Source organism: Grus americana, chromosome 2, assembly GCF_028858705.1.
Source record: "Grus americana isolate bGruAme1 chromosome 2, bGruAme1.mat, whole genome shotgun sequence".
In the NCBI taxonomy this organism is placed as follows: Eukaryota; Metazoa; Chordata; class Aves; order Gruiformes; family Gruidae; genus Grus; species Grus americana.
The window spans coordinates 29,486,782-29,775,139 of record NC_072853.1 but is presented as its reverse complement, the minus strand read 5'-3'; the positions used below and the strand labels follow the sequence as shown (position 1 = coordinate 29,775,139).

General features: G+C 37.9%; 5 protein-coding genes across 24 annotated transcripts; 3 read left to right on the top strand and 2 right to left on the bottom strand.

Moving 5' to 3' along the window:
- The first annotated feature begins 36,517 nt into the window (after nt 1–36,517).
- Nucleotides 36,518–56,451, top strand: ATP6V0D2 (ATPase H+ transporting V0 subunit d2). Its single transcript, XM_054818207.1, has 8 exons — nt 36,518–36,772; nt 42,917–43,088; nt 44,899–45,077; nt 47,812–47,891; nt 49,767–49,844; nt 53,703–53,879; nt 55,235–55,312; nt 56,022–56,451. The coding sequence occupies exons 1-8, from the start codon at nt 36,643–36,645 to the stop codon at nt 56,181–56,183; spliced, it is 1,056 nt and encodes a 351-aa protein (XP_054674182.1). The 5' UTR covers nt 36,518–36,642; the 3' UTR covers nt 56,184–56,451.
- Nucleotides 56,452–78,607: 22,156 nt separating this feature from the next.
- Nucleotides 78,608–143,309, top strand: WWP1 (WW domain containing E3 ubiquitin protein ligase 1). Of its 14 annotated transcripts, XM_054814883.1 has the most exons (25): nt 78,634–79,150; nt 86,231–86,375; nt 103,146–103,236; nt 106,928–107,066; nt 109,427–109,551; nt 112,294–112,431; nt 112,527–112,593; nt 114,729–114,910; nt 117,843–118,191; nt 120,723–120,818; nt 122,080–122,254; nt 126,369–126,423; nt 126,518–126,602; nt 126,701–126,829; nt 127,769–127,841; nt 127,931–128,002; nt 129,040–129,128; nt 131,828–131,987; nt 134,803–134,936; nt 135,025–135,165; nt 136,813–136,933; nt 138,126–138,230; nt 139,497–139,593; nt 139,918–139,990; nt 141,085–143,299. In XM_054814883.1, the coding sequence occupies exons 3-25, from the start codon at nt 103,167–103,169 to the stop codon at nt 141,182–141,184; spliced, it is 2,775 nt and encodes a 924-aa protein (XP_054670858.1). In that variant the 5' UTR covers nt 78,634–79,150; nt 86,231–86,375; nt 103,146–103,166; the 3' UTR covers nt 141,185–143,299. The 14 variants fall into 14 exon arrangements, 8 of the variants coding, with proteins under 8 accessions (XP_054670862.1, XP_054670863.1, XP_054670858.1 ...); XM_054814884.1 differs by lacking the exon at nt 86,231–86,375 and having other exon boundaries at nt 78,636–79,150; nt 112,530–112,593; nt 141,085–143,298; XM_054814882.1 differs by lacking the exon at nt 86,231–86,375 and having other exon boundaries at nt 78,638–79,150; nt 141,085–143,298.
- A 1,833-nt stretch (nt 143,310–145,142) lies between these two features.
- RMDN1 (regulator of microtubule dynamics 1) lies at nt 145,143–159,759 on the bottom strand. The gene is made up of 10 exons (XM_054814899.1): nt 159,465–159,759; nt 158,872–158,983; nt 156,202–156,289; nt 154,342–154,501; nt 153,580–153,669; nt 152,874–152,929; nt 150,715–150,802; nt 149,076–149,106; nt 148,290–148,423; nt 145,143–145,287 (listed from the first exon to the last, which is right to left on the bottom strand). Exons 1-10 carry the CDS (start codon nt 159,606–159,608, stop codon nt 145,249–145,251), a joined length of 942 nt encoding a protein of 313 aa, XP_054670874.1. The 5' UTR covers nt 159,609–159,759; the 3' UTR covers nt 145,143–145,248.
- Nucleotides 159,760–159,824: 65 nt separating this feature from the next.
- CPNE3 (copine 3) lies at nt 159,825–195,253 on the top strand. Of its 7 annotated transcripts, none has more exons than XR_008575688.1 (18): nt 159,825–159,962; nt 160,435–160,717; nt 169,491–169,630; nt 170,220–170,399; nt 171,499–171,573; nt 172,011–172,082; nt 172,870–172,953; nt 174,392–174,481; nt 177,931–178,029; nt 180,696–180,782; nt 183,417–183,476; nt 184,388–184,521; nt 184,973–185,027; nt 185,129–185,180; nt 185,824–185,957; nt 190,551–190,787; nt 192,218–192,434; nt 193,560–195,253. XR_008575688.1 is itself a non-coding variant. In XM_054814896.1 (18 exons), the coding sequence occupies exons 4-18, from the start codon at nt 169,499–169,501 to the stop codon at nt 192,326–192,328; spliced, it is 1,602 nt and encodes a 533-aa protein (XP_054670871.1). In that variant the 5' UTR covers nt 159,829–159,962; nt 160,435–160,687; nt 163,036–163,076; nt 169,491–169,498; the 3' UTR covers nt 192,329–195,253. The 7 variants fall into 7 exon arrangements, 6 of the variants coding, with proteins under 6 accessions (XP_054670867.1, XP_054670871.1, XP_054670868.1 ...); XM_054814896.1 differs by adding an exon at nt 163,036–163,076 and having other exon boundaries at nt 159,829–159,962; nt 160,435–160,687; nt 192,218–195,253; XM_054814892.1 differs by having other exon boundaries at nt 192,218–195,253.
- Nucleotides 195,254–198,680: 3,427 nt separating this feature from the next.
- On the bottom strand, nt 198,681–266,230 carry CNGB3 (cyclic nucleotide gated channel subunit beta 3). Its single transcript, XM_054814891.1, has 18 exons — nt 266,123–266,230; nt 263,371–263,446; nt 250,961–251,072; nt 233,825–233,979; nt 232,192–232,377; nt 230,751–230,959; nt 228,817–228,867; nt 226,755–226,841; nt 225,434–225,498; nt 221,483–221,605; nt 214,634–214,775; nt 212,562–212,721; nt 212,068–212,165; nt 210,891–210,974; nt 208,636–208,754; nt 203,896–204,042; nt 200,085–200,265; nt 198,681–198,917 (listed from the first exon to the last, which is right to left on the bottom strand). The coding sequence occupies exons 1-18, from the start codon at nt 266,228–266,230 to the stop codon at nt 198,681–198,683; spliced, it is 2,340 nt and encodes a 779-aa protein (XP_054670866.1).
- Nucleotides 266,231–288,358: the final 22,128 nt, after the last annotated feature.

Sequence of the window (288,358 nt, the reverse complement as noted above, 5' to 3'; positions counted from 1 at the left end):
GCTTGACTTAGATAGCTTTATGTCCTATTGGATTTTCATCAAAACCAGTGCTAAGCAAGGCTCCAATTACTGTTCAAATAGCTGTGTTAATGAATTATAAGCAATACGAGATGACATGGCTGTGTCCCACCATTTTTTCCTTCTCTTCTTCAAAGCTCAATCTTCATTCCTTCTCCTGAAGCCCATCTGCAACTCCAAAGCTTTGGTTAGGGAAGGGGATTCCAAAAGGATACCCAAAAGTCACATTCCCTCAGGTTCACCCCCATCATTAGAGGATTCAGCCTCTGGCCAACAGTGATACCAGTTTTTACTTGCATTTGCAAAATTTACTATTGCAGTTTTTTTGCAAGCTGTGAATTTCTTAAATGCAACTGGACTTTCAATGCGCTAAATTTGCCAGAAGGCAGCAGAATGAAATGGATTCTGGACCCACCTTGGTGTCTGACTGGGCTTGGAATGGCTTTTCATTCATTTGTCTATAAAGGTTGGAATTGATACAACTGGTGCACGTGTGTGTGTGTGTGTGTAAATCTCCACAGAACCCATAGCAGGGTTAAGAACAAAAACATGGACTGTTAAAGACAGAAGGATGTGTCTGAATATGAAAACAGATTGTGGCAAATAAGAGGGTTTTTTTGGGTCTTATGTGTGTCATTTAAGGTATAAAAGGAAACTCGCAAAGATCACAACGCTCATCACAAGCATCTGTGGCTTTGTGAAACAGGCCATTTTTCACTGATGAAAATCTGCCGCTCTGATTCATCATCACGTAAAGGGCTCTGTCCTGTTTAAATACATTTATTATCAAAAGTACAGCCCTAAAATGGAGTACCTAGAAGCCGGTACTGCAGGGTTCAGGCATGAATTTCCACTCTTTCCAGCTGCCAAAGGGAGCAGGAAACTGGATGCTGAAACATGGATTCTCCAGTGTTCTGCAAAAGGGAAATTAGCACACCCAGACACAACTGATGCATTTTCTTTGTCATTCCAGAAGGTAGCTTTGCATCTTTAGCTCTGAGTTTGGTGAGCTTTGATATCAGAGAGGACTTCCAAGAGTTCCCCTCCAAGAAGCTTGTTCTCAAAAAGTTTCAGTGTGCAAAACAATAGTGAAAGAGTATTTTCAAAATACTGAGCACATAGAGACCTTTCTAGAATAATCTAATACAGTCTTTCCAACAGTCATATCCTTGTTGTGCAGTTCAGCTGCAAATTTCAATATACTATAGAGCTGCAGTAGATTGTTATCAATTAACCTACCCATTTCTTGCTCTATCACTCTCTTCACTAAACTGAGTTTACTTTGGATACATTTATTAAACAAAATCGTCTCAGGTGCAAACACTGCAGCCTTAGAGAGAGCTGCACACTCCAGTGTTAGCCAGGGAAAGGGAAGAGATATGAGAGTATGTGATAAAGAGTGAAAAGTTAGTCAGAACAAGGTTCTAAATTAAAACACAAGCCCAAAGACAAATGACAAATTCAGCAGAACAAAATTAACTAGTTTGAGTACATTACAGCAAGCACAGGTCACCTTCTAATCTTTCTATTACTTGGCTAAGCTCTGCGGCTTTCTCTCTAATGGAATATTAATCTGGTTTAGTTGTAATTAGCAAAACCAGCCATCACTTAAATAACAAACATGTAAGATAACTCTCAAAAAGGCTTGCATTTGGCCTTCTAATTATGGCAACGAACTTGCACAGCCCTCCTTAATGGTGGCTGTAACTATTATTCAACAGGGTTTTAAAGAAAACATTAACAGGCAACACATGCACACCATTAGCCGTGTGCACTTTCACGGGTACAGCCTTAAGGTGACTTGGAACATCGGGTTTGTTTTTTTTAAACCATATCTCAAAGGGCTTGTAACTCGCTGGCTGCCCTAGCAGCAGAGCTAGCTGGAGCTGTGCTTTGTTCCCACGTTCCCCAGTGTGCCTCGTGGTGAAGGCAGGCTGCATTGCCCAGCCAAACCTGATGCATGCTGGACACCAAATATACACTCAGATGATTTTCTAAATTGCAAGAGTCCAGCACAGGCTCTCAGACTTCCCCCCGCCCTGCACCAGTGAAATCTACCAAACACTCTCTTAGCAATGATGAGATTTTTATGGCTTAAAATAATTATGCACTAGTCTCTGGAGCTTAATATATAATATTTAATAGTACCTTCCTCCTTGCCTTCTGGCCATAATATGTCTACAGTGACCCCTCATCAAATGGCAGTGTGCTGTAGACATTAATTTTAACAGCAAAACTCTTACACATTACGTAACCTACATTATTCTCAGCAGTGTCCCCTGAAATTAACTGCCTGGATAATTGCAATATTGCATGGAGTCATTAAAGTTCAATTTACATTGGTTCAATCAATACACACACAGTTTCACTGGGAGAAGTGGAATATCAGTCCAAGACCTGAAGTCTCTGAAGAAATTGTCAACCAGACCCATGCTTTGTGTCCAGTAAAAATTAATTTTGTCACTTTGAATCCTAATGCTCACCAATAGCCTTGGAAGATTAAAATGCGGATTACCTGCCATGCTTCAGATATATTCTGCAGACATACTCTTCAATACTGCAGTCCAGAAGGTACTGAACAGCATCTTACCATAATTTGTGGATCTTTATGTATCTAGATACCAGCTAGATATAAGCAATGGTGAAAACCTACTGTATGTCTGGAGCTCCAATGCCACTAATATTTTTTGTTATATATATAAAAATTCATGAGGAGCTACAGCTCATTGTCAGATTTCTGCTGCTTAAAAATAAAAATCAATGGCAAGAATCACAGGGAGGAAAAGAGGGAGGAAGGAAGGAAGGTCTGTACGGTGGATCAGAGCAAAATAATTTCTGTGTTTAGACTTCCTATTGGCGAGTCATTACAGATGACTAGAAATATTTCCACAAAAGAAAATTTAATTTAAAAGGTCTCCACATCAAGCACAAGAGACTTTGCTCAAACATACTCACTAGTGATGGATTTTAGCAATGGAAAAAAAGGAGATAAACTCTTTTGGCACATGCAACTTTTAATCATATCTGTTTGAAAATGTTTGAATCCACCACCTCGAAGCACGGCTCATAGCACACAACAAGTGTGTGTAGTGAGGGAGGCTCAGTGCTTGCTCCAAAGTCCATGGCTTTGGCCCATGTACGCTGAAGACGTAGGAGTGCGGTAAGAGCTGAACAAACAAAATTCCCATAAAAGTTTATTACACACTCTGTTTTGGCTACAGTGAACTTTGGCAAACTGGGGACAGTAATAACCTTTTCCATGGGCCACATTGTACTTACACATTTATTCATCTCACTTTTCCCTCCTCTCTCTCTGGAAATGCTCTGATAAGTGTAATGAAAGATGTTCAGCAATTTTAAGAGTGATAAGTTACTTTTCTCTGATGTGAAGACACGAAGAATTAACTCAAGATACTTTCTCAGCTATGAAGAAAGAAAAGCAGAAACACAGGAGAAGATGATGGTAAATACAAAGCATGTATACAATGTTATAAATTTGCATAATGCTTTTTTGCAGTGGGATCAGGAGGGGCTGGGGTGGGCAGCAGTACGGTGCAGTTGGGTGCTAGCACAGAGAGAGAAGCTCGGGCTGACAAACATTAGGACTTCTGATATCAAAGTGCAAAAGGCTTCAGAAGTACAGCGATCTCCAGTCTGCTGCCCCGTAGTCCTTTTCAACACCTCTCCTCACAGCAGGAAGAACTAGATCTGCAGAAAAAAATACAGATGAATCCTATTTTATACTCAATGTTCCTAAGAATAGGCCAAAATCCCACAAAACCTAAGATCCATTCAGCTTTGAGAAACTGAACTTAACCTAGATTTTGTCTAGATTTAAGAGGGGATGCTGGTGATACCTGATTCTAGATAAGGAAAACTTACACAGAGGAATTAACTCAGGCCTAGTTTATAGGGGCAGATAATGACTGTTTCTGTGATATATTAGATTTGGCCATGTCTACAGAACTAGAAGAAGATCTGCCATTTAATCAAGGTGAATTTACATAATTTTACAGTTTTAGTTGAAATTATGCATGGAAGCATCTTTTCTCAAAGAAAGTTTGTTCTTGGTGCTTATAGTAAAGAGCTCTTGAGTAAACCCTCAAGAATAAAAGGTGTAGTGATAATACAGATTGGCATAACAGAATAATGCCATCATTTTCTGTTACTCTATTAGAAGACAACATATTGTTGTGACTACATTAGCAAAGCAGGATTTTGAAGGGAGGTATCTTTCTTTTAGGCAATTGATGTAATTAGCAGAAAAATCCCACCAAACAAACAGGTACACTTCATGCAAAACTGCAACCTTCAGTATAGCACAGATTGAAAAAAAATCTGCATTGAGTTTAACTAGGTTCTGTTAATGAGCTAGACATCTGAAAGAGAAGATGCTGACATTTGTAGAGGACAAGGGAGTTTAAGAACAGATCGGAGAGAGAAGGAGAAAGAGACAAAAATACTAATCTTCAGTGGAACTTTGAAGTGTTTGCAGGCAGACAGGATGGGGAAGAGTAAGATGTACCGTAAAAGCAATAACCCTCCTCTGTGATTTTGAATCCCCTCAGAATAATTTCTTATTCCTGGATTCATCTCCAGAAGGTGCTTCATGCCTCCCTTCAGGACCAGAAGCAGTTCAGAAATGCTGTGTTTTGTCTGTGAAAAATGCAAGATTTTATGTCACAGTATTTATAAAACATTAGTTATCTCAACTTTTCCTACTGGAGAAAAGCCTGCTGAAATCAAACAAAATTCACTGATAAATGCTCTGTTTGTTAAAAAAATACTGAACTGAGTCAAGTATCAAAGGCAACCTGAAATTAGGTCATCCTGGGGATTCATGTATCAATGAAAATCATTTACTGTGTTACAGCTGGAAGGTTATTTCATAATATCTCAGTGATATGATATCTCAGTCTACATGATATTCACTATCGAGTAAATACTGGTCCAGAATGCATAGTGAGTACCCAACACAGCTGGTTAAAACCTAGCCTAGGCATGGCAGCGCCAGGCTGAAGACATCACAGTTAGCTTACCCTTCTTCACATTCCAGTAAAATCTGTGAAGCACTGCCTAGCCTAATGCACATTTGGGTGGAGGGTTTTCTTCCCGTCTTGCAGCAATCTTAATATAGAACAAAATTTCCAAAAGTAGCTTGTGAGAGAGAGTCCTAGGTGACCCTAGGACAAAAGGATAGGAGCCATATTTAGCTGCTGGTTCTTGAGTCAAAGGGAAGTCACAGCAGAAGCGTGACAGTGATAACGCTTTGACTGTGCAGGGAAAGATGGAGTGGTACCTCTCTCAATAGTTTTGCAAGTTCCACTCAGGAAATCCTTATTCTCTGAGATGAAACATCATCACTCACTGAACTACAAAGTTAGTTTTCCAACCTAGTGCCGGATATCCCACATGAAGATATCCTGTGGAAGCAGGATGAGCCTGGAAGAAAGGGAGCGAACTTCAAGTCTGTTTGACTTCACCTTGGAGTCACCCTTTACAAAACATTACAGTTCAGAGAATGTTTCTAATGGGCTACATGGGAACAATCAGTACTTCACAGCATAGTATTTAGGGAATGAACTAATTAACCTGCGTATAACAGAGAATATTTCTTCCAGTATCACAGTAAGGATTTAGAAACCAATGCTACTTGCAATTACCTTCACAAGGAGCATATTTTTACCAAGCATTTAAACCCGCACAAACACATATAAAATAGAACATATTTACATACAAGCTACTTACTTTCAACAATTGAATTAACCTGAAAACATGGTATTCCTGGCTTCCTAAAAATAAAACCTGACATTTAAACCCCTCTCCTTTTTTTTTTCCCAGGAGGTTGTTATAGACTCAACATCTCCACACACTAGTAATTAGAACTAGGAACAAAATGTACCTTTCTTTTCCTTTTTCCTGAGAAAATACATTACACTAAACTGTTTTCAAATAGGTAAAAACACGTCACTATTATTCTTTACATTGCATAAATACTTGCTCTGCTATCCCATATTTTAAAGTCATTTTCCAGGTGACAGCATTGGTAACAAACAAACATCAGCAGGTTTCCTGTCTAGAGCTGCTGTCATATTTCAAATAAAATAAAATTGGCAATATTTAAATAATGATACAACTTGTTTAATTGGATATTTTATTCGTGTTTTGGGGGACTTTTTTTGGCTTTCGTTTGTGTAGAAATTTTTCTTGTGAGGGAAAAAAAATCCTGAAATAAAGCTTTTGTCTTCTCTCCAGACCTCAGTCTCCCAGGATGGTGCCAGTTTGAAAGTAAAGTACAGAAAAATTTTCTTCTCAAACCCCTGTTTGTCAAATAATTTCATAGGTATTTTAGCACTTGTTTTTTATGAGCAACATGGTTTTTTCTTACATTGTTTCTGCACTGAGAAGTAGCCAAGTAAAGTGGCTGAAAAGTGCCATCTACTGCCTCTGGGATAAATAGCTGACGCTGAGCAGTCGCACCATAACTGGAAGAGCAAAAGAATTTCTGGCTTGGTCCTTCTCAGGATACTACAGGAAAGATCAGGGACTTGGGAGGGGACAACAGCACTTTCTCTCTTAATTTTTGTGCTATATCAGACCCACAGATTTTTATTTGTAGCAGCAATAGGATGTTTTCCACTTGGAGAAATGCACTTCAGCAGCATTGACCTTTTTCATAGAGCGCATCATCTGGTACATCATGATTATGGTTTTAAAAAGCACTAATGCACATAGTTAGCTTTATTTTGTATGTACGTGTATATATATGTATCAGTATACGTACATAGATCATCCATGACGTTGCTTTTTTGGCCTTGGCATACTGCTTCCTTGGCAGCATGGTTGAATTCAAGTCAGTTGTCAGACATTACAATTATGGACATAAAGCTGGTTTCTGCATCTGTTTACTCATTGCTTTTGCTGTAAACCTCCTTACCTCTAATGACTTTCAGATCTCATTTCTGTACAGCAGAGAAGAAACCTTAGCTTGTGTCCCCATGACCTTCAGAGGACTTATCCTGGTTTGGCCGTCCCTGTTCACTCAGAGGGTACCTCTACCTGTGGTTGGTTTTGTTGCTCTATTCCTGCTAGTGTGTTGACATCCCAGATCTGCAAATAAACACTTTCCTTATTATTCCAGGAAGAACTGGTACCTCCTAAAATAGAAGATGTGTTGCATGCAGATTTTGTGAAGGCTGGGTGGCAGCGCACTAAACCACTGCAGTTATAATAGTCTTTCCCAGCTCCCCGAAAGCTGGAGGACTTTCCAATTCTTAAAGATGATAATGAGAAGATGGGGAAGCACAAGAAGAAAAGCTGGGAGCCGCATCACTGCAGGACCTAACGAAGGAATCTGAAGACTCCAAATTAGATATGAAAGTGTTGAAACAGACTTAATCCACCAAATTTGTGTACTTGTGTTTTGTCAATGGTTTATTTTTAGCCACTTTAGACATACACTAAGTCTAAAGAGAGATATGGTTGACAACAATTGCTAACAGGAACATATTTATCATGGGACATAAAGGGTCTGATGAGAACTGACTGTATGGAACAACTTAATGAGAAATTTTGGCAGAGAATTATCAACTACTGCTTAGATCTTGCTCCAAAATTTGGGGACATTCAGAAGTTGTGGTTTGCTTTTCTTACAGGAGCATATGTATATTCAGTTGGAAGGAGCATGGGATGGCCCACATAAAAAAACTCAAAAGTCTTGAATATGTTGGGCAGGCAGTTCCAAAAAAATACATCATTTTTTTGCTTCACCCCACCATATGCTATTTTATATACTTCATATACTGCATATTTTCTTGAAAATGTGCCAAATACAGAAAGTAAAATAATGTTTTCTAAACTGTCTGTTGTATTTGAGCATCCTAGCTGAATTCAATTGCGAGTTCACGTCCTGTAAAAGATAAAGCTACTTATACTGCATATGATGGGAGAAATAATTCTTGTCATGGTAGAGGGACTTGAGATATCACTGTCAGTTCAGCTTATTTTTCCTGCAATGGTTGAAGTGAACCCGATCTACCTCATTTTGGAAGAAGGTGCTCAGTCATTTACTGCCTTGCAGTTGAGTTTCAGTATTCGCTCACTGAAGGGGCAGTAGCTTCCATCTGAGGTTACAATAATACCTTAACTCAATTTGTCTAATTTAACTTATAATCACACTTTCAACTAAATGGAACAGCACATACAACATCGTCTGTCTGATACTCATTTCTGAAGGAAATCTTATGGCACATAAAATTCAATCTGTGATCTCAATAGAAGCTGAACTGTGTTTATTTGCCCACCACTGTCACTTTTTTTCTTATATGTTTTTATGTACTCAGCATTTCTCTTAATAGTCATGCCTGAAAAAATTTTTAATGTGATTAAGATTTACAAGGGAGAAAAGTAAAAGCAAAAACACCCTTAACATTTCTACATATACAGTTTTATCTAGAAACAAGTTGGAGACATTTTTTCTTGGCTCAAGCAATTAAACCAAGAATGAGCTCAACCGACAGCTGATTTTTGTTTGTTTTGTGGCAAAAGAAAAAATATTTTAATTGATAAAAAATGTAGATGTCACTGGAGTTGCAACATAAACTACAAATATCAATTACGTGTAAAGTAATTTTTTTCTCTTATTTATCTTCAGGATGTTTGTTACAGCCATAAACTACTTTCCAGCTCTTGACACATGAAGAACTTTCCCCTGGTACCTGATAAGCCAAATCACTTATCTCCACGATTCTTTGAATAGAAGTTCCTGATATGCTGATGGGTATAGGAAATGGTTCATTACTCTATTGGTGAACATTAAAAAAGCAATTGTTTTGTCAAAATTAATAAATGGACTACAAATAAAATTACAAATAAGAGACAGTTATATTGGTATACTCCTCATATGAACAAAAAATAAAGATATTTGTAAATACACTCCAGTATTACTGTGAATCCATTCCATGGTTTGGATTTGGGAATGAGATTACTGAAGATGCTGACTGGGAGAGACTTGCAAGGAAGTCCCTTGAAATACGAAGGAAAATGAGACTTTGTAAAAAACTCCTTTTTTTTTTTTTTTTTTCCCCTATAAATGCCATCCCACACTGGTGAGGGAAGGAATATTCAGTGTGCTCTCACAACGGGTTGTTCTGGAGTCACACAAGTCCAGGGCTGGGAACAACTGTGTCACAGCAGACAGAAAGAATAAATGCATTGTTCTACCTCGGAGAACAGTATACTTAATGTCTGTCTTTCTGCCGATTTCTAGGCCTAGCTTGTATAAGATCAAAATTGATTTATGTGAGGGTACGTATTACCTTTATTCAAAGGTGAAAAAAACAGAAAAAAAGTTCACTTACAAAAATATCTGGTCCAAATCTCCAATATGCACCTTCAAATGTTGCCTACCAACAAAGATGTGGATTACGTATCCCATGACAGTGACAGTTGTGAAAACTTGGGAAAACTATAAATAAACATTTCTAAAAAACGTCCTTTGCAGATGAACTGAAGCAACTAGTGCCACTGTCATTCCATTCCCACGGTCAAAAGCATACAGCCTTTTGTCAGGTCTTTTCTCCCAGTATCTCAAAGCCTTTACAGGCTGCTTGAATCCTACAGCCTTTCAGAAGGATTATGGAGGTAATTAGGAGCTCTATGTTTATTTGGTTTCAGATATAGATACATACTTCTCATGCATGTGTCTAACACCTTTAGTAACATGAAGAAATTAAGCTAAAAAAAAAAAAAAGGAAACTGCCAAAAAACCTACACATCCAGGATACTGGATCTTACTGCTTTTCAACAGCTAACAAAACATGAGCAATAAAAATCAGAGAGAAGTGCTTAGTATCATCCCTTGACATCTACCAAAAGTCAGGTAGAAATTACTACAGTTGAAAACTAGATACCAAAGTCAGAAATTCATCTAACCAAAGAGTGGTTATTTCTACTGCCTAGACCTGCCAGTAATTACTTAGAAAGTTTGGGTGACAGTCTCCAGTCATGATCAAAGACAGAGACATATTATATATTCTTGCTTTCTGCCTTATACACTATTGGGGCACACAACTACATTGGTCTTTTTGCACTATTCTTCCCTCTACATCCCCCAAGAATCAGGTAAAAAACATGTAAGTGAAAGAGAATATCAGTATCTGGGAAAAATGAGTATGAAATTACTGTAGAAGTGGTCTCATAGAAAACAAGATGTTCTTCCAACAACTCTGATGAAAAAGGAGAGGCAAAACTATCTTCAACATGTTTCTAAAAAGCTGCTGAACAGTTTTGCACCACATGTTCCTCTTTGGTAGAAAAAAGTGCCTTCCAAGTTCTTCTAACACATAACGCTCTACCCTCAGAGAAATCTGCTTCTGCTTTCAAAAAAATAAGTACTGAACTGAAATGTCATATTGAAAAGTTACTGAGAACTATTTTAAACATCCCAGCCTGAAAAGCAGCGCAGCATTTGCTGAGTCCATGTTCAACATAAAATGAAATCTGTGGAAAGCATATCCCAGTGGTACCACAAAAACTCCAGCCCTTCCTCCTGAGAAGGCAGAAATAAAAATGGGAAGTTTTCAAGCATTTGTGGTAGGTTGAGGGTTTTTTTAACAAAAATGCCACTATTGACTCTCACGGTCTCAAGACCATGAGTAATAAGACCACTTAGGGGTCCATTCTAGAACTCTGGCAACCAAAAGAGTTGCACGACATGTTGTTATCAAGAAGAAGCTGTTAATCTGAACATTGACTCTTGTTTCAGTTGCTCAAAAAGGCATTAGAGATGCAATGTCTCGAGAGGTTCAGCTATGTCACACTGAAAGCAGCAAAGCCTCAGGTAGCCTTGAGAGTCTGCAAGGAAGAAGGGACAAAAAAATGGAAGATTAAGAGAATAGCAGGGAACAAATATGAGTAGAAAAAAATTCTAAAAGAAAAAAACAAATCAAAACTAGCAATGTGATTAGCCCTACCCTTTCCTATCCATGTCTGAATCCAACACATCACGTTTTCATCCCTATTTTCTCTTATAGACAGACACACAAGAAAGTAAGTGGTCCATCATGTTGTTGATTATATCCCATGGTAGGTGATGAACCACAAATCTATCCAGTTTCTAACAAACTTCAGCTCTGAGATTCTGTTTCTCCCCTGGCTTTGGTGATGCGTCATGGTAACCTTGGCTACAGGGCAGCTATTGATTTGAAATACAAATACAGTGTGAGAGAATTTCACTGCACAACAGGGTTATTGTGACTGATTTGAGCAGCCCCTGTTCCAGCAGCAAATGCAGAACCCATGTATCTGATCACCTTGTTAGATGTTTTGCACTGATTTCATTTGTCTATGAACTTACAACTGAAATATAAAAACCAGAGTGTACATGCAATATACTATTTTATTAGTGTGGCACAAACATAGTACTACAAAAGCGTACCACCAGAATGATGTCTTTTTCTGTTGCCAAAGGAAAAAGAATGGTATAAAAATCACAAGATCAACAAACTAAAAAAATATTGCCACCAATGCCACCACTGCAGTTATTGTCCAACATGGACAGGACTTCTTAGCATCATCCATGTTCTACAACTTAGCTCATCCCACCTACTACCATCATAACTGATGCGCAGGTATTTTTCTCCAAGATTTTTATTACTTCATTTTAACTTCATTGTAATAATAGCTCTCACTGCTAATCTAATGAGACTGTGTGCTGCTGACAGAGCTGACAGAGCTCTGAGTTAAAAATTTGGTTCAGATGAATTACTGCTTTTGAACAAAAAATTGCCTGGACAAAAAGCTATTTTTCAGCATGCCTACAGTTTAAAAAATATTATTCAATACCACTATTTAATTATCTTTCAAAACTTTTTCACTAACATGGCTTGTGGAATAGTCTGTTCATTGCAAACGTCATGAAGAAATAACCTTTTTTTACAGCTGAGTGATGTTATATAGTCATTAGTACTTCAGTGGAGTGGAGGGAGGATGCAGGGATGCCGAGCAGCAGTGAGTCATGCCCATGGCAGCCTGCGTGTCCCCCGGCCCCCAGTCCCTTCCAGGCGTGAGCAGTTTTCCCCTGCGTGCTCCTCACAGTCCTCTCTGTCCCCTTACAAAGGCAGACGCAGGCCGGCTGCCTTGCCAGCTGGGGTGGCAGTAATGCCAATGGCTGTGGAGCAGCATCCAGGAGGATCTATGTGCCCCTACGCGGTGACTGCCTCCTTAAGCAATGCTCCGGTTGCGCTTCTTGGACCAACCAGACTTGGTACTACAGGGAACCGAATTTTCATTGATTTTTTGTTCGTGATGTAATGCTCATAGTTTGGGCACGGTTTTTCAATAAATTGTACAGATGAAAGGATAGCCACTGACATAGCATATCAAAGCAATCACGATATTAGACCAAAAAATATCATACTCTTCCTCACACTTCATTCCCCATATTCTTTTCTCCAAAAGAAGTTTAAAAGCTGATACGAACCCTTTCAAATGTCTGCGAATTCTTCCAAAATTAATTTTGTAATTTCCTACTTGGAGACCAGGTCTAATTCGAACCATGTTCACACAGCTGACTTCAAAAACATAAGCTCAAAGTCTTTTCTACAGAAGTGAGAAAGGTAAAAGTATCTATTTATCAAAGAACAAACCCAAACGTTGGTTACTTCTCAGCCAGGTGGCTGCTTTATCTATCAGGATACAGAGTCAGCTTTTGTCACCAATGCCAAAAAATACTTTTTGTTGGAGCCCAGGGAATAAAACCCTCATGTGACGAATGCTGTTAGGCCAGTTACCTGAAGGGGGAGATCCCAGGGGAGCTCCACTCTGCCAGAAGTGTATCCTCCATAGCACAGCACAGGCCTGGGACGTAAAGTCTTAATTCTACCCCAATACAAATGGCCAGAGCTACGTAATAACCAAGTCCTCCAAAACAGGAGCAATTCACAGTTAAGGATTAGTGAATCTCAGTCAGGAATTTAATGAAAAAGGCTGCATATATTTCTGAGTGAGTCCTGGTCTTAACGAGTGAATATTTTGAAATATTATCACAATAATTTCCTCTTTTATTAAAATTTAATTTCTTATGGTGAGTGATTGTATTAGTACCTATGAATGAGAAATTTATGTTATTGTGAAATGTTAATAATTTAATATGACATATTGTACATCCCTGTGATTGATAAAGAAGGTGCTGCTTTTCTGCTTTTAAAAAATTTGGGACATAGACTCCACGTTCTTACTTGCATGATAAGGATTTTATATTATGTATGTAAAATAACTTTCACAGGAATACATCCTTAATTTGCTATGTTATTAAGTACATTATAATTAATGTAAATTACACATGAAAATATTAGTGCAACATGCTAAAACTTCAATGACTTGCTCGTAAATCACCTTTTTTTTTAATGTAATGAAACATAAGACCACAGGATAAAGTTCCATTCCCACCTCTTCCCATTTTACTGGATCCCTTCAATGTGCTTTTTTGCCTAAGAATGTGAAGTCAAAACTGGAAGATGTATTTTTATAGAATAAAATTTGTTTGCAGCAGATATGTTAGCAAGTCTTGGAATGCGTTACATTTAAATGCACGACACTTCCAACTGCAAAAAAAGAGATGTGGCACTACACACAGTGATTTCACACTAACCGCAAGCATCTGGCTGGACTTCTGTAGGAGGGGAGGTTCAGACTTGCAAATTCTCAGTCTTTCTCTTCCCTCTTCACATATTTTATGGTTTAGATTCACTAAACGAATTTGGTTTGAATGTACTCCCCAGGATCATCTTGCTCTCCTTCCCACAGCAGCAGATCTTTGTGCTAACTTCATACCAAGAGGTATGGTCACAGTTTCTAAGTCAGGTAAGAATCATAGAATCATTGAATCTTTAAGGTTGGAAAAGACCTCTAAGATCATCAAGTCCAACCGTCGACCCAACACCACCATGTCTACTAAACCATGTCCCGAAGTGCCATGTCTACACGGTTTTTGAACACCTCCAGGGATGGTGACTCCACCACCTCTCTGGGCAGCCCGTTCCAATGCCTGACCACTCTTTCGGTGAAGAAATTTTTCCTAATATCTAATCTAAACCTCCCCTGATGCAACTTGAGACCATTTCCTCTTGTCCTTTCGCTAGTTACTTGGGAGAAGAGACCAACACCCACCTGGCTACAACCTCCTTTCAGGTAGTTGTAGGGACCGATAAGGTCTCCCCTCAGCCTCCTTTTCTCCAGGCTGAACAACCTCAGTTCACCAACACCCACCTCAAAGAGGACAGAAGCAGAGGAGAGGAATCCAGAGTTACTAATATCCAAAACCCCACTGATACTTTGGAAATCCTTAGTCAGTTTGGATCTGAACAGGAGAAATGTAAATGAGTTTAGGCTTTAAAAATACTCTTTGACTGCTCACTCATATTGTGTCAGTTAACCCAGTTACTCAAATCTGGAAGATAAAACTGTTCAGACACTATAGCTGAGGTTTTAAAATATTTTCAGCAGTGGCCTTATTTGATTTCACTTTGAATTCACATTTCATTGACTTATTTCACGGTGAAAAGGACACTAAATGAAATGTTAAGCATGTATGAACGTATAATAATTTAATAGGAAATACAATTTTAATATAATAATAATATTGAAAACAAATTTAAATGAAAATATTAGGAACAAACAGAATAACCATTACTGTAAGAAACTATTTTTCTTGCTACAGCAAAATAACGTTTCCTGTCAATGAAAGGCCTTATACTTTTACACAAACTTACAAAGTGTTTTCTGAGGAAAATCTGAAAGTTGCAGTAATGCTTCCGTAATGGAAAAATATAGTCTACTATGTTCAGAGCGGTGTGCGAAATACCAGCAGCAAGAAACAGGAGCTGAGATTATGCCAAATTATTTGCCTGTGGTACCACAAGTATGCCCTAAAGCCTGCTCTGTGAATGAAGGGCGTCTATCACACTTATGTAAATAGGAAGTAGGAGGTAAAAGAATTTTGATAAAATTATTTTTATCAAAACAATTTGGACCTGGATCTTGATTTTCATGTACATTTGGGAACTAACAATGTCCAGGTGCAAACTTCAGTGGTTCTGCACATCTGTGCCCTCTGCTTTGAGCCATAAATTATAACGTTGAGCCCTCAGGTACAATGACTAAACTTGCTGCCTACATTGGGGGCCGTATTCTAATGAAAGTGCTCTGTTTATACTTTGAACTACATGATCAGGCAAGCAATGACATAGAACTATCTTAACAGAAAACCATTTTAGGAGATATTAATTCACACGGAGGATTAAAAGATAAATAAAAAAGACTGACAAATAACAGAATGTATTCAAAAGAATTCATATATTCAAAATTCAGTAAAGAATTTTATCATCGGTCATCACAGTTTCAAAGGTGTTTGCTCTAGGCTACATTAACAATGAAACCAACAAATATTAAATATATAGTCTATCTAGAGGCATAGCTTTGCAAAGCTAGACACTCACAGAGAAGCATGAGCTGCAACATGATGTTATAGACAGGAAAATCCTGCAAAGATCTGGGTGAGGAGCTCGTATTCTGCAATGTGCCTGGGCCTCCGTTTTAAAACCTGTGTAGAAGCTCCAGTCCTGATTCAAGTAACCGTGTTGTTTCCAAAATAGGATATATACAGTGGAGTGTAAGAACCCCCTCCAACAACTTAGCCATTCACAAACTTAAAAACCTTTTGAATGCCCACTGCAAATACATTTGTGTTTTGAACTTTTCTCCATCTCAAAGTGATATTCTGCCTTGCCTGTCCCATGCTTGTCTCAGGTGCAGTTTTTGAACACTTGCAAACAGGATTTTTTTTTTCAGATAGTCAAAATATCTGAAGTACTTTGTTTTGTACAGAGCTGGGACCACTGGTATGCCTCAGAGCAGCATGTTCAGCAGCTGTTTTCTCAGTTTTGATAGAAAAACAAATAACACTTTTATGCAATTTAGTTTGTACACCTGTATTTTGAAGTACCAGCCAGTAACTGGAATCAGTGTATCATGAATCCTAAGTAGCTTATCAATTCACTAGTTGGACTAGAGGTAACACAATCATTTTACTACCATGTCTGCTTTCTCTTTACATATTTGTAATGAGTTATTAATATTAGCTATTAATATTCTTAAATTAGGACAATGTATTAAAAATGTGCGTATGCTCACGTCCCTAAAACCATTTTTATATATTGTGCTTATAAAAAGATTCCCACTGAATTGTGATAACAAACCTTTTAAATTCACATGCAGGGAAATTATTTTGAAAATTGCTACCATCACTGCACCCTTCATATTAAAGTCATCACAACGAAAAGCATATATTCTATAAACACATGCATTTGTAGCAGTTAGATTATGTAAAATGGCTTATAATAAAGAAAATGAATAATTAATATCTAGCAAAGGTGATTGCGAATGTTAATTAAATTTCGCAAACTGCTATGTCCACTAATGAGCCCACAAACTGATTTAGTAGAATTAGTCCTTTGTATTCAGTAGAGTAATATATCCCTCTTTGTACTGCAGGAACAAAAGAGAAGTGTCACCAGGGAGCTGCCTGCCTGCACACACAAACACGCTATAGAAATCGCCATGTTATTGGAAGCATGGAGGAATGTCACTAGGAAAACACAGGAAACCCAAGCCAAGATTTGACATAGTTAAATTCAATTATCAGGCATTTTCATTCAGATTTGAGAGTGGTATTTCAAAAGCCACTGTTTTGTTACCGCCTGTTAACGCCCTATGGCATTCTTTATGATTATTAGTGAAACAGAAATTAAATGGCAACTGACCCGTACAGTGTTCACTGGAGTCACATGTTTTGGAGACCTAGATACTGCATCTGCATCACTGTGTGATGAACGGCACGTACATTCCCAATTAGGATCTGCTTTGGAGTGCCAGTATAGATGAATGAAGGAAATTTGATGAAACTTCTTAAACTGATTTCACACTAAGAATGAATGTTCTTGTTTTCTGTTTTAAACTACATGCGATTGGTTTGTAAGCTTCTGTATAATAAAAAACAAATTATGATGTCTCAGTAATGTTTAATGGAAATAAATTAATTAATACAGAAGCCTGAAAGATTCGAAATGCCTCTTACAAGACATAGGAAATACAGCGTTGTCATTAAGTGTATACTGACCACCACAAATATTGAAAAAACACAGCCACGCACTTTTTAACATGCAACATCCTAATGCCAGACAACATAAATCTGCTTACAGCATTATGCAGGAAAAGCATTGATTCTCCGGCAGAATATTATGAATTACTGTTTTTCAAAAAAATGCTTCAGTGTCACCCATAGCTTCTAATACAAAATCAAACTGATGGCAAATTGTCAGTGATAACAACCGCTTCCACTGTTTTCAGCAGCAACCTATCACTGCCAGCACTACTTTCCTACTGTTGTGGTTCAGGCAGCAATCTGCCCTTTTGCAGCAATCTAGAAGACCAGAAAAAGAAGTCTGCTGTTTGAAGATGCCCAGAAATTGAATTGGTAGTTATAATCCTTCCTAATATGTTTTAACTGGTTGAGTGTGTTAAAGACAGACAAAGGTTATTGCTATTCTACATGTATTACTTCTGCCTAAATATATGCTGCCACATAATGTATGTCATAAGTATTAATTTCATCCAAGCTTTCCAAATTATCTTTTTTTGTATAAGACATGAAAAGTAGGTCATAATTTCCTCATTTCTTAACGCTCTCTAATAAATCACATTTGAAAGCATTCTGTCACAAGCATTTGAGGAGGACTTGGTATCTTTTCCTCTTCTGCTTTATCAGAAAAATAGTATCCCATCACACTTAGACCAAGCACACACACAGTGGATCTGGGAAGAATTAGTCAATTAGTCTCCAGGTATTAGTTTCTAGCTGTAACAGTAGCTCAAAACTCTACATGGTTGTTTTATATACCAAAACGTATACAAGTCATGTTTCCTAGTAAGCTCCTGTGCGGCTTGCAGAACTGGTAACCGCACAGCTCCAGCCTCAACTATATTTTCCCAATACCATCCCTTTGCAGGGCCATGTTTTTCACCAGTAGAGAAATGTTCGCTACTGCTTCCCTGCACACAACCTAGCGAATTCTTTTTGAAAGCACCCTCTCTGCTTCCAGAGATGTCCTTTTCTGGAAAGCTGAGTTCTGCACTCGCCTCTGCAGAACCAACCTCACACAGGCTGAGCCTTGCCGCAATAGAAAAGGAACATGTAGGAACCATAATCAGATATATGTTAGCGAAGGGCCTACCAGCAGCTTGAAAAGCAGTTGAACACCGGTCAGGCATAAAGCACTTCCACTAAAACTTTGTCAAGACCCCTTTTAAAGTCTCTCTGCAAGGAAGCCCAATATTGCCATTGTTCAGCAGGATTTAACATTTTTCTGTGTTAGGATAGATGAGGGAGGTGGAAGCTGGACCTCCCCACACCAGACAAGCTTCAGCAAAGACTGTCTTCCTTTGTTACCATCAAACTTCCCAAAATGAAGTGAACCTAAAATATAACAGCATCTTTAGGCAGACAAATGAGAGTCTGGCCATTGAATTGTCATTCATAGAGGCTTGTCCAAATAATAACCCTCTGTCTGCAGTCACTTTCTTATGAACAACGTAATTTAAGATGGTTTCAGGAGCAGAAAATTAAATCATTCACAGTGGCTAGATCTTCTAATAACAAGACAGTTTTATCTCACAGGCAGCAGTGTTGTCAGTACTTGGGCATAATTAGGACTAGAAATTGGTAATTTTGCTGTAAAGCAGCTTATTGAACAATAGAGACTATTTAAAATAGGCTTCAGTTAAAAACTTTAATATTGACTCAGATTGTTTACTTGAAAACTTCCACACAGCTACGTGACATTTTGCTTTGCTAAATATTAACATGCACAGAGTCCAAGGTAAGTCCTGTTTTCTAACCAGTCACTTCCCCTTTGGGTTTTGGATCCAAAGTTATTCATATCCCCTTAGCTGACTGGTGGTGGAAGCAAATTTATCTTCTGGGATTTTGGAAAATGTAATCACCTAATAGAATCTGTAATGCAAGCCACAATACTATCTTAACCTAAATTGTAGGGGAGGGTAGAGTGGGAAGCTAGCATTTTTAGTAAAATAACTGAATACCATAAAAAGCCCACAGGAATGTGATTGAAACATAATAAGCAAAATGTATTAAGTGATAGGAAGGTTAAGATTAACATTTGAAAGTAAGAAACTTCAAAGCAACACTAAGTCAGCATTTCCCTCTAAAATGCATGTCTCCTCTTTCTTTTAAAGATGAAGGACACAAAATATACATAATCTACCATACAACTATATACTGTGTTTGGTATGAAATTTTTACATTTCTGTAACCAGTCGGGATCTTTTATCATTCCACAAGCCTTTTATTTCATTTCATAAAATCTTCATTCTCATCAAGACTCATTTGGTATAAATCACTTTGAAATTTCCTTTAAATCCCTTCTCTCATCATGGTTCCTTTAAAAGTATTGCATAGTGTCCCACACGCTTATCTTCTAAGTGGTTCATTGGCTATTTAGAAATATTCTTACATCAGATACCGGTACATGACTTTATTTTTTGCACCATAATATCACTGCAAGAGATGCAATGTGGCAAATAGTTACTAAAAAAGTGTCCCAGGTCATTCATAGCCTCTTGGGACCAAGGAAACTACGATACTAAAAGGACACAGGGTCATTGTTGACTTAAACCCTGATCTGCACAGATGGTCTTTCACATCCTTTTTATTATCATTCATGCAAGTTTCTGGACAGTGCCTCCTGAGGAGTTTCCTGATGTCCTCGCACACAGAGAGAGATTGGCCTAACAATAAAATTGTATCATCCATATTACTCCTACTTCCTAGTTTTTATGTCTTGCTTTATCTTCTGATCAGCTATAACCAAACCAGAACAGTAATCATCTATTTTTCCTTTCCTAGTTCTTTTTCCTTGCGAGATATTTACTGTCTTTTAATTCACTATTGTATATACATAAAACAAAGAGGGCTACTTGTTATGTTCTGAAGAAAAGTGTGGAGCATGGTAGCAAGTGTAGGTGAAATAAAAACAAACAACAAAGAATAACTGCACGACTGTTGCATTTCATCATTGCTTTAGAGCTCCCTCCACAGAAGTTACTCTAGATGATACAACAACCAAGTCAAAATTTGTCTAAAAACAATCAGAAGAATTCATTGATAAAGAACGTCAAAGACTGTGTTAGGTATGCACAGGACTTCAGCCAAGCTCTGGGTCAAAATTCAGCAAAACTCATGAACTACTGGAAGCTCTGGAACAGATCATACACTAGTGCCTGGACCAGTCCTCAGCTGATGTGTGTATGTCCAAGAGCCATGCTGTTTTCAAGTTATCAGGCGGAATACACGCACTGACCCGTTACTCACTCCCAGAATATGAAATAAGCAGGAGATGAGAGATGTGCAACTAGTTTTCTTCAGATGGTCCCTTTTTTGTTCCACCTGGGAATTTTGTCTGAGCGGAAAAAAGAAGAGTAGTTTCTGTTGCTGCAATAATAAATAAAACCAAATATTTTAAGAATTCATGAACCACCAACTTCTCGAAGTTTTAGCTGTAAGTTGTAGCCATGACATCACAGAAACCTTTAGGATGGAATAGACTTCTAGAGACTCTCTATTCTGAAACTCAGCTTAAAGAACAGTTTATCCTGATATTAGATCAAGTTGCTCCAGCTGAGTACACCAAGGATGGTGTTGCAGGGGAATTGGGTGGGGTAACCACAAAAACAGAGCCATACATCTCATGTAATCCAAAAGTTATAACTTTCCTATTAACAGCATGGATGTAGCAGATGAGAAATGGTTTCTGTTCCAAGATTTCTATTACGCCACGTGCACTCACATCATGCACTCGCAAATCGGATCCCAGCTCCTCTGGGCCAGTCAGCACGGACCAGCACCACGAACCGAACCGGGGGGGGGGGGGGGGGGGGGGCTGGACACAGACACACGGACACCACTGAGTGCCTGGGGTCCTGGCTGGCAGCTTAGTCTTAACACAGAACTGCTCTGCCTCAGGCTCTGCCTTTTACATGTCCGGACATCCTTTCATGGTGTTTCCCTCTCTTCCCAGCCACTAGGGACTATTGTCTTAATTATTTATTGCTTTCTAAATTAGATTGCAAACATAAACTGTCGATGGCCTTGCTAATCACACAGCCCCAAGGCTAATCTCTTTGACTTTCTCCTTATCTAAGATCAATTACTGATTGTCCCTAGGGATCCTGTTACCCTCTGGTCTCCTGCCCCCAAACTGTTAGAGAAAGTGTGAAGCCAGCAGCAGTTTCGTAACAAGGTTCATCTGCACTGCTTTGTTTTCCAGCTCATAACAGATTAACTTAGAGCTGGGCAGATGCGGTCAAGGTCTCATTTGCTTTTGCAGTGCTTTTGGTTATACTTGTAAATTGTTGTTTTGGTTTTTTTTCTCTTTATATCCAGGCAGAATTTCTCTTGCTGTAATTTTTATTGTGCACCTCTGGGAAGAGGCTGGTTTTGTTTTCTCTAGAAATTCCCATTAGACTGTTGAGGACAGCAAATAGAGTCCCCCTTACTATGTTGGCCTTCTCTGCTGACTGATGTACAGTTTGCTTGAAAAGAAAAGAAACTAAAAGTAAATAATCTAAGATGCTACAAAAAAAACCAAACCAAAAACATTCTGGATTCTCCAGAGATAAAATGGTAAAATTTGATCCTAGAAAAATATATGAAAAAGAAAACTTTAACTTAGGGTTTAGGTTTCTTTTGACTTCTTTATTTTCATCTTATATGTAATTGCTTTGTACATTCATGAGAATGTCAAATTCTCAGAAGTTCATGAGAGGCCTTTAAGAAATCTTTCAAGAATGGGAGAGAGTATGGATATTCTCAAACTTATCTATTCGGTTGAACCCATCTAAAAATCATACAATACATGAGAAGAGGATATATACAGCTTTTATACAAACATTTCCAGTAAATACCGACTAAGAGGTAATTTCATTTTAGCAGCTGCTATAGTACAAAGAGCTGAAGTTTCAATAGAAAGCATTATTAACCCAGAGACATCTGCCTGAAACAGTCCATTAGAGCCAGAAACATAGAATACTGCAACCCTCATGTTTTTCAGATGTTGTCAAAGTTTACTGTTTAATGGAACTTAGGTTGCTAATGCATATCTTCAATGATGGTGGTAAAATATGCATTTGGTTACAGGTGGAAAGTGTTATATATACACCAAATATGATAATCGTTCCCATGTGACCTCATCAAGGTCTTTAGCTTTCTACAAAGCATCTTCTCTCATTGTAAAAAAAGGTTGCTAATAGTTACTCACTTTACTGTAGCACTGTGAGAAAATGTAAAAGTTGCCATTTAAGTGCTAAGTATATCATCATCATTTTCGGCCCCTTAGCGCTGAGGTAAAGTCCACCTCTGTATAAATTTATAGGCAAAATACCCTAATATTCCCCTCTCTCTGTCATTAAACCATAAGGTTGACAGCAAGAAATAATAACATTTTCTTCTGCTTGAGTTAATGAAGTCAAGTTTATGTGCCAAGTTAACCTGGGAAGACAGTTCTGAAGGCAAGTCACAACAAGCCACGGGATTTCTGTAATATTATGGAAAAAGATGCTTCACTAGAGAAGTTTTACATTGGATAAAAAGCAGTTATGTCTTGAATCACCATGTTTGGTAGCTACAATAAATTAAAGCAATAAAATTATATATTTTTAATGAACTTATGGTGTAATATATGATGAGTGTGCAGACAATGATTAAGACCATAATTACCTGAAGATAATTAAGGAAACAAAGTAATCTGAAATACATTTAAATTAATCTGAAATACCATCTATTTCACTTTTGGAAGTAGAAAGATGACATTTCAGAGAATTATTTTTATCTTTCCAGGAATATGGCAACCAAATGAGATCTGTAGCCTCTCTAGTTCTCCAGCAGTGCCAGAATCTGACTATGCAAAACATTTGTAATGCCCCATCCACAGGGAATAATGTCAGACTGTTTGTCTGTAACTTGTAATCTGAAGCAAGGCATACAGGTTTTGATTTCATTTAGATTTTATAGATTAAATCTTTATCAATTCTGATAACAGTTATTGCCTTCTTTTAGTTCAGGCTGCAAGTAGCCTAAAATGGGATTCGTTTCACTCATACAGAAAACTGAAACTTCAGTTTGTGTCCTGCTTGTCTAAATGACAGAGAATAGATACCCCAAAGAACAATCTACATTTAGAAGGCAGAAAAAAAGATTTAAGATTCTCACCGCAATTCACTTTAAATAGACATAATTTAGTGTAAACAGTGAAGTAATCTTGTTTGCTGAAAAAAATTATTATACCACACATGCAAGATCACAAAAATTCTTGTACAGATTTCCAGATGCTTCTCATCTCTGATTACAATGGAATATATTTAAGAAAAAAAAATAATCCCTATTCTTAAAATCATGTAAAAATTTTGCAGAATCAGTTGGGGAGTCCTGTTCTGCTGAGTTGGATATCTTCTTAGTTCACTATGCCTTGGAACCTGACATTAGAGCATATCCACAACACAAGGAGGACTAACAGCTACGTAGATGAAGCACTAAAAGCAAAGTAGCTTTGATGACATGGAGTTTTGTTGCAGCTGAAGCCCATGCTGCTTATGCTCTGCTGAAGGCATTTGGTAGCTAAGCTCAGTTTATGTCTACAAGAACTGTAGCACAGCTCTGGCATGGAGAAGGAGACAGAATGTTAATTTACCTTGTGAATATTGTAATTGGCCAAAGGTCAAGTTTTTGGAGCCTGAACGTTCTCCAAAGACTTGAGACAATAGATGTCTTGAGGCAACAAAAGTGTATAAGAGCGTCATAAACCCGTCTTATCAGAAGGTTACCATTTATAAAATCCAGAACTTCACTTTGGAGTACACTTAATCATACCTTAATCCATCTTAGCTCAGACACGCAAAGCATTTACTTAAGTTCTACTGCACTTCAAGAGATATATGAAGTATCCAAAGAAGAGCAAAAAGAATAGTCAGAGATCTAATAAACATTTAATGTAATAATATATGAATAATTAACAAAAATAGTACCTTCAATAAGCCATACTCTGCCCAAAGAAAATGTTGACTTGATAAGCAAAATGCTAATAGGCAGACAAGTAGATACACTGATTTGCGGATGACAGTCAAGGTTAGGTATATCTGAGCTTACATGTTTTTTTATTCTACATAACTAAGCTGTGCTTATCCCCTTTGAAAAGTTAACTTTCCTATAAAAAGCTAAAATCTTAAAAAAAAAAAAAGAACTTTTTATAATAATAATTAAAGATTTTACATAAGAAACTTGCTGGTGCTTTTGTTAACTGAAGGCAACATTTTTCTCTCTCTTAACAGAAAACGGGTGAATGTGACGTCATCTCCAGAGCCAGAAGAATAAGAACAGAAGAACTCTAGAAATGAACCAGTCTTTCCTCCGAGCTAGTCCTGCGAGACTCGTATATATTGCCTCTACAGAAATACTTTATGTATGTAGTTGTGTGTGTGTTTGTACACAGATGTTAGTTCAGGGAAGGCATTCTTGACCTCTGTACAATGACTGTGCTGCTATTGTAACAGGAATTCTCTTTTCAGGAGATGATTCAGCATTCATGACAATTAACATTTCTTCTTGTCTCATTTTTTGATTTTTATCTGTGTTTTTTCTGGTGATACTACTAGCAGTAACTTAAGTGATATGAAATGCAGCCATCACAGTCTTCCTATGTTTTACTCAGTAGATTTTACTGATGAGGCAGATGTAGCCATAAAATCATACAAAAAAAATGCAGAAAAGGCCACTAATTCGAGCTCACTCCATCCCAGACACCCTGAGGCACATTTTCCAGAGACAAGTGGAAATTAGGACACCGGTCTCACCAATGTCATTTGGGAGTCAGTTGCATTAGTCTCCTTTAGCCTAGGAACCATCCTCCATGGATCAGATTTTCAAAGACATTTAGCATTTATAGCTCTCAGTACCTACAGATAAACTAGGTTTGTGAAATGGAAAAATGAGTAACCAGTTTGGAAAATTTGAGTTATATATACATTAGAATTGTAAAGTATTTAATGGATTATCCAGTTCATCTTCCCCAGAGTTTTGATTCTCTGCCCTCCATTAGGGCATCCGAAACAGGTATCTGAAATAATTCTGAAATAGTTGTATAGTCTATGGTTTGTTTTTCTGAAGAACGAGTTAGAAGGGAATGTGTTTCTCCCTCAAAATTGCTACAAGCCTCTTTCAGTTTGCAATTTTAAATCCTCACCTTTACATTCAATAGCTCAATTTCTAATTGTTTAATAAATAAAAAAAAAATATTCAACTCATCAAGTTCAAATTCATTCTTTTAATGTGTAAATACTCAGGCTCAAATAATTGACTGCTAACATACAATGAACAGACTCACTTCAGAGGGATTACTTAAAATGTTTATTTGTATCTTTATGATAAATTCTTTGTTTTAATTGCAAAGCACAATTATGAAATTATGAAGTAACTAATTCAAAATAGATAGTTATTCTAAAACTCTCTTTATGAAAAGGTGTGGTTTTATTCTAATTAATACCACACTTGCCTGAAGAATTTTACTTGCACAGCCTTTGACAGTTGTCATACATAAAAACTTGTAAGAGAAAAATGTAGCTTTTAAAGAGCCTGCCAGCAGATGAATCTGATCTAACATCTCAGCTCTGCAGCAAAATCAACTCAGAATTTTAGTCCAAGCACAAAGAGATATTTTTATAGTTAAGGATATTCTGTCAATTCGTCTTTTAAGTTACAGCTAACATTGGGAATTTCAAACTGAATCTGAGTTAAGAAGTCAATGAACTGGCAGGGAGGTCAATCTGCATTGTTATGTCCATGGAGACTCCCTTAAAAAGGAACAGGACTAATGTCTTTGGCAGCTACGAGCAGACACTACGCAAGCCAGACAAAGTGGGACAAAATCCCTTCTGTTTAAGAACCTTGAAAAACTAAACCAATTATAGACTTGCTCAGATGTGGTATAACCATTGCAGGAATAGAAAGACAGCTCTGCAGAATCCTTGCAATCATTAATGCATAGCATCATGAATTAGAAGAAAATCAGTGAACAGAAGCCTGCCAGAGAATATGAACTGAGCAGAAAAGTACGGAAGCAACACGTACTTAAGAAGATTTATTTGCTTTGCAGGAGAAGGGAAGGAAAATATGAAAAATTTTTTTTAAAAAAGCAAAAATTACAAAAATTTGAAAAAATTGAAATTTGAAAAATTTGGCCTGGTGTCTTGTTTTATAGTCATGCATATTTTAAAGTAATTGAGAAGCATCATGTTGTGAATATCACTTGGAAATTCTCTGGGTCATAGTCAAATCAAATTCCTTAATTCAAAAATCTAGTAGCAAAATTAATGTACCTAACTAATATATCACTTAGCAAACTATGCAGAAAAATTCTGTATTTTCTATGAATTTAATTTTAAATTCAAGACAACCAGTTGCTGTTTGGCAGCACCTTTTGGTTATACTTGTTTCATATTTACACATTCTATGTGATTCCTTGGGAATAAGTAGATTCATCTGAAATTGCAGTAGCAGAAGATGAAGAGAAGTGTAAGTTACAGCAATTTTTGTGAGAAGGCCAACCTAACTTTTTTTCTGGTAAATTATCTTCTTTATAATGGAAGTTCTTTTGATATCTAATCATTTGTTCACACATGCACCAATTGGAGTGAAAAGACTGTATGTACAGTACCAGCTTAAACCTTCGCTGTATTTTGCTTTTGTTCATAATATCAAAGGCAAGAAACTGTAAATGTAATTTGCTCAAGATAATATAACGAGCACATGGAGATTTGGGAATTAACCAGGCATTTCAAAGTATTATTTTTAAACAAGTCCTTTACCTGTCTTCTGTGACTGTTGGCATAAAATGATCACATTTCGTAATGAAGTTTAACGTCTGAGTTTGGGGAATCTGATTCTATATATGCAGGCAGAAATGTGCTGGTTATGCATATTGTGGACCAGATCCTTTACTCTCAAAGTATTTTAAAAATTATCATGCATAGTTATTACAAATTACTGTTGTGACAACATCAGTTCCTTTACTCATTTAAGTAAGAAAATGATGATATTTAGAAAGAGCATCTATTTTTCAGTAAAGGAGGCGGCGCCAGAATATTTACTGCACTTGCATTACTATCACTATTAAATATTTTTGCATTTTTTGACCACAGTACATGACTCTCTACTGGAAAAAATAAAAATGAAATCACTGTCCTGAAATAACCTCTTCCATGATTCATGTGCTCATTTGCATTTGCAGCAAAATGCGGTATTAAGAACTTTTATCCTGAATAGTACTTGCATTTCTTCCAGCCTTTAAGTCCTTACCGGGGTGTGCTCTGGCAGCTCAGTCACCCATTGTGCTGCTGAGTGTTGACACACAGTTTTGTTTAACCAGGACTGAATAAAGGGGCTCAAAGAAGTCTCCATACAGATTGCAAAAATACACAGTAATTGTTTAAAACCAACTCTGCCATTTTACTGAAGACTGAGATTAATTTATGAATGTGATTCCGGTGTGTCAGAGAGAAAAAAATCTATCAACAAAAGAGCTTACACAGCTAGTAAGGCATTTATTGAAACGCAACAGAATATAATTTCTAAGTGCTTTCTTTCTAAATTTAGAATTTATTTTATCCAGCAGCAGTCCTAAGCTGTCTTTATACTATCTGATGGTTATTATCTGGTCATTATTTATTTTCTAATCCTTTTATATAATTAAACAAACACCATTTTAATTCTGCTACATGTGGAGGAAAGGAAGTAAACAAATGCCTTATCAGACTAAGTTCCTTCCTTGGTGCAACATAATACCTGATACATTGATTTAATTTTATAAATTCATTCTGGCCATTACTGTAACCAATTGCTCTTTCAAAAAGCATCAGACACTGAACAACTGGAAGACTGAAAAACAACAGTCATTTCATAAATCATCAGAACAACACATGTTGTCATCTTTCTTTTGAAAATACAGTCCTGTAGAAAAGGTAAATTAATCTTTCGATAAAGAATCATTATTCATGCAGGTATCAAGAGAAGGATCTCTTTGCCATAAATGCTATACCTTGAAAAAATTCTAAACCTTACCACCAATATTTCGTGAATGAAAAATCTTGAGAAGATAGACTATGATTGAAAAGCTTCTTAATTTATTTCCTGATTTAAGTATCACTATCTTTTAAAGTAATCTTCCTTGAAAAGAGATTTTAACATAAAATGTAAAGAAACAATCACAAAAATTTGCATTTACGTAAAATGACATTTTGGAGAATTGTAACTAGACAATTATCTATGTAAATAATGAGCTAGAATTTGTTTTTCTTTCTTACTATATGTATTAAAAAAAAAAGGTATAAGTACTAAATTGTTATCTGGACTGTTTCCTGTTACTTTTTCCATCCGTTATATACCAGTCATGAATGCGAGTATAAAAAAGCACTAAAATTAATAATTCTATGTTTTAATAATTCTTTAAGAGGTATTAGAGCTAGTAAAATGTTTATCAGAAATTGAAAACAAATATACAAATTGAATAAAAATATATTCCTGTGTTCAAATGCTCCATTTACAATATATACTGATTTAGCTCAGAATGTCCTTGCATATTTAAAGTTCCTGGCACAGCAGTTGAGGGAATAGCTGGCATTTTAAGAAGGATACTATTGCTCCATCTAGTGAAAAATTTGTAACACATCAGGATTAAGTCTGAAGCCGAACAACGTACTTTTTGAATCTACCCGATTCATGTAGCCAAAAAAATTCTATTCACCCTCGCATTAAGTTCTATTCATCCTTCTACTGAAATAGAGGGTTCTGATTCCGCAGTACATCACAGGTTTCAGACTTTATTCACAACCTTTTCAGATCGAAGTCACAAATGAACTGTAATGAAGATTACAAGAAATGAGATGTAGGAGATGTTCTCCATTCCATGTAACAATTGAAGTCATCACAGTGTCCATCCCATCCCTGGTTGCTTCCTCTTGCAATAAAATCCTCTCTGATCCCTATTGTTCATCTAGTTTTGTATCTTATTCTTGCAGTTGTTCTTGACACTTTTTAATGATTATCCGTTGGTACCCTAGCTCCCTTGTTGAAGTTATCCTCACAATTTTCAATAACAGCCACCCCTTTCAATGGCCTCTTCCCCGTATTTATTTTCTTAAACTGTGCTCTTCATTGTCAGCAGTACATATCCATATCATCTTCACTTATGAATCAGTGGGGAAGTCAACAGAGCTAAAAATACTAGAAAACCATGCCCTCCAGAAAGACGGTTTTTCTCTTCCCCATATGTTCCATTTCCAGTCAAGTCAGGAAGTAGAAAACAACCAGAGCTGGTTGATTTTCAAATTAATATTTGCGTTGTTAGTTCTACATTGAATAACATACTGAAAATTAAAAAAAAAAAAAAACAAACAACCAAAACCCCCAAACAACCAACCATTCATTTTTGACCCTATGTAGTATCTCCTATTAATGGAAGCTATTTTGGGATTTCAAAGGCTAAATCACAGCCCTTGTTAACCCATATGAAGAGATTCATCTTGCATTTGTGCACATTATTGTTTCTACACGATGCATTCTACATTGTCCATTTGTACATAACGTTTGTGGAATGTAAAGTAACACAAAGTGCTGTGAGAACTGATGCAAACCCCTAGGTTTCAGGAGGGAAGAAATAATAGGAGGTCTCTCTTCAATGTCTGGAATATATAACTGCTCTTTACCATTTAGTAATTATTTAACAAGGACCCAATGTAATTAGGAACATGTTACTATCCAGTAGATTGGAAATCAAGTTTAAAGTGACAGCATAATATGAAGACAGCTGGAAGAGAGAATTTAATGCTTCTAATTTTATTCTCTTTCATTCTGGATCTGAATATTTAATAGGTTTCACACTTGCAGCTTTTCTCTCAAGTCATAATCAGATCCAATCCATATTATAATTCAAGTTTTTATCCTGTTTTCTGGAATCTATTTTCAAGAATAAGAATTTAGATAGGTGGTGGTGGCAGCTAGCAAAAGGAAAAAAACAAATTATAAGGACAATAAAATTTTCTGCATTTAGTAAATTCCCTATATCAATGTTTAAAACTGAAGGAGCTCAGAAACACCAAAGGCCATTATGTCACTAAAAGTGATTATCCATACGTTCAATGTTTAAACTTGAATTTTGACGATACCTCTTACTACTTTATCTGAAACAAGATTCATTGTATATAATGTATTAAATGACATCCAAAAATTAATATTTCACAACTCTACCCTTCAAGGAACTACCATGTCAAAGTACAGTAAAATCTATTTTCCCAATTCCATTTCGTCTTCCTATGAGGTTTGCAGTTACCTGCCATAAAAAAACAACTAGCAGGCGTCTGGTACGATACACAGGGTAACACCGGTACGCTCGCAGTCACGTTTGTTGCTTCAGAGTGCTTAACCACTATGTTTATAGAGCAAGAAATAAAGGATCCTTCTGCAATCTCTAATCACCTAACTGTTAGCAGAATGCCACATTTTGCATTCACGTGCATCTGGCTGCTTTTGGAAGTGGAGAAAGTTGAGGGTCAAAAAGAGATATTAATGGCCAATTGGTCTATCAGCAAAAACAAAAAGCTATCAGAATTTGCATCAGTGCTAGAAAATGATATGGTGATGAGGAAATCATTCAAGTTACAGTGGTCAGAGCGGGGGAGTTGGTACAGCACAGAACTGTAACTGGGGAATTAATGGACCACTTGCATTTCACATTGAGTTGTCGGTACTTTTTATATCAAAGTTTTATCGTCCTCATTTTACTTTCAGGATGTATCAAGGATAAAACCTTCATGATACCTGAAGGAATCTAAAGATACTGTGTGCTGATTGTGAATAATGAATAACTGGTCCATGACGAAGATAAAAAGGGTGTTCACCAGCATAAAAACTTCTCTGGAAGAGGACTGAAAATTAAGACAACAGAAACTCCCGCCTGACACTGCGCAGAGAAAGGCTTAAGGGCCTTAAATATAAACACAGGATCTGGATTCTTGCGATCCTCATTAGAATTAGCCAGAATTTGAGTGCTGAGCAGAAGGCTGCCGAGTTCACGTGAATTTCAGTGCCCAAAAGTACAAATTATTCACACCAAAGTAGCCCAATTTTGTGAGTGTATAAATTTTGTAAAATTGCAGCTTCACTTCTGAAAGCATTCCAGAGCTTTGTCAATTCTCTCAAATCTGCTTTTCTCTAGGTTTACATCTACTGATAATGATTTTCTCCTGGCTTCTCTCCACAGACTTACCCCTTTAAGTCTCTGATAAAATCCTTCTTATTACACTGGCATGTAATTCCTTGAACAAAGACCAGTAAAACAAAAGACTTGCTGACCTACAAAGCTGCTAGATTATCTTTTGAAGGCAACGGAGGGGAAAAAGGAAGCTCTTTGATATTTTATGATGTTTGTGAACCCAGTATCGAAATAACACTTCTAACAAGGAACAGGAGTAAAAGATGTATTTTATGTAAATTTAATTCAAAGCTAATCAGAAGGTAGGCAAGCTGGGGACGCATAATTGCTGTGAAAGCTCTGAGCAAAGACAGTGTAAATTGGGGGGGGCGGTTAGCACTGGGTGTGTCAGCCAGGTACAACGTTTTTGTTGGCACTTGGCTATCAATAAGATCTGCATGGGAATGCATCTTTATCACGCTTGAAAAATAGCTAGGAAGCATGGTAGCTGGATTGTGTCTATACAGATATAGCCTATCATCAGTCTTAATTTTCGTATATTTTATGGAAATATAATATATATCATTTTATTTATTTCCTATATTGTATTTTTTAAGCAGTCACAGATATTACTGCATTTGGGCTGTTTCTTCGTGGCTGAGAGCGGTTCAGCAAAGCTCAGGAACTGGGGTAAACATAATTGCGTTAGCTGTAGTAGAGCTATACTTCTGCTACCCGTGCTAGCATACTTCTAGCTACTTAGAGTGCTAGGGTCCATCGGGTACCTAACTGTGTTTGATATTCATCTTACAAGAGTTGCAGGTACTCAACAGCTCAGAAAGGCTGAATCTCAGTGTATATATTGCAATCAGAATTGTCCTACCATTATTTCAGAAAATGAGGGATTTCAACAGATCGTATTTTGGAAGGATTTTTAGGAATGGGTCACACCCATCAGAAATTTACAGCGGAACATTCCAGAATTTACAAAGTTTGAGGAATTTTAATGTAGTTGGCTTTCAATGCCAGTGCAAAGATACGCAAACCCCCAAGCCCCCCAAAAAACAGCACTGGAGACATTGCATTCCAAAAGTCTCTAGATCAGTTTGGATACTATTTAAGTTGCATTAGAAAATGAAAATAGTTTTAATTTGAATAGTGCACAGCTCATAACAATTTTTACCTAGATAATCAAAAAAAAAAAAAAAAAAATTCCCTTTTTTTTGGGGGGGTGGGGGGGGAACAGCTGAAAGAACAGCTCATGTTTTTAAAAACACTACTGATTTACAAGGGAGGCACATTTTCCACTAACAGGATAGGAAGTACAGAGTCAGTGTTAGGCCAAAAATCTCCCACATCCAAACAAAAAAAGTCAATATATACACAGATGAAGAAATCTGTTTCACCCACACATTGAAGCAGCACTATCTACTGATAACAGTGACTCTGGCACACATAATGCGAATTATATGTGTAAGCAAATGCACGGTCACGACTTGAGTGAATTTTATTTCTGGATAAGCAAAACCACAAATTAAGCAGAGATCTGCCTGGCTAAAGCTGTTATAAATAGACTTCTAAATGAGATTCCAAGATGAAAAAAATAGCGTCTTTAAGTATTTCTAATGAAAAAAAAAGAGTAACTTTGAATTCATGTGATTTAGTCAACATTCCACTGGTATAACACCACTTACTCACTCTTCTGATGATTCTTTGTCATTTGTTCTTCAGTATTAACCTCGTGGCTAGGAGCTGTCAACACTGTTTAAAAAAAAAAAAAAAGGAAGCGCAGAGAAAATCTGTGCATATAGCAAAAATACAGGTAAATGGAAATATTTTGTTTGTCACTTCTGAGGAAATAATCAGTATATGTGGTTTACATTGTTAACTTTAGATTAGCTAAAAACACATTTAAAAAGCCAGAACTTTTTTTCATATTTCTTTCCAAGTTTCTTTCTTTCAGTGGAGATGCAAAAAACCTGAAGAAAAGGGGTTTACAGCAGTGCTATGATGACATCTTGTGGTTAAATAATATACGCATTTTGTTTCACAGTTTCTCAAAAATTGTCAGTATCAAAGGTTAAATTCTGCTCTTTGATCTGAACATTTTTGTGTTGCTAATTCTGCTTAACCTGAATTAACTTCTCCTCCCAAACACGCTACCAGTATTTGTTAGCTCACTGCTAAAAAAATTCTTATAAAAATATCTCAACCTTTGCACTCCATAAACTTAACAGGTGAGAGTATTGTATTTTCTCACATGGCAATTTGTTAAAGGCAATTCACAGCTCTATATAAATAAGTTGATTAATATAAGGAACTATATTTTTTTATAAAACCTTACCCACTATAAAATGTTAAATAAATCATATCATACTAGCCACTCGTCATAAGAAATTACAGATACCGAACTTGCTCTCATGTATTTTTTATCTAAAAATGTAGTGCATTAGCTAAATATCTGCATCGTGTCTAAATAGCTGCTAAAGCTGTCTTCTTTCATCAACTGTCTTGTAACAAAAAAACAGAGAACGGAGCATTTCTTGATGTTGTTGAACACAGTCTATTAACCCGGATCATCTGATCTGAGATCTTGTGCCTAACAGATAAAATCACTCAAGACTTCAGCCCGATTTTTCTATTTCCTGAAATCGTTCAAAAATACACAGATTTCATGAAACTTTGCTGAGTGATAATACTTCCAGTGATGGTCCTGACAGTATTTATGGATCTCATGGTAGTACTTTCTCACTGGAGGATCACCAGCGGTGGTATTTGCACCTGCCAGGCAGTATTCACATGACCCCAAACCTTACTAAATTTAGGACCTATTGCAAAGCCATTTCTGCACTGGCTCTGCTGTCTGAAGCTTTGGAAGCTCGTCGGCAGCATAACCTTGGACTGCCACCAGCTGGGTATGTGCCACGTTGTGATACGCTGTGATTGCAGCTTGGGGGAGGCCTGAATTCAGCTGCTGCGAGACATTACTTGTTTATGTAACACACACTTTAGAGATGTGTCGGTTAAAAACAAACACTGCTCTCAGCGTACACAATAATGGGTCCCTCACATTCTTTCCCTTCTCCTCTTTTCCTTCCCTTAAAAAAAGTTAACATTAGAGGCTGTTGAGTGAAACGTGCTAGAACGATGATGATGACAGCAACAAAAAAAGTAGGTTTAAGTTAAAATGTGGTTATCTTCATGTGTCAATAAGGAAGCACGGACAGTGGTTATGTATCCTGAAAAATCTCCCTGGCTTTTGAAACATCATTAACAAACTTCTCACAGCTTCTTGCGCGAGGAGGTTCTGAGCACTGCTGGCATGCAGACTTGGGAGATAAAAGCAAATTGTTGGTGTGGGGGAGGGAGCTGGTTTATTTCTATTGTCTAATAGGCCTAATCTGTCTCATTCTTCTTTAGCTGGGTTAACTCTGCAACGCTAAGAACTGACCGACTTAAAACTGTAAGCCTAATTTACAAGGAGCAAACTTCAATACTCTAGGCACCATTTGAACTCTCAACTAATTACAGTTTGCATATCTAAACATGTGATTTTTTTTTTTTTAATGTCTAAATGCTGTCATTATTTCCCCTGCAGCTGGCTACAGGTGTGGTAATAACCAGCCTGAGACAATTTTTATTTGACCCTCAAGGTGCAGTAGAATTACTCCCTTGGCTGAGCCTGGCCAGCCAGGTTGCTGGTGGCCATGCAGCCAAGAAGCCAGCTAGCCAGTGACCTCCTTCCTAGAGGAGGCAGCGGGTGGCTGCTCGGGCAGCAAACACCCAGGCACCTCGTGCCTCCTCACGCAGCCTGCAGAGCCTTGCTGCGGCCAGGAGCGAGGCGGTATGGACAGGAATCACCTGGTGAGTACTGAGCTGTCATCGGCCTCTCAGCTCCCAGGACAGGGGTGAAAGTCTCACTGTCACAGCCTTGTCCCCGCGGCTGCCAACTCACAACTCTCGCTGCAGCCACGTTTCAGTGCAAGGGATCAATAGAAAAACCCAGCTGCACGTCTTCAGCCCACACGATACACCAAACGTGTGCAAAGCACTGAAAACTGAGTCAAAGTGTTGAGATGCGGATGGCAGACAGCTGCTGTAGTTTCTGTTGCTGGTGCTAACCCTCCAACCACGCAGCAATCTTCAGACACCTCATTGCAAAGTTCCCGAGCTCCAGTTAACTACAGATCTAAATATCACCTAGCGTGTGATAAGACTTTCCCTTCCAGCAAAGCTTGCAGACGTGTGTTGCATACACTAGTGAATTTAGGGAGAAAAAGGACTTTTTGTGCTGATTACAGAAGCATGGCCACTTTGAACTGTCAGCTTTGGGGCACCTAAATCTGAAAGGCAGCAGACTTCGTGCGGTATGAAAGTCACTGATAGATTTAGCAGTTTTGAGTTTAAAATGAATCAAAATCAGGAAGTCTAAAAAGGCTCTAAATTTGCATTATTGAAATTAAGATTCTTATTTTTATAACCTTCATTTTGTAAGAGGAAAAATATGAGTTATTTCCACATCTTAGTGAATATAACCAGAGTACTTCGATTGGAACTTGGACAAAGTATAGTTCTGAGGTGAGTTCTGGATAACGACTTTAAAAGATAATGAAGGTCAACCCCTCAAAGACCTTTCACCTATGAGCATGACCTGATGTTCACTGTAACTATTGGAAAGATATTAAAATTTGTATACATATTTACTGATAGAGATGAGCAGCAGAAAATTTCCAGCAATCAAAAATCTTAGAAACAAAAGGTATACAGTGACACTAAAAAAACCATCTAAGTTCCTTGAATAGGCTATGTTCTACTGCAGCCCACCATTTTAGTGCAGAAATATTTTTTCAATAGGTATTCACAGATAACTTCCTGTTTATAACACATCTAAGAAATGTGAAAATGCTATCAAGCTTTGTAATACACTTTCTCATTCTCCAGACAGTACAGAGCACTCTTGTAAGCAATGGTTATATCTTATACTTCCTTTTTGGCTTCTCTTTCAACAATAACAGGTTCATTTACTGGCTCTGACAGGAGGGAGTTGGATTTGCTGGCTGGCTGTTGTGTAAGTATCAACTCTACTGGAATTACACTACGAGCAAGAAACAGGAAGAAACCAGTTGGTAAAACACAATCACAGGCTGGCAGGAAATCAGTGACTATTTGTCACTCCTTCAAAGAGGAGGAAAACAGTTGGTGGTAGATATTCAGTACCATCAAGTATCCAACAGAGAGATTAAATCTCCTTTTCTCCATGCCAGGTTACTCAGAGTTCTACTTCAATGTGGACCATGGATACCTGGAGGGTCTGGTCCGAGGGTTCAAAGCCGGGATCTTGACAAGCGCAGACTACGTCAATTTAGCACAGTGTGAGACACTAGAAGGTAAGTCTGCTGGTTTATTTTATTTAGGAAGAAATGCTGTTGCTTAGACCTTTGAAGAAGGGAAGGTAGAAGACTGAGGTATTGAGAGCTTATCTTAAAATGCAGAGATAACCCTGATGTCCTTTGAAGAACTGTTGTCATATTTAAGTTAATAGCTTTCTATAGAAATTACTCTAGGACTGTACAGACTGTGATTTGCAAAGCAATCCAGATGATGGGATTTTCTAGTTCAGTGATAAGGTTTGGAAATCTCATCCAAAGAGTTCCTATGGAGATTGGTAACCTCACAGATTTTAACCACACTATAGAACTGGTCAGGTATAGAAGTTTCATATAATTTCAGCTGGATAAAATAGTTCCCAAAATCTTATTAAAAGCTTACCATTTGGCTCTGAGTTTCTCTATAAAGGATATAATTTTATTACTTTATTACTTCATGAGTTTTAGGGCAGTGGGGGACATTGTGCTTACCAGGAAGAGAAAAAGAGGCTTCACAAATATAAACCTGAACCATTCTCAAGCTTAAAAAAAAAAAAAAAAAAAAGACTTTTTTTTGAAGGTGACTTTGCCACAGTAATAATGAGAACACATACTAGTTTCCAAAACAGCTTTCTGTGGCCAAGACTGGTCACAGCCTGATGAAGACAGACTGGTACAAAGAATCATATGACACACCTCTAGACACTTGGCAGGAAAAAAATATAACAGAAAAAAATCACCTTTCGAAAGGAACATAAAGTTTATTTCCCTGACTCCAAAATAAAAGCTATGATTGTACACTGAAATAATTTCTATTACATGCAGTATATTTGAATGTGAAAAAGAAACAAGGAGAACTAAAAAGCTCACCCTGTTTTAATCATTTGTTGCTTTGTGTATGCAGTAATGGATTTGGGGAAATGAGAAGTGCAGAATCTGATGATTCCCATGCACAATGGAGTTTTGAGGCTGTCTAAACTATTAGTATAATGCCAATAGCAACACAATTCTGGGAAGGTTGCTTGCCATTCATCTTGCAGAATAAAACTACGTTTATACAGATACATGCAGGTATTTACCTGTCAGCAGCATAAAGGTCGTCTTAAAGAAGAGATTGTCAGTACAGTCAATGGGATCTCGAGACTATTCACCTGACCGAGTGCACGTACCTACTTCAGCCGATAAGCTGGAGAGCCGTATCAGCTCTCCATTTCGTACAATGGCAGTTTAGACACCCAGAACACATATATACGCTTACTCTGAGAACTGAAATCTATTCCTTATGTCAGCTGGACAAAATCAACAGTTTCTGTAGCCTATTTGTACCAGCAGTTGTGATCTATGCAACTTAAAGACTCTACAGATACTTTTGATATTGCATTTAACTGTTTCAGTCAAAAAGTCCTGCTCCATGAATATACAGACTTCAGAAAAAGCTAATAGATCTTCAAACATCTATAAAAGATAAAAAGGGCAGAATGAGGGAATTATTAAACCTTGCTCTTACTCCACCTGTCTCTGCAGAGGAGCTCAATAAATGATGCCATCAAAGGCTCCATGAAGAAAAAAACCAACCACAAAATCTTAGTTGCTTCTGAATAAGATGAAAATATACAGGTTTGAATATTTTTAAAAACATACAAGAAAAAGCAATTTCCCTCATCCTTCCCAGAAGAATACTTGCTTAAGAATAGTTTAGGAAAACTATCTAAATTTTAAGTCATGCTACGAGAAAGTTATTTACAACCAGAAAGTAGTTTTCAAACTTTTCCAAGGTGTATATAACCCTTCAATGTTATCAAGAGCATGCAACAGATGGACAGATCACAACAGAGAGATAAAATCCGTTTCTAAGTAAGATTTATAGTAGAAAGAACAATGACTTTTATTTTTGAACCTTCTTCTTTCTAATGTTCATTCAATTTTAGAATGCAAATTATTTCAGCAACAGAAGCAGCAGCCTTCATCAACCTGCCTACAAGCACATCTCTGCTACCCACTATCACTTTCCTTTTTTCTCTATTCAGCTACATCTCTTCCTCCATTGTAACATTTTCCACTTCTTTTAGACAGCTAACAGATTCCCACCAGTTATCTACCAAATGGATTATTTATAATGAAAATATGACAAGTATTGGATTTGTACATGAGGCTAAATATACTTCTGGCTATATTACGCATATAGGATGCTGTAAGATTGAACTTGCACCACAAGCATACAGTGCACCAAAAACACAGACCCTTACCTCTGAAGTAAAAAATGGAGCTTTATGCATACATAATATTTTGTTTCCACTTAAAAGATCCAGCATGTGGATTTGTACTGTAGCACTATTGTCCAATAGTGTCTTCAGTTCATGTCTTCACATTAAAAGGTAATAAATTTACCCCATTCTGCACTCTGTGGCATAGCACCACACCACAAAAACTGGCCTAAGTTAAAAATATTATAAATATGCTAAAACAAACAAGCAGAAAAAAATTAAAACAACACCAAGTAACCCATAAATAGAATCAAAAAGATCTTTTAATTTCAAAGTGGTTTTGGTATCTCTAGAGGGGAAACCATAATGTAAGTACAGAAGAACCACAAGAAAAATTGTAGGTTAGTGCTTTACATCTGCTTGATAATCACAGAGTAAGTGTAACAGTGAGAGGGAAAGAAAAAAAGGAGGATGCTAATTGACTAGTGGTACCACTGTGCCCTCTCAATTCAGGGCCACACAGAGAGGGAGAAGAGCCCTTCAGCTTAACTTAAATATCCTTTGGGGCTTGTTTGAATTATTGTAATTTCCATGGAGCTACCTTGTGGGCTGCAACACTGGCTGAAAACTCCGCAACGCAGCATGCTACTAGTTTGGCTGTATGTCATCATCTGTTTCAGGGGAACGGGATCCTCAGAGGAACCCTGCTGACAGTCTCTGAAGTAAAATATGGAGGGTCAGGGTGGTGGTGTTAAATTCAGCACTTTATCCTTTCCTTGCTTCCTTGTGTGATGGAAAGACTACTGCTCTCTAGAAAGGAGCCTAGGTCGCAGAAGGACAGGCAGCCCAGCTCTGCTCCTACCAACATCACTGAAATGAGTTCATTTAACTTGCCAGAGCCAGGACGCGCCAGCACGCGGTGGCTGAAATAACAGTGTAACTGAAAACTGGGGGCAGGAGTCAGACAAGACTCAGTGTGCTTGATGCTGAGAGACCAGGTTAATGCTTTGTTCAAGTTCTCGCAATACTCCTTCTTTCTGATCAGCATTGTTCCTGTCTTAACCGCATTCATCTTAAACTAGTCTCGCTCCGCACATTAATTCCCTTTAGACATACTGTTAATTGTGTTTGCTTGCTGTTCAATTGTGAGTAAAATCATGTGATTTAAAATCACATTACTTAAAGTCATACATTTCCTGCATATGATTTTCCTGCATATAATTGTATGAGGAATTACACAATGCAGATAGGTGGCAATAATGCTGACAGCTGAAGTACAGGAATTTTCTTTCCCAGGGATCTCGTGGACATGCTGAAAAGCCCAGGGTCTTGTGTAGGTCTCCAAGAGCCCCTGAGAAAAGGAGCAGCTACCATCACTAAACAGTTTTGGTGAACAGGAATGTCTGAACCCCCTGTTATGCTCAGCCATCTACTCCTGCCACCTCATAGAATCGTAGAATCACAGAATGGTTTGGGTTGGAAGTGACCTCAAAGACCATCTAGTTCCACCCCCTGCCATGGGCAGGGACACCCTCCACTAGACCAGACTGCCCAAAGCCCCATCCAGCCTGGCCTTGAAAATCAGGTCACGTTACTAGTGCAAGTGTCTGACTGTGTTAGTCCCTGGGTCTTATTCATGCCAACAGCCAAGAGAACATCATTTAAGACCAGCAGAGGAGTCTCTGAGCTGCACTGAACTCTGTCATGGTGTGAACTCTGATTATGACATTGTTGATTCATATTATCCGGTATTAGAGCTTGTGGATGACTATTTCTCAATCATTTGAGCCAAGGCCATGAGATAGGGGTGACTATTGTTTCTTACATACAGTATGCATGCTGGCATTTATTAAATCGTTCAGAAGAAATACTTCTCCAAAGAAGGCTGTGGAAGTGACAGCATCATAAATCCAATATTCCTGGGCATTGTATTTCCTCTATAGCTTTTGAGAGCCAGGTGGGGCTATTTCATGTGTTATAGCTAATATTTTTCATGCCTTACGTTAGGGCGTGGATTTTGAAGCCTCCCAGTCAACAAGAGAACTGAGGAAGGTAACACAGTCTTGCCAAGCTGCTCTCAAGCAGTTGGGTTTGGTTTCTGTTCATCTCATGCTGATGTTAAACACACTTCAGAATGGTCAATACTGGGGGCTGATATTTGGGTTTTGCAGTCTGCTGTAGGTACTAAACCTCTGAAAACCACCGTGTTCAGAACGTGTTACAGGGCATGATTCAAGGTAGGTGTCAGTGGTTCGTCTGAAAAGGAATTGAGGAAAGCTGGAATTCAGCTCTCTGCATGTAATGAGGTAGTATTATCTAATCCCACCACATGTCAAGTATTTTTACCTTCGTTGCAATAAAAAAAGAAAGTAAAAATCAGTTTTCACAGGAAATGTAGATGTGATATGAAAATATTAGTGATTTTTTTTAAAAGTTGATCATACATGTTTAGACTCATTTCTGGGCATAGTTGTATTTTTCTTCGTCTTTCTTACCTTTCTCTCTTTCTGGCTTTGACCATCGAAAGACCAATTACCTCTGCCAGCATAAGTTCAGTCTATTGCAGGAAGATCTAGAGAAATGCTAACAGTTCCAGAGAGCGAGCTGAGTGAGGCTGTCCTATCCAAGAGCCTGTTGATGTAATTGCTAAAATGAGCTCGAGTGGCAGCTAAACTGCAGAGAAAACTGAGGATTATCTATCTCAGTAAGCTAGAGTGCGAGGCGTAGGAGTTTGAATTTGCAATGTACTCGTTCTTTTGCTTTAAGTCTCAATGTAGGCAACCTGATTGCATACTAAGAAAGTATAGACATGGGAAATTTAGGAAAGAGTAGCTACTATACTGATAAACACATAGCTTGCTAACTGCGTACTAACTTCCCTTATAGGTACACCTTTTTTTTCAGTCAGTGCTGTCCTTTTCCCTTAATATCAGTTCAGATTTTATATCATTATGAATGCCCAAAGCATGTAACATTATCCCAATCCATAATTTACAGTAGTTTTAATAGAGCCTTTGAACATAATTGTGCAATATAGCAGGGGCTTTTCTAAAAGGAAATGTAAAACTGCTTTGAACACTAAGAACTGATTTAAATCGTTACTTTTGCCTCATGGTGGAAAATGATTAGCAGAGGAAATTTGTCAAATGAATTCTTTGATATTACAAAAGCTTCTTTCAACTTTGTTGTCTAATCAACCCATTTTCCTCAGTTATCAGAGTCGGGAGCTCAGACAGAATATGTCGTGATAACCCAAGTTTCTGGAACAGCTTCTTAAGATCTGGTAGTAGCAGCCATAAATCAGACCAAGCCAAACCAGAAATGTTAGGAGAGTGTAACTGTGCCCTTTCAAGTGCTCCACTGCAGAAGCCATTTGGAGCCCAGAATCTGAGCCAGGCAAGATATGTTCTCTCCTCTTCTTCAGGCAGCCTGATAACATAAGATTATAGTCTTACCTGAGATTTAAACGTTTCATATGAGAATTTAAGATCTTAACAATGTTAAAGGATGATTCCTATTGATATAAAACAGTCCATAGGAATGCAGGAGACAAAACAACTGACGTATTGTAATAGTGCAAGAGTGGTGCCCTGAATAAATCGGAGAAATCAAAACATTGAACAAAGTTGACTGGGAAGGGGCTCAGGACAGCAGCAATTAACATCGTGTCTGGCGTGGCTGGAAACTAAAGTTGCCAGTGAAACTTCTGACAAAGGTATAAATTATTTGCGCTTTCCTGTGGCATGCAGTAAGTCTTATTGGTAGAAGGCAGTACAAATTTGCAGGAATTATGCATTTACTCTATGTGAAATGTATGGCAAAACCTTTTCAATAGCGTATGATCAGACCCTTAATATGAAAATATAATGTTAGAAATAAACATTTTAAAAGTTTTTTCATTTGGTTTGTAGATAATATAATGACAGTTTATTCTCCTCATATTCCTTGAATCTAATTTCAGATCTGAAGTTACATCTACAGACTACAGACTATGGCAACTTCTTGGCTAATGAAACTGGCCCTCTCACTATTTCCACAATCGATGATAAGCTGAAAGCAAAACTTCTTACGGAGTTTCATTACTTTAGAAACCATGCTTTTGAACCACTTGCTACTTTTCTGAATTTTATCACGTAAGTAATGTTACCACATAGCTTACCACATAGCCTCAAAGCAAAAGCTACAAGTTAAAACAGTGTAAATGCATCGTACTTGAATTTCTATTGTTTCAAAAATAGGAAAATTACTTTTATACTGCAACATTTACCTACTTTATTTGCTCATATAAGCTCTGAAAATATACTTATGAAGATCTGTTGTCTTTGCAGCTACTTATTTTAAAGAATAGAAGCAGATTTTTTCTGTGTACAGTGGCAGGAGGAGTGGTAGAGATTGAGAAAAACAGTTATAATTTTCAAATACCATTTAAGTCAGAAAACTTGCAAAACTGAAGTTTGTGGGGCTGACTCATGCAAGATTAGCAATTTCATGATGTACATGGCAATGATCTAATTTTAGGCATGTGGCAAGTTCTAGACTTTTTTAAAGGGAGAAAGACAACACATCATACACCTGCCATACCTTTTATACCATGTGAACATTAAAACCAGAAAAACTTTATGTTGTGTATAGCAAGATACTTAGATTCAAGTAGCTTTTTTAAAAAGTACAAGTGCTGTTTGATGCCAGATGAAGAGAAAGTTCTGATCTCAATACAGGTATAAACAGATAAAACTTGTCAATGAATGGCTTAAACAACGTTAACAACAAGGATCTGCTTTATAACGTTATAACAACATGGACTAGTGAAATCTGTTTGCTCCCCTTGATCTTATCTTTTTAATATATTATTACAAGAACACTAGACTGTTCGGCTTAGTTTTAAGGAGTATTTTCATCATAACAGCAAATAAAGTAATTTTTTGGGGGGAGGGGGTGTCAAGCGTAGCTGACCAGTTTTAGGTGTATGTATCAACAGGATCTTAAAGACTGCCCTAGGACAGCTGCGACTTGAGGCATACAATGTTTACCTTGTGCTTCAGAGAAACGAAAGTGAAAATATTAAAATTATGGCAGCTATTTTCTCACACTGAATGGCATGCATGTGTAATGGTGACACTAGTTTAAGATATTTAACACAATTGTTAAATCACTGAACTACATTTCACCAGGTCCCTGAGGTGCCTCCCAGATTTTGTGTGAGATCATATTAATCCCTAGATGTCTCTAGCTGTGTTCTGAATCAACAACACAAGCTGAAGACTGGCATCCTTGCTATAAGCATCCCAAGGGAATAGCTCTTACATTTCCAAGCGACTGACAAAACTCTTATCAGCCTCTGCGACAGTAAAACTAGTAAGAAGCTGATATAAAACTTTTACTGAAACGAAAACTTTTAGCAATAAAGAAGAAATCTGTGAGAACCTGTTTCCTCATGGGAGGATGTTTAAAGCTGAATGAGAAGAAAGCCCCAAGATTGGTCCATCTGCATGAACTCTGCAGTTTTAGTGCCGAGATTCCCACGCACTTCTCTGTCCAGATGTTCTGTATGAGATAACAAAATCCCAAACCAGAGAATCTGCTAGCTCAGGTGATTTACTTTTTGATACCATTCATTGTCACTTGTTATACTGAATCTACATTTCACAGCTGTTATGCTTATAATATTCACGTTCCGTTTTCCCCTTCTTTGTGTCTCCTTCCCAAACTCAGTCGTGTTTAAAATTAATACTGTGTGTTACCTACTTGCTATTTGAAAACATCTGTTTGTTTTTGAGAAATGAGACATTGATACAGAGTGAATGCACAAGCCTGCAAATACTGGGGTTGTTTCTGACTTTAGTATTATTACTCATTTTCAAAAATCTTGGGTTTGTATTTTTTCAAAGGAAAATTCATTATAAAGATAAGGTTCATTTCTTTTACTTTTTCTTTCAAACACAGATACAGCTACATGATTGACAACGTAATTCTTTTAATAACTGGCACACTACATCAGCGGCCCATAGCTGAACTTGTTCCCAAGTGCCATCCACTGGGGAGTTTTGAGCAAATGGAAGCAGTCAGCATTGCCTCAAACCCCACTGAGCTGTTCAATGCAATTTTGGTTGACACACCATTAGGTAGGAACACTAAATTATTTCTTATTTGCTTCTTGAGACCACTCATCCTGTATATTCTTAAGAATATCTCAGATGGAGTAGCATGTTTTCCACTGGATATGCTGTGTTTTAGTAACACAAAACATGAAGTGTGGATCAAGCACTTCTGAAGTGGTGTTCACGACATTTTCTAGTAAGATTTATTCACAGCTTCTATATCAACCTTGGGTAGCAGATACAAAGAAAACATTCTACTCAAGAAGTGTAATGGATATGTTTTATACCCAAAGTAGCCACTGATTTAGAACATCTAGACTTTTATTTCAACATCTGCATTTATAATTAAAATATGTAAGATGATATCTTGCCTATCCCCCACTAAAGATCCAGAAGCAGACAGTTACTAATAAATATTAGATGTTGTGGTAGAACCTAGATCCCCTCTTGAGATTTTGGCATGATCCAAACCAGAGAAAATCCCTATTTTGAAGAACTAAATCTAAAAGCAAAACAGAGCGAGGCTTGGGAACGTCGCATTCTGAAATTGGGATGAAACTCTGCTCAATGTGCTGCAGCAGCCAACACGAGCAAACAAAAACTAACCAGCTGTGGGGCACTGCTGGGAAGGGTACTGAGAATAAGATGGAACTAGATGGATTTGAACATGTATGAAACCACCACGCGCCCTCATCTTGAGTACTGTGCGTGGATCTGAGTTCTGCTTCTCAAGATGGTGTGGTGGGTTGGCCCCAGACAGAAGCCAAACTCCCACCCAGCCCACTGCGCAACCCCCAGCACAACGGCGGGGAGAAAACGGGGGGAAAAAAGGAGATTGTGGGTTGAGATCACCTGCCAAGTAGTGTTGTAGGCAAAACAGATCCAACTTGGGAAAAATTAACATGATTTATTGTTGACTAATAGTTTCATGTTGATTAATAATTAGTGATTCAGGCATTAGGAAACAAACAAACAGAATGAAACAAACATTTACGCACTTGGGAAAAACATCTTTCCTCCCCCCCTTTCCCACTCCTTTGTTCCAGGCTCCTCTCCTTTGCCCCCTTGTCATCACTGCGGGTTACGCTCAGTCCCTTTGGAGGGGCGAGGAGCGGCACAAGGCACGGAGGGAGGTTACAGTCACTACGTGGCGGTTTCTCTCTGCCACTCCTTCCTCCTCACACTTATCCTCCGCTCCGGTGTGGGCTCTCCAGGGGCTGCAGCTCCTCTGAGGAGTACCTGCTCCAGCGCAGGCCCTCCACAGGCAGCAGGGAGTACCTGCTCCAGCACCACGGAGCGACTCCTCCTCCTTCTCTGACCTTGGTGTTTCTCAAAATTTATTTCCCTCCTCCTCTCTACATCCTGCGGGTTTCGCCCTTTATTAAATATATTTTCCCAGTGGCACCACCACCTTGGCTGAGGGGTTCGGCTGTGCCCTGCGGTGGGTCCCGGCTGGAACCAGCTGTGTCCAGCGTGGAGCAGCCCCGCAGAGGCCGCCCCGCAGCCCCCGCTGCCAGCGCCTGGGCACCCACACCCCGTGCAGTGAAATCAGAGAAGGTACAGAACAGGACAGCTAAAATGAACAAGGGCATAGCGCCGCCGTGTGCGGACAGACTAACGAGGCTGGACTGCAGCTTGGAGAGGGCAAGGCTAACGGGACATATGGACAATGGTTACAAAGTCCCGAGGGCAGTGGTTTGTCCACAGTGAGCTGCGAGCTGTTGCTTACCAAATCTTTTGGAAGACCAAATCCCAGCAGAAAACTAGTTTTAAAACAGGTAAAATAAAACTTTTTTTTTTTTTTTTACACAGCTGGTAGTACATTTCTGGATTTTATTTTTTTTTTTTGCTAAACAAGTTTATAAAAGTAGAAAGTAGTAGCAGATTTTTAAAAAGATGGGACAAATTCTCAGTCAGTGGATCTACAAAATGATACTAAAGGGAACTGTCAGGGCTACATCCTCTAATATTGTTCATCCAAAAACTGGATGCTGGGAGACTATGAAGGGAGAAGACCACAAAACACAGCCAGGCTCACATGTTCTTTTGAAATACCATCTCCCATTGCCACCGTCTGAGACAACACTCTGTCAGGCGGCACTGGGCTCTCCCACTGACATAGCTTTGGAACAGTGAGGGATTGGCACGCTTTTGTTTGTTATGAATACAGTATTTTTAAGCGGTCTAGCTGCACAAATGAACTTCATCCTCTGCCTCCCTGTTCAAAAGCTTGCTCTTTAGCCATTTCTGCAGAGGAGCTGGAAGCACAGATGGTCAAGGTCAGAGCCTGAGCCCCTTACTAGTTGCAACCTGTTGCCTTTCCCCCACTACAGCCATACCCAAAGAGGAAGAGGGAAAATAGGAAAGATGATTCGCCTTAACCATTGCAGAATACCTGCATGATTTAAGACAAAAATTATCTTTCATTTTCCTTCCGAGACAATCTCCCTAATGCCCAAACCATATACTTCAGGGAAGATTAGGGCTTGCATTAGCATTTCTCATCTGATTCTCTCTGGAGATGTGGACTCTGGCTGTGGCACTGATTGATTCCCTTCACAGCAGATTCTCATTAAAAAGGAAGGAGTAGGAGGATAAGGGGAAAATCAAAAGGATTTTTCTTCCTCTCTATTATATCACTCTTTCTTGTACAACAGGAACCTCAGATCCTTGCTCACACACTGGGAATGGCAATAGACAAGAGATGCATATTATCAGCATGCAGATTCATACTGCAATATAATAAACTCTCTTTCAGCTGCTTTCTTTCAAGACTGCTTGTCTGAAAATGACCTGGATGAAATGAACATTGAAATAATGCGCAACAAACTGTATAAGGCAAGTTCCTGCAACATAATGATAATATTTGGGGTTTTTCAAAGTGTCTCAGAAAAGGAGGTCAGTATCATTAACCCTGTTTTATGGATGGGGAAACAGAAGCATGGTGAGATAAAGCAAGCTGTCTAAGGTCGCCTGGTTGATGACAAGTCCAGGAATCAAATCCAGCTCCTTTCATTTCTACTCCACTGTTTGGAGAGTTTTCAAATTTTAGGTCTGCATCCAAACTCTAATTTAATATCTCATTAGTGAAAATGCTTTAGATGTCAGGCTAATATCCAGATCCACTTGTTTACAAATAACTCAGTTATCCACCAAATGCCACAGAACTGTTATCTCCTAAGTGAGCCTAGACAAGCTTTTGGCTAACATCTATTTTTATTTATAAAAGATAGATGTGATTTGAAAAGGTCTGGTTGCTTTGAGTCCAGCTAACTTTTTTTTTTTTTACTTAAGGGTTTTGTATAATTTTCTTCCTTTTTAAATTATCTTTAGCATTGCTACAGCACACCATTGTAAGGATATGTATTTAACATGTGCCTTGCATTTTCAAAGTACTTCACAAATATTAGCACACAGGTCAATACTCTTAGGATGGTCTCTTTAAAGGCTATACATATTTCATTCCATTAATGGTTCCTCCTGGTACATTCTCTCCAGATTCTTTGTTATCTTTCTTTCGCAGTGGTTGCCCCCAACTGCAGGAAGTATTCTTACAGTGATCTGATTGCACTAGGGGGAAAGAAAAAAAATTCTTCTGTTTGTCTTACAAATGATATTTATAAATTCCCCAGCCAATAGTTGATTCTTAAATATTCTGCTACTTCCTCTCATTCAAAACAACATCAGTTATGCCCAAGTATTTTAATTCTTTCACTAAATTAGTACTACTAATCTAGACAGTCTTTTTTCCATTTGGTAACATACTGATTTGATTCTTATATCCTGTGTGGATAACCATACATTTATACTAAATCTATTTTTTTGCTGTTGTTTTTTCTTCTCACTTTTCTAAGTATCAGGGGGATCATTCTGCAAACACTTCTAAATTATTAATATATCCTGTCTCCTCTGCTTCAGCTGTCAATATGATCAATTATGTTTCAGCTCTACTATCAGATAGCACTATACAGAACCCGACGCACAATCCCATGCAGCAGATCCCCCTTGAGATGTCTCTACTTAAAATTCACTGAATTGCATAGTTAGCGACAGCTTCTCCTAACAAGATTGTGTGAAGTTGTAGCAAATGCATTTTGATAACATAAATGTTCCCTAAGACAGTATTTTGGGGGATGGAAAGGCAGGGCGCACATCACCTCTGAGATATTTAGGGTCCTTCCTGCACAGGTATTTTGTTATGGGTGCGAAGGCCAGAAACGTTAATAGACCAGAGGGCTCTGCAGACCAGTATTACAGAGGCTTTGTCTGCTGTTCTGTCCTAATCCAGGGTTTAGGGTAGAGCAGGAGGGATTAGTTTGTGTATCCTCACAGTGCTGGCCCAACAGCTGTGGCATATTCCCAAATCCCCTCCTCCACACATAAATACAGAGTTTCCTTCAGCCATCTGCTTATTTCGCAGTGGAAGCTCAATGGAGCTCAAGAAGTTCCCACTTTACAGAACAAAGAAAACATAATATTTGTCCTATAAAAATTTTTGAAAACATTTGAGCCCATATTGTAATAACAGATAATTGCATTTTAATATTTCAATTTTCAGTGCAGCAAAATAATTAAGCACATACTTGAATTTAAATTCATAGGTAGAATTATCAAAGTTAATGGAAATATTTAAAAATTAGGTTTGTGACTATGTGCTGTGCTGGTCCAGGTCTTAAGTAGCATTTAAAATATTTCTCTTTTTCTTTCATGTAGTCTTATCTTGAGGCATTCTATAAGTTTTGTGAAAAACAAGGTGGTACTACAGCAGAAATCATGAGACCTATTCTTGAGGTAAGAAAAATTCAGTCTTTGTACATGAAAGTACTCCACAATGTTTTCATAATTAGGTTACTTTGTTTTCCCTGTTCCTTCTCTCTCTGTTTGCAAAGTTATTTGTCAAATGTTTGCTTCTCCTCTGAATAATAACTGTTTTTCTAAGATGTGATGAAGACTTTATGGTAGGATGACTTTTACCTCTTGACTAGAGAAGCAGCTAGTCCACTACCAGGGAGGAGTTAGCCTCAGTTAATATTTTTCTATAACAGAGCGCAGAACAGAATAAATGGCTCACTAATCTCAAAATGTTGCCCCTTAACATTTTTCTGTATTGTGTAGAAAAACTAAAAAAGTGGATTATTCTTACACCTCCTAGCTCAAAATTAAATTTGGGATAGTGAAGGTCTGGCATTCCTGTATATTTACTCATCAATAATCTTTAAGCTTCATGGCATTATGATGTTTGTATACTCTCCTATTAACATTATTAGTTGAAGTTAGAGTTGAGTGACCTTTGCCACTGGTGTTATACAGAAAAGTCCAATGTTACATGCTTTATTTTTGTCTCAACTCAGAAAAGTTTATTTTATCCATGACACAAAATTCCTAACATCCTTCTCCCCAAAGCACACCTGCAGCATAGTGAATGATATTTTTATATCTGTTATTGTAATAAAAGATGCAGAAATTCCTAAAATTGAGTTCTCAGCATTCAGCTCCACTTTTTTTTTCACATGGTTTATCACAATCCTTTGCAGAGTTTGAGAGCCAGATCACCCATTTGCTTCCAGGAGTCTTTTTTTCTGGATAAGCAAAACTTACATCCTGGAAACTGACTGAATAAAATTCACTGAGCTGTGATGACATCACACTAAAAGTTTGCATTATAGGAGAGAAATAATAACCCTGGGAGCTCACCCCTGAAGGAAGAATGAGGCTAAATTACATCTTACAAAACAATGTCCTAAAAGAGAATTCAATTTCATATTTTATTTAACCAGGTCATAATGTTTCAGTTTATGTTCTATAGAAAATATTAACAATTAAGTTAAATTGACCAGAAGTTAAGTATTTTGACTATTCTTTTCTGAAAAAATCAAGAGATTGGCTGGTGGAGGTAAAGACATTTTGCACAGTTGATTCAGATTTTTCAGAAAGTTCATTTTTAGCTAGAAATTCATGCTGAGAGCAGATTACTTATCAGCATTAGTTTAAGTGTATTGTAAAACTCTCTTTATACTAGTTGTAACAGTTTGGTGTGTGATAAGCTTCTTTAAAATCCCTATCTAATGTCAATGAGCAAGGAGGATAAACTTTTCTGTGGAACATTTCCTTTTCTATAACCTTTTAATAATCTGAAGACGCACAGAGAGCAGACTGCTAATGGTTGAATTCACAAAAAGCCAAAGTTTAATTATGCAAAAGAATACCTGCTATTTATTCTGTAATCTTCTATGCCAGACTACCAACCTGACCCTATCAGAACAAAGCGGAGGTATTTAGCTCCCCAACTCCTTGACCACCAGTCACGGTACCAACCTTCCGCATGACAAGTACTGATGATCTCTCTTCCACCATGGACAACAAACGTTGCGTGTTTAACTCCGAATCGGGCACGAAACTGCAGGACCGCACTGCAGCTAGTGCTGTGCACGTTATTAGGGCCCCATGCTAATTCTCAAGTAGCAGACATGCTACTTCAGTTTCCCATATAGAAACTAAGGCACTTGGGAAATGGTGACTCTACCTGCAGCAACCAAATGGCCCAAGTCACCAAGTAGGTGCCTCATGGCCTTACTCACTATGGAGAGCCTCATGTGCCAATAATGGGATCAACTGAGAGGTGCGTACAGATGAGACCGATCCTGCAAATTTTCTCAAACTGGTAGCCACAGAATTAGGCTCCAAACCTGCTAGCATTAGTTACAGTTGCATCTGAGCATGCTTTTTTTCCTGATAAAATATTACAAATTTAACAGCTAGATTATACACGGCTTTAACAAGTTAAAAAACCAAAGCCTTTGTCCTTCCAAAACCACTTTCACTAGGGCTGATATGCCTGTTCATAGTAATAAGGCCAGTGAAATTTGACCCTGTTATTCATTAGCTAGAAATCTTTTCAAGCACACTTATTTTCCTCTCATTATTTCTCTATTGTTTATTCATTTTTCTTACTCTGAAGTCAGTGCCAGCAGGCAGCTGGGTCCCTGTTACAGTGTGTTGCAGTACGCAGGAGCAGGATCTATGAATACGTACTCAGCTGCTAAAGTTGTAGAACTGTGTCGCAACTGCAGTCTTATTATTTGACAGACAAGAGTACCTTTCTGCTTAAAACAGTTCAAAAATTCACAGAAAATTTGCAAGCAGCCTAAAACATGCGTAAACTGTACATGCTTCACTTGGAAGATTTTCCTGCATAATACCTACAATTAGCAAGGGCTCTGCTGTTCTTACAACATGAAAGTAAGTAATAAAGGAAAGAAAGAAAACCATAGTCAATTTAGATCTCAAGACAGAAGAACAGATTTAAATCAGACAGAATTGAGTAAGATTATTTTTATTTACCATTACATTTTTAATTCATACTGTAAGAATGGCAAGTGAAATTTTGTCTCATACAAAAGAACAACCTGAGATCTAGACATTAGAATGAATTTCAGTCTACTGCTGCAGGGAAAATACAGATACTACAAGCATCTAAACCTGGCAGAAGAAATATGGCCCTTGATTCTATGAGTTAAAAATTAACTGTTATTTGAAACACTTGAAAACTTTAACTTGGCAAGTAAACAGCCCCCTTTCACCTTATTAAATTATTGTCCTGGTTTTGGCTGGGATAGAGTTAATTTTCCTCCTAGTAGCAGGTATAGTGCTGTGTTGTGGATTTAGTATGAGAATAATGTTGATAACACACTCATGTTTTGGTGGTTGTTAGGCAATGCTTACACTAAGTCAAGAACTTTTCAGCTTCTCACGCTGCCCCGCCAGCAAGTAGGCTGGGGGTGCACAAGGTGCTGGGAGGGGACACAGCTGGGACAGCTGACCCCAACTGGCCAAAGGGATATTCCATACCATATGACATCATGTTTAGTATATAACTTGGGGGAAGCCAGCTGGGGGTTTAGACTATGGCTCAGGAACTAGCTGGGCATCGGCGGTCTGCGGGTGTTAAGCAATTCTGCTGTGCATCACTTGTTTTGTATATTCTTTTATAATTAGTGTTGTTGTTGTTACTTTCCTTTTCTGTCATATTAAACTGTCTTTATCTCAACCCACGAGTTTTACCTCCCCCCCCCAATTCTCTCCCCCATCCCACTGTGACGGAGTGAGTGAACGGCTGCGTGGTTGTTTAGTTGCCTGCTGGGTTAAACCACAACAATTACAATTTTAAATATATGCATTCAGAAACTATGTTTTTTTCAGGATTTCCGTTTAATCTTTAATCTCAACAGCACTCTGAGTTATTCCAGAACAGTACTACTGATTCTTGGTCCTTTACTGTATTATTACTATTTATGAGAGTATTTCATAACTTCGGAAGGGTGTGTGTGTGAGGAGATTTTTTGTTGTCAACATCTGGGTTACTAAGTAGGGAAATGAGGAAGTAGCAGAGATGATATTTTCAGTGCAAAAATCACAGAATAAAAACTGTGGTTGCAAAACACTGTTTGATTTTCTAGTTAAAATTTAACAAGTATTTGCAAATAAGGATTTACAATTTTTCAAATAAGGTGTGTTTCCAATGCTCTGAAGTCCACTTTTTTTAAAAAAAATTTCCATACTTCAGCTTACTGGGGGAAAAAATATATCCCCACTTTAATTTAGAATGAAATCTCTAATAACATCTCTTTATTCTTTGTTTTGCATATTAAGTTTGAGGCAGACAGACGTGCCTTTATCATCACCATTAATTCATTTGGCACGGAGCTGAGTAAAGATGACCGAGAGAAGCTGTACCCAACCTGTGGAAAACTCTATCCAGAAGGCTTACACCTGTTGGCCAATGCAGATGACTACGAGCAAGTGAAGTGTGTTGCAGATTACTATGCAGTATGTAATCTAATTTCTTAAAACAAAAAGCCAAAATACAAATACTTAACAACTCTTGATGTCAGCAAACTTTTAAAGAGTATTCACATAAGTTAAAACCATTTTTGGGAGAAAAAAATCAGTGAAGATACAAAAAAATCCCATAAAGTTGTACAGGGAATCAAAGGCATTTGATATGAAGACATATTATTACCTTAGTGCAATACAAGTTCCTCTTACAGTGATGTTTAAATAAGACCGAATCACATTCTAGTAAACAAAACTCTTCGTACTTCATTAACTCTCCCCAGATTGAGTTTCACTTCACAGCTGCTGCCTCCCAGATTTTGAAGCAAAAGCATAAGTTATTTTAAAATGAGCTGACCAAACAATTCATGTCACAGATGAGTGCAAACCTGATTTATTGCTAGTGTACTGTAAAAATGCCCTTCTGAAAAGTTTTCTCTAAATCACTGATTGAATCAAAGAAGTAGATGAAGGTGTTAATACTGATGTGACTAGTGCTGTTATTAAAGACGAACCAATATGCAACACTTACTCTATGAATTAACTGTGGTACTCTACCTATAATATTTAAAGCTACCTGCAAGTAGGTACACAAAACAAAATGATGTCTGGTCTACTGCTTTTTCCACAGAAGAAGCAAAGCTGGAGATGCACATCTGTTCCTGTGCATAAGCAGAATGTTAGAAGCATGTGTCACCATGTCAGTGTAGTACAGAACAAGTCTATTCATGCGATGGTGGGATATTTAGATGAATTTGGGAAACTATACTGCAGTGCTACTTTATAGGAAAAACAAAACAAATACACAGAGAAGCAAATTACATAGAAATGTAGCACGTAAGAAATGAAGTCAAATATATCTGCACAGAATATTCCAGGATGACATAACAGACTAATGGATTTAGATGCAATATTAACACTGATAAAGCAAATCCAGCTGACTACTGGAAATAAAATGAGCAGCCATGTGAGGATCAGAGTTCAGGGTTTTGGCTCCATTTACAGCTCTGGCTCTGATGGATACTATTTGTACAAGAAGCTCAGTGCTCTCTGTCCAAAGGAGTGAAAGGTCATGTGTCATTCTACAATGTCTCTTAGTGCCTTCAGTAAATTACTTTTAAGTTGTGGGAAATGACGGTAAGAAATACAAGAATAAATGTGATTTTTCTCTCTTTTGCTGACTATATGCTGTTAACTTCTGATTTATGTAGAACTGTCATCTATACATGAGTTCTTCTATAAAGAAAGATTACTTAACGTAGATTAATTAAGAAAGTGATGTAAGGTATCTGTGCTGCAGAGAATGCAAAAGTACCTTGTTTCCATTGGGTGCTTGTCTGTGCTTTTAGGAATACAAGGCTGTATTCGAAGGTGTAGGGAGTGGCACTGGAGAAAAGACACTGGAAGATGCATTTTTTGAACATGAGGTAAGAGCTTCTAACCTTAAAACATCAAAATGAAAGTTACTCACCTGGAATAACATTTAAAACAAGAATGAGGTACTAGGCTTTTCATTCTACTATACTGCATTATTCAGCTTTGTATTCAAGAACACAGTATTTCTACGGCTGTCAACGCTTGTTTGAATTAAAATGGAAGGATTTACCTTTTTAAATAAAATAAATCCCAGGACATTCTTCTGAAGACTAGTTATTAGGAACAGGTTGCCCAGAGAGGTTGTGGATGCCCCCTCCCTGGAAGTGTTCAAGGCCAGGTTGGATGGGGCTTTGGGCAACGTGGTCTAGTGGAGGGTGTCCCTGCCCATGGCAGGGGGGTTGGAACTAGATGATCTTTGAGGTCCCTTCCAACCCAAACCATTCTATGACTCTATGATTCTATAGAACTGATAGTCTATCCAAAAGCCATCTAATATAAATGGCTTAATGAAATTTATTTTGAATAGTCTACTGAAGAAAGTATTTCACAACTGTCCTTTACTTACCTGTAATTTTGCTATAGTCTATTACCAAAATTATCCAGAGATGACATTTCAATTAGATTTATACTCAAAAGACTCCTAAATATAGTCATAGTTGCAAAGTTGCATAGAAATCTTGACCATAAAAGCTACCATATAGAAATCACATTTGCCTTCTTTAATATTTCATCATAACACATGTTTTATCTTTTCCACAGGTAAAGCTGAATGTGCTTGCATTCAACAACCAGTTTCATTTTGGTGTATTTTATGCCTATGTAAAGTTAAAGGAACAAGAATGCAGGAATATTGTATGGATTGCTGAATGCATTTCTCAGAGACACAGAACCAAAATTAACAACTACATTCCAATTTTCTAAATCTGAGAATTTATAATCCTACAATGTCTGAATAGATGCACTATTTCATAGAAAAGAAGAAAAATTTTATTTCAAAAGTTAACTCTTATCAGATGTTTTAAATTGTATTAATGATCCTCCTTATATACAGCAGTGTAAGAAAAAGTAATGTAATTAGAGACATGAGTACTTTATAATGGGCTTATTCATAGTTTTTGTTGGTAGATTTGTCCTCCACTGTGCCCATTTTAATTGATCAATAAAAACTCCCTGCAAGGTCTTATATACATATTCTTTCTCTTTTCTGGAAGCAAGCTTTCTATCAATGACGTTTTAAAAGCTCTTTAATGGCTTAATTTTGAATTAATGGTTTTCTCAAAGGGCCAACTAAACCACTACTTCTGTCTTACACTTATGGTCTTCTTCATGGCATACAAGATTGTATGAAGGACTTAATGCACAAATAAGAGAGAAACTTTAGGGTTACTCTGAGATTCCCCTTAAGGGGAAGAGAGCTTCCTGAACCTTTCTGAGACCTCTCTGCAGCTAAATGTAAGTAATTTCATTTTCATGAAAATGTTTTCACTTATTCCTTTATGTTCACATGAAGAACACCGTAAGTGTCAAATGATGGGTGTCTGATCTACTCCACAGCAATACAAATATCTCCTCCCAGCACACCAAAGATGCTGTCTTCATGTATACACTAGGGAAGATTATGAAACATGAATGAAAATACCAGCCAAGTCTGTATCAGTTTTACATCAGACACAAACAACACCAGCTCTGAGCTATTTGAGGACCTGGCTAAGATCAGTAACTAAAAATAGAGTGAACAGTTGAAGCCAGACTGTAGCAGGACAAGATTAATTCTGCTGAAGAAAAAGGAAGGATTTTGAAAGCCATATCAACCTTCTGTCTTCCTACTCCATTCAAAGTATTTGCCCTCTTATCTTTGAAACAGGCCATACCTTAATTTTCTGCGTGACTCCTTAGTTTCAGGCTGCACAGCAGCAAATCTCAATCTTCAGCTGACTATGCCTCCAGTAATACGATACAGAAATAAAATCCATTTCCTGCTGCGTAGACAGAAGAATAAAATATATCTGATGTCAACACCTCAGAGTTATGGAAAACATTCAGGCATCATAGTTTTAAGAAGCGAGATATAATATATCTCTATAATATATACAATTGCACATGCATACATACAAAAAAAATTAGAAAATGTTACCATTTTTATAGCTAAACCCACAGTTCTTAAATTGTACACCTAACCAAAGAGTTATATCCCAGAACATCTCACACTAATTTAATAGAAAATTGAGAAGATTTTTAATATTTTGATTTACTGTGAATCTCAGAAAACCTTACATTAGTGTTTTTAAGAATACTTTCAGAGAGTTTTCTTGACCAAAAATTGACCAAAAAGAAATAAGTGTATAAGAAAATAATACTAATCTTATCTCTATATTGAGGTTTCTTTGTTTAGGAGATGTAGTAATTCAGAAGGGGGAAAAAAAAAGAAAAAAGAAACTGAACTGTAAGATTTGCTGATTGCAATTTCAATTTGGCATGTGTAGTTGCTTCCCCGCACTGCTTTTACTAGCTTGCATTTCTTAATTTGTATTTCCCAGTCTAATCCGTGACCAACACTTTCCAATTCACACCTGAATTGCAAACTATATCACAAACTGCAATGAAGAAAGTAATAGGGCTACATTCTCTCAAATTCACATTTTTCTGTATTTTTTAGTAATTGCATTTAAAAAAATTGTGGTGAGCAGAATAACAAAGTCAACTGGTCTGGGACACAGAAACTGAATTCATACAATTCAGCAGAGTGTATGAATAATTTTTCTGTACTGATAAATCAAACCTCCCTACTTGAACAAAACAAATCAGCTGGCATTCTGCCAAGAATTTTCTGAAGTGATTTGAAGGGGAAAGAATCTGCTCTCCACCCTAAATCATTCTGTGCCAGGGAAGATAAGCAGCTGCTATTGCTGCAGTCTGTGGATACTGTTGGCTCAGAAAGAAATGAGCAGGAATTGCAGCTTACATGATTGCATTGTCAGCAGAACTGGTCTTTAGACTATGGAAAGGACAGCATCAGTGTTGATTGAGGCTTTTTTCAAAACAACTTTCTAGATATTTGCTAAGTAAGGACAGGAAGTACTGGGCGTTGCTTATATTCAGTTTAAGAATAAGCAAGAGAAACAATAGACTAAGAAAGGAATTGGGACTTTAAAGTTATAAGCCCTCAGACAACCAACTTTTTCTATAAATAATAAAATTTATTTCACTCTCTTGTTAGTAAGTCTTCATGTTGCTGTGTATATATATACAAATATTAAAAAAAAAATGTGGTCATATATCATCTCTAACAAGCTCTTACAATGGAAGTCTGCATCCCAAAATCACTACTGCAAGCATCATTAACTTCTTAATGATAATGTCAATTTGTAGGATAGGGGAATATGAGGCAATGAGCTACTTTTCTTGTTCCTCCTTGTACCTCACAAACAACAGAAACTTGTGTTCACGCTCTTAAATGGCGAAGCCTATCCAGACAAATTTGTTCAATATGATTATGCTGACTATGCCCCTTTGCCCGTGTCTTCTATGAGAGATGAAGAGCTGGGCCAGCAATGAGCTTCTGCTGAGCTCTGAGCACTGTCAATCTTTCCTTCCCATCCTTTGCTGTAGCTCGGGCTTGACGTGCTTGCCATCTGCTCACCAACAGCTGAGCAGCACTGAACTGTGGATGGACTGGGCTGCAGTGTGTGACGTTTCCCATGCCCGATCCCTCCTTCCCGCACAAATGACAGCTTGTGTCCATGTTAGGAACTGAAGATTTATAGGATGAATCATATCAGAGTGTGGTCCTAAGACTACCTCTGCACTCAGAGTCAGTTGACAATAGTAGACTTATTCTGGTTTTATCAATTCCAGCACAACTTTCAGGTAACACGAAAAACAATCCAATACCATACTTGGCTTATTGTGCACATTTATGGGTATGAAAGCTAATATTGTGTAACTTAATATTATTTCATACATGACAATATGATGCTGTCTATTTTTACTAGGCATGCCTAAATTATACTTCAACAATTCTATTTAAGACCAAAACAGCAGATCCAAAGTATGTCAATAGAGTGATAGCTGTCCATCATTTGGATTTGCATCAGAATTATAAAGCTGTTAGCATGAAGATTACTATAATGGTTTAAACAAGAGATAAGACAAAGTCCAATGTGTGCTGGACAACTGGATTGCTTTGCCAAAGGCTGCAGAGAATTGGTGTAATATAAATCACAAAAAAAAGACATGATAAATGGCACGAATATCTACCAGGCAGTTAAAATGGTTTACATGACACAAAAACTCATCTCAAACATACAGAAAATCATTCAATATATTGGGATATCTCCCAAATGACAGAGAACATAAGAAATAGGATTCAAGAAATAGCACGACAAACCTCTCAAAGAACCCAGGTAAAAGTTTCCATATCGATTACACACAGTCAGAAACTTTTGCCTATTTGGAATTCATATTTATTGGGACTTTCAATTAAAAAAACCAAAACACCAACAGTCCAACCCACATAACTCAGCTGGCAGTGTTAATGCAAACATTCCAGATGTGGAAAACAGTCACTGACAATCCCATCTTAGTGTGCAAGCCAGAAAAATGAACACTCTATTTTCTATTAGTTTGGAGCTTCTCTAGGAGTTAAGAGAAAAAAACCTAATTGCTCTGAAAATATGCAACAGATAACTGCAATAAATATAACTCTTGAGCCTACTGACAGGTGCCATTTTTATAGCATAACTCATCTGTTAAAATGAAACTTTAAAGTTCTGAGTCTCTTGGAAGATACAAACCTGAAACTCTAACCTTAAAAATGATTAAAAAGCAGAGTCTCATAAGGAGGTGATTATCGCAGAATTTCTGTTTTTGTTTTTTAACTCTGTCTTTGGAATTATTGTCTGCCATAAAATCACATACCCAGGGGTGGCTCTCATCCTCGGGCATGGTGGAATCTGTTGTCACCAGCATTTTAAAAAGCTTGCTGAAATCTTTTTTTGTTGTCTTAATACTGACATGTAGCAGTGGCATAATGCAGTGAAGTTTAACAGGAAAATATCATACAAAACTGTACTGGTTATTTATTATCAAGAAAATACTAACACGGTGAAACTAATTGTTATATTTTTGAAATGGAAGAAAATGGTCATTTCCATACAAAGGATCTTATAACTTTGTTGTACGTGCCCCTTTTCACCCACAGCCCAAGTTGCTGCATGTTCATCTCTGTCAGGTTCGGGACAGTTCTCTTGTGCAGATACAGGGAACGGGGAACTCTCCGATGCTTTTAAGCATTACTTAACAAAAATATAATCTATGGAAGTTCATTATGTGTTCTAACTTGCTACTTATAACGTGTAACAGCAACTCAGACTGAGCTTGAAAAGGAGCAGGGAGAAGTCGCAAAGTCCTTGACAAAATAATGGCCATATTTTCTTGTTTTCCAATCTAGAAAAACTAAGTATTTTTATCTCGTTAGTATTATATTGAAAATGTATATACTGTTTTTCTTTTGCACCGTATTGTTCTCTTAAACTTCTGTTTTGTTATATGCACATGCATGTACACACGCACACACGGGCATTGACTACAAAATTTTCTATTGAGTCACACACCAGCTAGAAATTGAGAGAGCCAACACAGGGTAAAGCAATCTAGAACAAATTAAAAAATGTTGCTTCACAACACTTTTTTCCAGTGGAAATGTAAAGAACAATTAAAACATTTGAAAGATCTGTAATAAAATCCACTAATGTCAAATATAGCAAAGGAAATGCTATTTACATTTTTAACTAAATTGATTGATCACCAGTTCTTCGGGAAAAGTACCACATTCTCTTCACATCGTACAGCACAAGAGGCAAATGAAAGCACTCAGATAATTACAGGCCTGATCTAAGCTCATAAAAATTCTTTATACCTATAACAATACTATACCACTGCTGTTTACAATCTGTGACTGCATTAACCAAAAAACCCAAACAAGCTTGAGTACGGCAGAATTTGGGGACAAAAGCTGTCCCTTATCTGGACAAACCAAGAAAAAAAGACAAGAAGGCCACATATTTTCTGCCCTCAGTAAGGAAATTTTAAAAATTCAAAAAGCTGAAATTATTCTTTTAAAAAGTCTCCCCCCTCAACCAGAGCTTCAACAGAAGTGGTTTAATGAAATATATATATATTAGCAAAAGATAGGATTGAACCATCATAACTGTTACAAAACTGGTGTTTTATCTATCATCTGTTACATGAAGAGGGAGTACTAACACTATTACAAATGTGCAGAAGCCAAAGGAGCCAAAAGAAAACAGATGAAGTTTATTTATAGCAAATATTATGATTTTTGTAGATGTATTAAAACCACAAACAAATTCCAAATGACTCCAAACAATATGTTATAAAATCGTTTTATGGCACAAAAAAGAAACAAATGTTTTAACAAAAGCATATAAATACATACAGTAAAAGCTACTGTAGGTAATAGTCCACTACTCTGCTCTACCGGAAAAAAATGACAATGCTCCTACTGAATTCAGTGGGATCAGGGTTAGAACCTCCGGGGTGAGGAAGTGGCTGTGTTTGTGTGAGCTGTATACAGGAGCAAAACCCGAACCTGTCCTTCGAGCTGCCCAGCATGGCAGACTGCTGTAGTGTCCCGCAGCAGCCACGACGAGGACGCCGGGAAGAACTGCTGTGCTAGGTAGGGAACCAGCACGGTCACTGTGCCCAGCGCAGGTCACAAAGCACTGAGCAGCTGACTGAAAAAGAGAACATCTTCTTAGAACCCTTAGATGCATTAGTGCCGATGGCTGATGCTATCAATTTCTTTGAGCAAATTTCTCTACCGCTCCTCGTCAGCAGGAGACGATAACTGAGAAGTTCTGCCAACGCTATTATCACTACTTCCCTCTCTGGTCTCCATAACCTACAATTAGCGCACTTCTGAGTAGGTGTATTTCAGTTCAGGTTCAGAGGTTTGACCATCTGACTAATTAAACAGATGTATTCAATTTAGTATATTGGGACCCAGCTGCATGAACCCTCCTCATCTGGCTCAATATATGCATTCTGAAACCAAACAGTGAAAGCCACTGGAACCAGTGAAAGCCACTGCTCTTAAAGCATTCTAGTAAAAGTGACTGCATAAAATTGTGTCCTGACTTACATATCAAAGCCTTATTTCTATCATTCTAATGCAAAGAGTCTATCATTTAAAGGTGTGAGCTTTTTTAATGTCTTTCTCTTAAAAAGAGCAGTAGCAGTTCACAACCTCCACCGTGAAGCAGAGGCTATCAGTCTAAATGTAATCATATCAGTGCAGCTTTCTCCTCCTACGCTTTTTAGATCAGTCCTTGCTATTGAATCATGACAAATAAGTTATAGTTTGTAGTTTATCTTAATCTCTCGGGACTTTATCCTTACCAAAGCACAAGCCAAGTTTTGCATTAAACCAAACCCTTGCCCAAAGTATTAACCCATGGATCAAAATGCTTGTCTTTCCAATCAGACCTACTCGTTCTAATCACATGTGCACTAAATGCTATTTTATCTAAGTGTCTCTCAGCAAATCAAATGTTTCACTGCACAAGAGGTGTGGGCCGGACCTTGAACAAACATTCCATCTAGCTGTCCAGTCTTGTCCTTGAAGTGGGCAGCTCCACATTTCTTGGAACAAACTCCAAAAGAAATAAAAGTTACTAAAACAGATTGCAACCATTCATGCAAGAACTCGGAGTACTGTGTACTCTACAGCCCTGAACTGGATTTGAGACCTAGCAGGAAAATAGGATAGTGAACAGGAAATCGAGAAACTAAAAAGTTCTTTATTGTGTTACTTAGGATGCAAGCTGCTGTATTCCGTATCTACTGGAACAACTTTATGGATGCCATATGCATTTTTAGGAGTGGGATATTTAAACTCTAGGGTTATAAAACCAGTGCAAATACTAGAATCAAACACAAAGCTGACACATGGTGGGAAGAGTGGTTTACTAATGGGCATTGCTGACTGGAATTGCACTAAGTCTGTATGCTGCTCTAATTATCTCAAGAATGAAAAAAAAAGTCTGCTGTCTTCTTAAGGAACTGTATACAGGATTAATCTCAGAAGCCCCTTTCTTGACAGCCAGGACTTCCAACTCCAAAAGAAAATCACTGCTATGGGAAGATCCATATTGTTCTTAAATATCACCCAATGAATGGTATCAGACAAGATTTGCCCGTAGAGGAGAGTTAAGCAGTAAGGATCACTAGGCAAGCTAAGCTCATCTGATGTTTCCATTGTTTCTCAGGAGCAGGACAGGCAGTGAATTGCCATTTTGTGAGAAATAACAGACAACTAAATTTTGTAAATGGCAGCTCAGAACAATACACAGACCCTCATTTTTGGGTGTGAAATACATATATAGGGTTTAATATCCCAGAGTATTTTTAAGCAAAACCCCTAATGCTGAAGAGTTTACTGCAGTTGGTTAGTAACTATGGCTATACACACCGGGAAGGGTACGAACCAGAGTTTAAAGTAGCGACAACAACCAAGGAGGTACAGGATCCATGCATGTACAACCATAATCAGCATTACCTTAATCACAGTTAGGTTCAGTTTTAGCCAGCTGTTTCTTTTGTTTAAATGTTGAGATTGATAATATGGGGAATGTACCATCTGAGGAGAACGATAGAGGACAAAGTTGACCCAGCTCTCTGGCTTCTAACAGCTTTAAACTACTGCAACATTTTTTCTTCTACTTAGGCTTTGTGCTCATAGGGAATAAAAGTGATAATACAGTTCCATATGAGTAATGAGCCTCTGAAATGCTGCAGACAAAACATATTTACCAAACGATACTCACTTGTATTCTAATGAAGTGATAGCAATTAAAATGTAGAAGCTTTCAAATATGTTCTACTCTTTGATTTTACTTACAAAATAGGTGAGGTAGGTAGGTATGTAGGTATGTTTTAATTTGTATTACAATGCCTATAGGTCTTAATCAAGATAATGAGTCCCTTCACCCACCATCAGAGTACACAATCTAAGAGCTACAAACTGAAAGACTGCCAGGTACACGGCCACTTCACAGGGTGCCCTAACATGAAGATTTATTTCTTCCCATGTACTGTCTGGACAGCTTAAGCAACTCAAAGTCGATCCTGCATACTGAGCAAAGAGACATATACTGCTGATCAACAGCAAATCCTAAGCGCAGAGCACAGCTATACTTCTCAGGAGCATAAGTGGGCTATCCAATGCTGGAACAGGAGGCTGCTCCTAGGCACAGATGCCAACAACTACATTAACTTATCAATTAAATCCCTCAGCAGGGAGATCTTGGGGTTGGTCTCTGCTGCCAGAACCTCTTCTTTATCTATAGCCAACAGTGGAAGAACTGAAATAGTTTTGGCTGGCTGCTGAACAACCCAGGCTCAATGAAATGTCCTAACCAGCATAATTTTAAGGCATGAACTTGCAAGTCTGAGACACTGGAAACCAGATGAAAGTGGGCCCTGAAACCAACAGATTTTAGGTCTCTAGACTTCTTGCAGATGTACAGAGTGACTCTGCATGACAGGAAATAACTTGGAGTTGCACCAGTTCCTGCTCCTAAGAGAGGTTAAGCAAGACTTAGTCTCTAACTTCTTCAGACTGAGACAATGCTAGGCAAAAGACAGGCAGAAATCCAGCAAACCACCTGGAGGATTTTGAAACCAAATGACAGGTGAATTTAGACATTTTAAAGAGTCAGAGGCTGAACAAGATTTGCTTGGAGCAATTTTAGAATCAAAAACTCCAAGCACGCCAGAGTGCCAAGTGTTTTCAGTGCCAAAGTCCTAATTGGTTTAAGCCCTATAAACAACACAGAGTGGAAAAATATTAACACGTTAGTGCTGGCAGATCAAAGAACAGAGTGATTTCCCAAGGCCACATTGGCAAAAGAGTCAAGAACTGAGCGCACATTTCTCAAGTCCTAGCCCAGCATTTCCATCAGAAGATTCTTTTTAAAAGACTTATTTCCCAAATAATCTTACCAATAATGCATAGTTCACCGCCCCTAAGAGTAGGTCAAATTATCATCAAAGAATAACTACCCTGAAAAGACTCTCTGTTTTCTCTTTCGTTATGCTAAACAACCTAAACAAACTCAGTCTTTCCTTGCAGATCACATTTTCTAGATGTCTGATAAAATCTGTTGGTTTGCTCTGGACTCTTTCCAATTAGTACACATCTTCTGAAGTGCACCAATTAAGATTAGTTTTGGGCACAGCATCAGGCACATTAATGAGAATGATGATTATTAAAAACTCAAAACATTTCAGTTTATGCACTTATGAAGTACACAGTATAAGCAGAAAGAAAAATAAATAAAACCTTTTGGAAATTTAAGTCTCCCAAAAGAGTTCTATCACCTACTCAAGGATGCTGGTAAACAAAGTCAGATTATTACTCAGACAATATTTGAAGTCACAGAAAGAGCAAAAACCTGATACATTCTGGCAAAGTCACACAGCATTCAGAATGGGGACAATGATCTAATTCCACTGAAAGAAAACCAGTTAGACAGTCTGTCTCTACGAAATCAGAAATTCAGAAATATACAGACCAATACCAAAATGTGTCATAAACCTGAAAAAGTAAAATGACATAATCTAATGGTACTCTGATATCAGTAACTGTCCAACATTATAGAAATTTTGCTTGAAGACAGTATTCTATTTATCTCAAGTAATTTGTCTGAATCTAAGGGGAAAAAAACCCAAAACAACCCAACTGTTTTTCAGGAGGTATCTGCTAGCATATACAAAGTTAATACTAGCTGCAATAGGATGATTTTTACAAGATAAGCAGTAGTGCAGATCAAGTCATAATTTGTCCAAATTTGTTTAGGTGCAGTTTCTCCTTGGCTAATAAAAATGATGCTCGCACTCAGCTCAATGGCTTCTCTACCTGTAACACAGTAATTTATGAATTGTAACATAACTAATACCAAAATTTCAGAAAAGAATCTGTCAGTTCCCTGTTACACATGACATTCACCAACTTAATGGGAGTTTTGAGAGTTTGAAATGGTCATGTATATGTGTACACATTCATGGTGCATGACAACAGCTGCACTCCTGTCCTCCACAGTCAGGCACGGTCCTATATTCTTAATATGAAAAAATACTCAGTAGTGATGGGATCCTATCTCAGAAAAAAAGACCAGACAACACTAAAATTATTGCTAAGCTGAAAAACACTTGTTCTGTCAACATGAAACTTCAGTTGTGAAGCAAAAACTGAAACACTTTTTTTGTCTTCTTAAAACAATAGAGCAGAATTTTTACCTCCTCCCCTATATATTCAGGTATTTATGGCCTATACAAAGCCATGAGTTATCATTATCAATAATAACAAATACAATTGGGGTTGCTCTTTGCCACATTAATACAGTATCTTGTTCTTCCCACTTTCTTCTGGGCTGCAAGCCACATGAAATTAATTAATGACCTGCTTCCAAGCTGTACTCCCATCCAAAAGCAATGAAAAATTAAATCTGTAATATTTCATGCCCTTAGTCTCTCAAAGAGAGCATTGGGTAAAAGTGAACTTAGAAATGTATGTAAAACAATGAGGTATAAGACTTGATGTATTTAAACTAAACTAATATCTCCAGCTTTTGAAAGCTTCACTAGCTTTTGAAATCTAGATGCTCAGGAATTTCACTACCGTGTCAGACAGAACTACAGTAGTTAGAAAATGAGTCCTCAGGCAAAAAAACAGAGGGAAAAAAATCAGAATAAACTAATTTTGTGTTAAAAGCAAAATTAAAAAAAAACAAAACAAAACACTATTGCTGCACATCTTGATCACTCCTTAAAAAGATCTTCACAAAATTGTCAACATCTCATGCCATTGAGTGGATTATATACATCAGAGAAATTACAACCAGTCAGTTTACTGGCCAGCTCTAAGTCAGTTTGTTTCCTCAGTATGTGAATGACTGAACTCAATGAAAAAAATCCCCACACAGTGACTTCCCCTGATCCACTTTACAGTTGCTCTACAATCTCCTAACAGTGATTTTCAGAAGTTTGGTGTTTTTTGTTTTCGTTTTGGTTTTGGGGGTTTTTTTTAAGAGAAAAACAACAACAACAAAAAAATTTGGAAATTTAGATGGCAGATTTTGCATTAAACTATACAGAAAAAAACAACGCATTAAACTCACACAGACCTTCCAGGCCAGCAGTACAAGAAAGCTGCCCTTTCATAACTGAAATACTGACAACGCTAAAGACCAGAAGAGATTTTAATAACTGACCATCATGGAACAAAGAGTCAACTCCACTAACTAATGATTACAAAATTAAATTCCTTCACAAAGATCATTTGACTTGAGTCTTCTGACTGGAGGCTATCCAGCTTTATCAGTTACGTTGGTTGCAATAAAAAAACCCAAAAACATTGCTTGCAGCTCAGTCTTGTTATCAATTATTTATTTGCAGGTATTTCAGTATATTAAAAATGCCACTGAAACTTTAGAATTATTTTAAATCTTTTAAATACTAAAAAAATTGTAATTTTTACACTAAACCTGTACGTTCAAGTATTGCTTTTTAAAAGAAAATGCCTTCTCATCTCCATTACAATGTAATCCAGATTGACTGAAAATGCATTACATTTTAGCTGCTATCCAAGTCTCATGTTTGCTGTTTGCTCACTGGTAGTGCAGCAGGCACTGCTGCTGAAAAACTAAAAGTAATACCTTGGAAACAGCAAAGGCTAAGTATGTGGATCACTCTTATGCATAACATTTTAGGAAAGAAATCTGATTCAATTACTACCAAGAGGTTCATATAATTCGACAAGAACAGACTGCCATAGCTTTGCAGAAAGCCCAGTTGTTTGCTATGAATGAACTATTTCAGAATAACTCTGGATTATCTCTGCCTTCAAAGGGATATTACTTACACAAAAATATCTACACTTCCTCCTGCTTTTCTTACCATTTCCCTTTCAAATAGTGATGAACCTTGAACCTTCACAAGTGCATAAAATCACTCAGATGCGAGGCAAGTTACCATCAAAAAAAATTACGTATCCAAAATCACGAGCTCTCACTTTGTTGCTATATGAATCTTTTACTCTTCTTGTTTCACAGAGTTCCACTTTTGTTAACTTCTCTTTTTTTTGCATTTTACTTTCATAAAATAAATATGAAAATAAACTTGTATCCCAAAACAAATCAACAAAATTGGTCTGTGACTTCCCTGAATATGGCAAGACTAGCATGCTCCTTAACAAAGTTAATGTGATGTATCTTGGGAAAGAGGGAAGAAAATAAAAGACTTATATTTCAGAAATGCAAGTTAACCCTCTCCTCCTAAATGTGGTTTTTCATTTAATTCATAATAAAATCAATATCATTAGGGAACTTGGTCTTGCTAAATTGACATTAGTATATTATTATAGGTATTCAACACAAGTTAGAATGTTTCGGTGTTTTCAAATTGTTATTTTACTGGAAGTAAGTTTCAAGAAACAACACTGGATATTGCTGGAAAACCATTTTTGAACATTGTGCAGACTTAAATATAGTAATCAACTATCTGAAAAGAGTTACATCAGTCAATACACCTTTTTTCCTAGTAATTTTTTGGAAAAGGGCTGAAAATTAGTCATGTCTTTGGGGTTACAAAAGTATTACTTTTTGTAGGTAACACTGTTGTTAAATTTAACAAATTCCATGTAAATACTACTCCCTCTAGTTAATCATTCCTTCATGAATACCAAAGCAGTATTTGTCTTTTAATTCTAGAGAGTAAAAATAACACACCTTAAAAAGAACTATGCTGGTGCATGCTTCATTGCCATATGCTATATATTGTCTCTCCCTCAGGAACAGTTCGAATTATTAGCAGGAGTAATAGCAATAGTAATAGTAATAATCATCATCATTACCATCATCACCATGTGTATGGATATTAATCTTGCTGATTTCTGTTATTCCAAACAATCCATCTTCCATCACCTTTCTCCTTTCAACCCTGCTTTCATTTTTTTCCTACCACCCAGTGAATGTAGGAAAGCTGATGGGTAGTACTATTTTCTGAAAATAGGACCCATCCCTGAGGCCGTAGTCATCAAGCAGACTTTTTGTGCACAGTGTCTCACGTCAGTTCTGTAATTCACTCAGTACTTGGTAGAGGGCCAAAGGAGATGCCTACAGTTCATACACAGAGATGTGTAAGATAGGACTCACCCTTTGAAAACACAAGAAAACAAATCTATTTGAGCTTATCTCCCACACACATCTTCCACATACCTTTGCATATAGAAATCTATGCACTTGAAAATTCTGAACTAAGCCTCTTCAAAGTCTACATCAGACAGAGAAAGAGCTATGGAAAAACCTGCATTTTCTGAACTAAAAGACATGGGCTCTCACTCATGGCAGCAGCTCACTTCCCTCCACTACACTGCAAACACCTGAGACTACAGCAGGAAATACTGACTTAGACTTCATTGAATTACTTGTGACATTGCCAATATTTTAGTGACCATGTCACAAACTGGCCCACCAAAGTAACAGATGTCATGGAGATGAATGCAGAAGACAAAAGAGCGGAAGAGCAGCTCTATTTCAAACGCGTCTTTTGTCATCCCATCAGATTTGTGCTAAAAATTTTACATGTTAAATTGAATGTGCAGAATGTGTAAGAAAAACTGCAATGCATTATTAAATGCTTTTACAGAGCAACAGTACACTGATTTCTACATGCAAGTGTTGTTCTCTATTAATATTTAACTGGTTAAAACACTCCTGTATGTCATAAGAAAAAAGATGTTTTAAAAATATCTAAAAATATTGCTCCTTTTTGTGCCTAAAAGATTTTAAATAGCAAATTAAGTATACATAATTGTAAATTTTATATTGCATTTTAAAATATACAATATGCACAAATTGCTAGTGAAACTTTTATAACAATCTGGGGACAATGTAGCTGCATTAAAACAGAGAATAATAAGAAAGTCAAAACTGGCAAAGTTAAACATTCTCTAGTCTATTTGTATTCACAGTTGAAATAGTCATGGAAGGAACCATTCACCAAGATTACCAAGAATGTGCATTGCCTTAATATTGAAATGCAGTTAACTTATATTAAGCATTGGAATTATACATAAAGAAACAAAACAGTACTACACGGTTAATAATTTACAAAAAAAGACTTTCACAGGTTGTTAAAACATATGCATGGATTTGTAAGTCTATTTTATTTACTGACATATATACAGTTCCATTGTCTAATTCTTATCTCCAGTTCAGGGAAAGAAGAGAGGATTTTCAGAGACAAGAAATGTACTAGGGCTTGAGAAAAAAAGGCCTGCTGGTAGGAATCCAAGAAAGGTCAGAGAGGCAGGTCAGGAGAAAGCTGAGGTTCAAGGTCTTTGAATTTCCTTAGAATAAAAGAAAGTCATGGCAAGAGTTCTGCACAGAAATGCAATATGTACATGTTCTATATTAAAGGAAGAGAGAGCTCTCAGCTCTTAAATAACCATGAACATTATAACAACCACTGTAATGTTAAGAGAAAAAATAGATGGTTAAGTCTCAGAAAAGATGAAGATTTGGATTTTGTAGTTTTTCTGAGAAGGATTGAGAAAAGACAAGAGTAACTTGCAGCTCAAACTGCTGACTGGCTGACTCTGGTTCACTTAGGCCACACGCTCACAAAGGACGAACACAAATTACATCTGACTGAGCATTTTCAGTTACGCTACCTAAATAGGGCAATAAAGGAAAAAAGACATATGGTCTCTTACAACAACCAGAGCCTTGATTCTCTGACTGTGCTCTCTAGACCACTACATTTCTCAACCTTTTTAACTGAAGGAACACTTAACCTCTGGAAGAAGAACTCAGAGGGCACCTTGTGCTTAATGTGCCAAAGTAGTCACAATGGCCTTCTTTTAGAGACAAAGATTAAAAATGTATCCTAATTTTTATTCTCTTCTTCCATTTTGCTTTTATGTATGGGAGAATACGGCTATGCAGGAATTTCTGGTTTTGACTTGCTTTTTGAGCTCCCTTTTGATATTTTATTGACCATCGATTATCTGCTGACTATGGGCTGCCTAAGCATTGCTTTAGGTGGTGCTGCAATTAAATCACATCACTCAGTGAGTACTGGAACTAATGAAGCTTGGTCTCTTAAAGATTTGTTTTTCATGGTTGATTGACTTTGGTGCCCAAGAATGCAAACTCCAACTGAAGCCTTCTCTTATGGCAGGCAGTTTTAAGGGCTTGCTGGCTTATTGTTTACTCTTTCTCTCCCTGCTCCCCATTCTCCAGTGGTTAATAGTGTGTAATTTAATGATGTAGCTTTTTCTTTGTCTGTAGCCCTTCCAGGGGACATTTACAGAAGCTTTCTACTACACTCTGCCATCTATTTTCTCAAAATTTGTGAGAATTTATCAGTCCTTCTAAGACATGCTTGAAGTTGGCCACTGAACTCAAAAAAGTTATTATGGAGATGCAGTGGTAATTGGTCCCTGAACACACACTCAGTAAACATGTATCTTGCCTCTACAGGAAGTGAGGTTAAAATAATTTACCATACTCTGATTTTCTTCTCCAAAACTCATTGTCCATTTATTGGGGAGAAAAAATACAAAAGCTTGCTACTGAAATACAAACAGAACAAACCCAACCATTCCCCTCCCCTTACTTAAATGCTCTCCCCATACCTCACGCCTTCTAGATAATCCTGTTCTCTTCCTTCCTGCAGCCTGCTCCCACACTCTTCTGTTGCATACCACTGACTCTCATACGCGAGGACCAGTCCCTCATTCTCACCCTCTCAGCTCTGCTTCCGAGCCAGAAGTGCACGCATGCTTCAAAACAGTAACCCTTGTATGACGCAAGAGACTTCAAACAGTGACTCAACATTTACCTGCTACAATTCCAAGAGAGAGGTCAATTTACATTAATAAATTTCATGCTATTGTCAGTGTGAAAACAGTACTTGATAAAAAGGTAACTGTACACTTTGTCTGCCTTTCAAATACATTCCAGTATGTTCACATAAAATCTGAGTTCTGAGTTTAGAGAAGATCTTGCAATACTAAACTTAAAGCAAATGTTTGTGTTCATTACAACAGATGAGACAGACTGATTTGTGATTTATTTCCCACAAAATAAGTCATACATCCTGTGCTGCTAAGATAGCCCACCAAAACCACCATCACTTTGACAAGATTTTTAGTATTCGGCACACAAACCTCTAGGCTTACATGAAAAACTAATAAATTCATTGCTGATTCAGCAGTGCCTCCATGATGAATAACACATCTGAAAAGACAACAACGTCTAGGTATTGAAATAATTGTATTCTCAAAACACAGAGTAATTTTGGAAGATGTTTGTATACAGGAAAATACATTTTATGGAACCATAGATAAAAACCAATGGTTTTTACCCCTCTCAATCATTCACTCATCCCTTAAAATTAGAGCTTTTGAATTAACACTTTTTGGTCTAGGAAAAAGGCGTAGGGAAAAAGATTCTCTTTATAATTCCAAATTTCTAGATAAAGAAACTAATATCATCTAAAACCAGAGGCAAGCAATTTTATTGATTTCTACTAACTAGAGTCAAATATTTGCAATTTGTCATTTTTTAATTTCTCCACAACGCTGCTTAAAAAACCTAAAAATTTTAATGCAATCAGACATCAAATTCTTGCTAGGCATCAAGTTAAATTAAGTGTGCCCAAGGTGATTACTGTTATGCATTATTTACACTGCTACATATGAAAAACCCCTTGTATTACAGACTAGAACCTTATTGTGTCAGATATTGCATATATAATAGAAGAATCCGTATCTCATTCCTTAAATGAAAAGCAACATATGCATACCTCAAGAGAGTTGGGAGTAAATATCAGACAGTACATAATTGGACAGAGCAGCACCCAAGTTCCCTAACCATTGTAAAACTATAGACTTTAAATTATATGCAGTAAAAAAAAAGACTAAAGTAGGATTCTACTTTAATGCCAAAAACCTATACACCACCACAAGGACAAACCCTTGCCCCTTACTTACCATATAAATAAGATATTTTGTAATGACAATATATATTTAAGGTATAGTTTTCCAGACACAAACATATATATGTATATAAATAAAACATATACACAACTATACTCAGTCTGCTTTCAGAACATAATAATCATGGAATCAGAGCGAGAAATACGAGGAGACTGACCGAATGCCAACAGTGCAGACATTCAGTTGTTATAGGGAGTGTTTATTGTCCTGGAACAAGAGCCAATATTGTGCATTGAAAAGCCATTGGTTAAAATGTCTGAACGCTGTTGGGAAGGACCAAAAACTAAAACTTTCCAGCTGTTCTAGCTACGTTCTGTAATTGCTGAGCTGTCCGGCAATACTCTCTCACACTACTTCAGCATGCCTTTGTAAAGCTGCTCAGAGCTGACACAGGAGAGACAATCCTGATCCCAAATCAGACAGCACTCTGGTCATAGTCTGCCTTGAGAGGAAGGACTGCTTTGAGCTTAGGAGGACACAGAACACAGGTTTTCCAAGTCCCAAGTTCTCCAATAATTATGATACTGTAAGCCTGGTGATCACTGCTACCGTGTTTCCCTCTGCTTCTGTTCTTACTGCAACTTCTGTACTTTGTGTTGATTTCAGATCTTTTGTGTACTGGACATACCCTTAACCATGCCTCTCTGATCCACCCATCCATGGATTTCAGATTATATACTACCCACTGTCTGAACCCCAAACAAAACAGGCATAAATCAAGCTGCCTCTTTTGCTGCCATGAAGACATCAGGTGCCCACTGCACACGCTTACAGACACTGAGTGCATCCACTGGCAGACTTGGGTGACTACATGTACCTGGTTTTGTGGCTTGTGCTCTGGAAGGTAAAATTTAAGTTCTACCTAAATCATGTTTCAGGTACCTAAATGCTTTTTTGAATATAGAATTATAGAATCATATAATGGTTTGGGTTGGAAGGGACCTCAAAGATCATCCAGTTCCCATACCACCTTGCCATGGGCAGGGACACCCTCCACTAGACCAGGTTGCCCAAAGCCCCATCCACCCTGGCCTTGAACACTTCCAGGGAAGGGGCATCCACAGCTTCTCTAGTGCCAGTGTCTCACCACCCTCACAATGAAGAATTTCTTCCTAACTTCTAATTTAAATCGACCCTCTTTTAGTTTAAACCCATTCCCCCTTGTCCTATCATTACACTCCCTGATAAACAGTCCCTCACCAGCTTTCCTGTAGGCCCCTTCAGATACTGGAAGGCTGCAGTTAGATCTCCCCGGAGCCTTCTTTTCTCCAGGCTGAACAATCCCAACTCTCTCAGCCTGTCCTCACAGGAGAGGTGCTCCAGCCCTCTGATCAGCTTCGTGGCCCTCCTCTGGACTCTCTCCAACAGCTCCATGTCTCTCCTGTACTGGGGCCCCCAGAGCTGGACGCAGTACTCCAGGTGGGGTCTCACAGAAGCGGAGTCGAGGGGCAGGATCACCTCCCTCGACCTGCTGGTCACACCTCTTTTGATGCAGCCCAGGACACGGTTGGCTTTCTGGGCTGCAAGCGCACACTGCTGGCTCATGTTGAGCTTCCCATGAATCAATACCCCCAAGTCCTTCTCCTCAGGGCTGCTTTCAATCCATTCCTTGCCCAGCCTGTAGTTGTGCTTGGGATTGCGCCGACCCACGTGCAGGACCTTGCACTTGGCCTTGTTGAACTTTAGGCGGTTCACACAGGCCCACCTTTCAAGCCTGTCAAGGTCCCTCTGGATGGCATCCCTTCCCTCCAGCGTGTCGACCATACCACACAGCTTGGTGTTGTTGGCAAACTTGCTGAGGGTGCACTTGATCCCGCTGTCCATGTTGCTGACAAAGATGTTAAACAGTGCCAGTCCCAGTGCCAACCCCTGAGGAATGCCACTCGTCACTGATCTCCACTTGGACATTGAGCTGTTGACCACAACTCTTTGAGTGCGACCATGCAGCCAATTCTTAACCACTGAGTGGCCCATCCGTCAAATCCATGTCTCTCCAGTTTAGAGACAAGGATGTCATGTGGGACAGTGTCAAATGCTTTGCAATATGGTCCAAAGAAAATTATCCCAACATTTCTTACTCTGTATGAGTTTTGTAATAATACATCTCCATGTAAAAAATAACAACAATTACCAGAGAAATCCTACCTCTACTATTGGATACTGCTTTTTGGATTTTTCACAGTTGGAAGATTAGGGCTGCATAAGCAACCAACCTAACCACTTGCATGTAAGACTTGTATTATAAAACTTTGCTCATTTCAAACAACAGAAACCACAGACTATTTCTGGATGCCTTTTTTCAGGTGAAATCAGGTTGTATTTGAGAAAGATTTGGTTTCAGCCTCATCTTTTACTACTGCATTCACTTTTACTTTTCTATAGAATTTTTAAACTATTCTGTAGCATGAGGGGATTACAGTTTAACATAAGGCTTTCACAAGATCTTTGAGAAATTAAAAAAGAGCAGAAAGAAATGCAAATAGATGGTATTGTATAGTAGTTTTATGCGCTACTAGAGATATTAATTTATAGTTTTACTGGTTCACTTCCTATTAAGTTCCAGAAGACTTCTCCAGAAGTATAGTTTGAGCAAAACTACTGCCACTGACCTAGACCTTCCAATTAAAGGGTAGCAGCACTCATTGCCAATCCTCTGTGTGCAGTAACAACAGCAAAAACATTCACTGAAAGGGAAAGATACAACTCCAGCCAGCGGACGCTCTAGTCTTCTATAACCTAGATTTTGCAAAACCTGTACTAAAATCCATGCTTAGCAAATGCACATTGTTCAACCATGTCAGAAAAGATCTATTAATATCTAAGGATAAACCCAGTGTATTCTGCAGTCTATTTTATAGATATCTATTCTGAATCTGAGTTCTCCAAAACTCTCCTTAATTTGCAAGGAAAAAAGGAAAAGAATGTCAGAAATATGCCCAATGAGATGCCATTAAAAACTTTCAAAAGGCTCATAAATTACTATCTCAGGAATATTGTGTACAGAACCTACTTTTATATTTATTTAAAATAAATCTTCATGCAGATGCTTTTGCAAAGTTCCAACTTTGGTTGATTTATGTTTTGATAAGTTCAATGGCTTGTGAGACCTTACCTGAGGTTAACAGTGTATTTCAACCCTCTCAAGAGCAAAGCTCTGAAGTAATGAGGCAACCAAAAACTGCATTAATTCCTCCTAGCCTTCGGCACTGTATGATAGAATCTGTAATCTTTACTGGCCATAGCACAGTAGGAAAAAGTAAAGGTGGTTATCTGCAAAATGAAGAAAACTGTGTTTGTACTTTTTCAGATACTTAACAAGTATAACTCTTAAATGTAACTTAAATGTTTTCAGCAAGTTTTCAGTATATGGCTTCTAACCATTATATTACCTACTGCCCTATAAGTAGTTCCTATAAGTAGGAAAAAATGCAAGAATCTTGAGGTTTTATAAGACATTTAAAACCAAACTTGTGACACTAACAAACTTGTGACATTTTGCATTCATAAGTGTATCAAATGTCTTTTAAGAGGGAATAATACTTGGAATGTCACTGTTCCCCAGGGTGAGACAAATGTATGACAAAACTTGTTTTGAAACAGGGAGGAAGCAAGCCAGAGAAGCCCATGACTTGTGTATAGAGTATTGTTTCAAGTCACTACACGCTTTTCATACTTCATGGAAGATGCACTTAGCAATTTTACACATATAATCTATTAAGAAATATTCATGAAGCATAAGTATCAGATTACTGATATTAGTAACAAACAAAGTCTAGGAGTAGAGAAATTAATAGCTTATGCGAAGAGCAGAGAGAGAAATATTGCCATTTACAACTTCACACACCCTTTGCTGCTGGGAATATAATTCTGCATCCAGTGGAAAGTTTCAAAATATGATTTTTTTTCCCCATTAAAAAGTGTTCCTATCTAAATACCTAGTTTTGGGTTTTTTTTTTTTATCTAGATTTCAATTAGATTGCTGTACATCAGAAAAACAAACCTAATTTTGGACAATCTCAGAACAAAAGTGGGACTGTAGTTTTCTTTAAATGTAAACTTTAGTTGATGTGCAGAAAACAGCATTTCTTGATTCTGCAAATCAGATGGATTAATTAGGTTGCTAAGTGTAAACAGCTAGTCTTACTGTGCACGATGGATTTTTTGAGTGTACGTTCACATGTTCTGTTACAATTGGTGCATGCAAATACTCAAACTACCAGTTTTCAGTCCCTTGTACTAGTATTACCAGTTAAGAGAAGTCTAGTATTGTTTTTAGAAAAGTCTAGTCTAAGATACTTTTAAAAGTTGATCTGTACATAATGTTTCTTTCCAAACATATGGTTTTCCTATAGATTTTCTATGAAGAATGAATAGGTTGCAAAGTAGTACTTTTAAGAGCTTCCCTTTTGTTTCCTGAAGGAATTTAGATGCCCAAATCAGGTTGTCGGCCCTCATGTTGTTTTTTAAAAACAACAAAATACCAGACTTTGCTGGAAGTTGCTTCAGGGTCTCACACTGTAAGCTTTTGTTCCTTTCAATTAATGGCAGCACTGGACTTTCTGGGACAACCACTCAAAGGCCCTGTTTATTCCCAAGAGCTCATGCTACCGCTGCCTCCATAGCATTATGCTGCACGGTACAAAGCTAATGCTTCGCCAGTTTTCAACGTAAGACACAACTTAAACCTCACGTTTGTGCATAAAAGCGCTTTTAGGTTTGTAAATCTGTACGGAACGCCTGTGCCACTTTTTAAGGGTGGCTAAGGACACCTGGCCCCTTGCCCAGGCCGGGGATGGTGGTCAAGGTGTTGCTGGGGTCGAAGGTAAAAGGCACTGCAGCGGGGCAGCCACCGCGGGCCCCGGGCGTCCCTATCAGCTGCTCCACCGGCGTCGTGGGCCGCGAGGAGCTGCCTCTCCCCCACCTCCATCCGTTCTCCAAAGTACGTGAAAGCATATGTTATTCAGAGAGGGAGAAGAGGTCAGACGGTAGAGAAAGGGGACCTGCCGCACGGATCCCGCTGGGTCCGAAACGAGGTGACCGTCAGGGCCGCGGCGGAGCCTCCTGGCGGCGCGTAAGAACCCGCCCTGCCTGCGTAGCCCAAGAAGGAGGCGGGTGGAGAAGACACCCCCGGTCTTTATCGCTTGCACACCGCCGGGGTGTGCTGGCTCACGGCGCCGCCGCCGTAGAGGAGCTTTCTCGGGGGGACAGTGACTCACAAAAGCTTTCCTTATCCTGCCCAAGCACGCTCTCCCCCGCGGACAGCACCCCGGCGCTGGAGCCTGGCCCCTCCTCCCCTGCCTTCGGAGAGGCTGATTCAGCCCGCTGGGCTCTCCTCCCCGCCGCCGCGCCCAAGTTGGTTCAGCCCGGGGCAGGCGCTAGGAATAAGCCCTGTCCCCTTTGAAGAGCCTCGGTTCAGGCTCTCCTTTTCCCTCTCACTGCCGCTGCGCGCTACTTGGTTCCGACCGGGCCCTCCCGCCCGGGCGGCGGTGACGGCGGCTACTCCTCCACAAGTTCCTGCTCCCCGTGCCCGGGGCGCGCACACGAGGCTGGCTCGGCAGTTGGGGGCGCGCGGCCGCGGCGGCGGGAGCAGGAGCAGCAGCAGGGGCGGCCGCGGAGGGAGGGGGGTTGTTGTGCAGGAGCCGCCGATGCCTCTGTGAGATGGCATCATTCTGCGCGGCGGCGGCGGCGGCGGAACGCGGCGCGGAGGGGTGAGGAGCTGCCGCGGCGGCGAGGAGGAGAAAAAGAAGAAGAAAAAGGTGGGAGGAAGGAGGAGGCGACAGCAGCTGTGAGGCTGCGAGCCACGGTAAGGAAACAAAACAAGCTGTGCCGCAGCCGTTTCGCTTTGCGGTCTGGCCCGGCAGAGCCCGACCGGCCTGAAGAGAAAAACGGCTGCTGTTTTTCTCGCTTATTCGCCGCCGTTCGGCCGTGGGGGAACGGGGGGTGGCGAGGGCAGGGGGGGTGGGCTCTGGACGGGTGCGAGCTGCCCCTGTCAGTGAGGGGCGGGGAGGAGAGGAATGGGCGTGGGGGCTAAAATGGCGAAGGGAGCTGTAGTAAGGTCTCGGTCTCTCCGGCACTTCAACTCGTCGCACCCCCCCGGGCCCCACTGGAGGGGGGTGGCGGCTGTTGCTTCTCCCCTTTCGATGCCCCCATTTGGCGGCGGGAGGATCGCTGTGTTTCCGTGCCGTCTGCCTCCCCGGCTCATGTCTGGACAGGGTTGAGGGCCTCCTGGCCCACACCTGGCAAGGGGAGGGAGGGTCGGCACTTTGGTGAGCTTGTGTGGAGGTACCGGGCTGGGGGGGAAGGAGAGCGGGAGCGTCGCTGGTGTCCGGTGTCAGGCGAATAACCTTGTTTATTCCTGTCCACGGCCTTTCGAGTGAGGGTGACTGAGGGCTGAGTCCTGACCTGTGTCAACGCTGAGTGGATTGCGAGAGGCATTAGTGACTGGGAGTCAGTGAGGCAGTTCCACAGCCGACCCTTGCTTCCTTATCTACGGGATGAAAGCAGAGGAGAAGGATATTGTTACGTTTCAGTTCACCTTCCTTTGGTGAAAATGGGCAGGGAGGAGGTGAAGAGCCGTTTCCCCTCTACAATGAGCTGCTGTAACCCCTCACTATATGTGTAGTGTGCCTCCGCTCAAGAGGAGGGGGCACAGCAGGGTGGGAAGTCATTACGGTTACCACTCAAATTATACACGTTTGCTTGTCTCTCTGGGTCCTCTCGATGTATGCTTTGTTGATCAGACTGTGTGAATTCAAGACCTCAAAAGACCTATTTATGTCATTTATCTTTGTTTATGTTGTGGCAAAATGTTACAACTCGGTGTAAGTGTTTATTTACTTGGTTTTATTTGTGTCTTATTTTTGGAACAATACCAATTCTCATCCCAGTTTAACTAGGATGATCTAGCTCTGCTTCCATATCTATAAATGTTTAAACTGTATATCAAAGAGAGAAAAGGATTTAACGCTATCTAATCATTTTAATGGGAGCTCTCCGATGTTTGGGTGAAACTGTAAAAAGAGGTTTTCATATTACGGTTGTATTTTCACATGGCACCTGTGCCATATAGAAAGTCATCGGGATATTTAGCATTAAAAAGCTCCAGGTTATGCAAGTTTAATAACACTGGCTTACTAGGTGATACTGTCACTGACTGCAAGTGGCTGGGTTACATATGGTCATATATGTAAAAGACAATATGGACTTCAAAGTGGTAAGAGTCTCCCCTCAATTCATATTCTGGTTTAATCCCTTTGTGATATAGAAACAAATTGATTATTGGTGGGCTGTGATAATGCTTCACTAACTTGGACTTTTTTTTTTTTAAATTTTGTATGCTGCCTTATCTGAGTCTGTGTCATTCAAGATATAAACTGAATTATTATTTCTCATTAATTTTAATACACATTGGTGTGTATTTTGAGCTGTATTTTAAAGTTTCTATAAATGATCCTATAAATGCTTCTAGCTTGAGTAACTTAGCACTATCAGTCATCTTTTTCTAATGATACTGTGGAATAATTCCCTTAAATTGCATAATTATACTTGAAAACATGAAAGTAATTTTACATACGTGGGACTGATTTAATCTCTCGGCATGGGACACCTTGTTCCCAAAAGAATATGGATTATTTTTGTTTGGAAAAATAATCTACATTTGTTGCTAAACATCAGTGAACAAAACACTGTAAGTCAGCCTGTATGTTTTTGTTAAAAGGTTGGCAATAAAGTTTAGATAATCACCTGTCTACAAGTGCATTTTAAATCATGGGAATACTGACAGAATGCAGAGCCAACCTTTTTTCCTGAGTCTGTGGAACCCTTGGAAGAAGGAGGAATGTTTGCTAGCTCTATTGCTTTTCATTTTCCTTCTTATCTTTCCATATGAAGTTGGAAATTTTGATAAGTTGGAATTTCTACCCACTTTCATGCTTTTTCTCTTAAAAGAATGTGTGTGGGGAAAGCGATTTCTCCTGGTTTTTGGACACAAGAGGTGGGGGTAAGGATCTATGACAGGAAGTTGGTGTTGCATTCAGTTTCTTCATGTTTCAGTATTCCTATGCCATTAAAACACTGAATTTGAAAACTCAGATACCATAATCAAAAAATCATGACCTAAGACATGTTTATTAATTAGAAATGACTACTATTCATGCACTTAGAGCAAACACTCATTGTTAGCTTAAAAAAACCACTATGCAAATCCCCCCCAAAAAAACAAGTTCATCCTAGAATTTAGTTGGGTGAAATGTGCATGATGAAGTGAGAAGGCTTGGAGAGGGAATGGATGGGAGTGATAGACAAAACCAAAATAAGTGCTTGATGAAATCTATGCTTAAGTGATTCTTGGAAATTATTTTTAACTTGGTTAAAAAGATTCTTTTTTTCCATAAAGACTGAGGAGAAGGAGTGAAGCTACTGATAAAAATGCCATATCTTTTAATCTAGGTTAGTACTGCTCTTACCTGCTCTTGCACAGAGTAATATTCACCTCGATTTAAAAAAAAAAAAAAAAGTTTTTCTAGCTCTTCATCAATTGCGTATGACTCGGAGTCAGTAGAAAAGCTGCTCCAGTGTGCCTTCCTGTGTGAAAGTGCATAAATTGGGGCAGGGTTCCCCAGGTTCTATGGTAGTGTCAGATTAACCAAAATCCTGTTGTTTCTGCTGTCCTTATGAAACTTGTAAACCAAAACTGCCAAACTCTCCCTTTGAATTCTGAGTTAAGCAATGCATAGTGGCATTCTTCTGTATTGCTTTGGTCTGTGTACAGATGCAGACAGTAGGAGTTGGTTACATCCAGGTCCTTCTTTAAAAGTTTGTTTTCATTGCGTCAGTAGTCTTTCTCTGTAGGTGTTAGTTGAGATTTATCATAATCTACTGATGCTCTCCTGTAGTCACATAAAATAGTTGTAGATAAGGACGATCTGAAGTATCAGAGATCTCACCTCTGTTTTCTTGAAGGAAAACAATATGGCTGGAGAGAGAAATCTCTTCCTCATCAGCAGGAGTTGGAGAGTCCAGAAGAGGCATTCCAAAGTCTTGTAGAAAATAACAGATCTTACAAGTGGTGCACCCTCTTTTTTTTCCTGTAGAACAGTGACATGGCATGGTTTTTGCTAAAATCTGCTACAGTACCTTTTAAGAGGAAGTTTTTGTTTTTAATTGCTTTGTGTAAGTGAAAAGTTCTAATTACTGATTTCTGGGATATGTTTTTGCTGTGTTTGAGGACCTAATAGTTTAACCAGAAGCATAGTTAGGTAAGTTTAGCTGTTTTGCAAGTGTAGTGTTCCTTTACAGAAGAAGACTAGAGATTCTAGGGAAACTATCAACTGTCACAGTAGTTACAGCATGTCAGAATTATTTACCTGGGAGAGCGCTATGGTTTGTGTGTTGTGGTTTGTGGTGGTGGTTTGTTTGTTGGGTTTTTTTGATTTCTTATCATTTCAGGGAAAGTATGTCAGGGAAACTCATGTTAGTGTAGGTCTTAGTAACTACTAAACATATGGTATGTAGTATGAAGCAATTAATCATTGCAGATTTGCATGACTGTATAGTGCTGTGATTCTGTAACAGCAGATATATAGCAAACATGATTTTTTTTATTCCTTCTCCTCTTAGTCAATGTTGAGAGTTGTGAAATTTTGTGATCTAATGTACAGTTTGATAATTCAGTATTGTCAAAAAAAGCACTTTCAAAATCTTATTTAAAGAGAATATGGATTTGGATTTAACTTATAAATTCTTCTGACTTCGAAGCATAAACTGAAATTTACTTAGCTGGTTGTGTTACTTTATAATGATTTTTGACTAAAATAAAGTCTTTCATAAAAATTGGAGTGAAGCATGTGTTTAACAAAGCAGATTACATTCTTGGGCTTTTGAAACTTTTTGCTAATCACCATTTTTCTTATTGCTGGCATATTAGAGATGCTTATGTTCTGCTTAAACAACTAGGGTCTGAGCGTACTTAAATGTAACCAGTTCAAAACCTGAAGAGTTCTTAATATCCTCACTGTTAAGGATGTTAACTTGGAGTGATGTAACTAGTATGGCCAATAGTCTTTTCTTTTGTAGTGAAATTCAGCCTCTGATGTCTAATGCAAGGAATCTTTCACTGGCTCAAATCACTACAGAATAATCTTTCAAATATAAATATCTATTACTGAAAACACAGTAGGACATTCTCTTGTTTTGTCTTAAGTGTAAATGGCATTGAGAATACAGTTACGTGTTAGTAACTGACCTTCTCGAGTAGTTCTAATGGCGCAGAATTACTCTCATCTACTTTTTTGTATCAGGATTTCAGAGTTACCTTGCTGAAAACCATTGTGGAGGTGGAATAAAGCAATTTAAAAATGATGAGAAAAGAATGTCACGTTTTAAAAATAAACAGCAAAATAATTTTACACATCCAAGTATCTTTACCTTGCAGCCTGAAGTGGGCAGAAGAGAGCTCGTCTGCGCTTCTGTGGGTACAGACAAAAGTATACAGTGCATAGTCTGTGCACATTTCTAGTTTCTAGGGTGTCTAACCAAGATTTTTTTGCTATAAGCATTTAAATGAAGCAGGATATTAGCAGGAGTCCTTTAAAAAAGAAAGAAATGAAACCTTTTATCTGTTTGTCATACAGGTCAGTGAAAACTATGAGAGAACTTTGGATTGTATGTACTTTTCAAGGTAGTCAGTGATTTCTCACTATAAATCAAAGGAGTTGTAGTTTTAGAATAGGGAAAAGTAAACAGGAAAGATAAAGTTCATAATCTGTAGAATTGCACAATATACTTGGGCATCAGAACTGAAAAAAGAACACATGTCCAGTTTTGAAACACAGTGCTCTGCTACTTCTTGAGAAATTCAGTAATATGTGGTGGGTTTTTTTTTTTTTAGTTGTTTGTAAGCATGAACTAAAACTGCGGAACAGATCAAGATATGTTTGTCTTAAAAACTGACCTTGATTTTGCTAACTGGTATATTGGAATTAGCTCTCCAGCATTTTCTAGTATACACAGTGACATTAAAGTATCTGTGTGTAAACATAACAGTCGGAACAAAATATAAGAAGAAAGCTAAATAGAAGATGAAGAGCAACAGCGTTGCCAAACTTCCATTTTTATATTCCCTGTAGGTTAGAAGTGTGGAAGCTACTTTTTCTTAAATTTCAGTTCCCTTTGTTCCTTCATTCTTGGCACTTTTTGTTTTTTGCACTTCTAGCTACCTTCTTACAGTGTTATCTTTTTAAAAAAATGATCACTGTCTTACTGTAGTAGCTAGAAAGATTTTGGGTTTAAAAGAAAAAAGTATATTTTGACTTCTGGGTGCAAGTTACAAGGACTGGAAAAAAATAAATTAGTATTGAAAATCTGGTGGAAGGCTGATGTTTGTGTGTCATTTCAAACTAAAATAAAATACATCCCTGGCTGAATGTCTTGTGAGAGGTTGCTGACAAAGCTATGTTGTCATGGGATGGGGAGTAAAACTGTATTGTTAAGGGAATAGTTATGGGGAAGAAAACTAGTTGGAGTCTTAGTTTATAACATGACAAAAAGACTAATGAAATGGCAAGATCTGTAGGTGTTGAAGTTATTTATTGAGTAATGGCAGTGGGAACTTCAGAGGGACATAACGGGCTAGTTTAATATTTGGTGATAGGCACGTTTTTGTGTTAACATAGGAGACCTAGTGCATATTGGAAGGAGCAGCTAGAACTATTCATCAAAATGGAGCGTAGTTTATTTGGTAATAAGAACCCAACATAATTATGAATTGCTTTATGAAAATGTCCCATCAGGAATGGAATAAAAAGTAAATATTGGCATGTGTGAAGAATATAACATATACTAGCTTGCATACTACTTTTATTTTGAAATTTGTATTGAAAACTGCTAGAAGTTACTATTGTATGGCAAATGATTCTGGTACTATGTGGACACCTCCTACCTTTAGCTGTTTTATGAATGGACTATTGTGTTCCTTTGTTGTTTGTATTCCATTTCTGATCTGGAAAAAATAACTGATTCAGGAGAAAAGCGTTAGAATAGTACTGCTCCTGTGCAAATAAAATGGAAAATATTGTTTATTTTTAACAAAAAAAGTAGTGAAGGAAGAGAGGCCAACCGAATCATGAATAGAATACAAGTAAATTTCAGCCTGTGCTTTTAACCCTCTGTCGTACAACTAAGCAAGAAGAAGTTAGAGCACAGTTTGAAAAGTTGAGTAGGGTAGTCTATGAAGAATTAATTCTTACAAGATTCAGTTGCGATTGGCTGATGTATGATTCAAAATAAGGAATAGACTGTTACACAGACAAGGAGAAAATCTGTTGCTAAGTAATAGGAGTTTTAATGAAAAGATTATACAGATCACACTTTAGTGCATAAACTAACCACGTTATAAATACTTCCTTTGAGCAAGTTAGTCTAGCCTGCCCACTACAGCCTTTCTTGGATATTTTTTTTCTCTTTAACTACCAGGGACAGCTTGCTTTCAGAGTCGGTTGATGTTCTTGTCTATTTTGAGTAACTATTATACTGGTTCCTTTAGTTTCAAAGCTTTAAAGGCCATAAGAAATTAAAATTAGATTAAATAAATCTGTATTAGCAGAGACATACACTTTGGGCTTATTTTCCTGCATGCTTGAAAATTCTGTGTTTTAATCCCTCGCTATTAACATAGGAAATAAGACCATTTTTCCAGATGTTTGTTGACACCTCCCCCAGCTTAAAAGCTGATGGTTTCAAAGGTTGATGTAGAAGATGTAGGGATAGAATAAAGAATAGAACAGACAATAACATCACGCCACTGTTTATCCACAGTGCATTCCTATCTTGAATGAATGCTTTGTGCATTTTTTCATCTTTTTCCACTTTCCACCCTGTCTCAAAGGTATATAGTACTGGAGAAGGTACAGAGAAGGACAGCAAGGATGACTGATTTATATGGAAGACAACTTGCAGAACGACTAAGGATTCTTAATACTCTTCAGACTGGAAGACCTGTGTGTTGACCGTGTCATGCAAGTGTACATTATGTGGGTAAAGAATGCTGAAGATGCTTTTCCCTTGCTTGTCTTTGCTCTGTCTCTAATATCTACCCTCAAAAGTTCCTCAAAAATCAACACGAACAGGGAATAATTTTGAAAATTGACTTCTTTCAGTGAGGAGTTGGATGACATTTTCTGTGCAGTTTTTGTAGTCACTTGATTTCAAGGGAATGTTGTTCTCAAGAATTAGCTGTTAATGATTTTAAGTTAAGTAATTTAGTCTTTAGGCTTTCACCAGAAAGGATACTGACCCTCATGAAAATATCTGCGTTTCTCATGAATTCCATCTGTCCACCTAAAATGAAAATAACTAATATTTCAAATGGTCTTTTACTACAAAATGTAAGTAGTTTTCCTATAGCACACTGATTCCTTTGTAGCATTGAGTTGACCTTAATAGGCAATGTATTGATGTGGTGCAATGCATTGATGTGGTCCAATATTGACCCTTGAGAAGTCAGGCTTTGGGCTTTTCTGGTAAGACTTACGTGTTATTCATTTTCATGTTCATGTTCTCAACTTGTTATTTTTGTGCAATCAGATTAGAATTGTATTGGAGAATAATTAGCAGAAGATGACAACTCTTTGATAAATAATTCTCAATTCTTAAAATACCTGGGAGCCTTACTGAGGATCAGGTTGAATTCTCTAGCACTGTGGAGACTGAAGGGCTATTTTTGAAAAAATAAGTGACACTGCTTGGGTAAGTGCTCTCAAGTAGTAATAGGTAAGATTAGCACAGTCTGTGATTGGAATTAGGACAGGCATGTTTTAGTGTTTTAACACTGCTGAGATTGACAGCTGAAAAGAGGCTTGCATAGCACATTTAAAAAAGCAGATATTCAGAGACAAGAGAGTGAGAACATGCAGTGAATTCTACTTATACGTCTTTGAGCTATTTTTTGAGATAGAGTTACTGAGGAGAGGTGGATCACATCAAATCTGTTACTGCCAAAAAAATGTGCACAGACCCTTTCTGCCATTTCAGCCCGTAACAATGGGTAGGTTTATCTTCCCTTCTTCTTTGAGTTGTTGTCTACTGCTGACTTACCAGAACAGTGGGGAGACTGGGAGACTTTTTTGGGAAATACGTTAATGCTTCCCCACGTTATAGGTGTTTCTTAATCATGGTTTCTTCATATCCCCACAAAAACAAAGAGCAGGGTGTAACAGAAACAGCAGCACTCTTGGTTAACATCTTTAATGTTGTTTTATGTCCCTTTGGAATTTGTTAATTTTGCTGTGACTGCAGTAGAGATGTGCTTATACTAGTCATGGCTATTGTGACTAATAAGGTGGTGGTGACAGGCACGAGTTCTTGTGAATGGATTTTATAAGCTATCTGGGCACTCTTGGTATGTGCTCAGGCTGCCTGCCTATTCTGAAGCCCGTACTTCTCCATTTTACATATTCTAATATGCTACCTATAGAGTTAAATTTAATATGGAAGTGCCTCCATGTAACTATGGTAGGGTTTTCTGTTTGCAGTGTAGGTAGATATTTTGGAGATACATCTTAGTATAGTACTTTACATTGTTCTTGATACAAGTTGATAAACCATAATTTATACCAACAGTTAGAATTATCCATAGCAGAAGGCAACCCAGAGAGGCTGAAGACTAGTGTGTAGCTAGCGTATTATGTATTCTGGCAGATAGGAAGGCTATTCAGTTGAATATTAAAATGAAGGAGAAAATACTCTTCCCTGATTTCTTGACATACGTGTTGGACTGTCGATCTTTAACTACCATTGTTCTAGTCAAGCAACCTGGAAGTTGTTTACTCCATTTATTTCACTGTGCACGTGGTCCTATCTATAATACACAGAGGAGGCGTTGTGGTATTTTTCATTATTTGATATTGTGGTAGGACCTAGAAGCATCATCATGATTAAGATTCAAAAGCAAGGTATACCCTAAATGTTTTGCCTATAAGTTGGTCTTTGAGCAGTGGAACTAGGCTTCATACAAATTTTTATTACATCATTACAATTCTCTTCTCCCTCTGCTGTTCTAGATCTTTCTATCTTGTAGTAAAAAGCCACTATGCACAGCTCCAGCTCACACTGACTCAGAGATGTGTCTGTGGTGATTGTGTAGCCTTTGAGCCAGGCAGTGTGGATAGCCTGAGTTCACGCTACAGACAAGCACAGGAAATTGTGTCTTTTTCCTCTACCTAATTGTTGATTTTCATGAAGGTCATGGTAACCTAGTGTGTCGGAGGACATTACTTCTTAGTTTAACTGAATCTGGTGGTGAACAGGTTCATTTAGAGGGATGGAGATGAAGAGTGGGATGAAGAGGGAAGAGGCAGGTGGACAGCATGAGTCATACATGTGATGTCTGTTTGGGAATTCAGGCTAAAAAGGTCTTTGCTAGTCTAAGGCAAAACAGAACAGGCAGACATGTGCAGTGGAATCGTAGTCTGTCATTTGTTTGGACCTCCTGCATAACACTCTGAAAAATAGGTTTCTGTAAACCTCTGTACTATATGTTTTTTTTTAGACCCTAATATCAGGGTGGCAATATGTTGTAGATAATGCATGGATTAATATTGCAGCACCTGAAGCAATGGTCATACAAGTTCATGTGTATGACAGAATACAGAAAATAAAATATTTTTGTATGTAGCTTGCTCTCCGTGCTGATATGAGTGGACAAAGAGTTGTTTTCTGAGGTGTGGGGGAATGGGAACTGCATATAGGTTGGCTTAAGAAAGATAAACATAGAAAAGTTTGTATCAGACTTGGTGTGTGAAAAATACTAAAATTTGTCCAAAGGAGGGCAGCAAAGATAGTGAAAGGACTACAGGGCATGACATACAAGGAGCAGCTGAGGATATTTGGTTTGTTCAGTTTAGAGAAGAGGACACTGAGGGGTGACCTCATTGCTATCTACAACTTCATCATGACGGGGTGCAGAAAAAGAGATGCTGATCTCCTTCCGGTATCCAGTGATAGGATGTGAGGGAATGGCTTAAAACATGTATCAGGGCAAGTCCAGATTGGGTATTAGGAAAAAGTTCTTCACTGAAAGGGTGGTCAAGCACTGAACAACCTCCCCAGGGAAGTGGTCGTGGCCCCAAGCCGTGCAGTCAGCATGCAAGAACATTTCAGTTTGGAAGGGACCCACAACAATCATCTAGTCCAACTGCCTGACCACTTCAGGGCTGACCAAAAATTAAAGCATGTTATTAAGGGCATTGTCCAAATGCCTCTCAAACACTGACAGGCTTGGGGCATCAGCCACCTTCAGGAAGCCTGTTCCAGTGTTTGACCACCCCCTCTGTAAAGAAATGCTGCCTAATGTCAAGTCTGAACCTCCTGTGATGCAACGTTGAACCACTTCCATATGTCCTATCACTGGATGCCAGGGAGAAGACACCAGCACCTCCCTCTCCACCTCCCAGTCAGCAAACTTGCTAATGGTGCATTCAACTCCATCATCCTGATCATTGATTAAAATACTGAACAGAACAGGCCCTACAATTGAGCTCTGAGGAACACTGCTGGTGACTGTTTGCCAACCATATGTAGCCCCATTCACTACAACCCTTTGAGGCCAGCCTTTCAGTCAGTTCTTCACCCAGTGCACTGTGAACCCACTCATTTTGCAGATGGACAACTTGTCCAGAAGGATGCTGTGAGGAACAGTATTGAAAGCCTTATTAAAATCTAGAAAAACTACATCCCCTGCATTCCCCTCATCCATGAGGTGGGTGACTTTATCATAGAAGGATATTAAATTAAACCGGGCTTTCCCTTTGTGAACCCTTGTTGACTGTGCCTGATGATTGCATTATTCTTTAACTGTACCAGTATGATCTTCTCCATAATTTTTCCAGGAACTGAGGTTAGACTAACAGGTCTGTAGTTTCCTGGGTCTTCCCTCACACCCTCCTTGTAAATTTGAATAATGTTGGTTAGCTTCCAGTCAGCAGGGATCTCCCCAGACTCCTAAGACCTGTGGTAGATGATCGAGAGGGATACTGCCATAACATCTACTAGCTCCTTCAGTACCCTGTGATGAATCCCATCAGACCCAATGGACTTGTGAACATTCAGCTGATACAGCTGATCCCTTACAATTTCAGTGTCCACAAAGGGAAAGTTGCTGTTCCTACACTCATGGTCCTCTGACTCAAGGGACCAGGCAGCCCAAGGTCTATCAGTATTTTTAAAGACTGAGGCAAAAAAACCATTGAATGTTTCTGCTTTTTCTTTATCCCTCTCAGTCAGGTGACCATCTTCAACAAGTATTGGTCCCATATTTTCTTTAGATTTCCTCTTCCTAGTAACATATTTAAAAAGCCCTTGTTATCTGATGCAACACTGGCCGGTTTCAACTCTAATTGAGCTTTGGCCTTTTGTGTCTTCTCCCTGCATAAAAGAACCACAACTCTGTAATCTTCCTGTGAAGCCTGACCTTGCTTCCAGAGATGATACAATTTCTTTTTTCTCTTGAGCTCCATGAGGAGTTCCCTGTTCAGTCAAGCTGGTCTTTTGCCCTGCTTGCTTGACTTATGACACACTGGAATTGCCCGCTCCTGTGCTTTTAAAAGATGGTTCTTAAAAACTGACCAGCACTCATGGACTCCTAAACCCTCAAAAGCAGATTCCCAGGGTACTCTGCTAAATAGCTCCCTGAATAGTGTAAAGTTTGCTCACCTGAAGTCCAGGGTAGCAACTCTGCTGTCCTTTTTTCCTCAGTACACTGAAAAATTTTAAACTCGACCATTTTGTGATCACTGTGGCCAAGACAGTCACCTACCATCATTTGTCCTGTGAATCCTCCTCTGTTCATAAATAACAAGTCTAGCAGCATTTTTCCTAGTTGGCTCATTGAGTACTTGTGACAAGAAGTTCTCTTCCACAAACTTCATGAATTTCCCAGACTTGCTTGTCACAGAAGTATGGTATTCCTAGTTGATGTTTGGGATGTTGCAATCTCTCATAAGGATAAGGACTACAGATCCAGGGATTTCTCCTAATTGCCTATAGAATAACTCACCAGTGCTTACATTCTGGCTAGGGTGTCAGTAGTAGACACCCACTACAACATCTTTGTTTTCCATTTCACTAATCCTCACCCAGAGGCTCTCAACCACATCATCACTAACTGTAAGGGCTGTACAGTCAAACCCTCCCTTACATACAGTGCAACTCCTTCACCTCGCCTGCCCTGCCTGTACAGCCTGAACAGCCTGTAGCCCTCCATCCCAACGTTCCAGTCATGAGACTCATTCCACCAAGTCTTGCTAATACCAATGATATCATAGCTCTGGGAACTGATCAATACTTCCAGTTCAAGAAGTGTTCAGACAGTGCTTTTGGATCATTTTACTTCTGGGTTGCCCTGTGTGGAGTCAGACTTAATCATCCTCGTGGATCTCTTCTATCTCAGGATGTTGTGTGATTTAAGAAGGACAGTTTGCTTTCCAGTTCAGTTCTATATAGGTCTGCTGTAGGGTTGGCAACTTGGAACTCAGGAACAAAATGTTTGCAATGTATAATGCATGTTGAAGTATCTCTGGAGAAGCTGTTAGTTGTCAGGAAGAACTAATGCCTTGCCTTGCTGACAAGGCCTTCTAGACCATGAGGAGGAGACTGCTGAAGCTGAAATTCTACTAATGTCAAAGCAGATCCTAAGGAAGCCACTGGTATATCTATACCTGTCAGTAAGTGCTATGGGCTTGATGAAAACATGAGACATGAAATGCTTCTGTGTCCCTTGCTGTTTTGGCTGTTCTGGAGATTCACTCCAAAAAGTGTGTTGATTATAACAGAAAGTATGAGGACTTTTTCATAGCTTTATTCTCCTTTGTTTTATCAAAGTTGGATTTACTGCTTAATTTTTTGGGGTCCTTTTTCAGTCCTCTCAGTTTCAAGTAATTGTTTTTTTTTTCAGAATGTTTGTGAGCCACTCCTAGGTAAAGGAGTGAAGGATATTGCCAGTTGAAGATGGTTTTGGTGGTACATTTGAGTTTTAACAGGAAGAAGCAAGACATTCAGCTGGCAGAAAAGGACCTGCAGGTCCTGGTGGACACCAAGTTGAACATGAGGCAGCAATGTGCCTTGGGGCCAAAGAAGGCGAGTGATGTCCTGGGCTGCATTAGACAAAGATTTGCCAGCAAGTTGAGGGAGGTGATCTGGCCCCTTTATTCAGCACTGGTGAGAGCACATCTGGAGTCCTGTGCTCAGTGCTGGGTTCCTCAGTACAAGAGAGAGATGAACATACTGGAGGGAGTTAAGTGAAGGGCCATGGAGATGATTAAGGCACTGGAGCACCTCTCCTTTGAGGAAAGGCTGAGAGAACTTGGAGAAAACTTGGGAGGATCTCATCAATATATATAAATATCTGAAGGAGGGTGCTCCCCAGTGACAAGACTAGACACAATGGACCCACACCGAAACACAGGAGGTTCCCTCTGAACATCCAGAAGCATGTTTTTACTGTGAGGGTGACCGAGCATTGGCACAGGTTTCCCAGGGAGATTGTGGAGTCTCCATCCTTGGAAATATGTAAAAGATATCTGGACACGGCATGGGCAGCTGTCTCTAGGTGGCCCTGCTTGAGCAGGGGCGTTGGTCCAGATGACCTCCAGAGGTCCCTTCAAAGCTCAACCATTCTGTGATTTTGTGATTTGGGATTATATATGGTGAACATGTCATTTATGGGATGGATGGTGCTAAGAGCACTTTCGTTAGACCATTGACTTAAAAAAAAATTCCAGTGTTCACTATTAGCATAGAATATGTCCTACAGTTACAAATGTGTTGAACAGGACTTACTACTGTCCTTTCAAGTTTTCAAGATCTATTTGTTTGTGTAGGTAATATTTATAAGTCTGATGGAATACAGGTTTTTTTACATACATATATTTTTAAATTCACCAATGTCCAAGGAATTGGGGAAACTACTGGTAAGTAGAAGTAAGTACTAAAGGGATCTGCAGAATTGAAAGCATTTTTACAAGGGCATGTAGTGATAGGACAAGGGGTAATGGCTTTAAGTTGAAGGAAGGGATATTTAAATTAGATATTAGGAAGAAATTTTCTACGGTGAAGGTGATGAGGCAATGGAACAGGTTGCCCAGAGAAGCTGTGGATGCCCCCTCCCTGGAAGTGTTCAAGGCCAGGTTGGATGGGGCTTTGGGCAACCTGGTCAAGTGGAGGGTGTCCCTGCCCAGGGCAGGGAGGTTAGAAGTAGATGATCTTTAAGGTCCATTCCAGCCCAAACGATTCATTCTGTTGTTCTATGAATCTTACTATCTTGATTGGTAGCTAAGTATTCTGTTAGGTAGTTTAAAGTTGCTAGTTTTTCATTCTAATAAATGGTATTCTAGAATTTATTTTTTTTTAATATGGAGACATACATTTCAGTCCATCAATATTTGTTTGACTGAAGTTTAAAATCAGTAGTAGGTGCCACAGAAAATATTTTGTTGCTCAGCAAATGATGATCCTACTACAATCCTGTCCTAAAAGTACTGCCATCATGCGTTTCCCTTACGTGATGACAAGTAGAATTAGTGCTCCTAGCGGTATTATTTTAAATGATCAGTGAAAAACTGATTTCCATTTCTAATATTTTCTAAGCTATTAAACAGTGACTTAAACTACTATTTATAATACTTTTACAAATGATACTTTATAAGTAAGGACACCATTCAATACTACTTACTGCATCTTGCAAATTTCCAAGTTAATTATTAAAGTTATTCTATGTTTTATGGTTTTGTCTTGTGCCATTTTTTGCCTTCAGTTTGAGGATAGGACTGTAGCCTAAATCGTTTTCACAGGGCTTCTTAAAGTTAATAACCTTTTCTTTCTTGAGCATACTGCCACAGAAGTTAGGACTGGTAATGTTGCAGGTTCTTCTTCTTCATGATGCATAATTTTAAGGCATAGTTAGAAAAACTGGTGGCATACATGCATGTTGCATGGTTCCAATCTTAAATATTTTTTATTTCATAACATACGGCTTTCATGTGTACTTCTGTGGTTCATAATTAAATTGTTTCCTAGAAAAAAATCTAAATTATTTAGGTGTAAAACTCAAAGACAAAAATATCCATAGGACTGATAGTTAAAGACAGTAAAGGTGAAAAAAACAAAAATTAAAGGGTTTAAAAAAACAGGAAGTGATGGAACTCATGCAATTAAAAAAAGAATTGTGGTTGGAATTGGCATCTTGTGTTGGGGCAAAAGCAGAATACCAAAAGACAAGGAACTTGACTTAGCCTGTGAAAAAAACGTAACATTTCATTGTCATATAGACAGATTTATTGAATAAATTGAAAGAATCTAAGACCTTCAGTGTAAAGCATTCAGATTAGAAAACAACGGTTAGAGCTGTTTGTGTAACTTGGACTTTGCCTTCCTTGTGTATGTCTAGTGGGAGTCACAGATCAGAGCACTGGTTACTGGTTTTTGCCACTGGACTGCGTTTCTTTCAGTGTATGTGTAAGAGAGACAAAACAAGACCTGCTGCTTAATGATGCTTTATTAGTCTGTAGTTCTTGTTCTAGTCCTTTACTTGATTTCAATAAGTTAAAAAACGTCAAGACTTTCTATTTGACATTAAAAATATGTCTTAACATTTTTGCAACTTTTAGTAATTTTAATGACTTACTGGCTGTGTAACTGTTACAATATGTTCCTTTACAACTAAATACAACCCTTTTTAAACTCCTTGCTAGCTAGAAGGATGTGTAATGTGAGATAATTAAAACAATAGTATGACTAAACAATATTTTCCTTTTTTTAAAGTTTGTCCTTGTGTTCAAAAAAGTTGATTCTTTAACAGTGAGTGTAACATAGTGCATACATGAAGGAAAGCTAAATGTCTGCAGCATGTCAGGGTACCATTTCACCACCTTTAAATTTAATTAGTTATACCAGAAAAGGAGGATTGTAAAACAATGTGTGAGTATTTTAAATTTTGGCATCCTATCGAAAGGAATTAAACCAGCAAGTATTTTGATTAAATATAGATGTCCATGAATATAGCTTTTTGCTGGAAGCTTCTTTTCACAGGAGAGTATTTTTTTTTCCCCCTCACATACACCAATAAATTACTGGTTAATAAAAACTAATACCTTTGCCTACATAATGTCTTTTGTCTACATCCCTAGTCCATCACACCTAAACCAAAGTACCTACTAGGCTTTGCAATGTTGTCCGGGTTACCGTATGTTTGGTCCAAAAGGAGAATGGAATTGCAGACATTTTGAATTAGCCTGTAATAGTAGATCTTAAAAAGGAAGAGGACATCTGAAATAGAAGAGGACAGATGAAATTTTTGTGGAGAACAATGAATTAATTTTGTCACCAACATCAAGCAGAAAGTTCAGTGGTTCTCAAATGGCCCTATTGGTGTTTGTGGAGGATATCCCTTGCTGATAAGCATAGCCTTTCCGTTACTTCTTAAAGTAGCAAGCAGGCTTGTGGCATTCAGGGAAATAAAACTTTGACTTTAAAGTTCTCTATTTGCCTAGGTGTAAATATTACTGTAATTTTAGTTGTTGATGACCAAAGCTGTCGGTTTAGGGAGTGTCAAGTCTTAGAATTTTTTAGTTAGTGTTCCTAAGTTAGTAGGCAAGACAATTTGTAGAAATGATCCTTTGCTATCCTGCTCAGTTTAATAAAGGCCAACACATTTTTGGGTCTGCACATTCTTCTCCAGATCTGAAACATGTCTGGCCTCTATTTGTGTGTAACCAGTTTCTGAGATGAAACTTTCCCAATGTCAAAGGGAGATACCCTTAATTTTTGTAATGATACAGAATTATTGGTTCTCTCTGTAAGGAATACGTTTAACATCGGTAGCTTTTTTTTTTTTAAATCAGGGAATTAGACATACATGCAATTTGTGCTAACAAAATTAGAAAAATATTGTGCCTTTGCTAGAGATGTGATCAGAATATATGTAAATTTAAGGGGTCTTGGTGTTGAGAATGTTCACTCAAATTTAATGGTCCTCCTGAGATTAGCAATCATCCCCATTTTTATTGCTGATAAATAGTGAAATAGACTTTCAAATCAGAATTGCATTGAATAAAGATTCTGGATTTTGGAAGTCTGAATGGAAGGGAATCTGTTAAGAAATTTACTTGCATCTGAGCTATGAAAAGTTCCTTTTTTCTTTTCTTATTTTTGTTCTTTGTTTTTATCTTCACATCAAGGAACTTTTTTCCAACCTTAGATTTTTTGATTTTGTTGTAAAAGAGTCATGAGAGAGTCCATAGAACTATTTGTTATGTTAAATAGCCATAGGTTTTAGAGTTTCACTTCACTTATTTCTTCCCCATTCTATCCTCCTTCCTTCAACCTTTCCTATCTTTTTGCTTGCGGCATCTTGAATAGATGAGCTTCCTTGTTTAAAAAACCCAAGTCTATTGAGAAAAGATTTTTCTGCATTTCCATTCTTGTTTGGAAGATATGCTGTGATATCGGAAAAATAATACTTATGGCATTATGGTGATTTTACCTAGCCAACTCCATTCTCATTTATACGTACAGTAAATTAAATTAAAGATGTTAGTGGGGAGGTTAATAATATTTAAGCATTTTGCTCATCTACTTACTTTGTCCTTAGTGCATTTATACAACTAGATCTCAAGTTTTCTTACTCTGGTTTTGAGCATTCAGGAAGACTTTTGATTCGACAGTGCTCATTCATGGTGTAATCTGTTCATGTTTATTTTTTCTCTTCCCTTATCTACCATGTTCTATATTCTGGAACAGAAGTGTCAGATTAGCAAGAGAATAAATCAGTGGTCATTAAAGTGCCATCAGTAAGCCCAAATACATTTTGATTGAATATAACTCATTTTAAATTACAGTTATATTTATTTTCTGTTCAGTCTTCTGTCTTGTATCTCATGAAACTGCAGGCAGTTTCAGCTGAGGGACGCAGTGACTTGTGAAATTTTCTACCACAGCTTTATGGATGGTTTCTGAGTTCCTGGCTATGTTATTTTGTTTGGTTAGAATTTTGTTTGGGTTTTTTTTTTTTAGTGGGTTGACCTTCTGTAGGCAATTGTGAGGGGGAAGGCTCTGCTTCTTAGATAAATACTCCATTAATACTTTCCTGATTTGCAGATCTTCTGATTTAAAGTTAAATTGAAAAGCCACGCTGTGTAACTTCTTGTTTCTGCAGATTTAACATTCTTCCTATATTACCTGATATCACAGGTAATTAGACCCTACTATCCTAAACTTGGTACAATTTTTTTTTGTTTCACTCCTAGCTTGACTCCTAATGGTATCATATGAATAAGGAAAGGACTTTCTGTGCTGGTGGTTGTACTCTTCTACACCTGAGTTTCTCGGTTCTTCATGAAAAATCTCCTCAAATATTGATTCAAAGCATCAGTCAATTTTTAAATATGATTGCGGCTCTAGTGATACTTTTTAGCTTTCAACTTCACAAGAAATACCATAATTTGTTTCAATATAGCATAATAATAAGTCTTAATTAACCAGGTGCATTCATTAGCAAGTGGCTAATGTAATGTAAAATGTATCTTCCATGAATAAGTAAATCATTTACTAAAGACTGAAAAATAAATTAATGAAATATCCAGTAACGTGGTTGTCTTTTATTTCTGATGTTTTAATAGCATTTTGAGATTTAGAGAAATTTCTTCACAGAAGTGTAAATTTATAAATGCTGTTATTGTTAACTAGACTTTCTTCCATGAAGCTGTTGATTCACGTGAATTAGGAAATGAGTCTTGAATTTTTTAATGGACTGCTATGTCAGCCATTCCATCGTTTTGCTAGGGTCTTATTTTGTCCTAATTGATCTGAAGTTACCCAAAATAATTTATACAACTGAAGTAATATTAATTTTTAAAATATCTGTTACAGACGTTAATAAATAGATTGTACTCTTCCAGTTGATGCAGCAGTTATGTATGATGACTGTGGTTTAGACAGAAGCATTGTGATAACTATGATCTTTATGTGGCCCTCCAGACTCTCTCTTAATTCATTTTTGGTGTCCAGGAATTTTGAGGAGGGAGTGTTGCATGTGTTAGTGAAACGTTTTGAAAGTAAAGCTTCACATCCTTTAGACCAATGAAGTTTAACCTAGAACTCGAATAAAGAGGTACAGCAAGTTCATATTCGGGAATCTATGGTGACTGTAGCCCTGTTAGAATTAATCCTCTGATTTTCAGGAAGATTATAACTACAAGGATGGTAGCTCTTACATTGCTGTATGTAATCCCCTTTTTAAGCTTATGTAGAGATAACCTCAAAGATTTTAACCCTTAATCAAATTGTTTATTTAAAAAAAAACCCAAGCCATCTTTCAGTGCTTCTTTACCACCTGTTTTTCTTCTCATATAGGCTTTCTTGCAAATTAGATCAAGAAAGTACTTTGCTTTTGACATTATCCCAGGTTGTGAAAACTTCTCAATCCTCCAAATTAATATAATCACTTCACTTCATACAATTGTTTCATCTCCCTCCTCTGTTGGGATCTCCCTAGTATTGTAATAATTTCTCCCAGGCATCATGGTCATTTTTTCCTTCAAGGGGAAAGATGCAAAGCTAAGAGCAGTGAATTCTCACTTCCTTGTTATCAGGAGATTGGCAAACGTGTTTGCCAAATGCAGTTAGCAGCTTAGTAGCAAGCAGAGCCAGAAACTCAGGTTAGGGCAGGTGGTATGCCTTGCAGATAAATCAGCACCTGAAACCTGAAGTCTTAGGAGATTAGGCAATGAACTGTCTACCTGATGACTCTGGCACAGTTTATTTCTTTATTTCTATGTTTATTGTACTTTGTGCATGCTAGGAGTAGAGTTAAATCCCCTCCCCTCAGAACCCAACCAACCCAATAAAACTGAAAAAAACACTTAGCATTTCAGATCTATGCAGGTTTGAACAGTAGGAGGAAAAAAAACCCAGTAAAAGTAATCATAATTTGTCAGTTACAAAAGTACGCCTAAACTAATTTTTTAATGTACGAGTAGAACTAGATTGCAGGTCTTGGTTTCTTGTGAAGAATTTGAGTTTACTTGCCACAGACTTGATTGCATGTGTTGCTCTTTTGATGTCTTCTGTATTAGTGGCCTCCAAAGTGGGGTGCGCAAGACCATCCATTGAGGTGCGGGAAGAAAATATTAGGACTTATATTTAATCTGAAAAATAAGAAAGAATTTAAGCTCTGTTTAAATCCGTATTGCCTCTGGTGCCCTCACTTGGTCCATATGTCAGGTGGTCCTGTGTCATGTATGGTTTTGAGGTGTCCTAAGGGTGGATTTAGTATTCCACAGCGTGGAGGGGTCACAGTAGCACCTTCACTTGTTCATTCACTTTCAGTATTGCAGTGTATGCAGTTTACGTGTGCTGGGTTAGGTGGATTTATGGATTATATTACCTAGTTTTAACTAAACTAGCCCTCACAGAATGGGCAAGTGGCTTAAAAAAAAATCTTGCAAAGAGGCCACGGATTGAAGATAATACTAATAATGTGAGCACAGCTGAACAATAAGAACATGGCAGAGCTGACACTTCTCCTACAGGAGTATGAGCTCCTATGTGGCCTCATTGTGAGGTAAAAAAGGTAGCAATTAGATCTGACAAGGTGTTGGCCAAAAAAATTTGAGTTTATCAAGAAGGCTATTTGAAATATGGATTTATATCCATTATCGTTAATGATGAACCTCACTCTAAGAGAATATTGTGCCTTGATGTATCAGCTAATGATAGTATGAATTATCAAGGCATTTAAAAACTGATCATCCAGAACATGAAGACAAGCCTCTGCATTTTTTTCAGCAGTGTTTAAAGTCATGCAATACTCAGTCCAGTACTTTACAAGATTTCACTAACCTTAATGAGAGATCTTTAGAAGCCTCTTTTGAGGTTTCTGAATAGCAAAAGACCCAGAAGCCACATACCGTTGAGGAAACATTTGATCTTCCTGCTGCAGTAAAAATGTCTGAAATATTACATGGAAAACAATATGGTGACAAACTGAAATGCATTCCTTTGTCAGCAAGTACTGTTGGATGATGTTTATGAAACATTGCCAAAGATCTGAAGAAACAAATATTAGACAAAATTACAGTGTGGGAGGCTTGCTGGACAGTTGGGTGAAAGTGCAGATGTTTGTAACGTGGCTCAGCTTACGGTACTCGCTAGATTGTGTCAATAATGAAATACGCAAAGAACTAAGTCACTAAGCAAGGCTATACCAGAGAAGATACTTCTTAACAGTAAATGACTTCTTTAATAACAACAGCTTTTTCGATGGAAGAACCGTGCAAATGTAACCACTGATGGAGAGGGTGCTTTAACTGAAGCAAAAAGGATTCTGGGGTAAGGTTACAAGGAGGGCATCACACGTGGAATTCATTCACTGCATCATGCATAGGAGAGCAGCAAGGAATTTGGAGCGAGAAGTGCAAAAAGTGCTGCAGGATGTCATCAATGTAGTTAGTTGTGTGAAAACAAGACCTTTAAATAGTAGAATCTTTGCAATAATTTGTAATGACATGGAGAGGGACTGGGAAAATCTTTTGTACCAGGCAGAGGTTTGCTGGTAATCATGGCAAATCACTTAGAAGAGTTGTAAAACTTAAAGATTAATTATGTGTTTTCTTTCACAAAAAGATGAGTGTTCTGAATTTGCTGACGTGTTCTATGAGGACAAGTATGTGTCAGCAGTATGCTGACTAACAGATATTTTCAAAAAAATAAAGACACTTAATGTGTCCCTTCAAGGTGAAGGTGGCATTTTAACAATGAGCAAGAAGCTGACGGCTTTTTGGAAGAAAGTCGTGCGGTGGAGACACCATTTTAAAAAGAGTTGTTTGGAAGTTTTTCCATCATTGTGTGATTTTGTTACCAGAAAAGATACGGATCATCTATAAAAACTTTTGTATCTCTACGCTTAAACTTGGAAACAGAATTTCCTCACCCATTTAAAAGCCTTCCAAATGCAGAGTTTCAGGGAGTTTTGAACCCATTTGTTAAAAATATAAAAATGCAACACCTTCCATTAGTTTGCAATAACCACTGATTGATATGCGGGAAGAAGGAAATTTACTAGCCAAATTTCAAGAAAAACCTTTGTATAATTAGTGGATGGGAATGAAAAATTAGTATCATGATTTAATAAGTGCAGCCAGTGATGCACTTTCATTTGGGTGTGCGTATCTTTGTAAATTGTCTTTTCCAGCTATGACAGCCATTAAAACCAAGTATTAAAATAAACTCAATTTAGAACCAGACCTTCAAATCACTGTATTACAAAGTGTTAAGCCAACATTTTTAATAATGATCAAGCATATTCACATGGCTCTCGCAAAAAAATTAATTTTTTTTTTTAGTGAGAGCAAAAAGGTTTTTTTACCATTAATAATAAAATTATTTAAAAATACTGTTTATTTCATCTTTATCTCATCCTTTTTAATTTCTATTTTTATATGTTTTATAGTGTACAGAATACATTAGTACGGTAGTACCTATATATAATTTGTAAATAAATACACATATTGAGGGTACATGCTCAAAAATTTTTTACTGATACGATCTTTTTTACTTTCACAATCAAAAAAAATTTGGTGACAACTGTTCCCGTATTATTACTGATACCAATTAATGTTCACAGAAATATATGGAAGTTCACTAGATCATAGACAGTGTATTTTAAATGTACATATTCTTTTCTCATGAAAAATACTTGTCTGATAGAAACTGCTTTCTGATAGATATTTTACTTCTAGCTTTGTTTCAGGTGTAGTAATGCAGGATGGGAGTGATGTTGTCTGTCCGTGTTTCAAGTGCTGGGATGCCCCAGCTAAGATCAAAGCCACAGTATTTTAGTGGCCGAATGATCAGATGGGGTGGTCCTTGTTAAGTGCTTACTGTCTCATCACATGCGGCTTGGCTTACCAGTTTCTGAAGGGGGCCTACAGGAAAGGTGGAGATGGACTGTTTGTCAGGGAGTGACAGGACAAGGTGTAATGGGTTCAAGCTGAAGGAGGGTCGATTTAGATTAGATGTTAGAAAGAAATTCTTTACTGTTAGAGTGGTGAGGCACTGGAACAGGTTGCCCAGAGAGGTTGTGGAGGCCCCATCCCTGGAAGTGTTTAAGACCAGGTTGGATGAGGCTTTGGGCAACATGGTCTAGCGGAGGGTGTCCCTGCCCGCAGCAGGGGGGTTGGAACTAGATGAACTTTGAGGTCCCTTCCAACCCAAACCATTCTATGATTCTGTGATTCAGTGAGGGAAGTGATTTGTGGGTGGGCAACAGTGGTATGGAAAGCTGATTGCAAATCCAGGGATAAATTTAAATGTTCTTTGTCTGAATCACTTTTGTTACTGCTTCAGTGTATCGTTCTGGGGACAGCTTGGTTTTCAAGCATGTAAATGTTTCAGATGTTTTGTTCATTTGAAGTTGTTGGTTCTTAGCTCATCTGAAATCAGACCATAAGTGTACCTTCTGGAGATAGCAATATTGATATGTCACAGCTGATTTTTTTTTTTCTTGTCTCAGTTGTTCTAAACTATGTAAATGTATGCATTAGTGAAGTGTCTTTGTGTCCTCAAAGGTAACGTGGGAGAAATTTCCAAAATAATTAGTTTTTTTAACAGGTATAATGAAATAATGTGTTCTACCATACCTAAGTAACATTTGGTAACTTGCTGATTAGTTGATCATTTTATTTAATAGTTGTAACTAACATGCAGAGATAAGTACTTTTTAATAAGCTACCTGTGTGCTTTATTTTTTTTAGGCTAAAGCCTAAACCTCTGACATGGCCACAGCCTCACCAAGATCTGATACAAGTAACAACCATAATGGCAGATTACAGATGCAAGTAACAGGCAAGTAGTGATTTGTATCATGGTGATTTTTATAGGAAAACATATGTATTCTGAAAAAGCAATCTTTTAAATGAGTGTAAAAATTGATCAGTATCATTAATATTTTAATTAATAACTTGAACATTACAGTCAAGAATATGACAATAATATGTGTAGGTAAAGCTAGGTAGAGGTTATACAGTGAGTTGGATGACAGGGTTTAATGATCTCAAATTAGAAAAAAATGAGATTCAATACAACAGTAAGGACAAATGTAAAGAATTTTGGTTGGGAACAAATAATTAATGGCACAAATTATATAATGGGAACACATATTATTGAAATTCTGCAAAAAAGATGAGCAGTTTTAGTGAATCCCAAGTTGAAAATGGGTGCAATGTCATAGTGAAGCTGGAGAAGAACTGGAGATCACAAAATCTGCTAGCCCTTCAAGAGAGTAAGGTCTTTGATTACATATCACGTAAACATCTGTTCAGAATAATATAGATATTCTGTATTATCCTTAGGGCAGCAGGTTGGATTACACAGCCATATGGAATAATTTAGGTTGGAAGGGACCTTTGGGGATTTCCTAGTCCACTTTTCTGCTAAAGGCAGGGCTGCCTTTGAACTCGGATCAGGTTGTTGCCTGATTGAATTTTCAGTATCTCAGAGGCTGTAGATTACCAGCTTTCCTGGGCAGCTTGTTCTGGTAATAAACCACATCAGTGTGAAAATGTTTTTCCTTCTATCCAATTGGAATTTGCTATGTTGCATCTTGTGACTGCTCTTTTTTCCTTTTGCTGTGTTGGTTCTTATAGTTTGAGGCAGAATTCAGCCATCCCAGTATCTGCTGGAAGGGGAACACAGAGGGCTACAAGCAATTCTGGAAATTTCTGATTGTGTTGGGGATACTTTTTTCAATAGGTGTTGAACAGGGCAAGTAGGTTATGCATTTTGGTACTCATGGATAAGAACTGGTCAGGGATGTGACAATCGGTGTCAGTCTTAGCTGCTCTTTCTGAGAGCAGCTCTGTTCTGCAGAGCAGAACAAAAACTTGCTGTAGTCCAAAGATAAGCAAAATGTATCTAGGTAAACAAGTTTGGTAGCTAATTATGACAGTGTTACAGTAGTTAAAAGTGAAAATGCTACCAGCAAGTAGTTAGATATTGTGCATAAATATATATACACGTGAATGTATGTGTGTGTATGTATATAAGTATTATTTTACCATTGATAAATAACTTGAATTTTCTAGAGATCCTGAAAAATCTGGGAACCCTGAAGTAAGAATGAATGCATTATCAAGAATACGTTAAGGCTATCTTGAATAAAATTTGGAAAAAACATGAGTAAGACACCATGTCTTAAAAAAAGCTACATCTCAAGAAAGATATGTCATGCTGGATTGTCCAAAGATGACCAGGTTATCTGAGAAAAAATACGTTGTTGGAGAGTCCCTAAAATGGATATTTTATAAAATTATGTAAGAGAGGAACCTTAAAACTGATTAACCTTGTGTAAGGTCACATAACTTGATAACATGATGAATCATCAAAACTGGCAATAACTAACAGCATAGATGGAGCCACCTGTAGATTCAATATCTATATAACTGTAACAAACTCAGTTACACAAATGACCCGTAACTTCAGATCTGCGTATGCAGAAATGATGATTCTGGTATCCTGTACCATACTGCTCCTTATGTAAATAGCCGTGTATTTTTCTGGCACTGGAGCTTCTCTTGACTTCAAGAGATCTGGTGCAAGGATCAAAGTGGGAAGAAATCTGTACAATTTTTAGGATTTGTTTTCTGAAGGCTTAGTTCTCTAACTTTAGTCTTTATTGCAAGATCAGAGGAACGCCAGTGGCAGTACAGGGAAAAAAGTGGGAGACAGAGGAGTGTGGGACTGTAGTATTGCTGACCTGTGCTCATCTAGACTTATATCTCAAGAACCAGACTTAAAAAGCACTTTTATAAAGGCAGCAAGTAGCATATACTCATTTTGTAGACAAGGAACTTCATATGGAGTGGTGACTTGTTTGAGTTTGGACAGTTACAACTTGTTGCCAAGAAGTTTTTCCATCAGTATTTTTTCAAATATATGTGGTGAGATATCTTGTCTTGTTAGTTCTTTTTGAAGTTTTTTGCTAGTATTTGTTACTTCTAATTTCTTTAAAAGAAGTCCTAACCAAAAAAAATTATAATGGTCTCCTTTCATGTTTGGCACTCAAAACTTAATGACTTAAAACATAATCAGATAAGGCGGAAACTAAAAGGAAGCTTGAATATTATGACTAAATACCTATTTTTTAACAAATTTGTTGCAGTTGCTTTTAGAAAGCAAAATATAGAGGAAAAAATGTGGAAGAAGCAGAGGTTGTTAAAGCTTAAAAATATGTAATGATTTCAGATGAAAAAATATGACCCATGTGTGGAATTCTGTTATTAGTCTTCTACATTAATCTTTCATCCTTATCAAGGCTGCACTTTCTGTTTATGACATGTGGCACATGACTTAGACTGGACTTTTCAGTCAAGAAGGGAGTTAAGTGTGCACCTTTTAATTGAAATTAAGTAAGAGTCCGTGGCTAATGCTTTTAGAATCTTGGATGGTTGCATCTGCCTAACTTTTAAGTAACTAATGCATATGTCTCAGGATATTGTAATCCAGAAATACTTGACAGACCTTTTTTGACTCCCTTTCAGACAGTTTAGTTAACTTGCACATACTTTTGAATTAGCAAGTATGATGCAGAAAAGTAACATGCAACGATTATTTCCAAGTGGCTGAAAATACTCAGCTTTGCTTTAGTTTGAAAGTGGAAGGAAAGAGAATCACACTGAAGTATGGGAACAATGAGAGAGAAGGCATAGCCAGCAGGTAGGTACTGGTGCAAGTCCATCAATGTGGTCTTCTGAGGACAACATCTGCCTGAAACAGAATTTAAAGTGTTGGCAGTTAGTCTGCTGTTGGTTTTTATAGTGACTCCCTCAGCTGGGTGAGGAAGTGGGAATACAGATTTATGTTTGGGGGCACTGAGGACCTCACCAGTGATTCAGGGGTAAAAAATAGCTTCTTTGGTCATTTGCTTAATTGTTGAATATTTAGCTGAAACTTTAAGTTCATCTGCAAAGCTGTTTAAATAGGGGAAATTTGAGAGTTGATTTCTTACTTTTAACAAACTGTTGTGTTAAACCACAGGTTAACTACACAGGTAATATAGGCAAGGAAACGAAGCTCTGTGTACAGGGACGTTTTGAAATAGGCCTGAACTACATATGCTTTCATAAATACATATAATTTTTTTTTGTTTTTAAAAAAAGTCTACCTGATAATCTCTCAGATTTATCATAGTTACGTATTTTTCAGTTAGGGGAAGAGTAGGAAGAACAATGAGAAAATAAACAAAAGAACCCACATGATTTTCAGTGTTTTTCCCTAAAATAATTGTTGTGCTGTCTCTCAAACCCATCATGCCCATACATGGTGAAGAGAATATGTCACACTTGGTTTCAGGTATCTGACAAAGTAGCTTTTGAGAATAAAAGCTACCGTTTTAGCATTGACCTCTTTTATGTTCAGCTGAAGTACAAAAGGTGAGGAATAACATTGCCATGCTGTGTTTCATATGTTGTGTAGACAGTACGTTTTCTTTTTTTCAGTAACAGTGTGCTGTTATAGATAAAGCAATGCATTTTATTAGTTTCTAGTGCCAAGCTGAAACGGAAGAAGAATTGGTTTGGAACAACTTTCTACACAGAATTAGCTGCAGATGGAGAAATTAAGAAAACAGCAAAATCAAGTAGTTCTTCAAATCCAAAATGGGATGAACAGCTGACAGTGTAAGTAGATCTTTTTGGTTGTTTAATACTATTTATTAGGCAGACATCGCAGGCAAATATTTACTAAGCTTGGTTGCCTACCTAGTTTTCTCTGGCTGTTGATAACTAAATGCAGACTTGAGATGATATTTATCTCAAATGATTTTTTTTTCTGAAGTCTTAAAATGTTTGGAGAATAGTTTTTGTACAGAAAGCGTTCCTTGCATACAGTTGCTATACATGACATACTCCTGATATTTGTTAGCACTGTAGACTATTCGAGTTTAAGATTCGCTTCTAGAAGATGCTACTAATTGTAACCATGTCATTCTCAACTTTAAAAGGAAAAAAAATCTCAGCAGGATAAGTAGTAGTTATGAGGAAGGGTCACTTTTTCATTTATATTTCCTAATGAAGGGATACACACACAAAAACAGTTTACTGCAAAGTGACCTTGCAACTTATCCTAATATTTGACCTTTTTAATCTTCTTGTCGTTTAATGTGGTTTAACTGTGCTACAGGTGTAGATACACCTGAATATGACTATGAAGAACTGGTGATCTGGCTCTGTGCAGTTGGCTAGAATGCATTATTATACAGGCAAGATTTGGGTCTGGAAACAGCATAGCTACTATCAAGTGGCACTGAGCATGGACCGGTACATTTTACAGCATCTGACCTGTCTTTGTGCAATAGCCAGCTTTGTTGTTAGTGGTAGGAACCACGCCAGGTTCCTATAACTAACAGTGCTGGAGAGTGGGGAGTGGTACAACATACCTAGATTTGGGGAACTGTTTGCTTGGGAACACTTGCTTGTTAAGTACAGACCTGGGCTGAAGTAAGAAAGATATTCCTGTGCCACATTTCTCAATGTTTCAGGTTTAGTAGACCTTATTAGCCCTTTGCAATATTGTGAAAGAGAATAATATAGTCTTGGACCTGCCAATGATTTCCAGGAGTTATTACTAGCACAAGTACAGAGCTATCACTATATTCACAGAGACCAGAGTTTCTGTTGAGGAGGCAGGTTTGATTTGGCAGGATTTGGTGAGCTGATAGAAATGAGGTAATTTGGCATGCACAGTACAGCCAAACAGACTCATTCCATCATCAGTATTACTTACTTAGGATCTTACCCTTATTTAAGGCATTCTGGCCTCCTCTTCCTCTGGCTGTTGGAATGGTATTATTAGTTCAGTTGCCCAGTCTATTTGAGGATGAGTGAACCCTGGCCTACCAAATTCTCCTCACTTCTATGGGTCTGCATAGAGCACCAGCAATATAATCTTTGTTTGTAGGTGGTGTTTGGTTTTTTTTTTCTTTTTTCTTTCTTTTCTTTGTTGAGCTGGTCTTTTAGTAAGACTTCCAATAGAAGGCAGCGTCTTCAAAATGCAAAAATATATTTGCTCATGGATTTCAGCAAAAATGATCCATGTTGTCCAACACGTTCAAGCGACTATAAAGCTAGCCCTGTTGTTGGGAGGATGGGGGTTGTTTTTAGTATTGTTTTCATCAATGCTGATATAACTTTCTGTATCCAATACTGATGGATATGTGGCCTTTGACTTTTTGCAGTACAGTGATTCTACTCCATTTTTTACAGCCAGGAGCACTCTTACAGTACTAGACCCTGTACTACAAAACTTACTCTCCAGGACCTAGCATAGCTTCCTGTTTTCCCTCTTGAGCAGGGGAGAGATCACTGCCAAAGGTTATCATATTATTACTGTAATTGGGTCCTTTACCTTTCTGCTTCCCTCCAATTTTTACTTTAGCTTCATCATTTGATTTTTTCCCTCTGATTTCTGTGAGTATCCATTATGCTTTTATATGTATTTGTGGATTCACAAATAATGTTTTATCAACACTTTCATGGCAAGCTGACACCTATTAAATGGGTTCTTCCTGCTTGCAAATAGTTGATTGGTTGCTTTTTCCTCTTTTTAAAATATTTAGTATTTTTCTTTCTAGTGACAGATGAATATACTTACCACTTTTTTCTCCACATTTAATAATGTGAGGTTTTAGTTAGAATTCTGGAATAGTGAGCAATAAGGAAAATATGTCTTTCATAAATAAAGACAGATATGTTTTATATAACTGAGATTTGAGCTTAGTGTAGGTTATTCTGATACTCCTCAAATTCCTTATGCTATCGTAATGATGCACTTTAGGATCGATCTTAAGTAGAAATATCATAGTGTTTGCAGTTCTTAGTTAAAAATTTCCCCTTGCAGTACAAAAATTTCTTTCAGTTAATTAGTATCAAGAAATACAATAAATATGAGAAAGTGAATTAAGTTCAAATACTCCTAATAACAAGAACGAATACCTTAAAATCTGTATATATTTTTTTAAAAAAATGTATTTTATATGCAGGAATGTGACTCCACAGACTACGCTGGAATTTAGAGTGTGGAGCCATCACACTTTAAAAGCAGATGCTTTATTAGGAAGAGCCACTGTAGACTTGAGACAAGCTTTGGAAATACACAATAGAAAATGTAAGTTATCATGAAGGATACGTTGAGTAAAGTAGAATTATTATTACTAATCTATATATCAAACTGGCAACCAGACTACTAACTATATATGTAATTACAACTGACTTTCAGTTGATGTCTTTACTTGTCTCTTTTAGAGATGTCTGTGCTATCAAGAGCAATTTAAATGTAACAATGGGATATAATTTTAAAACAAACATTAGAGTATGAGTAATTACAAATTAAGTAAAAGTAGAAGTGATTAAATATAATGTTTTGTGGCAAACTGATAACTAATTTGCTAGAAGATCTGTTTTAGACTTGGTAAAAAAAAGTCTAAACTTTCAGAAAAGCCATCTATGTAATTTTTTGTTTTCCTTCTCTGGAATCACTAATACAAAGGCTGGATATTTTTCCCTCATAATTTAGCTGCCCAGAGAGCAATAGGAACTACTGATTAATGAAACAATTGAGAACTTCCTTTTAGTACATTAGAGATTGTTGTGTTCTATGTAACTTGTAATTTTAATTGTCTTTAATAAAATTAAACAGGTCTTCTTTATCTAATTTGGTTTTAAAATTTTTTTTCATTAGTACAAGAAGATGGTGAATCCACACTTTAAATTCCACTCCAGAGTGGCAGTAGAATTCCAGCTAAACCAATCTCTAACCTTTCTCACAAGTTAGATACACAAACCTGAGAGCTGTGTTTAGGGAGGTGGGGGGAAAGAGAGCTGAAAAAAAGCTTCATTTTTCTGATTCTTACAGAAACCTGAAACAGAATCCAAAATCAAGTGGAGTTTCTTCAGCAATATTATAAAGATTCTGCCCAAGATTCCATGCTTCTTTTTTAAATTAAAAAAATTGTATCAGAAGAAACTGCCTTGTAGTAATGATAGCAAAAAAAAAAAGTTAATATTTTAACTATTTCTAACAAAATAGTTAATATTTTATTACTGTAGATCCAGGGGATGTAGGAGCCAACAACTTGGCAAATTCTTTCAGGGAATGGTTGACTGAGTTAGCTGTATATTGCATCAAAAGTAATTTATGTGCAGTGTTTCTCATTTGGGCAAGTCAGCAGTTTGACACACACCGGATTATCCAGTAATTCAGTGGTTGAATAATCTGGTTGATATTCTTGAGTTGTTCAGTTATTGATACCTAATCTAAAATGCAGCACGTAAAGGCTCTTTACTGAAGAAATAGAATGGGGAAGTCCTCTAAATGCAGAAACTTCAGAATTAGTGCTGTTACTTTCTCCTGCTAAACACCAGCAGTATTGAATTACTGGCCACACCCCTTCCAGCTTTCTTGCCAGCTGGGTTGGAGTACAGCCAGCTGTTGATCTGGTTTGGGGAGATAACCTGTTAAAATAGCAGAAGCTAAACCAACCACCCTTTGCAAAAACGATGATTTAGAAATATGTTAATTTAACAGCTCGGTGGCAGGCTAGTTTCTTCTCTTGCTTCCCAGAATGCAGATTGCTAAATCAATAATTCTGTAGATTTGGGATGTTTGTGCTTGCTCCAGTGATTTAAAGTACTTTGAAGTCCATTGTAATACAGCAGTGGGTGTCTGCTAGTAAGTGCTGCCCAACTACACTGCCAGACCTGCTCTTTAAAGTAATAGCTTGGGGGTACCTGATAATAGCTTATGGTAGCCTTCCCTGTTGTCATGTTTATTGTTCATTTATGATATGTGTTAAGAATGAAAAAAATAAGGAAATACTAGTTTAATGCATAGAAGTGCACAGTGAGCTTTAACTTTAGCTTGGACTGCTATGATAGAGAGGAAAATATGGTGGTATATCTTGAAAAAATAATCTTTTAATTTGAGACCACAAATACTAAAAGGCCTTAAACCATTTTAACCTGTTTAATGTGAACTCATAGCTGACTGTTTTTGTATTGATGACATGTAGCTTTAACTGCTGTACTAGTAATAGTTGATTTAGAGACAATTACACAGCATCCACAGCATGTTTTACCTCTGGATTATGTATGTGTCTTTACAAATGTGTACATTGCTTATCAGTCATATTGAATGCTTTTACTGTACCATGTACACATTTTTTGTGTATCTCAATTATCTCAAACTTTCTTTTGGTGAAAATAGTTTCTGATTTAATATTTGGTTGCTTGAGGTATCCTCTGTGCTACTGTTTAATCCTTGGAGTTGGGATCTATGAAAATGCTAGTAAGGATTTACTAAAAATAATTTTAAAAAATGAGGAAGGACTCTATGCAGTCTTTGCATTTACTTCTTCCTCAAAGTTCTTTTCAGTAGTCTCTTAGAATTAGTTTTGGAAAGTGATAAGAGAAATGAACATAAGCTGTGGTTGTTGAATGAGGTTCCCCATGAGTTGTAATATTTGGATGTGTACTTCAGAAGTTGTTTGACTTTAAGTCTTCTCATGTTATGTAAGTAATGTGTAATTTCAAAAGGGCTTAGTGGAAAGAGAAAATCTGGGAAAGCATTAACAGAATACTGAAACCACGTGGATTCTATAGCATACCTATAGAATATACTATGTAAATGGCCAATTTATTTGTACAATAGATTGTGCTTTTACCCACAGCTCCTTACTGATTTCTATGTTGATTTGAATCATCTGAATGTGTCTCATGTTCAGTTTTGTACAACTAAATATATGTATCATACTTTTGTGTAGAAAGTCTCTTTTAGTGTTGTTTAGAATTTAATCTTTCCTTTATCCCTTCTCTCCTTGTCTCCCCCTACCCACCCCAACTCCATTTTTAGTGGAGAAGGTGAAAGAACAGTTGAAACTGTCTTTGGAAAACAAGAGTGGCATGGTGCAAACAGGTGAACTGACAGTTGTGCTAGATGGTTTGGTTGTTGAAGAAGAATCTCTTACAAATCTCAGTTCATCAGCAACCAGTAAGTTAAAATTATTAAATCAGATGATAATATTTTGATTAACATTTCAAACAGATATAATAGAATATTTCTATTGAATTTTTCTTACTGTTCAGTAGAAGTTCAGCAAAATGGCGAGGCTGCGCATGAAAGCAGAGATGCTTCAGCAAGAAGTACATCCAGGTTGGAGTTTATTTTTGTGTTTTAAACTATATGAAGTATATTAGCAAATTTATCAGTTGAAATGTTTGGGTTGTTTGTGGGGTGTTTTTTTTTTTTTTTAAATTATTTTGAAGGGAATAGATTTTAACTGTCAAGCCCTAAATTATGTTAGCACAGGTTTTAGAAACATTGCTTGTATGATAATTACATAATTTAGTTTGAGAAGAATTAAATTTAGAACTCTGTTCTTCCTCTGATGATAGTCTGCTCTCCTCTACCTTATCATTGCTTCTAGGATATGTAGGCCTCTGAACATAAAAATTCAACTGATTGGAAGTCTAATAAATGCTGCAGCAGAGATTAGGGAGCAGGGCTTCAATGTGGTTTTGCGTCCTTTTTCTATTTGTTTTCTTCAGCTGTTTAAGAACCCTTTCTATTCATGTCTACCAACTTGTTGCAACATACCATCTGAACGGAAGGAAGAAGAAGAAAAAGCCTAAATTACTTCCCCCTCACCCAGTTCCTTTTTAAGGTGGTGATCAGGAAGTTGTTTAAGAGACTTGCATTGAGTTTAGGAAGCAGTATTCAGAACACTGAGGCAAAGGGTTTGCCTGCTTTCAACCTGAAGTGGCAAGAAAAAGGCTTTGGGATCAATTTAGAGCTTCATTCTTGGCTTCTCTATCTTTATACCAGCTCAGGGACCGCAGGGAGAGAAGTAGGAGTAGATTGTTTGCCCCCTCACCGCTAGTGAGTCAAATAGGTGAACATTCAGATCAATTTAATGTTACTGGCCTGCTCAGTTACCTTGCAGTGAACCCCTTTCTGTCTAAGTTCTTGACAAACGATGGAGTGAAAAAACATACAGTTGCTATGCATTTGAGTGACAGGGACACATTTGTCCTTGTACACTCGACTTGATTCTTTTTTTGAATACGTGGAGGTTTGTCTCTATTCCCCCATGGGTGCCCAGTATGAGGGGGTGAGGATAAAAACTTGCATCTCCTTAGTTTTGTTTAGAAAGGTTTGGGACTGTTAAAGTGATTTAAAACACATCTGCATACCCTTTTGAAAGAGTAGTAGTAATCATTTGTTTTCATTCAACTATTGTTGCTGGAGCTGTGGCTTTTACTGGGATACTGCTCTTGATATTTTGATTAGAGCAGTTTTCCTTATAACTAATACAGCAGTTTGGATTTACAGTTTTAAATTTAAGAGATGAAGAAATGTTTTAAGGTAGCTTCTGTGCATGTCTTCAGGAAGCAAATCGGGTTTGTAGTCTAGAGTTGAAAAGGGATAATACTTTAATTCTCTGTTTACACTTCTCCCTTGGGGAGTAGTTGGGTGAGGTAGCATGAAGTGCTGCTGTTTCCCTTCTTACTCTGCAAAGTGGGACTTGTAACAATTCTCACGTTTTTTTGTCATCTGTTTAACTTGTCTTTAATTTTTAGCCTCTAATCCTTGAGAAGATGGGGAGTTGGCATTGAATGTAATTTTCACAGTATGTGTCTCTGGTGGATGGCTTTAAGCATTTTGGGATAATTTAAGTAAAACCAGTAATTGAATGAGACTTTCCATTCACAAGCCCTTACAGTACATTTATTTCCATGTGGCCTTATAAACGCAGAGCTGCCTGTGTATATCTCCTCACAATGTCCCATCCTGCCTATGCATGGAGAAGCTCATCTTCTTTTCCTTTTACTGAGGGAGAGTTTGTTACTTTCTTAGAATAATTTGTGGAGATATGACAAACAAAACCATTGTTCCACTTGCTTAAGGAGAGAAAAAGTTTTCTTGCTCATAGCTGCCCTTTGAAGGGTCCCTAAGGCAGTTTTGGAAGATGTGGCAGGCGCATCAGTCTGCCCAACTCAATTCTAATATGCCATTACAAGTAAAAGATTAAGTGGATATGGAAAATCTTACTTCTTTGAAGTATCTGAAATCCTCAAAGCCATAATTTACCTTTTGTTCCTTAATTGGTTTTGTCTTGCACTTGATTGTTATCTAGGCTGCAAACATTGTGTTATAAACTGTTGTGAATTTACTTCCATTTCTTTATTTGTTTCTTTAGCATGATTTAGTGTAGGATTTTGTTTAGTTGCATAACTGTTTAACGTGCTGTTTGTAGTAACCTGAAACGATCTTTTATTTTTACTAAGATCTGCTTGTGACATTTCTAATGGGATAGACAATCAAGTACCTTCCAACTCTGTAGTACAGAATACATTCTGTATAGAAGCTGTTAATGGAGACAGCACACCATCTCCTACTCACGTTGCAGCCAGACCCAAAAATACACCAGTACCAAAACCACTTGCAGCTCAGCCTGTCAACAGCACTGGTAAGAATGGGAGAGTTATGAGAACATGTTCCATAAGACTTTTTTATCTGGTTGAAATGTATCTGTAGTTGAGCCACTTTTTCTACACATCTTTTGTTAGATTTCAAAAATACTGAAAGGATGTTTTTGGGCTTGAATTTATAATCTTGTGTGTCCAGTTCTGTGAATTTTTCTGGAATAGATCCGTTCTTAAATGCACTAACTTTCATACTTTCCCATCAGTTCTCTTCTCTGAAGAAAGATTTAAAGCATCCAAAACTTCCATTTCTCTGTCCCACATTACTGATTGTCTGGAGGAAAATCAGATTTCTTTCACAATTAATTTGAGTAACTGTAGTGAAGTTTCTTTTGCCATTAGATAAATCTGATTTTTAGTGCTGTCAGGGAACTGCTGTGCTCTGAGTTGAGATGTGTTGCGGATTCTCCTTGCCTTCCATTTTATCAAAAGGTATGCTGTTTCAAAACACATATTGGCAAATACTAAATTTCATTTTCCTCTTAAACACAAAAACTTTTATTATGACTACAAGTAACATTCAGTATAGTAAAACAAGTGAAAAGAAAGTCTTTTTTAATTTTTGTTCCTCTGGCAAAACTTTACATCTAATAATGACTGTGCTTGCTAAGCACTGTCTGCTTTTTCTCCACAGTTTGAGAGAGATTATAGTGATAGCAGAGGAAAAAGATAACAAATAGAAATAGGCAAGCCGTTAAACACTAGAACAGAGACTGTCAAACTTTCTGTAATAGAGTGGGAAATGTGGGTATGGTGGGAAGATAGCAGAAACAATTATGAACTTTAAAAGGTAATAATTAAATTAGGCCTTCTCTGAAGCTTTTCTCTATTTGGAGAACTTGAATTTGATTCCCCTCTCTTTTCAGTTGAAGGCCAGAGGGCATATATATTATTTAGGCATTGTTCCCTTTTTCTTCAACAGTGGAGAGATCCATTTGAAATCTGTACTAGGATAGGGTAATTGCAAAAATAATTGATTTGTTCAAATAGTAATATTGATGAAATCATCACTGAGCTTGCACTGAGGCACTGATATAACAGTTTTCAACTACTGTACCAGTTGGTGGAGACTTTTTAAGGCAAGGCATAAACCAGGACTCTAGCATTTGTTGATGACAGACTTTTTTTTTTTTTCCCTACTGTTGTGCTTAGCAGGATTGCAATTTCATGTGATGTTGCTGGAATTTCTGTTTTAGATCTAATTGGTGAGGTAATTGGCTGATGTAATGTTTTATAGATCTGTTTTGGAGATCAGCTTACTAAAAGAACTGATGATTTGTCAGTTATTTTGCTTCTAACTTCATTATCTAATCCCATTCACTCCTTCATGTGGATGAATTGAATGGTTTTTTTTAATGAAAGCTGAAATTTCAGTTGGCTTCTTTTCCTGTTTAAGTAAAACTGTTGCTAGTTGAAGCAGAAGTTTGAAGAAACTTGATCAGATTGTTTGTAGTTATGATTTTTTTAATGTCATGCTTTACATTTGCTTGGAATAATACAAAGTCTTGTCATGTCTTAATGTAGTTAACCTGTTTTGTGTGAGCTGGAAGTAGTGGTCTATTACCCAGAATAGTTGTGTTCAAACAGCAGTACCTTTACAGATCTTACAAAACTGTACTGCCTGTAAAATCATGCATATCATTGTGCATATCAATAAAATATTTATGGCCCAGTGGTAATGCCTTAAAGAAACTGAATTGCTAATTTAAATACATTGCTGATGACTGTTTTATTGTTTGTAATTCTTTGACCTGCTTTTCTGACTGTCTGGGAAAGCAAGAAATTGCTGATATTATATAGATATTGCAAACAGTAAGAAGAATCTAGCAATTTTTTTATTTGTGTGTTACACAGAATTAAATATTATATTTAGTCTTGTGGAAAAATAATTCCAACTCTAGAAAAGGTACAAACTGATGAGTTTAAATAGAATTGTCACTGTCTGGTGTTGATTAGTGGTGCAGAAAATGAAATCTGTGAATGATGTTGCACTGCTGTTAATAGGGCCTTGACTTTTAATGGGGGTCCTACAGACAGCTGTACCTGATTTTGCTTGTCGAAGGCAAGATTTTGATGTGCTGAGATACTGTTCTGTTAAGCTCTGCAGATGATTGGTATTGATTTATTGTTGGCCAAGTGGGCTTGGGAGTAATAAAGCCTTCGTAGCCCTTTTTTCCTGCTAAGTCTATGCCTGCTTTAAACCTTTTATGAGATCATGCTTGCTTGAGTTGGATGACATTTATATTGTTCTTTGAAAGACAGAAATTTATTTTCTTTGTGATTCTACAATAATTTTCTTCAGTCATTGAACTATGTAAGTTACATTAGCCAAATATTAATTTTTATATTTTAATCCTTCTTTTAGAGGGGGATTTTTTTCCAAGTCACACACAAGTGGTTTTTGCTTAATTGTAGGATTCTGTACCTCGACTCTGAAAAAGGGAAAAAGAAATCTTCTGTGAGAACTGCCTCTTACTTTTCCATATTTCATATAGTTATTTATCTCTTAATATTTTTTTTCATATCATGCTAATCAAGATTCTTTTTTGAAGTTGCTATAAGTTCAAAGTTTCAAAGCAAATAAAGCAGTACTGTTTTCAGGGAGGCAGATGAGACATTTTTGCTAAACTAAAGAATAAGGTATAACGTTGAGTTGACTGAGATATGCAGAAACTGAGAAATTACCTTAGCAGGGATGTATAGAGGATGGGCTTGTATACTGTAAGTTTTAATTACAGTTTTCACTGAGGCAGGCGCATTGTGACTTTTTGTCGTCTTATACAAAAGTGGTGCTTATGGCATAATGGTGTGACTTAAATGTATTCCTTCCATGTCATTTACTCCAAAGATTGGTAATTTGAAAAGCAAATCTCATCAGATCCTGATACACAAATGTTCTTATTTCCCACTTCTCAGTTAATGGCGAGTCGTCTGCTTCTGCACCAGAAGCTGGTAATTCTTCTGTCTCCGAGGCTCTGATAGGTTCAGTTGAAGCTCCCATGTCTTCAGATTGCACTAGCACTACAGCAGAACCTCAGTCAACAACAGAAGCAACTAGTTGTTCTGAAAGCCACACTTCTACATTACCTGTTGCGTCTGCTGGACTAGAACCTGCAGCTGCAACAGACTGTGCTCAACCTAATGCTAGAAACAGTACAGCTGCAGATGCAGCAAAACCAAGGGAATCCTCCTCGACCTCAAGTGCATCTGCAGAACCTGTAAGGCAGCAGCCTGGTAATGCCAGTACAGAACCTCTGCCACCTGGGTATGTGGGCTTGATTATAATGCTATAATTATGTTTTGTCTGAACATGCATATAAAGAAACAGAAATTTAATTCTATACTGGGATTGCCAAATGCAGGTCAGTTGGTTGAGATGGGGTTATTTAATCTAAAATGGTGTTCGTACTGCTGCTATAACTGGCTGGTAGCTCTTGTCCCAGAAAGTAACAACTGAGAACTGATTTGCTGAGACAGTATTGTGATCTAAATAGACAAACTCTTGGGCATTAGGGACGTGAAGACTTTTCATTTGATATATTCAAACTTATTTGGGTCACAATTTGTTACTTCTTTGGTTCTTAAACTATGAGAATGCAGTAGGGACCAAAATATATAGAAGTGAAAATAGTCAGGAAATACTTGTAGGAGCTTGCTGTGTAACAATGAGACCAATAATGTTATAGGTAAAAATAAAGATTTGAAATATATATGTGCTCAGAATAGCTAGAAGCTTGTAATTCTACTAGCCTGTTAGAAACTACTTCTGTAGTCCTAAACCGTAAATGCAAAATTAAAGTGCTTAGTCTTGAAATGAAAATATAGTACATGCTCAAATATAGTGATCTTAAATTTTTTTTGATAGATGCTTTCATGTTTGGGTGAAAAGATGTCTTCAGTAACTAATTGGAAGTACCAACATTTCCATAACATTCTAAATACTATTTTAGCATTTTCTGAACACAGAAATTGTTTCTTACCCAAAGTGTATATACCTTGTTTCATTGTAGCTGATCTTTCAGAGAGCCTGTCTTGTACCTGCTCCCTCTGAAGGAGGTTCAGTAAGTTATTAGTGACATTTAACTTGAGTTTTTGCAGTTGGATAAACATGAAAACAAGCGTCTAAAAAGATAGAAATTTTGTGTACATATTGTTGGGAAAGAGTTGCAAAGTTTTTATTTTCTAGATGCCTTGACAATGGAAGCACTTTATAGGTGGGAATTCCTGTGGTCATCCCCCTGCCACATTTCTTTTTTTTTTTAAATTAATTACATGCTTTCCCATTGAGTACAGGGTCATCAGTTCCAGTATAGTGCACGCTATGGCCAAATGCTTTTCTTCACCATTCTTCCCTGATCACATTTTTGTGGAGGTTTTTTTTGGGTTCCCCCCCAATCTAGTTGAGTAGCCATTATGTTTAGCCCTGGTAACTCTGTAACATGCTGCTGCTCCTCTCTTACCTCCTTGTAATCATTGCATTTAACCTCTTGAACTGCAGAAAACATTTTGTAGGAGTTTTATAGGATGTTCTCTAATAGTGAGGAAATGCACATCAGATCCTATGAGTAGCACGCAAGGTGTTCTGCCTGTGTTTTTAGGAGCTAATTAGTTATGTATATAAGCAAACCAAACGTATCTAATGCAAGCAAGGGCTTCAGCTTTTCGTCTAACATTTCTCCTGGTTTCCTCTCCCATTTATAATTATTTTTATTGCATTATGGCAGTTCTCAGCAGCAAGAAAGTTCAATTGTTTATAATGTTTGGTCCTCTCTCCCATCTTTAATGTAAGTTTGCTTTGCAACTAAAACTGAAGAAATAATCCCCAGGGATATCGGACAGAGAATTTACCAGGACAGGAAATAGAAACACAGGAAAACCATCTTACAGCACACACTTCAGGTTCATTCTGAAAGATCCTGTTGTTTGTGGGATATAGGGAACAGTGCTTCAAAATGCAAACTAGCTCTTTTTTTTGAGAGAGAGAGACACATGTATTTGAAAATGCAAAGAATGCATCTTTCAACACTTTTTGAATGAGGTTATTTTAGCAGCCAAGCCTTGAGCAGATAATTAATTGACTTTGTTTTCACATATCTTTAATAGAATTTGAAAATGTTTGTGAATATTAGAATCATAGAATGGTTTGGGTTGGAAGGGACATTAAAGATTATCTAGTTCCAACCCCCCTGCCATGGGCAGGGACACCCTCCACTAGACCAGGTTGCCCAAAGCCCCATCCAGCCTCGTCTTGAACACTTCCAGGGATGGGGCATCCACAGCCTCTCTGGGCAACCTGTGCCAGTGCCTCACCACTCTAACAGGAAAGAATTTCTTTCTAACATCTAATCTAAGTCGACCCTCCTTCAGCTTGAACCCATTACCCCTTGTCCTGTCACTACAGGTAAACAGTCCCTCACCATCTTTCCTGTAGGCCCCTTCAGGTACTGGTAAGCCGCAATTAGATCTCCCCAGAGCCTTCTTTTCTCCAGGCTGAACAATCCCAACTCTCTCAGCCTGTCCTCATAGGAGAGGTGTTCCAGCCCTCCGATCAGCTTTGTGTATGATGTATGCTCATGTTATGTACCAAGTCCCTTAAAGAAGTCTTTATGCTGATGCCATTTCAAATAGGAAGTAACTGATATGTATTCTAGTGTGAGTTCTCTTTGGTGTTTTAGAATGAGGTTTGGATTATAGTATTTTCATTCAGTACCAAGGTATTTTTTTGGCTTAGTGGGGAAATAAATCCTAAGGAAGCATTTTCACCTTGATTTACATGAAAGTCTTTTTGTCTTGAAGGTGGGAGCAGAGAAAGGATCCTCATGGTAGAACCTATTATGTTGATCACAACACACGAACTACAACATGGGAAAGACCACAGCCCTTACCTCCTGGGTAATGTAGACTTTTTTGATTTAAATATGATAAAGGTATTATTTTTTGTTTGATTATTTGATGTAGGAAAAAAGTACCAACTTTAAGAAGTAGCTCATCAAAACTGTATCATACATCACATATTAAGAAATTCTAGCTTTCATTCAATTTAGAATTATATTAATTACAGCTATTGTTACAGGAATGTTGGTACTGTGTATGTTGCTTGTTCTGATCACTTGTTCAAGTACGGTTATTAAATTATTTTGTTCTTCCTTTAAAACTCAAGCATTTCTTGTGGTTTTACCCCAGCCAGCAACTAAGCACCACACAGCCACTCGCTCACTCCCCGCCCCGCCCCAAGGTGATGGGGGGAGAATCGGAAGAATAAAAGTGAGAAACCTCATGGGTTGAGATAAAGACAGTTTAATCGGTAAAGCAAAAGCTGTGCACGCAAGCAAAGCAAAACAAGGAATTAATTGACCGCTTCCCATGAGCAGGCAGGTGTTCAGCCATCTCCAGGAAAGCAGGGCTCCATCACGTGTAACAGTTACTTGGGAAGACAAACACCATCGCTTTGAACTCGCTTCCCGTTACTTCTTCTTCCCTGGCCCCTTATATGCTGAGCATGACATCATATATATGATGAATATCCCGTTGGTCAATTGAGATCAGCTGTTCCAGCTGTGTCCCCTCCCAACTTCTTGTGCACCCCCAGCCTACTCGCTGGTGGGGTGGTGTGAGAAGCAGAAAAGGCCTTGGCTCTGTGTAAGCACTGCTCAGCACTAACGAAAACATCCCTGTGTTATCAACACTGTTTTCAGCACAAATCCAAACCATAGCTCCATCAAACCACTAGCTACTATCAAGAAAATGAACTCTATCCCAGCCAAAACCAGCACAGCATTAGATAATGCATATTTGACTACCTTTATTTAGGTGACACCACTAGGTGTGGTGCACTGGTTCCAAACCTCAGATTTCCAGGCAAAGTGTTTTCTGTGAAACCTGCCAACATGGCTTATGGTCACATGAATTTACAAAGTTAAAAAAGAGGGGACAGAGAGCTGAGCGTGCTATCACTTGAAGTCTATGTTGGCTCAATGTAGTTGTCCTTCTACTAATAAAGTTGGGGAGTACTTTTGTCTACTTTGGAAATTAAAATCATGCCTGTGACTCCAGTACTTCATTCAAGTACTGTCTAGGAATTGAGCATAAAGAGAAAATTAATTATGTAATATTACTGAAAAATTTCGCTGTTAACATTTGTGTTTCTTGAAAGCTGGGAAAGAAGAGTTGATGATCGTGGGAGAGTTTACTATGTGGACCACAACACCAGAACAACAACGTGGCAGCGACCAACAATGGAATCAGTCAGGAACTTTGAGCAATGGCAATCTCAGCGGAATCAACTGCAGGGAGCTATGCAACAATTTAACCAACGATACCTCTATTCGGTAAATTTTACATAAAATTTAGAAATGAGTAGAGAGGTATAGGTATACTTTTTGTTCTTTAACTTTTTCTAAAAGTTAAAAATCTAAAGTGATTTTTCAACCATATGTGTTATGAGACGTTTGGCATCAGTAATTCAGATTCTGATTCTGTTGAAAAATGTTAACAAAACTTGTCCTTAAAGGCAAAAAGTACTCCCTTTTCCGAGTCTGTTGCCTAATGTGAGCCTTGCGTACTGCATGATACTTAAGACTTTTAATGACATTAGTAAGAGGTAATACTAAAGCAGACCCTTAACTGAAGAGGAACATAAAAGGTGAGTTATGGGCATTCTAAACATTCAATAGCCTTCAAAACTGTTTCAGTGAAAGTTGTTTTTTCAGAGTTGAGAATGATGGTGCCTGCATGTCACTGTCACTCTAAACATTCCATTTTAAGAATTGTGCTTGGTCTCTTAAAAAAAGATCCAATCCCAGAGACTTCGTAAGTGATATGTAGCAATGCTGGAGTGTTTTAAAGAAGAAAATATTGAAGTACAAGTCTGAAACAGCTTCATTGGACTAGGACCGTATGCATCCGCAGACCTAACTTTGCTTTGAATTTGATGGACTTTATTCAGGTACCCCTCTGAAGTAAAGCATGCTGCAGTACTCTTACATTTAATAAATCTCAGCCTATCTGATTAGACATTATATCTCATCACTAGCAATAGCAGAAACATGCATCACCACTCATTTTCTTAACTCATGGAGCTGTGCATCTGTCAATTTATTTCATACAATTAGAGAAAGATAGAATGGTTGAGGCTGGAAGGGACCTCTGGAGGTCATCTGGTCCAACCCCCCTGCTCAAGCAGGGCCACCTAGAGACAGTTGCCCTGGACCATGTCCAGACATCTTTAAATACCTCTGAGGATGGAGACTCCACAGCCTCTCTGGGCAACCCATGCCAATGCTCGGTCACCCTCACAGCGAAAAAGTGTTTCCTGATGTTCAGAGGGAACATCCTGTGTTTCATTTTGTGCCCATTGCCTCTGGTCCTGTCACTGGGCACCACTGGAAAGAACCTGGCTCCATCCTTCTTTGCACCCTCCCCTCAGGTATTTATACACATTGGTAACTTTTAATGCAAATCCAAGAATCACAGCTGAAACATATCAAGCCAAGAACTCTCGCTGAGCAGCTTTCTGTACTGGTGTACTACTTAGATCAGTTGCTTAAACATCTAAGAAAACTCTCACTTTTCCTAATCCTAAGATTTATTTTGTTTTGAGCTAGATTATTCTCTCAGGGAACAACATAGTTTTAAAATTAAATTGTATTCCTTTCTTCATTTAATGATGACTCTTACTGAAAACTACGGGCCTATTTCTTAAAATGTCCCATCTGACCTTAGAATCATTAAATTAGGATTTGTTAGAAGTCTCTTTTCTAAATAGTGTATCAGTTGCATACCTAGAACTCACATTTTGCTGGGGGGGGGAAAGGAAATTATGTTGAAAAAAGTGTGAATGCCTTTTTTTTTTTTTTTTAACTTTAGTGCTGCTGTATGCTTTTTTTCTAGAATTGTTAAGGTCAATCTACAAGTTACTTTTCTTCCTCTGGTGACATACCAGGACTCTGCCTATATAGCAGTTTATAAGGGAGATCGTTATTTATTTTTGGGGGAAAAAGTGAATTAATACTTTTAATGAGTAAGAGGCTGTTTCAGTTACCTTCAATGGTCAAAGCTAAACTATATGAAGGAAGAAAATTGGATAGGATATAGCTATTTTAGTTACTTTTATTTTTACCTGGATTAATACATTGTACTCCTCTTGGTATTGTATCTGGTTTATCCCATACCATAGCCTAGTGTTTCAGTGTGTTCTGTTAAATATACATTAGCCAAGAGCCACACGCAAATCCTTGGACCCAGTAAGAAGATTGGAGATCTCTGAATTGTGCCACCATTCAGTTCTTTGGCAGACAGCATTTTCTGTTGTGTGCTATTCTTTTTATACTTCACCAAGAGAAAAGTCTTCGGTCACAGGGTCATTGTGACTGTATAGTTTCCAAAAGCAGAAAAAGCTAACTGCGTTTGCTGCTGAGGTAATGATGATTCTCTGTTCACGTCTAGTAGCTGGTGGCCAGAACAAAGAGGCAGCTTGATTTTGAGTGTAACTATTGCATTTTCTTCTGATCCTTGCTCTGTTTCTGTTTCAGAGAAAAAATATTGTAGCTTTTGTTGCCTGAATTTGCTGTCTTAAGTGGATTTGACTTGTTTGGATTGCAAATGCTATATAAAGCAGTATTATAGAATCATAGAATCTTTAAGGTTGGAAAAGACCTCTAGGATCATCAAGTCCAACCGTCGACCCAACACCACCATGTCTACTAAACCATGTCCCGAAGTGGCACATCTACACGCTTTTTGAACACTTCCAGGGACAGTGATTCCACCACCTCTCTGGGGAGCCTGTTCTAATGTCTGACCACCCTTTCAGTGAAGAAACTTTTTCTAATATCCAACCTAAACCTCCCTTGGAGCGATTTGAGGCTGTTTCCTCTTGTCCTTTCAGTTCTTGCTTGGGAGACGAGACCAACACCCACCTCACCACAACCTCCTTTCAGGTAGTTGTGGAGAGCAATAAGGTCTCGCCTTAGCCTCCTCTTCTCCAGACTAAACAATCCCAGTTTCCTCAGCTGCTTCTCGTAAGACATGTGTTCCACACCCTTCACCAGCTTTGTTGCCCTTCTCTGGACACACTCCAGCACTTCAATGTCTTTCTTGCAGTGAGGGGCCCGAAACTGAACACAGTACTCGAGTACCAGAGCCAAGTACAGGGGGGACGATCACTTCCCTAGTCCTGCTGGCCACACTGTTTCTGATACAAGCCAGGATGCTGTTGGCCGCCTTGGCCACCTGGGCACACTGCTGGCTCATGTTCAGCCGGCTGTCAACCAACACACCCACGTCCTTTTCCTCCAGGCAGCTTTCCAGCCACTCTTCCCCAAGCCTGTAGCGTTGCCGAAGTGTAGGACCTGGCACTTGGCCTTGTTAAACCTCATACAGTTAAACCTCAGCCCATCGATCCAGCCTGTCCAGATCCCTCTGCAGAGCCTTCCTACCCTCAAGCAGATCAAAACTCCCTCCCAGCTTAGTGTCATCCTCAAACTTACTGAGGGTGCACTTGATTCCCTCATCCAGATCATTGATAAAGACATTAAACAAGACCGGCCCCAAGACCAAGCCCTGGGGAACACCGCTTGTGACCGGCCATAGCTTATGACTGGCCGCAGCAAGATGATCCGTAAGATACTCTGGAAGATGTAGATTGGTTCCCATATATCAAAATTGCATTATGCACCGAAGGAAAAAAAAAGAAAAAAATAATTTTAGTGTCCAAAAAATTTTAGGGGATGGATGTTTTCAGTTATAAATCAGAGCATGGATCCTGCAGTCTGGGGCATTTCTGCCTTTTACGTTTTATTTTTCCCATGCTTTGTATTGTTGGGAGCTACTGGGGGACTTCTGCAAGGTTACAGTATGTTACAAGTTTAGCATGGTTTTACATAATAATTTAATCTTTTTTTTTTTTTACTTTTTTTTTCTTCCTCTTAACTTTACTGTATGTTGGTATAATTTTAACCATCTGCGTATTTTAATGAATGCAGCTGCGTTTGCAAAGAATGACAAAGTCTGAAAATAGCCAAACATCCAGGGAAGAGATCATGTATTGAGGAAGCAAAAAACCCTATGTTGGCAGTAATCACTGTGCTTGGAAATGTTTATTATGGTAAAGCATGTTCTTAAGCAAGAACATTGTGCTTATCTGCTTCTACGTGCTTCCGCAAAACTTCTATGAACTGTACATTTTTAAGACCGCTGACTCTCTCTCAAGTTTGCTGTAGGAAGGGAGAGGGAAGTTACGTTGGGTTGAAAACAGTGGAGGCAAGGGCACAAATCATATCTTCTTGCCACGTAATCTATGTTTCTTCACAAAACCAGCCTAAAAATGGCATGATTTTTTTTCAGAATGGATAGTCTTCAGAACTAGTGGTAAGCTTAAAACGCATTAAGGAAAAAATATGAATAATAGTTGGCCTAACCGAACGTCCTCTTGTTTTTAAATAGGCTTCGATGTTGTCAGCAGAAAATGATCCACTTGGTCCTCTACCACCAGGTTGGGGTAAGTTAATTAGCTGTTGATTTCAGTAAGTGATGGTTACAGAAATTTGGAATGCAGTTGTTGTATAGTGGGTTTTTTTCTTTTTTTCCCCTAGAAAGGAGAGTGGATTCAAATGATAGGGTGTATTTTGTAAATCATAACACAAAGACAACACAGTGGGAAGACCCTCGAACTCAAGGGTAGGTGTGTATATTGACTTTGCAGATGAAAAGATCTTGCTTAATTCTTACATGCCATGATATGGTGGAAAAAGTACTGTCTGTAATTTCTTCTGCAGTTTACAAAATGAGGACCCTCTTCCAGAGGGCTGGGAAATCAGATATACCAGAGAAGGTGTCAGATACTTTGTTGACCATAATACAAGAACCACCACCTTCAATGATCCTCGTACTGGGAAATCTTCTGTGTAAGTGAGAAATTCAATATATTTTTTAATGTTTTAACTTGTTATAGTTTAATGATTAAGTCTTCTCATACTAGAAAACAATATATACTTTTAGCTGGATCTGAGCATTAAATTATGAACCTGTAAATTACATTGTCCTGTAAATTTAATCAATTTTTAAGCTTTAATTGTCAGTTTATCTATTCCACACTTTGCTGCACTTCTTTAAGGTTCAGTAGTTTTTAAACACTTTTCAAATAGCACAGTTTGTAATTGTTTTATAAATAGAAAGGAGAAGTGAGATAAACATGAATATTCAACTAATGTAACTAACAGTTACATTTTTAAAGAAAAGGCAAATGATTGTAATGAGTATTGCTTATAGTTATACACCCTCTAGCAAGCAACATTAATGTCTAAACAAAGTAGTTCTAAATATTTTTCAAAAATTTTACATGCAAATCTTTTTTAAAATAGTTTAATCAAAAGTATTGACTCAACCTATGGTGGCTGTCTTAATGTGTTTTATGTAGGATAGGGTTTACTTCTGATTATATGTTGATGACTTTTCATTCAAAGAGCCTGTGGAGTATTGTACTAGAAATTCCTTCATAGTTCCACAAACATCTGAATTTATGAAGCCTGATTTAACAGTCTTTCTCTCAGTGAAGAAAATAAATTAGATGTCTCTTCTTTAGTTGGCTTGCAATTTTTACAAGATTGATAGGGATTTGAAATCCTCTAGATCTCTACCTTTCTCTCAAATTTGGTAAATTGACTAGCATCTTAAAAAAAAAAAAATAAAAAGGAACAGGTGTGGGGGCCGAAAGAAAGACCGGCTGACCAAACCATCAACTGCATTTTGTTTCTGATCGTATCTTATGATAACAATTTTTGTGTATTTTTGAAATCTGCATGCTGTTTGATGTCTGTGTGGCTAATCTATTTCTTTCCTTACAGAAATAAAGGGCCACAGATTGCTTATGAGCGTAGCTTTAGGTGGAAACTGGCTCATTTCCGTTACTTGTGTCAGGTACTGATAAATAATTACTTACTTTTTGAAACTCTTTGAATTTACATTTATATGTGCTGCCTTTTAACGTTATTGCCTTATGATTACAGTCCAATGCATTGCCAAGTCATGTGAAAATCAATGTATCCAGACAGACTTTATTTGAGGATTCCTTCCAGCAAGTAAGCCTGTAAAGATTGTTGTGTTTGTTTATCAAGATGAAGCGTAAGAACAAAAAATGGCCATAGCCAGTTCAGACTAATGGTCCTTCAGGCACAGTAATCTTCCTCTGGTATTAACCAGAGGGCATTCTTAGGGAAGACTGTAAGAACAGAAGTAATGTATATAATACTTTTACCAAATGATCTTTCAGCTCCCAGCTGTTTGCAATTTAAATGCTTATTAGGCTTGATGTGGTTTCTGGGTATTTAATAATCCTCAAGGGACTTCTCTTCTGTGAGCTTGTCTGTGCTTCTCTTGTGAACTTTTAGCATCTACAGCATCCTGTGGTAAAGAGCTCCATAGCTTAACCACCTTGCGTACCATATTAACTTAACCACATCAGATTTGCTTCTCTCATTCTTGTGTGTGGTTATATACATTACAAAATGTTATTTTCTCCAATTAAAACTGGTGTCCTGCTTTGTCCTTCACATGTTAAATCTGTGTAATTTAAGCTTACAGTTCTTGAGCAGTCTGCAGCCAATGTATGTTCCTTCCTTCTTTCTCTGTAACAATGAAAATTCTTGCCGCTGTCACCACATCAAACCCTCTTGGGAGGGATTCTCTATAAGTAAAAACTATGTTATTAATGAAACTATATTACTCTTATTTTGAATTAAATTACGGTTTTAAGTGATTTGCCTAAACCCAAAAATCTGTCATATATCAGACGAAATGCCTTTTCACCTGTTTTCGTGTAGTGATACTGAATGCCTTAGGAAGAGTATGAGAACAGGGCAACCATGTAGTGATACTTTCCAGATATGCCCTCCTACTTGCTAACAGTCTGCTGCTCAAGGACTCGGAAGTCCAAGTTGGTATTTTTGTGTGCAGTTCATTGATTGCAGGTTCCATGAGATGGTCTAATTTCTTGTAAAATCTGTGTAAACATTTGACATATATGGTATTTTTGTATCAAATAAAATCTGAATAAGAGGGAGCGATTCTATTGGCAATGCATAATTTATAACATTAAATTTTGGGGTTTTTTTAATAGATTATGGCATTAAAACCCTATGATTTGAGGAGAAGATTGTATGTTATATTCAGAGGAGAAGAAGGATTGGATTATGGTGGCTTGGCAAGGTAAAAAAAAATTAAAATAGTTTTTATATTTTTAATAGCACTCTAACCTTTATTTCTAATGTCATTCTGTTGGCAAAGAAACTGCTTGCTTTTGCAGTCTGACCCTGGTTACCTTTTTAGCTCCCTTTAATGTATTAAGGAAGTGGAACTGGCAGCGCTGGCTATTGTTAGGGGTTATAACTGCGTTGGTAAAACTGTCGTCTGAGTTGTTCAGTTCTTTGACGAAGATTGATGTTTAAATTGGAATTTTTTAATGCCATTTAATTGCTCTAGACTGAGTTATTTCAGAAACTTTCCATCAGAAAGTTTCACTTTCCTGGAAGTGGGGACTGTGGAAAAATAAAGTGTTTTGCTTATTTGTTAAGAAACAAGTGAACACCAGACTGGGGCTGATAGGAACAGAAAGGACATAAAAGGAGAGTAGTGCAGGCATGAAGTAATGGCAGATGAACAGACTATGTAGGCTGCACAGGAATACAAAACAGCTAGACAACAAGTTATTCTAGAATCTGAAGTGCAACTTGGAGGGAAAATCTGATAACAGGAAAACCATAGACAAAATGCGTTTCATCTGTTGACCATATAAAAGACAACCACTGAGTACTGCTGCCAGTTACTTGACTGAAATATTACTATTAGGATGAAAATTTCAGTACTACTGCAGATCCAGGGAGTTTGAAGTGATAGGTGATAAATTTTTTCTTGTTTGTTTTTTTTAATGTAAAGGTATTCTATTTTGGTTTTGTTCTGGTTTTATGTAGCTTGCTGTGTTAAAATGAAGTTCACTGAAAATGTGTAGTATTTGTAAGTAAGGAAGCTTGCCTCTCAAGGTTGAGCTTCTTTGGATATATGGTTATGCTTCTGAATTACAATATCTGCTAGGCTTTTCAGGGGTGACTACAGGGAAGAATCCAATTTTTGCTTTGCATGGGTTTTGTTTGGTTAGTGTCCCTATCATGATGGCCCTACACATAGGATGGGGAACCAGGAGAATTGAAGTAATCTGTTCCAGAGAAACAAAGTATTCCAAAGAAGTGATGTTAGAATAATTTAACTGAAGAGCGTTAGTGATAGAAAGTGGCAGAATAAATAAATAAATAACAAATATAGAAGTAATATAACTTTGTAGTTTTAGGAATAGGTCTTGCCCAAGATTTTGTGTGTGAAATTGAGAAGCAGCAATGATCTCATTGTAACTTAAACTGAGAAATCTCAAGTGACACTGGATAAATGTTCATGTACTGACTTGCTAATGTAACACTGTATTAATACAAATATAGAAAGCTGATGCACCTGATTTATCACCTGTCTCTCAGCAGACTAAACTCAATGTTCCCTCCAGAATTTTACCTTGCGTTCAGAAGGACCAATCTGACACTGTCCTGTGGCTAGTTCTAGCAGCCGACATGAAAATTTCATTGCTTCTTCAAACTTCTTGTTGGTGACTGATGTCTTTGATTCCTCCCTTGTTATCTGGCTTTGATCTAATTTAAATGCCTATTACATTTGATGCTTCTGTGCAGAGCTAATATAATTGTCTCAGTATAAAGCTTGCACAGAATCCTGTACAACATTCTCATGTTTTTTAAAAGGTACACAGAACTCCATTAGGGTTATCGTATCCTGGCTGCCTTTCTCTGTTTACTCTTTCTACTTGGGCTTTGAGTTGGAAGCGTATTGTAGCAATCATGACCCATGACTTGAGTTTCAGAGAACTATTAGGAGAAACATGCCAGCAAACCTCTCATTTCTATTCCTTGCTCTCAGATAAATCTAGGGATAGAAAAGATGCCTCTTCAATGTCACGGCTACAAGGTAATCAGGATGGAATTCAGTCCCTGCAGTTGTTACAGGATAGACTTTTTAGCTTTTTTTGCAGCTTTTCCCTAAGCCTGGTTGTTCAGTTCCAAGCATTTGGGGCCTGATACAAAAACTCCTGAGTGTATATATGACTGCTTCTGAGGTGTCTGATAATATGTAAATACTATGAAGCAACAAATATTCTAAAAATCAGCTATCCTAACACTGAAATACCAGGTTCTATTATTATTTCAGGTCACCTGAGTTGGAAACTATGAAAGTGGTGAATAACATGTATTAGTTAAACCTCAACAAAAGTATATTTTCACATTGTTGTGTCCTGTGGGCTTAACTTATGCATGGTAATTTGTTAAACCACAGTAACTCAGTGTGTGTTCTGCTGTCAGATTTGGAAGGCAAATAAGGTGTGCTGTGGTTTGGGTTTTTTTGTTTTGTTTTGTTTTACCTGGGTTGTTTATAATAAGCACTGCCCATGGAATAATCTGTAATTTTTTTTTTTTTATTTGAGTTGTATGCAGTAAAGCAGGCATAAGGAGGATAAATACTGTGTACTGGTTGAGGCAAGGACTCTGTAGGCAAAAATGTTACTAATATGCAGCTAAAACCTATGTGATGAGAGCGTGTTCAAGGTGACAATCTTAACAATAATTTCTAAACTTTGGAAACCATGACTTTCTAACATTGTTTTTAATAATGATTTTTTTTATATTTAAGAAGTATATAATGCCATATATTATTCTGATTCTAATACAACACTGTTTATATTATTTTTCTAAGTTTGCATATATTTTGACCATTTTGCTAGTTACCTAAGAGGAATGGTGATAAACATCTGTATTTGATGGTTTTTATGTGTATACATGTTTTTTTTTCCTTAGAGAATGGTTTTTCTTGCTTTCCCATGAAGTACTGAACCCTATGTACTGCCTATTTGAATATGCTGGCAAGAGCAACTATTGCCTGCAGATAAATCCAGCATCAACAATCAATCCTGACCATCTTTCATATTTCTGTTTCATTGGGCGCTTTATTGCCATGGTAGGTTAGATTTTTAAGGTATTATTATTTGCTGTAGCTATACATTTATTCCTGAACAATATTTGTTTTTACAGTTATTAAAGGTTATATTAATCTCTTACAAATGGAAGATTAAGGCATATAAGGTTATTGAGCCAAAATATTTCCTGAGATTTAAGTCTCTGACACACTCAAGTTTCCTGTGATAGTGATGAAAGTTAATATGACATTCAGTATAATGTTTTATTTTTATCAACTGGATGTGTGTACTTCATGCAAATCGCTGTTTGAGTGTCTGAATACTGATGCTCTGAAAAATCTGACTAGTATTTTCTGAAAAAGGCTCCTCAGATTTGGTATACTTTACTGTATTCGAAAAAATGAGTTACAAACGTTTTGTGGAGTACACTGAGCCTTAATTGAAACGTATGTACTTGGATACAAAGGTCAGATACTGAGGAGAGCAGAAGCTGTCAGAGAGCTGATTCTCTGCCATCAGATTTCTCTTAAACTACAAGCTGACAAGGCATGTTGTATCATTTCTTCTTCTGGTATCACTGAGTCTATTTTGTGTCGTGGACTGCTCTGTCACATTTGTTTCCTTCCGTGTAGTAATACAGTCATTTTTCCATTTAATCATCATGATGTCTACAGGGTAGCCCTCAGCAACATCCCTGAACTTGGTGAATAGTGAAACCAAAAAGAGTAGATAACAGTGCATTTTCAGATTGAAGAGACTGTAATCTTCTGTTGTTCAGGTTTTTTGTATGAAATTAGAATAAATATAAGCAAAGTGTAGCATAGATGGAAAAAAAAAATGTTCAGACTTAAATTAGGTTTGGGGCTTTTCTTGATTTTGCTTTTCATATAGATGCTTCTTGAGAAGCAAATTTGTTCAGTTTTGATGATAACATCTCTGATTTCAAGGATTTTATGGCCAAGTTCCCCATTTCTGTGCTGTCATGAAAATTTATTTCATTGGGTTAACGCTTTCACTAGGCTACCAATTTTTTTCTTTCTTTTAGAACCCTCAGTAAGCTATAATGCCATTTAGCAGGAAGATATGATAAAGCTAATTAGGTGCTAGAACCAAATGCTGTTTCTTTTAGTCAGTGATTTTTGATCTTGCACATAAGATAAATCCATAATTGAAATGTTAACTTTAGGAAAACTACTTCCTAAAAGTATCGATCATAGAAGAGAACTTAATTAAAGTATTTAATTAAAATACAAACTTTTCTTTCCTGAAGTATTTTTGTATTTTTATTTTAAATTCTCTAAGGGGGTGGGAGACAGAGACACCTTTGTAATGGTCCCTAATGTGGTCTGTCGTGAGGTTTGAGCATATTCATGGTTTAGAATGGATGGCACTTCCTGCAGTACTTCCTGGGATACCCTCTAGTGGCTTAAAATACCTCAGCTAATAATGTAGGTGGGAATCAGTTTAAGGAGTCTCATTAGGCTTTTTAAGTGCAGTTGTAGTTTCTGTCTAAGTTCTAGAATAGTTGTGATTTTCAGATCATTATGACTTCTTTTGGGTTTATACTTAAATACCCACAGACGTTTTCAACTGAAATGGGGTTAAACATAAAGAATACACATCTTACTTGGTAACAAAAAGCTGTTAAATGAGGTTTGCTGAGGCAACTTGTATAATTTGCTGTAAGATTATCATAGACATTCAATGAGATGATTTAAGAGCTTATTTTTGCAAAAAGCAGGAAATCGTATGGCTGGATGCTGCACTTGACATTTAATTTTTTCATTTCTATCAACTCACTCTCCCATAAGAAGTATAGACTAGTTAAAAAATAAATAAATAGACAAATAAATAAATAAATGTCCCTGAGAGAACCTTTTAAGCTCTTCTAAAGCAGAAGAAAATGCATGTGAGAGTAAGCCTTAGGGGGGAAATTAGAAGCTGGGAAAAAAAGATGGAGCCTTGCCTTTTTCTAAAGGAAATGAGTGGGTACGTTGGCTCTTCTGCTCCTAGAATTTCAGCTGTGAGGAAGACAAACAATGAATGCCGTACTTGACCTACATTTAGGATGATTTGTAAAGAGGTATTTTATTTAAGAAAGTGTACCTGATGAGGGCAAAAAGTATTTTCATAGTTATAGCTGTGCTCTGTTAGCTCTCGGATGCACTGAACCAGTATAGAGGTTAGCACTCTGTGTGTGTGTGTAATGCTAGGCTTCAGTGCTAGAATTTAGCCTACACCCTTTGTGCATGCGTGGTGAGACAAGTGTGACCATAGTTTGGTTTTTTTTTTTTTTTCCAATTTCTTTTTGCAGTAGAAGGGAGAATCTCATTTCTCAGTTCTGTTACCTATAAAAAATGCGATTCCTAAAGCTCTTTCTGAAGCAGTCTGTGATTGCATTTTTAAACTGTTTATTACAAGCTGCAGTAGCATTGTGTAAAGGATGGTTTTACAGGATGTATATATGTGGTAAAAAATGGCAGTAATACTCAAGTAGGATCAAATATGATCAAGTAGGATCAAATAACTCTTGGAATATATTCTTATTCACATAATAAAGAGTAAACTTAGTAATTTTCTCTTTCAATAGACTTCATCCTTTTATGAGAGGTTTATTTTTAATCAAAAAATTTCTAAATTGTAATGATAACATATGCTCGGATAAATTTTGTCAATTAATCATTTTTTTCTTCCCATTTAATATATTGTTTTGTTCTTTTTAAATACCAAGCTGCTACTGCTACTTGGTGCTTTTTATTATTTCAAGGAGAAAGGAAAAAAAGAATTCAGGTCCAGAAATACTTCAGTAATTCAGTAGTTCAGTAAAAGCTAAACAGACTTTTCTCTGTTCAACAGGCATTGTTTCATGGGAAATTTATTGACACTGGTTTTTCTCTGCCTTTCTACAAACGAATGCTGAGCAAAAAACTTACTATTAAGGACCTAGAATCTATTGATACTGAATTTTACAACTCCCTAATTTGGATAAGGTTTGTAGATTATTTTTTCATATGTGATGTTTTATGGATTTTGTCATTTATATAGAATTCATTGCGCTTTTTTTTTTGTTTTATTCAGGGATAATAACATCGAAGAGTGTAACTTGGAAATGTATTTTTGTGTGGATATGGAGCTCTTAGGCAAAGTAACCTCACATGAGCTGAAATCAGGAGGTTCAAATATCTTGGTAACTGAGGAGAACAAAGAAGAATATATTGGGTAGGAAGGTGTAGATGTTGAAAAAAGTCCGTATTTCTTCTGTTGCTGTAGTCTTTTTTGACACAGTATATGATTTGTTTGTTGTGTTTGGGTTTTTTTTTCCTTTTTCTTTTTTTCCTATTACTATGTAATTCTTGGGACTATTACTGAAATGGTATCTTGGTACATTTTGCTATCTTGGTACACATGATCTCTTGGTACATTTTGATCTCTCCTATTCCCCTCTTCCCTCTCCCTCCACTGCACACCACCCCTCCCCCCCCCCCCCCCCCAAAAAAAAAAATGACCTGATAGAGAGAATGTGACCTATCTTGTTATTACACGTACAATGAGAGAACAGGTGAAACTTAAAATGAACAAACAAAATGAGGGAACAAATCCAGGTGGAAGGAAGAAATGTATTTGACAGAGGATTTCAAAATTGTTCAGAACTTTGCTGTCACTGTGGATACTGAAATTCAGAATGGTATATAATGTGGTATGACTTCAACTATTTTTTCTCTTTGTTCTGTTATGCTGCTCTTTCCTGCTTCTCTCCTAATCTTACCACTCTCTCTCTTTCTGAACCTGTATTTCTGATCCATCTATTCAGAGTGGTCTTAAAAGCAGATGTACACAGATCCTTTTCTGTGATACAGTGTATGTCCAGTGCTGCACATAAAGTTTCCACTTAAATTAGCAGTCTTTAGTTTCTTAGTCAAATAGTTTCTATAGAATGTATATATATTTATTGTCTTTTTTTTTTTTATTCAGAAGTGGCTTGACCATTTTAGCTGAAACATAAAAAACATTACCTCTTCTTCCAAATCTTAGCATAAATCAGAAGCTCAAAACAGAAAATGACTACTCTTTGTTGAAGCTGGAAATAGTCTTATGCTGGAAGTATTGGGCAACCATAGTTATAGGTATTATAAGCAACAGTATTTGTTATTATTCTCTGCCTACATGGTGTTTTTTGCTCAAGAACAGAATATTTTAAAATTGGTGGAAATTTTTCATAGAATCATAGAATATCCTGAGTTGGAAGGGACCCATAAGGATCATCGAGACCAACTCCTGGCTCCACACAGGACCAGCCGAATCAGAGCATATGACTGAGAGCGTTGTCCAGACGCTTCTTGAACTCAGTCAAGCTTGGTGCTGTGACCACTTCCCTGGGGAGCCTGTTCCAGTGCCCGACCACCCTCTCGGTGAAGAACCTTTTCCTGATATCCAACCTAAACCTCCCCCATCGCAGCTTCATTCTGTTCCCTCGGTTTCTTTTCTACCATTGAAACACTAGGATTATGCACTTTTTAAGCTAAAGCAAATTTTGTCATAAAAAAATCATAATGCCCAAGTAGCATTATTTTCATGAAAAGGCTGCTGAATTTTGATTAATGCAAGGTTAATACTAATAAAAAAAATATTTTTTAACTAGAATGATAATCTAAGTTCATCTTGCTACTTTTACTGTTGTCAAAGTTTGGAGATTTGTGATAATATTAGTATGGTAGGTCCCTTGTAGTCTATGGAATCATCCAGTATAAGAAAGTAAAATGGGAGGGAGCGTTACCTCATGGGAACACACGCAGTCATACGTGTTTAGACTTCTTCACATTGACTGCTAATTGATGTTTAATTTATGTTTGGTTTTTTCCATCCCAGGCTAATGGCTGAGTGGCGATTTTCTCGGGGAGTCAGAGAACAAACCAAAGCTTTTCTTGATGGTTTTAATGAAGTTGTTCCTCTACAGTGGCTACACTATTTTGATGAAAAGGAGCTGGAGGTGAGGTTTTCTGTTCAACATTTTTACCTTTTGCAAAGGTAATACATATGGAATGATTAAATGGATAGGTCAGCTTGAATCTCTCATCTGTGGCATGCTGCATTTGATAACTTCTGGAACATGGAGAATTTAATAGGAGCAGTGGGGGTAAATCATGGTGAAAAGTCAATATCTATTGAATCGGTGTTTTGTGGTGTTCAGCAGTTGGGAATTTTAGATTCCATCCTCACATTAAAATGTGCAAGTTTCTATGAAAGGATCAGAATATGAGGTCACAGATGGATCTATTAGTCACAGAAAACTTTTTCCTCTGTGGTAGATGGGTAGAATTACCTTGTAACAGATGGCACAGAAGTTGATTCTGATGTATAGTGATTGCTTAGTTTCACATACATAGTCTAGCATAGGTTCTAGGGTTATTACACTTAAGGACAGAAAGTTGGGAGGAACCAACAAGGTTTGAAACTGAATTTTGCAGATCCTCGATATCTAACCCAAGGGCCGATAAGAGGAATCACTTGCATGCACCATGTTTACTTAACAACCAGCCTGACCTATACTCATTGTTAGGGTTGTGATTTGTAGCTGGGACAAAAGGCTCTGTAGTGCAATGCTTATTTATTTCTGTGAGACCTGCCAAGGTATAATGAGCAGTGTTCTGAAAGCTTCTTAAGTTAAATGGGAGAACTTTGATCTATCTTATTTAGTGTTCAGTTTTCTGGGAGGCTTTACCTTTAGACTTTCAGCTTTCATTGCCTCTTGTAATGAATACTTTGCAGATTTATACTTTGCAGTGTATTTCATCTTTACTAGTAGTAGCAGTATCTGCAATGTAATCATCATCTTGGAATATGAGGCGAGGATTTAATAGGAAAGGTAATATCCTCTTTAATATAAAATTTCCTTTTATGGGAAAGGTAATATCTTTTATTATTGAATTATTAGTTGAAAGAAACTAAGTTTCTGATATGCGGGCTTTCAGACCTCTTAAATACATAAACAATTTTGGAGGAGTTCTGTAAACTTAGGATACAGGAAAATCTAACTGTGGAGTAAAATGAAAGAATTAACAGTCCTTTTTTGGGAGCAGGAACTTCCATTTTTGTTAGCGTGCCTCATACAAGATACAAAATTAGCTTTTAATTTATGTGTGTACACATGTATATTGTCAAGCAACCATTCTGTTTTCTAGGTTATGCTCTGTGGTATGCAAGAAGTTGATTTAGCAGACTGGCAGAGGAACACTGTTTATCGTCATTATACAAGGAACAGCAAGCAGATCATATGGTTCTGGCAGGTATGTTGATTAGTAAAATTTCCAATTTCTTTAGGTTTTGTTTTGTTTTGTAATAAAAATAGCACGTGGAGTGGAGGAATGCCATCTGAGTGCAGGTTCTCACTGCTTCCTTTCTTTTTTCTTCTCAGAAGGAAAGGAGGATTACTGGTTCTTAGGGAGCATACTTTAGGGTGGAAAATGGCAGATAGATACCCACATTACATTTGGATGGCTGGGTCATGAATACTTTTTCTATATCTTGTCCTTCTTATTGATTATACAGTGATAGAGGTTTTTTTTATTCTTAGCAGAGATCTACCTTCTATATGTTCTAATATGTAGTACACCTGTACATCTGAAATGCCACATATTATTTATGATTATTGTCATATTAACTGTGCCAGTCTAGCATTGATTAAAACTCACATTTTAATGAAGTTGGCTAAGAATTATTTTCAGAAAAAAACCTACAAAAATGCTAGACAGGCTCTCAGTTTCTACGAATTTCCCTAGAGAGAAGTCACAGCTAGGCAGTTCCTGCCTTTTGATAAATCACTATTGTAGAGATGCTTTTAACAAAGTGCTATAAGAAAATGATGCAAATCAATTATTTCCTAGCTTATTTATATTGTCAGAATAATGTAAGGTCTGGCAATATAATCTGGTTTTGAGAAGCTTGGTACTGAAAGAATCTTAATGGGAAGTTCAGGTAACTTGGATATGGTTTCAACATTTATAGAACAAAAATGATTCACTTTGTTATCCAGGTTTTTCTGAGTCAAAATTCTAGTTGTATCAATGCCCCCTCTCTTATTCAGATGGTCTCTGTCCCCTGTCTTTTCTTCCCCTTCCCTTTCCCAGTGAATTTCCTTATGAAGTGATGCAGCTGTTAGAGATGTTGTTTCCTCTCACTGAGACTGCCACATGCAGAGAATACTTCAGTCTTGAAATACCCAGAGCCCGTGGCTAGGCTATTGCTGTGTTTAATCAAAATGGCAATAGTCTTCATATAAAGCATTGGCATGATTTGTATTTTAGTGCAGAATAAAATAGATAAAGTTTCTTCTTATTTGCTGTTCCCAGCCTTATAACAGTTGACAGTGCATATTATCTGAAATCACTGTCTTCTCCCTCCACCCAGTTTTGCTGAAATCAAGAAAGGTAAACTGTTCTCACAGTGGTGTCTTTTTAAATGGAATTATACTTTTTCAACAGTCTTGTGGGGTTTTTGTTTTTCTCCAGCTATGCTAAAGTTTTTTATTAAGTAATTTGAATTTCTGTGCCTAGTTCGTAAAAGAAACAGACAACGAGGTTCGCATGCGACTTCTGCAGTTTGTCACTGGCACTTGCAGATTACCACTAGGTGGATTTGCTGAACTTATGGGTAAGTAAAAGGTGACCAAAACTTTTATACTGAACTGTTCCATCTGCAAATGAACCATGCTGCAAGTGTACAGATAGCAGGAACTTCATGTACATCACCTTGTATCTAGAAAGGCTTTTATATATCAGAAATCCCATGAATACATTTGTAAATGATTAGGAAATTAGCTCATTTCTATGAGAAGAATGTTCATATTCATGTAACATCAAGTAGCACCTAATGAGCTCTGTCTGCTGTATCTGAGTTGTGTCTTATATCACGTATATTATCACGTGTGCTACTTAAAAGTAACAGCTTCACACTGTTAAAAATCTTCTTTCCTAGGAAGTAATGGTCCTCAGAAATTCTGCATTGAAAAAGTTGGTAAGGAAACCTGGTTACCAAGAAGTCACACTTGGTGAGTTGTTACATGTAAACCTTCTGTACCTTTAGTGGTTCTCTCTTTCAATCTTGCATTTACCAAAGCAAATGAAATCTAATTTGAATCAGTTCTCGATCTCCATTTTCAGCTTCTTTGATTGCTCTGATATGCCAGTATTGAAAACTGTATCATCCTTCTTGCATAGAACTGAGAGGTGTTTCCCTAATTCTTTCTTTTAGGGAATATTAAATAACTGAACAAAAGTCATGTTGGTATTAGGTATATACAGTTATTTGATACACTTCTTATACATGCATATTATAGAAGATAAATGTATAGTCATTGAGATAAAGCAAGGTGAAAGAAATCACAGCAAACATTCAAAACAAGGATGTTTAGCCAATACAGATACTTTTTCCTGCCAGGCTTCAGACCATTGTAGGCTTGGCATTCCTATGCCAAACTGGAGCAACAGGTATACACAGATCAGTTTCCCCATGCATACTGTGTGCAAAATGGACACACCTTCCTTTGGCAACCCTGAGACAGTAATATTCAGCATACTTTTAAACTACTTCAGGGAATCCTCCATTTTCTCTACTGCTGCTGTTTTTTTCAAGTGATGATTGCAAGAGTTAAACATCCCTCTTTGTCTAAGGTGATTTTGGGGAAGACACAGAATGAAACAGAATTTTGGCGGGAGCCTTTTAGGGCAAAGTTTAGAGCGAAAAAAAACCCACCCCTATATCCAGGCATGCTTAGGAAGAAGAAAAATTTAGCTTTTTCATGCTCTGCTGGAATTTGGAGATGCTTCAAACCAGGATGATGGCAAACACTTCTTCTTCTGAGTATTATAGGTCTCTGTATCTTGGGCTGTCTTTAGTCTTCAAAGGTTCTGGTTTTTATCTGATGTGAAAGTGGTCTTTTGTTTCTTGAAGTATTCCTCTCAAACTTTGCCTGTTTTTGCAGCTCATAGAAACATCCAGGCAGTGAGATTGCACTGATTGCTATTTCTTCATTTCTAAGTGTTAGACCAGACAATTTTTAACTTCTGCTATAGCAGTTGAGTTCTGTAGTGTTCTACATGGGATTTAGATAAACTTAACTAAATTTTGTTTTTTTCTGCTCAGTTTTAATCGTTTGGATTTGCCACCATATAAAAGCTATGAACAACTAAAAGAGAAGCTGCTCTTTGCCATTGAAGAAACAGAGGGATTTGGTCAAGAGTAGAAGCGGTTTCTAGTCAAAAAGGAGATCTTGCATAATAAAAGGCCCAGCCACCTAAAATTGCACACTTAATTGTATATAAGCTTTTTGTTCTGTACAGTGATCTTTCTGGAACTCTAAAAGTATAATTGTTCTCCGTTCTTCCACAAAGATATGCAAAACAGTTCAGCCTTTTCTACTTTTATTTATTGCCCTTCCAAAAGACCAGAAAAACCCCTCATAAATTTTGAAAGCAGACAAGAGACTTATTTAAAATATATATAAAAAATATAAATATATATACTAATAGGCTCTAGTTTTATAGAGCTTTAAGTGTATGAAAAGTTGCAGCCATTTAAAGGGGCCTGGATTTGCTTTATCTTGGCTTTATTCAGAAAAATGTTTAAACTGCTCTGTGTTCTCTCTTAAGAAACATCTCCAAGTTTGTTTTATTGCATGGCTGTTCTAAAAGGTGTTAAAGGCTTAGGCCAAACGTATCCTAAATATGTAGAAAGATGCTGCTGGTATTTGAGACGACAGAATACGTTGTTCTGTCAGTTTAATTTTTTAAAATACGTACATAGCTGATATATCCCTCTCTACTGATGTAGCCAAGGTCATGAATAAAGCCTTTACTACTTGCACAAGAGTCATGTACAATAAGATGAATGTGATTTAATGTTGAAAGGAATTGGTGCCACTGTTCTGACTTATTGTAGGAGCTGAACAGAATATTTTAATTCATTTGAGCAGCATTGAAATTTGTTTACATCTTACCTTGGGTTATTACCACGAGGATGTTAGGTAATCTTTAAAGAAAAAATAATAATAAAAGAGAAAATATTACACATTCTCTCCTTGGTCTGGTGTCTTACAGGTTTCTTCTTTTTTTTGTTTTTTGTTTCCCTTTTCAATCTGTGATGCCCTTTTTGTAGAGTATATTAATGTAAACTGAGCTATAAGGGTATACAAAAGGTAATGTGAACTTTGCTGCTTTCTATGTTTTCAGTTTCAGTTTTTGGATCTAGTAAACCCAAATAAAATGAAAGTGACATAAGCTTTGCACAGATAAAAATATTCTTAAGTATTAAATACTCTCATTGCTCTTAAGTTCTTACAGAAATTCAGATGTACCTGAATTAAGTATGTCTAAAACCTGTCACTCTTTTACGTAGGTCAAGTTTGTCCTAAGTGCACAATAATATAAAGCCATTTTTAAATTAGTTTTATTGGCATTGAGGGCATTTGCTGAACTGCAAAGATGTGTTTTAAAAAAAAAAAATAAAAATTTAACACCTTATTCACATGAATGATATTAAATGCTACTTCTAGCAAACTGTGCTTCCTTATAGAGTAAAAACGTTTAAAATTACCACTTGTATTATGCTTTAAATATTAACTGTAAATTCCATTACATTTAACTTATACAGAATTTTGTACACACATGAAAATGATTTTAGAATATGATTAAATAAACACTTCTGTAACATATCATATTGCACTGTTAAAAGTGTACATGCAGAAAAAATACCTATATCTCTTCATGTATCTTTCCAATACAGCAACTGAATTCTGCCAAAATTTTATTTTTCTACATATTGGATTCTCCTAAGGCTTTGTATTCAATTTGCACAGCTTACTGTGGAGCTGTTAACCTGTACGTAGCTTTGGTAACACCGGTAGTGCAGCGGGCCCAACAGACCGCTATCTTACCTGAACTTTCTGTAAGAATTTCAAAAATTTCCATCACTTTGAGGTTTTTTCATACTACACCAAATATCGTCTGCAAAACCATTTTCAGAAATACAGCATTAGATTAATTTTAAGTGCAAATCCACTTAAATTATGACTTATGCTGGTTTGAATGGAGTAAGCTTTAAAAAAACCAACCAAACAACAAACGTCAAAGGCTGGGCCACAGAAGGGTGTGTGGCTTGCCTGAAAGACAATTAAGAGCGCTAAGTGTCATAAAGTTGAACTTCATGAATTTGCACTAATGAATGACTTCGTGACCCACTACCAACTGCTGAATTTTGTGAATCTGTGAGTAAGTGAACAAAATAATAATAAAAAAGACAGCACATCACAAGAATGTAGTTGCTTTATTGTTTTGATAATTTTAGCTGTCTCATAACAATAGTTATGCAACAGTTTTTCCTGGGGGTAAGGGTTAGTAAGCAAGGAAACAAACCAAACCTAGCAGCCTTCTGTGCATGTGCATGATCTATTAATTGGTTTTGAAGGACTGACTACAAGCATGAGAAAAAAAGAGAAAAAAAACCCCAACTCCACAACGATTTGTATACTTGTTTGTGAGTGTGTACAGTTAACTTGGCCTTTCTGGGAATTCCAGTAATACTGCATTGTAACTTTTTCTTTTTCCCATGTGCGTTCCCCATGATTCAGCTGTACTTGGGGGGGAGGGAAGACAGTGAAAAGAGGAAATACAGCAAAGGCTGGAGATCACGAGGGAAGCAATGAGGTAATACTACAATACTACTGGAAGGAGCTACTGTGTAGCTCATGGGTTCTGTTTGTTCCTTTCTTCCTGCAAAGCAGCTCAAGCTGCTCTTCTCCTAAACACTCAGCAATGTTTACCTGGTGGACCAGTAGCCTTCCCCTTTCTGCAGATACTGTTTTCTGCAGCAGAGAAAGCAGAGAAGCAAGGTGCCTCTGCCACAAAGCCACTAGAAGCAGTTTTGTGTATGGCAGGTGGTTTTGTAGTGTGTGAATGCCAAAAATTCAACAAATCTCTCTGAAATACTACATGTCATCCACCCCGGAACTTTGGCATAGCAAAGACTTCATTTTGATGCTTTACTAACAGAAAAATAAGAATTACTTTGCCGTAGGGGAGAAAACCCATCTTTTAACCAGTTTCATGATCTGAGGCTAGAATTAAAGCTCTAGAGTGTCTCTCAGCTGTGCATTCTTACTACCGACTTGGCACAGGCTTGGTTAGTCTACACAATTTATACCCTTCGTCTTCCTCCTATAAATTGCAATATCCTTTTCTATTACAGCAAACACTAAGTATTTATAGTCAATTTGTTCCAGTGTTAGACTTTCTACTGGCAATACCACGCGTATTTGATTGCCTGCCATTTTTTTTTTTTTTTTTCATTATTTGGTCCTCTTTTACTGTTGGGTAATCAGAATATATTGTTTGAGAAGAGTGTAAATATTTTCTGTGCTGAATATCTAAGGTTAATTTATTTTTCTGGTGGAAGTTCCTGCTAAAATAGCAGCAAGAACAAAAACAAAGTTTCACTTTATCTCTACAAACAGAATCCTATGTGTTTCTAAATTGTAGTTCCCATCTAACGTACTGGGAGGACGCATTCCTCCTGTCATCACACTCGAGGGGAAGGCGTGCGTATGTCCAGCAAGCATAGTGCAGCCACCAAATCCTCAGAACTCACAGACTTGCACTGTGCACATAAATATTCATATTTCACAGAAAGCTGCTCACTGCATATGCCGGTATCACCCATACAAGGATTTTCTTAGGAGTTCCCTACTTCACTTTTTTAAAAACAAAAACAACCCACAGCACATTTTGCAAAGTCAAATGCTTGCATTTAAGCATAATGGAATTAAGATTGCTTGTGCAGCCTTAATGACAAATCTGTAGGAGCATCTAATAACGTGAACATACATTACTCCTGAAGGCCATTGCACTCCACAGAATACTCTAGAAAAAATTGCAGGTTTATAATTATGTCATGGCCCTGAACCTCCTTTCTTCAAAGTCATGCTAGTTGTGTTTGTTTCTTATTATTCCTCATAGATAACTTGTAGCTGAACAGTGTAAAAAACTTAATTAAAAACCCATGCAGCCACCGTCCCAGCCTTTCCCATCTGATACATACCCTGCTTGTCCATGAAGCCCTTTATTCCCATGTAAACCAACAGATAGGCTCACCGAATCAAACAGGTCTTCTAGTTGACAGTTTCATTGAAATGAGATGGCAAGAGCAGGTTTAGGCTATACTTTTATTAACAGCTTCAATAAATCACAGTATTTGGGGTCTTCTTCCTATGCTGCTCAAACCTGAGGCACTGAATTCCCATTATCTTCTTTCTTTTTATATAGAATTAAGCAACTCCAAAGCTTCTTTCTGTACCTGAAAGAAATAAATGTAACAAAACAGTGCCAGGTAGTTCAAGGCTGTTCCAGCAGAACTCACCCTGCAAGCAGTCGAACGTTCCACCACAGTACTGTAAATTCAGAACCCTCCCAAGACCGGTCATTTTTCTTCTGTAGTTCAAGATGCTCAATGCTTGAAACATGAGCGGGAATAAAACCACTTATGCCAGTGCCTTCATTTACTACATGTAGTAAGTTTATTTGTGTTGAATACAGATGATTAGCTCCTGATTTGCTGTAGTCCAATAGTAGCACGTAGTAAGTTGTCCTGTACTTGACCATAACCAACCAATCCAGGGTTTTCAAAACTCTGGACAGTAGCTAAGGAAACGCAAGAAGACTGTTTCTGAGACTCCTTTTGGGAAAATCTAATAAAATTTGAATATGACCTCTAACACCTTTATTAAAAAACAAACCCCCAACAAACTTCTGGTCCTGACAGAGCAAGCGGTGCAGACAACGTAAGCCAGAGACTGCAGATACTCAGAGATAAAAAACATTCAGAAAACCTACCTCTGCCAAATGCAGAGACAAGAATTTCAATTTCTTTGCACAGGCCAGTTTCTTTCTTACTGGACTACCAAGTCTAGTTCCCAGTGAACTGTACATTTTACACATTCACCCATAGAGTGGAGAGAACAGCACCTCTCAGTTCAGCAGCTCTGCACCCTTCAAGGAGATGAAGGAAACATGTTTGTACCAGGAGGCTGAGCTCTGCTGCAGGAGATAAGCGGTTTAACAACTTGGCTACTGCACAAAAATCACTACTGACTCCTTTTGTGTGGTTTCTAAAGAGAGGCAAGCTTTTGTGATAACTGGTTTCATGTGTGCGTCCAGCTACTAGTAACTGTCAGAACAACTGACCTATTTATAGAATCGTAGAATCATTTAGGTTGGAAAGGACCTTTAAGATCGAGTTCAACCATTAACCTAACACTGCCAAGTCCACCACTAAACAATGTCCCTAAGCACCACATATACGTGTGTTTTAAATACATCCAGGGATGGTGACTCCACCACTTCCCTGGGCTGCCTGTTCCAGTGCTTGACAACCCTTTCAGTGATGATGTTTTCCTAATATTGTAAGGCCCTCATAACAAGTGAATGTTGCAAACACCCATCTTGACATGGACAGGAATGGGCTGATGATGACGAGGGAGTGTTGACCAAGAACGGAGCCTGCGCAGGCAGGATAACGTCTTGTGAGACCTCTCCTCTATTCCTGAAACCCGTAAACAAAGACCATCTGTGCCCTGTGCACCATGTGCCTGTGACAGATCACCACTCACTTGGTCAGCCCTCAAGGGGGGGACAGTGAGACCCCCAGGACCCCCACAACCCACCGACTCATTTCTAGAATGTTTCTGAACATTCCTGAGCACATACTGTGCCTGCTCAATGATGACAGACCCCCGCCTATGGGGCAGGCACATCAGGTTATAAAAAGGAACAACATAAGTTTTCGGTGCGCGCCCACCACCTGAAGACTACAACTATGAGCAGAGAACATCGCTGGATCGAAGGGTGGTGATATCTTTTCTCTTTTCCTCTCTCTCTCTTTTCTTTCTTTTCCTCTCTATCACTGTCTTTGTCTCTAACTTAGTTTTCAGCACATTAGGGTAATATTGTCACAAGTTTTGCTAAACCCTTACCTTTCATAGTTCTGCTAAGTTTTGAGCATTGTTATGACTTTTGCCAAGCCTCTTACCTTTTATAGTTCGAGTTTTAAGTAAATTTATGATTGGTTTGAACCTCTAAAGTAATTGTTGTTACTCCTGGTTACCATGCAGAAAATTAAAAAGTTAACCTCACCCCCTGAGTGGGACGGGACAAATATCCAATCTAAACCTCCCCTGGCACAACTTGAGGCCATTTCCTCTTGTCCTGTCGCTTGCTGAGATGACTACTCCTTTAGGCTATTAAATTCCTATACATTTTGCAAAGCAGTGGAAGAATGAGACCCTTACTCATATTTCTACTGAAAGATGTTACTGAAGGAGCTCACTTTTGGCAGAAACAGTTCAAACCTTACTAGAGAATGTACAGAGGGAAATCTTTCTGAGATGTAAACTGCAAAATTCTACCAAATTATTTCTTACAGTTGGGACATTCAGAATATCACAACACATTTGGATGTCTTTGGTAACAGTTAAAGCCTCTCACACTGCAGCTTAAACCTAAATGAATTGGAGGTCAGTCAACCATCAGAAAAATCAATTGGAAGTCAGGCTTTGTTAGTCCTGATGCTAACAGTATTGTTTATGAAAGATAACTGCAACTGCTGTGCTTTATACTGAATGCACTATTTGATCTGAGCAAGTTTAATGGATTACCCCTCCCGGAAGTAACTCTGTATGTGTTTAGGTAGGAAGCAGATGCCTACCCAAACCAAACAGGATCCTTCTGAGCAGTTCAACAGTGTTATCAAGTGCCTCATGTCACCTAGCACTGGAGATTAGCTGTCAAAGACACGTTACACCCATTTGTCTCAATTCAGATAGTCTGAATCTCTCCCTAGGGGCCTAGTAAGGACTGCAATGTTAAGTTTTACGGATCTAGGAAATTTTTGATACACATAGGCTTTTTTCTTCCTCCTGTTCGTGTGGTTTTTAGCTCTTCCAAAATACGATTTCTACCTTTCCAGTTTTAGGCACATGAAAAGTGACTCTGTGCTCACATAGACATAGGTTAGCTCAGGTGCTGCCTTAACTTCAACAACATAGTTAAGGGTGGGTGGTTGTTAGCACTACAAAAACATCATGAAGAATAACAGTTCTTTATTATAAACAGATTATTTACAACTATTGTGTTCAGAGGCAGTTACCAACATCTAGAATTTTTTGGTGTGTGGATGTGATCCTGGAATATAGGTACTGAACTACAATTTACTCTGAGTTACCTTTATAAAACATCCCACTGCCATGAAGTCACACATGTTGGTTACAGCATATAATTGTACTATTACAGTTAACTTCCTACCTGTTTGTCCTCTTCGGTATGTGCAGGATAGTCCTTCGCTTTGCTTAACCACAGAAGAGCCATCTTTTTATTGTTTAACTTCAAGTATGTCTTCCCCAAAAAGAGCAAATTTTTGCTGTAGAAATTTGGGTCAGCTGTATAGAGACAGGAGAAAAGCTTTAAAGAAGACTGAGCAGCACACTAGCAAAGCCATGATATAACTTCACTGATATAACTACATACAAATCTTTCATAGAACACTGTCTTCCCTTGTCTTCCTTTATCTTTCAGCTAGTCAGTTTTGCTTACAGTGTCACTCTTGGAGAAATAATACATCCATATTTTCTTTTACATATGGACAGTTTTACTGCCAGTTAGATTGGCACTCTGATCCAAATAGCTTCTGAAATAATAAAAAAGCATGCTTTTGAAGGACTTTTGAACTTTAAGAAAATTTAGAAAAACTGACATAAAATTACATTTTATGGCTTCCTTCTTCCCCCTGCATTCCAATGGAACGCCTTGGGGAAGAGTACTTTGTTACTAATGAAAGCACAAATTTCATTTTAATACTTATTCTGAAAAAAACCCTCATTACACTAAATGATGATAGTAAGCGTGTAACATACTTCGAGTATCTCTGATGAAACATTCCAATGTACCAGTCTAGCGTATTGGCTAGCACAACAGGCCGATATGTTTATCGGCAGATCATATGCTATTAACATAATACTGAAAGCTACCAGTTTATTGCAAGTCATCACTCATAAAAGATACTATTCTGTCCAAAAAAGCTAGAAGTATTACCTTCCTCTGCCATGTGGAAGTAATGAAGAGCCTGCAAAAGATAAGGTTGTCTTCTTCAAAATGGAGAATAAACTGAACACAGTAGTCAAACTAAAGCCTTATATGCACACTTGACATAGCTGAAAGAAGGACTTCTGTCCATGATCTTATTTTTATTCATTCAGCATGCTACTGATGGTTCCCGGTCAATGTGCAATCACATTTTACATCTCAACACAACTGGTACTTATCCAACTATTCCCCTGCCACTTCCTCCATAAGCACAGTACCTCGTATTTGTCTCCAGCAAATTGGATCGTGGTTTTCCAGTCTTTAACTTGTCAAGATAATTTTGAATTTTATTTCTACCATCCAGCATATCTACAGTTTCCCCTGGCCAGTTCTCATATATAAATGTAACAGATGAGACAAATCTTATTATTTAGGTCATTAATGTTGACAAATACTTCAGGGAGAAATGACTCCCACAGAGCACCAGTTAGTACCTCTTACATGAGAATAAACTTTTATGAAATCCGCATGCATTTTTCAACTAGTTTCCCATCCTGCACATCAGAAACTTCAGTCCGTTCCTACCTCTTCCTGACATTACTAGCTGGAGGGAAAATATTGTCAGAGAACTTAAAGTCTGGATGTATCTACAAAACAGATTTTGTACTGAAACTGCGCAAGTCTTACCAGAATGGCTCAACTACAGGTTCTGGGACAAGTTTGCTTCTTCAGCCACTTTAAGCAGTACAGAGCTCGTTGCTGGGACTGGCACAATTCTGCAGTATTCGAAATCCTGACACTTTGTATTCTTCTGAGAGTGATTTTCAGCAAAACTTACAAGCTTCACATTCCATTAAAAAGTTTTCTTTTTCAATCAGAGCTTAAATTGCTTTCTGTGTAACAGCAACCGACCTTCTACAATTACTTTCTAGTGACTCCTGTCCCCCCTCACCTTAGAAGAGCAAAACAGTGGGCCAGCTGATCTAAGCAAAGATTACAACAGCTACAGCAAATTTTCCTATTACCAATTTAAATTTCAAGTTTCTATATATGTACAAGTGTTTAAATGGGATGCATACTGTGTTAGACACCCTAGAAGATACACAGAAGACTTACAGCAGGAATTTTCAAAGCAAAGATGAACAAAAATACTTTTGACTGAAAAAACCCCATACCATATGTAGCCAGGGGATGAGAAGGTACTTGTTAGTGGTAGGTAACAAAACAAGCTGTTACTTTTTGCATTTAATACAACAGGGAAAAATCTAATAGTCCTATTAAATAGGTACATGGTATAACACCATCATATAAATCAGCACTGGAACTAGCACAGGCTGTTATCTGCAATAGATCATAACAGTAAATACAAACTAGGTTACGTATAGCTTGTTATTTTCTGCTGCGTAAACTACATGAAATAATTTTCACTATTGTGTGCGTGCCACAGCTGAAAAAATTAAAGACTTTTTATGTTTTCAGATATCCCTCACTCTCCTGTTATATTCTCATTTTTTTAATGACAGTTGTAAACTCACAAGTCCATGGTTATTCCATAAGCAGAGGTCAGCTTTGTCAGGAAAATAAGGAAAATGCTATCAGCAGCTGTGTGTGTGGGAGTAATAATCTGTGAAACATTTTCATATTGTACCTCTTGAAATGTGGAGGTTGGTGGGGTGGCAAATAGCGTTGCAGCTATTTTTCTTTGGTACCATGGCATTTCAGCAAAGGAGTAACACCTGGAGCAAAAGGAAACATTTGTATATACACCCTTCACATTTTTCTCTAGTTTTTGAGTAACACTCTAGTATCTTGGGAGGTCATAATTGTTGTTTCCAAGAGTCACAACAACTCCAGTCACACTGCAAGTTCTATAAGCAAGCTCTTACAACTGTACAACAAAATAGGAAGATGTTTGAAGGTGCTGTGCAGCTCTGCTAAAGAAGTTTTGGTGTGTCTTTTACTGGGAACTGCTATTAACATTAGACAAACCTGGAGACAGTCATTAACCAGCGGACAGCTTTTGAGCTTGCATGTTTTTAATGATTTATGTGTCTTTGATATTGTTCTAATATATTTGCAAAAACAGGGCACAACTGTGTAATGTCATTGCCTTACCTCAACATTACCTTGCTTTTCTCAATTATTAATATAAAGCAGATCTGCAGTGCATTCCTGAAAGACTCTGATCTATAAGAATGAAAATAAACCCAAGAATCAAACTACTGTGTTCTAGGCTAGGCCATTCTATGCTGTTTTCCTGTCTACTGAGTAACAAACGTAATCATGCATCTTGAAGATGCTGAAAGGATTAAACATTTGCTAATATCTCAAATACGTAGAACATTCCAGCTGTAAACATTAAATAATGCTATTCACTTTATTACCCTCCCACAACGAGTATAAAAATATTCTTCACTGTATAAAATAGAGCACTCTAGAGGAAGTGAAAAATTAATAAATGCAAATAGGGAAGTGTTCGGAGGAGGTGGGGCAGGGGAGGGGGGAGGGAAGGCATGGAATACACAGTCTGAATTGAAATTCTGCAATCAGATGTGCCTGATCAGAAATGCCAATAAAAGAGGTTCAATCCAGGAAAGACTAGAAAGAGAAAAGAGAAACATATTCAAGAATTGGCTGATACCAAATCCCAGTTTCAGATGAAGAAGGTCTGGGATTCAATAATGAGTATATTTAAATATACAATATGAAGATATTTTAGTGCCAAAAGCAGTAATAATCTCACATTTCTGATCACCTTTTCTAATTTGCCTTAGGAACAATGTCTTAAGTACTTTGCAGAGCAGGCTTCCCATCTCAAAACTGACCTTGAGGCTCATTTAGTTGGTAGCATACACTTCTGTTCAAAAATTTGGACTATTGCAATGTGGGTCATGTGGGAATGAGTGGTGGATGCTGAAAAACTGAAGTTTGTAAACTAATAAAAAAAACCTCTGGAGCAGAAGATTGTAGTTTACTCTGATACTCAAGAGTCCAGAAAAAATATAGAGAAGGTGACTGTGGTTTTTAGTTGGTTTTTTTTAAGCTACATTGGCTTTATTTTCAATCTCTCAATCTTACAATAGAGATTTCCTGTAAAACAATGTAGCAGCTTTGGTCTCTTTCAGACAAATAACCAGAAATGGTGTCTGGAGTCTCTCACTAACACATGAAAGATACCACTTCCAACCACATCGCTTCCACAGAATGCCCTGGTTCATATGGAAAGTTGCACTTCCAGTCCCTTTTGCCTGCTGTGTAACAGTAACTCTTAGTAACAATTTCACCGAGCAGTAAATTCAATTTGAGAGATTTTTGTTAATACATATGCATTTATAAGCTATCCTCACTTCAATGTAACTTTTAAAATACAGTATCGTGACAGATAATAATGGAAGTATTTTAGGAACACATCTTGCTTTTGATAGCTTTTCACTATACACGGATTGTATTAAGTTGCAGCCATCACTGAAATTCTATGCAAATTAACACCATTAGAACAAAATGAGTAGTGCTCACAATCTCTGCTATGGAAACATGTCTGCAAGATGCATTTTTAATAGTTCCATACAGTAAAACAAATAAATTGAACAAACAATTATTTTTCATCTTTTTGAACTGTGTAAGAATTAACAGCCAGACTTTTTCAAGGCGTAACATCCTATACCCATTCAATAAGTTTTCATGTTTGCATCAACTAGTTAAAAGCCACTAAATTATTCCAAGCATTTCTGCAATTCATAAAAGACATTTTATATTCAGGCAGTTTTCTTTGCCTGATGATAACTTTTGTTCGAAAATATGCCTTACCAAATGCCTATAAGATGAATTGTTGTAGCATCTTTCGGATTCAGCTCAATGGCTCTCTAGTGGGGGGGGGGAAACAAAACAAGGATGTAAAAAGTTGTTCTGCCACCTTTGGATTAAAATACATTACAAAAATTAAAATACATTACAAATCCTGCTGTTAATTAAACCAAATTAACAGGGTGTAGGATTTCAAGGTGATATGGTATTTATTCAGTGCACAATTAAATCAGCTCGCCTCCAAAAAACTGAAGACACTGATGGATTTCTAAGTACTTCTGTTTAGTAGGTCATTAAGAGTTTCACATGAGACTTGACATGTTCAGATTTTGATATAATTTCTGGTGATATAAGATTAGTAGTCCTTTATCTTCTCCAGTATTTGTACTTCACTGCTTCCACAGTTAAAAGGACAGCCACGCATCCATTTCTCAATAGCAGTTACATTTTATCTAGTGCTAAGAAGCATCAGAAGCACTTCAGCTATTTCAGGACTCTCTTCTATAGGAACTTAGTTTACTGCAGGAGATAATTTGTACTTCTTGTTGCTGGGACAGTGCTGGACTGTAACAATAACCCAAACCCCAAAGTGTCACCACTTGCAAGAAGTACACTTGCAAATTTTCACCAAAAAATAGTCCACAACTGTCACACAATCTACATATTGGACATATGACTGCTGTCACGTGCAAAAACCTGTTTACATTACCTGGAAGTGCTCTTTGATAACAATGGCATTTCCAATTTTAGTCTTGATTCCTTCAAAATCTCCAACATCACTGAGGCAAATTGCATACCACTGTAATTCAAAGAACAAAAATAATATACAGCGCTATAGCTATTAATAGTAAATTAAAAAAAAAACCCAAACAGAACGGCTGCTGCCACCACCACTAACAACAAGAAGCAAGAAGTATTTGTTATGAACAGCTCAAGCAGCATCAGAGCAACCTGCTGGTCTGCGTGTGTAAGGGAATCGATGTCCTCCTCTCATCTGAGATGCCAACACAATTGACTATACTTTGTTACCTCTCTACCTGTGAGAGAAGCAGTATAAAAAAGAAAAAGAGCAGAACAAAGCGAGAGCCTGATGTATTTCCAATGAAATTCTATAGACCTACTACTGTGCACAGAAACAGCATGCTGAATGTGGGGTGTGTACAATGTTTTTAAGGCTATATCGGGGAAGGATGAGGTGATTACATCAGCTGTAATCAACCTGAGCAGTCACCTCTTTCCATGGTCCTGCACACATTTAGTTCCTGTTTCCTGTCTACAGGAAATGTAGCTGCAAGCGTCTGAACTCTGATCTTCCAAAAAAACTTGGGGAGAATTAAAAGCCTCACTCATTCTCAACTGAAAGGTTAAATTATGCTGAAGTTTGCTGAAACAGCACGATAACATTTGTTCCAGTTTCTACTGGTAGAAATCAAAACACAAGATTTCAGTTAAGGTATTTTGCTTGGCTCACCTTGTGTGCTGCAAAATTTGATTCATTTTTTTCAAGTGCCTTTTTTGCACACTCAAGGGATTCGTAAGTCAGTTGTCTTTTCTTCTCTGCAGAAGTAGTACTAAGCTGAGCAAGATCTCGTGATGCCCGTGCCAGCCGCCATAACAGCTCTGCATCATCACTAGTTATGAACACAAACACTAACGTTTAAAGCAATACTGGAAACAAAGCAAGCAAAGGTCTTAACCTAGTCTTTCAATATGTATCTCAAGTGGGTGATAAGCCAACAGCACATCCTCTGTCATTCTATGCTATATACAACCCCAAGGTAACAGATGACAAATGAAAGCCCTCGTTCTGCCATTCTGGTCTGTGAAGCAACACAACTGTAGGAAAGGGCTTTGTCTTCTCAAAAAAGATGCAGATTAAAAAAACCCAACAGTACCACTCAAAACACCAGAAGGAAAACAAGGACTACTTTGGGTTTAGCTAGATGGTATTTTTTCCAGCATCCACTGATTTTATATTAATGCTTACACTATTATGCATCTTTTTCCCCTATAATTGTACCTAAATAATGAACTTCTTCCTAGAAAAAGTGAAAAAACATAGATTAGCCACACCACCACCACAGAACACTGTATATTTATATATTTATATAACTATATCAAATGTTGTATGGTATGTTATAGCCAAAGATAAGGGATTTTATATATGTATGACAACATATTGGTTTGAAACGCTGCTTGCACTTTACTATACTTTTACCTAACTACCAGTTTAATTTTGGCTTACTATTTTAATAGAGACTTTAACAGTACATTTAAATGTGGAAAGTCTTTCAGAGGTTCTGGCTGTCTGGCTATAAAACTCCTGCTCCTCCCCCAACAGGAATACTGAAGTCAAAACTACCAGAAACTAAAAATATTAAAAAGCATACACAAGTTATTGCTAAACTTAGAATATCAATAAAAGCCAATTTTCTTATCTGGCTTACAGCGCCGCAGTCCTCCTCTAATTAACACATTAATACAGAACTAGCAAACTCATTTTTCAGCTAAGTCACAAAAATGTGAAGTACTGCTACTGGAATCATTACTCATCTCAGAATAGTATTCTTATACAGCTAGTAGCAAGCTTACACCTTGCTAATGACACGGTGTCCCTTACAGGCTAGGATCTTCATTTAACTTCCCACGCTTTATACTTGTGAGTATAAAGAGTGAGTATAAAGAGTGAGGGGAAAAAAAAAAAAAAAAAAGAAGAAAACAACTGAACAGTTGATTTCCTCCAGAAGTGTTCTAGGAGTGAGATGCCATGTCCCTTCCAAAGGGATGGATTCTTCCATTTGCAATGCATTTTCTGCTTTTTCCTTAAACAGCTTGTCCCACTTCGTTTATCAATAATGTTTTGTACAATTAAGACATAACTACAGAAGGAGCTTTTTTTTGTTCAGACTCAAATCCTAACATGAGACAAATGGAAACAGAAAAAAAGGCTGGTCAGCAATGAAAAAGAAATAAAACAGTGACTCTCAAAAAATTTCAATATCAGAATTCTAGGTACTTTGATCATTTAGTAATGTGTAGACACATTATGAGTTTTTGCATTATATTTTAAAGGATTCTTAGAGCAACAAAACAAGCAAAAACCCCTCCTTTGCACAACTGAAACACTCGAGTGTTAGCCCTCACCTTCTACAGCTACCACTGCTTTCTTCATTCATTTTTCCATCAGGAGGAAAAAGATCAAGAGTCCTTCTTTCCTACTTACATAAGGTTGAAAGCAAGGTTCTCTACCACCATGAGAGCATTAGTTGAAAAACTGATACAGAACAGCACAGAAAAGAAGTCACAGTAATGTCTCAATGCAATCAAGTACCTATTTTTATGCTGAACCAGCAACCGATACAGCTTGTCAGTTTCCCCACTCCCATACAGGTAGTCTGCTTGCTCTATAACTTCTTCCACTTAAGAAGGAATTAAAATTGCAGAAACAGAAGAACAAATTACATGTAATTAAGACATTGTAGCATAAAACATTTTAGAGCAAGACAACCTAGCTGAAACATGAACAAATGATTTAGTTCCTTTTTAGGCCATCATTCCAAACAACTTACGTGCGCAGCAGGACTGGATAAGTTACATTTACAGTGAACAACTAGGAAGAGAAACAGTGCTGAATACATGCTGTTCTCCTGGAACTACAAAACAGCTTTCAGAAACAAAGCTTTGGATGCTTAATGGATTTAACATTCAAAAGTGTCTTTCTCAATGCATCAGACTACCAAAAGCAATTTGCTTTCTTCTTTGTGAAAATGGCAGGGAAAAAAAAGTATGAAAAATATGACCAGGAAGACAAAAGCAGTAGAGATCTGAGAGTAACAAATCCCCTTCATTAGTATAGGTACAGAATTTAAATCTAATAACAGAAATTAAAAAAAAAAATAAATTAAATATTCTTCATTCTCAATATGGTTCCATAGTTTTGCCAGAATATGACTGCAGATTGAATGGGTCCCATTATCTTACTCAACAAACCAAAATGAAACATTGCTTGAAGGTTTTCTGACTGAAGTCCTTAAGATTTTCACAAACACAACTCCAAAAAAGTTCAGTTCATCTACTGAAACCCAACTACTCTCCCAACAGAAATGGGAGAGTACCATTTCCACAACTGGCTGAATATAATATGTATATAGTACATAAAACAGCATTCCAGAAACAGAAACCACACAATACAGGATTCTAGCATGAGAACATATGGAGTCAGGAGGAAAAATACCCAAAGGGAACCAGGTAGATAATTCTATTGAAGTTTATAATTGTACAGGAGAAGAACAAACTCTGAGTTCACTCTTCTGCCAACATTAAAACATGAAAAGCTATCTTTTAAATCAAAAGTCTTGTCTAATTTCTTACAGAACTTTCAGCTACGCTTATGATCTCTTTGGTATTACTCGTGGGTCCGTGATCAAACTTCTAAGTCAAAACATAAGCTCTCCCCACCCCCTGCTTCATAAAAATTAATCATGATTATAAGCTTTCTTTTTTCAAGTTATCTACTGAATATGGTAGTCAGGTTTCACAGCAGCACAGTTTTACATACAGAAGGAAAAAAAACACCAACACTGCAGGCTACTAAACACAAAAGCCTCCTCTTCAGCTTAAAAAGATCCTAGGATATAAAACACTGAAGATTAGGAAAGCATTCTAGGTAATTTTTAACCCTGCCATCTCTAAATGCTTTCTATCAACCATTTCAAAGATAAGATAAGGGAACGGTCTACGTGGACTTTGGATTTCAGTGTCTAATATTAGTTTAATGGTACATCTTCAGTATTATCTTCAGTGAACCGTTATGTTTGCTTCCTGAGAATCCCTGAACACTGCTAACGTATCTAATGACTAAATGCTCAGAACTCAAACTTCTGAACACATTTCCCACCAGGTGTTTCATGTAAATTATTAGACTTCTATTTCTTTAAGACTATTTTTCAGGTATTTCTTTTTCACTCTTATTTTCACCATATCTACTACTTGTCTTGCATAGAAAGTACACTAACATTGCTTTTCTTGGCAATATAAATGCCAGATTCAAATGAGAGGACTAAAAAAGTCCAGAGGCAACTAAGTAGTGTTATTTATGTTCCTCATGGGAAATTTTCTTATTTGTTTACTGAGTAGCTATTCACTGAAGCTCCTTCTATTACACCAAATTAAACAGTTCCTTATCCCTTCAAAAGTCCATTGTCTGAATTTTTCTTTCCATAAGCATGATCATCTAAGATGTTCCTCTCTGAGACACAGAGAAACAGGTTTTCTGAACTGACTACTATCTAATCTACACAGTAAGCATACATTTCAGTTGGGCTCATTCTCCATTCAGTTAGGCCTATTCTCAAACCCCCTTAATTTACCACATGCTAGACAAGTTCTAAAGCTGCAACAATATCCCCTTTTAAGATGTTACTTTTCTTCCAGTAGTGAGACTGTCTTTATTCAGATCTTGAAAAGGACATTTTATCATTTGTTCTATTCTTTTCTGGTAGGTAAAGCAAGGCTTTTCTACACCTTTTTCAGTGTGACAAAACTCCAAGACATTGCATTTCAAACAAAATTGAGAAATCTCAGTGCTGCTCGACCAGATTAAATGGGAATCGCTCTGTGTTCATACTGAAAATCTGAACTAAGATTTCCAGAAATTGATTAAGACGTGGTCTGCATTCCTAACTGAACCATATCTTTCTCAATAAGAGTTATTTAAAAATTGGGCAACAAGTTAGGTATCATACACCTTGTGCGTGTATTATACCTTGGACAGGAGGAGCTACTAGATCTGCTTTCAGTGACGCTTGAAAGAATCTCTTGTTAAACTGCTACAAGGCTACCCTGAACCAATTCAAAAGCATCCTATTATGGAAACACACTGCATGGAGCCTTAATGGAGAAAATAAAAAGCATTACACTATTTTCCTATATAATTCTGGCACTAGAATTTTTACGTTTTGCATTAGAATAACCTACATACTTCAAAATTTGAAAGTATTACCTTTGAAGCTTGCATGAACCTCAGCAAAGCCAGGGATCAGCTTGTGAGCTTCATAAACCAAAAAGGACCCTGTTGAGAGCACAAGCCCCCTTTGAAGGCTTTTTCTAAGCACCTGCATGGGATCATATATATTAATAAACATTGCCATTCTGAGGTAAAAAAGTTCTTTTCATCTCTAGCACCAGTTATAGTTCAGATTTGGAACAGAGAAGAGACTTTTAAAAGTTAAAAAAACCTTCACAAGAAACAAACACCACATCATCAAGAGAGTATTTAAATTTTTTCAACAGAGGCTCATAATTACGCTTTAAAACATGAACAGAGCACTAGACTGAAAAAAAACCATAAACACGGAGCAAGCACACGGTAAGCAGCAAAACAAGCAAACGAGCACAGGGATCCCAGTTGTTACAAAACTCAACCAGCCCTTCGCTACGTCCCGCCAAGCCGGAGCCTCCACAGCTGCTCCCTCCCCCCGCCTCACTCTCCCGCCGGCGGAGCGGCCTCGGGGGTGGCGACCGGCGGGCACATGCCCGTGAGAACACCCTGGAAGCGGCCGCGCCCGCCGCCCCCCAGAGCGGCAACCCGGCTACCTCGCTCCCGCCGGCCCCGCGGCGGGCCCCCGGCCGCCCCCGTCCCCATGGGCCGCACGTCGCGCCTCCCGCCTCCCGCCGGAGCAGCCTCCCTAGGCAGGCGGGGCCGCGGCGGAAGGGCCGCGCCAGCACCAGCGCCGCCATGACACCAGCTGTGGCCACGGACCGCCACCTCCAGCACCGCCCTCCGCCGGCGGAGGAACCGGTCCGTCCCCTAGCCCTGCTCGGGTGAGGAGGGAAACGAAGGCAACAGCCGCCCGTTCCGAGCACCAGCCACTGCGCAACCCCACGACCCGAGCCACGCCCCCGCCCCAGCCAGGTCACCGGCCTAGGACGGGGGAGTGGGTGTGAGTTTGAGCATGCGCCCTTCGCCCGGGGCGGCCACGCCCACGCCAGCCGCGCGCCCCTAAGGGGCGGGGCGCGCCCGGTTGACGTGGGCGTGGCCGCCGCGGGCGCCTGGGGTCCGCGGCCTTCGAGCTGCCGTTGGCGACCCTGCAGGTGAGGGGTTTGGCTGCGGGGGGTGAGGGGGTTGCGGCCGGTCCGGCCGCTCTGTAGGGGAACGGTGTTACGTGCCATGCCGTTGTTCGGGGCGGGACTGGGCGTTGTCCGCGGGCGAGGCAGAGCGCTCGGGGGCCCGGGGACAGCGGCCCGTTGCCTGGTGGGGCCCTGTCGCCTTCCCATGCCTCAGGGGTGAGTCCTCCACCCGTCCGCCCGCACAGGGCGTGCGTCAGCCCGTTTGCTGCGGTGTTTGCTCCCCCTCCGGCCCGGGGAGAGGGAGTCGATGCCTTCCGCGCATCGTTCCTTCGAGCTGCCACCTTCCTGAGCCGCTTCTCCCCAGCGGAGAGACGTTTGGGGCTGGGGCCGACGGACAGGGCAGGCCTGGGGCGGCCGCCCCTCCCCTGCTGCAGGCGGCGGTTGGCGCCGCGGGTGGCGGCTGTCCTAACCGTCTCCTCTTGTGAAACACCCTCAGGTGGCTGGCCCGCTTCCTACTCCTAGGGACGGGCAGCTCTCTGCGAGGAGTCGGGCAGAAACTTCTGCGGAGCTCGAGGAATCAGCCGTCTGATCCGCCGTCCCTCAAGTAGCGAAACTCGGTGAAGTTAAAGCTGTATGCTAGAACATTTCAGTCCTGGGTGCCGGTCTCTGGAGGTATAACCCTACTCTGAAAAGCACCCTCACCCTTCAGGAAGGAGACTGTCGGAAGTCATCACTTTTCCTAAGAAAAAGTACGCTGTTCTTCCTGAGCTGCTGTTAGAGTGGGTTGTCGTTTTTTTCTTTCTTCGTTGCAGTTGTATAAGTGTAAGACAAACCTTAGCTGGCATGCATGTTGTCATAACTTACTCTTCCACTAGGAAAAAGTTAAAATATGAAAGCTGTTCACTTTTGCTTCTGTATTCTCATCATCAAAGTGCATTAAGTATCCTCAAGGTAACATGCATCACCCCGCTTCCAAAACTTATGTTTGTTTTCTTCGGAGTTTTATGTTCCTGAAAGTTCAAGTTATTCCTGTGGTAGTATAAAAAAGTTTATTTAGTAAAAGTAGAGTCAAACTTAATCCCAGAATTATCTTTTTCAATTGATGTTTTAAATTTTAACTTTATATATGTATAACCACAGAGGTGAGATGGTTCAAAGGGCATGCAGAACACCAACAAGCATTAGAAGAAGAAAAGTAAGAAAGATGTGTAGAGGAGCAAAGAGAACCAGACAGAGGTGGTCTTCTTTTTCTGTTGTGGTGTTAGGGAGAAGGCAGTGTCTTTCCAACAAGTATGTTTGTGTTAAATATGTCAGAGTTAATCCATACAAATCCATTATATGTGACTGTTAAGACTGATTTTTAGTTCGGCTGTTGAAAGCAAAAGTCCATTTCTGGTAGGCTGAATAACTAAGCCATTATTAAATGTCACCTGCCAGAATTCCAAGGTAGCAGTGCTATACCATAGTGTTTTTACAGCCTTGTGTTACACCCAAGATGTTAATGTTTCTCCAGAATTTAGAGTGAAGCCATGGTAGCTGTTCTGTACAAACACCACCAAAGATCCTTCTTTTAGGAGTGATAAAATAGCAACTCCACAGCTAGGTTAATGTTATTACCTGTTTGGAGTTTAATTTTTTGTTTTCCTTATTCTGATTTAGAATCAGATGCTGCTATTACAATGGTTTCCTTTAAAAAATACCTTTAGGGACAAAGTTAAGTAGTAAGATTTTTTTTTTCTCCTTCCTTATTAATTATTTTTCTGTGAAAGTCAGGGTGCTCAATACATGATTGAGTTAGTATTTATAGGTTCCTGTTAAACCCAACAAAGTTACTTCTGTTCTTGGATCAATTAGGCTAAGATTAATAATGGCCCCTTCTAGCATCACATTTTAAGTTATGGTGTATCTTGTGGAAACAAATAGACAAGAAATAGAATTATGGTGCTCTTTACTGTTTTATGTTTAATTTCTTTGGTTTGTCTTTAATACTGCTTTAGATGAGATGCTGTTGTTCAGGGATTTAAAAATGACATTATTAAGCATTTGAAGGATTTCTGAATGTAGGACTTTTGGGGCCGGGTCCAAGCTTCTGTTTAAGTAATAGCCTTAATGATTTGAATCACTTGCTTTGTACTTTCTTCTGTGGTTGAGAGAAGACTGTATCTTGTAGGTCCTTCCTATCCTGCAGCTGGATCAAGCACACATGTTCACCGAGTGCTTTATTCCAGGTGCAGTTAAGAGTCAGCTGAATTAGTTCTAGTGGTAGCAACTTGCTTCTGGTGCTTCTCACACCCAGGAGGGTTACTAACAAGTCCTCCTGGTAGGTGATTAGCACATGTGCAATAACCTGATGGTTCCAGGAAGTAGGGTGATTGCTGTGTGCCTGTGTTCAGAGCCGCTGCCTATGTGTATGCAGAGCATGTAGGATGCCTCCCAGGCACAGTGAATGCAGAGAACAAGTAGCTGCTGTGATACAGAACTGCGGGACAGCTGACTGGAGAGCTCTTGGTTTGCCTATGGGAAGGTTTGAAATACACTTTACCATAGCTCAGATGTAATGTTGTGATTGCCAGTTTGAAATTAGTGTTATTGTTCACACTGAGATATAAAATGATATACCGGACCATTGTGAGATAGTGTTTTTATGGATTTTTCTTGGGCAACCTTTAGCAGTGTAGGAAAGTATAGGTTTATTGGCGCATAAGCCATATTGGGAGCTTGCAAGCCACTGATTTTGGTCTACTTAATTTAAAACACTATCACCTTATTGGAAAAAAAAAGCATTAAATGAATAGAACAAAAGAGGTAATCTGATCTTTGTTCTTAAAATCTTAAGGGACTTTTCTGACTGGACTTTTTAAATATCTAATTTATATTGTACTTTGTTCTCTAACAAAGGCTCTGAGTTTCCCATGAATAATCTTTACAGTGCTGCTGTCATGGACATATAAAGCTGTTGGACAGGTTATTTATTTTAAGAGGAGCCTTAGTTCCTCAAAGTATATGCATTCTAACTTGTTACTTTGATTGATATATGGGAACAACAGTTCTTGGGTTTAATTTCCTTTCATTTCACATTTTAATGCTACTATTGAAGCATATGCCTTCTGCTGAGAAGCCCAGAGGCAGACCTCTGAGGTAAGTTACCATAAATTCATTTTTAAGAACTCGTATTTGTCACAGTGAACTGTCACAACTTGACAGACTTGAAATGGACTGTTAAGAAGACTAAGTCTAAAATGTGATCACTTGCATCTTGTTTCTGCAATAAAACACAGCAACTTTTAGTGAAATACAAGTTTTTCTTTCTTCTAGATAATGTTAATTACATTAATCCAGTCAATGGCTCTACACAGAGAAATTGCAATGAAGAATACACAGTTTAAGATACTATTCAAATTGTGTAGTTGATAGATTGTTTCCCATAAAGTAATTGACATAAAAATATTTTGATATATATGCAGGAAACACGTTTTTCCTTGATTAAATGCTGTCTTCTTAAAACAACTAAACTTTGAAGTCAGGAGATCTGTGCTGCGTAATTTTCTTGTTCAGGGCACAATACTACACTTCATAGTTTAGCTCACTTGAATCAGAACATCATCCAAAATTCTTAAAATACTTTTGTGTGAGGAGGATTTTGGGAAGCATTAAATATATGCCTAAAGAGTAAACATGCATATTCAGGAATAAAAAAGTCAACAAAAGGATATTTAGAAATGGCTGTTCTAAGTCATCTTGTGAACAGGTGTCCTAGAAGTCAAATTAATGGCTTCTGGTCTGTGCAGTGGGATTTTTTTAGAAATAGAATTCTAAATATGTTCTTTGGCAATATAACTTAATGATAGATTTTTATATATAGGAACTATCGGCAAATAGTTGCCTGACTTGTTACACCAGTGTGCTACCAGTCTAGTGGATAAATATTTTAACTGCCTGAGTATGATGAAGCTTGTATAAATAGATGATTCATTTCCCATAGAGAAAACAATGTGTCCCTTCTCACACACTCATATGCCTCACATTTCTTAAATACTAGCTCTTATTTTTGTTTGGCATAATCCCCAGTAAAATGAGCTCTGTGATCATTAGGGTTTTATCAGCGTAATCTCACTTGTTCAGTTAAGAATGATACAATACTTTCATGCATACTAAATAGTGAATGTGAGAAGATAGAGTTTACACTCAAGGTTTTGTGTGATTCTGCAAATACTTGCAGAATGATTCAAGTTGAGATGTATTACTCTGAGCTGCTTCTGCTCTTCAGCTTGTGAGCACATCAGCTAGTGCCACATGAGAATTTTATCAGCTGTGTTGCCTGTAAAGAGAGAGGAAGAGAGGAGCCGGAATTCAGATTTATAAGTAAAGCCTCTGATTTTCAAATGCAGTGATGAAATTAAGTTATGAAAAAATCTTAGCCTTTGTAACTTTATATGTCAGCTCCTGTGAGGTGGTGTGTTTCCTTAGGAATTGAAGGGTTACCTTGAGATTTTTTTAAATATACATTTATATGCATGTAGTCGAAGATCACTGGAAATGGTGTCACTACTAGCCCCATCAGTAGAAAGAAGCATCCGTTTGTCATAATTTCATTGTCAGCTTCTTGCGGCAGATGCGGCATTTCCTCAGAATGAGTTGTCATTCTCTGCCCTGTCCTATGCAACTCTTGTAAAAAGATGCTAGAAGACTATGCTGAGGTTATAGATTGAGCAGGTTATATTGCCGCGTGGATGTTGTCTCTCAGGTTATTTTCATTTAAATCTTGTTCTGTCCATCTTTGTGCCAGCTCTTCACTGGAACCCTTCTTGTGAAAGGCTGTTGCAAGAAGTGCCGTTACTGCTTGGTCTGAGAGGCAATAAAAGAAGTTCTAAGGAATACAGGGCTAGAGATCTTTACCACAAAAAAAAGAAATGGTATCTTAGTCCTGTCTGAAAGAGCAGAGACTGAACAATTGCATATACTGAATGTTCAGGATAGTAAAGCTTTATGCTCATTATTTCAGGTTTAGGTTTGGTTCAAGACTTTAATTTTTATGTCTGAGTAATTAATTATTTCCATGTTGTCAGCTGCCCGGGTTCATGGGAAATAATAATCCAAGAAGGATCAGAGCACTGCTTATTTATGGTACTGACTTTTTCAGTCTGACACACAGTTTACATAAAATGATCAGGAATAGATTTTATTAGCAAGTTCTGAAATGTTTCCCCTGCTTTTTCTGTGTCCATGTGGGCCTTGAGGTAACTACAAAATAGGGATTTTTGATCTATTGTCATTAGTAGTTCACAGGAACTAGAAAATGTTCTATGACAGCAATAGCTTACATCAGAACAGGTTTGAGACTTGTGACTAAAGGCAGTGATACCAAACCCAGGTAGAGCATTGCTCACTTCATTAGTCTTTCTGTCTTCTTGTAGTTATGTATTTCTGTTTGTCAGATTGGGAAGCTCCTATAGTTAGGAACATAATCATTGTACTACTCTGGAAGGTTATCAGGGTAAGTCTGTACTCTCCTCTGGTACTGCAGCATTGACAGGATTGCTGCAGCCTGACAGTTCCCCAGTGCTCTGTTAGAAGATTATTCTGATAATAGATGTGTTCCTTTCCAAGTGGAGTGCCATGTTTACAGTTTCTTTTGAAAAGCAGACATTGGCTGGGTTATTTGGTGGATGCCATTTATCTTCAATAGAATCATTAGTGGAATTCAAAGAACATGATAATCTGTGGAACTGCAAGACGAAACTAGTCCTTGACTTAGTTTTGCTTTGATACTGACAGCTCAAGCAGAAGGACTTGTCATATACTTAGTTTACCTAATCATGCTCTTGAGCAGCCAAGACATGGAATAGGATCAGGAACAAGCATCTCCCTTGTGACCGTACATTGTTGCAGTTCAGAGTCTGGATGTTGCAAGTTCAGCCGTGTAGTTTATATAGTAATTTTCAGTCTTCTGTCCAGAATTTTTGGTGATTTTTAAGAGCCTGATACACTCCTGCAGTCATGAAAGCTGTTTCAATAAAAAGGACCATCGAGCTGTCATCTGGCCTCATTCTCATGTACTTCTTACTTTATGGTGTACCCTACACGGAGGACAAAGAGTTGATAGCTTGAGAAAAGCAGAGGTTTTAATTATATTTGGCCAGTGAGGAGCATAGTTACTTTCATAACAGTAACTAATTTAAATAAGTCTTATGTTATGTGATGTAACTTATTGGCAGTCAAAGCTCATCTTACCAGAACCCAAATAATATCATCTGTCCATGTAAAGTTATTCCAGTATCCCAAATGTACAAGTACATGTCATGTATCTAGAATATTTTGCCTGCTAGATGTGATAGTGTGTTGTAGAATGGTATTTCAAGAGGTAATGCACTAGTGCAGCTGTGATTTCTTATTTTCACAATCCTGAAGACACTGCAATTTTCCAGACTGTATTCTATCAAGTCTTCAAAAAGAACATGCTGACAGTGACTCTGATCCTTGTGGACATTTATCATCTTTAGGAATCCTACCACCCACCTCCCAAACCTGTTTTGGAACTTTCTGCTAACACAGGCTTTCAGACATGAGGGGAATTGGGTGGAGCTGGAGTCATTCTTCCTTTTATGAAGTACAGGATTATGAGGATTTGTGCAGCATATGCAGAGCTCCAACAGCTGTTGCTGTTAAAAAGACTTCTGAGTTCACACATGTGAAGCATCTGTGTGTGCTCTGCAAGTCTGTAATGAATGCAATGTTGTAAGAGATGTATCTGTTGTTTATGTGCTGTTTCACTACCATGAATACTGTTTTGAATTAATGGCATGACTTTGTCTCACTAGTCAGTGTTTTACTAACTTTTAATGTTTATAACGTTATTGAAAATCAGGTTGTATACAACTATTTACTGTAAAACATCAGTCTTACGGTATTATGGATAATTGTGTTGTCTTTTTTCCAAGAAAAATAGCAAAATTATTTCTTGAAATGTATTAGAAATATTACAGACCTCTTCAAACCATTACACAAATGTTGATTCCTAGTATTCTCAAAATCTCTGAGGAAAATGCATTGCATTATTTTTCATCTCGGATTTTGCAAAACTGGAAATGGAAGATCCTGCATCTCAGGATTTGGGAAATTTTGCTTTTGTCTGTGGGTTTCAAGTTGAGTATCCTCCACTTGGATAAATACATGCTCTTGTTATAAGTTGTCTTTCATCCAATATGGACACAATTATTAGGTCTCAAACAAGAGCATTTGCATTTCAGGGAAGGGAAGCAGCTTTTTTATTCTTCCTTTCTCTGTGTGTTAAAGGATGCTTTTTGCACAGCACCTCTTTTGCTAAATCTGCTCTTTTCCCATGTTAGATGTATAATGGGAGAGTTGGTGACATATGGAGGAGGAAAGGAAGTAACAGAATTGACGTGTTCATGTGAGAAAGTACTTGTGATGTTAAGAGAAGTGGGACATGCACACGCAGACACACACACAGGCTAAGTAGAAAAAGCTGACCAGATTTTTAGGTTCACTAGATGCTATCCGTTTACCAGTGATTTTTGGAAATGTTACTTCAACAAACGAAAGGTGGCTATAAGCCCTTTCAGGCACTTGTAATGAGTTTCAGGGAAGTTAGAGCAAGAAAATTTTGACTGTTTTGAGAAATAGGTCTCAATTAAGTTTAAATTCTGTTGAATTTCATGAAAACCCTTTCTACTTACTGTTGCAGTATCAGTGGGTATTAGAACATCATTTTGTCAGCAGAAAGTTTTTATTGGTGGTGGTTTTTTGGTTTGTCTTTTTTTTTTTTCCTTTTTTTTCTGGAAACAGCCATTAAGGAGTCATGCACTGGTCTGCACTGAATTCTGTGCGCAAAGCCACTGACTGTTAATGAGCTCTCTCTGGCAGCCAGGAAAGCAATAGGGAATGGAAAATACCAGTATAAAAAGAGAACCAGGAAAAAGAGGGCAGACTGCTTTATAAAGGTATGCCTTCTAAGCCTAAAAACATTGGTTTAAAACCATAAATACTTAGAACTCAGAACTTCACTTTTTTCCCTCAGGGAAATTTGGTAAAGTCACGGGAACAAAAGATACTCAAAGGTGGAATCACATTTAGGTGTTTGGGAGGTGCAGGAGGATTTCCATGAATCTGATGTACTTCTTAAAAATAACATATGTGAAGGGATGTTTGAGTGGTTCCTTTACAGATCATTTATATTTACTTTGGTCTCCAAATGGTCCATCTGTAAGACAGCAAAACGGAGAGGGAGAGGCAATGTGTGAAGCATGCCCTAGTGGAATACAGGAAGCCTCAGGAAAAATCCCTCAGACCACAGTGGTTTTTTTGTCCTGTTTTCAGGTCATCGTTCCTCTTTTCCATCTTCCTTTCCCTTTTTGCCTCTAAAAATGTTCCTTTTCACCAAAAGTTGTATGAATGCAGTGAAAGGTACAGATTGAAGCAGATGCCTTTCCGTCCTTATTCTGTTTAGTGTCTTATGCACTTTCAAGGTAAGTTAATCCAGAGCGATACTGTGTCTAGGCTGTGGACTTAACTGTAGAGAAGGAGAATCTGAAGCTAAAGAGGCTTGGGAACTTCCAAGATAGGCTGCTTGTGGAAGGATTTGGAAGTTTTAGTCTCTAAGTCAACAGCAGTTGTACTGTAGAGGCTCACCTCCCAAAGAGGTGTTGGAAATTATCAACTGTATTCCTGGAGAGTATAATGTAGAGACTTTTTTATGTAGAAAATCCCTGCTGCTCAGACCTAATTAAATTGGCTTGCAAATGCATGTTATCCCAGAGTGGGATTCGTAACTGGTAATGAAGTTGTTTCTGTAGGTTTGTTGGATCTGCTGGGCTTCTCAGTTCCAGTGGAAAATGATTGAGATACTTAAGAGGAAATGTGAGAAAGCCTTCAGTTGTTCTTTTTTTTCAAACTAACCTCCAGAAAGAACACTTCCTCCTAAATTCTCAGTTGTCACTTGGCTTCAAAGTTGTTTATCCCTATTATTAAAAATTGTAGTTGGTTTTGAAGATTTACTAAAGCAAGATCACCTAAGTTACCCACTTAAACTCCTTTTCCAATTCTGCTATGCTCATGGCTTCAGCATTGTTACAAAGGTTTGGTGGGGGAGTATATCATAGGGGTTTTTTTTCCTTATTAATTGTATTATTATTATTATCTGCATTATAAGATACTAGCATTCATGTGGGGTTTACAGAATGTAATTTAAATCTTGCAAAGTTTTATTGTCAGCAGTTCAAACCACTGTGCTTTCTTTGTGGTGTATCCTGTTTTCCATTTGGTTCCTCAAGCATTCTAAGAAATTTGATCTTGTTTCTTATATGAAGATTTTGAAATGAAGTTTTATACCTGTGTGGCAAAGCCAAGTGTATGATGGTAATACTGTAATGTTGGTACATCATAAATCTTATAATTTGCATCTGGAGCCTCAAATCTCTCTCCTGACAAGCTAACAATTCTGTTGATCAGTCAGAGAATTAATGCATTGTGACAACCCCATTGTTTGCTTTTTAGTCCATTTTTAAAATAATGATTTCTGTTGCTGTTTTCTAGCTTAACAAATGGCGGCACAGTGTGTGACAAAGGTGGAGCTGACTATTGCCTGCACCAATCTCTTGGATAAAGATGTTGGCTCCAAGTCAGACCCACTATGTGTGCTTCTCCAGAACACGAGTGGTCAGCAGTGGTATGAGGTACAGTGCGATGCTTCTTGTGAATCTGCTAAAAACACAGTCTAACTTGTTAGAACTTTTAAAATGCTGGAGTGTATGATTTCATTAAAATATTTTAATTATATATGAGCACCTCTGAATACTTTTCATTACATTATGTCTATAATAGTTATACAGATAGCTGTTGTTTTCTAAGAAATACTTACACCTGTCTGATTTTTAGCAGTGTTCCCCCAGCCATGCATGGATCAACAGAAGAAGCCTTTCAAGTACTTAAATGTGGTTTTATAAATACAGTACTCCAAGATTAGGGTCTCATCCTGGATTTGACAATATCCATTTTTATGTTGGGCTTGCCTGTGCAGGAATAGATACTCCTTATAGGGAGCAAAGAAAACAGATCCTCAAAATCTTTGACTTAGAGCAGTGGGTTTTGTAATATCATGTGGTTATTTATATTTGATGGAAGGTTTGTAGGAAGATATGGCTTTATACTAGGAAGAATTTTTGAAAGTCTTTAATAATAATAATAATAATAATAATGTTATTTGATTTGAGTGCTTGTTTGGTTGGTGAAATGCTGGGTAAAGTGATATCTTTCTAACTGCAGGTTGATCGCACAGAAAGAGTTAAGAATTCCTTGAACCCAAAGTTTGCCAAGAAATTTCTAATTGATTATTATTTTGAGCTTGTTCAGAAACTTAAATTTGGAATATATGACATCGATAACAAAACCTTTGATCTGAATGATGATGACTTCTTAGGAGAATTTGAATGTACACTGGGGCAAGTAAGTATGCAGATGATTTCCCTTAGAATTAAAAAAAATATGACTTAGTGCAAATCATTAAACATTTTTATCTTAAATTTATCACTGTATTCTTGTGTAGTTGAGGTATTCTTAGGTTGAATAGGATTCCCTTAATTTGTATTTTTAAGCCTCAGTTCAGTGTATATACATTTTATTTACAAAAGGTCTTGAGATGATGCCCTGAACTGTTCTCTAGAATGGTGGCTGTCCAGATTGCTGTCTGAAAGTAAATGGACTGTCAGTGAGCACAGAGTAGTAATTATTATTTATTCTAATACCAAAATTCTTATTTTTATACTCCATAGAAAGAGAATTGGTGTATAGCAACGTAAGAATGTTCACAAGGGCCATTTTAACCTTGTAATTTGCTTTCTGCTCAAGGCAAGCAGTGATTCTGGTTCTGCCTACTGTTGATTTAACTCCCATTTCCCTGTCAAATTCTATTGGTGCTATCACAATCATGCAGCTTCTTTTTAACTTTTTCTTTCTAATAGATCTTTCGAAGGCACTTCTTTTCAGGGGAGTCGTCTTGGGATTTTTCCTCCTCTGTGTCTAAAGTATTTTCAATTGTATTATGAAGATGGAGGCATTGTGAAATGAAATTCAGTAACAATTTAAAATTAATCATTCACTCTTAAAGTAAAGAAGGACCTGTAGAATAAGTAGACATATTTCTGAGAAAGCATTACCGAAGAGGATAACATAAAATCAACTAGAAACACTGGAGGGGGAGGCTGATGTTTGCATGACAAACATTGTGTTTATAAACCTGTTTGCTGAAGCTGTTTATGAAATGCGACTTGCATGTGTTTGGATGATATGTATGAAAAACTTCAGAACAGTTTGAGATTGGAACTTAAGAACTCTGCACGTGTTCATCTGCATATGTATTTTAAAATTTTGAAGTGTATCAAGTATTATGTAGTATAGGAGATCATGGGAAGTAAATGTAATACTATCATGTTCATGATGAAGGAAAAATTCCTGAAATTAAAATACCTCACTATCTCATTTAATTCCTTTGAAAATCTAGTAAATTGCACTAATAATGCTTGATACTCAAATTTTGTCTTGGCAGATAGTTTCTAGCAGGACTCTAACAAAACCATTAGTACTTAAAAATGGCAGACCTGCTGGAAGAGGAAGTATTATGGTAAGACAATAAATCTCTTCAGTGTTTTTCCTTAAATCTTGTTGTTTTTTTTAAGTTAGTAGCTTGAACACAGTGTGTCTCCAGTGCTATAAAAAGTATCTTAAAGCATTTTTTCCCCTCTACTAATATTTCTTTGTCATCCAAAAGGAGAACAGCTCACTGTCTGCATCTGTAAGTCTCATTGCATCCATCAAAATAATTATGGCATCCGATTCGAATGTGCTACTGTTTGAGCAGTATCTTTAATTGACAGTGTCATCATCTAATGAATCTCAATGTCAAATCAAATTGTTCCTTCCTCCCTCGACCCCATTTTCTAATGCTTCGTTTGTGAGCAATTTTTTTTTTTTTTTATGAACCTGCCAAAGGAGTGTTACGAATAGGAGAAAACTATGTAGTTCCTGAATACAAAACAAGTATTTTGTTTGCCTATCTAGGTTACAGCAGAAGAAGTGAAGGATAACAGAATGGTTGTATTGGAAGTAGAAGCAAGGAAACTGGACAATAAGGTATTTAAGTGCTTGCTGTTTCTTTGATAAAGTAGTAAATAAGAATCTTGTCAAAACAGGAAACATTAAAATGTTCTTTCATATTTTTTTTAAATAATTAAATCCATGAATATTTGTCTTATACTAAAAATGAAATTGAAGAAAGATTGCTTCAGAATAACTTCATTGACTGTTTTGGAATGAATTATAACATATTCAGAAATAAGACAAGTACATTGCAGGGATATTCTGTGAATAGCATGCTTCCATTTAAATGTAAATCTTTACATTTAATCATAAAGATAAAGGAGTTTTAGTATATCCATTGGTTTGAGTAGTTGTATAAATTATTACCTGTTAGCTCTCTGAAATAAATGGTAAAGGGTGTATAAATCTGTTATATTAAATATTTTGAGGGTAGCTAAAAATACCGTATTTAGAAAGACATTTAAAAAAAAAAAACTAATAATGGAAAAAATGTTATTTTTTCCAGTCAATTTACTTTTTTGAACTGGTGAAATTCTTAGTTTCCCAACTATCCATCATAGTACTTATGAATATAAGTATTCTTTTGCATGAACTGTCAGGTGAACACTGCAGAACTTTTATCCTAAACTGATGGACGTTCCCTGTTTTCTTCTTCTCTTTCACAGGTGGTTACATAATCAAACTTGCATTTCTTCATGTAAAGCTTTTGTTCCCTGAATATATAGTTTACTTTTTGTTAATCTAAGTGTGTTTTAACTAGCATTTATTGGCATTCATGCCACAGGCTGTTCTGGGATAATTACATGTTCTTTATATACAGGATTTTTTTGGAAAGTCAGATCCTTATCTGGAATTCCACAAGCAGACTGGAGATGGAAACTGGGTGATGGTTCACAGAACAGAGGTAGGATATTTTCAGTCAACAACCTAGAGATTAAGGTTATTTGATTTCCAGTGTGTCACAGCACTAGAGGTACAGTGCCTTACAAAAAGAAGAGAATCATCTGGTAGTTGACATGCAGACCAGTTAGAAATCACCTCAGCTCTTCCATTGATTTTTTTGATAAAGCAGGAAGGTCTGCCTTTAGTCTGATTCTGGTTTATGCCATCCTATTTTAAAGGAAAATACTTTTTCTTTTTTCCTTTTTTAAAAAAAAACAAAAACAAAAACAAAAAACAAAACACCCACACCTTTCTACAATCTAGAAGAAAACGTGTTTTGAAAAGGTCCTGCATACTCACACAGGGAGATTTGTCTCAGTGCTACTCTGACAGTAGAACTTGGGCATTCCTGTGACGGTGCTGTTCTTATGTCAGTGTCACCTAGCTGTACCATTTACTAATGAAAGTAATTATACCAAATGCTTGCATAGCAAGGGCAAGCCAAGGATAATGCTCAGTGAGGGGAAAATCCGCTTTAGCAGCGGCAGCCTTCCACCGAGGACGAGGTGCAGAGGTCCCGTGACAGCCACTGACAGAGTAAGACTAGGTTCAAAATGTCTCACAGTAGTGGAAGCTCAGGCCCTTGTCACAACGGAGGTATTGTGCACATTTGAAGTGGTGACCATATTAATTTTGAAGCATGGATGTTGAAGTGTAATTCCTTTTTGTGTCAGATTTATATAAATAGTTTCTCTCATGAGGTGGTTCTGCATAAAATAAGTTTTTTCCATCTTCAGTCATCTTCAATTTCAATAATGAATCCAGAATCTGTTGACAAATTCTGAAGATTCTTCAGTGTTACTCTTAAATATCAGTTATTTAGCATTCAGCTTGAGAGACCGTGTGCAGTAGGATGTCTTTTTACCCTTATACACTGTTTCTGCTTAACCATACCATGAATTTCTGTAGGGCATATTTCAATAGTAGCATTTCAGAATAAATACAGGCTGGAGTGAATTGTAATCTCCAGAGCATTGATGTATTCAGAAATTCCAGTGTAATCTTTTTCCATGCTTTTTTGGTAAGTCATGCTTTTATATAAGTTTGTGTGTATGTATATATGTGTGTGTTTATTAAATAAAAAACAATATCAACACTTAGGTAACAATAAAGGAATGTAATTTTTTGCAGTGTAGTAGCTGGACGATATGGTAGATCACAGTGCAGTCTAGAACAATATGGAGCAGAAAGATACCATCTCTTTTGGACAATGGTACTGCATGTTAGGAATGTTTAGTTTGGTTATATTATATGTGTTAAGATTCCGATTGCAGGAGGTGATTGACAGCAGTATTAGTCAACTGGTTTTGCTTACAAAAATCATGGCATGAAGGTATGACCAATTACTATGGCTACTTTCCACTGTTGTGAACAATAATATTCTGGCTTTTTTTTAACAGGTCATTAAAAACAACCTGAATCCTGTTTGGAGGCCCTTTAAAATCTCTCTCAATTCTCTGTGTTACAGTGACATGGATAAGTCAATCAAGGTAATGTATATTAAATGTGTGTATGAATTAATGCATTAAAAATAAAGTACGTAATAAATGGAAGATGTGTTATTTGAGTTATTGCCTCTGTTTCAAATTGAATTGAAAGTATTAGGTTTCTTATTTCAAAGTCACAGAGATACATGCATGTTTGAGAAAAAAAACTCACATTTGTGATGCATTATCTGGTAAAAGTTGGTTTCTGAAAGTCTGGGAAACCAGTTGAACATAAGTAGCTTTGAAATGTCCAATTCAGTTTCTTACTTAGATCATACAGTTTTAGTGTTGCATCAGCCAACATTGGTGGTGTTAAGATACAATATAGTGAAAAATGCATGGTAAAGGCTAGAATATGCTTTGTTCTACATTATGGGTCTTGTAATGCTTTGCTGCTGATGCAACAGGTAACACTAATGAAATTCTTAATATACTACCTGATACAATTAAGTACACTTAATACACTAGCTGAGATAACAGATGTGGACCAGATGTATCTTGTGGACACCAGATGTAGCAACTTTTCTCATCAGATGAAATTGAACTTTCTGTCAGACAGTCAACCAAACCTGTGAAGTGATGGTTTTACCAGGACTGGTCTTCAACTCTTTGTATCTTCAAGTCTTATCTTGAATAAATTATGTTTAGCATCTGAATGTTTTTCTTCAGGAATTCCCTTTAGGGGAAGCTAAACAACCAATCAAACTGTCATTTAGAAGCTATTATGATCATGTTAGGAACCTGATATTTTAGCATTTAAAAAAAAAAAAAAAAAGAAACTGCTATACTTGCTGTTTTTCCTCTGGGAAGGAATGACGAGAGCATGAGCTGCATGTGACAAGTATTAGTCATATGACTTGAGGCAGTCCTGGAAAATGCTTAACAGCCATGGGGATCTAGGTGTTACAAGCACCTGTATAGATTTAAATGCATAATTATAGAGCAGACTGATTAACAACTTTATAAGCCCAGAACCTGCTTCGCTTGCTGCTTCTGTGTTTTTTCCTTCCCATTACTTTCTTCTTCCTTTTTCCCCAAAATAGCTGTGACAGCTCTTACATCTCCATATACTGTAAATATATTTCTCTTTTTCAGTAAACAGCCATACTTAAAATATAGACCATTGATTAGAATATATTAACATGGAGTTATTAAAATGATGATAGAGCTGAGAATAAAGTCTGTTCTTTGGAATCTTTTCCTCAGAAGTGTCGGTTTATTTCCAGCAGAAATAGATTTTACTTGGAGTTGTTACAGACTTGCAGACAGACAGAAGGATTATGTCTTAACTTAGAAATCTGGGAGCTATCACTTCAAGCATTAAAATGCAGACAGAATTGTATTATAATGTTGTTGAAGGATTAAACGATGCTTTTAACACTTTTATATGTGTACAGTTGTATACGTAATGGGCTAATTGTCATAGTAAGTAAAACCACCAACTTTTCCATAATGAGTGGCTTTTCACCTATTTAATGGCTTAGTTTGTGTATCCCCAGCAATGCACAAACCAAGTTGATTCTTTATCTTCTGGATTTATTGCTGTATTCCATGTGAGTGTGTTTGCAGTCAGTGAAATTTTTGTGTGAGAATGTGAGCCTTTCATCTGGAGCAAGCATGCCTAGTTCCGCTGGGGAAAATATATATGCAATTTTATCACATGGTTCCTTAACGTTATTGTGTGTCCAGGAGAGCGTACATGGAACAAAAGAAGTATTTCTGTCTTGCCTGGAGTAAGTATTGAAAATTGGCTTACATGGGTCAAATGTATCAAGCAAGACAAACTTTAATCCCTTTAAAAGGAAAAAGAAATAACTGTGCTGTGAACAGGTATCATAACTTTTGGCTCAGGAAACTTCTTCAGTTTTAAATTTCAGGTATTGAAGCATTTGGCTAAGTATTTGATTGGCTTAATTTATGGCAGTCAAAAGAATTTTTACATAGTATCTACCATGAACATTAGTCTGTTGGTACTGTGACTGCTTGTAGGAGATTTAAGTTGCTATTCAGTGCATGTGCATGCATTTTATTTATTTGTGCATTCAAAATGTTGTAGGAGTAGTGCAAACTGCAATGCAGAGGCATGTTCTGCGCAGTATGGAACTTGCAATCTACACATCATATTTTGTACTTCAACATTACTGTTTGTTTTCAGAAAGTTAATTCCTCTCAGAAACTCAGGTGTGTGTTGAAGCTGTTTGTTTTACTTTGTTATTCTGAAATGAAGTGGACAAGTAATCAAGTAAATTGTTTCTTGAATATGGCATAGAATTTTTTCACTCTGGAAAGACAGATGTGAAAATAGCTGTTCAGTTTAAGCCATATATATTCAGAAAAATTTTTCTTAAAGTTTATGTTTTGATTCTAAATAATGGGAGATTCCTACTTTGACTATTTATTATTGTTATTATTTATAATAATAATTATTATTACATTATTTTAATTTGTTTTCCTGTGATTTGATGAAGTTAGCTAGCATGTTTGTGTTGCTAAACTGAAATAAAATATCAGAGGTGGATGGAATTAGCATACGCTATTATAGAGAAATACCCAGCTTTTTATCTAGAAAGTCAGTTGGAACACATTCATAAGTTGAGTTTTTAAAAAACTAAAATTGAGGACACTACAAGGTTAAAGTAAAAGTGGTAAAATTATGCTCGCTCAAAATAATAGGTTCTCAAACAGAAAAAAAGTCTATTTTTCACTTGTTCTGCCTTCTTTGGTGGGTTGAGGTGTTAAGAGATGAGTTGATTGAGTAGTAAAACTTAGCATTAAACACTGAATACAGGAAAAGAGGGATTTTTAGTGGACATTCAGATCCATGAAGTGTGGATCATGGTGACTGTTTAAATTTGCTAATCTTAAAAAAAAATTCAGGTCTTGTTTCTAGACTTAGGGCTGAACCTTCATATACTTTATTAATCTTCAAGATAATTCAGAATTTAAAAGTAACAAAAAAGTATTAATAAAACTCTTGTGGTCACTGAATAACTGATTTACTAAGTTTTTTAGCTGGGTGCTCAGAGGTAGTTAAATTTCCTTAATACCTCCAAAAACCAGAAGTGTCTTAATCCATAATGACAATAAAAAACCCTACAGATTGTTTTCCTACTCTTCCCAACACCCCTCATTCCCCAAATGTAGTTCAGTATAATTGATGTTACCTGCTCGTGTGGGACCTGACACTGCTCAGTATCCTTGTCTCTCCTGCACTTCAGTGGAAGATCTGATCTGAAATTGGGTATATTAACTTTTACCCAATCTTAATCTGTAATTTTTAGATGCAACTCTCTGCAATTCCAAGACTGCAGCACGAGGAAAAACTCCATGATATAAGAAATTTAGGAATGTTTTGCATGTTCAGGTTTACCTAAACTAGAAATGCCAGTGCAGTGTTTATTGCTTTTGTAGGACCATTTCCGTTAATAACACTGAATAATGCTTCATTTTAGGTTGAGTGTTATGACTATGATAGTGATGGGTCTCATGATCTCATAGGAAGTTTCCAAACTACGATGTCGAAACTGAAGGAAGCATCTCGGTCCTCGCCTGTAAGTCTTACATAGTCTAAGCTGCCTGTGTGATTTTGATAAGCTGTTTTATTCATTTTGGTGGAAAACTTACATCACTTGATTTGGAGGTATCAAAGTTGTGTTAGGCTATGCCTTAAAAATGCTACTGCAGTTGAGGCTGACTCAGCATTTACATTACACATCCACTTTCCTAGGATTAATATCTTGGCTACAATTTTCAATATTACATAGCTAAATACCTACCATCAGCACAAAACCCAAAATGCAGTACAAATTTCACTGCAGTTAAAAGGCCAAAACTTGTAGGGCTTGGATTTTTTTATTCCAGATTTTACTCCTTTATTTTCAAGTATGGCACTTACCAACTGCCATGCATACTTTAGTGACTATGAAAAAAATCAACATTTGTGCCACTGCACAAAAATGCAACTGAATGTGTTATGTTAGGTGGCTCTTCTTTAAGGTGAAATTACCCTTCCTGTTCTTATGAGCTGTAACAATTTGCAAACCTTTTAATAGACAAGGTTTACATTTAGAAGAAGAAAGGTGACACAGCAACCTTAACATAAAAGTCTTTGTTTTATGGACATGTATGTTTGGAAAATATTTTACCATCTTTTGCTTTAATTCTGTAAAACCTGCTGAACTGCTCCTGCATTAGTAATAAAGGGATATATTGTGTTCCTGCTTGTACTTCTCTAACATCGAGTGTTGCATTTGTACTAAATTCTTCAGAGCTGTTGAATATGAAGAGTCAACCTTGACTGTAGTGGGTTTTTGATTGCTGCTTTGTGCCCTGCCATACTTTTCGTTTAGATACCTGTTTCTGAATTCACCTCTTAAAATTTTATATTGTTTGTAAAGAATTCTGGACTTGTATGCATGTAATTCATATGCCGCCTAGTTGGAGCTCTTTTTCTCATTTTTTCTAGATTTTCAGGGACCAGGTAGTATCAGTTTAGCTTTCAATACGGGCAGTGATCCTTCTTATTACTGTAATTACAGTGTGCAAAAAATAAATCAGGGAGTAGGAGGATTTAATGAAATAATTTTTTTCTCCTTTTTTAATGAAGATTTTATGATTCTTTTACGATGTGTGGTTGGCTTTTTTAAAGTTGCACTTTTGTTACAGAGGTACACAATGTAGCAGGTTTGTATGTTCACGTTTTCAAGCACATATTTTTTTTGTAAGAACTGCGATAGTGAGTTTCTGTGTGGTGTGAAGTGTGTTGTGTAAAGGCTTCTTGAGATTACAAATACCTATTTTCATCGCTCACCTAGCACCATAATAGGTGCAATTCTCTTTTGAATTTAAAGAAAAATTATTTTAAGTTATAATCTGCCTGTGCTGGTTTTGGAAATGCTTTAAGAAAATGGTTTTCTTGAGAACTGTGGCTATGCTTACTCTAAGTAACTTTTTGCTGTGTCAGTAAGATGAAGCGAAGATAAGAGACAACACAAATGATGTGCTCCAGGTTTCTTCTACTTTTAAAAGAAACTAACCTATAGTCCTGCATAATCTGATTAATAATGTCTGTAAAATATTTCCAGTGCACATTAGAATTTGACTTTCAGTACTCCAAGTGTGATCTTTAGTTACTCCCACAATTCTGACATCAGCTGCACCTGTGGGATTTGGCACAACCTCTTTCGAGTTTACTTGAAAGCCAGCATGGGTGTGACTGTATCCTCAATTGCTGAAAAAGCTGATCTTATATGACTGGAGTGAACGGGTGTCTTTTCATTCTCTGGAGAACTTACGATTTTTCTTTTTGTTTCCCCCTTCCCTTAAGGTGTATCTTTCCCCCAGGCATGCTGTTAGTGTGCTCTGCTTGGAGGATTATGAAATGTAGTTGAAAGATTGTACATGCTATGTATCCCATGACCGTTATTAGTCAGTACGTCACCAACTGACATAGTAGAAAAACAAGTCCCTGAAAGACAATTTCCATCAAGTAGAAGTGATGCTGGTGATGAAATGTCCAAAAAAGAGAAGGTAAAGAAGAGGCATGCTGACTTCTCAGGTGGTGTCCTTGTTAGTGCATTTGTTCGCTTGAGATTAATTACAAGATCATTTTTTAAAACTTAATTAAACGAAAGCAGCAGAACCTGTTTCTGGCCCAGAGCCAGAAGGCATGTCTGGAATACGTCATCAGGCTCTTTATGCACCAGACATGCTGCATCATGCCATTATGACTGTATCATGGCAGGAGCTGCTTAACCTGGCTAGCTGTTGATTGCACTTGGAGGTTAAGGTATTGGTTCAGTTGATGAAGCCTCAACAACTGATTATGGAAAGCTTAAACCTATAATTCTTTATTTCATACGTTACTGCCACAGCTGCTGGAAACAGTGATGCTTTGACTGAATCACTATGTCTTTACCAAAAAGAAAGTTGTTACCAGAATCCTCAGAGGGAAAATAGTACAGAATTTCGTTGTCTGGCTGAAATACAGTTGTCTAAACAAATGTTTTTGTCAGCTTTTGGGTAAGAGGATTTCTGTCTTGATAATGGGATTTTTCTTGCTGATTTTGGGCAGGCTGGGTTTAATTTTGCTTGATAGCGAAATAAACAGCATTTTTAATAGAGGGCCAAAGTAGCAGTCCTACAATAAAGAATTTTTAAATTTGTTGCATAAATGATATTTATAGTCCTTTTATTGGTTTTGTTTGCATTCATGCAGGTTGAATTTGAGTGCATCAATGAAAAGAAAAGACAGAAGAAAAAAACCTATAAAAACTCTGGCATTGTGAGCGTTAAGCACTGTGAGGTCAGTGATATATTCCGGTATGACTCTGGTTTCAAGTGTTCAGGCATAACAACTCTCATCTAGTATGCCTTCACCCTCAAACTGTAAGAAACTTTAAAATGTCTGAAAGTTCTAGACACAGTAAATATTTAAGGGCTCTGATTCATTTAAGGAGACAGATCATAAAATGGTTTGTGTTGGAAGGGACCTCAAAGACCATCTAGTTCCAACCCCCCTGCCATGGGCAGGGACACCCTCCACTAGACCAGGTTGCCCAAAGCTCCATCCAGCCTGGCCTTAAACACTTCCAGGGAGGGGGCATCCACAGCTTCTCTGGGCAACCTGTTCCAGTACCTCACCACCCTCACAGCAGAGAGTTTCTTCCTAAGATCTAATCTGAATCGACCCTCCTTCAGCTTAAACCCATTCCCCCTTGTCCTGTCACTACACTGCCTGATAAACAGTCCCTCAAGATCTTTCCTGTAGGCCCCTTTCAGGTACTAGAAGGCCACAATTAGATGTCCCCGGAGCCTTCTTTTCTCCAGGCTGAACAACACCGACTCTCTCAGCCTGTCCTCATAGGAGAGGTGCTCCAGCCCTCCGATCAGCTTTGTGGCCCTCCTCTGGACTCGCTCCAACAGCTCCATTGTCCTTCTTATGTTGGGGCCCCCAGAGCTGGACGCAGTACTCCAGGTGGGGTCTCACAAGAGCAGAGTAGGGGGGCAGGATCACCTCCCTCGACCTGCTGGTCACACCTCTTTTGATGCAGCCCAGGACACAGCTGGCTTTCTGGGCTGCAAGCGCACACTGCTGGCTCATGTTGAGCTTCCCATGAATCAATACCCCCAAGTCCTTCTCCTCAGGGCTGCTTTCAATCCATTCCCCGCCCAGCCTGTAGTGGTACTTGGGATGGCGCCGACCCACGTGCAGGACCTTGCACTTGGCCTTGTTGAACTTCATGTGGTTTGCATGGGCCCACCTCTCCAGCCTGTCAAGGTTCCTCTGGACATCATCCCTTCCTTCCAGTGTATTGATTGAACCACACAGCTTGGTGTTGTCGTCAAACTTGCTGAGAGTGCACTCGATCCCACTGTCCATGTCGCCAACAAAGATGTTGAACAGCGCCTGTCCCAGTGCCGACCCCTGAGGAGCGCCACTTGTCACTGATCTCCACTTTGACGCTGAGCCATTGATCACAACTCTCTGAGTGCGACTATGCAGCCAATTCCTTATCCACCGAGTGGTCCATCCATCAAATCCATGTCTCTCCAATTTAGAGACAAGGATGTTGTGCAGGACAGTGTCAAATGCCTTGCACAAGTCCAGGTAGATGACGTCTGTCAATCTTATCTACCAATGGTGTAACCCTGTCGTAGAATGCCACCAAATTTGTCAGGCACGATTTGCCCTTAGTGAAGCTGTGCTGGCTGTCACCAATCACCTCCTTATTTCCCATGTGCCTGAGCATCGTCTCCAGGAGGGTCTGCTCCATGATCTTGCCAGGCACGGAGGTGAGACTGACCGGCCTGTAGTTCCCCGGGTCTTCCTTTTTCCCCTACTTAAAAATGGGCGTTATGTTTCCCCTTTTTGCAGTGAGTGGAAACTTCACCGGACTGCCAGGACTTGTCAAATATGATGGCGAGTGGCCTGGCCACTTCATCCGCCAGTTCCCTCAGGACCCACAGATGCATCTCTTCAGGTCCCATGGACTTGTGCACCTTCAGGTTCCCTAGATATTCTCGAACCTGATCTTCTCCTACAGTGGGTGGTTCCTCATTCTCCCAGTCCCTGCCTTTGCCTTCTGTGACCTGGGCGGTGTGGCTCAAGCATTTGCCAGTGAAGACTGAGGCAAAAAAATCATTGAGTACCTCAGCCTTCTCCATATCCTGGGTAACCAGGTCACCTGTTTCATTCCGGAGGGGACCCACATTTTCCCTCATCCTCCTTTTATCACTGACATACCTATAGAAACTTTTCTTGTTGTCCTTAACATCCCTGGCCAGATTTAATTCTATCAGGGCTTTGGCTTTCCTAACCTGCTTCCTGGCAGCTTGGACAGTTTCTCTGTATTCCTCCCAGGCTACCTGCCCTTGTTTCCACCCTCTGTAGGCTTCCTTTTTGTGTTTGACTTTGTCCAGGAGCTCCTTGTTCATCCATGGGGGCCTCTTGGTGTTTTTGCCTGACTCCCTCTTTGTTGGGATGCATCACTTCAGGTTGACACCTGAATCATGTGTCTGTTCTCCCCATCCTCTCACTTTCTCTTAAATATGCCATCTATATGGCAAAAACCACTTACCAATTTGTAAGGCCATTCCTGAACTGCTGTGTTTCCCAACTCATTGTTTTATGGTAAATTAAAATCTGGTATGTCTGTTATAATATGTTGGTTTATAAATTATATCATCTTTTGGAGCTGCTTTGTTGTCTGCCTGTAACTGTGTAAATGGCCTGATTCTGATGCATTGTGTGATGGGAAACACTGTAAATATCCTCACTGCAGTGGGTGAGTTGGTGGGATATCTATAATGTAAAAGTAGTGCTTTGGATGGGTGAAGATAACAAATCTGGAACATCAAAAGTTGCTCCAACAATACGTACTGGTTTTCTCCTATTAAAAAAAAAAAGTTAACTTCTATCTTTAACTTCTATTTTTAGATCATAGTAGAATGCACATTCCTTGATTACATCATGGGTGGGTGTCAGCTGAATTTCACAGTAAGTTAAATCATTTTTATAAAGTAGCTTTTGAGTTTTGGAACAAACTGACATATATCATTGATTGCCTGTGCTCTTCATTTGATTATGGTATTTATTTATTTTTTGTTATGTACCATGGAGGAGGGAAGCTATTTTGCCAGAGTCCATCTAGTCTGTTTAGGAAAAATTAATTTTTTTATTCATGGCACAAAGTTCTGAACCTGTAGTTATGTTTGTTAGGAACTAGCTGAGCTGTGTGGATGGAGACCGAGAAATGTGCAGATTTACTTCAAGTTTCCTTTTCATAAGGGTTCTTCCCATCCTGCACCACCCCAACCAAAGATTTTACTTTTGTCCTTGATGGTGGTTTTCAAGACCCTTTGCTTAATGAAAGTAACATACAAAAGCCATCGTATGGGTTTGGACCCTTGAGTTATTTAATTCATGAACCAAATGCAGCACAAATAACAGTAAGATGTCTTTACCTTGGTAATATGCCTCATCACCAAAGCAGAGAAGACTCATTGAGGTCAGAGGAAGAACTATCTCTAGGCTTCTGTGGTGTCTGGCTAGTTGTACTTCTGAGAGGAAAGACGTGTATGGCAAGAAACAAGATGAAATTCATTTAATAGCTATTGAAGAGCTGCTGTGAATGGTAACTGAAAGTAAACAAGGTGAAAACCTGACAGATGAAAGTTGTTTCAGCCCTTCTGAGAGATGCAGAGCTTCTGCTGGTTTTGGAGTGGTGTTCCTTTAAGAGCGTTAATACTTTAAGAAACCTGCATCGAAGTATTATGCCTGTTAGATTTGTAGATGTCCTGTTAACTACTATTTACAACTCTGTTGTGATTTTCACTTTGGCTTTGCCAGAGATAAGTAACCTAATTTTACCTCTAACAGCAATTTGATACAAATATTGCATTTGACAGGTGGGGATAGATTTTACAGGCTCCAATGGAGACCCTCGCTCTCCAGACTCTCTGCATTACCTTAGCCCTAATGGAGTTAATGAATACCTAACAGCCATTTGGTCTGTTGGAATGGTCATTCAAGATTATGATACGTAAGTTTTAGGTTTTTATTTAAATAATTTTTAAAATATGTGTACATTTTTCTGGTAGTTTGTTAAGCCAATGTTGAAGATGCCAACAGATGTATTGGAATAAAACTTCTGAGCGGAGGTGTAGAGCTAAAAAAGACTTCATAATCACTGCAAAATCACATAATCACAAGCAGAAGCTTGTGTTTACAGCAGACAAGCAAGGCTTTTCATCTGTGATGTAAAGAGCAGCATTAATTTAAATAAATGCTTGAATTCTTGCCAATTTGGTGTTAAAGACCAGTTTTGGTCCTAGAAACAATTACAGGGGAACTTCCATTTTATTTTGACTCTTAATGCTTAATAAACAGCATTTTTAATGATCAAAAGCAGCACTGATTAGCTAAACTTACTGAATTGTGACAGCTTTTAAAGGAAGGCACTCACGTCATTTTCTGTTAAATTGCTTTTTTAGAGATAAGATGTTTCCAGCTTTTGGATTTGGTGCACAAATTCCTCCTTCCTTTCAGGTAATGGAATATGTAAATGCACTATATAAGACAACTAAAAGCACTTATTTCAGGAAGAGATTGTATATACAGTCCTGACTATGTCTTTTGTGTATTGACAGGTGTCACATGAGTTCCCATTGAATTTTAACCCATCAAACCCATTCTGTAATGGTAAGTCTGAGAAAGTGACATCAGACCTACAAAATAAAATGTCTAAGAGGAAGGGATAAAAACACTTCAAGGGTGAACTGTGAAGCATGTTGTTCTAATTAAATAATGAGTTCATTCATGTAGCAGGAAACAATTTTATAACTGATTCTTAGCTATTAGAAATCGCATTTGGTCTTCTATAATGATTCATGACAGGAGTGTTTTAACCAGCTAGGGCACAGTACAGGTAAGCTGGGAATGGTTCTCTCGTGTAGTCCAGCCACTTCATTCTACTTTGCTGCTGGTGTGGAGTTGTCTAGTTTGAGTATGATGCTGCTAGTGCCTGTTCAACATGGCCTCCCTGATCACGCTGCTAACTACCACAAGCTGCTAGGCAAAAAGAACTGTTGTAATTGAGTTAGACTCACTTGTGCGTACAGTATTTGGCTTTTCTAGTCACATAAAGCCAAGAGCGTTAAGTGTGTGCGTTAGAGCGTTGGTCAAGCTGAAGGCCTTCATTGTTCACGAATAATTTTTTTTATTGTTGTTAGTTTTAAATCTTTGCATTGTCACTTTAACTGATATCTACAGTGTTTTAGGAAGATTGAGTGCTTCAAAATATTCTAATATGAAAAAATTAATATGATCTATTTGTGTTCTCTAGGAATCCAGGGCATTGTTGACGCATATCGGGCTTGTCTTCCTCAAGTGAGGTTATATGGGCCAACAAATTTTTCTCCAATTATAAACCATGTGGCAAGATTTGCTGCTGCAGCTACACAACAGAAAATGGCATCTGTAAGTTCTTTATGGTAAAGAATAGTAATTTTCTTACTTTTTTTCTTTCCAGTCTAGTTTATGAATACTGTTTTTCTCTCTTAAGCTTGTAAGTGTACTTGTTTTGACAGCTGGCCAGTTACCTTATGAATTGATGTTTGGTAGCCTTGAAACGAGATAAAAGCAAACTGATTTGTCCTCTATAGGCAGATAAATTCACAAGCCCTGGTCCTTATATAAGGGGGACTTGAACCACTCTGGCATCTGTTGGAAGGGCAACACAGCAGAGCACAAGCAATCCAGGAAGTTCCTGGAATGTGTTGATGATCACTTCCTTCTCCAAGTGATAGAGGAGCCCACGAGGAGAGATGCCATGCTGGACCTTGTTCTCACCAATAAGGAGGGCCTGGTAGGGGATGTGAAGCTCAAGGGCAGCCTTGGCTGCAGTGACCACAAAATGGTGGAATTCAGGATCCTCAGGGCAGCGAGGAGGGCGCACAGCAAGCAAGAAGTGCCTGGACTTCAGGAGAGTAGACTTTGGCCTCTTCAGGGATCTGCTTGTAGAATATCATGGGACAAAGCCCTGGAAGGAAGAGGGGCCCAAGACAGCTGGCTAATATTCAAGGGTCACCTCCTCCAAGCTCAGGAGCGATGCGTCCCAACGAAGAGGAAGTCAAGCAAAAACACCAAGAGGCCCCCAGTGGATGAACAAGGAGCTCCTGGACAAAGTCAAACAAAAAAAGGAAGCCTACAGAGAGTGGAAGCAAGAGCAGGTAGCCTGGGAGGAATACAGAGAAACTGTCTGAGCAGCCAGGGAGCAGGTTAGGAAAGCCAAAGCCCTGATAGAATTAAATCTGGCCAGGGATGTTAAGGACAACAAGAAAAGTTTCTATAGGTATGTCAGTGATAAAAGGAGGATGAGGGAAAATGTGGGTCCCCTCCGGAATGAAACAGGTGACCTGGTTACCCAGGATATGGAGAAGGCTGAGGTACTCAATGATTTTTTTGCCTCAGTCTTCACTGGCAAATGCTTGAGCCACACCGCCCAGGTCACAGAAGGCAAAGGCAGGGACTGGGAGAATGAGGAACCACCCACTGTAGGAGAAGATCAGGTTCGAGAATATCTAGGGAACCTGAAGGTGCACAAGTCCATGGGACCTGAAGAGATGCATCTGTGGGTCCTGAGGGAACTGGCGGATGAAGTGGCCAGGCCACTCGCCATCATATTTGACAAGTCCTGGCAGTCCGGTGAAGTTTCCACTCACTGCAAAAAGGGGAAACATAACGCCCATTTTTAAGTAGGGGAAAAAGGAAGACCCGGGGAACTACAGGCCGGTCAGTCTCACCTCCGTGCCTGGCAAGATCATGGAGCAGACCCTCCTGGAGACGATGCTCAGGCACATGGGAAATAAGGAGGTGATTGGTGACAGCCAGCACAGCTTCACTAAGGGCAAATTTGGTGGCCTTCTGTGACAGGGTCATGGTGTTGGTGGATAAGGGAAGGGCAACTGACATCATCTACCTGGACTTGTGCAAGGCATTTGACACTGTCCCGCACGACATCCTTGTCTCTAAATTGGAGAGACATGGATTTGATGGATGGACCACTCGGTGGATAGGGAATTGGCTGCATGGTCGCCCTCAAAGAGTTGTGATCAACGGCTCAGCGTCAAAGTGGAGATCAGTGATAAGTGGTGTTCCTCAGGGGTCAGTACTGGGACAGGCTCTGTTTAACATCTTTGTTGGCGACATGGACAGCGGGATCAAGTGCCCAAGCTGTGTGGTTCAATCAATACACTGGAAGGAAGGGATGATGTCCAGAGGAACCTTGACAGGCTGGAGAGGTGGGCCCATGCAAACCACATGAAGTTCAACAAGGCCAAGTGCAAGGTCCTGCACGTGGGTCGGCGCCATCCCAAGTACCACTACAGGCTGGGCGGGGAATGGATTGAAAGCAGCCCTGAGGAGAAGGACTTGGGGGTATTGATTCATGGGAAGCTCAACATGAGCCAGCAGTGTGCGCTTGCAGCCCAGAAAGCCAGCTGTGTCCTGGGCTGCATCAAAAGAGGTGTGACCAGCAGGTCGAGGGAGGTGATCCTGCCCCCCTACTCTGCTCTTGTGAGACCCCACCTGGAGTACTGCGTCCAGCTCTGGGGGCCCCAACATAAGAAGGACAATGGAGCTGTTGGAGCGAGTCCAGAGGAGGGCCACAAAGCTGATCGGAGGGCTGGAGCACCTCTCCTATGAGGACAGGCTGAGAGAGTCGGTGTTGTTCAGCCTGGAGAAAAGAAGGCTCCGGGGACATCTAATTGTGGCCTTCTAGTACCTGAAAGGGGCCTACAGGAAAGATCTTGAGGGACTGTTTATCAGGCAGTGTAGTGACAGGACAAGGGGGAATGGGTTTAAGCTGAAGGAGGGTCGATTCAGATTAGATCTTAGGAAGAAACTCTCTGCTGTGAGGGTGGTGAGGTACTGGAACAGGTTGCCCAGAGAAGCTGTGGATGCCCCCTCCCTGGAAGTGTTTAAGGCCAGGCTGGATGGAGCTTTGGGCAACCTGGTCTAGTGGAGGGTGTCCCTGCCCATGGCAGGGGGGTTGGAACTAGATGGTCTTTGAGGTCCCTTCCAACCCAAACCATTCTGTGATTCTATGATTTTTGCAGATTGTACGCAACAATTATCTCCTAAATGAACTAAATAAACTCTTCAGAGTCGAAATACCACCTTAAAAATACATGGCACCTTTGTGGTATCTTCTATTCAAATCTCTTGCAGTGCTATACAGTGTTTAAAATCTAATTAAAGCCTTTGCGTATAGGAGAGTGATTTAACCTCAGCTGAGGAACATCAGCTAGACCTTGTTTCACATCAGATAGCTGAGACAGAAAATTAAGGTAGGTAACACAGAAATGGAGGATATAGCTCCTGACGCCTAGGTACCAACATAGATAATTAATTGTCCTTATGGTAAAGCTTTAGGTGCTGTATGTGCCATGCCTTCCTCCCTATTAAATTGTATGTGTGAGTTGTTGACTATATTAAGAAGTAGGAAGTCTGAAGAGCAAGTCTTGAGTATCGAATCATTTAGATAATAATCCATGCAAGTTCAGCAAATCTGTATATATATCCTAAATCATTGATGACAGCAGATACTGGATTCTTAGACGTCATGTAGAATCAGAAAATAAGATTAGCTATTTTTGCATATAAAAGTACTTCTGGAAGCCAATTTGGGAAAGAGCTATGGATTTTTATATGCCAGGAGGTTTATGAAGTTTTGCCTTGGTAGTCTTTCGGTAGTAACTGTCATCAATATATATATTAGGAAAGTAGCAAAATCTCTTGTACTTTTTTTTTTTTATCTGAGAGTGCAATATGCCTGGCAAGAGGTTTATTTTTTCTGCCTGAAAGGATGTATGGAAGAAATTTTGCTGCCTTGCCTTTTAATGCATATCATAGATATTTTGGATTGGATTTTGGTTTTGCAGTTGTTTGGTTTTGTTTTGGGTTTTTTTCCCCCAGTATGGGGGAAGTATAAGAGAGAAATAAATCCAATATGATGTACTAGCATGCATGTGATGTCATAGCCTTCTCAGATCGTGGTTGTTTTGTAGGCATTCTTGCTGGAGTAGGGGAATGGAGTGGTGGGGAGCAATGAGAAAATGTGATACTTGAACACAGGAGACAAGGGGAAACCAATTATTTTGGAGGCAGATAAGGGAAGATGGGAAGCAAGGAACTGAAGAGGAATACTTCTGAGAATATTGGAAGTACCTTTGGAACTTGAATTTGTGCTGCTCAGTAATCGTATGAAACGAACCAAGTGAGAGAAGACCAGAAGTTCAAAAAGTGTTTGATAGTTTCTGAACTCTCTGCTTCTAGCTTGTTCTTGATACTTCAATCCAGAACAGAGACTAAGATGCCAACTTTTAGAAGCCCTGGCAGTATAGTAGAAGCAACTCAAGTGGTACTTGAATAAATTACTGAAGTAGTGCAAGGTGGTCTCAGGTGCCTTGGTAATTAATCATGTTTTCTAGCTGCTTTATTAAGTTAAAGGAATTTGAAAATAAGGATGCTGTTTTTCAGCACAAAAAGATGTGCTTTAATCTATATTTAGGATTTTAGGGGATACAATGAAAACATGAAAGCCTGTTCAACTACCCTTGATACCCCTCTTAACTAAACGAAGCAAAGGGTAGCCTTTCATAAAGGTATCAGTAGACCAGAAGGCAAATAAATACAAGTTTCACAGGTGTTATCTGTCTAAAACCTCAACAAACTGCCTTCTATCCCAGGACAAATACTTGGAGGACAGGTTAACGGTTGGTTTGTGTAGGGATTTTAGAGAAGAGAAAGGCCATACCATTGGGTTTTTGGGAGGTGGCTGTTTAAAGATGACTTATTTTAAAAGATTGATTAATTTATCCTTATAACTTTATTCGGACTGTACAGAGGAAGCCTGACCACAATTTAAATGTTTGATGGTAAAGTTCAGTGAGCGTATTGAACATGCTCAAAATGACAACAATATGTAGTCTGTATATGCCTTTTTTTAAGTGTACATGCTGACATGTTTTCTATTTCTTTGTCATGACACGGTGTTTATTGATTTGACAGCAATACTTTGTACTTCTGATCATAACGGATGGTGTGATAACAGACCTTGATCAAACTCGAACTGCCATAGTTAATGCTTCGAAATTGCCCATGTCCATTATCATTGTTGGTGTTGGAGGAGCAGACTTTGATGCTATGGAGTTTCTCGATGGTGACAACGGCGTTCTTAGGTCCTCATCAGGAGAACCAGCTGTCAGAGACATTGTCCAGTTTGTGCCGTTCAGGAAGTTCCAGAACGTAAGTAATCTTAATGGTATGCTTAATAAATATTGTAGAGGTGTGCTGGGTTTGCTAGGACATCTTATGTATAGTCCTAAGCTTTTGAACTCTGAAGTCTGAGATAAGTCTTTATCAAATGCTAAAAATAAAAAAAAGGACAGAAGACTTCAGCATCTGTACAATTTCCTTTACGTGAGCTGATTCATCCTTAAAAAGACTCCATTTCTAGTCTGAGCACTGCATTTCTGACAAGTTCCTGCAGGGGAATGACCTTTGTAAACCTCCCTCAGTCTTGATTAAAAAAATAGATGTGGTTTTCATATGGGAGGAAAAACTTACTGTGATCTTGTTCTTAGGGAAAAGTGTTTTTTATTGTGGATGCCCACTTGTAAATGTGGGTTAGTCTCAGATTTTAGTGCAGTGTTAAAATTCAAGACTAAATCAGGGACGTCATAATCAGTAGAAATTGTGTGTGGGCACAATAGTGGTGATAGTTTTCATTAAAGCAAATATACCAAAAAAATAGGCGGTGAAAGAATGGAGTCCTGATTTTTTTTTTCTTGCTGTAGAACCCAATAAAATATGCACAGGTTAATATAGTCTGGCCTTTAAATGTTGTATCACTGGAAAAAGTTGATTAAAAAACCCCCACCAAACACCAAAACTTCCTCAGTATGGGGAAGATAAGATCAATATTTTTATTTCCATCCTAGTATGTTCTAATTTTGTTTCTTAATATTAACCCTGTTAATAATACTACTTATTCCTCCTTATTTTGTCTTTGTATTTTTATTTTTGATACAAGTTCTTTGTTTAATCTCAGAGCAACTCAGGCAAACTGAAAGGAGAAAGAGAGCAACATCAATATAGAATATGCTTACTTGAGTAATGCACTTGGATGTAGATTAACTAAGGTCAATATTCAGTATAAAATTATATATTCAAATGCTTTCAGTTTCTAAATAAGGGTTGTTGGTTTTTTTCTGATGGATACTTAGTGTTACAGTAAAGCCAGTATCTCTAGAAGAGCTGCTCTGTGTGGATGGCACTGGGTGCAGAAGGTTGCAGATGATTAGACAAGCCCCTGAAGGGTCACCTTAAGCAGATAGTGGAAGTGTGTTTACATGGCTGAAGTTAGAAGTCTGCACTGTGTGTGGGTGTATTTCATATGACAAAAGTTATCTTCAGGCACGGCAGCCCTGTGCACACCCAGCTCCTGTTACTTCAGTGGAGCAAGGCAGCCAGCTGGTTCCTGGTAATAGGAGCGAGAAGGTAAAGGTGTCAGGGAAGCTTCCATCTGTTCCACAAGGGTGCTGTGTAAAGTCCTCTGTAAAATGTCAGACTTTACATTGGCATAGTAGAGGAGGTGCTTATTAGCTGTCTTAGGATCTCCTTTGACAGTTGGTGGAAACTGAAACTTGGTGGGTTTTTTTTTTTTTTTTCCTAAGTCTCCAAAAGAAGCTCTGGCACAGTGTGTCCTGGCAGAAGTCCCTCAGCAAGTGGTGAACTATTTCAGCACCTACAAACTGCAACCTCCCAAGAATCCTGCTGCAAAGTGAATGGGCTGAGCAGGGGAGCTGAGACTGTGCGTGCTTCGCTTGCTGTATCTACAGACTTTGGTTCTCAAGATACTTCTGTATACGTGTATACACACACCTCTCCATGGTAATGTCTGTTAGCTTTTGCCTGCAAATCACTTTGCCAAGTGTGCCTTTCAAGGGCCAAAATTGTAATTGTGTTAATGTTTGATGTTGATTTGAGAGAGAGGGCTTACATGGGTGCATTTTAATTTGAAAAGTAAGAGTTGGGAAAAAAAAAAAGTTTGAATATGCAGAGAGAAGTGGGAGAATGGCTGCAAGTGGAACAGCTGCCTGTTTGATAAATATTGCCAGTGTGAGTGTTCAGTGACTTTTGTGGAGATCAGCACTGAGGAGTGCGGTTTCTCAGTTTTACACCAGTCAGAAACGAAAAAGAGTGTATATCCCCAGCAAGCAGATAAAAGTTTGTATGTGCTTCAGCGAATTTGGAATACTTGAGGCTTCTGTGTCTACTAAGCCACAAAACCAAAATTTTGTCACAGGAGATGCATAATTAGACAAGTGCCAGAACATAGTGCAAAGGCCCTCCTTGCACGCCTACTTCACATTTGCCACTTCAGTGCCTTTGGCCAATGCCTGGGATTCAGGGCTGTGTGAACATGAGCCAAACAAGTCATTAAAGTATATATTCTTTTATAGTATGCAATCTCTTAAGGTAGTACAGGGATAACTAGAGTGAATCAAGGTAATGTCTCAGAAGAGTACTATTGACCTTTGAGGCTACTACTGTAAAGGCTGTACAGTGTGTTTCAGTGTGTACTGTGCTGGAAAATGGGAACCCCAGATTTTGAGTTGGGAGTTTTGTTTTGGGGTTCTTCTCTGTAAATCAGTCATGACTATTGATTTTTAAAAGGGCTTTTTGTGCAGTGGGAATTCACTTTTCAGTTAAAAAGTTTTGTCTGATTTATTACTGCATATTTTCAAGTTAAGACAGTTCTTGAAAGTGCTACCTAATTTATATTGGCTTTGTCTTAGTTTGATTCATGCTTTTTCATGAGCTCACTAATGAAAAGTGCCTGCAAAAAACCCCCAATCTTCCCTCTTCCTTCCCAGTAGGAGGATCTAAGAAAGTCTCTAACCTCTAATCCTGTAATCATACTGTGTTTCTCTAGGGCAAACAATTTCTGGTTTATTTTCTTGGCTTGAGTTTTTACCATTTACACCAAGTGTAAATCATGTTGTGTTTGCTTAGGGGACAGATGAAGCTTTCTTGTCTCCCAGTTGCATACTGCTTGCTGAGGATCTCTTCTCATCCTGTCAGTGTGTGTAACGTAAGTGGATGTAAAGGTCTCATTTATCACCTCCAAAATGCCCATCTTGAATATAATTTTGCAGTTTCACATTTGAAGTAGTTTCAAGTTAGACATCCAGCTGATCTGATTTTGGATGGTCTAGCTGTAACATGTAAGAACAGAATGGACTAACACCAAATTTAGCATACTTGGGCACTCAAGATTACATCAGGTCATAGTGTATGCGACTTCGTATGTGACTCTCTTTAGTTGCTGGGCAAGTACTGTGTGGTTTATTTTTTTCTTCCATACATGTATAATCCTGTCAAAAATCTGAATTCACATTAACGTTGATGGGTGGAAGATACGTGTATTGAGATTGTCTTGCACAACCTGTAAAACATACCAAATGTTTTGTAGATGGTTGATTAGTTACCAATCATGAATGAATATGTTATTCTCTACTCCATTTTCCTTGGTGGAGGGGGGTCCCAAATAGTTTCAGTAGTGGAATACTCAGAAAGAGGTTTTGTTTCATATTACGCTAAACTCATTCTTCTTTTAAATCAAATTCATGTGTTTGCTTATATAAAAATCTACAGTAATCTTTTTATCAGTGTAGTGCAGATGTGTTACTACTTTATATATAAATTATAATGAAGTGTCATGCCAGATATGCAACACAAAATATTAAGATCAAGGAAGTAGTTATAATGAATCTAAATAGCGCTGCTGCAAATTGACTGTTTCACAGCTACATGCACCATGTACAGAGATAATGGGATGCAGTATTAATGCTTTGTCTGGATTCATTGATGTGGATGGGTACTACTGATAGGAGTACAGGATACTACTGAAGTTGTCTGAGCTGTCTGCCAAAAATATAATGCTGCATCTGAGTTCTGTTACCAATTCTGTTTTAAGTTGCCATGGAAGTGTATTTAAATGCTTTTAAGTATGTTAATAGCTACTATTATACTAAATATCTGCTGCATATAAAATACATAACCCCCTTTGTATTCTATACATAAATTCTGAGTTTCTACAGCAGAGAATTCATTATCTCTTATTGGAAAAGTGCCCCCCCCCCGCCCAGTGTTCCTCAAGCTTAGGGAATTAAATAGTGTATCAACACCACCTACTTCTCAACATGCCCTATTCTGTGTAAAACAAAAGTGTTTCAGACCTGACAGGGACAAGAACCATTTTCCTGGTGTAATTTCTCTTAAAGGTGTACAGCAAAACAGCCTGTTGGAAAATTGGGAAACTTCCAAGTTAGGCTGAAGCAATATTCTGAGTCAAGGGCTGCAGCAGATTGAGACAAGGGAGAGGGGAGTCATTTTGTTGTGTTGCCATTTTTTGTTTATTTTTACATGTAAAAAATGCCTTATTAGGTTGAGGGTGACAAAGCAAAATATCGTCGAAGTTTTGTAAAGTGAATGTGTTTGTAGGTCACTTGCACCACCTTGTGATAAAAGTGATGCATAGCAGTCTTCATAATCAGATGCTTTTTGCCTCTTAATGGTCGTAATATATACATATGTACAGCAGAGAAAAATAACCTGTACCAGAATTTTTTACTTTCCTATGTATTTCAGTTCTGATGAAATTAACTGATTTACAATGCCTATGCATTAAAAACATACTTTCAGTATACTGTTGTACTTCAGTGTTTTCTGTGTATTGATGAATGCTGCTTTTGCAGTTCCTATGATGAGCATTCCACAGGCTGAACAGCTCAGATTCATAACAAGTATTATCAGATGAGAGGAAAAATGCTTTTTCACTCAGTGGTTATGAGTGTGGTGTATATTTCATAAAACATCACGTACAGGCTTTTAGCAACAAGATACTCTGGACTGTTTCAGCAGTGACTGTGTCATGCTCTTTGCCACATTAGAGTTCTCCCATGCATGCTTCTGTCGTGCATGGCGATTTGGTTATTTTTAGTTTTCAGATACGTTGTCCTACTCCACCCTTCAGTTTCTTGACATTCAAGTGTACCTGAGCCTGAGATGCTTTACTGGGAAACTGAGAGATACTAGAGACGTAGCATTGTAGCAGATTGTGATGCCATACAGAACCTTAGTGAGCTTTGATACTGGAAGTTGTGTTTAAGTGCTCCAGGGTAATTCACTCAACTTCGCTGCTGCATTCATCCACAGGGTAGAATTAGTTCCTGAAAGGGTTTAATACATCTTGCAAAGGAGTGGGTCTTGTCCTTTCTTGTGTTGTTCCTTTGGGTGAAAGCCCAATAAATAGTTGAGACTTGGATTCTTGGTCCCTTCCTGCCCCCCATAAAAATGGAGGAATTAAGGGAAAAATACTCCAATAACAGAAAAGTAGGATGTCATAGAATTGTTTGGTTTGGAAAAGACCTTTAAGATTATCAAGTCCAACCATTAAACCATGTCCTTAAGCACCATATCTATGTGTCTTTTAAATTCCTCCAGGGAAGGTGATTCAACCACTCCCCTGGGCAGCCTGGTCCAGTGACTGACACCCCTTTTGGTGAAGAAATTTTTCCTAATATCCAATCTAAACCTCCCCTAGTGCAACTTGAGGCCATTTCCTTTTGTCCTGTCGCTTGTTACTTGGGACAAGAGACCAACACCCCCCTGGATACAACCTCCTTTCAGGTAGTTGTAGAGAGCAATAAGGTCTCCCCTCAGACTCCTTTTCTCCAGGCTGAACAACCCCAGTTCCCTCAGCCGCTCCTCATAAGACTTGCGCTCTAGACGTGGAAAAAAACAGATGGATGTTACTTGTGTGTGGCCATGATCTTCTGCAACTATTGACGTTTCTGCTTTTCCATTCTGGGTCTAAGGAACACAAGAGCTGTGCATAACTAATTTTGCAGACAGAACTGACAAGCTTTCCTGCAATCCTGAGCTGTTAAGAGCTGTAGCAAAGCAGCAACTCATGGGATGCCCTGTTGCTGCAGTGTAATGCTTGCTGCTGCAGTCTCAGCCCTTGCTTTGTAATATGTGTCAGTGGGTGATTGATGATCTTAAAGACGCCAACAGTGAAAATGTTTGAAGTTACTTGACAGCGTTTGTGTAGGCAGAAGGGGATTGGATCTTTTGCAATGAGAAAGCTTTACTTCATACAAAAATGTTAAAATATGGGGGTTTATGTGTTTTTCCCCTTCCATAATGTTTTGACAATGCTCTCTGAATAAAAAGATGTGAGAACCCTATATTGTCATGAATTAATGGATCATTATTATTCACAGAAGGCCTCATTTGTGAAGCACTTCCGCAATCTAATTTTGGGGTTGTATCGAGACGTTCCTGGATGTGGAATAGATGAATAATTCTTTATGATGCATCTTAGCATTTTCTACCTCTGTTATAACACTCTTTTTTCTCACATATCAAGTAACAAATATCATACAAATAAAGGTGGTTCTTCCCATGTAGCAGTTGAACCCTGACCTCACTGCTAATGTGACAACTTTCTTTTTGAGAGATTTTGTTCTCGGTCATGTTAGACGATGCATGGAATATAGAACATAGGGAATTCAGTCATCCAGCTTGGTTTGTTTGCCCCGTCGTCCCCCCCCCCCCCCCCCCCCCCCCCCCCCCCGGCAAAGCTCCCGCTGATTCTGGTAGGGCTGTCGGCTTTGCCTGGGATCAGAGAAGTTCAAAGGCTTTAAAGAACAGGCCTGCAGAATGCATAGCCCACAGGATCATACACAGCCTGGTTAGCTTTGGCATGGAGCCTGCCTTGGTCAGCTGAGGAGCTGCACGGCCTGCCCTTACAAGTTCTTGGCTTGGCCTCTGTGTAATGGCTTTAGTTCCCCGAACTGTTCATTCAGTGGGGACTGAAAATGGATAGGGAGAGAGAGGTGATGCAAACCAACAGAAGAGAAAAAAGTAATTGATAATTAAGCTTAAAACACAGCTTCAGCCTTTTGTTTAATATTGTATCCCTTTCTGTGATGAGCTGATGCAGGTTGGCAGTGTGGGAGCTCCTTGTTACAAAGTTGTAGAGCTGTAGTCCTCTCAGCTCTGGCACTGGTAAGGGGTTTGTTTACTTTAGTTCACAGGTATGATGTAGCTCAGCCCCACAGGGCATGGGGCTCATTTTGCACCATCAGTCACGGTGAACAACTGGAGCATTGGTTGAAGCTATGCACCACAGAGCCAGAAAGCATAAATCCTGCTTTTTATAAATAGCCTTTCTTTTTAAAGTAGCTGGTTTTGATACCAAGATTCTTCAAAAACTTAGCATCAACTGTTTGCTTTTCAGAGGGCATTATTAATGCCCAACCCCTTGAGAAGATGAAACGTATAAATGGGCAGCCCAAAGTTAAAGGTCACCCCTGGGGTGGGGAGCAATACCTAAGTCTTTGCCATATTTATTCACTAAAGACAACTGGAGCAGGTGCTCGTGCTTTCACAAGGCTGGCAATAATTCTGCAGTTTGCTTCCCCATTGTGTATTTTGTGATTTTATCTTTTGACAATGGTTTTGCTTTGTAGCCCTCTGTCCGAAGCTAAAACATCCCAGCACGCAGCGCCGCAGCTTTCTGCGCTGAGCCACCCTCATCACAAAAGCAGGTCGCTGATTAGAAGTATAAGGGGAGGAGAGAGAAGGATCAAGAGAAACATAAGTAACCTCAGTAACAGTAGGGCGGTAAAAAGAAAAAGGATAACTATAGGAAACCAGAAAAGAAAATAGAAAAGAACACATATAAAAATTAAGAGCCAACTGAACAACAAGAACAGCAATAAGAAAGCGAGGATAAACAGTAGAGGGAAGAGGAGAAGCAGGAACAAGACAGAGTAAGAGATAAAGGAGAGCATGGATCAAACAAGAAACAAGTGGTCCTGAAATACAGTCTGAGCTCTAATTCCTATTACATGAGAAGTTCTCTCTTCAGGCTCAAGGTTAAGAGGTAAGTATATAACTAATTTGTCCAGTTGACTCAGGAGAGGAGAGAAAGAAGAGGAGGAGCTGGGGTGGATTTTTCTCTTGAGTACTCTCTACTTTTAATCTTTCGTACCCAAAAGCAAAGTCACGCTAGCCCTCTGAATTCAGCAAGACAACAGATGGGGCCACAGCCCAAAGCACCATCTATTTCTTTGTTTTCTCTTTAACTTCAACTTTAAGGATCTCTCCTTCTTCTGCTCTGGGGGATGGAGACATACTAATGATCAGAGACTCGTTAGTGGTGGTTCTGTGCATAACTGCAGGTGGTTTAGCATCTGCATTTGGCTCTTCCTTTTGTGCAGGGGGTGCAGATGAGGCCGCGGGCTCCACGGGCTGCTTCGCCTCTTGTTCAGGCTTATTCTCTGGTTTAGCCTGAGTTTCCTAGAAACAAGAAGTTACGTGTTTTCCAACGCAGCAGAGGAAATTCAGGAAGTAGTTCTATTCTGTATATGCACTAGAAAGGCACAGCACGGATACTGTGATTAATGTATGCAGCATATGTAAATTTGTATTTAGATGCTGCAAATCAGTTTCTAAATGAAAAATGCAATTTCAGAATCAGAATGTCAACATAAAACCTAGGAAAAGCTTGTGGAGACTGATAGTATCTGCTTCTTATTAATACAGCAGGATGAAACAGGCATGTTTTGGGGCACGCAACCCTTCCTTAGATCTTGCCTTCCTTTATGTACTTACACCAGTATGGAAAGAAAAAGTGTTACGTAAATCTTTACATATTGCCCAGTGCCCCAGTTCCTTGGCCAAGCCTATTTGCTATTAGGTTTACAAATACACATTGAATTGAGCCATGGTTCTGTTCCAATCATAGTGTCGTAGTCATTTGTGTAAGCAAAGTTCTTTATTTAACTGGAAAAAATAAATAAAAACACTGATAGTTCAGCTATAAAGACAGAAAAGAATTCTGCCACCTTTTGGTAAATGTGTAGAACTGAGCAGGTTCTTATTAAAATTTCTCAGAACAGAGTATAATGTGGGAATTATTTTTCATCAACTAAAATAACAATTTTCTCATAAGTGCAATATATTAGAGATTTAATCAGTTTTAGCTGTGTGGGCTAAACTTTAAATTTTGTCTTCAGGATTTGTGACAACCAAAGATCTGACTTTGAATTAGAAAGTTCACCATGTGCTTGAGTCAGCTGGATCAGATTACTGTGTTAGGATTTTTCTGTATTTAGTGTTGTTTACATAAAATTAGAAGATAGATGCCCTTAGGGTCTTTGTAAAGTCTATCTTATCCCTGCTTTCTTTGAGGATTTTTGTTTGCTTGCTTTTTTCCTTGCTTTTCCTTTGCTTTTGTTTTCTCTGCTCTGCATAGAGTCCAGGTCCAGGAAGATTTGAGCCAAATTTTAGAATTAGTGTTTACAGAGATTAGGCACAGTGATTATATCTCAGCTACTGGGAGTTTTTGCCGTTGATTGCAGACAGGCTACGTTTTCATCTACTGTTTGCCCAGGCCCTCCCTTTATCTTTCCTGTTTCCCGCTTCAGCACCTGGAATTATCTACTCGGTTTTCTGTGACATTACCTGAGTGTCTTGTTCTTTCTTCAGCTGCAGCAGCCTAGCAAGGCCTTCTTTTCCTTTGCCTCCAAGCATCGCTTTAAACAACTTTGGAGTTTCCTGTTTCTGCCCAAACAGACTGGCCAAGCCCCGTGGTTGTTGCACTGGTGGTCCTGGAGCAGGTTTCCCCTTCTCCTTCAGCAGCACCCTGGAGACAGAAAGGAATGAGAACATGCGGCAGTGCTGTGAAACCGAGCAAAGTTCCTACAAAGCTAAAATGTCACATTTATGGATGAAAATCTGGTAACTTCTCCAGATTTTTTTTTTTTAATCCTAGGTCCAGTGAGAAGAGCAAAGTTGGAAAGGGTAAGGGTTTTACCCTAGGCTCTGGTAGAGTTGGAGGCTACAGTTCTAACTTGGAGTTAGAATCATAGATTTGTTTAGGTTGGAAAAGACCTTTAAGATCATCAAGTCCAACCGTTAACCTAGCACTGCCAAGTCGAACCACTAAACCATGTCCCTAAGCACCACATCTACACATCTTTTAAATACCTTCAGGGATGGTGACTCAACCATTTCCCTGGGCAGCCTGTTCCAATGCTTGACAACCCTTTTGGTGAAGAAATTTTTCCTAATATCCAGTCTAAACCTCACCTGGTGCAACTTGAGGCCATTTCCTCTTGTCCTTTCTCTAGTTACTTGGGAGAAGAGACCAACACCCCCCTGGATACAACCTCCTTTCAGGTAGTTGTAGAGAGCAATAAGGTCTCCCCTCAGCCTCCTTTTTCTCCAGGCTGAACAGCCCCAGTTCCCTCAGCCACTCCTCATAAGACTTGTGCTCTAGACCCTTCACCAGCTTCGTTGCTCTTCTCTGGACACGCTCCAGCACCTCAATGTCCTTTTTGTAGTGAGGGGCCCAAAACTGAACACAGTACTCGAGGTACGGCCTCACCAGAGCTGAGTACAGAGGGACGATCACTTCCCTAGTCCTGCTGGCCACACTATTCCTGATACAAGCCAGGATGCTGTTGGCCACCTTGGCCACCTGGGCACACTGCTGGCTCATGTTCAGTCGGCTGTCAACCAACACCCCCAGGTCCTTTTCCACCGGGCAGCTTTCCAGCCACTCTTCCCCAAGCCTGTAGCGTTGCATGGGGTTGTTGTGACCCAAGTGCAGGCACTGAGCCTTGTTGAGCCTCATACAGTTGGCCTTGGCCCATCGATCCAGTCTGCCCAGATCACTCTGTAGAGCCTTCTTGCCCTCCAGCAGATCAACACTCCACCCAACTTGGTGTCATCTGCAAAGTTACTGAGGGTGCACTCAATCCCCTCGTTCAGATCATTGCTAAAGATATTAAAGAGAACTGAGTTCTGGGGAACACCACTTGTGACCAGCTGCCAGCTGGATTTAACTCCATTCACCACAACTCTTTGGGTCTGGCCATCCAGCCACTTTTTACCCAGCAAAGAGTACATCCATCCAAGCCACGAGCAGCTAATTGCTTACCTATATTCTGGAGAATAAACAACCGCAAGTTCAAATAATTAAGGTGTCACAAAGCAAATGAGAGTTTTATCAGGTGAGAAGTACTACGGAGGAGGACAGATGCCTCATACCTGAGTTAGAAGTCTATCACCTGGCTTTCTGCATGCAAATTCAGAGAATGTTTAGCACTCAACTTGGAGTCCAGATGATGCTTGTGGAAATAATAGTTTATCAAACTAATTCACCATGGCTCATTTCTCATAGGTCAGGTTAGACAGTGGTACTTATTTTTAGTCTTCTTCAGTAGAAGAAGACACCGTGAAAATATAAAAATTACTGCCAATCATGTAGCAGACTAGATTTTCACACCCTTCCATAGCTGTACTGATTTGCAACCATAACGACACGAAGTGAGAATGAACGATGAGGGTAAAGATTAGATGACAGTTCCAAGATAGATGGAATGAGTGAAAAGCAGAGGGTTCCCATGCTTTCAATTTCTATTAGGTTACTGTTCAGTTTTTCAAGGCAACTTTTCTATCCTTGCAAAAGCCCTGACTTAAGGCTTTTTATGAACAAGGACTATACTTGCAATCTGAAGTACAGTAAATCCCATAATACTATAATTTTCTCCAGCATCTTGTACTTTGTAACTTCGGGAATTTCAGAAGATTTTACTTTTTTTAAGTTTTATTGTCATGTATTTAAAAAGTACACTTCAGCTTGCATGGATTTATTATGTAAAGACCACACAGTGACTATCAGGCAGGTGATAATGGAACTAATTTCTTGCTTAAATGACTCCTTTGAGTTTATTTCAAGGAGCCCGTTAAAAGTGCGGGATGGTGAATGCAATTCTACAGAGAACTCGAACGTAAACCTTCCAGGGCAGAGCAACTGATAACTTGATTCCAAAACTGAACATAACTGCAATCTTTATCAAAACAGTGCACAAATCTCCTGTTGGTGCCTAGTTTTTCTAGAGACATGGCTGACCATACATAGAGCACAGGAGTTTTGGAAGAATTAGTGAATGCCTAGACAGGTGAGCAGAATACATGGCCTCCAGCACAGGGCACGTACTGCACATCTTTAAAATTAAACAGGATATCCTATATCTAGGCTGATATCTAGAGAGGGCTTTGGGGGCCCAAATGGGAGTGCAGATATGAAGGATGGACGATTATTATCCATCTGTCTGGAGGCTACCTTGAAGAAGCAGAATTTAATGGCTTGGCAGGATATGATTAGGGTGGGCAAGAAAGCAGAAGGAAGTGTGAGACAGAGACAGGCATAACAAGTAATGATGATTGTACAACTGTTTAGAAAGAAACTGGAGAAAAGTCAGGAAGGATAAATGCTGGGGACCATCAGTCAGTGGATTTGTTCCACCTTTCTACCTGTTGATGCTGGTTTTGAAAATTGGGCAATGAGCCCATTCTGTGCCTAGGTTCCTTGTTCCTCAGGGATGTGATGATTCTTAAGATACTGTTGTTTGACAGCCAAGGCTGTTGAAACATGCTGAATGCAACCATCTGCTAGCACTTCCCTAAACAAAATGTCACTCCTGTGCTATGTTTAGTCTTCTCTGGTGGAATTTCAAGTCTGGGAGCAACCTTCCAACCTTGGATAGCAATGCAAGGCAACAGCTGAGAACAACAGGAGTGCATAAGTACACTAATGACAAACTGTTTCATGTATTTGGACCTTTTACAAGGTAGCAAGGTCACAATTTTATGGCAAAATGAGACAATATTTTGCCTTTTCAAAGCTGGGGAAATGGTGATCCTAGCAAGCTACAGCCAAAACAAGGTGAAAAGCAGTTTAGGTTTGAAATCCCATTTCAGAATCCTTTTGAACAAAATGCACACCTCTCTAATCCATCTTGTCAAACCTTGCTTTAAATCCACTCCTAACTACTGCTTAAGGTTTTGGAAACACATACGGGTCTGTGGGTGCACTGAAGCATCTCTCTGTAGAATTCATTGTGAGTATTTGGATGCATCTTTGAAAACCTACCTCCTTAACTGACATCTGTCCTACAGTTTCTTTCCTGACTATGTAAAGAGTCCTTGTATGCATCTGTATCTCCTATTTGTTCTGTTACCTTAAATACAATGGGGAAGACAACTACATCCAGGACTTCGTTTTACTTACCACATTTCCACAACCCTTGGAATCCCTGCCAAGACCAGCACTTCCATTAGATACTACCAAGCAAGTCTGACCTCTAAAGACAAACGTGTTTACATCAGTTACTCTTCCAAGAAAGGAATGCAGATCTGTCCACAAGCCACAACTGTCCATTCTGCAGCTAAATAATGTGATTTTAAAACTGCTATTAGGACATACTTCGCTTTCTTCATGAGAAGTTTTTCTGAGTCAGGATAATGCACCAAGATTTCATTGAGTGTTTTCTTGTCCAGAATGAAAAGGTTGGCAAAACCATGAGCCACCACGTTGGCAGTCCTTCGATTTCCTCCACCTGCAGCTAATAGGCTGGAATGAAAATAAATATCATCAGTCACATCGTTACTTGCCCTCGTGAGGAATCTCTTTGCTGGTGATTCTCGATTAAAGTCATCGTAAAGCTCACTTACGTACCCAACTGTTATATCTGATGTTCTGTAAAGTCCCTTTGCAGTTGAGATTAGAAATATCTTCTTGCCTCAGGAAAGCAAATTGTCACTACTGGTCAGGCATATGTCGATGTTAAGGACTGTGAAAAGTCTTGCTAGATAGAGATATTTCTCCCAAGAGACCCCCACTGCAAGGACTGCATTTGTTTTAGTCCTCATGTGAAATTGTCATTTCCTCAATTTTAGTGTTGAAAATGATTTACATCAGAAGTAGAGCAGCACAAGTCTGTTATTATTAAAAGAATTATTTACAATGAATGAATGATTCTCCAAGAATTTTAATTTTCCTGAGTGAATAACTTCTGTGGGACTCTGGTTTTCAGTTTTCTCACATACCACATGTCATGTTTGAATGTTGGCAAGTTGAACGATATGGATTAGGAAGGTCTTTCAAGCTGACAGTTACAAATGTGTCTGCCAGGCAAAGAAGGCTATTTTGCTTTGAAAGTGAGGCATTAGAGCAGTTTAACAAGCAGCAGTCGGCCATAGGAAGGATATCCACATAAAAATTAGATGTTGTACAAATGAAAAATAAAGGTTCATCTTGCATTAAGCAAATTAAATGAAGAGACTTTACTTCTCAGCTGTGGTGATATATAAGAGAAGTTGCATTTTGCTCTTTGTACTAAAACTGCTTTATCACTGTATTGATGGAGATCCAACCTAAAATTTGGCCCTTAGATATTTCCCAGTGAGTTAATATTTTTAGAGAATATTTAGCAATCTCTAAATTTAAAAGTTATTAATAAAGGCTAGTCTGGACCAAATAAAACATGAATTAATACTTATTCAAAATATTAATCAAGGATATAAAAATAATTGTTTTAATATTAGATATATTTATAGAACATATTAATAAATATTAGATCATACAGATAATATATTATATTTGATTTATAAAGGACAGTATGAGACCTCTGCAACTCTGTGTGCAAGGCTATTTTTGTGCGCACAAATGCGTGCACACACACACAGACACACAGACACACAGAGTGTTTTTCTGGAACCCAAGATAGCAATCAATATATGAACTCAAGCTGAAAATGTGGTATATCATCTTCTCTTTAAACAATTCTGTACAATTCCTCAGGTAGAATAAAACTATTTGCACAATAAGAAAAGCAGCTAAAGAAAATTGCAAACAGCTTTTGAGTTCTGATGAATCGCTTCTCAACAAGTCATTGAACAATCATTTTCAGGCTTTCCTAACAGAAAGCTCATTTTATTGAGGCAGACTAGGACTAAAGAGATCAACTTTTTTCATTATGGTGATGATGTGAGGTGAATTTTACAAGACAGACAGTCCTTGCTCAAACAGAATAATCTTTGACTAAGGACAGTGTTATGGACTTCATCACTGAAGCTGTTTTGGCTAGTGTGCTAAGAGTTACATGATACTCGAAATTTTTTAAAACAACTACATTTGCCTTGCAATGGTTCTTGATAATGTAATATCTACGTTAAAAGAGAAATTTGCTTTTTTCCCTGACATTTTCTACTCCAGTTGTTAGCCTGAAATGCTGTAATATTAGTACGTGATAATAACTTTTGAATTCTTATGCTAGCAAATTTGATTTAGAGGTATAAAGTTGTCAGAGCGATGACTCAGCTTATCTATTATATTTTTTAATAGCTGATCTCTGTAGAAAGCTGCTGTTCATTTAAATTAGCAAGTTGATCCAGCGAATGGCATGCATATCAGCTGAACGTGCGGGGTTGTGGCGGCTTGGCTCAGCACCTATGTGCTTACGGAGAGAACTGGTAAGTCAGGAAAGGGAAATAGGTCCGGATCTTGCTTCTGAGCAGGATGACAAACAGCAAAGGGCACAGCTCATTTGAAACCAGCAGCTGCCACTTTGTGGGAAATCCTGGGACAAAGTGGGAAATGTAATCTTTCACAAAGGTAAATGCTCCCTTTAGTTTTGATTTTTTAAAATAAAAGTTAAAGTTACAAAACAGCAGAAAGGCTAAAGCTGAGACCCAACATTTAGAGATCTTTCTGTCAAAAATTTACATATAATGGAGAAACATTTTAATTTTTCCAGAATTACCATTTTCTGATAGGAAATTGTTCCAGTGAAATAACAGTAAAATGGATGAATGAGGACATCTGGCTTAAAGTGTAAATTTATCTGGGCTAATGAAGTGTTGTGTTATAGTTGAATTTCTCTCTTTCTCAATTGTCTGTGCAGACAGGCTCTCATTAAGACAGCAATCTGTTTGCCTCTGATTCTGAGATTATTTTGCTTCCCCAAACTGATATTATCTATACAGGAAAGTACTAACGAGGGTAAGATGTTAATTGGAAGGCAATTCCTATTACTTAATCTGCTTCTGTAATAATTTTCAAGGATGAAATTGGCAAAGGACTTGTTTGACATTAGTCTTGCATTGGCCTTCTAGATTCAGGGAAATTTTCTGAAATAAACATTTTTTGTTTTCTTCAACTCCTTTGCCCTCAGAGGCTTTTTAAGCATCATTTACACACAGTTTGAACAGAGTGAAATTAAACAGCAAGTGTCTTATAAATCATGTAGTTAAACTACTCAGAATGAAGCTGACATATTTCTCTAAACACATCTTGAATCAGAAATCAGAAGGAAATCAGTCTCATAACAGGTGATAACCATGCTATGAATACTGAGGGGAAAACTTGGATGTGCTAAATGAAGCAATATTTCAGCCATTAAAGAATATTTTTTTCATTTTCTTCTGCTATACAGTATTCAGAAGACCTTGACAAAACTTATATAGAGAGGCGCTCTACAAACTCATTATTTTCTAACATTATTTGCCACAAGGAAGAGCATAAATCGCTACCGATACACTTAGTGCTTCATGTCTTTGCTTTTCTTCAATTTTCAAGATGTCTGCCAGTTGCTGTATATTTTCTCCTCGAGTTTATCCACTACATGTCATTTATATGCAAATTACATGTGTCTGAACTGGTATGCTGCCGCAGTAGGTCATTGATGAATAAAACAAGACTAGAAGTGTAAGGTTATAGCATTGCTGAGGGTTTTAACGGCCACAGGGGCAATTATGTGAAGAGTAACATGTTCTTCTGTAAAGAAATAAATCTTTACAGGCCACTGTGTATTTCTTACGTGGAAACAAGTACTCACCTGTATTAGATCAAAAGTTTGAAAATATCTTCCTTGTTTTGCAACCAATCATTATTATTTCTCAGTTTAAAAAATAAAGTCCTTGCTCTAAGTACAAGACTAATAAATAATTGAAAAGTATGTGCGTGTTACATATCTGGGCTGCTGCAGCTTTTTCTTATATCTTTTCATTATTCAGCCCTCACTGAAAACCAGCGCATTCTCAGCCTTTCCACAAAACTTACAATACAGCATTTTGTTTTGAGGCTTTGCTCAGGTATTATATTGTCACACAGAGAAATACCTTTCGAATAACCTTGTCTCAAAGAGCTGATATAATTTCACTTTCCCACTCAATGAAAAAGGTCTATATCTATAGGATATATCAGGTGTTTTCCACTTGAGGTCTAAGCAAGTTCTTTACGCACGTCACTGGATAAACGTGAATGTTTCCCCTACCGCAAAGGGAGACACAAGTAGAAGATAAATGTAAAACTGGCACAGAGCTGATTACCGCTTTTCCAAAGGCAGATTAAAGCTACCAGCAAGAGGATTAACAATAACAGGAAGGCAGCTGGAGGAAATCGAGAATCCCGTTTATCACATGCAGCAGCACATGTATTTTATTACTTTTCCTCAGGCCAACTTCAGCAGGGGATGCAGTCCCTAAAATCTAGCACTTGGTTGACTAATTGGGGAACATGGCCCATAAGAGTTAATGGATTTTGCATAGCAAGCACATGGAGAATATAAAAAACATTTGTAACCACCTGAGAAAAATCTTCTCCTCCAGATAAGCTCATACCCCAAAATCTAGTCTGCCAGCCTTTTTGTTGTTTTGTATGGTCTTAAACAAATACATTTTCAAATGTGGACGCCTGATTTTTGGCAACTTAGTCCCTACTTCAGCTCCTAAATGAACCAGGCCTATTTGCTATTTTAGATTTTTTATCTCCTTTGTTGGAAATTAATTATAATTTTACCATCTGCTGTGTAAGGGCACCTAGTCTCACTGTACAGGCAATAAAATGCATTTGGTCCTGCTGTATTGCAGACCTCAGAACAGGAAGATGCACTAAATCTTTTAAATGCTGAAGGAGAAATCTGTCTGTATATCCCTGTGTACATTGCCCAAAACACTGGTCTCAGGTCTTGCCAAATTAGCCTCTGATGTTTCACTTAGATTTTCCTTCACTTACCTTCATCTCCTTGCTCAGTGTCATCTTGGTTGATCCTACCAACTTTCCAGCCTCCCTGTGGTAGCTGTCATGGTTACCACAGAGAAGTTAAACAACCATGGATTATTTGACCAGTTCCAAAGAAAGTGTTAAAACCAGCAATGGACCTACCTGATCTCCCCAAACACAGCTCCTGCTCTTAGTGTAACCAGGACTTTGGTACCATCAGGGCCTCCAAGGACTTGAACTTCACCCTGTTTAATGATGTACATTTCTCTGCCAATCTCTCCCTGGGCACACAAATATATAAAGATCTCATGTTTTAGCAGAGCAGTGTTTTAGGGTTTTTTTGTTAGAATAATCTGACAAACTGTTCTTTATCTTTCCACTTGCTCATGAACAGGTTTATGGGTATTATGGAGAAATAAATGTTTGCACTACTTTTCCTAGCACTGACCACAAACTCAAGGACTGACTTTGGCAGACCTAATTGTGATATGGAACAATATTTGAACAGAAATAATACCATCTAGGCCAGCTTGGAAAAAGAAGACTAGATAATAATCAGGATTGTAGCAGTCATTTCCATCAACTATTCTGGTGGAAACTAAAGTCCTTCAGCAGCATATTTAATAACAGAGAAATACCAAAAAAGCCTATGCTTCATGGTCGAAAAAGCTTCAGTTTTTACACTATTATATCTAATCATCACTTACTAATTTAAAAGGAAAAAAATAAACAATAATTCAAAATTTTATCTACTTTTATGTAACCACTGGATGGTTTAAGAGATTATTAGTTTATTTATTATCCTTCACATGATCTACTAGGATTCAAAGCATGACATGCAATATACAATAAAAAGCAGGCAAACTGGAGAAATATAATGGACTTCACAACCATGATTGTAACAATCCTCACAACATCTCAATAAGACAGGCAAATAAATATTTTTCTAATCGTGCAGCTGGAGTAACTGAAGAAAAACAGCAATTTCATTTTAAAAGTGAAAAGGCAACAGCACAAAGCCAGAACTGAAAACGTAGGGCTTGTGCTTCCTATCCCTTCCTTTGCGCCTTCAAGCCTGCATGTCAGAACCTCCTTTGTAAAGTACGATGAGGCCAACATACATCCAAGGAGGAGGTAGTTCCAACAGGGGTTTATTCCCTACTACATGTTACAGCACTTATAGGATTACTATGGTTGTTGGCCACATAGTAGATCTATACAAGTGAGTGGCCTTTTAGCTCTGAATCAAGCTAGAATAAAATAATACTTCCATTTCTTGTAATCCATCCTTTTGGAGAACTGTTTGCATCTGACTGCAGGATCAAGACCTTGAATCTGTTACTGTCACTTACTGTGTTGTGATAGAGTCCCAGCCGCAGTCTAAGATCCTTTCATGCTGTGCGTTGCACAAGCAAACACACCAAATTACTCTTCCAGCCTTCCTAGCCAACAGTAATTCTGGGATTGGTCTTTGAAGGGGCACACCTGATCTTTCAGTGCATTCACAAATTTTTAACTTCCTACACTGTGGAGTCAGTGGGACTAACTGGGCGTTTGGGAAGAGGATCATATGCTTAACTCTTGGAGGCAGCAGCACCTTAGAGAAGATCCTGGACCAGAACTGCTAAAGAACAGTCAAGGGATTCTGGTGGTCACTTCTGTGTATGGTATGGGCTGTGGGTCACTTGCCAGAACAGTACCAGTACTGATACTTCATCCTCCCCCATGCTTTAATTACATCCAACACTGCCTGTGGGTGTTACGTGCCTTTTGAAAAGAGACTTGGGTTCACTTGGTCAGAAGCTAAGCTATCTTCCTGTGTTACTATAAGGCCACGTTTGAGCCAAAATGCTAAGAGAAGATAGATGTCTTTGCTAAAGGACTGTGCGACAGCATTCAGCTGGAAGTCTGGAGATGGCTCAGAGCTGTGATTGAAGGTAGGCCAAGATCAGATCCTGCTATAAGGAGCGGTAGGGGATGCAGTGTATTTTCTACATTCCTGGATAATTCCACTTCAGAGTTTCTGAATACACAAATGAAGCACATGCAAAGCATCACAGATTGAGATCTTCAGGCTAGGTTTGTATGTATATATGTATAAAAAAATTAAGCTTGCTCCATTTTAAATATTAAAACTTCATGGTTTATCATTAGATAATCCATATTTACATTAAGTACTTTCCCATATTACTATAATTTTATGTTTGATAATGTAAGTAATAAAATCCATATTGTCTTGTTCTAGGTTGAAACCTGACAGCACATTTGTTAATATTACACAGAGTACCTTAATTGTTTTTACGCTATGTAATTCACTCAGGATTAATCTTATTTAAAAGACACTGTTCACTGATATCTGAACTCTTTTTCTAAAATACATACTATAATTATTATTTGAAAGAGATAAGAATGCTCACCTTTTTGCAGACAAAGTCACCAGGCAAATACACAATGGATTTCAACCTTAGCAGCATGTCATATATCATCTGGGTATCGCACCCCTGTTAAAATAGTTAGAATTGATTGCTCTGTTAATTCAGTAACACAAGTGACTATTAGTGCTAACACTGGGCAGGAAAACCCAACAACACATGAATGATCCAGCGATTCATAAGTGGAATGCAAACTCAAAACATCATAAGGATCAGCTTTCAGAGCAAAGACTGAAAGAATTGTCATTTCAGATACTTATAAAGTTCCCTTTAGGTTGAACATCTCTTCATTTTTTACAAAGTAAGCTTCTGTACATATAAATTTGTTGCAGAAGCTCTGTTAGTGCTATGTTCAGAGCTTTATGGGTCTCTTATGTGATTTTTTTTTTTTTTTTTTTTTACTGATCCAGGGGAAAACCAAACCAGAACATATCAAATGCTGGTATGAATTGATGGATTCCATGTCTTCAGCAAATGTGGTGGAAGCCGTGAAGATATGTAATGTTTATACAGAGATATCATGTGGGGTTTTTTCAATTATCCTAACAAACAAATTAGTGTTAACGTTACTGTATGTCGAGACTTCTTCTAAAAATGCAGTGTCTCCTTGGTTTTATTGTCAAAAATCCAATCTAAGTACCACATTTAAATTTTATCTCTGGAAAAACATCATGATAACAAAGAGAAAGCTCCTTTGCACAAAAAATTACTAAAGAGAAGCATTCACTATATCAAAGTTATGTTGCCAGAATACATAGCATTAGTGATCTCTCAGGCAGTGCTAAGCAGTACACAGCAAGACAAGTGAACTGTATTAAAATTACATTCTTCTATGTATGTTTGACTCTTGAGAGTAGTTATACTCTGAAATCACTTAGAGTCTGACCATAACATCAGCTTTAATATGTCGATACAACAGGACTGTGACTGTGTCTTAATCTCATTTGCTTTTTTTTTTTTTTTAATCTCTGCTTTGACACAAAAGATTCAAAGGCAGGTACTTCGTTTTGTCCTCACATGTCTCCATTGACTGAAATATTTCTTAGACCTATTTTGCTTTGCATATTAACAAACATATTCTTCAGTGTTGCAAGATGCACAAAACAAGGTTTCTGTCTCAGGAATACCACACATTTCTGCATTCTCCTGTAAAACTACTTGCTTTGAATAAGTCAACTTTATTGACAATGGCAAAGTTCACATCAATTGCAATGGCTAATTGCATTTTAGTTGGCATCTGCTCCAGTAATTCTGATTCATCTGTAAAACAAAAAAACAAGTGAACTCTTAGTGAGAAAATATAAAGGAAGAATGAAAGAATGTCCACAAACATGAACATTATACAAAAAAATAACTTAATGGAGCTATTCTAGCGATTATGAATTCAAATGAGGAAGCTGCTAATATGTTTTTACTAAGATATTGTCTTATAAGTTACATATCTTGTCTAAAGTTATAACCAGCACATTATATAAATTAACAGAATTTGTGAAATTGTAAGCGTCATATTCCTTTCTTTTCTAAAGTAAATTGAAAACCCTCCTCACTTCTTGCATGCAATTCAGAAAAGAAGAAATGTGAATTTCACCCTATATCTGTATCTATACAACGACTCTCACTTGGAGTTGTTACGTAACTGGAATTGGAAAGCCTTACCCAGCATTCCCTGAGAGTCCCACGTGTATTCATACCAGGTTCGAACACGATTTTGGACCATTTTTGGAATAGAATAAGTGTTCATATAGGAGACAGTGTTGTCCATACAGGAACGGTAGTAGTTCTGTCCTGCTGTAGCTGCTCCAATTACATCTCTCATCTGCAAACATCAGTTGGTCTTACTACACATTCAGGACAAAAATAGCCCTGATTTGAATATCTTGTCAACAACACATAAAACCCCACTTGTTTACAAAATCACTGATTAATTATACATTCAGCTGCATGTTTTGAATAGGTGCTTCATCTGCTTTTTCAGAAACATTACAGATCTAATCCAATTGTACTGGAAAGTCTATATTTACGATTTTAAAGAAATCATTTGTGGATTTTAGCTTATTCCTCTGTCTCATATTTCTGGACATGAATGAAAATATAGATAATGCTTTGCTTAAAAAAAACATAACAAAGCTATTCTGCACTTGGTGTGCAATGCAAGTCAGAAGTGAAGCAAACTGGGCTAAATTTCTCTAACAACATCAGCTGGCACCACTAGAATTAAGATCCTGTCACTGTTTAAATAGTTAAGTGAATCTCGATGAGTCCTAAAAATGCACTTTGGGCTGGAAATTGTCCTTGAAGATTTCAGTGCAGGAGCTTTTTAGGAAGTGGATGAGTTAATATTGATAGATATTCCTTCTTCAAAAGCATAACTGTATAGACATGTTTTAGTCAAGTGGCTTCATATTGCAGTGGCCAAGGATTAGTGTGTTGGTGGGCTGAATTCTTCTCTTTATTACAGAGATGCAATTGATTGCAGTAGGAATAACAATTTTTAGACAAGTGTGCTAAATCAGGAATAACTCAGTAATTTTAAGAGCTCTTTGTAAACAGGAATTAAAACAAACTGCAGTGAAGCTGTTTGTGTGTTAAGATTTAAGTTCTGAGTCTGCAAATGATTATACCGGTTACAAAACCTAATCTGCAGAATCTTGGGGAATGGTGATTTCATTGACAGTTACGTCAGTTTAGAAAAAAATTATACATATGCAAACTCTGAAGTTTAATCCAATATACTTGAATTCAGTAGTTTTCCAGAAGAAATATTTTATATCAACCACTTTGTTTTCTTTTTGGTAATTCTTGTTTGGGATGAATTTTAAATCCTATAGGCAAGAACCTGTTTGTGATGATTGTCTCTTCTTGCACTTCTAAACAGCAAGTGACATGCAATTTTTAACTGTTTGATTGAACTTTTCGAATCCTATATTCAAAATAAAAAATAAATTTCAGTTCTCATCGTTATTTTTTCATAATAATTCTTCCAATAACAGACATGTACAAATCAAAAAGTCTGGAATGATTTCTACAGGAATCTGATAAGACACAGTCTCAAATAGAAATCGTGGCATTTGTTTTTCTGTAGGCAAGGTATTTGAAAACCTATGGATCTAAAGCCCAAGTTTAACAGTTACAAGCCAGAAATATTTCAGTTATATTCATTTGGAAATATAACTGATTTGCTGTGCTATGGGCTTTTTTTTTCCTCCTGCCAAATGAGAACCAAGATAAATAGAAAACAGTTAATTTTCAGGTTAACAGATCTATTGTAATTTATGGAAGAGAGTAGAATTCTAGTCAAAAATCATGGGATTTCCATTAACAGCATTATACTGGCAGTAGTATCAAATGTGACTTATTCAATAATTTGTACATATTAATATCATACCTACAATTATAATTTTTATATGAGACTCAACAATATAGTGTGAATGTTAAGGAACTGTCTCCTTGGCTGTGAGGAAGAAAAAAGAAATTATACATACTTTCAAGAATCATCTGTGTCCTGCAGAGTCTTGGCTTTAAATCAGCTTTTGTGCCAAAGAGTTACAAAACTGGGAACTGAATAAACACGTGTATTTGTCAGAAGAATAAGTACGGATGACATTTAAGTAGAGGGACATACAGATGGAAGCTAAACTTTTTCCCAGAACTAAACTTCATTAAATTGAATATATTATCACTACATTACAGTAATTTGAATGTATCTAGTTATTGATTTCTTGATGTACCTGACCAATTAAGCTGGAGAAGACAAAGACACCCAAGAAAAAATTCAGCAGTTGAAAAACTATCTCAAACAGGGTTTGTGGTTCTGGAAGGCCACCGATGGTGATTAAAGTACGAACTGCCCAGTAGTAACACCTCAGATACCTGTGGATACAGACAGCATTTTTGTTATTGACTATAGGTACTTAGGTGGTTCAAGTTCAGCGTATACCTTCCTGAGCTGGGTCTTTCAGTAATGTCTTTCAGTCCAAAAGGCCTTCAGCATTTTTTATAAAGGGTTATGATTTTACAAATGATACAGTTCTGTAAATCATATTGAGCCGAACGTTCTCACTGACAGCAAAATAAGAATATATGGGAAATGCAGCAGTTACTTACCGTTCTCCAGTAACTCTATGCAGCATTACAGAAGACTTCTGTAACAAATTGCCAAGGTGGACATTACAGTGTTAGAATGCTACCAGCGAATGCGGTATTGTGCATGACAGAGTCTGTTGCATTCAAGCAGTGTATTTCTATTAGTATGACAACACCAGTTTATGAAAACAACAAAGGACCTGGATAGACTTTTTTTTTTTTTTAATTTTTTGAGGACATTCATACTAACTCTCATATATATATATATATATATATATATATATATATATATATATAGTGCCTTGGCATCTCTGAGCTTTTGTTCTAGAACATGGCACCACTACTAATGCAGCATCCCCCATACTGTGCAGCTGGGATTAATTAGTTCAAATCATTGTCATGAATGTGCTATCATTTCCTTCTTCTCTGAGCTAACAAGTAATTGGTTTAAGAATATTTTTAAAGGCCTCCTATTAATTAGAATTTGACTTCCTAAGTCTCTGTACAATCAGACTTCAGCTTCGCTAATGATTAGGAGTGGAAGTTCATTTTCCTTAATTGTACAATGAGATTTTTCTATTATTTCATCTATGACTATTGTTTCTGAAGCAATGAAGATTCCTTCTATTTTTTGAATTTTATTACGTTTGAAATTAAAAAAAAACACAGAAGAAATACTTCTGGAGATGTTTGTTTTGAAACAGTCTTGCATGCATCTTCTCAGGCCTACTCTGAATCTGAGAAATCTGATCTGCTTGCAGACTTCAGATGTACATTTAAATTTGGTGGCTTCCACTTTTAAACTCCTCTCTCATTAAGATATGAACTCCACTCCTATTAATAAATGGTCTATGTAACAGTACAATTGGGGAGTGAGTCAGTTTTACGCAAATATGAAAAAATAAACAACAATGAGGGCTTTTATTTAAATCACTTCAAAGTGTTTTCAAATCTTTCACCTATAATGTCAGGCTTTACCAAACAATCGATTTTTGCTTTTCATTACAAAGTCATTTTTGTCTTGGTTGCAAATTAATGAAATGCAATAACAGTGAACACTTTTACCATAGTTTTCTAGTTTTAGATTTTAACAGCCAAAACCGGCTGTGTTCATTCAGAATCCTTAAGTGAAAAAATTAATTGCAAATCTGCTATCATATCATTTTTCCTTGTTAGGGGTGCAAAATGAATAGCTAGATTTCACCGCTATCATATTTTCACTTGGGTTCAAAAAAAATCATCACCTATGCATGCTTCCAGCAAAGTACGCGTAAGTGGCAGCTTTCTCTTCGACTTCTGTAGCATAAATAAATAGTAAGAAAAAGTCTCAGATCTGTTTTGGAAGAATTGCAGATTTAAGCATAAAATGATGTCTCTAGCTTATCTGAGGAGAATTATCATATAAAGCATATTAATATTACATTTGTTTGCCATAACTGAGAATGCTGTAGTGCTTGTAACGTATAATTTATGAATATAAAAGTAAAGAAATTAACATTACTTCTGTGCTAGTTACTATAAGAAACGAAAGTAATTAACCAGCTCCCTCACCCTCAATGGCCTTGGATGGCAAGCTTGCTAAGTCCACCATGATAGACAATATAATCTTCATTCTGGAAATGCCTACAAAGAATGAAAGCAGCTCCTCAAAGGAATTTAGGGGTCACCTTCCTCTTTGCACTGCTGTAAATCCAAAATATGTGAGATCTGCCCACTCTTTTCTGAAGATGTAGTTAATACAGTATATTCTTCTGTAATTTTACTTCAAAAGAAACTTTCTACTGGCAAAGTCACGTGATATTCACTCTCTCTTAGGCACAGGCTTTATATTTTCTCCATTTACGCATTTTATTGTTTTTATTTTAATCTGAAATGAAAGTTACACAGTTGAAATATAAAGCAGCTTTTTTTTTCCCCTAAGAAGGGGAGAAATGAGATTGTAAATTTTGTTTAAGGAAAGCCAGAAAAAACAGACTCCTATTTCAACAGTATTAGCAGCCCTGCTTCCTACTAGCTAGTGCCTGGAAACCATCACTGCTCACCATACGGCTCACTAGCCTGCTACAAAATTACTGTTGAAGCAAACAACATGAGACAAGAAAGGGATTTTCTCTCTGCACAACACAGAGAGTATGTTTATCCTTCAGGCAATCAAACCACTAGATTTTTCCCTAAAATAAGTCCTAGGTATGAAAACATTCAGGAAGACTGCAAATAAGATACCTTGTAATATTATGCCAATAGAAATTTCTTTTTCATAAAAGTCCATTTCAGAATATGCTAAACTCCTTACATGGTTTTGGTTAATACAGGTAAATCAAATCTTTGTGCACGTGGCTATCAGCTTTTAAGGTGGTATTCACACATTCATTTCAGCCCAGGGAAGCATTATTTCAGGGCTGTCACGTTTGACTCCTCTCAGATTACAACCAGGACGGGTTTAAGCAGAGTAAAGAAGTGCCCTTTATAAACTGGCACTCCAATGACCTCCTTCTTGGTACCTCTTTTTCTTGAGTGACTTATTCATCAGGCAGCTGTGGGTATGATGATCTGAGACAGGGTTGTGTAACTACAAAGCTTTTATCTAAAAAGTATGGCTGCAAGCAGGAGGTCTGAAAGCATGAGGTGTGACATGCCCGAGTTGGGCTGCGCCTTCCCCGATGGTCTGGAGGCACAAAACTGCCTGTGTTATAGCAAGCACTGCGAGTGGACACATCAGACCTGTTGCAAGTGCAACGTATAGTTGATAGCCACGAGGTACCTTTTATGATATGTCAGTCTCACTGTGTATTGGGCAATGCATACCAAGAAGTAGAGCTGTTCTAGACACATACGGTGACCATTTTCTGGGACTTCCAGATATCCACTAAGTCTGTGCCCAGAGCAGGAAGGCAGCAAGCTATACAGAAACATCATCAGGATGCAAACAGATGTCTTGATTAATAAATATGCTGTAGAATTTTGCAGAGTACTTGTGGATGACTTGCAAACAGCAGAAGACATATACCATGAGCAAAGTGGAATGATTTGTTTTGCCTAAATTTAATGCTGACCTGGGGCGTTTGCATGGGAATTTCGTCTCCCTAGTTTTAGTTTCCCTTATGGAATCATAGAATGGTTTGGGTTGGAAGGGACCTCAAAGATCACCTAGTTCCAACCCCCCTGCCATGGGCAGGGACACCCTCCACTAGACCACGTTGCCCAAAGCCTCATCCAACCTGGTCTTAAACACTTCCAAGGATGGGGCAGCCACAACCTCTCTGGGCAACCTGTGCCAGTGCCTCACCACTCTAACAGTAAAGAATTTCTTTCTAACATCGAATCCAAATCGACCCTCTTTTAGTTTAAAGCCGTTACCCCTTGTCCTATCACTACTTGCCCTTGTAAACTGTTATTGGCAGCGATGAAAGAGACAGATACTTCCATGGGACTATTCAGATCAACGACATTACATTCCTGCCTTGAATCCCTTTCTAGAGGATTTGTCCATTTTCCTGAGGAATTAGGGAGACCAAACTCTTACTTAGATAGTTCAATTAGATTGTAAATACACACATATATTTCAAATTGATCACTTAGCTATATCCTTCCTTTTCAATATCCTGCTGCCATGGTTACATAGGCTTTACGCTATGGTGTTGCATCAGGGATGCTATCCTTCTGCATTAGGGGAGACTGAGATCTGTCTGCCTAATTACACCAAGCTCATGAGTGCAGTTTTAATGCTGGGACCATCTTGCGTGGCTAATTTGAGTGTGTTGCAAGGGGGTAAAGTTGACTGCCTTTTGCACCTCAGGCTTTGATTGAAGGCTGCCATGCAAAAGACCAGAAATCCTCTTGGAGTGGCGTTAACATTTTAGAGACTGGACACCAGCTGGAAAAAAAATGCAGCTAGCAGAAATTTGCAAAAAGAGCTACTTTGATAATATTTTGCTTGTGTTTTGAGTGCTGTGTACAGCTGTTTGTTAGTTATAAATTGAAGTTCACCAGTTAGTATGCCTGCTCAGGAAGATATATATATATATGTATATAAAAAATCAAATTGATAAGGGAAACTGTTGTCTGTGTATTCTTTTTTAGCCTGGAAAGGAAAAAAAAAATGATCCTACAAGTGCTGACATTTTTAAGAACTTGTTTTGGTTAGAACTAGCAACATTTTACAGACACAGCAGGGATTCTACATAACACATTCATGCCACTAAATCAGTACCAGATCATTTGCTTTGGGTCAGTGTAATGTGAGACCACTAGAATTTTGATTTATTTGTGAAATTACTTACTGTCTTTTTTTTTTAATTATCTAAAAAACTATGTTTGTCTTATATTCTTTCTCAATGTATTCCCATTCTACATGAGACTGATGGCATATTTTGCTTCAAATATTGGCAACTCTGATTGCTATGTGAAAGGAAATTACATCTGCACTGCTGTGCCATAATATATACTGCAGTTCTGGTCACTTTTTCTGACAGATTTTTCCTGGATTGTTCTCAATTCCTGCTTTCCAGAGAAATGAATATACCTAGAAATATCTTGTCTGATATGTTTAAATTCACATTGGATCTCCAATAATAACATGTCCACACAATGCCCCTCTGTCAAAAAACCCCAAATATTTGACAATGAGATAATATGTCATGCCTGATTCTCTAGGGCAATGACTATCCCATACAGAAGGTGTTTGTTGTTAGTGGTATACTAAGCTATACTTTATGAAATGTAGCTCAACATGGGATACTCTTTGGGGTTTCATGTACATGGCACCATATAATGCAGTATGAGTTAGATACAGGCAGAAGAATAAAAAGTCATACATTCACCAAGCAACGTGAAGATGAGGTTGATTAATGGCTTAATGAGGCTTACATGGATATATTCTAATATGTATTTTATTTCAGCATCTCAGTTTAGTGCAGACCTTGAATTATCAGTTTATTATTATTGTTTATAAAATATTCCGCCCTAAATCCCATCTGATTTCAGTATGACGTCATTTGAGAAGTGTTTTTGTCACCTCGTGAAAAAGGTATCACAAAATATTAAAAAACCTTACCATTGCCTCTGGGCAATACTGCATTGTCTGTGATCAAGCTAGCAAATAATTTCTACCAATCATTTCCCTGAGTGAAATGTAAAATATTCTTGTTTGTGAAAAACAGGAAGACTTTCTTGCCTGTTCTCTAGGCTCTTCTGAAGAAACATTAAAAACTTGAAGACTGAGGAAGTGCTCTACTTTCAGAGCTTTCAGGTTGCTCAGTCTTAGTTACCTTATTTTTTAATTATGAGGCAAGTATTCTCAAGAATGACATTAACAAAAATAGCTATAATGGCAATTCATTCTGCATTTTTCTTGTTAGATTTCCGGAAGCCTTGATCCTGCGAATAAATACCTGTGTATAACTTCACTTATATAAGTGGTCCCACTGAGCTCCATGAGCCTGCTTGCACGTGTCTTACTGCAGCACTCAAGCTGTGTATTTTAGTGGTGTTTGGAAACTTTGGCCATGTTGGGGTTTTTCTGAGAGAACCCTAATTATAAAAAATGAATGCTGCTTTACCCAAAGTGTGTTTTACTCTCAAAGGCTATTTTCTTGCCCTTCAGGACAGCGACTTCGCACCAGACTTGTGACGTCTGACAAAATTACAAGCAAGAGGAGCATGTCTCCAAAAGAAATGTGCAAAGTTGTTTAAAGGTTGATTTATGACAGCAGTAGTATATTATATGTGATTTTGCAAAGAATGTAATTCACGAACAAATTGAGCTTCTTTGTCTTTAACTATCTTATGGCCTTTGAAAGAAATGAATGTCCATACATCTGAACCTACTAGATATGTTTTTATATAACTACACACAAAATATATTTTGAGTTTGCTATTTTATGTTGCTTACTCTCCATCATCTTAACGAATGTCATTACTTGTCACCCAGCCTATTGCTGTTACAAGGAGTTTACGGAAAAGTGTGCCAATCTCCCAGCCTTCCCACTGGAGACACTCTGCCACATGTTTAAGCATGACCTTCACAAAAGATCAGAGAAAGTGGGTGGATTTTTTTCAGACCAATCACCATGGTGTTTAGAGGGACTGAAATGTTACATTTTAATGACACAATGCTGTGTGGCAGAAAAAAAGTCTGTACCTCTGATTCGTTTGAGGGATTGTTCTGCAATCCTTCCAACAGTTCCAAGGTGCATATGCAATCAGTAAGTTTAATTTACGACCCTTGTTGCTTTCTAAATGTTTAATTAAGTTAGTGCTTAGCACTAACTCATCAACCTATAAAAGCTGAAAGTGGTAAACTGATTATTTACTGCACCTGCCCTCCAAATATGTGTTAGTTATGAAAGCTGCTAATCAGCAGTCAATGCTAAAAGTTTGCTGTCCAAGCACTTGTAAAGTAAGGGCATATCCTGAAAGTGAAGGCATGGGAAAAGGAGAGGGATACAGGAAGGAGCAAAATCAACAAAAATCTCTTGCAAGAGAAAAGGACTTACATGTTTCCTTTGCCATCGTACACCCATCTAGTGCTGCCAAGTCCTTCATAGTCTGAAGCCCAATAATACACGCATGCATTAATGTGCAAGATAAACAGCAAGTATCCAGTTGTTCGAATGACCCTATAAAAGTCAACAGATTCCTGTAAAACAACTTACATTTTTCCTTCCTTTTAGTATGGAACTCATTGCTTTTTTGGATCAAAACTATGTTTATATTAAGAATCCACTAAGTAGTTTCCCACCTGTATTGACTCTGTGAAATAATAGCTGGCAGTTACCTGTCTCTCATGTTTGTCCAAGGTCAAATAAATATCTTTCCTAGAATATTTGACACAGGGTAATTTTTAAATGATGGTTCCCTGAGGACTTTATAATCCACTTTTTTAATTGGCTATGAATATTTACAGAAATTTGAAGCTATATTAATGAGGCTAGAGGGTTAATGTTTTTGCCAAACTGTTCAAGATTGGCTCTAAATTTGTGAACCAAAGCCAAGAAATGTCTGAGGTCAGAAATTAACTGCTTTACAAGAGCTGTGCTAGGAAGCCTGCAGTAGATCCGCTAAATAGTATGATTTAGTGGCTACAGCAGGAGTTGTATCATTCCTAATCCCCGTTCTTATGCTTATGGTCAGTTCTTTGAAGAACACCAGTGATGAACTACTTAAGCACCAAGCAGCTTTCTGTTTAATACAATAATGATCTCATTGTATATCCTCTGTTCAGTGCATGGGGATCAAAAGAAAGCTCTCCTGGATTTAGCTCTCCATTCAAATATTCATACAGGCAAGGGATAAATGAACTGGAAAAGTGCAGGACTTGCCTAACTACAGGGAGGCTGGTGCATAATGCGTTTATCTGCTACAACTAGAATTCAATGCAGTTTGCAGTGCATAGTAACTGAGCGCGTGGTTTTGTGAAAATTTGATAAGTTCTAAGTTAGCTCTATAAACTAAGTTAATGGGAGATAATATCTCTGTGATTGCTTCTGTATTATGCACTCCTTTGCTGGTTCTTCAGGTGCCATTGCATGCCCTCCTTTGCCTTTCGATGCCATTGAGCAACGTACCTATGTGTACTGTTCCTCTTTAGGATGTTGACAAATGAATGTCGCTCCCCTGTTTAAATGTTGGTGTGCTTCCAGGAAAGCTCTGTTTAGCTGTTGAGGATAGCAGGTAGCTGATGTGATCTAGTAATACTGCAATATTGACCATGCTGGGTCTCATGCACAAGTTTGAATCCATGCAAGTGGACTCCTGAGGTCTCAGTAAAGGTTCTGGAAGCCTTTGCTACGATATATATTGTATTTCTCTAGGCATGTGTTGCATCTACCACAATGGGTAGATAAGATGTAGTAACTTTTGCTAGCTCTATTCCTACAAACTCAGACTAATCAGTTGGAGAAGAAAATCCACCCAGGCACATACACTTGTGTGGAAGTTTATTTTGATATTATCCAGTTAATTGGTGCCTTATTGCTCAAATGGTGACCATACCACAATCTCAGATCAAAACAACATTGTTACATTCAAAAAAACCGCAGAAGTTTGCACAAAGAGCCTGTCTTCTTTATATTTTTTAGCTCCCATTTGTACTCTTCTTCTGTACAACGACAACCTCTCTTCTCTATTTGTCCTTTTTCTTTCCTTACCCTAATGCCTTGTGGCAAGCCAATTAAAAGATCTCTGCCATATAAATGTTTTTACCAATGAGCACCTCAAAACCTGAGAATCAGTGTTTTCTGAAGTATGCTTTAAAGCATTATATCAGGGTATGGTATGGCATATTTAATAGATGTTTTTGCAAATACAAAATATAACATTTTGGTAGTACAGTATGCAGGAATATTTTTTTTCTACCACAACCTTAGCAATGCACTGATGGAAAAGCCTATAGATAATAAAGTGTCAATACTATTAACCCTATATATGCTGAGCAATATTGAAGTCCATATGCTTTACCATTGTCTTTCTGCACATCTTCAGTGGGATTTAAAATTGCATTTTAGTTGTGAAGAGTGCTCTACTTCACACATTTCAGGTTTTAGGACTCTTAAGAGTATGAAGTAGAAAATGGATTCAATTTGTAATGTTTACTTTCTGCAGTTTACATTGTGCAAGTGATTTAATATTGGAAAATGTAAGTGGGCCTGTGACCAGAAAGCAAAAAGACACAAGCAGCAACACACAGTTGTGGCACTCTACCACTATCAGGCTACAAAACTGTCTCAACTAACAAGGCAGAACAGCTTTGCAGAGTAACTAGCTCTGTTTTTCCAGCTACTTCATATATTTTACAGGACCAGTGAGATCTTGCTCTGTGTGTCTTAGCATTTCTAAATGAGCACCTTCTTTGTTTTTTGACACGCAAATCAACATCGCATCCTTTAAAGTTAGGGTAGTTTGAAGATATACCCATCTCATTCTCAAATTGGCCTTTAAACATCCATTTCCCATTCCATACTTTTATGTAGTGTGAAAGTCTGTCCCTTGCAAAACTACCTATTTGGGTGAAAATGGGTTTGCTAATTTGTTCCCATTTCCTTGAAAGCTATATACACACAACATTACTGTTACATATAAGCTAATTACTTCATTCACAACCATCTCTGTTAAAAATCCGTATCTCCCAGTACTCACTGCAAATATTATAGGAGATATAGATACAAAAAAGTAATTGAATTATGACTCCAAAGCAAAGCAAGTAATATGGACAATAATTAATTAATTTTAATAGTTCTCAACATTAGAAAATTTTTAAAAATATAAGCAAGAGAGATAAAAACTCATTCTTTTTAATGAGATTAGAAATTGGAGAAGATAGGGAGGCAGTGATTCAGAAACTACAAAGCAATTTCTTCATCTTGTGGAAACTCAGACAAGCCTTCTCTTGTACCAACAAGAATTTTAAAAAAGAAAAAAAACCCCAAACCACAAGACTCTTCAATACGTGAAAGGAGAAGACAATATAAGAATAAGCTTTGTGGAGGTCAGCATCTCAAAAATACTTTAGCAGAAGTTTCAAACTTCTAAGTATTGTTTTATTTTGTAGGTCCATGAAAATATGAAACAGATGATATTTCAAACTCCTTTTTGAATTAAATTTAGTTTCTAAATTTCATAAAATCTCATTTGCAATGTATTAATACAATAGAATAAGATGGTAAACAATGGATTATTATTTCTGCTGCAGCAGCACACAGGAACAATACATGCCCCAAAACTGGGACAAGGGAAAAAAAAAAATCTGTCAGTGTTGGAATTGCACAGGGTAGACTACAGCTGATGATGCTGACACTAGATGACAATAACAATGACACAGTAGATGAGTTCATTGGGTCTTAGCAGCATCACTTACTGCTGAGGGGCCTATGAAACTTGCCATACCCATGTCCATGAGTTGGCTCCAATATTATTCTAGTCAATGCAGAAGGTGAGAACATAGTGCAGTGAACAACACTATTTGAGGTCTGTGCTGACTTGATTCTTATTCCAGGTTTAGTCAATGCAGTGGAGGATCAAGTTTCTGTATGTGCCAGGTTCATGGTGAGAGCATATTTGAAGAATATTGACACAGGCTCAAGCTCATAACTCTTATTAAGTACAAATAAACAGCTACTGAGGATTTGGCACTGCTATTAGCAACCTAAAGAAACCATACTTTAGTTCTTTCATTAAAGAAAGTTCTGATAATTCCGATCAGTTAAATTTTGACAGGAGCCTCAGTTTGGTGAATATTTTGCCTGAACCAAGCCAGCTGAACTGAGCTGTGAGTGAAGCTTTACATTTATTATTTTAATGATTACAGTAAAGACAGTTATTTAAAAAAATCTTAAATGGAACAAAGATATGTCATATTCCATTCAGTGCTTCACTGACAAGTCATGAAATCAAATGAAATGTGTTCCGTGCCAAGCTTTGCATGCTACAAGAGTTTAATAAGCACATACCTGTAGATGTATGCTTTGTCCAGGATAGCTTCCAAACGATCATTAAACTCAAAGAATGTGTTATGCTGAATGGAAAACAAATGAAAGTAATCCAATCACTATTCTTCACCACACATCTTTTTTGAATAGTACAGACATTAGTTCACATGCACATTTTGAAAATAATGGCTTTTTCGGTAATCTGACTTTAAACATTTAACTAAAAGGTGAACAGCAAAGCAAAGATGAAAATTGAGTTAAACATTGTTTTGGGAGTTGAGTGTCCCATTAATCTGATTCTAGAAATAACCTTGCTGTTTAGGTCAGACTGCTGCAGATGAATGACTTCTACTGCCTCAAACATATATAATTGCTTGGGCAACTTTATCAGAGAGAATTACACACATAAAAATCCAGTAATTCTCAGTAAGTGATCATATGTATCAATAACTACATATTAGATGATACCATGTAGTAACAGTTGCTGCTGTATTGAATTCCTCCTGTTAATTATTTGTAGTTTACCTTTAGCGATAGCCCTTGATATTTGCACGTAGCTTTTTTCTCTGTTTTGGTTCAGTACATGTCTGTTTGTCTAATACGAGGTACTCTTTAGCTTTTCATTCGTTCATATTGTTTTGGTTCTGATTTATGGAATTCCGAAGTTTTGTTGAAAACTGAAGAGCACCCTCATTTCATTCTCTTGTCCCCTGTCCAGCTTTAAATGAAAACCAATCTTTCTCAGCTTATTGCTCGTGTGAAGGGGAATGTACTTAGCCACAGAGTGACCTGCTAGGTACCATGAAATGCAGGGAGAGGGCTGTTGTCTAATCATCTCTCAGCCCCTTCATTGAACAACTCCAGATGTCTTTGGATTCGATAACAAAAGTGGGTTTATGCTTGTTAAATATGCTGTATATAGTTTATGTTGTCATTAAAATTCGCTCCTTTGCTTTTAAGCACCTGACATTACCAACAGAAGGGAAAAATACATTGGCATTAATTAGTGATCTTAAATTAATTTATTTTTTTATCTTTGAAAACTAAAAAGGTAATTTAAGAATAATCTAATTTAAATAATGGAAACAACTCAGCCTTAATCACAAAACACCTTTTAAAAGTAGGAAATAATAAAGTCAGAGGACAAGTAAGAGAATAAGGGCTTCATTTGGCTAGATTATATCTTGTATCTTTTGTTGGTTTGTTTACTAATGTTCTAGCTTGTCTTGAAGATATTTTACAATTTCTAAATTTCATATTCCTAAATTTTATCAACAACTTTCCATTAGGTTGTAAAAACATTTATGTATGGCTAGCCATCCATCACTAACACAGATCTTACCTTTAGCATCCTATTTGCTCTAAATGCTGGGTTAAATCCAAAGAAGAAGTATAAAACTTCAAACGGCAATACTGATATCACATCGAGCTGTTGAAGAGCAGAGAGGTCAATTTAAACTTCACAATAATCATAATACAGTTACTTGCTGTCAAAAACCTACTTAGATTGAATCATGATTGAGTATAATATTTGAACAGTCAGCATGCTAAGCCCATAACTTCCAAAGTACTGGCAGGCAAGATTATCTCTTTGAAAACCCCAACAGCTTTGCTCTACTCTGCTTTTAAGTCTCCCGTGCCTGAGATTTTCATCTGTTTCATGGGGATTATTAACAGTATCTCAGATATTTGATTGCTAGTACATTCTCTTATTTCAATTATAGTTCTGACAAGACTAAAATGGTAGGCATGTGGCTGGTGAGTGGAGGTGGGGAGCCGCTTAGTAGTCCTACGGCTTTTAAAACCAGGCTGCTTAAAGCAATCTGGGGGAACACAATGAATTAGACTCCTTGCTTGCAACCTGCAGAAACCATGTGTCCAAACAACAGATCCATCATAGGATGATAAGTTTGGATGTTTGTGGGTTGTTTTTTTTGGCGTTTGGTTTTTTTTTTTTGTTTGTTTTTTAAATAGATATTGTCGTTTGTTATATTTGGATGCTTCTCCTTCTCATATCACTAAGATTTTCAACATCTCCCTCCAGTACATCAACTGTGTGATTACTCCAGTTATCTGCCTACTTTATTCATTCCAAGAATTCTGTGGGGAAAAGGAAAGCTGTGGCAAACTTGGCTCTGCCTTTTTAAAGATCGTGTGTTGCCTTGCTCTGTTGCTGATATCATTTGGGAACAAAAGAGGGATGCGGAACTGCAGGCTTCATCTCACTGTAATCAGAAATGCTTTTGCCTTGAGAGACCTAACTTGTGTTGGTGGCAACTAGCCTGCAGCACTGACATTTTATTCCAAGTAAGATGCAGTTAATACCTGAACTCTGTGAAAAAAGCAAAGCAAACCAAAAAAGTTGATTGAGGACAAACAGCCTTTTATGGCCTCTTTCCCTCTTTCAGACACATGTCTAAGAGGAGGCAAAATTTAGTCAGGAGTTCTTTAGTATCAATAACTGTTAATTAGTACTTAATCATCTGACAAATTCCCAGATTATATCTATAACTTGCATCTGGTGAGAACACTCAACTCCCATTAGTTTCTGCAGAAATCAAGTGCACTAAACATACTGCAAGTGTGAACTTAATTAAAATAAACCCATACATATCCACTTGGTTCTCTTGCTGTAAGTTGCACTCTGTCCTACTCACTTGCCTGTACAGTGTATATCCTGCATTTTTGGAAAGCTTAAGCTCAAGTATATAAGTAGTGATACCACAGTCACTGAGACGAATTTAACTCTGAAAAAAAGGCAGGTGCAAAAGGATTTACAGAAGAGGAGGGGGCAATAATTGAGATTTCAGAGATGTGGGCTCAGTGTCACAGAGCTGTGTGTGTATCAGGAATTCAATAGACTACCTATCTTCTGTTGGCAAAAACAATATTTAGGAACAAAAGGAATAATTTTCCTAAATCAAATGCATCTTTGTTTTTACAAAGTGCAATGAGCATCAAAAATCTTAGTTTGAATTTTTGTTTACTTGTGTGTGTGATAACCTATTCAGTATGATGCATGAGTTCACCAAAAAAAGATATCATCTAACTTCAAGACTTTATTTTGTTTAATAAATTGCTGGCAAACTGTGCTATTGTCTTTCAGTGTGTGCAGGGATGACCTCACACAACTTCAGCAAAAGAGAATCTTATGAATTCTATTTTATTAATTTATTATTATTCAGAATGAATATTTGTAGTTGCATTTATAATTATTTTGTTTTACAGTTAAACATTGTTTATGAAGATGGCAGTCTTCAGCTGGTGAGCACTGACATGCCATCAAGCCCATGCTTTCTGGTGATGTTCTTAAACCACAGTGATTTTCAGTTCATGAAAAAAATCCTGTGAAATCCTACAGCCAGAACTTACATATTGACATCAGTAACACAGGATCTGCTTACCCAAAACTTCATAGAGCTGTGGTAGAATTTCTTCATTTCCACTCTGTCTGACTACAGTGATAACGAAAGGAGAAAAAGGCATAGTCAAGAACAGAATGTCAAGAATGAGCCTCTGCTACTTGACAATAGTAACAATTCTCTTCTGATAGTAGGGATGATGACAGTTATATTAATGATGGTCTATAAGTATAAATGGAGAAATATCTGTAGGAAGAAGTAGTACTTTTATCAGACCAGTTTGCATCAGACCAGATTTTATTGGATTTAATTGAAAAAAATTGTTTTGGGGTTTGCCTGATTTTTTCCAAGTCTGGCTTTTGGTCTAGCAAAGTATGTTACATTTTCCCCACAAATCTTCCCTCTCAAGACATCTGTACCAGTTGATGCTTGACCCAAACCCCTTCAATTTCAGGGCCAAAAGCTCCATTTGACTTCAGTGGTTCCAAGAAAAATGCAAAGAACGTTTCTGATGCTGCTGTACAAAATTAGCTCTTTGAAAGCTACCATTAACATGCTAGCATTATTAGCATCATAATAATCAACATTGTGTTCATTAGTAATGATTAGCTATTTATTTTTAAATTGCTCTCCATGGGAACTGATGCTAATACCTTAATAAGAAAGAGTAATCACAAGTATCTAAAGAAATGTATCTATTATTATACTTTCTGTATTTATATCAGGGACATTTAAAAATAGCTTTAAAATCTTAAGGATATTTCCATGCTGACTTTTCACTATTATCAGTAAAAGCATTAAACTAAATGCAAGAGACCAGGCAGTAGATGATCTCTTCACGCATTAAAATCTATGAATTGTACAAACAGCTTCAAGGGAAATACAAAGTAAGCTTCCTACTTTAGAGTTTTAACCATGCTCATAAAACTTGAGTTTTGTAGGATTTAGGCAAGATTGCCAGTTACTGAAAGTCTTGGCATGGAAAAATACATTACATTTCACTGCATTTAATATCTATTCAAACTATATTTGCACAGTTTTATCTGAGATTTATCTCTGTAAAGGTATCAGTAATATCTTGTATGTACAATGTGTAAAATTTTCTGTAAAAGCACTGAACTAAAGCTAGTTTCAAATTACATTTGAGGATATATAATTTTGAATTTTCTGTCTGTTGGGTACAGTAGTGTCACAATCAAGTCATCTAAACTCATTTTTTTCTGCATTAGGTTTTCTTCTATAAGAAGTTAGAAAAGTAGGGAAGATTTAAAGAAAAGTTAATGTTCTAGGCGCCTTTTTGATCTGTTAAGGGCAAGCTTTTACCTTTTTTTAGATACTTGCTTAGAGTTTTATTTAGCATTTTTTCTACAAAAAGATAGCATGAAAATAGTAGCAAGACGCAAAATAGAATGTGCATATTTTCCTAAAATAAAATATCTCAAGTAAATTATTTTCAAAGCATCCTGAAATTACAGGGATTTGCTCTGATTTTGGAAGAAAAACCACAATCTCATAATCTGTAACAAAACACGCATATAATGTCAAGCCCTAGCAGAATATACACTGCCTTCCACTGTGATTCTTGCACAAGGTGAATAGAAAGCTGAAAGTTTTACACAAACATACAAACACGTGCATACATATATGAGTACATAGTAATATAATCACTGATTCCAGTGAAGCTGCACCAGTTTACTACTGGTGAGAAAAAGCTTTATGCCTGTTCCAACTACTCTCATCTGTTACTTTCAAATCTGTCTTGTCTTTTTTTAAGAATGCAGACAATGGATATGTTTACTTCTTCCAAAATAGGATAATGGAAGGTCAGTGAAGAAGAACATAGGTATCCTTTGATAAATAAAAATAGTTACATAGATTTGACAAAGCAGGAAAAAATGTGTCAGATTAGAAGGAATTTCTATAATGTACTTTGACACACAACTACTACCTGTGGAAATCCCACTTCCAACACTTACTATTATATCTCCACCTTTTAAAAATTGCACTCGCGGCTGGAAAATCAGTAAGTCACACAGGTAGCAGATATCACAAATGATGTCTATGGTAAACCAATATATTGTATTACTTGGGGTTTGATATGGAAACACAAAGCGGAGGGGAATAAACCAGCAATTCCAATTATAGGCAATTGTCACAAGCATGAGCCATGCTACATAACGGCGATCTGAAAGAAAAAACATTGAATTTACATGCATGAACTTAGAATCTTTTCTTATTCTTTTAAACACATTTATTCTACTGCAGTCTCTGGGAATGTTCAGAGCAATCTACCATTCTCTCTTTCAACAGCACAGGCTGCTAAAATGATATAGGTTGGAAGTAGGAGTCACACAAAAATTTGAAAAGGGAAAAATATGAGTTTATGAGAGCATATAGAATTTAACGCATCTGAAGAAACTTGATACATTTTGCATGCTGCTGGTGTATGACATAACTGATAAAAGAATTATTTGGCCCTAACGAATGGGACAAATTCTAGATCAAGAATCAGAAGACTTGGGTTTTAATGGTGGTTAGTCTGCATACCAGCTTTGTACATACAGTGTTGAAAAGCTCAACGTGGCCCGGCAATGTGCGCTGACAGCCCAGAAAGCCAACCGTGTCCGGGGCTGCATCAAAAGAAGCATGCCCAGCAGGTTGAGGGAGGTGATTCTGCCCCTCTACTCTGCTCTCATGAGACCCCACCTGGAGAACTGCATCCAGCTCTGGGACCCCCAACATAAGAAGGACATGGAGCTGTTGGAGCAGGTCCAGAGGAGGGCCACAAACATGGCCAGAGGGCTGGAGCACCTCTCCTGTGAAGACAGGCTGAGAGAGTTGGTGTTGTTCAGCCTGGAGAAGAGAAGGCTCTGGGGAGACCTTATAGCAGCCTTCCAGTACCTAAAGGGGCCTACAGGAAAGCTGGAGAGGGACTGTTTACAAGGCCATGTAGTGATAGGACAAGGGGTAATGGCTTTAAACTGAAAGAGAGTAGATTTAGATTAGATATAAGGAAGAAATTCTTCACTGTGAGGGTGGTGAGACACTCGCACAGGTTGCCCAGAGAGGTGGTAGATTCCCCATCCCTGGAAGTGTTCAAGGCCAGGTGGGCCTTTGGGCAACCTGGTCTAGTGGAGGGTGTCCTTGCCCATGGCAGAGGGATTGGAACTAGATGATCTTTAAGGTCCCTTCCAACCCAAACCATTCTCTAATTCTATGGTTCTATACCATCTTTACAACTGTTGTCACTTTTCTTGTCTTTTCCCTCTTTGGAATAAATGTTCTTTAGGACAGGATCTGTGCATCCCTCTGAGTTGTAAACTGGAATGTGGATCTTACAGTGGCTCAGAGGTACTATGTAATACTAGGTCACTTCATACAATTTTACCCCATTCTATTGCATAGCTTTTAATTTACCTGTGTATGAGTCTATGCTGTCTGGTAGCTTCAGATACTCAATGTATTTTTTCAGAGGAGGTTTTTTGAATTTACAGCACAGCATATCGCAGTAGTGATCCTCCTCTGGCTTTACTTCTGCATCCTCTTTCTTTTCTTCTTTTTTTTCTTCTTTTGGTGGGGGTGGAGGCGGCTTCTTTGATGGTGCTAGCAACATAGAATGCCACAAAAGGTGTCATTTTAATAATGACTCAATTTACTACATCCTGTTTTAACATGTACAAGACCCTCATCATGTTAAAAACTCTTCTAAAAACACTTGGCAGTGACTAAAGATACAATTCATTATAATACTGAATGCATTAGAAAACAGGTTGGAGAATAAAGGCACCACTGATATAATCAGGTACATCTTCCATCAACAGCAGGCCACTTCATGTTACAGAGTGCAATATATATATTGCTGTATTTCCTTGGACAGTGCCCACAGCTAATGCCATAAAAGACTGACAAGAAATAAGGAAATTCATAATTCAGCATTAATGCAACTAAGCATTTCTCTTTACATGACTGTTGCAAATAAGGCATGCAATTAGGATGGAGATAAGAAAAGGTGTCTGTGCCATAAGCTGATCTCTCCCCTTTCCTGAGAACTGATATGCAAGATGCAGCAAGTGGAACTAATGGGAAGCCAATGGTTTTGTGTGTTTCTAGGCTTATAAAAATCTTGTGGCACTCCTTTGAGCCCAGGTCTTCCATCTTTGGGCTGGATAATTTTGTCCACACATTTGTTCCATTAATTCTGGTGGCTTTACCTCTGAGTAGGATACACAGTCCTAGCAGTAAACTGGCAGACTGGATCTATAATGATTTAGGAAATACATGATTGTAAATTCTACAAAGAAAACAAAAGATGTAAATGAGCAAAGAAATAATTAAAAAAAAATTCCTTTGTCATCTGGTATAGTTTATAATACTTCAGGCACTATTTTTTCCAGCCTATTAAAAACCAGGTAAGCAATAAACAGCTGCTAAAAAATGTCAGAATATAAAAATCACCACACTCAATTCTTTGTGAAGAGGAAAAAAAAAGTCAAACTTTTCTCTGAAGAGGAAAAATATCATATTTGTTTTATGTTTCATATTTTGTCAAAAGTAAATGTTTAATTAATTTTGAATGAATTTGCTCTATTTGAAGCATGTACTTAGAGTCCTCAGTGCATCTGGAAGATTGCTACGATCACTAAAATTTTATTTACTTTTACACAGCAGATCTAATCTCAGAGTGTCTAATGTCTACTTATAAGATATGTATGTTTCTTCATATGTTTCAGATTCGCCTCCATGAATAAACATATCTGGGAGATATTTTAAAATATATAAACCTGCTTGGCAGGGATGATTCTAGACAGTGCCCAATTTTTTTTTCCCCATATTCTTTAGGGATGCAGTTCAAAGGGAGCTCACACCTAAGGACCTGGTTTACTGTAGACTAAAAAGGATAAATTGACTTCACTGGGCACAAACTGATCCGTTTCAGTGGGCAAACATGCTATACTTACTTGAAAATTTTGTCACAGTTATTTTCTGTTCCTAGAAAATAATTTTCATCTTTAAACTCAACAAATGCACAGCTATTTTTGGAGTCACTTACAAGCTGTAGGACTGCCTTCAGGGGAGGATAGCACTGGGTCTTTCAGCTTTTCCTTGTAGACTGTTGCCCTTTCCCGCATTTTTCTGACAATCTCTTGTAATTGAGCATCAGCATACTCATTTCTTTGGAAATCTGAAGGTTTTGGTTTCTGTGTGCTAATTAAAACAAAAGGAAAAAAAGTTTAATGTACTGGAAATCACTGGAAGGAAACAGTGCTACTGCTACTTCTGAGCAAAAGTCAGACATTAAGACTGGATCTTTATTGACCAATACAGTGGTTATTCACATCACTTAATTCACGGTAAGTGGACACCTAAGGTAACTGCTCTTGCTTCCTGCTTAAGTCAACTGATATTGCTGGCTACGTGCAGCAGACCACACGGTATTTCAGGCAGAGGAGGTCCTGTACCCTGTGCTCTGTATAGACCACTACACTAATGACTTCCCACTGCTACTTTTCATCAAGTTCTACTGTGGCTATGTAAAGCCTAGAGCTTATCCTGTGTATTCGCTAAGATATAAGGCATGTTCTTACCATCTGTGCACAACAATGTGTTCATTATTATATGGTAATATCCTAATGATGACAGGACATAACCGAGTTAAAGACTGTGATGTGCAGGTAGGGGAGGAGAGACTATGCTTTTTTTATGCTTCCTAGTCTTGGGAAAATTGATTTAATCTCATTTTTGTAATGGATATCAGCTAATATGAGGTAAAAAATTTGCATTTTTTACCAAGTGGAAGTAAAACAATGGTGTTCCTGCTGAAGCTGCTTCTGTTTCCACTAAGTGCCCCACTGTAGTTTACTCAGGGTCATAGTAACACTGAGCTGATACTCCATCACTCAGAACATTTCTTCAAACCTGAGGACTGTTCATTTTCAAACAGCTGCACTCTCACATTCTGCACTGAAACTAATGCTTTTAATAGGATCTCTGCATACTGCACAGTTAATTAGAAAATCTAGCTGAAGGTGTTTCTTGATCACGTCTTTTGAAATTTCATCCTCAATTTCTCGCTAGTGTCTGATTATGCAAACTGGGGCTGTTTTGGAGTACCACTCAGCTGGAAACTGGGCCATGCATTTGGGCTTCCTCTATGCGGAGACCAGGATATGGGGTTTTCTTCTGTATCCTAGACTCAACACTTCTCAGCTGTGTCACACACTGGTGTCAGAGTTGTCTGGAAATGGCTGTGACTGGCACAGAGCAGCTCAATGCCTCCTTCCTCACAGGTCAAACCTCTGTACCAAAACCCTGCGAACTATGCCCAATAGAGCACAGAATTGTTCGTTCTTGTTATTGGTTTTTCAGCTCTGTCCCAAATACCATGAGGATGTGGATGTTACAGCAAGAGAAGAAGCAGACCAAGAGTGAGGCATGTGGGAAATTTTCTTGAGAAGACCTTCCCAAAGGTGAGCAGAGGGAAAGTGATATGACAACATCTTGAGTAGGGAAGAAATTAAAAACACTCCAAAGTGATCTTTGGATAAACACTATGTCTCCTCAAGACCTAAACCTACTTTGAAGTTCCTAACAGAAGGAGTTGTTTCTAAAAAAGGAGAGTGTTGGAGTGGGATGTGTGTAGCTTTTTGAGAAGCACAGTTTTCTGGAGACACAACACATATCACGGTGCCCAAGGAAGTATGACTTAAGGATGTGAAAATCCTTCAGCAATAAAATCATTGGATAAAATGGAGATAAGCTCTTAAAAGCAGCAGAAGTCTGGAAGTAATGTGGTTATCATTCCTCTAATTTAAGTCTTCTGTAGTGTCTATTTCTTAAAAGTCACCAGACAGGAGATCAATCAAACAGTTCTGATATATTTTGTAATGTCATCACAGTTCCTTTTGTGTCACATATTCCCTTTGCTCAGGCCATCAGCAGTGTAATGAATTCCTTTCTTGTTTTGAGCTAACATGTCACAATTAGTTTTTCAGCTTCTATGCAAAGAATTTCAAATAATTCTTACTCTTTGCTGTTGCTGTATTTGCTGAGGGCATTAGGTATTTTATGGTAAAATACACAAGTGTCATGCCAAAGCATGTCTGCTTTCTAGGGATAAGCTGTAAGATATGTGGGATTTTCTTGTTATGTCACAGCCTTTCCAATAAAAGTTAAAGTCTCCTCTATCATAAATTTGGTGCTTTATCACTGCAGTATAGCCCAAAGGAACCATGTTGTTATCTGGTACTGATTAGGAACTATGTGAATTTATTTAAAGTTATATTTGCCCCACAGTTGATGAGAAATTGATTTTCCTTGCCCTACTTCTCATTGGTTTGCGTTATCTCCTCCTCTATTATTTTCTGGTAATGAAATGCTTACTTTAAATGTCCACTGGTTAATATAGATGGAGGAGGCTGCATATTGAATACCGCTAATTTGAAGACGTGTATTGTACTTGTGCTTCATGTGGAGGTGCACTTTAAATTGCCTTGGTTGATGAAGCCTGTTCAAACTTCACTTGCATTAAACGGTCCTTTGCCATGAATACATGACACCAGTGCCGTGCAGCTGCCTTTCACCGCATGCGGCACTCTTGGTGGAAATTAGGGTTTAGCTCAGCACCTCCTGACTAGCCTGAGATCATTTTCCAGGCAGAGTTGAGGTGTTTTCCTCTTCTTCTCCTCACTTTTTTATGTGTGTGCTCTTTCATGTGGTAAACTTTTTCATTAACTCTATTAATATCTATTTTATAATTTCATATACATAAACACATAGCTGCCAGCAGAACATGACAGCCGGCAGGAGCAAGAGTACATTTTCCAAGTCAGAGAACCTTCTAAGGTAATTCTCTTTGAAGAGACCACATTTAATCATTTTAATTTGTCCATCATACTACATTGCCATTTTTTCTGGTCTGGTTTGCTGCTCCTCAGACTTTCAGATGTTGTGCCTGTAAGAGTGGTTAGTTTTACTTACATATTTAGCATGCTTTGCTAAGGAGATAATGCCTCATTTTGAATCCATAATTATGTTCATTCTCACCTCACAGTTACAATTACAGACTATATTGATTTCATACCAGGCTCTTTTCAGTTTTATTCTCTATATGAAAGCTCTCAGATGATAATCAAACTTACTACACCATGTAGTCCTTTACAGAGTGGAAATGTTTATTCCCTGCAGAAGTAGTAATTTCAAATGGCCTAGGAAATGAAAAAGTCAGGACCACAACTCATGTACTATGCACACAGTTTTGTTATTACCTCAAATGTATTTTGTTTAACAAAAGCAACACATGTAACAATAGAAGTATAATAATAATGTAGTTTTCTTATGTTTTTATTTTGTAGGTTTTATCTTTTTAACTTGTAGGTTTTGACTTGTTCGTTTAGTGAATAAAATTACAGTCCCTTAATTCTCCCTATGCCAAGAGAAAAGATTTAGACACCTATAACATAGTGGAAGAAAATGGCCTTGAAAGAACAGGTCATTGAAATACTGTGTTGAGTGTGCTAATGTATGTAACATCTGTTAGGTGCTATGGCTTTGAAGTTTTCTGTGTTAAGAGTTCAAAAAAACAGGGATCAAGAAATGCAATAGCTTGTTGCAGAATAAATCAAGTTTACCCTTTTCTAAGTTGCAATCTAGAGTTTAATTCTTTCTTGCTTTTTGGCCATGAACATCAAATACCTGAGTTCAACTCCATCTTTTATCTACCAGGTGACCCCTTAGAAAATGTATTTCATAAATGTATGCTGCTGCTTGAAAAAAATCCATACCATTTTTTGCTGATTTCAGTTAGAACCCTTCTTTTTGCAGCACTTAAGAAGCTTTCTCCTGTCTACCTGGAAATAAAACTCTTGATCTTGCAATAGAACCTTTAGTGCTTTTATTGAGCATTGACATTATGATTTATTTATGATCGTATTTACAACCCATGTCTTGAAAAAATAATTTGTTGTCTTGAATAAATTATGGAGAATTTCTAATTCAAATAACCAATTTTCAGAAGGATATGACAATGCAAATGTCCACAAAACATGATGGTATAGCTGAGAAGGATTTTGGTGAGATAAAAAAATGTAGTTCTAGGCATCATGAAAGGTATTGACTCACAACCACATCCTCAATTTCTGCTGACGATCCCAGTGTGGGTAATGTTATAGAAACCAGAACCCTCTATCTGTCCCCAGCTCCGAATCTAAGCTCACACATCCTAAATGACCAGGAAATGTTTCTTTGTAACTGAAAAAATGTTAGTTATCTGCTTCGTACAGGAACAGGGCTAGTCCAAAAAGCTAACTCTACCTATTCTGATTATGCTCCCTTTATAGTCAGTAGAAGGCTTCTCTGAGGAGAGGTTCAGAATTATTAAGATAGGTTTCTGCTCTGAATTGCCCACGAAAGGAGCCTATCCTTCTTTACTTGCACAGGAGGCTTATGGAGTTTTAGGATTGAGCTTTAATATTTTCTTTAATGACTTTGGTACAAAATGTAGTAGTGTGCTAATGATGTTTGATAGGACATTGGATTTGGAAGATTAAAAAGTAGGATTGATTCCTATACAGAAAAAATTGAATTATTTAGACTAATAGAAATGAGAACAAATCTAATGCTACATAATGCAGACACGCATTTAGAAACAAACTGTAAGATTTTCTTCTGTAAATGGTGGGATCATCAATTGCAGATGACAAAAGGGTAAATATCCAAGTGTTTTAGTTAACAACAAGGTGCCTATGAGCCATACTGTAATCCAGCTATGAAAAACACTGGTGCAAATGTAACGCTAGAATGCATCTGACGTATTGCCAGTGAAGGAAGCATTGTGAGAGTTATTCTGACCAACTATACTCAAAAGGTGAATTCACATAGGAAACTCTATAAAGTCCCTAACAATGATCAAGGCAACTGGGAACCTGGCTTTAAAAAGGACAGAAAACAGATAAGAGGCAAGAGGATCATTGTCTATAAATTCAAATTTTGGTGGAGAATCATGTAGGGAAAAGAGGTATTTGAGCTGAGGAACAGTATTTTAATAAGAATAAATGTTAATAGAAACACCACAAATGAGTATGAGTTAAAGGTCTGAAGAAAGTTTCTAAGCTTTTAAAGATGGGGATTCTAGACAGCCTTCTAATATGAGTGAGCAGCAGTTGAAACAAGCATGACAGACTTCAAGATTATATTAGCTAAGATCATGAAAACTGTTGTAGACAGTGATTCCCAAGAATGTAAGAGAATGGATACAGCATGACAGGAAATCCTTTTCAGCAAACAAGCTTGAAATATATAAAGGTTTGGAAAGTGAATGAGTAACTCAACTTGTATAAGTACCATGGGGTCCACTACGACCAAAAATCTCAACAGCTTAAGTGCTATGAAGGTGAATTTCTAAGATAAATGTATTATCTTACAGTCTTGAAACAAACTGTTGACATGTTTGACCCCATAGAGTTTCAAAAAGCTCTTAATTAAGTTATAATTTTCTTTAGTAGCCTTGAAATAAGTATCTTCCTCTGCCCCATCTCTTCTTTTAAGAGGGAAAGTGTTTAAGAGAGACTCCTCTTCGGTGAACAAGAAGACTATGTCTTTCTCTATTTACTGCATGTTTTGAAATACTGGCAGAATATTAACTTTTCTTCGCAACAAAAAAAGAATAAAATACGTTTTGGCTTTCATTCTGGTTTAGGATTGAGTTATTCTTCCCAATACAATTTGAATTTAAACTGATGTTACTTTTGTCCTACTGTCTATGTTCTTGCATATTTCATTAAACATAGTAACATCATAATATTTGGGTTGGTTTTGGTTATCTATAGAAGCAAGAATAGGCTATAAGCATTAATAAGCTTCATGTGAACACTGTGTCAATAAAACTTTACATTGGAATGAATGACTTTCCCTTAGTTCAGAGTCTTTGTACAGAAATTATGCTTGTTTTGGCCCTAAGCAAGTGTTATTGAAATAAAATGCGGAGGTCACCCATTTCCCAGATCTCAACTTGTATTCATACAGCAAAATGGATATAGAAGTAACAATGTTCAAGGAAGCCACTGTCTTTCAGAGTTATCTACAGGTATTGAACTCAGAACAAACTTCTTGGTGCAGTGCAGACTGAAATCTGATCATGAAGGCTGCATGACATTCCTCCTGTTTAGTTCAAAGGTTTGTCACAGCAGCTTCTTTGACAATCCTCCTAGTTATTCAATCACAACACGCTCTGAATCCTCTAATCTTCTTTACAGTACTCTCTAAGGAGAAATCTGTCTCAATGCTGAACACATGGAATTCTCACTGAGGTACCAGATTAAAATGTGAATAAGACTTTATTTTAATTAGTAATTTTGCAGTGAACTATGCAAAAGAAAGTAGGATGAATGTTGAAAGTATCAATTAACTTTGAAAAATCACCTTTCTTTAATGTCACTGGTGAGATAAAGTTGTTTAATGGCACTGGATATTTACTATGATGTAAAAAATAAGGGAAACATCATTTCTGACACTAATTGCTTTAGAACAAAAGTATAATATTCTAAGAAAGAACCATATGATAATGAGTGAGGCAGTCTTGCCTCACTTATTTCTTTATCTGGTGCTGACGTGTCATTGGGGCTTTCTTATCTGTAAGTGATTAAATCTGTCTGGGACACCTGCCTTTTATCAGGAATTTTTAAAGATATTTCTCATCATATACACATAACATCTGTTACATTCAAACACATTTAAATGCAAACTCATAACTTATTTACATAAGCATATAATAATTTATGACTAAGGAAAAAAATGTCTTAGAGTATGATCCAGTGCTGTACAGAGTTCATGAGCATAGCACAAATCCTTCGAACTTTCTATTCTTCAGTTTTTATTAATACACAAGGAATAAAAAGCTAAAATGAAAACACTATAATATTTCTCATAGTGAATTTTTTAAAAAGTTGCAACAGAATGTCTCAAATTTGAAAAACTTAATTTTCAATAGATGCTTTCATTTCTTATCTGTTTTCATACAGATCCTAAAAAAATCACACAACCATAGGGCTGTAGAGTACTTTGAGATATCCGGTAATCCTTGTCCCCACAGCTCAAAGCAGGATGAACTATACCTGTGCCATTCCTGACAGATTCCTGCCTTACCTGTTCTTAAATATGTCTAGTGACAGCTATTACATATTCTTCCTAAAGAATTTATTCTAGTGCTTCGCTAGCCTCATTGTACAATTTTTTTCTCAACATAAATCTCTCTCAATACAATTTCTCCTGTCTCCTGTGAACATGAGATAAAATGTATATCCCCTTCATTTTATCTTACTTTTTGGCCATTTGAACATTTTCATTTTCTGTTACCGGGGGTTTTTTTGTTTGTTTTGTTTGGGTTTTTTTTTCCCCCCAAAGGAAAAATATTTGGGAAAAGGGTAATAATTGTATGATGACTAAGAATATTAGTTAATTTTATAACTTTCAGTGCACAGAGGTGTGAGTACTTGACTAAGAATCTTTTAGCTGATATATGCTTCAGGAAGCTTTAATTCAACTAGTCAGGGTAAAAATAAAAGAGAAGGAAGTGGTGGCATTGATTCAGCTTGCGTGGCAACTAAAGTTGCTCCACTGTTGGAAACCCTGGCAGACTTTCACAATATACTGAACTTCATGCCATGTACTATTGTTGCCTATGCTAACTATATAAAATTAATTCGGTGCAACCAACTTTGTTGCAATTCTGCCTTCGTTAGTGGTAAACTGCTATACAGCCACTTGTGCAGGAACTCAATTCATAGTATCAGAGAGAAACTTGGTGAGAGAGAGAAAGAACCTATTCCTCTGAGATGACTTTCAGTTACCACTATCTAAGACCATCCTTTCCCCTTCTGCAGGCTTCTGCCACATTCTTTTCCAAATTCAGCAACAAAGGAGGCAAGTTCCCTGTGGACAGCACATCTCCTCTCGAGTACTGTTTATCCAGGCCACTGAATAAGACTGGGCTGCCAGACCCCTTTGACTTAACTGATTCTCATATCTCTGCCTATCACTGTTTCCTCTGTTCTTCTCTTGTCCTGCACAAGATGGGATGTTTTAATCTTAAATAGCTAATATTTGGAAAATGAGTAAATAGCTGGAGACAGGGTATTTTAATAAATAGGACTAGATAAGATTAATTTTAGGCATGAATAATTACACTAGTCATGAAGTAATAATCTGTTTTCCTTTACTAAATGATAACAAGCATTATGTCTTAGATTTATTTGTCTTTGAGATTTATGAAGAAAGCCACGGGTATATTTGCAATTGTTTGGTGCAGTTATATCACACACACTAGTGTATGGGTCACAGTGATCATTGCTTTGCTTTTTCCCCCACAATTGACTCAACAGATAATAGCAGAGATAATATTTTTAATAAATTACCATTTCCTCCTTCACAAAAAAGGTATCTTCTTACTTTGAAAAATGTTAGGTCAGTGGAGGATTTACACAAAATGCTTTTAATTAAAGAAATAAATCAGTGGCAAAGTATGACAAACTATACCCTTGTTTTCTTACATACTCTAAAAAAATAATTTCTCCCATTTATACAGTCAGAAATAAATATATATGAATATTCTGAATATATAATTTAAAATCATGCAAGGGAAGAAAAAAAAAAAGAGCGGCATTTCAGTCTGTATAATGACATTCCCATCCCTTTACTTGCTTTATTTAGTCTTCAAGGAAAAACTTCTGAATTTGCTACCTTTTTAACTTCAGGCTACCTACTTGATTGTCATGCAGAGTGAATGGCATTAAGTAGCATGGGTAACTGCATCTTGCAGAATGGATAGAATTTAAAGGCTCTAGGAAAATACATCTCAGCAATGATTACAGCAAGTTTAATCCATTTTGGTACAGGCAGCACACCATCACCTTTCTGTTTAATTTGCAGGTTCTCAATTTAGCCATTGCAGAAATTCAAATCCAAGCAGTAAAAGTGACAAGGTCTGAAAGAAAGACCTAAGCAGAAGGAATATAAGTGCTAAGAAAAGTATTTTGATTTTTTAATACATTAATGTCTTTTCAGTCAGCTTACAAAGTATACTGGGTGTGTTCCTTCTGTTTACAATTTCAAGTACATCAGTGAGTAGCTGGAAACAACTAAGGTAAGGTATTAGTCTCTATAAAATGTGCTTGCAACTATGTTTAAACTGAGTTTTTTCAGAAGTGCCCAACATTGGCCTTGTTTTACTTTATCTCAAGTCGATTGAAGTTTAGTACCATGAGTGTCATCTTTTTGGGTCCCTGGTGTTCCTACAGTAATCAAGGATTTCTGGAGACTCTGCAGAGGGCTGATAGTGGGCCTGTTTCAGTAGGGTGCTGAGATTTTGTTCTTGTGATAGGACATAGTTTCTCTAAGATGCATCTGCTTGGTGAATTGATGTGTTGCAACTAGTGGATGGCAAGCACTAATAAGCACGGTAATTTTCTTGGTCGAGGTAATTGAGCTAAATGAAGTGCATTACTCACTAAGAACATGCTACCAGCAGGAGTTCTCTTTATTAACCTGGCTATGCACCACATAGCAAATTGCCTCTTAATCTTTGTTTGTTTTGTTATCTTTTTTTGCTATTAGCCAAATTAGAGAGGGAAAAAAAAAAAATCTCCTTTATGGACCTGAGAAGGACTGGTATAGCCTAGTAGGTAATAGGATGTGGCTATGAAAAAGGCAAACTATGAGCACAAAACTTGGTATTCCTGAACCACTTGCGCTCATCTGGGAGTTTGCAACACTGTCAGAAGAGTACCTTTACTGGGTAGGAATGTTAAACATTATTTTGTATAATTTTTATATTTTATTAAAATTTATTTAGTGAATTTTATATGACCATGTTTTGTTCATAATACCTAGATTCTGAAGGTGCCATATCAGATATAATTTTTTGTTCCTCTCTAAACATAACTCAGAATATGTAAGATCTTGAGGTGAAATCTAAAAGCATCCGAAGTCCCGGTTACCTACTGTATTTTTTCCTTTATGTACTCTTGGATATGCAGCCTGCGAATATGGATTGTCATTTTACACAGCCTTTTGTGGAGTAAGGTTCATTATCCTTGACCGGGGTTTCAGAGTACTGCCTTAGTATAAATAGTACATTGTAATCACCTTGGTAATCTGGGAAGATGAAACGCTCTTACAACTTTAGCCAGGCTTAAAGGCTTTTAAAAGACACAGAGGAGAGAAGAGGTCATGGAAGCGATTTGTACCTTTCCATTTTCTCTGATCTATGCTCTCAGATGCTTTGTTATCATTCTTCCATACTCTACGTTCTCTAGGACTTGCTGCAACTTCTTTGTCTCGTCCCCTGATGCCAGGCATCTGCACTGCTACTTGTTCCTTAGGCATCTGTCTCCCCTTTACTCCTACATGCCAAAACACTCTACACTGTCCTTTTCACTGGCTACCACATGCCACAGCCTCTGTGTTGGTTCCCAGCCTTCAGTGCAAGGTCTCCTATTTGCCTCTCTTACATCATTTTTGTGATCATCTAATCCATGCCTTTTTAATTTTTTATTTTTTACTTTTTTTGTAAGATTTTGGGTTCCAAACAGTACCCTGACAAAGTGTGTTGTCATTTTCTCTTGTGTGCAAATGGCTATCTTCCTGTTTTTGCAGAGCAAGGTGGTCTGGAGACCTTTGCTTTTGGTGGTGGCTGTAGTGCTGAGCCCACTGAGCATCAGGTGCAATAGCGCCTGTGCTTGGCCATGGGCCCCACAGACCCTGGCCCACACCCGCAGACTGATATCCCGCCTGGCCACAGCCCTGCCTGGCTGTCCCAGGGCTGTGCCTGACTCCAGTTCCCCTCACTGGGCACTGACCAGCTGACTGCCTTCCTGGCTTGGCCCCTTGTCACCACAGGCTTGCCTGGTGATCTGGGCTCTGGGCTGGCTGTGGCTGCTAGCCCTGGACCTGCCCTGCTCACCTTGCTCCCCTGTCCACCATGTTGCCAGCTCCCTGTCCCTGAGGCAGGGGCTGGTCCTCGTAGCTCCCTGGCAATGTCTCATATTTGCTTAAGGGCTGCACCGTATCTCATGTGAAATGCTTGCACTGCATTTCAAAAAAGTGCAGGATTGTGTATGCACATATGTGTTTTTACGAACCCTCCCCAACAGAAAGCAATCTCAATGTATTATAAAGGCTGCAATGAGGCTTTGTGCTAGTTCCTTGTTAATAATACTCCACTGTCTTCTCTTAGATTGCAAATTAGGTCCTGAGTATTGTTCTGTTCCCTCATTTCTTGCTGTGAAGAGACAGCATAGTGTTAGCCCTCCCTCCCAGAGATTATTATGGCTCAACAAATAGCTATTCATGGAAATTACCTACTGTTCTGTTATATTATCATTAAAGATGGAGGGGAGAAACAATCTATTGGCATACAGGGCCGACTTGTGTGCAATCCTAAGCCATTAGGAAACAGACATTCAAAGTTTCGGTCATTCGGCCATAATTCAGTGCCTTGGCACATCAGCCATTCTTGTGTGTCTCCTCTTTCAGACATTGTTTTCAGGTGGCTGAGACCAGTGATATGTCTCTCTACTGTTTATTAATGTCCACTGCCATGTACTGCTGTATTTTAAAAATGAGGAAATGTTGAGAGGGAAAGCCAGAAATATTTTTTTTTTCTTGTGAACAGTTTCTATGGGAATTTTCAGGACTAAACGCAGTCTTTGTCAAAGCTGTCATTCACTTAGCAAGAAAAAAAAATTATTTGTTCTCTCAGAGGAAGTTCAAAAATCTATTTTCCTGTTAATAGATACTACAGGCTGTGCTGCACCATGACTAAAAAGCTGCTTTAGTGAAGCTGAACTGGAAGAAGGACACAGCTGGTGCACAGTCTTGCAAACTGTCATACATATAAATAGTCTTACTGATTTCAGGTAAGTTAATTACATTAGTATAATTGTTCACAAAGCAATATTACCTAAGATTTTAAAATTGATAGTCCTTACTTGGAAGCTTATTACCTTCCCCTGAAATTCTGCATGGAGAGACACAGGTCTGATCTAAATGAAAAGTGTGCTGTTTCAAACATATCAGCTGCCTTTTTCCCTCTTCCTTACTCTATGTATCATCTGAGCCTGCACAGATGCATTTTAAAAAATTAAAAGTCACAGTAACAGAAGATTAGGTGAAACCTTCTCTACCAACATAATATCCATGAAAGTTGAGGTGCTGTGGATGTATATGGGTTGTGAACAGATATATATCCAAAAACCTTATTATATATCTTACTCACAGTTTGTGGGCATACTGATGATTTCTTACTGTACAGATCAAGTGACTTTTTATTCAACTTTGACTTTTGAGGGTGATTAGGATAGGAAAATAGTCTGTCTAAGCCAAAATATAGTACCAGGGCCCTGGGAACACCAAGAGGCCTTAATGGCCATGAGCAGCCTCCACTGGGACTTCCACCCACACCCTCTGCCCATAGGCCTGGGGTGTCCACTTAAGCTCAGGCCTTAGTCACTGCCTGAGCTACACCTAGATGTGTCTATCTCCGGTTCTGTCTCCGGTCCTGTCTCCTGGATGGACTTGGAAGTCATGTTGTAGCCTTGTCTCTGACCATGTGTTTTTTGCTCCTGACTGAACTCCCTGGATGGACCTTAAATGTGGTTCATCACTTTGTCTTGTTGATGGTCCCTGTTAGTAAGATCCGGCTCTGCTTGCTGTGTTTATACCCTGTGGGACTTCACCTTGTTGGTAAGGACACTGCTTACACTGGGGTTACCATTGGCTTCCATCCCTCCTTCCCTCAGGGAGGAGCTGGCCCTTGCTGCTCCCTGAAATACACTTGGACAAAATCTGAAATTCCAGTTAAGAAAATTCTATTAACCATTTCACCAACCTGGATTTCATTCAACCAACCAAATTATGGCTCTTTCCATAACAGTATCATAGAACGGTTTGGAAGAGACCTTTAAAGATCATCTAGTCCAACCCCTCTGCTGTGGGCAGAGACATCTTCCATTAGATCATGTTGCTCAAAGCCCCATCCAATCTGGCCTTGAAGACTCCCAGGGATGGGGCATCCACAACTTCTCTGGGCAACCAGTGTCTCACCACCCTCATCATAAAAAAATGTGTTCCTTACATCTAATCTAAATCTACCCACTTTTAGTTTAAAACCATTACCCCTTGTCCTGTCACTACAGTCCCTGGAAAAAAGTCTCTCTCCATCTTTTTTATAAGCCCCTTTTATATATTGAAAGGCTGCAATAAGGTTTCCGTGGAGCCTTCTCTTCTCCAGGCTGAACAAGACCAACTCTCTTAGCCTGTCTTCATAGGAGAGGTTTTTCAGCCCTCTGACCATTTTTGTGGCCCTCCTCTGGATCTGCTCTAACAGGTCCATGCCTTTATTGTGCTGGGGACACCAGAGCTGGAGGCAGTACTCCAAGTGGGGTTTCATGAGAACCGAGTAGAGGGGGAGAATTACCTCCCTTGACCTGCTGGCCACACTTCTTTTGATGCATCCCAGGATACAGTTGGCTTTCTGGGCTGCAAGTGCGCATTGCCAGCTCATGTTGAACTTCTCGTCCACCAACACCTCCAAGTCCTTCTCCTCAGGGCTACTCTCAATCCATTCTCCGCCCAGCCTGTACTGATACTGATGATTGCCCAGACCTTGCACTTGGCCTTGTTGAACTTTATAAGGTTTGTATGGGCCCACCTCTCAAACCTGTCCAGGTCTCTCTGGATGGCACCCCTTCCCTCCAGTGAATCAACTGCACCACTCAGCTTGGTGTCATCTGCAAACTTGCCGAGGGTGCGCTCCATCCCACTGTCTGTGTCATTAATAAAGTTATTAAATATTATTGCTCCCAATACAGGGGACACCACTTGTTACTAATCTGTATTCGGACATCACCCAAATGTAGATTAAACAGTGACAGTGTCATGATTTAACCCCAGTCAGCAACTAAGCACCACACAGCTGCTAGCTCACTCCCCCTGCATCAGGATGGGGGAGAGAATTGGAAGAGAATTGGTGAGAAAACTCATGGGTTGGGATAAAGACATTTTAGTAGTCCCTCTAGTTTTATTGCTGAGTATGATATCATATGGTATGGAATATCCCTTTGACCAGTTTGAGTCAGCTGTCCTGACTGTGCCCCCTCCCAGCTTCTTGTGCACCTACTGCAGAAGGCTCATGTCTCCTCGCTGGCAGGGCCTGGGAAGTTGAAAAGTTCTTGAATTAATTGTAAACACTGCTTAGCAACAACTAAAACATTAGTGTGTTATCAACATTATTTTCATACTAAATCCCAAACACAACACTATGCCAACTAGTAGGAAGAAAATTAACTCTATCTCAGCCAAAACCAGAACACAGGGAAAACTCCTGCATGATGGGACTCTCAGTTGACTATCCTGTCGAGTTGTATAAACAGTCCTTGATATCGTTTTGACTAGCAAAACTAGCACTTTTCCAAATAATTTTCAGGTATTGGAATACCTAGAAATTAGCACTGAGCAAAGATAATTCACAACTGACACTTTTTCAGGAGGCATTTTCTATTGTTCTAGTTTGCATTAGTGCTAGAGAGTGATTTGAACATATTTCATTTACTGCTATTTTTGTAGATTACACGTATCTATTGGGCTCAAATTCTCCATATTTATACACATTTATGTAGCTTTTCTCATGTGATAAAGGCAGTTGATTTCCTTAAAAATATTCTAGTGAGTAAATTTGAACACATAGACTCAATAAGGTAGTGACCTTGATGAAGAATGGTGTCTGAATATACTCCCATGAATCTTCAGGGACATTCTCTCAAAGGCACATTTTTAAAATGATTTTCCCTCCAGCTCTGAAACCCATATAATAGATCTGTTTAGTTTAGTTTCATACCAATGCAATGACACCAGCGCCATGCCTTCCAAGCTCTACTGCAGAATTTAGCGGGTAACTGTTTTGCCAGTAGAGTTTACCAAAGATTTACTGTATTTTTAGAAGCTGTTGCTCAATTTATACTGATGAGATATATCTGGATGCACACATGACAGTGAGTCAGAACAGCTCTGAGAAGAGAATGTTTGACATAAACATTTTTAATTTCCTTTTAACAGACAGATTTTGTCTTCTACTAATAAGCACCATACCTCTTAGTTTCACAAGCATATTGTAATTATGTTAACCATGGTTACAGGATTTACCGGCAGAACTGTAAGCATCTAATAATATATCCTCCAATAACAAAGAAGGAGATGCTTTAACTAGGTTTTCATTGTTGACCTACTGATTCACATTCAAATTACCAAGTTATTTATAACATTTCCAGTCATTCTAGTCACAGTTATTTTAATTGCATGTATTATTTTATATAGGTGTATGCATTAGTATTTTGCTTGATTATTCCTTGTCACTGCAGTACAAAGTCTGTCTTGGTGAAGGAGAGAAAATAGATAATCTTCTCTATAAATTAAATAACTCCTTGTCAGGGAAAGACTTTTGCTTTGTGTCATCAGGGTAATCAAAATAATAGAAGGCAAAAGCAAGCAGGAGTAGTTTCTACCCTGTTCTGGACTGAGTGTATTCATTATTTTCTACTCAAAGGGATCTCAACAGGCTGGGGGACAGACTGGCAGGACCTTCGTGGAGCTTAGCAAAGGCAAATGCAAGTTTCCATATCTGGAATGGAATAACCCCGTGCAAGAGTAAAAGCTTGGGGCTGACTGACTAGAAAACAGCTTTGCATAAAAGAATCTGGGGGTCCTCGTGGACAACAAATTGCATAGGAACCCACAACGTGTTCTTACAGCAATGAAGGCTAACTACATGCTATGCCTTAGAAAAAAACATAGCCAGCTGATTGAGGGGGAGTGGTTATGTCCTTCTGTGTGACATTTATGTCGTTGCATCTGTATATAGCTGTACATGAAAGGCACTGACCACATGGTACAACACTAGCAGAGGGCTCTTAAGATGATTAGGTGACTGTGAACTGGAGCACAGAATATATGAGGGGATGTTGAGAAAGCTGGGTTTGTTCAGACTGGAGATGAAAAGTTGAGAAGACAGAGGTAATTGCAGTGTTCTACTCCGCAATGAGTGGTTATAGAGAATATGTACCCAGACTGTTCTTGGATGTGCACAGCAAAAAGATAAGAGGCAACAGAAGCAAGTTAGAGCAAAGGAGAAATTAGTTATATGTTTATCTTATCTTGGAGAAGAGAAGGCTCTGGGGAGACATTATTGTGGCCTTTCAGTACTTAAAGGGGGATTATAAGAAAGATGGGGACGAATGTTTTTGCAGGGCCTGTTGTGAGAGGACAAGGGGTAATGGTTTTAAACTAAAAGAGGGTAGATTTAGACTAGATGTAAGGAAGAAATGAACATTTTTACAATGAGGGTGGTGAGACACTGGAACAGGTTGCCCAGAGAGGTGGTAGATGCCTCCTCCCTGGAAGTCAGGTTGGACGGGGCTCTGAGCAACCTGATCTAGTTGAAGATGTACTAGCTCATTGCAGGGGGGTTGGGCTAGATGACCTTTAGAGGTCCCTTCCAACTCAAGCCATTCTATGATTCTATCAATCTATGCTTCTGTAATGAATGTAGACTATTCCAAGAGTATTGTTTTCTAGACTTCATATTTGTTTCTATTTTAGCAAAACAAACAGTCACCTAAGCTTTTTCCAAAGGTTGAATGACCCTAGATTTTCCCCTGAAGGAACATTACTGTTTAATTTATTTGTCTCTTCTCAGGAAGAGACAATCCTAATCCTCTGGTTGTGGATACTAATGCTGATTTAATGGTATAACTCAGCAAAAAAATGTGCAGGGTAAAAAGCTTTTAAGTCAGAATGATGTGACAAACATTGTAGTTATTCAGGGCAGCATCCTGGGATTTACTGCTTTGCTAAGGTAGAGCAATGATAACTGAGCAGCAGCATTGTTAGAATTTGTATATAAGTGTGGTTGAGCAAATCCTTTTCCTCATTCCTGCAATTTAGGATGATGTACACAACAAACTATCAAAAGCACATACTAAACAAATACCTCATATATATGGTTGCCTTAGAACTGAAATAAAGCTCTTCAGATCCTTACAGGACAGGAGGGTCTTTTAAGGAATTGAAATATGGCACACAGAAATGTTAAGTCAGGATGTCAGGAAAAAAAGCCTCAATTTTTTTAATTGAATTTACTCACTTAGGATCTTCTTTCCCATCATTGAGCTGATGCTGTTCCTGTTGAATTGTCTTAGCTGGTTCAGTTGATTTTTCAGTTTTTGAAGGCTCAGGTGCTTTTTCTGGTACTGTATCTAGAAAAAAGATTTTAATATTTGAATACCAATTTTTAAAGATTTTTTAAAGAGTTATGATAATACTTCTGGAGGAATTACAGCTTGGCTGCCATTATTTCTTCAGTGGACAAGCACTACATGACTCTGATACTGGGACCTGATGTTTGAATATTTTCCTGCATAAATCTATTTCAGTGCCAGCTGTACAGAACATGTTTATGATGAGTGTACCTTTTAGAATATATAACTTATTTGTGGTTTTTAAACTAGATGCATATGTAGCTAGCTCAACGATGGTCAATACAGAGCTTTTCTGTATTTATAAGCGACACGAACTTATGTAGTATGATAGAATTTTAGTGTGTGCTTATTTAAAAAAAATATATATATATAGGACAGATGGATAGATCTGTCCAGAAATGTCTTGTGAAATACAGGAAGAAAAATGAAGAGTAGCTTATTTGCTTATGCATAGCAAATGCTAATGACATTATTTATACTCCAGTGTTTGAATTGCATTAAACCTCTTGTTGCTTCAGCTGCCATGACAGTCCTATTTGTTGCTGAGTAAATTATGATTGAAATATATCATTAAGGATGTGAGTATGTAGAACTTTGGCTAGTCTATTTCTTCATTTTTGTTACAAGCAACTTTTTTAAAGGAGTTTAAGTGGGAAGTTTGTAGAGTTTGAAACAAACTCAATGCAAATGTTATAGTTTCTTGTCATTTCAGTGGCCTTATGTGATTAATTTTTACAATTAGTCCTATATATTTTAAATTTTCATGCTGAAAAATAATTTGAAAGCTGTCATCAGTCTGACACTTTGAATAAAGGAGGAACAAACTCAGCCTTCATAAATACTTTAAGTAATATGATTACAGAGGAAAAAGCTTGGCAGCAAAACATCATAGCAAATAAATCAGGACCCTGTTGTGTGTCCTGTATTTTAAATTCAAGATAGCTCAAAGAAAATCAAACCTTGAGTATTTTGGATAGATATTGTAAGATTAGTTTTCTGATAGTTAATCTCCATATGTAGAGAGCCGTTATTCATTTCAGAGGGGTAAAAGCAGTTACAACAGTAAACTGTTGGGCTACTCAGCTGGAAGGTGGTTGCTTAAAATGACATTGAAACAAAACTTAGTGAAGGACAGCGGATCAGTTTGTTTACAGCACTTGATAAACCAAACTACCCTCCTACCACCATTTATTCAGATTTTGGATAATATTTTCTTCCAGGCATCTATTAAGAACAGACACAATGTTTCTCAAGCTGAGTTTCAGACTTTTGCTGGATGGACCAGTGGGGCATTTCTAGTACTTTTTTCTTAGTATTTAGGTTAAGAAGTGAGAATGTCCTGTGTGAGCCCTGCTACTCTTACAGGAATTCATTTCTTAAACAGTATCAAAGACACAACCTAGACAGAGGTATCTGTGGATGCCAGAAATAATCAAGCCAGAGTCAGACAAGGAACTGAAGAGAAGGCAAAGAAATCCATATTCTCCAACGTGCTGGTCAACTGGGGTTTGACTTAGCAAGTTTAGGTGATAATTTTCAAGTAGTGCCTTGGAAAAATGTAGCACTATTGAGTATGAAGAGACAGTCTGTAGGATTTGTATTATTTATCACCTGTAAACTGAGAAGGTTTTTGTGAGGAATTCCATTTAAATCTGACATTCAATTGGATTTATGGCTTTAATTGATTACAGTATCTTGCCCACATAATGGAAATGCAGATTATTGTTTCCTTTCTGCAGCAGTTAGTATTGCAGTACTTATCTTGAGGAAAAGTCTATCGACAATATAACACTAGGGAATGTTTCATTTTAGCTGAAGGATCTGCCAGGAAAATTTTCAAGGTACAGGTTAGCACACATTCACGGAAGTGAGGACTCCAAAGAGGACTGTTGCTGTTCCTATCCCCAGGAAGGTTCAAGAAGGGTTGAAAGGGTTTCTTATGATTTGATTACAGGGGTTCAAAATGCTTTTCTGGGAGTTCCAGTCAAAAATACTTTTTATTTTTTTAGGAAGAAGGAATTTTAAAATGGGTTCAGGCTTCTAGCACAGTGAATACATTCTCATAGTGAAATAAAATTTATTTCTCCTAGGAATTTTGTAGACTTCCTCTGTAAGAAAATTGCAGACGAGCTGCAGTTACAGAAAATAAAAAGGTTTTGGACCTATTTATAACTGACTAAATTGTGGGTCTTGCTACTGAACCTTAACCTGTTAAAATTCTATTTAACCCTTTCCCCAGGGGATCTCTACAAATGATGCCATTGACTCTGTGCTTTCCTTGGCACACAATCCTCCTGTGGTTTTGTGGTCAACATGACATGATGTAGAAAGGCAGATGCAAGAGCCAAAATTTTCAGCACTTGCTGCGGTTTCTTCTCCCTTCTGAATTCATGGTTTGTAGTTTCCCAGTTCTCCCTGCCCTGACTCCCCCAGCCAAAAAGCCATGTACTCAAGAGTGACAGCAAGGCTAATCTCAACATTTCTGTAATTATCTCACTTTGGGAATTTTCTTTGTTACAGTAATTGCCCCTAGTTACACCTAACCTAGCAGAGAATACAGCCTAATAGGAACAATCAGAACAGTGAAATGGTGCTGAAGGCCTGGCATCCAAGCTATATCTGTTTGAGTCAGCTGTATTTCACACCACGTCTTTTATGATCCTCTGAAATGAATGTCCATCAACAGCTCCAGTAAAGTAAGTTGACTCACAGAGTGCTTCTTCTGATTTAGTTTTATTCTGAAAGAATCCAGTCATGCATTCCTAGAGTTTTTTTGGTGCAAATACAGAGCACAGTGGGGGACAATCAGGAGATTTGTTTCAGAAGGGCATTCTTCATCTGAAGTAAAATGCCAGTGTAGACCCACAATTTAGAGTGACAGGCTCCTAAATAAGACAATCCATCTCTGGAATGACAACATGTGTATGGAAAGGGAAGACCACAAAATAAAAAAAATATGGTGCTTGCACATAAGCATTCCATTGCAGAAGGATAATGGCTCCTCAGCCTGCTAGATACTCTCAAAGTATTCAGTCTGAGGTCTGAATCCACACCAACCATTAAAGGCTGACTGGACTCAGACTGATGGAAAACATTGTAATCCCATGAATATTCCAAACTTCCACAAATTCTTAGAGTTCATAAATTTCCAGGACCAGCACAGGACTTATTTGCATGAGGATTAGTATGTCACAGTCTATCACCACTGCCATCTGTGTGTCAAGCTTTAGTTGTTTCTTTCTGTGTGGAATTATGAGGGCTGTCTGTGTAGTCACATTTAAAAAACCTTAGTCGCTATTCACTGCTTAAATCTAGCTCATACCCCTCTGACTTATGAGACCGGCCCCAAAGGAATGCCCTTAAGAACAATGTGGTAGTCATTTGAGGGAACATTTAGAGCACAACAATTGGTTTATAGAATAAGTAATGATCCATCAGGTAGATGGCAAGGCTTACAGGACAACAAAGAAATCTTCTATTGGCTTTTCATAACTTTGGTCATGGTAAAGAAATCAGGAGTGAGAAAAAGGAGGCAGAATTATGCCAAGGAACCAATATCTAAAGCAATTTTCAAAACAGAGAGATCCATTTGAGTTTTTCTAAATGATTTCCATTCCCATTATATTGGAATATAGGTAGGTAAAGCTGTCAACATATTAGTAATGGGAGTTGAGGAATGCAGCCTGCTGATTTTTATGGATTCTAGATCATTTGGCCTCTCCATAAGAATAATATAATTTAAAATTGAGTTGGAATAAGTGTTGCTGGTTCTGTTTTAAGTTGGAAGGAAAAAATGCCAGTTGTGGAAGTATAACTTTGTGGGCAAAACACTGCTTAATGGAATCCCTCAGGAAGGTAGCTGGTTAAACTGAGAGGCCCATTGAAATCTCATCATGCCGGTGATCTGCCTAGGATAGCAAGGAGCAAGGAACAAGATGCAAGTTATAACACTGATTTGTTTCCTTCTCTAAGTCTTTCAGATTTTTCTTACTTTCCACTGGTTTTTGTTCTTCCAGGAGAGACTTAGGTCAGGGAAAATGTAATAAAAAAAGGCTATTGGTGCGACATCACTCTTTTACCTGTGTTGTTTTAGTCAGGTTGATGATGCTACCAGCTGAAGGTTAGTATTATTAAACCTTCATTGTTTATTCTTGTCCTCTATTTTCATACTTCTGGTAGAACAACACTGGAAAAGTATTGCAGGATTAGAGTAGCCAGAAGATCTCTGCATGTTGAAGGAGTATATCCAACTTATTCTGAGGCTGCTCAGCTCCCTTGTTCATGCTTCCATGAAGCAGTTTTTATCTTTAGTTTTCACTTCACAATTTTGGACAGAGACACTTGACAGTCTTTCCAAATTAATTGGATTTCTTACTGCCACACACACACTTGCAGAATAGCCTGTAGCAGAGTATTTCCCATTTTTGCAGTAGAGTGAGAAAGAGACTACTTTGTACTTATTTATGGGGTTTAAGTCTTTTTGATTGATAATTTAGGGCTTTTTGCCCCTGCAAATCAAAAGGCTGAATATTGGGGTTTTTATTAAAACTGTGTAATAATCACATGAAACCAGGAATTCAGGCTTCGCAAAATGTGGAACATTGTGAGACTAAGCATAACATTGGAAGAGCTGGCAAAGTTGTTTTTAGTTTAAACCTTCTCATGTAGGACCAACTCCACTGTCACGTTTCTAAAATTTAACACTGTACACACTGTCCTAAAACTGTAGGCATTAGTCCTAAGGACCTTTTCACACAGAGAAAGTCTTTAGTACAGGCAGATTTGTCAATGGTCAATGCCAGGACACAGCACTGCAGAGCTCTCATTCTTGCCATAATAATTTTGATTCTTCTGATGCCTTCAGTTCTAAGTGCACGTAAGTATTTGTGGATCCAAAAATCTTTGTCATGGACTAAGCCCCACAGACATGTTGCTGACTTCTCTTCTGGCAATAGGCAATGTCAGGAAAGGACTCTAAAACCTCATGGATCACTGAGATAAGTGTTATCTTGTGACCATGAATATTATCATGATCTTTCCACTAGTATAGCATAAAATGTTATTTCCTAGCATAGTAAATACTTAGCAAACAGAATAGCAGATTAAGTCAGTTATTTTACACTGATTCATCATTTCTTCTACTTCCCAGTCCTATTCCTGCTATTGCGGGTGTTCTTCAAAAGCATTAGATTTACAAAAGGCAATTACCACCTCTCCAGCCTGGCTAAGACAGCTCCTTCCTCTTATTCCCTCCAAAAGCCAAAGTGGAGACCGAGGTGCTGAGCTGCCAGCCTGCTGTTCAGAGCAAGGGAAGAGACTGCCTGAGCAAGCAGACTCTTTTCTCCTATATCACCCCTGCTTCTGTCCATGCAAACGGCAGCAGGAGGCTTAAGGATAGGAAAGAAAGCACTTTGTGCTGTGGAGGCCACCAGCCTTACTGGTTATTCAGCATTGGGATGCATGCCTCTGAAGCAGTTAGCCAATCTGAAGGGACTTTCTTCCAGAAAGTAATAAAACATACATCTCTCAGTCACTAGGCTGGCTTTAAAAGTTCTATTTCTTGGATTAGTTATGCCCAGGTACACATTCCATAGCCATAATAACTGGCCTTTAGCATCACAAACGTATTATCCTTATTGCAAAAAATGAAGAGAAGCAAAATGTCAAATAGAAGATTAGTTTTTAGAGATAAAAGATATGAATAACTGCCAGCAGTTAGATAGTAGTAGTAAAATGTATTCCTGAGTACAGGACAGAAAAAGTGCTTTTGCTTTGCCATACTTCAGAAAGGGAAGACTTTCTTCCCCAGAATTCCCAGCCAGCTCCACTGCCTTGTACTAGCAAGTCTGACCAGTATCTTATCTACGCTTCCTCTCCCTTGTCTGGGCTCATTGGGCGTATGTGAACATAGAACTTTTAATGGCTAGCAGTTACTTACGGTCCTCATATGAAAAGCAAAGAGTTGCCTGGGCTGCTACTTTTGGTGGTACAAAAGCAAATTTTAGCACAACTTGATCACTATTTGAGATAGTTTCAGTTACTTTTGAATCCACAATATATTGTTTTACAGCACCATTTACGAAACATTGACTCACTTGTATATTTTTCTTTGGTGGAAGCAGTATTTCCATCACAACACCCTAGTATAGTGTGCATTTTATATTAATTAAATATATTGTCAAATACTTTCTTCTGCTAACTTCTTAGTGACCTTTACAAAAATGTAGGCATTTTTAAATAAACTGATCCTTAAAAAATACTATATGATCTCACAATGATAGTGTCGTACTAAATATAGTTAATTGATTTGCTATGTATGTAATACAGTTGTAAACCTGTAAACACTCAGTTCTGATGTTTATTACCAGGATTAATGTAGGCAATCTTTATTTAAAGAACATTTAATGTTGTTCTTTTGTATTCCTTCAGTAAAGAAAAAAGTCGTGAAATTCTGATTGGCCTGAACTGTCTTGATCAGCTTCTCAATACTTAGCAGAAACACAGAAGAGAATCAGTCATGGGAGAGAAAAAGCCAAAGATAAAGGAATACTTTATCTTTGTTCTGTTGGATATGTATATTTAATAGTTGCCTGAAAACCTTGTGTAGCTTGGTGTTTGTGCTAATACACAAAAAACAATGTTGGCAATTTCAATGGTGCATGGAAATACTTCAGGTTTGATGGCATTGTTTGAAATGGGAAATACTTCATAAAGACTTGGGTGGAAGCAGAGTGGCTAATGTTTGAGTAATCTATTTTTTTTAGCTATCTATCTCAGTCACATATGTCCCTTAGAAACATAATTTTAAGCACTTAAAATCAGTGATTTTTTGTCATTTCCTCTTTTTGCAAACAAAAGTTTCAAAATAGAAGTCTCACATAGGCTCTTAAATGTTATCACTTGTCAAATAACACAGAGAGCAGGTTCTCTTAAAGAATAGGAGAAAAGACTGAATTTTGAAGCAGTAGAATGGGAATGAGACAACTGGTCTACAAACTTCCTGGGATACTTCTGACATAGTTAATAACTGGCCTGATTGTCCTTGCCTGCCAGAGGTGTTCTTCAGCTATATCCATAAATATTTGAAAGATGGCTATAGGGTCATGAAGATGTCAAGAAAAATAAACACACAGGAAACCTATGGATGAAGAAAAGAAGAAGCTTCAGCCATTACAAAATGCACACCTTTGTGACTTTCCAAGCAAAATTTTTTGAACAAATGCTCTGTGCAGGGGAAGACAATTCAGAAGTCAGTGGGGTTGAAGTAAAACAATCAGTAAGTAGGTCCATCTTAACTCAATCCTCAACTTCAGTGGCTAGCAAAAGTATTATAGAAGTTTATTTTCCATGTAAAGAAAGAAAGATTGTTTGAAGAAGCTAGGTTTGTTTTCCTAGCATTTAGCCCTGTCACTCATGTGAAAAACGAAGATCTGAAAGGAATTAAAAGACTTCACATCAGCAGGAGTGGAAACAAGCTGATTAAACATATTCAAGCTCTTGGTAATCTTTAAAAAATACATTTTGTGGGAATAATAGCTGCCTGTTGACTGAGTGCCAGTGAAGAGTATAAAGGATAAGAAGACAAGGAATAAGATTATTATTTGAAAGTCTCTTTGCATTGACAGGTTTGGTTCATTGAGCTGCAGCATATTGTATCAAAATGCTGTACCTGATTTGTATTTTTTGAAATACAAACTACTTATTTAACCTTGGATTTTGAGGTGCTAGGTGACAGGGTTTGTAAAGCAGCTTAAAAGTCAGATTTGTAATAGGCCAAAGGCAGGTTTTAGCTGTGAAATTTCACATTTAATCTGAATTGTCCTTCTCAGGGGCTTATAACTTGGTTATAGTCCCCATAGAGTTAGTTGATGCCTAATTAGCAGAAATTAGCCAGTGTTTCACAGCAACAGGATTTTGGTACCCTTAATAAATATATCTGCTTTATTTTTATCTAGAGGAAGAGAGAGTGACCATCTTTTATATAGCAGCTAGTGATCAAAGCTTTCCTCTGAGAAGAGGAAATCTTGGCTCTGGGCCTTGTTTATTTGCAATAGGGTCAAATACCCTTTGCAAGAATTATTTTTTCCTTTTTTTAACGATTCAACAATGTTGTAATATAAATACATACTGAAATCAAAGTTCTTCATTCCTCCTACAAAGTTAGTGTTTCAGCTAACTTCTAGGTTAGTTTCAGGCTCTGTGTTGTACCCTTATCTTCTCAGACTTCACAGGTTTTTACAATCTTTTCTGCATGGTGGATCAGCAATTATGAAGGCCACAGAATTTCCTCCCACATCTCTCTAGTCTAGACTTTACGTGGGTAGTTAGGGAACTCTACTGGAACATGAGAGATACAGGTTTGAACTCCCTTATTATGAAAGAGTGGAGGTAAAAAATCTAGGCTATTATAGGAAAGGTGGCAGCTATTAGCAGCTTCTGCTTCTTTTCTTTTTTTAGTCAAATATTTAGTGGAAAAGTGAATGTTCCTTGAGTGCCTAAACAGAAGTGTACTCACTAGCAGAAAGTCTGGAGTGGGCTGAAGTTCCTTTTGAGCAGCCCTTCCTTTGAGGTGCTACATGTTCAGGGATGCTGTTAAAATTCTTGGTTGATTTTTTTTGTTTGTGTTGTGTTGTGTTGTTTTGTTTTTACTCTATCCAGGCTTCTCACTTAGGATATAGATTTTCTGACTCTGTCAAAAGCACCAAATTCTCATGCAGTATAGAATGGCACTTGCATTTAATTTGTGGGCAGGTATATAACCTTTTGTATATCCTCTGGGTACTTTCCAAAGCATCTGGGCTCTGAAGATACTAAATATCACTGAAAATTAACATGATAATCTCCCAGATGGGAAGTTTTGTCTACTTTATGATCCAAGGGTGCAATTGTAGCATGTATAGAAATACTTATGATAGTTGTAGTCTAGCTTTCTCATTCAGGTCCTACCAAGAACAAAGTGATGTCAGTATGGACTTTAGTAAAAGCTGCATAAATACGTATGTGAATCTGGAAAAAAGTCTTCTGATTTACTAGAGGTAGGAGGACCAAAAACCAGAATGTTTGAAACAGGTCAGTTTCTAGTGAAGGAAAAGTGAGGAGATAAGGACAGATTTCAGATGAGCCGTACTTCAATGTGGTACTGAGAAGTGTTTAGAGAAAGGGAAAGAAAAGGGATGAGTTGGAAAGAATCATACTGTAAGTAGTGGCTAGTAGGACAAAATAAATTGTGATACAGAGAATGATAATACAGACACCAGCTAGAAGGTGGAGGCTGGACGTAGCCTTCTAAATAGCATAACCACCAACAGAACTATTGAACAACAGTGTGTAAAACAAGTGAAGCATTTGTATAGTCAGTCAGTTATAGGAGGTGATAAATATGCAAAGAAAATATAGCAATTGGATTCAGTATCATGGAGAACCTGTAATTAGGTGAATCACACTTTGTTAAGTACACAAAGAAATGCAGGGAATAAATTAAAAAGTGAATCCATTATGGAACAAACTGACTAAGCACAGAGAATTAATTACAGAGTGAACTAATTAAGCAGAGAATTAATAACAACGTAAGCTAGTGAGAGAAAGGGCAACTGAGGAGGTGGAGATGAGGCAATGAGTAGCCAACAAAGAAGCCAAAAGTACCAGGTGTTGCTGAGTGGTATGTGGCCAAGTTTTAACCAAATGGGCTCCAGTTATGCCTACTGCTGAGTTCTCATCTGTGCTGGGAACATCATGCTACCTTGTGAAGTGCTAGGAGAAAAGGTGGCAATGGCTGGTTTTGGCCACGTGAGAAGAAGGTGAAGATTAGCTCTACTCAGTCTGTTGATTTGTGTTTCAGGACTATGGAGCCGCAAAATGCGACTATGATTAGAAGCTTTGCTGGTCTGTCTTATGCTGGTTATACCAGAGAAACTAATGAGACATCTTGGAAAGGCTTTTCTCTAACTAGTTTTAACTTCTCCATTTAACTGCTCTCCTTTAAGTAGTGCTGGTTGAGCCCTGGCTGTGCTTTTAATAATTCTCTCCAAATTTGTACATACACTGCAAAATGCTTTCTCTGGTCTCTGGTCCTTTGCTTATCCACAGACATTCTTATTTTCTTCTTCTAGGAGCTGTGATTTTAGGTCTGAGACCAAGTTCACCAAGTTTTGTGGGAGTCTTTATCTAGACCTCATTGTGAATTACTTGAGACCAGCCTCACTTTTGTGCCCAGAGATAATGAAGGTCCTTATTCAGCTCAGATGGTGAGGACTTATGTGCAGGGTGCTGGAACTCACAAGCTTCTGCTGAGGTGTGGTGCCTGTGTAAGTTGTCTGGCTTGTATAGCTGTTGTCTGTCTAACTCACTCATTAGTACCCACATGCAAAAGGAGAAACTGTCTTGTGGCTGTTTGAAAATGAGACTTGAAGCACCTTCCAGAAAACTATGGATTTAAAAAAAAAACCCAGACATGGAGCCTAACTATGTTATTATATTTTCCTAAAGTAATTGATGAGGTAATTGCTCCTATGCCACCATTCATTTTATATTTTAGAAGGAAAAAAATCGTATATATAAAATTATATATATATTTGACATGGTTTAGCCCCAGCCGGTAGCTGAGTGCCACGCGCTGCTCGCTCACCCCTCCCCCAGCGGGATGGGGAGGAGAACGGAAAAACAACGGCAAAGCCTCGAGGGTTGGGATAAGGACAGGTTGCTGGGATGGCAAGGGAGAGGGAAACAATCAACAACAGTACTGATAACAGATATTCACAATGGGTGATAACAGAAAGCAATTTACCGATCCCACGACTACCGACCGAACGCTCAGCCTGTCCCAGAGCCACACCGCACCCGCCCCTGCCTGACTGGCCCCCTTTTATGGTGAGCATGACATCACATGGTATGGAATAGCCCCCGGCCTGCTTGGCTCACCTGTCCTGGCTCTTTGTGAAATTAACTCCGTCCTAGACAGAACCAGGACAATATTATTTATATAAAATACAAATTCATGAATTACATTTATCTGTAAAATTAGATCAGATGGAAACAAAACCCCTTTCTATAATGATACTTCATTCTGTCATGGGATAGCACCTGTGATTTAATGGTGCTGAAAAGCCATAAACCGTAAGATTTTATTTTTTCAATTGTTGACTTATTGCTACAGTTAATTCATGTCAGATTTCCTCCCCCCCCTTGATTTAGTGCTACAGCCATTATAAAACAAGATAATTGCATTAAATGGACTTTATTTAAAGTTTCATTATATGAAGAAAGGAATTGTTATGGTACTTGTTATGATTACACAAAGTGCAAGTAAGGTTTATGCAAGTTTGCTTGTAGTCTTTTTCCAGTCGCTCCTCTCTCCTTACATGATTTTTATCACAGAAAGGTGGAGGTTCCTCAGCCTATGCTCTGCTGCTCCAGTGGAACAAACCTGGATTGTTCTCCCAAGGGAAACGCATGAGGTGACAGCAAAACTTTTCTCCAGTACTGGAGGATGGAAAAGGAAAGGGCTGCATCACTGATGCTGTGGTGGGAGGAAAGGGAAGAGGGAACACGTCCTGAGCCTTTATTTTGGTAGCTGCTGCAGCAGCCATTCTGGCTCTGGTATAAGCAAAACAGGCTTGGCTGTTGGGAGGTGGGCAGAATAGCTGTGGCCAGCTGCCACTGTTTTAAGCAACCAGCTACTCAGGCAAATAATTAGCTTGTATTACTGCCCTGAGCTCTATGTTCCTGTTTTCTAGTCCTGGATGTCTTCTGAATGGTGATGACAAATAATTTTAATGGCATTGCTTTTTTAATTTTTTTTTTGTTTGCTTTTTTGTGGAAAAAGTTTTGAATGGCTGTTCAATGAAAGATTTGAATGTCAGATAGTTTAAAGTCTGTCTTGTCTTTGTAGTTTTTTTAATACATATGAGAAGTATACTCAGAAGATACATTAAAAAAATGCTGTTTTCTTTCTTCAGCTAATAAATACCTTTATTTAAAGTAAGGTTTCTAAGAAGTCAACTTACAGTAAGAGAAAATAGATTTTGTTAGACTAGCTGATTAAAGTGGACAAGCTCATGATGAGTGTGTGTGCTTGAAAGCTTGTTGCCTTTTGTTATTGTTGGATGGTGCTCGTATTTCTGTAACAAATTGTTGGTTTAGGGTCAATGGGAATTCAGAGTTCTTAGCTTCTTCCACAAATAAAAAACACGATCAGCAGAGCATTTGGAAGAAGAACAATGTTATTTATAGCCCTATATAGTATGCATATATTTTGTCCAGATAATCTCTGAATACTCATGAATAGCTTACTACTGACCTTGTTTCTTTGGTATGGGTTCTGCTTTCTTATCGGCCTCTGCTTTCTGTGATTCATCTGTTTTTTTGTTTTCACCCTTAAAAAAATAAACAGGATTAGAAACTGTAGATGCTTGTTGTGGAGAATGATAAGGATGGTTTGATGTCTGCAACTTTCACCTAGGAATTTGATTAACCAAGTTTACACACACTGAGCTTTGTTCCTGGGTGTTCTATGTCTGTTCCTGGACAAGACTTTCCAGATAGGTCCACAAAAGGACTTGGATGCTGAAATCAAAACCTGATGTCTTCACATCTACTGTGCAAACCCACCTACTTAATCTGGAGTTCTGCTGCTGCATATTCCTAGAGCCTCCTTCACATTGTCAAGGCTGACTTGTTCAGTGCTCCCACTCACAAGCCAGTCTGCATCTCTGAATTAGTTATTCTTCTGCCGGGCTAATAGACCTGGGACGTTTTGAGCTACCTTACCACAATGACAGATCTCAATCTTTACAAAATACAGACAGTATCAGCTTTCACCGCAAAAAATAAACTTTCTCCCACTCTTACTGGCTTAGATCCACGAACCAAGTCCTCATGTACCTATACCTTGGTTTGTCTTAGCTTTGACGGAGTGGCCCTTGAAGGAGGGAGAGAGAAGTGCATGGGGAATCCTAGGTGTTCACAGTACTGTGTAACAGCATAGAGCTAATCAAGCCCATGAGCATTTGTTATCCCAGATAGAATAAATTTGCCTGGTGTTTATCATGCTGATTAATAGAGAAGATATTAGATAGTATAAGTACGTGGAAAATTATTTGACTTTAGGAGATTTTAATGTGTTATGCACTGTTTTTCCCCCTTTCCAAACTCAATGACCTCTTTGTTTGAGTTTCTGTGATTAACTTTGGGTTTGTCTTTTTCTATGAAAGGTTTTTGGGTTTTTTATTTTCCCTGTCTACTTTTATGCAGAGAATCTAGCACTGAAGTTCTAATATGAATATTTATATCTATAAATAAGTAAATTAGATAATTTATATATATAAAAATGAAAATTAAAAGCCCAGTCTCTGTGCATCCTAAAGGTACTTGCATGATGTTTTGTCGTAAAAGTTGTTTTCTTTGCTTCAGACTTCCTCCTAACAGTGTAAGAACATTAATGTGAGAGTAGTGCTCTACAATTATCAGATACTATGTACATTTCTTCTTTCTCTTTAGATGGCATCTCCTTGCAGGTAGAAAATATCTTAATCCTTGAGCCATCTGCATCCATCTTACTAGTATCTTATAGTATCCAATAATGGAGGCTGATGGTCATATGATCTGAGTGTTGCACTGATGTATGGAATTATTCTGGTGAAAAGAGTAATCTGTGTCTCCAGGGAAATCTAAATATACCTTTTTTTCCCTAAAGCAGGTTGCTAGATGAAGTATCAGGCTGCACAAAAGTCAGCTGTTGAGATTCAGGATTTTTCTTCTTTCGAAACAATGTTTTATTGACCCAAGAAAACTGATGTGCAGACCTTTAAAACACACATGAACATACTCTGCCTGCAGAATATGAAGTTTATCAAACATAGATATTTTTTGTCATTTTGTGTGGACGGCAGTATGGAGATGTCTGTTCATCAAACACTTGGTTTTTGCACATTAATAATAATCACGAATCAGATTTGAGTTGTACTTGGGCTGGATTAAACCGCACCTGTTCTTGAGGTTGTACAAACCTACGAGCTTCAGAAAAACATCGGTTCTAGGAAATGACTCAGTCTTATGAACATTTATGCTTTTATCAGTTTTACTTAAAACTATAAAATTCGTGGACCTCTTGTACCTGTAAATCAAGGCTCCCAGAAGTCAGAGTCTTTGTATAAGCTCGACTATTGTGAACATGTTAAGAGACACTGCTTAGTTAAAATTAACTTTATAATGGTGGAGTTTCAGTTGATTTGTTAAGCCTGAATTCAGATTTATACCTTGGGCTGACACTAAAGAACTCATTTCACTTTCCTAGTTATTTGGTGAAACCCTAAATTATTGCCATTTTGCCTTGTAAAGTTTTGATTATGTCAAGCTAGAAAAAACCAAAACATTCTCTAGGACATTATTGGGAAAAGATAAAAATTCAAAGGTAAAAAGTGAAGGAGTATCTATCCTTCTGCCTCATTTTAAAATATTCCATTAATTAAAATGAAAAGAATAAGTTAACTTCTACAATAAAGAACTACTAAATAAAAAATACAGAATGTAGACTGGTATGATTTACTGTTATTTTTCAAACAGGAATTATATTAGTAAAACCAAGCCAAATAAAATACTTATTAGAAAAAGCTACTAACTAACTTTGCCTTTCCAACAGTTACTGGGAAGCAGGCTGATATGTACATGTATGCCATTCCAATACTCAGAAAGGATATACTGACGTTTTCTGCCAGCAGGGAACAAGATGAAGAGGAATACATCAGCACATCAAAGCAGCCATAGCAGTATTTCTAATTCCTCGTTTGCAATGTTGATCAAGACCTTTCATAAGCTTGTACTATTTCAGGTTAGCTCTATTTGGAAAGCAACTTGCAAAAGGAGGAAATCTGTATTTTCTTCGTAAAGAAAAGGCAGGAGGGAAGAGGGGAATAAAGGTATTTAATTTTGCTAAAAAAAAGTGATTACATGCACAGTGAGTATGTTTGAAAATCTAATCTTTGACATTTACTTACATAAATACTTTCTAAACAAAACATTACTGAGTCTATACTGAGCAATAAAAAATATACCTGGCCTGTAGATGCCTCGGGTGGTGGAGGGATGCCTTCATTCTTGCAATCTACTTCTTCAGGTGATAATTTTGCTCTAGAAAATACTGCTTTTAGTTTTTTAAACATCTTGCCTGTTCAACTCTCCTGAAGTCTCTATAACTGTTTTATCATGAACAGGTATATAGTACATGTTTTCTTACCATCTGTAATCAAGCCAATTAGGGACTTAATCAGGTTTAGGCCTGATTGATGCCCTAAAGAAATTCCTTGCACAGTCTGTTTCAGTGATGATTTTTTCCCTCACCATTGGTACTTTTGTGCTGTAGAATAAGTTATTTCTAGTCTTAATCGTTACACTATATACAGACTCAACTTTTCATGTACAAATTCAGAGGAGAGTGAACACCTTCTGGTTAGAATAAATCAGTATCCAATCTTTTATGTATTGGATATTAAGCATTTAGTATATATTTAGAAATGAAGATTTAAGTCCTAAAGACACCTGTAGTTCAACCAGGAAATGAAAAAGATTAATTGACCAATAATCACCAGCTACCTGGTAGATTATATGAGATGTCAAGAGGTTTAATTTATTTGCAGTCCTGGACGTTTTTAAGTTTTTTTTATTTTTTGAGTGAATGACACTAAAAGGTCTTCAGTTTGTTTTATCAAGTTTATACCTGGTTTTATTCTACCCTTCTTATTTTAAAACATGGGAATAATTTAATCTTTCATTTTCCAATGTATTGCAGACAATACTATTTTATGCAGAGTCTTAGCTACAGTTTTGATGAGATTAAGTTTTAGGTGAATGTCCTAGAAATTTGTAAAATATAAATTTTTATAGAGTTTATAACAAGGACATAATTTTGAGATTCTATAGGCTTTGGGCCATCCTATATAAATCTCTGTAAAATCAAACATGGTTTAGTTTATAGGTAAAACTCAATTTCAAATACCTCTAATGACAGGTTGAGTCAACCCCTGTTAACAAGGATCTTTACAACTTAATGGTTTCTTTTGTCCTTAATTCCACTTTATGTATTACAAGTCTATGCCTTCACTTTAAGGTCTGAATTTGAGCTAACAGCTTATAATTGATTTATGATGGTCATCAAGGCATCAGAAATGCAGAAACCTATTCCTCTGAGTTATTTCCATAATTACATATTTAGCAATTATATCGAAGTCTTGAAATTGTCCCAATGGCTGCCTCCTTGGGGCTTCCATTGTCTGGCAAGAATGGTTTTTAATCCTTATTCTCCCATAGTAGCAGCTGTAAGAATGAACCAACAATGTTCATAAGTTAGTTTGCAAGCCCTTTTCCTGCATTGACATTTATGAGGCAGACATTATAATAGCTGACTGGACTTCAGTCTTATAGCTGGGACCCCCCGCTCCATGCATGATTTCATAGGTGTTAGATGTAGCAAGGGCTTGGAGCCTCCCATTTTATTAAGGTCTATGTTCTGGTTTACTTTGAAAGCAGTGCAATTCTTGCTAATGCTTCAGTCTGTGTTGAAGCTTAGTGTTTGAATGACTAAATTATGAATTAATATCTGAAGTATTTTCACTTATTTATGCATGTCTGGTTAAGAGGTACTTCTTTTCTTTTGGATGTGAAATTCTGCCTCTATGCTTTTTTTTACATTGGCTCATAGCAGAAGAATCTCACAAGAAATCCTAGAAAACAAGTTCATTTTTCTTTTACTATATGAAATTTTAGTGGATTAAATTGGCTAATGCAGGAAACTTTAATCAATTGCCACATGCAAACTATACCTGCAGATCAAGCCTTTGTGAGAGCAACTGTTTTCTCATTATAAAAATGAAAATCTTCATTATTAAATTTTTTTTAGAATATGTAATTGTGTTCCTTGTTTATTAAAAATTGTAAAGCCGTGCATAAAGCATAATACAAAGAAAATATATAGCATTTATTAAAGGAAAATATGTATCTCTTAAGAATTTCTGCAAAATGATGCACATTTGTCTTTTAAAAAATGCCAAGCAACAACATGTTTAAATTATTTTTTTTATTACTACAGTGTTTATGCTGGTTTTAATTTATAATTAAAAGGCATGCAAAAGGAATGTAGCAGACATTAAAAGAAAAGTGCCTTTGGGAACCTGTTAATAACTATTGACATCCGCAGTTAATTAATGTTATATTGGTTTAGTCTGTGACTAATTAAATAAATGTTTGAAACCCCTTCATATGATGTGATTTTGTAAATAACAAGCAGACCACAACAAACCTAATATTTTGATACCAATGGAGGTACAAGTTCACCTCCTGACCCTGGTAAAATGATTAGTCTGTTTCAATATTTCATTTCTTTTCTATGCGCTATGGCTATTTAGTTATTTTTGTCAGGGTCTGAACATGCTGAAAGCACTTCAGTTAATTGAATATCATGATGCACTGTTAAGAAAGAAGATTAAGAGTACAGCAGCAAAGCAGATAGCCTGTATCCAGTTAGCTTCTTAGCTACGTTGGCTTTGACCAGTGCTTACTGTATCCTGTATTTATGGTAAACCTTACAGGGTATAGGGATTTCAAGCCTGTCTAGTACATTCTCTAGATACAGGTGGAGTGCATCCTATATTTATTAATGTTGTAACCCCTTTCCCATTTTTTTTCTTTCCAGGAAATGTTGCACATCTGTTTAAAAATTTGGCATATGCATAGGCTTTCCAAACTTTTGCTAGCATTTGTCTTCGAGGGATTTTTTTTTTTTTTAGTCCAAAAGTAACTTTGAAACAAGGTACTTGCAGACTGGATCTTATGTTCTAAACTTGCGCAAGAGATTATTCTTCACGAAACATAGCAGGTCTCTTAAAAACTGAGGTCATTTAAATGCTGTATGTTCACTTGATTTGTAATCACTGCTAAAACAATTGGCAGGACTCTTTTCCATCCCCCCAATTTGAAGCTGTGTTAAAGAGTGCTGTACTTCTTAAATGATAAGGGTATATAAAAGGAAGCATGACTACTTTTTCTGAATAATTAGGACTAATGAGAAGAGATTCCTTTCTTCAGAACTGTTCTTGGAGGTGTTTGTTTTTGGTGTGGGGTGGTTTTTTTGTTTTGTTTTGTTTGGTTGGGTTTTTTGTTGTTGTGGTTTTGTTTTTTTTTCCCCCTGGTACTTGTTATAAACTGCATGAAAGCCCAGATTTAACTACCAGTGTATTTAATAGGCACAGAATGAATTCCAAGGACTGCTTTGCATTCCTCAACAGGCAGTGTCAGTTGCTCCATTTGTTTGAATATACAGATCAATAGATATCATCCCAAGTTTTTATTTCTGTATTAAATCAGGTGTAGCATGTTAAAAAGATCAAAGCCTGAGTTTCACTTCCATTCAGATCTTCCCATGATGCAAAATGTAATGTGCAGCTGTTTTTCCTAGGTATCTTTTTTCAGTTTCTCTCCGTGATTCAAGGATCTTGACAGCTAAGAATAGTACATCTTTCTTTAGAGCTCTGTAATAGTAGTCAGACAGAAGCTGAATCTAGCACTTATAATTTTTCCTCTGCACAGTGTAAGATTTGACAATTTTACCTATTTTTGTGGATTAACAAAAATCATAGCACTAATTTATCTGTCTTCCTTAATTTTGAGGACTTTGTTAAAAGACTTTTTCTCAGAAAAAAATGGTATTAGAGCTAAGATTTTTTGTGCCTACTCATTGTCTTCTTTTTTAAATTCAGATGATACTATTATCTAACTAGCTATGCCTTAATGAAAAAAAAATGCTTTTAATGGAAATATGTCTTCTTAACCGTATTATCACTGTCGTGGCCAGATGTATGCATTATAAGTGTAGCATTCAATCAGGTATCTTTAGAAATAACATAAGTTACTTAACAGATGAATCTTTGCTGTTTTGATATAGCTAATTTTGCACTAATTCATAAGGCTTTTCTTATGTTGCAGTTTATACACTGGCACAAATATACCAGAATCAGCCTCTGTATCCTAAGTTTGAGGTAGTAATAGGTCTTATGATCTGAAGGAATCTGGAAATATGCAATAATCTTGATTGTTTTGACCTTCAAGGAATGCAGTTTCTAATTTTTCCTTTCAAATTCAGTTTTATATGTCAAATCCAACTAACAGGATTTGTTCAGCTTACAGAATTGGTTCAGCTTACAAGAAGAAACAGATGGGAACACTTCTGTGGCAATAGGCTGGAAAAGACAGGGTGCTGATATTTCCTATTCATTTTCACATTCCTCTATATAAAATTATTTAGTTAAGGTAGGAGCCATATCCTAAAGACTCATTTTCTGGAGTCTTCCCCAGATCCTGGCTAGCCTTGAGTGTGATACTATCATCATGCCATAACGTGATGGGTGGGTTGGAGGAGGTGACAAAATTGACTGTCAGCCTGCCAAAATTACGACGGCTGATGCCACCTCTTGCTAGTGACCTCTTTTGATAAAAGTAACATGTGAATCAAAGGAAAGAGTATAACACAGAAGAAAATGCAAGCCTACTTATGTTTAATTATGCCATTGGTCTGCAGGTGTACTGAAAGGTGAGGAAAGGTTCTTGTCTACTAGTAGAAAGTACACTTCCCTTAGCATGTCTGTTTGTTTTTTTTCTTTGTCTTTTTTTCTTCTTTTTTTCCCTTCAGAACAAAAAAAGGCATCACCACTAGATGTTTATGCCTGTATTTCTTATGTGTCCTTATAGACAGAATTTCTTTAGTAACTGTGTTGCTGCCTAAAATGTGACTCATACATGAGAAAGCTTTATCAGCTAGGGTAGTGCTCAAAAGTCTCTCTCTCACTGAAATGAATATCCAAAATGAGTCTCTGGACCTAGGGGAAAAAAGAAACAGCCCCTCCAAAAAGGTGGTCATGAGACCTACCTGGAGGAGTCTCAGCCATGGGCTAGGTCACTGGAAGAATTAGGCCTCCTGCAGCCCCTACTGGAAGACCACATAATCTCAAACTATGGCAGCTTTGGGTCTCCTCACTACCTTAGTTGGTAAGCAGTACTGATTTGGAATTTGTAAGAGGTCATTCTCATGTCAGAAGCAAACAACCTAAAAAGCAGTGCTCTTGTGCCACATACAGTCTTTTAGAAATCTTATACTACTGAGGTCATAGTCCCGTTTCTCTTCCCATTTTTCATGCATCTCCACGGAGAAGAACAGGTTGCTATAGAAGGGAATGGATTCTCTACTACATCCTTTCAATGGGAAATTGCCTGTATGTGGTCTGGTGGATATTTCCCAGGGGAAGCCCTCTTTGTGTGAACTGCTTCTAGGGAGACTGGAGTTGTTCAAAACATGAAGTGCTACAGTTTCTCAAAATATGTGAGATAAGCTCAAACATCTTTCTGTACTGTTACATTTTTTTGTGAATATTTTCTGCAGATGTTTACAGTAGGGAAGTTGACAAGGGCTCCTCTGCTGAATGTCTTCAGTAGGAAAACCCAGGAGGGTAGGGAGAGTAGACAACCTTTCTTTTCAGGAAGGCTGACTCCTGGACCAGAACCTGTACCTCAGCATGGAGATGCATGGACTGGCTGTGCACCAAATTTAAAAACTTTTACTGAAAAATACTAGACAAGTTATTTTTTCCTGCCTGAAGGCTATTTACATTAAGAGGCTGAAAAGTAAATCACTTTAGTAAAACTATTTTCCTCCAAATGCTAGTAGGATCAGTAAAATCTTCTCTGAGCCAGGCAAGCACACACTGAAATAGCAGGCTGCCAAAGGATTTTTTTTTTTCTGTTTAAAAAAATAATTCTGAAATAAGTATCTCTTATTCAGAATGTTTTCAATATTTAATCTCATACTTGGTGCCTGGTGCCTGACCAATGTCCTCTCAACAGTCCTCAATTAGATTCTCTTATAGGAGTAAGGGAGGGGAAGGCTTAGACAAGAAAATATTTTATTTACAATGAAAAATATCTGAAGGTGATCAGGATAGAGTTGGACTTTCATGTTCAATATCTGTGGGCTTTCGAAGCTTCCTTTTTTTAGTAAAATTGAGAAGTTTAAGAAACAGAAGCAAATGTGATAACTTAAGTGGTGCAGTCCCATTACTTTTTCCCTAAGACTATTTTACTTTTCAGTTACTTTTGTTATAAAAGCTTGACATACTTTCTTGAAGAGGGACTGGGGAGATGAACACATGGCTTAATTTGGATGAAAAAGGGCTGAGAGGTGCAAGGAAGGCACCTGTGGGGAAGAGCAGAAATAAACATGGAGGACAAACATCTGTGGCCACTGCTTTCCTGCACTCTCTTGTACACGAATGATCATTGTGGAGAGGGGAGGAAGAGAGGGTGACGCTTTTAGAGTGTTTCGTGGCAGTAATGTTAACACTTGTATAATGCTAACACTTCTATCTGAGGGAAATGGAAATAGGAATTTGGTTATAAATTACATCTCTTCTGGAAAGCCGAAATTCACTGTGTTATCAAAAGAGTGAAAGCTCTCAGAAGTGTGTAATGTATTCCTCTAAACCCATCATATTTTTTACGTACCCTCAGAGCATCCACTTCCCACTGCAGTGATGCTAAGCCTTATGTTTTTCCTAACATAAATATTTAAAGCATGCCACTTGCACAAGCTATCTAATCTAGTCAACAACATAGCAACAGACTGAGAATGCAGCACTGCACAAACAGTGGCTTAGCAGAGAAGAAAAAAAAACCAAACCCAAACCCTCTTTAAAAAAAAAACCCTCTTTAAATACAGAGTTAATTTGACATAGTTGATAAAGCACTGAATTAGGACTTGCCCAGTTTCAACTAGTCCATCAAACTTTTACGTTTTTCCTGTGTGTTTTTTTATCATCTTAAAGGTAGAGTTGTAATTACTGTCTGAGGAAGCTTTCCCTGCCATGCATGGAGAGAGACCAATCTGTTTTCAATTCTAGCATTTTTTTGTGCTTTTGCAGTTGTGGTGAATGCCAAATTGCTTGTTTGGATAGGGAAACCTCTGGTGGAAGGGACAGGAATTCTTATTATTTTTAATCCATTACTAATGGTACTTCTAAGGCAAATTAACAGCCCAGTTCACTCTGATAAGATAATGCATTTCAATAACCAGCTGTTAGGAAAACATTCACTTTTCATGTAAGTAGCTTGGTTCAAAAAAGCAGTCCCTAACTTGATTAACTTCTTCAGAGTGTTCTATTGGCTTCTGCTTTATTTTATCATCGTCTTTTAAAAGAGAGCAGTGAGAATATTTTAATGCAACTATCTAGTTGTTTGTGTCCTAAGCTCAAATACAGAACCTGGCTTCAGTTCTGACCTCTGACAAAAAGGGATTCATATTCACAGCTCCCACTCTTCTGCAATACTAGGTTGACCTTTTGTAAAGATGAAAAGAACTGTTCTTAATATCTCCTGTTCAATCAGTATAGTTGTATAGATTATAGCTCAAAGATTAACTGAAACGCAAAAAAAGAGGGAGAGCAAGAGCAGGTGTTAGCCCTGCACTTCCATCACTTGGGAAGGGTAGAGCAGGGAGGTAACTTTTACTGTAAAGACAGGAAATTTTGTACAAAGGATTTCATTTCAACTTACTGGATAAAATACACAAAAATCAAAAGGAAAACACTTTGAATAAGCCTGGACTGTGTAGTACTCATGGCCTTTGGGCCTGCACTTCACAAGGGTCTGGTGTTACTGGATTTCATTTGGCAACTCATTTGATTCAGTGACAAAAGGCAGAAGAGTGATGACTCTTTGAGCAAGTCAGGCTCCACTTCTTACTTCTCCCGGACCTCTCATTTGCAAATATAGCATTGATTATACTTCTGGTAACATGTATCAGCTCTAAGAGAAGCTGTAGAGGCTAGTACTTCACCATTAAGAGTCACTCCCATTAAACAGTGAGATAGATTTAAAAAGGAGAGCACTTCATGGCAAAAAAGTCCTTTATTGATTTGGCTCACCTACTATATTCACTTTATATTCACAGGCAGGAGTTTGCTTATCTTCAGGTAATGCTCTGAAGAATTCATGCTCCCTTTTACTTAGATTTTCAGGGCAATGTGAATGAAAAACTGTTCTTCTGTTTGCAAATTTTAAATTGATAGATTATTACTAGCACATGCTCTCATAATTAAAAATAATTCTTCTAATTAGGACTTTTCCATCCTGTAGATAGGAAAATCCTACAAAATTAATTGGAGCCCTACTAACCACAATATTTTTAAACTTAACGAGTTTCTTTTCATTTTAGCTGATTCTCTCTTTAACCTCAGTACTCCAACCTCTCCACAGAAGCATCTTTCTTTACTTTTAAGGTTACCTCTACACAGCTGTCACATAATTTAGGGAGAAGGGTAATTTAACCTTCTCTAACTCAATGTGCTGAAATTAACTTGCACCAATTTGAAATACCAGTCTGTCTCCTGTGTCCCCACATAACACTGGAGTGATTCTTATATATATACAACAGCTGTGCAAGACAGTTACTTACAGTAGTGATTTTTCTACTTGCCATCAGCTATCACGCTCTTTGATTCTGGGTCTGCTGACGTATGTGCATATGGCTAACTTATAAAAAGGTAAATTCCTTCACTGAAGTTGTGAGGGGAAAAAAAAAAAGAATTTGATGGAATTATTTCTTTGTTTAAAGTTCACCATATCCATAAGTCTTTGGAAGACTGTGTCTTAAGTGCTACGAGTCATACTTGAATGTTCTTAGACTCCCAAGTAATGTATACTGGAGATAAACCCGGATAAAGAGATTCTAAAGGTGATATAATATGTTTGATCGTAAGATACAATAAAATATTTGCTTTTTTAAGGTCACTAGTGTTGGAAGTCTACTTCTATTTAAGAAGGAAAAAAACCCACAGAACACCTGAAGAGTTTAGAGGAGTGGTTGAAATATGGCTTTTTCCCCTTCTTCCTCTATTAGACTTTGCTAATGTATTTGATTTCATCTCAGGTTTAAGCTTGTTCTTGGAAGAATGAAAGTTTTAGCAGTGTAGGAAAAGAGATTTATTTAGTATTTAAAAGCTCAATCAGTGCTGTAAAAGCTGGAAAGAAGCCATTTCCCTTCTATTATAGAGTTAGCTTGGTTATGGCTCTCACTGCTACAAAACTGCCATTTCTTATTCAGATAAAATATGACTTTTTTTTCTTTCCCCAGTCATTAATCAAAAGCACTAGTAAGTTTGTGATTAAGCAGTTTATGAAGAGCAGTAAATTTTATCAGGGAAAGCAGAAGATTTATGTCTCACTTTAAAATTATAGTTTTTCCAGAGTTTTAAAGCAGCAGACCAGTAGTCAGTATTCCTTCAGATGAAATCTGGAAAAAGTTGTTCTTAGTTACAACTTTCCTGTTTATTGATACATACCTGTTTGGTCTTTAGCAAAGAACCCTTATTTTTAAGGGTGTCTGACTGGTGGAGGTGGGCTAGAAGCAAAGCACTGTGAGCTCCTGGATAACCCCATTCTTCTACCTCCTTCTATGTGCATGTGTGTGAGCATGGAGGATGGCATCTACTCATACCTCGAGTTACCCTGGTCCTTTGCGTCCTTTCTATCATGTAGTGTAGCAAAACTTCCTCCCCATTTTCACCTCCAACATAGTGTCAACCCAGAAAACCCATGAATCTTGCTATCTGTCATATAGTTATTCATTTTTACTTGTATAATGATACAAAATTCCTTTCCTCCTCATTCCCATGCTGCAAAATGTCTGTTAAATTTTCTAATTTCCCTCTCTAGCTCCTCCATAACCACTAAACATTATATTCTATCTTAAGTGCTTTATCTTGATTCCTACCGTGCCAACATCAGAAAATCCTGAGGTTCAGTATCACTTTGTTGTGAGACCATGAGACTTCTCTTGGTTCAGTCAGCTCCCCAGTACTGTGTCCTGCTTAAAATCATGCTAGATGTTACAGCGTGTGTCCTTCATCTGCTTCCTGACTCTTATTTTCTATTAAGCTTCTATAATCTCTTTTCTATTGCTCTGTCAAGTCTGTCATAGAGAAAGCAGCCTGTACAAGCTTTTTGGGATCCTCAATTAGTGCCCTATTAGCAAGAGCAGTGGCAACTTCAAATGGTCAGTGAACCTTCTTGCACCACTAATGTACAAAGCAAATCACAGCCAGGGCTCTTCAGCTAGGTGTTTGGAGAAGAACTTTGTTTAGACCAAGCAAGAGATGACAATGGTTCATCAGATATGTTTTTTCTGCTTATTGCCCAAAAGTGGGTAGTGTGTCACGAGTTGAAGAGTCCTGCTATTTACCAGTACATACACTGAGCAGTTTTGAAGGTAACGCTAAAGCCCCAGTTAAAGATTGGGTTTTGTAGCTTCATGCATCCTTTTCATACCAGTAAATCAGAAGTGCTCTAGTCTTTGACAAGAGCTAAGTGCTAGATCTACAAAGGGGTTTCATTGTTTACCTCCCTTTAAAATCAAGAAGCACTAAATGACTGTTACAGTATAAGGCACACATAAATGCCTTTTGTGAATGTAATCCTGAATGCTTAGGGACTAGGTCTGGTGCATTTACAAGCAAATGCTATAGATTCAGAGCCTCCTGCTGCAGTCACTACTCTCCTGCTGGATACTACTTAAATCTGTTCATGTATTAATTTATTCTAGCAGATAACATTGTAGGAGAAGAGGCCTCTTGTGTCATCAGGTCTTGCTTCCCTATTACAGTTGGTAGATATGTATTTCAGTCTTCTGGAAATTAATCGTACTTCATCTTAGGTAGTACTCAAACATTCAGCTACCACTCTCCTATGCCAAGGTTGTTCTGAAAATGTGAGTAGCCTGTAGTTAAATTACTGATTTGTCCTGCCACTTCTCACAAATAACCAAACTCTGTTTTCAGCACTACTGCTCTACTGGTGCCCTCAGGCACAAGTGATGGGGAAATTGTCAGATAATTGCACCACTGTCAGCTGGACAAAAGTGTAATCTTTTTCATACGCTCTCAGCTGTATTGGATTTGAAGTACCAAAAGAGGTAAAAACAGTTACAAATATTTTCTAAGTGTGCAGGTATGATCCTGGACTCACAGGAGGAGCAGCCTGTTTGGTAAGATAATGTCATGTCTTTTCAGCTCCTTTTAACATAGACTGAAAATTATATCTTGCTATTTCTAAATGAAATAAGTAGTTCATATTGAATATACAAACATTTTAATATGGATGTTTCTTTAAGTATTTATTTCCTGGGGTAGGAGCAAGCAGATTTTGCTGTACTGCTCTGTAGCACGGTAACATGAGATAAATACATCCTGTAGGATGAGCTACACAGAAGAGTTTACGCATTCCCATTGGATTCAGTAGCCTAACCACATGCAAGGCTAAAAATGGCTTTGAGGTGCTTACTGCCTACAGAATCTGCCAAGAAACCAGATGTCACTGCTAGAAAAATACAATGACCTCAGCCACCTACTATGCTTTAGCCTTTGATAAATAGCAGGCTCCAAATCATCACTCACTTTCTTGTCAACTCTTTGTGTTGTATTAATTGTTTCTTAACCCTGCTGTGTATTTTATTTACTCTCCTTTTTATGTTGATTTACTCTTTGTCACACACCTGTCCAATGAATTTGAAAAAGAAAATTTGGAAAAGGATTACTTTGACAATAAGCACTGTGTTTAAAAACTCTGATTTGGTATGGTTTGTTTTACTTCTGGAACCCAACAAAGTTTCTTCTGAACTTGATTTGGTAGTCAGAAAAAAACCCACCTTCAAATGAGATTGTTTTGAAGTATACACTGACAGAAGTATCCTAGGGAGATGTTTTTGCCTTGAGATATATTTATTTTTGAAATGCAGGTTTCAGGAATGCAAATCATTTCTTTTGACTGCTAAATTTTCTTTAAGAGGAGATATTATCTTTCAGGTTTCCATGTTAATATAATTTTATGAAATATATAGGTATTTTTTCCTTCTTTATTGTACTACATATGTTGTTGATCTGTGGACGGTGGATGATAAGTATGTTTTGAATGGTAATGGTTAAAGCCTGCTGTCAGAGCATGGAAACAGTCTAGGAACAAGAGTGCTCAGATTGTGTGGGACGTCTGTATGTATGTATATATTGTATTGTATTTCATGTAAACAAAATATTTTGCGAGGGAAAGGTTTTTGCAACATTCACCATAAACTTATCATGATTTTTATCCCTGTGTTTGTTTCTCCACAGCATTTGTGAGACCCTATTATCACAGTACCTGAGTACATGCCCATCTTGTACCATATTTATTCTCATTTCTTTTCTATGTCTTAAAGCAGTACCACTGGGAATCTGAGTGCAGAGACTGAGATTCATCCCAACTATCTGGAGGGGGAGCAATAGACCTCCTGAAGGGAGATTAGGCTCATTTATGCCTTTCTTCTCACAACACTGTAGAAGGAATCAGGACAACTGAATTCTTGAGTTGGGCAATTCAAATGAGTGCCTGTAGATGAAGTAACTTGACATGGTCTCATAGAGGTCTTGTAGGAAAGCCACAAGAATATAATCAAGAGTTCTTCTCTAACAGATGGACAAATTTTGTTCAGTGGTGCATATTAAGTCTATAATAAGTCATAGCACAGAAGGAGTGATACTGCAGTAGTACCCAGGGATGAGAGTGTCCTTCTATATTTCCTTCCAACCTCAGGAGATGCACAGCTTTTCTGTGTTGTGGACTGAGTCACCAAGTACTGCTCTTAGCATAATTTGTAGTTTAGAGTTCTCCTGCACCGTCTTTATATGCCTTTACCTTTCTGTACAGTGGAAGACCATGGCTGCTGTTCAATATTTTGTTTGTTTACCTCTGAAAGAGTAATTCAAAGAATAATAGGAGGCATGGTGGGGCTGAGGTTTTTTGTTGCTTTTCCTGTACTCTAATTTTGGAAAATATGGACTATCAATGTAGACAGGAAAACTCCTATAATAGTTGCTGATTTTGGATGCTAGATTAATCTAATGAGTTAATATGCTCCAGGTACCAGACATAGTTACTGGATACATGTGATATAAATGGGGGGAAAATATTGCCTCTTGGCCTATCAGAAATGTTGTTGAAATTGCATTTTGCTTCTTCAAGGAAGAGGGCCTACTCTGTTTTGTCATGGCAAGGCTGTGAGCTGGGATGAGTGCACACTAGATGGTTGAGTTTGCTGCTCCTGAATTGTGGACAGATGGAAGGGTCGTGGTTACTTTTGGGAGATGATCTCCCTTCACTTGTATTAGTAGCTAACATACATCCTTACTACTTCCTCAAATGCAGAAGTCAGGACAGCTTAGTGTAGGATGGGTAGCAGGCAGTGCCATGCAGCCTTAGATGACTACATATTTTACTTATGTGGCTCTCAGTTTGCTGTCTATTTTAGACTTCCAAAATGTAGTTTTCTGTGACTTGAACTAAAAAATTCCCCATAATATCCATGCATGTTATGTCACTTACCTTCTCATTTGACTGGCTATTCAAAAGGCACCATGTCTGTTAACAGACCATACTTCCTAATATCGATGTGCCAAATACACACATGAAGCTCAAAAATACATGAAATCCATGCAATGCTAAAACAAAATACAGGGTTCAGTTTATGATCCAACATATATGCTGTTATGGGAAGTACAAATATTTCTTCAACTTTAGAAATTCACTCCACAACTCTGAATAGACAAATTAAACATGGTGTCTGATAAGAAGAGTTAATGGTATAAAAGATAGGTACAAAGAAGGCAGGATATTTTCATAAATTCAAGAAATATGTGCATATGTTGAAAAATTAATGAAGAGTTCTCACTTGAAATAATAGGATTTTAACAGAGACTTAGTTGAAGAGAATAGGTTATGTTCCACGCATGGGTTGAACATGTCATGAATGATTAAAAAGGGAATAGAAGTTGCAATTAAATAAGATGTTGAAAATGAGACTGTGAAGACTGGAATAGCCAAGAGGCTATTTGGATGTTTAGTACAAAAAATCCAAGATGAGAGAGCAATTTCCACAGAACTTTGACGGTAAAAATATTGAGATATTTGCATATTGCGAAGGGAGAGTTTTCTACAGAGCACATGATGATTATACATGGCTGCAAGTTAGGACAAACAGGTAAATGTGACTTGATGTCATAGTCATGATGAATTCAGATGCCCCAAACTCTATTGGTGACAAGAAGAGGAAGAAACTTCTCCACCCTCTCACCTGTTTACAGTGGCATCTTAATCCTGGAATGTGTCTTAAGTTTAAAGACTGTCCCTCCATTTCTACTGTGTTTTAGAGCCATAGTGAGTGGGTTCTCCCACTGTTTTGGGGTTTGTTTAATTGTTCAGTAACTGTCTTCCTGGGAATAAAAACAAATTAAAGAAATAAAACGCGTCTTTATTTCTCTGTGGATTCTGTTTCATTCTATGAAGCCATAAACTTTGGAGTCACGTCCTTGTATAGAGTGATCTCTGTTCTCTGTAGTTTCCTCTCACACTGTTTTTACTGATGAAAAGTATGCCTCTGTGTATATGTTTTTAATGCTTTGCAATAATCCCGTAGGATTTGTGAATCATGGACTGTACTGAGTCTGTGATGAGAATTTGTATTTGGATGGGAACATAAGTCTTGGAATCCCTTGGGATAAGAATTTTTATAGGATTTCTTCATATAGGTTTGTTTATTTGAAAGAAAAAAGTTTAAATTACTTGAAAGAGATTTTGAGAGGAAAATCATTAAACAAGACACATATTTTTCTAGAGAAACTGACAATAAGCAGAGGGAAAAAATTGCTGCATCTTTGAAAGCAAGCTAGTGGACCAGTTACAGAGCTATAAACAAAAGGAAGCTCAAATATATTGGGTTCTTAAACAAAGCATATTTCAAAAATACTAAATTCAATTTTCAACCATGCAATCAATCACTCAAATTATACCTATTATGAAGGAAGGAAAGTCCTTGTCTTCAAATCCATGCAAGGTGAAACATTTCAAAGAATAAATCCCAGCAGATTTGTGTTTCTGCAACATTTATTTTATATTTTCACCATTTACTAGTTTAGAACATTTTCAGTTTATAAAAGGTTCACAAGAGGTTAATGGGAGTTCTTACTAGAAGAACCCATTTAAGAGTGAATGAATTCTTACCCACTGTCCTGAGACAGAATAGGAGTTAAAATGAAAGCACCACATCATTAAGTCTGTCCTTGTCAAGTCCATTTTATTTATTGTTAAGGCCACTGTCACATAAATAAGCTTTTACATGGCATCGTGTTACATATACCGTATATCTATTGAGTACTATATTTGCAATGGTTTACATCTTTCAGCTATGCAAAGTTATAAAATGCTGCTCATTGTATGCTGAATTTCTTGTCTTTTTTGAACTTGGATGGTGATAGATCTCTGTGCAGTTTCACGCTAGACTTTTTTTTTTTTTTTTTTAATGGGGAACAGTGAACAATTATTAATTTGGAACAAGTACCTTGTAGAACTCTTTCTTACAACCATGCCACAAATTTGGAGAGACAAAGCCTCGTGCTCTTCCATTCGCAGCTTACCTCGAGGGGCACGCAGACTTCCTAGCTTGTATAGGCAGCACAAACCTGTAAGAGCTTGTAATGGCACAAAGTCAGAATTTGAGTGCAATGAAACAGCGTATGAGGAAAACAGGGCTCTGAAGAAACGTGTCTTTTTAGTGCCTTGCCTTGCAGCCGCTTCTGCGCTAAGAAAAACTGCCTCGCAAGTAAGAGTGAGCGGGAATCCTTCACTGCTGTGACTTCCCCCAAATCCATGGGATGGCTGGCTTAGACTGGAAGAGTCACCACAGCTGGGGACAGCGGGCAAGAGGCTGTGCCCCATTGCTACTGCTCTGCGCTCTCAGGGCTGGGGGGACCCGGGGGCGGCTGCTCTGAGCCCCCGCGCAGTTCTGCGCAGTTGGAAACGCGTTGCGTGGCAGGAGGTGGCGCTGAAGGACACGCAGCGCATCCGAGTTTTGTGAGTGCTTTAAGACTTTCGTCCTCATGTCAATTGATTTCTGTGGCTGCTGCTCACATCAGCTTCGAGAGCAGGCATTTTAATACAGGGACAGTGAAAGCTTCAGCTTTAACCGATTTTTAGATGAGCAAGGTACCTCTGGGGCAGCAATTTAAGGGACCCAGAATAATGCTTCTAGAAGAGTAGCATGTCCAGTTTGAAGTTACAGTGAAAGCTTAGCGGGAATGAATATTGTGACTCTCATTATGACCTCAAGAAAGGGAATTGAATTAGAGCTAGTGGTGAATTTTCCAGTGGAAAGGCTTTATTCCATCACAACATGTTGCTTCAACAAAACTGAACTTTACCTGGAAAAGCACATACAGAATCTGACAGGAAACACTCTTTAAGTGAGCGAAGAATATTTTCATCAAGAAAAGAGAAGGAGAGAGACTGATCTTTAAAAAAAAAAACCTTTTTTTTTTTTTTAGAAAGTTTCCTTCTGGTTATGTGGATAAAGTTTGTATCTTGATTTATACCCTGGGTAAAAGTAGTAAGGGCTACACAAGGAAGACAGAAAGTTGAAAGTAGAATCATGCAGTTCCGTGGACAATCACTCATCTCGTTTTTCTGTCGGTGAGATTTGGGGACATCTCCAAACTATATTATGCAGAAACTTGAATCTTTACACCCCCTCACACCTCTTAACTGCTCAACTACTGGTTAGTGTAAGGTAGCTGCAGATTTTTCACATTTTTCTAAAAGTAGGAGTTCCTGCTACAGTAATAGAAGTATTTAAAAATTTCATAGTACAGTTAAACAGTTTAGTATAAATATCAGAAACGGATAGCAAAGAGTTTATATCAGGAACAATTCAAGATTTTTTCAAATGGATTAATCTCCTTGAGTTATGATACAAAATTTTAAGAAAAGTACCCTCAACCATAGAACTGAATTGATTAAGAGAGTGATGGCAGCACTTCCCATGGGAACTGTATTCCAGTTGACCATCAGACATGCCATGGACAAGGTAGATATTGCTTTAGATAAGGATAGCTGTATAAGGGTACTCCTTTTTCCACAGGTTTAAAAATTCTTCATGTATACTGTATTTTCTAATGCTGAACAATAATATTTTATCTTCTGAAGATATCACTCACTGTGAAATTAAGTAATAATAGTCCTACATGCAGTGCTTTGTAGGTAACTGCTCTAGCCCTTTCATCTGTGATCCTCACTAATTTCTTGGAAAGTAGTTCTTTATTCTGCTTTTAAATGGTTTTGTGTTTGCCAATGTAAGCATAAAATAGTCCAAGTCTGAGCAAAAAAATAAAAAATAAATTGAGTATGTCTACCTTTCAGGATATGTCCAAAGACAGTAAATTAGTGAATTGCTAAAAGCTTCTTCCAGAGCTCTGCAGCCTCCAAATTTACAATAAATCCCAAGGCATTCTCAGGTCAAATAAATAATACTGCAGACATAGCATTTCTGTTGTTCTGCTTTAATTTAAGGCCAAAGATACACAGCATTGCATTAAGCTTTTAGAACATCACACAAAGTTTTCACAGAACCAGAAGATGAAAGTACTTCCAGAGGATGATAAACAACCTTTTATTGGGATTTCCAGAATATACTTCTTCAGGATTTCAGTGATTTTGCAATTCTTTAAACTACTGAATACAAATGTGACTCAAAGTGTTACAGAACAGCATTGCTTGTAATAACAAAGTGATAATGCTTTTAGCCTGACTTTTTAATAAAACCAGACTTATACAGTCATGTTACCTGTCTTTAGTACACTCCAGTAATTTTTTTATGTTGTCCAGTTTAGCCAAATCTGACAAAAACTTAAAGTTGTAAAACTCTCACAAAATTACATAGTGATCTGAATTTGTGTTCCTGCTGATGCTGTAGGTAGATGTTAGCCCTGAGCTGATCAAAGACAAATCAGTCAGCCAAGAAGTCTATGAATACTTATCAGTTTCTCCATAGCTCTGAATCAACTAGCTGCATGGTGGTTTGTGCTTGGCCAAAGTGGTGGGGCAGGATGAAGGACAAGTCTAGGATCTGGAGGAGGAAAGGGAAATACAATTTACTGTCTTTGGGAGAGGTGCTGTGGGACACATACTCAGAGATCACTGAGTTTTGCTGTTTCTGCTTGGGAAATAGCAAGTGATGGCCACATTTTTTTGCCTGCCTTCCTTCCTTCCTTCCTTCCTTCCTTCCTTCCTTCCTTCCTTCCTTTCTTTCTTCCTTTCTTCCTTTCTTGAAAAACAATTAAATATAGAAATGTATCCATATAGGAATATTTTTTCAGGAGTTTCATCAATGCCTATTATCTTTTTGTAATAATTTGGGCTTTGGAGCAAGTGTTGTGTTTTCAAAGCTCAAAATCATTGTTTCCACTTACACAATCACATCAACATTTTGGAAGGAGAAAAGGAAGTCCTGGAAGTCTAATACGTGTATCTAATGTATATAAGTACTACAGTTCATGTTTCATTTGAATTTATTTTGAATAATCCTCTCCAGTTGTTTTGCAGTTCTGCCTTGATAAACTACTGTAATACCTGTTATGACCCAGGAGGATTTCTGCTGAGTGTTGAAAAATGTTTTGTGTCTGAGACCTCAAGCCTGAAAAATACAGATTTTGTTCAGGGCTAATTTAATTTCCTTCGAAGTAGAGTAAAAAAGCAAGAAACTGAAAGAAATTAGTAACATTGGAGTAAAGGGTGCACAAAAGAATCTATGGAAGTCAAATGACTATGATGGGTAAATCTCTTGACTTTGTTTCTTCAGTGCTAAAAGATTTTTTTTTTCTTTTAAAAGAGACAAAATCAAATAGGTTAACATTTACACTGAACAACTTTATGTTTCTTATGATTTTCTGTGGATTAAAAGAAAATGATCCTATACATGTTTGGAGCCTGATAGTCCTCCTCAGATTAAACCTAAATGAAGACAGCCTTGTTTGAAGATGGTGATATTGTTCCAATGTAAAATTGGCTCCGTTGTGAAGGTAATCAGGCCAGTTAGTGGCAATACAGAAAAGATGATGGCAGTTTTACCCATGGGAAGTAGATATAGTTACTTTAATCTCTGCAGGATGTCTCTCTCACCGCACTTTACTCCAGAGTGTACAGTCAATAGCGTAAATATATTGGTCACATTCTGAAAATTGTACTTACCTAAGGCACTTATTAGCAGTTTGAGTTTCTAGTGTTCAGAACATTTAAAGGTGAGATATGCAGCTCTGCATACTGAGATCCAAAGGATGGCAGATAGGCATATGAAGTTATAACTTAGTGAAGGCCTTCAAAAAGATGCAAAAGACAGTCCGTAAAAAATTGAGGTCCTGAAGTCTGTGTGGCTTGCAAAAGTCCATTCCAGGTCTGATTAAGGTTTAAGGCATATCTGTGTAAAACAATGGCAACAAATAATCCAAGAATTGCAGTATCAGATGTAATAAAACCAGACTTAGAAGTACACTAACTCCCGTGTTTGGCTTTTTCTTGGAACTGCTACAGGAGATCACTTGGGATATAGAACTCAATAGGATGGTAACAGCCATGGAAACCATAAAATTCTGTACTAGTACTTTTTTTAAAAAATGAAGAGTACCCAAGAAAAACTTAGTCTGATTTACACTGCATGCTCTATTTTCCTTCTTTGAAGTGTCAGAGAAAAAACATGGCAAAAATGAAGTTGTAGATGCAAATGCAGGACAGAAAAGCAAAGCTGTTAAATTAGTTTTTGAGATGAAACAAAATATTTCATTGTGGGGAGAGATTAATGGTAGTTTCAAGTCACTTGAATTTGGATTACTTTGCTCTTGTATATACTTTAAATGAAGCAGAACTGTTAGGAAACTACTTCAAGCATTTCTTTATGAGCTTCAGAACTTGTAAACTTGCACTGATTAATAAATGCAAATAGTTGGAACTGAAGCCTAGGGCTTGCTTCAGCTGAAGTCACTTGCAGAACCTCTGACTGACTGATGTGGGTCTGGGACCTGCTCTGTACAGTATCCCCTAGCACATCTGTGTAGCTGAAACACAGCTGCTTCAGCAACAGTAGCATGTACAGAGGGGAGAACTGTAGAATAATGAAGGGACTTCTCAAGGTCATCTCATCCTACCCCTGCTCAAATCAGGGATGGCATTTGCTCATGACCTTGTCTGCTCAAGTTTTTAATACCTTCAAGGATGAAGATTACTCATCTGGGTAAGCTGTTCCCATGACTCATCCCTTTCATTGTGATGTTTTTCCCTAATACTTATGTCTATCACCCATCATCCTGTTGCTGTGCACCACCAAGAGCAGTCTGACTCCATCGTCTTACTGCCCCATTAGGCAGTGTCTCCAGCTAGATCACCATTAGCCTTCTCCTGAAAACTGAACGAACATGGCTCTAAGCTTCACTCTGTATGCCATGAGCTTCAGGCCACTGTCCGTCTGGGCAGCCTCTGCTGGACTCATTTCAGTGTGATATCTCTGTCTCCCTCCTTAAGTTTCTGTTATACACAAAGGGCAAGGGATGGTTTTGGTTTTTCTGGTTTATACCTGCAACATCCTTTTACTGAGTGTAAGGAGCAGGAGAGAAATTCACAGAGTACGGTACTTGAAGCATCTCTTCCAGCTTATTTCTGCTGCTTAGTGCAAGAGTTTCACAGCAAAAGAAATAGTACATCTGCAACACAGGTACTTTTTTATAATTTCAAACCAAACTGGTTTAGAACTGAGTTGTAATAATGTGTCTGAATGACCTAGGACAAATGAGGTTGCTAGGAAGCTAAATGTTGTTTATCCAGGGAGTTCAGAGAGGAATGAATTTAGATCCAGCTGTGTAAGAGTATGGAAATACTTATCCAAGACACTTACATAATCATAAGTCTGCCTTACTCCTTCATTTGCAGAGAAAGATCAAGTGCAGTGGTTAAAGCACTTAATTTACCCTGAGTTCACAAACACAAAAATGCCATAATCAGAAGTTTAGGGTTTTGCATGATGTCAGAACATGAAAAAGTTAATGTTCTACCCTAAGCAAAACTTCCTTGTAGTAGAAAAAATTACCATAAATCTCCACACACTAGTTCTGTGCAATGTTTCAGTGGCTAATGGCTAGAGGTAAATACAGCCCTGTTGTGAATATTGAACTTTGCCTCCTACGACACTCCCAAAGGCCAAGAACCACACGGTCCAAGCCATCAGGCATCTCTTCATACAGCTTTGGAAAAGACAGCTTAGCTGGCTCAACCTGCTGAAACCTCAGGGATAAACTTCTGATTCCCTTGTCTTCATTTCCCTCTTCTCTCCCTTACCACATGCAAAGTGCTTCAGAAAGCAAGAACTCCAGATTAATACAAAAAGTTCCTGTCTCATTAAAGTGGCATTCTTTATCAGAGAAAAGAGAAATAGTACTTATAGGCCCACATTTTATAAATTAGACTTACAGATAGCTATTGTATTATACCTCACATCACTAATCTAGACTAACAACCTTCATTTTAATATATATTTTGTGGGCTGCATGAAACCTTTGCAGTGATTGAAATTAATATTAAACAGATTAAACATTTTTCTCTTTCTCCCTATATTGTTTGCAAAAGGTCAATGTACATATTAGCAAAATTCTCCTGAAAGGTAAAAGCAGCAGAGCCTGCATGCAGAGAGGTATATAATCAAATACAGAATACAAATTAAAAAAAGTACCCTTCTTGTTTCATAAGTTGTCCTATTATTGCATTTGTAAATCCATTCTTTTCCTCTCTCCCCTCTGGCAATCTCATCTCTCTTCAAATTTTTAATGTTAGAGGAGATATGAAAGTTATAATCTAAGGGCAATTAAAATAAAGTTTTAAAATTCTAAACCACTGAAACAGAAAGATAATTCAGAGTCTATTGTGGGACTGAGCAGTTAAAATTAATATCTCTGATTTTTAAATCAGCTTGATGATTGTGTTGGGTTTTGTGTGGCAAGGTTTTGGTAGCGGGAGGGGCTACAGGGGTGGCTTCTGTGAGAAGTTGCTAGAAGCTTCCCCTGTGTCTGATGGAGCCAATGCCAGCCGGCTCCAAGATGGATCCGCCCCTGGCCAAGGCCAAGCCAATCAGCGCCTCTGTGATAACATATTTAAGAAGGAAAACAAAGGAGTTAAAGGAAGTTTTTGCAACCAGAGAGAGGAGCGAGAAGATGTAAGAAACTCTGCAGACACCAAGGTCAGTGAGGAAGGAGGGGGAGGAGGTGCTCCAGACACCAGAGCAAAGATCCCCCTGCAGCCCGTGGTGAAAACCATGGTGAGGCAGGCTGTCCCCTGCAGCCCATGGAGGAAGGATGAGGGGG

Excerpts from the sequence above, each read along its gene's own strand:
- RMDN1 (XM_054814899.1), bottom strand. The coding sequence starts at position 159,608 with ATGGCGGCGCTGGTGCTGGCGCGGCCCTTCCGCCGCGGCCCCGCCTGC. Across the intron at positions 158,984-159,464 it reads GCGGGGCCGGCGGGAGCGAG|GTGCTTAGAAAAAGCCTTCA; the intron begins GTAGCCGGGTTG and ends GATCCCATGCAG. Across the intron at positions 153,670-154,341 it reads CAAATTTTGCAGCACACAAG|TGGTATGCAATTTGCCTCAG; the intron begins GTGAGCCAAGCA and ends TTTGAATTACAG.
- WWP1 (XM_054814883.1), top strand. The coding sequence starts at position 103,167 with ATGGCCACAGCCTCACCAAGATCTGATACAAGTAACAACCATAATGGC. Across the intron at positions 114,911-117,842 it reads TCAGCCTGTCAACAGCACTG|TTAATGGCGAGTCGTCTGCT; the intron begins GTAAGAATGGGA and ends CCCACTTCTCAG. Across the intron at positions 126,603-126,700 it reads GAAGACCCTCGAACTCAAGG|TTTACAAAATGAGGACCCTC; the intron begins GTAGGTGTGTAT and ends TTTCTTCTGCAG.
- CPNE3 (XM_054814892.1), top strand. The coding sequence starts at position 169,499 with ATGGCGGCACAGTGTGTGACAAAGGTGGAGCTGACTATTGCCTGCACC. Across the intron at positions 172,954-174,391 it reads TGATGGTTCACAGAACAGAG|GTCATTAAAAACAACCTGAA; the intron begins GTAGGATATTTT and ends TTTTTTTAACAG. Across the intron at positions 174,482-177,930 it reads ACATGGATAAGTCAATCAAG|GTTGAGTGTTATGACTATGA; the intron begins GTAATGTATATT and ends GCTTCATTTTAG.
- ATP6V0D2 (XM_054818207.1), top strand. The coding sequence starts at position 36,643 with ATGCCAGGTTACTCAGAGTTCTACTTCAATGTGGACCATGGATACCTG. Across the intron at positions 47,892-49,766 it reads TGCGCAACAAACTGTATAAG|TCTTATCTTGAGGCATTCTA; the intron begins GCAAGTTCCTGC and ends TCTTTCATGTAG. Across the intron at positions 55,313-56,021 it reads ATGCATTTTTTGAACATGAG|GTAAAGCTGAATGTGCTTGC; the intron begins GTAAGAGCTTCT and ends TCTTTTCCACAG.
- CNGB3 (XM_054814891.1), bottom strand. The coding sequence starts at position 266,230 with ATGTTTAAAAAACTAAAAGCAGTATTTTCTAGAGCAAAATTATCACCT. Across the intron at positions 228,868-230,750 it reads TAAAAGGTGGAGATATAATA|TCAGACAGAGTGGAAATGAA; the intron begins GTAAGTGTTGGA and ends TTATCACTGTAG. Across the intron at positions 198,918-200,084 it reads AGAAAGAACAAGACACTCAG|GAAACTCAGGCTAAACCAGA; the intron begins GTAATGTCACAG and ends TCTTGTTTCTAG.